The sequence below is a fragment of the Polyodon spathula genome, chromosome 1 (assembly GCF_017654505.1).
Source record: "Polyodon spathula isolate WHYD16114869_AA chromosome 1, ASM1765450v1, whole genome shotgun sequence".
NCBI classification, from domain to species: domain Eukaryota; kingdom Metazoa; phylum Chordata; class Actinopteri; order Acipenseriformes; family Polyodontidae; genus Polyodon; species Polyodon spathula.
Genome location: NC_054534.1, coordinates 84,704,709 through 84,993,066, shown reverse-complemented (window position 1 = coordinate 84,993,066; position 288,358 = coordinate 84,704,709). Strand labels below are relative to the sequence as shown.

The following is a 288,358-nucleotide window of genomic DNA, read 5'->3' as shown; positions in this document are numbered from 1 at the left end:
TCTCTGTTGATTGGGCTGTCTACTGGGCTGTTTGATGCTAATAATCCAATGGTAAGGAATTGGTGATTTTTGTATGTATATACACACACACACGGTAACAGTCAAGTTTGAGTACACTTGCTGGAAACTAGGTTTTCATAATTGACAATGTTTTACGTCGTATACGTTTCTGTAAATACTTGAAAACACATGTTACAATAGGCAAAACATAAGGAGTATCAAAGCAATGTTCAAGAAAATTGAAAATTGTCTCAATCTTGGATTCCTCAAAATAGCCACCCTTTGCCTTAATAACAGCCTCACAAACACGAGGCAGTCGGTTAACAAGTTTAGATTGAGTTGTCCTTCACTTTCCTTCTTCAGCAGATAGTTCTTGCACAACTGTGAGGTGTGTTTTGGGTCGTTATCTTGCTGAAGAATGAAGGACTGCCCATGACTGCCCGCTAGCAGTAATCCTGATGGAATGGCATGCCTCTGAAGTATGCTATGATAGCCATGCTGGTTGAGCTTGCTATTGACTTGGTAAAGGTCACTAACCAGCAATTCAACCCCAGACCATGACACTCCCTCCTCCATGCTTGACAGTGGGAACCACATATGCAGAACTCATGCGCTCACCCTTTTTGTCTTACAAATACTCGGTGGTTGGACCGACCGACTTCCACCCCATAAAATATATATAAAATGAGCATTTCAGCAAGTATTCATTTATCATTTTGGTGCTTCTGAATTTTAGTGTGTCTTTTTTTTTTTTTTAGTTAGGCTTCTGTGTGAAATACAAAGATCTTCCTGGTTCAGCTGATAAAGGATTAAAACAGCTTTTATGTGCAGCTTTACTTTTTGCTTTATATTTAAAAAGTAGTTTCAGTCATAAGACTTATGTTTGATAAAGCTGTGACCTTCTAGAACAGCGATTTTTCAAACTGGGGTACGTGAGAAACATCCTGTAGTGGCGGACAACGTTTTTTTTTTTTTTTTTTTAAGCATTTTGTAGTTCTTTGTGACTTTTGCAATCGAATCCACAATGTTGAATCTCCTTTCAAATAAAACCACAGCCATACTGGTATGTTTTTTCTTTGGGCTAGGTTAACACTACATATTTTAAGTAGCAGAGCATTGGTTATTGCAGTATATCGGCTAAAGAAATAAAAAATCTGGTTGTCATTGTATAATGTTACTGATTTAAAAAATGAGTTCTATTTATTAGGCAAATTTACTTTCTGTAGTTTTAAATGTTCCAATTTGGTAGTTTAATCAGTTCAGTGTTTTATCTACATTTTTAAATAACCATATTATTGAGTTATAGTTATTTTGTCATTTAGCAGACGCTTTTGCCGAAAGCGACTTAGAGACTTGGGTGTGAAATGTGCATCACAACTGCTGTAGCAGAGTCACTTGCACTAGGACCTTGATTTTTATGTCTAATCCGAAGGATTAAGCACAAGGAGGTTAAGTGACTTGCGCATGGTCACATGTGACAGTGGCTGGGATTAAACCTGGAACCTCATGATAACAAGCCCCTTTCTTTTATTGAGTTGAGCAGGCAGCTGGGCCGCCCTACTTTAGACAGTGAAATCACTCACTTTTTCTGCGCTGGCGCTGGAGGGATACAACCTGTTATCTTTACTTGCAGTGCTTGCATATGTGTTTTCATTATTGATTAACACCGTGTAACAATTTTTTTTTTTTTTTTTTGGTTCCTGGGTAGTAAGTGTTATTTCCTAATTGCTTATGCATCAAAAGTATAGAAAATGGCTATTATTCCCCACCAACTTTGCTTTTGTGACCAGGACAGTGATATTTCAAAATATTACTATTTCCAGTGGGAAAACGGGCAAATGTGTGTCTCTTCGTTCACATAAAGTCAGAAAAAAACAACATACGACTCCAAATTAACATGTTTTTACACTAAAGTAATACAAAAATGACTACAAAAGATTTAGAAGCGAGTAATTTTTCGGGCGGAGGGAGGGAGTGTGGGAAGAGATGAGGGTCTGGAGGTAGCTGGGTGCAGTCTGATCAAGGCATTGGTAGGCGAGTACATGAGTCTTGAACTGGTTGCGAGCGGTGACCTGGAGTCAATGGAATGAGCAGAGCAGTGGAGTAGCATTGGAGAAGCGAGGCAGAGAGAACACCAGGCAAGCAGCGGAGTTCTGGATGAGTGGGAGTGGACGCAGGGAGACTGACCAGGAGGGAGTTTCAGTAGGGGGAAGATGAGGAGGGTAAGAAAAGGTCAGATTTAGAGAGGTTGAGTTTGAGGTGATGCAAGTGCATCCAGGAGGAGATAGCAGATAGACAGGTAGAGATACGGGAGGGGATGGTGCGGGAAGGAGAGGAAGATCTGAGCATCATCAGCATAGAAATGGTATGAGAAACCATAAGATGCGATGAGGGGGCCCAGGGAGTGGGTGTACAGAGAGAAAAGGAGAGGACCCAAGATTGATCCTTGGGAATCCTATTGAGGGTGAGGTGTGGAGGTTGCGTCGCACCAGGTTGCCTGGTAGGTGCGGTCAGAGAAGTAGGAAGAGAACCAGGCCAGAGCAGTGCCAGAGATTCCCAGGTCAGAGAGAGAGAGGATAGGAGAATAGAGTGATCGGCAGTGTCAAAGGCAGCAGAGAGATTGAGGAGAATTAGGACAGAGGAGAGAGAGAGAGAGGCAGCAAGGGCAGAGTTTAGCGAGTTAGTGACAGTAGTGCAGTTTTAGTGGAGCGAGCAGAGCGGAAACCAGATTGGAGAGGGTCAAGCAGAGAGTGGTTAGACAGGAAAGCAGAGAGCTGGCGGTGTACTGGCCGCTCGAGGGTTTTAGAGAGGAAGGTTAAGAGGGAGACATGACGGTAGTTCTGGAGGGAGGTGGGGTCGAGGGTAGGTTTTTGGAGGAGGGGGGTGATAGAAGCTTGTTTGAAGGTAGAGGGAAAGAGGCCAGAGTAGAGAGGTGTTGAAGGGAGGAGATGAAGAGGAGTAGAGCAGCAGCTTGGAAGAGTTGAGTTGGGAGGGGGTCCAGGGTGCACGTTGTGGATGAAATGAAATCAGCTTTGTTAGCAGAAGTGAGACAGTTCCAGAGGGCATCAGAGAGAGTGTGGGAGGGGAGAGGCAGAGGATGGGAGTGAGAGGACAGAATAACAGGGGTGTGAGAGATAGTCATGCTAGGACAGGTGAGACAGATAGGTACAGTAGTAGTGGGGAGAGGGTAGAGACCTGTCTAGCAGTTGGCATCCTCCATAGTGCTGCTAGGTTCTGATTTTTTCCAATATCCTCTCCTCGCTGGACTCCCACAGCTAGACTCCCGGCTCTTTGGTAGGGAGGCTGTTTGGTTGGCTGCCAGTTTGTGCTGCCGCACAATTAGACTAGCTGTCTATTATCCTATTGTCTATTAACTGCGCGAAAGACAGTACTTAAGCAATACAATAGTTTCAATGCACTTCAGTGGGATCACACAACTACAAAATGCTGTGTGGAAACCAGTCAAATTGCAAATCAACCTCTGTTCAATTTAACCACACTCACCTGGTACTAATCACAAACAGTAGATCATCCAAGTAAAAAAACATCATCTTTTTGTAATGTTACTTAAATACAGCTAATGTTAAGAGATGGAATGAGTCTCTAGTAGCCACTGGGAGAGATTTGGAAAAGGTCGTTGCTCAGACTGCCCTTGGACGTGTGGCCCTTCGACGGCTGGCATTCTTAGAAACAGTTTGCCAATTTTTGGACTGTCCTGCAGGTCTAGAGCTGGTCCAGTTTACATGCTATCTAAAGTCCTTTCAATGAACCAGAGTGCTGAACACTTTAGAAAATTAATTCCTTCAACCAGCTAATCTAGTTAGATCAGCAATAAGCATTCAGTTGTACTTGACAAAATCACTAGTTTCTTCCTTCTGACTGCAAACAGCAAAACACAATCCAAGCAGGTCGGTCGCTAGAACAACATTATTATTTTTATTATTATTATTATTATTATTATTATTATTATTATTATTACTACTACTACTACAAAAGTGGAATTGCTGGATTTAAAAAAAATAAAATAAATCCTGAGACTGGGGGGGGGAAATGTCTGGAATTGGATTCCCCTACGCCAGACCTATTGACTGGGTTCATATCATACAGCGAGTGCCCATCAACAAGCTTTGTGTTGAAGCTGATTTAACACAAACAGACTACTGCACTAAACACTTTATTATGCAAGCATTTTGCTAAAAGTCATTTTTGACTACCTGATATAAATATCATCTTTCTATTTTCAACTTTCAACAAATTAGCTTTTGGAAATATTGAAAACAATGTGCTTATTCTGGCTGGATTTGACACAGCACAAGACCCACGATAAAATTAAAGTTCAATAAAAAAAAAAAAAAATAAATAAAAAAAGTTTTCTCTCTGCTCTTCTGCATTTGTTGGAAGGAATGCATGTCTTTTGTTGAATTGTTTTTTGTTTTGTTTTAATTTGGAACCTTAGTCTTGTTGTTCAGAAGCATGACCTGTTTTTGGAGTCTGGATTTTGAAATATTTTAAATAGCATTTATAATTTGGGCATTTGTACCGTGGTTAACTAATTGTATTTTATTGTGTTTGTTTTAAACAGCAGTTTTCCATTTACAGTACTTAATGTAGTAATTAGAAAATAACATATTTATTGCTGTTTTCATAGGTGTTTTCATATTATGACCCTATCTCAGATGGAGGTGCGCGGTAGACTAGATTGTTTGGAAAGGGGTACAGGGCCTAAAGTTTGAAAACCACTGTTCTAGAATATAACAATGTTTTTTTTCTTTCCTTTTTAAAAAAAATCATTAAATGTTACAAAAATTATCAAGAACAGTTGTGGTTTAAAAATGAAAAGTAATGTTTTTGAAAGTGTATTCTGAAAAAAAAACTGACTAATCTGATTTTCCACGTCATGTAAAAGTAATGTTTTGTAACGGTATAAATAGATTGTTCTAGAATGGTGAGCTAGATAATGATTAACTTTTTTAATAGTTTGAGTTACAACGTGGAAGTGCTTGCCATTAATTACTAGTCAAAATTTGTAATTCAGTATGCAGTATTTGTTTAGAACAGTTGTCTTTTTTTGCTTCTATATTAAAATGACCTATTTTATATATGTATACTTGTATTTATTTATTTATTTATTTATTTATTTATTTTAAAAGATGCTGAGAACATGCTCCCTCCCAGATCTTAGCAAACTGTTTAGAACATGTGTTGATGATCCAAACACAGCGGATGCACCTGAGGACAATCTCGAAATAGATGATCTAGAAGATGAACCAATTAAAGCTGAAGGGCATTCTGATTCTGAAGACACGTAAGCCTGCATGCTTCATTTATGAAGTGAATGGTTAAAAGAAAATGTTAACCCAATACTAAGGACTTTATTTTAATTTTGAACTCTCCCTATAAATTCACTGAAAATCAAATTTTTTACAGTCGCCTTTTTTCCCCCGAACACACTGCAGAACATAAAGTACTTCAGAAACCATGAACTTTTATTTATTTATTTATTTTATTTAATTTCCCCCCCCCCCCCCCCCCCCAAAAAAAAACCCCTGATATAATCTTAGTATTTTTATTTTATTTTTTAATGTATTCCGCTTTGTGTTTTTAAAGAGATGATGTATAAAAAAAACTTGTTGCAATACTTCCTGAAAGTTTGTTGAAAAATGTATGTTTTCGGCAAATTACAAGACATTCTTTAACCAGAGTGGTTTTATGAATTTAAAGCCTATTGTTAAAAAAAATAAAAATAAATAATGCAATACATGGTTCATAACCAAACATTTTGTTTAAAAATAAATACTGAGAACACCTTTATTATATAAATTAGTCAGAAAATTGATTCACCAGAAACAGACGCTGGTATTTCTGCCAATAATGATTCATCAAATCGTCTTGCCATCTTGAAATTAAATTCTGTAAAGTGGAAACGTGTGTTGTGTGCATATCAATTTCTGTACGTAAAGTTAATGTACAGTTGTAGTCAAAAGTTTACATACCCCAATGGAAATTTACAATTTCTAGAAATTTCTCACAAAGAATTATAGAAAAAATCTTCTGTAAAAAGTTTTGCTTTTGTGAATGACGAAAAAAAAGTTACAAGAAATAGATTTCTACAGTTATTTATTAGAGCAATTTTTTTGCAAAAATTAAAAAATATTCATACCCTGACAAGGGAAATTAAAGTAATAGCTAGTTGATGCACTTTTAGCAATAATAACTTCTTTTAAACAAATTTGTCAATTCGCTTTTGGCATGATTCTTTAGTGATTTTTGCCCATTCTTCAACACAAAATATGTTCCAGTTCATTCAAATTCTGAGGACTTCTCTTGCGCACAGCTTTCTTCAACTCATACTGAAGATTCTCAATTGAGTTTAGATCAGGACTTTGACTAGGCCATTGCAGAACCTTGATTTTATTCTTCAACCATTCTGAAGTGTATTTTGATGTGGTCTTTGGATCGTTGTCGTGTTGGAACGTCCAGTTGCACTTTAAACTAAGTCACTTTGAATATATTTGGCAGTCAATGTTATTGTTATTAACACCTCACAATTATTTTACTTGTTCTTGGTGAAAGAACCTTCTTTCTTCCAGAACGAGGGAGCATTGTGACCTTGTGACAACAATTTTCTGCCAAAGGTTCAGATAGATAGCTCTTTCCTTCTTCCCACATTGACTTATTGTTAATGACAGCAATCATCCTGTGCCTAACCCTTTTATACACTTTAAGAATGTTCACCTACAATCCAGCATTTTCTAGAATTAGGTTCTGCGTTATCATATGGAAATTTCTAGCACCTTGTAGACAATAATATCCTAGCACCAAAGGGTATGAATGCTTTTGAATGAACATTTTTGGAGTTTTGAAAACAAATTGCTGATATAAATAATTGTAGTCATCTATTTATTGTAACTTCATGGGGGCCACCTCACCTGTGATGTTTTAGGACATAAAGTTAGTAACGAATAACATATAAAGAGAGGCTCCATCCTTCAAAGGCCTGACGCATATAAGAGGAGATCCGACATTGAGGAAACGCAATAAACAGGCTGAGGGGGTCACCGTCTGAGATAACCCAACAAACGAAGAGGCTTGCAAACCAAAAACAAAACATTGGTTAGTAATATTAACACATAAAAGAGGTTCTGACTCTTCAATGGCCCAACATATACAGTAGGGGTGTTCTGTCGCGGAGGATTCCCGACATACAGGAGGGGGGCCCACAGTCTTTTGAGGTGACCCGACATACAAAGAAGGGCACAGTCTTTGAGGTTACCCGACATGCAAAGAGGCTCACGAACCGGAAAGAAAACAAAGTTAGAAGATGTTAATACACAGAGCTGGGTGTTCAGCCTCTTCAAAAGCCCAACATAATAGAAGGGAGGTTCCGTCGCAGAGGAGACCCGACAAACAGGAGGGTTTCCGCCGCTTGGGGCCCTCACATGAATAGAGGCATCAGAGCCTGAAAGAGAAGTAGATAAAGGATCATGCATGCTAAAGGAGGGGTTTGGCCAGGGGTCCTCTCTGACTCATGGAGAACCCTCCTCTATGAGGTAAATGAAGCGACGCTTAACAAAGGGTTGGAGAAAGTGGAATCACTAACCCCCCAGAGGAGACCGATGCAAAGGCGGTTTGAGATTTTAGAGGAGGAGGAGGAAACGAGAAACACAAGACAACTAGGAGGAGGTGACTAAGGTTTAAATAGAATAGATTTAATTCTAATAGATTTAATTGGAAGATGATGATGATGATGATAGGGTGCACCGGCCTAGTACCACCCCCTGAACCACACTAATAGGTTAACAACATTTCTTTCCTCATCCACAAAAGCAAAACTTGATACAAAAGATTTTCCCTATAATTCTTTGTTTGACAAATTTCTAAAAATGATAAATGTCCTTTTGGGGAACTGTATGCATAGAATATCCTATCATCAAAGCAGTGTTTTACAAACCGCAAGAACACAATAAATAATAAATGTAAGTACAAATCATTAACCACTATAAGCAAACATAGTTAAATTGCAATGTCATAGTAAGGGTTATTCTCTGGATCTTTGGAAGCAGTAATGGACACTTTTTTTTCCCTCTTTCTAAATTGGTTCTTTCCATTATCGGTAATGAAAAAAAAAACATAAATAAATAAAAGTTCATGAAACATTATCTGCTTATATCCACTTATTTCTTGCTATTTATAAATGTTGTAAAATATATGTTAATTAAAAGACGAGACGGAATCGTGTATTTCTGTTCCTTTCTTGTCTCTAACATTTTCTTTCTGCATGCCTGCTGTAAACTTTTTTTTACCCTTTCATTTAAATGCCAGTGTCAGTTTTTTCTGTCACTATCAGGGAGTGAAATTCAGTCCCTCCCCTGTCCAATTGTATGCGTTTCTAACCTGTATTATGGCCCAGTAAGTCAATGAAATGAGGTGCATCTTTTGATCATGTTTACGTGATCAAGGGCCTTAGTATTTAGTCTTCTGAGTTATCGATATTGCAAGATGCGTACTCTCACTTCCCCCAACACATCCAGTGTTTTGATAGTATTAAAAAGTTGTTAATCCTCCATCTTTTTGTTTTATGTTTTGTGAAAATGGATTTATCTGGAATATAATTCAGATAAAGCAGGGATGTGTTTTATCAACTCTGTTTGACATGGCTTTTCTATTAAATACATTAATGAGGTGTGTGACACAAACTGCTTTTTAAATTGATTTCTCTTATCAGTGAAATCTGAATGAGCTCATTTAGCAATGAATGCGGTCACCAGTCTTTGTTTTTCATGTTCCTTTTATACTAGATGTTCTATGTGGTGTATATTTCACTGAATTGTTCTTGTTGTAGGCTATTACCAGAACAGAAGTCATTACAGTGTCCAAGCATTCAATGGGTGTTCAGGGGCGTGGGGATGTAGAAGTCTAATTGTTGTACTTTTATTGCAGTATGTTTGAAGATACTGATGAGGATTTACAAGAGCTGCAGGCCTCCATGGAGAGGCTGTTAAGGGAGCAGCCCAGTGAGGAGTACAGTGAGGAAGAGGAGGCAGGCTTCAACCACAGCCCCCCAGAGGATGTTGTGGATGGGGGAGTACCCATAACCAATGGACTGGAGGGGGGGGAGGAGGAGGACAAGAACCACCCTAGCACTGAGAGTGAACTGAATGAAGAGTGGCAGTCGGGTATGAGTTCAGATCACCCAAAACTGCAAGTGAATTGCATCGTTATTTGCTTTTTTAACCACCCAGCTGCCCATTTATTTTGGCAGTTTCCATGTTTAAAAAAAAACAAAAAAAAAACTTATTGTTATTATGAAAAGTGGAAATATATTATTTCAATAGAACTTAAATAACAACAATGTGTTTACAATTGTAGCATTATAACAATATAGATTGCATAACATTTTTTTTCCCAATGGCAGCATTATATAACTTATAAACATTTTTTTTTACAATTGCAGCATTAACAGTGCAGCAAAAAGTCATTGTGCAGTCGTCGTATAACTTTTAGTGTGCAATAGATATCAAAGCAGATACCCCTCGAAATTAACATTGCTAAAACTTATTTAGCACATATACATTGGAAAAAATTGGTCACAAATTTTCAGTCGCGTCATAAACCATTTTCCACAGTTTCAGGTATGAGTGTATATTGCTGTTATATGCTTTCTGTGAAGTGTAGGTACAATAAATAAATAAGTTGTTTTGACCAGTATCAATCCTGACAAGGCCTTACATCCCCTGTAACGCCAACAAGAAAAATCCCTTTCTCTCATTCTCTGTAGATGCATGCATCCACTTTTTTACTCTGTTGTGCTATCTGTGGATGAACCGGTCTGTCAAGCACATCTGCCAGTGAAAAACAAAACTGCAGACTATAGTAGTGTATATAATGCCTATTAATTTAGTCTGGCATACCAAAAAGATATGAGAAACTGTGCGAATGTACAGAGAATCCTCTGCACACTATTCTCACGGGAGTGACAAATTTGGACTTGCTTGTGCTCCACGTGGAAATTGCGGGGATAAGCAGCTGGGTGGTTAAGGCTTCAAAGCTACGATCTCGGGCTTTTGATTTTAGTTATTTAAATTTATTTATTTCAAGGAAAGTTTACGAAACTGACCTAATCTTATACAGGATGCAGTATTAAGAGTAATCGAGAACAGGTTCTGAACATTTCTTTTGATTTTTTTTTTCCTCTGAACCACACGGTTGCAACAGTGCTCTTTGCTAAACCCAGTTCTTTGCAGATTGTGGCTTAAGATTTTCTTTTAAGTTCGAGATCATTGATTCATTTTTGAAGTTTTGTTTTCAGAGACAAAGATGATCTCTTCTTACTTGCCATCATCACACACTTTGCCTGGCTGCAGTTGCCTTCTCACACCTGTTGCCGTGGTTGCAGTTTGTGTGAAGATGGCAACGGTTGCATTCTTGCACATGATTCACACTACAGTAGGTTATGTATGACTCAGCCTTATCTTTGAATTTGCCTACCAATGTCTTTGTTTTCACTGAGAATAACACATTCGCACTGGAGAAAGTTCACTGTCAGTCACTACCAAGATCGTTTTATCCAGGTAGATGTTGTAAAAGTGATTGTGCTAATAGGGCTAATTTCCATTGAAAAAAAAACGGTTCTTGCTGCTTGGATCGTTAAAGGCGGGTCCTTTTATAAGAAGGGTTCGTTATAGTGAAGCTGGACTGTATTAAATAAACAAGGGGGGGGTCTAGATACTACTCAGTCAGTTTTTAAATATGTGAACCTCTAGCCCCAAGCAATGCCTGCTGGGATATTAATGCTCAAGCTTTTAAACAAGTCAAGCACATTAACTTGCATGAGTATAAGGAGCCGCACTTCAGGTTTAGTAAAATAATAAATAAATAAAATGATCTCTCTTTTAAACCCCAGCAAACCTAGAACCATTTTAATCAACCCATGTCCTGCCTTTGATTTGGGAGAGCATGTTTTAAATTGAACAATTTCATTTTAGCCTCCAATATTTATAATGAAACCAATTGAAAAGTACTCTTTGCAAGTGTATCACGTCATGACTTTTATTTTATATAGATAACACTGATGAAGATGCTGCAAGCGATGCTGATGATCAAGAAAGTATTTTCAGTCGATTGGAAGAGCTCAGACTCAATTTGGAGCAAGAGATAGGTTTTGAGAACTTCATAGAGGCTTATAATAAAATAAAGGTATGCTGTTACAACACTCTCATGTCTAACTAAGTGTCTGTCTATGAATACAATGGATTTGGAATTAGACTTTGTAGTTTGTGGTATTGCACAGACAAAACGTAGGCTCAAGATAGCTAGCCTAGATTGCAGTATTGGGGTCTGTATTTTCGAATACAGCTATGCCTCTTATGTATTGCACTGTAATGGGTGTGTTATAGAGGCTCCAAATTTCTGTGTAGCTGTTGCTTATACTGGAGCCCCATACTGAGGCATCCACTCACTAAAGGATGCATTTACTTACAATATTATAATGGCCTGAAAATATAAATTCCGATTTAATCTAGAGCAGGGGTCTCCAACCCTGGTCCTGGAGAGCCCCTATCCGGCAGGTTTTAGAGGCATCTTTACATCATCAGTGGCTAAAGATCTGGGACAATCTTGTTAATCTTGACTAATTAAGCCAATAATTGGTTGAATTAAGTAAGATTGGTTGAAACGAAAACCAGCAGCCACAGTAGCTCTCCTCCAGGAACAGGGTTGGAGACCCCTGTTCTCGAGTATAATGTACTATATCGGGGCTTCTCAAACTCAGTCCTGGGCACCCCCTGTGGCTGCTGGTTTTCATTCCAACTGAGCTTTCAATTACTTAACTAGACCCTTAATTGAACTGATAATTTGCTTAATTGTACCTTTTTTACGTTTTCTGCTCTTAAACAGTTGCATCTTTCAAGATAGCTGTAACATTTGATAAGTAACTTGAACAGCAAAACAAATTGAAAACAAGTAAAAAAAACAAAAACAAAACAAATAGTCTAATTAAGCAAATTATCACTTGAATTTAGGGTCTAGTTAAGTAATTGAACTCAGATGGAATGAAAACCAGTAGCCACAGGGGGCCCCAGGACTGAGTTTGAGAAGCTCTGTACTATATGATCGTTTACATCAGGTGTTAGCATGGGAACATTACACTCAAAACATTTCTGTCTTTTTAAACCTTTCATGACATTATTAACTTTGAAAGCTTCTGTGATATCTTTCTAAGCCAATCTTGTAAATAGTTTAGGCTAAATAAATAAATAATTGGTGACCCACTTAAGTCATGTCCATTGCATTAAAATCAACTCTTGCATTTTTTATTTTTTTTTTGGTGTGTGTATGTAAGGCTATTCATGAAGATGAAGATGAAAATATTGATATTGGTTCCAACATTGTGCAGAACATTCTGGGAAGTGAACATCAGAACTTGTATCCCAAGATCCTTCATCTAGTTATGGCTGATGGAGCCTATCAGGAGGGTAAGTCTGGAATGGAAATACAAAATATATAACAATTTGTAGTTTTCATAGAAATGTGCATAAATCAGGATGGGCCAGTCCTCTTGTCCATGTAATAGAAGCTGCCTTTAAAAAAATCTGCTCTCATAAGTTTCCAAGAGCTGGTAAGTTTGTTTATGAATTAATCTGAATGTGTGTATGTATAACACAGTTTTTTATAAAGGTGTGTGTTTTTTTGTTTTTTTTTGTTTATAACTTATACATGTCAGATGTGTTGGCATATAGTAATTACGGTGGCAGCCTCACCTACCTTTTTATAATAATGTAACTGTAGTTTGAAAAGGCTTATATTTTGATCTCGGACACTTGGTTTCAATCATTCATTGTTAAAAACCTTTAGAATAATGCATTCTGGTCCAACAATGCATGTGGCGAGTCATTTTAAAAAGCCCATATATTGAAGTGCACAGCGACCTTTGTAATAGCCAGTGCTCAATAAAACAATTAGACATCTACTTGTGATTTCAGTAACTCATTGTAGCACTGTTAATGTTAACAGAATCTGCCAGTACAGTAACTATTTTATTACTGTGTTGATGGGTTCATTAGTGTACGTGTCACTAAATAAAAAGCATGCTGCTGCTGAATTACAAAAATAACTAATGCAACAGCCCTGGTTCTGGTTGGTAGTCTTTAAAATTATATTGCAGACAGAAATAATTGGGATTCTAATCCCAAACCTCCCATTTGAACTGGATTATGTGTGGCCTAAACAATGGGCGTTTGCAAAAAAAAAAAAAAAAAAAGAGCACTCATGTGATTTATAGTTATATCTGCAATTTACATGGATTTTAAGTAGGCACCAGCATGTACCCCAGAATGTATTTAGTTTTCTATATTGTTTTAAAAGCAAGTGATAATTTTAAGGTTTCAGTTATCTGCGGGCGGATTAACCATGCTTGAAAAAAAGGAAGAAAACTACAGGTGTTCTATACAGTATGCATTCTTTTACACATTCGCGGGTTCAGTTTATTAGGTCTGTGCCGTTGTGACTGCAAACATGGCGTCAAGTAAACGTAAATGCATAGTTTTAACAATGCAAGAAAAAACGAAAAAAGGTAGTATTGTAAAACAACTTTCAATGGAATTGGTGAATAGACGATTCCCAGTTTCATCAGCCAAATCTGGCATAATATCACAGTAGTGACGTCAAAAAGTGGTAATTCCTCTAGAGAAAAATATACTTTAACTTTGACCCAGTTCGACTCCTCGAGACCATCACTTTCAGTTTAAACACAAAATGTTTCATTTTCAATCGCTCAACACCTGCAGTATGTAAATGTTCATTAATGATCAACAAAGTGAGAATATGTTTATAAAAAAAAATTAAAAAAAGATTTAAAGCTAGTACATTCATATCTCGGAGCACGGATACAACATAGAATGTCTGTACAGCACTCCAAGTACTGCGTTAAAAAAAAAAAAAATATATATATATATATATATATATATATATATATATATATATATGCAGTGTGTGTGTGTGATATGTGTATGTATGTATGTGTGTGTGTGTACACATTACTTTACTGAGCAGCCCAGAACATTAATTAATTTACTCAAAAGCCACTGAGTGAAATGTGTTGTCCAATTAGCAATAAAAGGATTGGCTGGTAATGACTACAGATAGGATTAAATTAAGTAGACCATGTGAATTGCAAGCTCTTTAAATAGCTTACTAATTCGAAGACTTTCTCCTGAGTATTTGTTTTCGTCCTTAAATACTGTGTTGTATCACATGAAACATTGTACTGTGTGTGTGTGTGTGAGTGCGCGTGCGTATACTGTCATGTACACACAAGTTACAATTATGATGATAAGCCAAGTCAATTTTAAAAGGGTTGTGTAAAGGCATTGTTGTCAATGCCAGCAGCTAGTTTTATGATGTTATCCATTTCTGAGATGTCATGCTTCAAGACCAAACCTAGCTGCTGATCAGAGAATCACTAATTCCTGCAACAATTCCCTGATTTTGTATTGTTTGTGAATTAAAAAAAAAAAAAAAAAGTATCAACTCAGAACATTTGTTTTCACTGAAAAAAAATCTTAACATGCATAATGTATGTCTGTTTTGAAGTAGGTTCCCAATGTTTTTCACTGGGAGGTTAAATGGCTTGCTATTTTTTCTGATTTGTTTATTATGTTTTGGTTCTCCCGCCCCAACAGACAATGATGAATAGAAGCAATTCTTGGCAGTCCCCGACACACTTGTACTATCTGCAGGCAGTGGATGTTACCCAGAACTCCTCTTGTGTAAGAAGATTCTTATGAAGGCTTTAGATTTAGAAGCACTTTTTGATGGCACAGACTTGTGCTTGTTGCATGGTGAAATTTAAAGGTCACAGTTCAGAATAATATTGTGTTTTAAATTTGGAGTCTATTTTAAGTATACAAACAGTGGCAGATCAAAATACTGCTGCCTTTAGCTTTATATGAATCATTTCATCCACTTTATTAGCATCAGTAAATACATTTGAAATATTCTGCTGTAATACAAAGTTTATGAATTTAATGGCAGTTGTATTATCTGCCACTGTTAAGATCATTAAAATGGCCCCCTTATTTTTTTTTGTTTTCACTTTTGCTAAGGTGCACTCCCTTTTATTATAACCTTAGTTGCAATATACATTTACAAAGTAATATCTAACCAAAGTGTAATTATGGATGTACTAATACAGGCAGGTTAGCCTTAATATTTATTAATAATTAGATCACCAATGTGTACGAAGTATTGACTCTAGTAAAGGGGTTACCTGTTGTACAGGATATTCTTGTTGCTCAGTTTTAGGTACTTTTAAAACCACTCCCAATCTTCCAAACATAACTGCAGTTCAGACTTTTCACAGTTTCAGGTATCTATTTTCCAAATGCTTTAGGCTACACACTTTTCAAAAGTGTTCAAACTTTACAGCCATTCTGAGTAATAAGACTTTTGAATTCCATGTTTTTTGACACTTACCAACTCTTATTCTGTCAATATTATGTGTGGAAGGGAACTTCAGTGGGGTGCTAGAGTACTGGTTGACTGCAGCCTGGACTGTGTACTTAATGTTATGTTTCTCTATCTGTCTACCTTATAATATTAATAAAGAAAGAGAGGGGGTATCTTTAATGGTATTATGTATCAACAAATCTTTATAACAATTACAATAAATACTTGATTTTTGTTAAATAAACACTTTGTGTTTTTTTTGTTTTTTGTTTTTTCATATTCAGTTACAAGCTACCTACTCGAACTACTCTCAGAAGCTAGAGCTTCTAAAAAAGACTGTCAGTTCTGTCCACATCTGATGGGCAATTTACCAGCCCTCTTTCCAGACATACTCGCACACCCCAGACTCCAGATGCTCTCTACTCCTTGAGATCCTTGCCTGGAATGGTGGGGCACAACTATAAGGGTCTAAACCTACCTAAACTAAACCTAATAATCTTCCTTGATATTCACAACCAGTCACACTAAATGTATCTATTCAAACATATTAATTTGCATTTAATTTTATGAATTTCCTAATAAATACACAATTATACAAATGTTTCGTATAAAATGTATCTTGGTACAGTTGAAATAGTTATGGTAGATTTTCTGGGGGTGGGTTTAATTGACCTGAATTAAATCCCTGGCACTTATTCATACAATTCTTTATAATTTGTTTCTTTGGTGTTTTTTAGTCCTTTATTAGTAGGCACATGTTTCTTTTTTTTTAGTAGTAGTAGTTAATTGCAACACTGTAGTGCCCAAGGTTTATGTATATGAACTTGCTGTTTTAATCTACATTCTGCAGCTAAAATTTGCAATTGAAAAAAAGACTGAATACCATTATAGCACCTGCACATTAATGCAGAAGGTTCAATATACGATGGCTTCCAGTAACAATTTCCTGTAAAATATAAATGAGCTACATGAATTGGCTCAAGAAGGCCAGTCCTTCAGCTACATAGATTTTAGGAAATGTGTTCTGTATCACTTAGAAACAGTAAAAGAAAATCACTGTGTGTGTGTACATACAGTACAGTGTACATAAAGTTGCAGACAAATGTATTTGGGCAGTTATAAATAAATAAATAAATAATGCTTTGTCATGTCTTATTGTTCTATTGAAAGATATTGAAAGATGTAATGAAACAACAAATTACTACATAACGCATAAAATGAAAAATATCCAAAAACAAATTTCATACATTGACAAGTATTTGGCCAATCAACATATCTTGCATAAAACCCATTTGTTGCTATTTTTTGACAATTATCATGATTGAAAACCAGCACCTGATAATTGTAGAATAAATATACATAATCAAGTGTTGAAAAATAAATTGGAAATTTCTGATTTAAAAAAAAAAAAAAAAAAGCAACCCAAATAGTTAAAACTAAAGAATACAGCAACGATCTCAAAATGGCAGTGACACAACTAAACAAAAAAGGAGAAGCTACCAGAAAAATAGCAGAAAGACTTGGTTTACCAAGAAGCACTGTGGACTGTTGACAAACACAGGATAACAGGAACTACTGCAACTAGCTCCAGGTGTGGAAGACCAAGAGATTTCTGCAAAATCTGGAAGAAGAATAGTTCAATCAGATCGGCAGAATCCTTGAATTACTGCAAAAAAAATTGACAAGAATTGGTCAGGAAATTCAACGATACCTTAACAAGATGAGTGTCCATGGGTGAAAGTCCAAGATGCAAACATTTGTTAAAAACAATACAAAAAAGAAAGCGATTGAGGTTTTCCATGGAATACTTGAAGTCTTTCTTCAACAAAAAGTTATGGGCGGATGAATCCAAAATAACTTTTTCATGAAAAAAGCAACTATATGTTTGGAGGAAGAGAGAAGAAATTTTAAGGAAAAGTTCATCACGCCGAGTGTTAAACATGGTGGCGGTTGTGTGGTGGTATTTGCTTGTTTTTCTTCCTCAGGCACTGGTGACATTTTAATTGTAGAAGGATCAATGAATGCTGCAAAATATCAAGAAATTCTACAGTCTCATTTGTTGCCCAGTGCTAGAAGGCTTATTGGATGGAAGTTTATATTCCAGCTGAATAATGACCCTAAGCATTCTGCAAAGTCTACAAAGGAATTTCTGAAAAAATGAAAGATTGGCCATCTCAGCCCCCAGACATGAATCACGTTGAGATGTTGTGGATTGACTTGAAGGCTGCTGTTGCAAAAAGGAAACCAAAGTTGATTGCAGAACTCAAAGCTGTGTCTGTTAGAAGAATGGGGAAAAATTGTAACAGTTTTATTAAAAAGCTATATATATATATATATATATATATATATATATATATATATATATATATATATATATATAAATCTATCTTTAAAAAGAACGATATAAGTGATAGAAGTCACTCTGGGGTTTTTTTTTTTTTTTTTTTTTTTTTTAACTGCCCAATACTTTTGCCTGCGACTCTACATACCATTATATTTGCTCATTCTTAAAATTGGACAATGTAAAGGAATGGTCTAATTTGCACTTCAGCCATCCCAGTACTTGAGGTGATCTTTGGTGAGGATTACTCTTGTCACAGACTAACATCCTGAACAAGACTTTAAAATGTAACACCAAAACCTTTAATTTATTTTGGATTATGTAATTTTAATAAATTGGTTTCAACAACTTAAAAATTGCTGGGGTACTCAGTGGGCGGACTCCAGTCCAAATCTGGACCGCTAGTTAATTTTGAACAGACCACCAAGTAATGTGCCAGTCTGTTTTTACTTGCATTCACATTGGAAATGCTGTGAATTTTTCAGACAGTGTAATGCTTATGAGAGTGGTACGTGAGGGTACAGTAGATGTGTCGCTGTAGTAGTAAGTAGCAGATACTCAGTGCAAGCTATGAATGAAACAAAATGTACAAGTCAACAGTATTAGCAGCTCAAATGAAGTAAAACTCAGTGCATTGACTGCTGTGGATCAACATATCTCTTCTCTATGGCTATTAAAACAACCGTCATTAGTAATTTTATTTTTATTTTTTTTAGAAAATATGCAATTGATACAATTTTCATACCTTATTATTATCACAAAGACCATGAAAACATTGACAAGTACCAGTGCTACAAAGCCCATTTTTGTTAAGTAGCTTTTTAAAGTCAATGTGTCAGAGTATTTGTGTTACTTTTGGTACTCCTGACTGGGGAAAACACACAATATGGTGCCATACTGTACTACTTGTGTGTATGAAACTTTGCAAGCAATGGTAGTGCAGCGGACAGAACCCCGGCCACGACAGATGTCACATCATTCCACGATCCACCAAAATATGCTACGTGTGCAAAGCTTAGCAATGACTATGCTGATTGCATTTAAAATGTTTCCTGTCTTGTATCTGCAGATCACATTTTGTGTGCAGATATTCGTTCTCCAAGACGAACATTACTAATATCAGCGTTCTGTTCTGACTGATTTTGACTGACTGTTCCGTTCTGTTCTGACATATCTTTTGTCTCTTTATTGCTCTTGTTGAGCTCACCTGTAACTTGAGGACCTGCCACTTCTCCCACTTACTGTGGGCATTTGCTGAAATGTACTTGCTATAAATGTACTGAATGTAAAAATACTGTGTTTTTTTTAATTATTACTATTTGTAAGGCGTTTTTATTTTTAATTCACTTGAAAGAGAAAGCAAAGTGATTTTTCAGTTCAATTTTTTTTTTCTTCTTGTGCTTCAGTTTTTCTTGCTACAATTTGGTTTTGCAATGGTGAAACACAATGTTTGGCTCTGCTAAGACACATAGGAATACAGTAGTTATACTAGTCTATGGTTATGGCAGGGAAAGAACTCCTGCAGTAACAAATCACTAAAGAAGGCAGACTAGCAAAAATGAGACAGAGTTTTGATTCCCCCAAAAACTCTTTTTAAACCTAGTGAGAACTCTCAAACCAACATCGTGTAAAAACTATATTTGTGTAGCTCTGTGTTTGATTGTCGGTATAGGGATGGGAGTCAGAGTGAAAATGTGTTCTGGACCTTGACCTGGTAACCAAGAATTCTGGGCCTTCACTAAAATAATTGAGTATCCCTGGTGTACATTCACCTCTACTAAGCAATGCAAGGTAAGTTCCATTATTCTGTGGCAAGGATCTTTAGCCCATTCATTTCAATGGGCTATGTGATGTCATAGCAATGGTGATATCTCGGGATAAAGGTTCTCTTTAAACCTGTCCTTGTTGTTTTGAATGACCTCATAGCCATTCTGTACAGTAATTGCACTGTATCTGGTTTGAAAACTACTGGATACTAGCCAGTATTGTACTACAGACATTGACACCAGCAGCCTTACGCACGTTACTCACCACATGTTACTCACTCTACCTTTTGGTTTGCAAAATTTCGTTTTTGTAAGTGTAGACTCGCACGTATCTTGTGCAATCAGTTGAAGCAAAATGGACATTTTAAGCTTCTAGAATCGTACCGTTTATTTAGTGGTTGTAATCTGCAAACGGAAGCAGGTATGTTTTGACTGAAGCTTCAAAAAGAGCAAAAATCTATTTTCTGATGATCCAGAATATCACAGGTAAAAGAATCGGTAAAAGCACAGAACCATCTGTTTCTGGCAAATACATTGACGGCATTGAATGTTTGTAGTACAACACTACTGCATGATTTCAATTCTGCTGCTCTTCAAGGAATGAGCACGGTAAGTGCACATTTAAAGTTTCATTTATATTTTAATTACCAGTGTCTTATATTAAAATTAACAATACATTTTTCTAATCATTAGCCCATTGACAAGTATTTAGCCTTATTATTATTATTATTATTATTATTATTATTATTATTATTATTATCATCAAAAGTAGCTTTTTGCAGCCCTATAGATTATTTCAGAACTTCCAGAGTTTATATAGTTTTATTATGTACAGCTGTAAGATTAAGGTTTATTCTGTACAGGTCGCATGGGCATCTTAACTGAATCCATAACAGCACGCAAAATGTTACTGATGAAAACAGAGACGTGTCAGTTGAAAATCAGGAAAATGTTGCCTCAAGAAAAAAAGACATTGAGTGATATACATTTACTAAAAGCGTAACTGGAAGACAATGGAGAAAACAGGAAAATTCATCAACTACCAATACAGCAGCTCAGCAACATTATGGTAAACAGACAAACAAAAGAATGGCTGAGAAGCCTATTGTTTCTGTTAGGATTTTTATTTTTTTTTCTTTTGCTCTTAAAAAAAAAAAAAAAAAAAAAACTCTAAAATCAACACCATTGCACAGAAACTCACGAAACTTGGAAAGGTGATCGAAACCTAAGGCAAGTTTTGTTAGAGCGAAAATGAAGGTCAAAAGTCACATGGTGCGGCGGCGATATTATAATTAAAAAAAATCTCCGAACTGGTTTACAGCAGAGATCTGAAACTTGGTGCCTATACTTCTCTCGTGGCCTAGATTTACGGTTCAAGAGAAGTCGATCGGTAACATTGTTTGGCGGCCATATTGGATTTGTCAAATATTTAAACGGCTTCACTGAAACGATTATGCCGATTGACTCGGAACTTTGCATACATGGCCTTGGCAAGGTTGTCTATCAAGTTTGTTCAAAGGAAGTCGCTACCTTAAAAAAAAAAAAAAAAAAAAAACACTGCCACCACGAGCCAGTCAAATTTCAGCTATGGTCAAGTTGCAAATATTGCAGTCTTTCTCTATGGTACAATGCAGTAGAGTGATTAAACTTCATACAGTAGTAGAAGACTATGAGAAATGAATGTCAATGAAAGAATGAAGTTGATTGATCACATGATTTGGCAGCCATATTAGATTTTCCAAGCCAAATTTTTGTATGTCTGTAAAATTGCACAAAAATTCATAACACTTGGTAGGATGGTAGACACCTAAGGCAAGTTGCATCAGAGCGAAAATGAAGATGATTGGTCACATGGTGTGGCGGCTTGTGGCAATGTTGACCCGCCCCTATGTGTATTTAATATTGGTGTATAGTCATTGGTACATGGGATATAATACGGGTTCGAGCATGAGTGTTTAAAATGTATATTTGTATTTAGGCACGAGGATTACACAGCACTTCATGTGCAGGTAAAATATAATATGTGAGCACAGGGAATTGCACTTTATTAATTCACGTGCAGTTGTACCGAGACTCCAGTTGAATGATTGATTAACAATTGAGTCACGGTACAGCTGCATAAAAGCAGCATGTTTTCACTCACTCGGGGTTGAGTGTTCGGTGTGTGGAGAACAGGTTAGAGAGAGGAGATTTATTAGGATTACAATTGATTTTGCGTGCTGGAAGTGCCAGCACGGTACTTGTGTTCTGTTCGTCCACCATTTCTCTGTCTGACTATTTGTTTTGGCCCACGCGCAGTTTATTTGGTAACAGTGTTTGTGTTTTGCTCAACCTTTTATTTTCTGTATGTTTATTAAATACGTGCAGCGTGTTGCATTCACCATTTCACCTCGCAGTGCTGTGTGTGCTTTTGTGGTCTGACATCACCACTAAAGCCAGCTTGTTCACACGTGGTGTCAGAACCTGGACAACAGCGCCTCCAAGATGCAGGCCAGAAACGGTACTGCGGGTGGTAAAAAAACGCAGGAGTGTTTAAAAAAAAAAAAAAAGGGAAAAAACAGCCAGAAAGGAGGAAGCAGGGCTGTGGTGTTTCACCTGTGGCAAAACCTGTCACACCACCAGGCACTTGTGTGCTGTTCGATGAAATCGTTACTTTAAATCAACTAAACCCGTTCCACAGGAATTATATTCCAAATACTAGTTGCAATGTTATTGAGCAGAGAAATTATAATTTTACAATCAATTGTGCCACAAAGTAATAACAGAACTGATATTATTTTGATTGCGACAAGATAATTATATAGCTAGCTTACTAATCAAAATTCTTGTTACATGTCTTCTCGTTTCTGAAAAGCCCTACAACACTGACAACCTTGGCACTGGCCCCAACTGTTCTAATGGGATGTACAGAAGCAGATGGAGCCGACAGAGTTCTACCAGGAAAGGTGTGCGTCTCAAATGTGGTCCATTTTGAATGGGGTCTACATTGGCAAGTTTCCGTGTTGTTAGAAACTCCACATTCTCTCTCCATTGTTGTGAGAATGTAATGTAGCATTTACTTCGTATAGCACATTCCTCACGCTATATGATGTATGCGGCCAAACCAGGGTACGGCTTAAAGGGTAGGTACATAGCCTTCTGCTAAAAAGCTGCGCAAGTTGACCACAAAGTAAGTTTTTTCCATGGAAACATATCCAAAAGCTATATCTTATGTTCACAAAAATACTTCACTAGTGAAGATCCAGTTTGTGCCGTAACCTAGTGTAACTTTCTACTCTATAACTAATGGCCATAACGAGCAATTCGTCATTATCTGAGATCTGCTGGAAGTGTCCCAGGCAAAAATAAGCATACAGTATGTGAGGTTTAAAAAAATATCATCGTTCGGTATTTTTTTAATTTTTTTTGTACGTGATGTAATTTATTCAACATTTCAGATTATTGCCATTTGAAATGACAGTGCTTTATAGTTTAGTTGTTTTATAAGCAAGGTTACTGAGGCAACTACAATTTAAAACATGCAGCCTCTTGCAATAAATAAATAATGAAGCCCCTTGCAAAGCACAGAATGATATTTCTTTTAATCCTTTACACTTCTGCTATCTTCCTGTTTGGTCATCAGATAGCTAATTGCTTTAAGTAGACTTTTCTGCCCCTTAGCAATAGGATGTATTTCATTGTACACTAGCCTTAAGTAGCATCTTTCATGGGTACCAACCAAGGATAAAACGTTTGTACCCCAAAATGTACTAAATTAGCATAGCTGCTAATTGGTGCCAGTGGTCTCCTTTATTATTGCTGTGGGTTATCCACTGCACTAGGCTTCAGCAAGCACTTAGTTGAAATAAAATCTCTTAAACCTAATTCATTGATAGAGTTGTTTTAGAAGAACAAAAAAGTGAAAAAAAAACTGCTGGTTCCACGAATTTGTTCAAAATGACAAATACTGGGATTAATGTCAGCTTGCTTCAAGATTTACAGAAGCCGTAAAATATCTCTATTTAAAAACACTTTCTGGGATGCGTAGTCAAAATGGGATGACATTTAAATAGCTAGGCCCGGCCAATTCTGTATGTATTATGTGTGTCTAGTTTGACTGGCTACTGCTATTGAGTTTTCAAAAGTGTTATTTCTTTTTTTCTGGCATATTTGCATAATACTAAAATGTAAAAACCATCTGCAGTGATTGATAACGTACTCAGCTAGGTTGTAGCAGTTTCAATATACAGTGCCTCCGTGAAACCCTGGAGGGAAATGGAAGATGCAAGTGGTATTGAATCTTCAGCAGCTCCTAATGCAAACGTGCATATATTTTGTATCACAACTCAGTCAGTTTTAATGTAAATACAAATATTTTCAAAATGTAGAGCAACATTCTCCCTGCAGTGTTCTTGACAAGTCAAACAGTGTAGTTCTGACATCAAAAAGATCAAATTGATTTTACATAGTGCTAAGTGATGGGGAAATAATAATAAAAAAAAATGAATTACCTAATTCAAATAACGAATTAATAAAACTGCTTTACCATTTTTCACCCCAGCTGATATGTTTCATCATTTATTTTACACATTTGAATACAGAAGCTTGTGTATTTATTTACAGTAGTATATGAGAGAGAACAATACAAAATAATAGAGTATTATTTATTTTTGCAAGCAGGAATACCTTTTAATGATTGATGAGCATATTTGGACAGAAAACCTATTGTTGCACGGTAAATTTATATATTTTAGAAACAGCTCAAGGCTAGAGATAACAGGTTTAAAAAGTCTATTTCAGTTCTGTCCTTCAAATGCTTCAGTGAACAACACCAATGTTTGTGTTTTAAGTGGCCATTAAAAACAATCATTCTGAGTCTGACCTGTTCTTTTGAAGAAACAGCTTTGTCTTTTAATAACGGTTCAGTTGAAGATTTAATTCTTTATTAGTAGAGATATTTCTTTTAAGAAAAAAATAATTTTCTGCAAACTAATGATAGGCTGCATGCTTGAAGAATGACGACAGCTAAGAAAGTGACCCAGCAGTGTGATGTGTCAACCTCACTCAACTACCCCAAGTGAGGACAGGAATCTAGTCATATCTTCTTGTCCCCAACAAAGACTCCTTCAATAGCTCTTGTAGGAAACACGCAGGGAGACATCCAGCAAGTGGTTACAAGCTTGCCACAGGTAGCCTACAGAAGTAGATTATAGACTAAAACAATCTGTTTATTGTAATCATCAGTATAACTTGACCAATAAAGCCAGCTCTTTCCCACCCAAACATGTTACGAATAGGAGTGACTGGATGGCAAAAATAAAACTAGTTTCCCTGATCCTTAAGCCATTTCTATAGTTGTATTTAATATATATACACACACACACACACACACACACACATAATCAAATGCTGCTTAAAAATAGTGTATAACTGTTATATGTTTGAATTCATTAACCATGTTAAAGGACATGGTAGCACATGCTGTTACTCGTCAACTCTTATGATATCGTATAAGAGATGTGCCTGGAGGAAAAGACAAGCTAGTTTTCCCCAACAAAAATTTTTGCCTTGCTCCTCCCCTGGCCCGGCCCCCGTGCTATGCCTCAGATTTCAACTCAAAGCCCTGCCCCCAAAATCACACTATTTCAAACGAAACGTGCGGGAGGTAACCATAAATACATTTTAATTAAAATAGTAGTAATGCTCATTTCATGGAAAATACTGTAAATGTAAAGTGTCAAAGTAAGCAACGTACTAGGCCTTTCCCCCTCATAGCCTCCTAGTGATAAAATGTATTGCAATTATTTTTTTTACAAACTGTATGCAATTTCCTCACTTCAGAGTATATACGAAAATATGTTATAACAAGAACTATTTCACATAAGTGTTTAACAGTTGGTTAAATCACATCTAGAAAATTCTTTCGTGCTGTTGTGAAAAACAAGATGTGACGGTCATAATTATTTTTCAGTAAAAACATAAGGGAGTTTACTTTTGTAACCGACCGAGCGGATGGGCATAAAAGGTCTGGGTTCAGTATCCCATCAAATCAATTGAGCTCATCATGGCGTTCGGGTAGCAGCGACGAGTCTCTCTTGCTTTCGCTTTTCTGTAATAAATCGGAAAATCTTGTAATTATATAACATGTTTGATATATCCAGCTTCAAGCGAATACGCTATGTTCATATTAGGCCCTGTGTTGTGTGAAAATAAATAAATTACGGATTTTGTGAAGAAGAAAAAAAGCGATTGTTGGGTTTTGGTGGATTCATTCTCAAGTAGTCAAAGTCTAGGAGAGATTTGTTGGGAGAGAGGGAGAGGGGGTAAACCAACAGGCCCTAAGTAGAGTGGTAAGTTTTAAAATATTTTTGTATCTTTATATTTAATAATCGCACATATATACTATTGACTTTTTTCCTTTAAAAAAAAAAAATCTAATTGAATTGTATTACGAGCACAACTTTTGCTTTGGTTTGTTCAATTTGCAACATTATTGAAACTTATTTAAAAAAAATTCTTGCCGCATTCTAATGTTTGCGTTATCTTGCTGTGTAAATGAAAGCTTTTGAAAATGCGGTTTGGTCACTGTTTACACCTGGAAGATAGCTGTCAAATGCAACGCTTTGTGGAATGTTTCTGGTAGTAGATTGTACAGTGCAATCAGGCTTTAAGTAAGACCCGATGTTTAGCATTTTCTTTTTCTATTTAAATTTAGAAGCTTCAAAAGACTCGTGTTAATTATTTGCTTGATACGATTTCATTGTCATTTATTTATTTATTTATTTATTTATTATAACTAATCAGGTTTACTTAACATTTTTATACTCGTCTGCCGGGGGAGACTTGATTGTCGCCAATAGTCGCTTTGGATTGCTACTTACGCAGCAGGAAAAAGAAATTGTGTGACACTGCCGGGAATATATTTACAAGGGTATTTACATACTTTATTCGTTTGTGTGGTATAATATCAGATATAACCTTTAGTATTTATATGTGTAGACATTTTATTTTATTGTTTCAAGTTTGGATTTTTTGTTTTATTATATAAAGTGTTATGACTACTCCCGATGTTTTTCTGTGATTGTAGGTATCTCATCTAATGAAACCTTTTCTATAAACCAAAGCCCAGATTTTTTTTTTTTTGTAGTCAAATATCTAGTCACGCAATTGGTAGTCATAACAAGTCTTAATTGATAGCGACTAATTGGTGTAAAAATTAGTTGTCACTCTGTAAAAAAGAATGGACCCAAGATCCAGAATAAGAATTTGGTGCAAAACGTTCGTGTCATCTTCACAGTGCATGCTGCACTACTGTGATAATCTAGACCAATGATTGCACATATCGGTGTACTGTGGGCTTGTAATGTTTGGAAATGTACATACTGTATCCATATAAACTATGAAATGGTTATGGGAATTATTTACTTCTGTAAATAGCGGTTTGACATGCTTGTATTTATATTGGTCGGAGTGAAAGTGTTTGAACATTAATCGTCAAGTCTTAATATAGACTGAATCCGTACTGGTTTGACGCATGAACAAGCAGTTTGGTTGGAATCTCAGTTGTGCAGGTAGTCCCAGATTCCAAGAGTAAAGGGAAATCAGTCACAGTAGTACACTGTTATTAATGCAATTATAGACTGGCACCTGTAGTAGCTCCGTAGCAATACGTGATTAAGAAATGTTTCTCTTTTTGGTATGTTCCTGACCTTCAGCATATTCCACAGTTCTTAGCAGCGTTTTCTTTTTGATAGTGGCGATTCCAATGCATTGTTGCCTTAGCTCATCCAAGTATTAGAATGCCATCGTTTTGTGTAACAGGTCTAAACTACCTTGCATTAATAGCATTTTGATGTCACATCTTTACACTGCTGACGTTTTTCTTTTCTCTCTCTTCTGACTTGACTATTTGTACATATTAAATGTTTTAGTCATGTTATATTAGTGAGTTAAATCCAAATTTCATTGTTTATTTTGGAGATGGCCATTATATGGTGAAAGAGGCATGGAAGTGACATGATCCAGTTATTGCAACGGACAAGACTCTGCATGCGATTACTGCATTCGTCGTAGAGTTCCATGAAGAGCCCAGCAATGGATGAATCGGCCCTGTTGGACCTGCTGGAGTGTCCTGTTTGCTTAGAGCGCCTTGATGCTACTGCAAAGGTCTTGTCGTGTCAGCACACGTTCTGCAAGCGATGTCTGCAGGGGATTCTGAATTCCAGGAGTGAGCTGCGCTGCCCAGAGTGCAGGACTCTGGTGGACTGCAGTGTGGAAGAGCTCCCCAGTAACATCCTGCTGGTCCGACTACTGGATGGCATTAAACAGAGACCGAGGAAACCAGGAGTGGGCAGCAGTGGCAACGGCACCAACGACAATAGCAGCAGCAGTAGTGTGGCGCGGACACAAAGCAGCGCCATACGAGACCTCCAAAGTAACCAGAACGGACAGCAGCAAAGGATGCAGGCAAGGAGCCCTCCAGTCAGAGTGAGTGCTTTTCTTTCCTCAGCTTTTGAAATGGACAGTGTTTTATCACATATATAGGAGATTTCTTACAGAAAGCATTTACAGTTAGATAATTTATCGAATAACCACATTCATTGAGCTCAATACTGGATATAAAGTTAGTTACGCTAAAGAAAACCGTTTATTTATTTAAATCCTTGCTTTTAATAGTTAAGCTGCACAAGTGGATGGGATGTACGATGAAATAACTTTTATGCATTCATTGCAGCTGGAGCACCAGTATGGTAACTAATATTCAAAAACCTTCTATTAGTCTAGCTAAAATCACTCCTGTCTACTAGACCAGGATGTTGTGTTTTTTTTTTGTTTTAATTTGCCTAATTGTGTATTTTTTTTATGATTTCCTGTTAGTTACGGATTCAAACAGTTACGAAATGCCTTGGACAATCTGAGACTTTAAATTGTCGAAGTACAACTGTGTCATTTATTGAAGCTGGGAGCCACGGTGTAGTAAATTCATATCACACAGAAATTCCTCAGAAACCCATTTTCTGAGTTGTTAACAGAAGCAGGCTAAAGTGTTTGGTTCTGACTAAAGAAAAGATAATCTGCAAGAAAAGTTTGAAGGGGTGTGTGGGTTGGGCTTTTAAAATGGTGCTTACAGAACTGCCCATTTGTGCATGTTGTGATCCTGTTGCTCAAACAGCTCAGGCTCCAGGCTGTTCTTTAATGGGTATGTTAAGTCTGTTCATGACTCCTGAAAAAAGGATAAACATCTGTGTAGCTAAGTCCCTGTGTGTCAGGATTGCCTGTGTTGGAGGATACAGGTGAGTGTATAATTTGCTTAGAGATTGAAAGTAATTATCCTTGGCCAGAAATAACTGTTTGCTGTTTGTTGTGTTGTCATGGTGGCTACATTTTGTTGTCGTGTGTGTATGTGTGTGTGTGTAAAATATATATGTGTGTGTGTGTTTTTATGTTTCCAAGCAAGCAAACCAATAAAAATGTATGTTATAAGGTGTGGTACTGTTTTAAGGGAAGAAAGGGCTCATAAGGTTTCTATTTCAAAGACATTTACAACCTACAGTAATGCCTCGTTTGCACTGCCTTTTTTCAAGTATAGGTGAGCCTGACGGTCTGTATGAGGGGAAGTTAGATGTCTGTCTGCATTCCAGACAGACATCTTTTAAGTCAGATTTTGTCAGATATAGCTCACAAAGGAAGTAGTAGTGTGACAGTAAAAGGTAATGTGGTATTGATTGAATATGTGCAAACAAGAAAAGGTGTGTGAAGCTGAACAAACATTTGTGGCTGTTTTTATTTTTGGTCTTTTTAGACAGCTGTCAGTAGACTTATTAATGAGGTTTTGTCATGCAATAAGAGAAAAGTGGTGGAAAACGGACGCCTTTGTTGAAAACTGTTTTTCTTTTGACGTCCTTCTGTTCAGCACATATTGGTCCTCTGGGTTATGAGATATGAAACTGCATTGCCTGAGGTGTAGCTGAGTATAGTTGAGTGTCGGTGTAAACGCCTTCCAGCTACGCCTTACCCTGATTGTCCAGCTCAGCTACTGTGTACCGGGAAGGCAGTGGAAACGAGGCCTATCTAAACCATATATAGAGCTGGGTTGGTGGCTGTGCAAGTTAAAGGTCACGAGTTGTGCTTTGGGTTGGAACTGTTCTTTTGGTAGCAGAGTTGTCCTGTCCATTTTAATAATAGAAGTATATCCTAAACCTACTCCATGCATTTCCTTGGATTTGACATGTGGATTTTACAGGGGAACAGCACTGTTAAAAATATAGAACTCTTATCCTCTTATGAGGTTTGCGCACCGCTCAAATGGACGTTATGCGCAAATGCGCCATCTTCGAAACTTCTTTTTGCGTGCCACAATCCGTTTTGCGCTGTGCACGAATATAATGTCTGCATAGTACAGTTTGGCGGGAGTGGCCGACAGTTTCTGAGGTCCTGTCATGTTTGAAATTATGCGCCAAGCACAAAACCAGTTTTATGAGGCACAAAACACTTTTAAAAAGCAAGCCTAAACTCTATGCACATCACTCCAACACTCACTTATCCAATCACTGAAGTGAAGTGCAGGCGCTTTCTGAGGTAATACAACAATGAAAACACCCAGCGATCATACAAGGTTCTGGCCACATCTATATAGTGATTATATTCAAAAGAACAATTGTGGCATCACTAGTTTTAATACATGTTTAAAAGTAAAGTACGTTTCTGTAAAACAGAGTGGAGTTTTGATTCTGCATTCCATGTGCAGGTTACATTTGACTGTAGACTTGTCTGAGAAATATTGGTATGTACTGTACACCTATGATAGCTGCTTGGCAGTGTATTGTTAAAAGTCCATTGTTGTGTAGTATTCCAATTCTGCCCATGCACGCGTAGCTCTTGTGCATTCTTGCGATATTGGTAATGAATGCGCAGGTGGTTTTGTGAGGCACAAACACATCTGCGAATTGAGCAAGAAACTGCTATTTTCCAACTTCATGTGATTGTTTTGTGCCGTGCTGAAAAACATCAGTTTTTGTGCAGAAGCACTCATTTTGTGAGGCACAAATTTTGCGAGGGGATTGCGCATTGCTTTGAATATCTGGGCCTGTATCTTTAGTGTGGAGGGCCACACATCTGTTTTGCATGCTTTGTACTTGATTGCTAAGGCAGGTCAGCGGGCTGTTCTTAATGTTCTGAGAGGTACAATCAGCAGAGTAGCAAGTGTTCTCAAGCTGACTTGTTACAGTACATTCTCATGCCAGTGCTTGTTTTGCTAAAAAAACATTATTCAGAACACCATGATAAAGTTTTCAGCTTATTTCATGCTTATTGTGAATGTGTGTGTGTGTTTGTGGGGTGTTCGTGCAGTTTCTGCAGACTTAAGTTCCCTGGTAGGTAGACATCAAACTTGCAGATTTCACATTTGTATAAAAAAAACCTGAACAAAACTCCAGTGTAGACGAGACATACGGCGTGTCTGTGGGAGGCGTTCTGACTCTCCCACTGTGCACTGTTGGGCAATGTAATTGGATAAAAGAGAAAGATTAAAGAAACCTCATCACAGCACCATGCATAATTGATTTATATAATGCAATAGTAACGGTAGGCAGTAGGAAGCAGTTGTCTGGGAATAAATGTTGTTTCTTGGATCTGGTCCGACAGGCCAGCCGTTGAGTATGTGCTGACTAGATTCTCAGGACATCTATTTCCTGGAATATGCTATTACTTCTAATCACTTTACCTCTAGAATTCTCTATTTCTGAGAACTCCAGTGTGTCACTTTTTAGCACCTGGAATAGCACCAGGTAATGAAAATTGGTCCCTATTAAAGCCAATATACAGTGGTCTCCAAAACCAGCTATAAAACCAGCAAAATATGAGGCAGCTCTCAGGTAAAACTGAAGTTCATGTGATATGCGGTTTAGTTAACCTGTCCTGTATAGCATACTAGAGGGCGTTATCTGACTAGAAACTAGTTTGTCACAGATTACTACTGAAATACAGTGTTTCACCAGCAGGAGTTGCACGCTGAAGCTCATGAATACCAAAAGCTTAAACTGAGTTAGTCATTTTTATAATGTACTGTACGATTGCAGTAATGGCTCGAATATCCTGAAGGTAAGCAATGCTTTTGTTGAAGAGATTGATAAATGCAGCATGCTACAGCACAAATGAAAATAGTTATGGTGATTTGATATTATATAAATAAACCATAGAGGCAGAGTCAGTGGGTGCTACAGCAGTTGTAAATGCACGTTCATCATTTAGGCCTATTTTCACGTACCGTGCAGACTGAGAAATAATGAATGGGTTTCTTAGCAACGCATTTACCAAGGTTGACAAAAGTCGACCATGTGTACAGTAAGTAAAATTCAGGACTACTACTAAGTACAGTGACAGTTCAACTAGATAATGACTATTGTATGTTTTGCTGGTGACACAGAACTAGCATTGACCCCCCCCCCCCCCATATTCTGTCGCCCCCATAAAGTATGAAATGTATTGTTCAGAGAATCTTTCTAGCGTACTCAATCACTCAATCAAACTGTATTTCCTCATTTAAATTGTTTCTGGAAATATGGAAAACAAATGTATTTTACTTTTTTTTTTTTTTAATACAATAGTACTTTTCATGACAAGCATGTGAGGTGCTTTTATTTTATTTATGTAAAAGGTCAGGAGCTGTCTATTTTCATTTATTATTATTAAAATAAAAAGATACCATTGGCAGTGATAGTATTTATTTTCTGTGCTAAAAAGATGATGGAAACCCTTACACAAACATGTTCTCTAAACCATTTGTAAAACATATTTAAATAAACGATTGTCAGCGCTTATTTCACAATTGATTGCAGGGAGAGTTCAAGTTCTTGTTTGTGCTAAAGATAGTGACCAGGGAAGATGATGCCCGCGATGTTCATGTTCATTATAGCTACAAGGCAGCTGAGTGCCGTGGAGGTGGCGTGTTGCTCTGCAGCTGCTCGTACTGCGGGCTGTAATAACAGGAGATGCGTGTCGACACAGACGAAGAGGAGAGAGCAAGCCCGGGCAGAGGTGTGCGGATCTGTAGCTGGAGAAAATATCCAGAGGCTAAAACAAATAAACATGAAGTCTGAAATTGCTGGCACTTTTTTTTCTTTTTCTTTTTCTGCGCATGTAGTATTACTACTTTGTATATGATGTGGAATACGTGATTGTAAACTTGTATCCCTACAGTCAGGGCCGGGAGGCAAATGCCCGGGGCCCCGACCAGAGGGGGGCCTCGCACACATTCATAAATGAAATGGCAAATATGAGTACATGTACCAGTTTTCTTACTCAAGCAGCCTTTAGGGCTAGAAACGTTTAGTTTTAACTAAACTGTATGCATGTAGTGAAACTTTAGATCCATCTTTTTTTCTTTTCTCTTTTCCTGCTTGCGTCTTGTTACCTTAGTCCCACCTCTTCTCACTCCCTATTGGCTTCTGCCCTTCCCAGTTCTTAGTAAAGCTGAAACCTATTGGCTGATCTCGACATACAATTATAGAACTCTGCCAGTTAGACGTTCTATAATTGGCACTTTCATTTGACAAGCGTTTTGTCGAGCCTCATTATCATAGACTATTATCATAACACCTATAGTAATTCTAGGATTTTAAAATTTCAAAAATGAAATCTGCTGAACCTCCAAATTATATTAAAAAAAATAAATAAAAAACCTGCAATAAGTACACTGTCAAATTTTCTATGGAAATTTAAAAATGATTATTTCTGTGAAGTGTGTGTTCTGTTAATTGTGTACTAAGTAGGCTACAGGTATAAAAAAGAATGTGCTAAAATCATTTAGTTTTGATTGAAAATTAAATGATATTTTACTATTTACTAATGTATAAAATGCAGCAGGATGGTTTATTGAGTTACCGGTAGGCTATAGTAAAAAGTGTGCTACAGGTATTTATTTGTTTTTACTGAAAACCTTTTTACTAGAAAAATATTTGATTTGGGAGTGGGTGGAGGGGCATACTGGAGGTCTATTGCCTGGGCCCACAAAAGCCTGGTGCCGGCCCGGGCTACAGTACTCTTTCAAATAAACTTGTTATGATTTGCATATACAAAAAAACACTTGGTGTAAATATACATTTCTTTTAACTCTTAGAAATGTGGTAACTGTTTGCCTTCTTGATGCACAGAAAAAAGCGATTTCAGATTTAACCCCCCTTTCCACTGAATCATCATGTTTTCTACAATATGACACTGGATAGATGTGGATCTTCTGTTTCATTCTGTGCAAACCACTTATTCATGCATTCCTCTCCCCACCCAGTGTGAATCAACTTGTCAAATGGAATTGCTTTAGCTACTGCACATATGGGTTCTAACTAGATTTTTTTGCTAAACACATTCTTACACTTTTCCTTACTCAAGTCATTTATCAATTTATTTTTAAAAACCAAGCTATTTTACATATGTACTATATAACATTGCCAGTTTATTTAGAATAGCCTAATTTTAATATAATGTGACAAACACATTATAGTGTCATAATTGTCAGTGTTGGTGTCTTATAAACAGAACATTACTGTACCTGTAAACTGCAGGTGTTGCATTTATTTGACATGTACATATAGTTTCTAAGTGTACTGTGCAGATAAGTGAAGGCAACATTAAAAAGATTTTATCAAAACATGCATTTTAAATACACTTTCTGATGCAAATGAGTTGAAGCAACTAATAAATGCCTGTTCAAATTTTTCTTTTGCATGTTTCTTTGTGACATCATCCCCTTCCACTCACCCTGCTTTCTACATCAAACACCAGCCCTCCTCCTCCTCGCCAAAGTGTAACTGTCTGCTTGATTAAGGCATCACGAAGCAGCATACCCAGTTCCCAACAAACTATGACAAAGAAACGATGCAGTAAGGCATCATTAAAAATAATGATAGGCTATTATGCCCTCTCTTCATCAGTGTCCATCCCAAAATTCCTTAAAGATTGTTTTCCAACTGTTTGTTTAATCAAAACATTCTTTTGTTTCCGACTGCAGTGCGACATCAATTCATTCAAAAAAACGACTTTTTCACTGTCCAAAAAAATGCTTCTACCACACTTTTGTCCTATTTGCATACTGAACATTGACTACAACGATTGGTAACTACTCTGTTTTAGAAGTAAATGGGGACTATTTTTCATTTGAGTTAACGCTGCCTCTGACCACTTGCAATCGTCACTGTGATGGCAAATAATATAATGTAGTAGTATAATATAGTAAAGTAGTCTGCTGTTGTATATTGCACTGGAAGAATAACTGAAAGATTTTGTTCAACATACTGCTGGGGTAGATGTGAAAGCCATATATCGAGATAGATAGATCAATCGATCTGGGACGAAAACAGAATTTTCTTGTTCGGATATTTGCATATTTTTAAATATTGTTTGACTTCAAAGTAATAATGCATTATTTTGCTCAGAATGCAGGTAGAGACAGCATGATTCAAGCAAAAACATTATGTAAAAAATAGATTTGAATTAAAAAAATAAAATAAAATAAAATCTGATTTAAATCCGTATTTTTTTCATTTCATATACTCTTGGTCTGGGTTTAACCTTCTCCCTTCTGTGTGTGTCATGTCAAGCTTGCTCTTTCATTCCGTTCAGTGATGCAAATTTGTATCTCTTGTGAAAAGCAATGTGCAATATGTCCTATGGCACATGTACGCCTCTTTTGTCTAACTGTGTTACTGGCAAATGTAGTATTTTCTGATCTCATTACCCCCATTCCCTACCTGTATCTTTGGTTTCAAAAGTGTGTGTGGGGGGTTGGGGGGTGGCAGTTTCTGTAGGTTGGGCTTGTAGTAATATAATTACCAATAAACGTTTATTTCATTCATATTGCTGCTTTTGCAGTAGTTTGGAAGAGAGTGTTTCCCTGTCGTTGTTAAAAATGACCCCCATGTAAATTACGCTATACAGTAGATCCTGGTAAGATAAGAGACCCTTAACTGATGGATCTGTGGCATTTATGATTTGCACAAGCTGTTACCAACTGAGCGCTACTGCTGATGGAAATGGATTGATGCTCATTTTATTATGGGTTTAAAACACTAAATTCAGCTCTTAGCAGGACACAATGGATTCAGTTGCAGATTAAAAAAAAATGATGCGTTTGGGAATTCCGCTTCCCTTTTTTCACTGTCATTTCACCTCACTGCCCAGTTTAAACTTGTTAAATAAAAGAAAGCAAGGGATTAAAAAGCTGAAAAGATTGTGCGCGTCCTTTCTCGGGTTAACACTCGCATTGCGGTAATTACTCTGTCATACTATAGACAGAAAGAATATGATTTTGTCACAGAGGTCACCAAAATCGTGAAATCTTGGAAATGGCTGTAAAAACACATTTGGTTAGGCATTTCCTTTTAAAAATTCACTGCCATGCATGAAAATACAAATCTGCGAGTATCTGTAAATTGTTTTGGTTGTGTATGCACCCAGCATTTACGTGTAGCTATGTAGGTCAGCGGATGAAATTTGTAATTTGTAGCTGAGCGAGCATGTAAATGTACCCAGATCGTATGTTACTGTGAACTCTCGGTTGTGATCTTCACATACAATACAGTACTTGTTAATTTATTTTTTTGAAACAAAAGTAGGGTTGCAGCTTCAAAAAATATGAATACTTACATTTTTTTTCATACAATGTAGTTACCCAAGTAGCCTGTTGAAAATAAATCCTCACTTTCTCTAAAACTAAACATTGTTTAACAAAATACTTCAGACTGCTGTTTGAACGTTTTTTTTTCTTCCTGTTTTTATATATATTAAAAAAAAAAAAAAAAAAAAAAAAAAAAAAGCAATTTTTCTTTGAGCTGAACATTGGGGCCAATGTAGTTCTCTAGTAGTTAACATTTCCAGCTTCTCTGAAATTTGATTTGTTTAAGTTGTGTTCTAGAGATTATCTGGCTAGCATGTTTGGTCTAGGACTAAAAGAGCTGGGGTGCGTTTAATAGGCAGAGCGCTCCGGAGAGTTAAATCTGTGACCAGGTTGTTCAAGCAGCTTATTTTTGTCAAGGCATTTTAAAATCGGTTGTTTTCTCATAGATGAAACTGGGGCAAGAAAGTGCTACTCATGCAGAGGATTTGAATGATTCAGTACCAAGTAAACAGTCTAAAACACTAAAGCTGCTGCTTTGAACTTGCATACTAAATGGCTCTGAGTGTTTGCTTCCAGTCCATTTCAGTTCTTTGCCATTGTAAATGTGTTGTCAGACATGAACAAAGTACTAAAGAAAGTAGTTCCCAGACGAGACCAATAAATATGTACCAAATGTCTACTGTTCTGGAGATCTACAGTAAATGTTTTCTTTTAATAGATTTTTCTCACAAAAAAACCCCACCTTCAGCCAGAAAATGAATAACCTACTCCCTACTGTTAATTTTAATAGGCACAGGTAATTGTATGTCTAGAAATGCCAGTGCTTTTATATATGAAAGGAGTGTTCCATGAGGTTGTTAAATGCAAACCTCATTGCAGTTTTGTTTACTTGATAGGAAACTTGCAACTGCATGAAAACGTTTAAGTTCAAGCCATGGATTAGCATTTAATGATATAGGCTTAAGGTTAAATATTTCCTGTAGTTTCTGTGTAATTGTTCATTATGTCCAAGTCGATGGCAACACAGGTAGCAGGTATACAATAAACTTGCGGGTATGAGCACTTTAACTTCAGTAAGAGCATAGATTAGGGGTGCTAGATTCCATTTAATTTAATAAACGTTTTAACTTTTAAAAATATTGTTTTAAACGTGTAAATGTTAAAATAAAAACATTTTGAAAAGACGCTGTGTAAGGGGGGTAGTATCCCCCTCTGTGTGGTCTCGACAGCAGGAGAACTGGAAGTCTGGTGCATGCTGTGTATTCCAAAATATACTGCAATTATATGCTGCCTTTTGTTTTTGTTGAGCTTTGTTGAAGTGTTTTGATGAAACCAGTTTCGCTCTGAGACGACTTGCATGCCTGAAAGAAACTGCTGTTTTTCTTTCCACTTTTTCTTTGTCATCCTAGGATTAGGTGGGCAAAGCAAATGGTAGTGTCTGACTTGAGCAACTCCTAGCAGGTTCTAACTTGCCTGAGGCCTGATTCCTGCAGCATGATGGGTGTCCCTTTGAAAGCTAATGTGAAGGTATCCACCGTGAGTCAGAGATGGCTGCAGCTGTTGCTTCCATGGATCTCTTGCAAAATATTTATCTCTGTCCCTGCAGCAACACAAGTTACTGTTCTTGGACAAAGACAGGCTGACACAAAATAACTAAACCCAAGTGTTTGGATAGGGTCGGATGATTCTGACCTGCATCTTGCAGGTGTTCCCTGGAGTTTGTTTGGGAGGTATTTTAATGTTTGTCCAGTTAAGCTTGTGGTGTGTGTTTTCTTTTTTTTTTTTTTTTTTTAAATCCTGTTTGCTGAAAACTCAAACACCACAGCCTTGCAACACCTGCCATGGAGCACAGGCCTGGAGCCACTGTTCATTCATCCAAATCTGTTGCTTGTCTATACTTGTACTCCTAGGTCAGCAGACTGCATGTGGGTAGGCTACTTCAGGTCTTGGTTTTTCACCCTTGAGGAAGTGTTATTTCTAAGCCATTAATTTTCTCTGTGTTGTGTGTATTTAAATTGCCTTCAATCTAGCAATTCTAGAAATGAGGCCAAGTAAGTACAATGTGTCCCTCCAGTACAGGCTTGATCAGTTGAAAAGATAAATAATGGCCTGGTTTTACAAAGAATGAATTAATAAATAAATACAATTTATGTATTTTAAACTTACAATGGAGAGCAAATAATGTAATATTAAATTCCTAGCATTGACATATGGTACCGTTCCTTGGCGCTGTGTGAACTCTTTTCTAGGATCTGTTGCTGTGTATTTGTTGTACTGAAACTCCTATAAGGTTCTTGTCAACTAATACCAGTGACAAAAATGTTCTTTTTATTCTAGTTTACTGGATTAAGTTTGGTTTAGAATGTAGAGATTGAGGAATTTGGAACTTTGAAGCTTATCTTGATAAGAATTTAGTAGGTGTGACTTCCTCAACTCATTTTCTGAGTGTGTAAATGTATTTAACCTCTAGGGTTCTTGTGTGGAAATTTTAAAATGTACTCCTTTAGCTCAATAAATGCGTATGCTCAGCAGATAGTTTGCAAGTGCGTTTTGTGACCTTGCACTTCTGTACAGGTATACTAGAACTAATGTGTTCATGAGCCTGGCTTCCATGTGACCACATACCATGAATATACTTTTGCTCTGTACCTTGAAGGGACTGAACTCGTCTGAGTCTGCATCTTTTACCCAATACAGCAAGATGGGAATGTCGGGTAGTTTTCTGAGATTAAGTTTCACTGCCTTGGTGGTCACCTTGCTTGAGGACAGATACAGCTGTTCTTTTGTGGAATCCTAAAATAAGAATGTGGTGATTTTGCAAACCTGTAACTAACACATCACCCTGACCTGATAAGCTTTTGATTTGAAAGAGTGCAAGCCCTAGATTGCAGAGAGAAACTGTGTGTCCTCTACTGTGAGTTACAGAAGAGCGAGTCAAACCTTGACGGATGCCGTAGTACTGTCTGCTATTGCCGTCGAAGCTGCTAATGACTAACTGGGAGTGAATAAGCAGTTTTCTGTACAGATGGTATTTCTTTACAGAGGAAGCCACCTTTTGTTCTGTGTCACTGCCTCCTTGCTTTTAGGTGAGCTCGTCTCAAGCCTGTCTTCTCCTTTTGATGAGAGGAAGCTCTGGACTGTTCCCGCTGCATTCCACATGTCACCGTCTCTGTCCTTAACAGTCAGGTATCTCCCATCTGAGGGACCTGTGCCAAGCACAGGGGCTTGTGACGCATCAGTTCACAATAAAAGACAATATGCTGTTGTTTTTTAAATGGTCTGATGATGGACAAAAGACCTGTTCTGTGCTTCAGAAGCTTTGAGGTTTATGACAGTACCCCTTTTTTCTTTTCTCTTCCCCCACCCCCCTTTCAACAATTTCTGGCTCTTTAGCCTAGAAACAATAGCAGGATACCTGTGTAGAAAACTTTAAAAACTGAGTGATCCAGGGTGGTGTTTTTTTTTTGTCTATCCTGTTGTTGATTGATGGTAGGTATATGGGTGTCTGGAGCTACACAGGCTTTGAAAAGATTACTTGAAGTTGACTGAAAAGAAAATCTTTCAAAACGAACGGCTACTTTTTACAGGTTTTGATAACAGAACAGTTTCATTCAACAGTAGACATAACATGAAATGAGTATGTCCGTGAGCAGTGTTTACCATCATTGCTGGTAATAAGCTATTACATAAAGGGTAATTGCTGGCTGTGAATCAAAAATATCTTGTGGTTTGGAAGAGAGAGTAAACTGTTGAAAGTAGAGCAACATTTATGGTTATTGCTGTAATTCTAATAATAAATGTCCAAGAGTCACCAAGAGCTCAGTACACCGACATACTATCTTCAATATTGTTTTGGAAATTTAGAAGCAGGCTTTGCTGTAAAGGCTAAATTGAGGTAAGACAATGATACGTGATCCACTTACTGCGAAGTCCATTTCCTCTCTTCAAAGCTAGATGGAATACAAAGTGTTATTTTTGACACTAGGAATTTTTTTCAACTCTTGCACTAAATGAGTTGATACAATAGCCCCAGTTAAAGTATTTGTCATATTAAAAATGCATTTTCTAAGTAGGGGGCTATAAGGAATGTCATCTTGCACAATACAATCTGATAAATGGTCAAGGGCATGTTTCCACACATTAGAAGTAACTTTAATTATGATAAAAATGAGCCAGCCCATCAGCACAAGGCTTTGTTTTTCCAAGGATTTTGAGTGTCATAGAATTTGCTCATAACACTATGTAACACAATTTTTGTTCCTGGGTAGTAAGTGTTATTTCCTAATTGCTTATGCCTCAAAAGTATAGAACATGGCTATTATTCCCCACAAACTTTGCTTTTGTGACCAGGACAGTGATATTTCAAAATATCACTATTTCCAATGGGAAAATGGGCAAATGTGTCTTTTCGTTCACAAAGTCAGAAAAAACAACATATGAATCCAAATTAACATGTATTTATACTAAAGTAATACAAAGAAGACTACAAAAGATTTAGAAGCGAGTAGTTTTTTGAGATTTACAATTACTGTAAATACAGTATAATCACCAATATTACTGTCCTGGTCACAAAAGCAAAGTTTGTAGGGAATAATAGCCATTTTCTACACTTTTGAGGCATAAGCAATTAGGAAATAACACTTACTACCCAGGAACAAAAAAAAAATTTAAAGACCTTGTTTTCCTTTTTTGTTGAAGCACTAGGTTCTCATTCTGCTAATACGAAAGTGTTTTGACAGCTATGACATTTTTCAACAGTATCGAGTTGTACCTTGACAATGAATCCTTTTGTAGCAGAGTATTACTGACATTAAGCCATGCCTTATCTGTGGCAACGTCTAGCCTTTTCTTTAAAGAAAAGAAAAGAAACAAAACGAGCAGGAAGTTGTCATTTTTAACAAACATGTAGCTGCCATTACAGCTTTAACATTGTTGGAGGTTGCAGAGTTTGGGATCTTGTGACCTGAATTACATACGTACTTCAAAGTGTTCACTTTTTTTGGATTTCATTTTAATTAAAAACATTTCTTGTCAGATTTCAGGGTTATAAATAGGGATTCGAACCAGATCTTTTTCCGTTCGTTTGGCTGGGAACTGAACCGTAATTTTCGGCTCCAGTTCAGAGTTAATATAACTGTTAATAAATCAGTGATTTACTAAAGCACTTCACTTGCCACACATACTTTTACTGTTTGTTTTCTGTGTACGTAACTTAATAACAGTACCAGTGTATTGTGAACTAATCACGTAACTTGTATCCAGCATGTAGCCGACTGCAGAGGTGGAAGCCTGAATTGAAGGCAATTTAGTGCTATTTGATTCGCTGGCAGCTCCGTAAAAGCAAGTTAAATGTAATGTTGAATTTCATTAGCTGTCTGTGATGTAATGTTTTGTCGTTGACCACTGAGGTGTAAGACCATGGGAAGAGCGCTTTTTTCAAATTATTGTATGTTTGAAAACAAAAAATGGAAAGAGGTCGAGAACAGAATGGAGGGGTGGTGAAAAAACCCCCAAAAAACCTGTTAACCAGTAAACAATTTTGAATATCGCTTTTGAATGTAATTATTATTATTTTTTTTCTGTTCCATTAATTTATTTATTTTTTTTTTTATATTGTTCGTATTCCTGGTTCTCTTTCAAATCCCTGGTTTATAATAATAATAATAATAATAATAATAATAATAATAAATCCACTTCTGTGATACTGCTTTTCATATACTGTAAATCAGCCCTGGCTTGACAATTGTTGTAGTTAGGGTTTGAGTGAAATGGGATACAAGGCTTTCAGCTTGAGGTTACCAGTTCATTTAACAGCACTGGTCAGCAGCAGTGGCCAGAAGTCATTTCCATCTGAAGTGTCTAGACCTTGTTCACACTACTGGGACACTACTGCAACCCCATTCACTTTATTTATTTATTTATTTATTTAAATTTGGAATAGGCAATTTTATTTTTTCTCTTTCTCTCAATTCGGAAAGCCCAGGCTCAGTGCTGACACCCCAGCGCTGAGTCGGGTAGAGACGAAGACGGACACACGTGTCTTCCGAAACGTGTGCCGTCAACCGTCCACTTTTCACTCTGCAGGCCCACCATGCAGCTAACTCAGAGCTACAGCGCTGCTGTGGGCAAATTGCAGGCAGGCCCGCAGGCGACTGGCCAGTCTACAGGGGTCGCTGGTGCACGGTGAGCAGAGGACACAGACTTAAGCCCTCCCCACCCGGGGGCTGCGCTCGGCCAGTTGTGCGCTGCACCCTAGGAACTTCCATCAATGGTCGGCAGTGGAATAGCCTGGACTCGATCCGGCGATGTCCAGGCTATAGGGCACATCCTGCACTCCACGCAGAGTGCCTTTGCCGGCTGTAGTCCCTAACCATTAACAGTAAAGACTGAACATTTAGCATTACTCTTTCTTTTGGAAGATTACCAAATATATGTCTAACAAAAGCCTTGTCCCACATGTAAACGACAACTTCATTAAGGGAATCGCCCTAATCTAAATGCAGCAATACACCATCCCATATCAAATACGCTTTGCTCAACAACATGCATGATACATAATAAACCACTGCTCTAGAGCCAGTAGAATAACATTAACAATAATAATCACAATAACAGGCATTGAAATATTACAGTGAGGGTCTCACCCTCATGTGGTGCATCAACAATCTTAATATTTGTGGAATAAATCAGTATTTTATGTGTGTGTAAAAGCAAGCAGCTAAAAGAAATGATCGGCATTTTAATGTAAAGACGCACTCTTCTGTAGCTGTGTGTATCGTTGCGTGCAAAGTAAATAGTGGTGGCTGAATATGCCAAGTTGCCAGCACCATTATTGATCATTACTGAGATCCACAATCCTGCAATTCTTATATTTATTGCTTAGTTACTAAATAACAGGAAGAAAATGTAATTGTGACAAGTTAAGCATAATTATGAAAGCACTGCAGCTTGTATATTCTGTGAAACAACCTGAACGTTAACCTGCAAGATTTAATATTTTTAGAAATATCCTGTAAATGTCTGTACTGTGTGATGGCTTTTTTGACAATTCATTTCAAGAGCACCCGTCTTAATTCTGAAGTTGCCGCTAGAGAGGAAGGTGCTGTTTAAATAACCAATACAGTGAAATCTAGTTTTGCTCAGCAGAAATGGTAATTTGAGATCTGTGCCAAGTAGAGTAGTAGAATATTACTTCACCCAAACACACGGCAGAGGCTTGTTAAGCCTTCAGGGCTCATACGTTAGTTTGTGCTTAGCCTTGTACAATAATTACACTTTGTGCAGGACGATTTACTCCAGTATGTAAAAGATTACACACCAGTTGCTTAGCAGATCCACTGAAAGAATGAAATAAATCTGAGAGAGAATCATTTAATTGCCGGTTCAAGCTGTGTCCTTGAATGAACCATCATTCTGTACTCCACCATATTTCTCTTCCGTGCATCAAAACCCCAGCTGTCTGTGCCTGCGGTGGAAACTGTAATGACTGTATATTCTGGCATTTCTTCTCCCTCGCTGAGCAGAAGTGCAGTAGATGAGCAAGCAGTAGTCAGCTGCAGAGCAATCTGGTCTGTGACTGAAATATGTAGGTTTTTTTTTTTTTTGGTTTTCATGAAACTTTTTTCTTTCTTGCTGGGGGGGGGGCTAGCTGAGCTTCTGAACTTTCCAATGATCCCGCCCCTTTCAGTCTTGCTGCAATGAGGGAGAAATAGACTCAACTAAACCTAAGTAGTGAACTCTGTCACATGGTGAGGGGCTTAACTTCAGGCGATCGTAGTTCTGGTTAGGAGTACCGCATACACGCTGAATACATCTTTTGGAAAACCCTAAGGTAGGTGGCTTTTAGGGTGCTTTCGTCACTGACACCTACTTCCTTAGCGATTGTTGTAGTGTTTCAGGCATTCTAAATTGGGTGGAAAATACAGTAGCTTGGTGTCTTAAAATATCTCTGCAGGATTTTCCCGCACTAAAAGCTGCAGATACGCGGGAGTAACTTGGAAAATGTGCGATTTCTGTGCTGAAATTCAAGCCATGTTAAGCCATGATTAACTTGACCTTGCAATCTACTTGACATCACATATAAAATTGTTTAGTACGGTAAATTAAGGCGAGGTAAGATTTAAAATGAGTTCATCTTATTTTTGTCTCTGTTCCACTCCTTAAAAGCAAACATTGCTCAGTGGTGTGAGAGGGAGCAATTCCAAGTACATAGATCAATATCCAGCACTAAAGCTTGACTGCTTTATAAAATAACTAATGATTATAAAAAGCAAGTTCAGTACTTCGAGCTTTGGTACATGACACTCCCAGCACACTCTAGGCCTGCCAGGTTCTTCTACAGTAGGTTTCTGTGCAGCACTAGACTGGCTTGGAGATATTATATAAAACTTATTTACAAACTGGGTGTGCATGGGGTGGAGGTGGGTGTTAGGAATGTGATATGCTCCTGCAAGACCAATCAGTAACTGAGATTGCATGCAAATTCATCAATGTGAATCTAGCCTGAGGGTTTCATTTTTCTGTTTTTATTTTTCATTTTAGTTGGAGCTCTTATCTATCTACAGTATTTCCAAGGGAGGCCTACCCTGTCTTGTCAGTTTTCTATTTCTGTGTTCCTGTTCTTTCACATTTCTTTCCCGTTAACTTTAAGCAGTGCAGAAAGCAAAGCATATGTATTTTTTTTGCTTAAGTCTCTGTGGAATCCACTTGGGCATAATCTAATGGCAGCCTTCGCTGTGACCTGTGTTGGAGCTGTATGTATTTTTTTCTCAGTGGTAAGGACTTTGAAATATTGACTTCATAATCAATACATAAAATAACTGGTTCAGTGCCACATATCAATACAGACCTTTTTTTGACACAGTTTCTTTTCAAGTTATACACAACTATATTCTGTGATTCTCCCATTACAGGTGTTGTCTGAAAATAATCATTCACTGACACCTGTTTTAAAATCTGTCCTTTCCCCTCAGGATAAGCATAGATTTCAGGAAGGGGTTTTGAACTGATCACAGCCTTTTTGTACTGTACTTGGCATGTGTAATGCCAGTAAACCATGATACACGAGCCACGGGCCACGGGCCACGATACGATTCAGATCGTGATGCACGAGCCCCGATATGGTACATATCACGTTGCTGAAGAAAAACTCCTCTCTGCTTGATGGACTTGAAAATATTTCAGATCTATACATGGATTCAGTTGAAAATCAATTATATGTATTTACCACTAAGTAGCATACCACTTTGTTTGAGTTTAAAGGCAAAGCAGTATGTGAGCTAGAGTTTCTGTGATTTCAGATTTAGCTTGATTAACCAAATCACATTTCTGAGAGGGGACAAAATACTAAGCAATGTGTTTGATAACTATTCAAATACAAAGTTTGTTCATGTGTTAACAGTATTATTATTATACCATACATTTTATCACTAAGTATTTGTATTTTTCAAGTTAAGGTTGAGTATATAATTTTATTTAGTATACTATTCTGTGCTGTTTTAAATGTGGTTAGAAATAATTTAAATTAGATTTAAATTAATGACACAATTCCTATTTAAGTAGTTTTCATCAGGATTAACACATTTCTTTAAAGAAAGTAACATTCAACCAAATAAAAATATTATTAGGGCACACTGAATAAAACTTGTAAGAAATGTAATATGTTTTGTCACCTTTTGTTGCCTTATAGCCTGGAATTAAATTAAATTAATTAAAAAAAAATATATGTATAAAACTGAAATAGCTTGTTTGGATAAGTGTCCACCCACCTTTTTAATAGCAATCCTAAATTAGCTCAGGTGTAACCAATCACCTTCAAAATCACACACCTCCACCTGTGTTAAATTGTAGTGATTCACATGATTTCAGGATAAATTCAGCAGTTCATGTAGGTTCCCTGTGCTGGGTAGTGCATTTCAAAGCAAAGACTCAGCTATGAGCACCAATACGCTTTCAAACGAACTCCAGGACAAAGTTGTTGAAAGGCACATATCAGGGGATGGGTATAAAAAAATATCAAAGGCCTTGAATATCCATTGGAGCACGGTCAAGACTATTATTAAGAAGTGGAAGGTGTATGGCACCACTAAGACCCTGTCTAGATCAGGCCGTCCCTCTAAACTGGATGACCGAGCAAGAAGATAACTGATCAGAGAGGCTACCAAGGGGCCAATGGCAACTTTGCAAGAGCTACAGGCTTTTATGGTCAAAGTGTGCGACAACAATATCCCAAGCACTCCACAAATCTGGTCTGTACGGTAGGGTGGCAAGAAGGAAGCCATCACTCAAGAAAGCCCACCTTGAATCCTGTTTGAAGTATGCAGAAAAACTCAAGAGATTCTGTAGCCATGTGGCAAAAAGTTTTGTGGTCTGATAAAACTAAAGTGGAACTTTTTGGCCTAAATGCAAAGCGGTATGTTTGGCGTAAACCCAGCATTGCCCATCACCCAAAGAACACCATCCCTACTGTGAAGCATTGTGGTGGCAGCATCGTGTTATGGGGGTGTTTCTCATCAGCAATGACTGGGGCACTTGTCAGGCTAGAAGGGAAAATGAACGGAGCAAAGTACAGAGAAGTACTTGAGGAAAACCTGTGCCCTCTGCAAGAAGGCTGAAACTGGTACGGAAGTTCACCTTTCAGCATGACAACGACCCGATTTGTAAAGAAGAATGGTCAAATATTGCCAAATCTAGGTGTGCAAAGTTGGTAGAGACCTATCCCAACAGACTCACAGCTGTAATTGCTGCCGAAGGTGCTTCCACCAAGTATTAACTCAGGGGTGTGGAGACTTATTCAATTATGATCTTTCAGTTTTTTGTTTTAATATATGATTTGTTTCTCAATAAACTTTTTTTTTCCCTTAACAGTGTGGAGTATGGTGTGTAGATAAGTGGGGGGAAAAAATATTCCTCATTTAAATGCATGAAACTCAGAGGCACTGACACAAGAAAATGTGAAAAAAGTTCAAGGGGATGTAGACTTTCTATAGGCACTGTAGATTATATATAATAGTCTGTGCCGTCTGCCAGTTCTGTTGTCAATTCAACGCTTATAATCTTTCTATTCCTTAAGGATATTATCTTCAAGTATTGCTTGTCCTTGTTATACAGTTTTTTGGGTCTTCCAGTCCTGGGTTTGTAATTTGGAGATGATGTTTCTCTGTTCTTGTTGATTATGCTTTAGATACAACACCTTAAAAATTGAGCGATGCGAGCTATTTCACTCAATATTTTTCCTTCTTTGTGCAAGTGAAGGTTGTTAATAGTAGAAAACACTAGTTGAGGCTTTGAGGATTCTCTCATAATGCATCAGAGTAGACAAATGCAACCTATCTAAGACTTTTGCACAGCAGCGTATATATAATCTGTATTTATTTATTTAATTGTCTACATCCTAAAGGTCTACGTGATGCAGAACTTTTGGCCATAGCTGTGTTGCCTTAAGTGCTGGGTCTGACCTTTTTTGCTTTTAAAGAATATGAACCAAAATCCAGAAACAGTGTTTAGGCATCTCCACTACTGGGCCAAAAGTATATGAGATTCAGACACTTTCGAAAGCTGAGGAATCCATGCTTCAGATGAAAGAATGTCTTGTGAAGAGGCCAAGCCTGGTTTAGGCAGGAAGAGGTCAGCTGTGTCCTGTACCAATGAAGAGCTTATACTGAATCAGCAGGAAGTGTTTATTGAATCGCTGCAGTCCCATTGAATTGGACCAACAGCTTTTAATTAAGTAGGCGTTTGTCAATAGAACTCAGTTCTCAGCTTCAGTGAGAAAATAGCCTCACTGTTACTTGACCGGCACCAGAAGTGAGAAGGAAACTTTTTTTGGTTAATCGTTTTTGCTTTTTAGTTGTGATTGTTCTGGTGGCAGTGCTCAACACTGTCAGACATTGATGTCTTTTTCATACTGAAGTTGTGGGTTCAAATTCCAGAAAAACAGATGACACAATATTAGCCTGAGAGTGTTGGTTCTTAACACATGGCTGGCAGACTAGCTGTTCATTTAACAGCTCCTTGTTTTATTTATTTTTTTCTTTCCACCACTTATTCCCTGAGTGATACGCAATTCACAAATCAAACAAGCCTAGTTTTAGTTTCTTTTTATAGTAGAAAACGCAACGTTTGTTTGTTATATTTCAATAATATAAATGAAACAGAACAGACCCCCAGAACTAATTTTAATATTTTTCTGCTTATTTTTCAAGTCTTCCTAAAGCCTGCCATTTTGAACTATGAAATTGTTTATCTTTTAAAGTGGAGGAACATTAAAATAAGAGTTAGGTTTACGTTTTTGAAGCTGAGTTTTTCATATGACTTGGTGCTTCATTATTATTAATACTATGTACTGTAGTGTTTATTGCCATTGCTTTGTCTTTCAGGATATTTAACACGTGGGGCCTATATAAACAAAGCAAACAAAATTGCATTCCGTTTCAAAACATTTCAGCGATCCCAAATGGTCAGAGTATCATTGAAAGACACATGCTAGCAAAGAATTATATTGCTGAGCTCTGACTGTCACCACGTCTGTGCTTAAAATAATTACAAAGATGTTCAGTCAACTCTTTCTGCCATTAAAAGCAAGTTATTTTGAATTCATGTATTCATATTTAAATAAGTTAAACTGGTAATTGTGGTTTGTTTTTAAAAAGCTCATCAGCATACATTTTTTTGCATCAAATTCGGTTTTGATATTGGAAGGACTAGAGGGAGCAGGTTTGCATATTGAGGTAAGAGAAATCTGAGATGGGCTATGATTCTTAAAGAATAAATGTATCCTATACCAGCCCAAATCCATCTGTGACTTCCAGTACTTCAGTACATATTTTAAAATGTATTGCAAAGCTACTTTAAAACTGGTAAAATGACAAAAAGTTGTTTTTAGGACACCATATTATAGTAAACCTACAAATAACTGGGGTCTTGTTTTAACAATGTAACCTAAATTGAATGCAGTGTATTTGCTCTTAGGGCTTAAATATCACTCATCTGTTTTGTGTTTGTGTGTTTTTTTTTGTTTCGTTTTTTTTTTTTTACTACTACCAGCCTAATTAATTTCAAAACGTACCATTAATTTGTTTATTGCAAAATAGCAAATACATAAAAGAAAAGCCATAAAGCAAAGAGAAACAGTGGAGAAGTTGATGAAAACATGCTGCTTTTTAAATTTTTTTTTTTTTTTCCCCTCCCGGTATAAATTACCTTCACATAGGAACATGTACCGGTCTGAAGGAGTCCAATTTCCAAGCTACCATTCATTACTTTCTGTAATAAAACACAGATCTTTGTAGGGGTAACACTTCATTGCATATTTAAGAACTAGTTCTGTCAACAAGTAAGGCCTGTTATGCCGCCAAGATGTTACTCATGTTTTTGGTAATGCAGTAGGTCCATTCGTCTTTATAAATCTTCCAAGTGTGGTCGTCCCATGCTACTGTGTACACGGTGCTAAATGGAAAGGGAATAACAGCGGGCACCAATTCATTTTTTTTATTTATACAACATGTCGGGTTGAATCCCTTTCTGCTGTCATTTTATGATTCCGTCTTCAGCTTAAATTGAGCTTAAATTGAGTTGAGAATTCAGTCTAGCTGCACAAGTATAAAAAATACATGCAGCATCCAGTTGTGTGTGTGTGTTTTGTGTTTTTGGGTCGAAAACCTAAAAAGCTGCCAAAAGTCAGTGCTTGTCCAAGAGAACTTGTTGAGATTGTACTTTGTTTGTTTACAAACCCCTTACAGGGGGGAAGAGACATGAAGGTTTTTAATTAGTTCCAAAGCTGCAGACATTAAAGGTAAACAGTTTTGGTGCTAATTGGGGAATTTAGTCCCGTCCTCTGCTGGTATTTGTCTGACAAGAATTCAGGCCTGACAACTTAGACAGTTTTTATAGGATGAGAAACATAAATATAAACAGGCGTATTGGATTGTTGCAAGATTTAAGTAGACATTGTATACACCAGGCTATACAAATGCAGTCTTTGTTGTGTTTGAAATTGACCTTGTTTTAAAATAATATTCTATGACTTTTATTTTTCTGTAGGTCAAATGGTTAAATATGATTTGCTAATTCTAAAATGAACTGAACTAAAAAAATGGGTCAGAATAAAGATACATATTCTGTGGAAACAAACATGAGTGTCTTTCCACCTCCCTGATTTGCCCTTTTAAACATTGTACATATATTTTAAAAGTTCTAAACCAACAAAGACTCTTGCCGGCTCTCTGGAAAATGGTGTAATTTTATTCTTGAAACCTCTAAAACCCTAAAGATGTATAAAAGAAAGGTGTAAACCAAGTACATATGGGTTTCTGCTGTCAGGGGCGAACAAGCTCAGAAAAAAATGGGATTGCGTATCTTGCTGGTGCTGTAAAATGATGAATGTTAAACTGTGTAGCTTGAATACAAACTAGGTACTTCTAGTCTTGTATTTTAATACTTTTGTATGTATTCTGTGTAAATCTGTTTGCTGAAAGTATTTCCAATCAAACCGGTTTGCTTTTCTTACGTGGATATCTCTGCCTTTTATTATATGAAGTGTCACATTGCACAATTCCCAAAACGTAAAGGAAGAAGTCCAGTCTAAGAACAAATGTGCTGCTTTAAAGGGTGATTGTAAAGGTTTATTACTGTATATTGTACACTCCTGAAAAATAAACAAGATAAAGGGGCCTAGTTATACAGTAAGCAGTAAAATGAGGTGTCAAATCTATATAAAATGTTGGCAGGAAAAGGTTATCCTTGGCTTAAGACATCTGCTGTATCGCAGACCAATTAAGGTTAAATATCCTTGATAAAGGGGTTAAACTGAAACCTATTTCAAGACAAAGGACTAAATTGGTTGCTATAGAAACCATTAAAATAAATCCTGTATTAATAGCCTAGTCTGAAATGCAACATGCTTTTTCAAATAACTTACATCAGGCTGCTATTTGATGATGATATTATTAATAATGCCAATAGTCCCTTCAGTCTTTTTGTAAATTATGTTACGAGCAGAATATAGCAAGTGTCATTGATTTTATTAATATATAATTTTTCTCCTGCCTCAAACTGTTTGTTGTCTAATAAATCTTCTATACCTTCACATCTGGGAGCCAGGTTTACCCTTGCTACACAGACATTAGGACTTTCACTGTTTTAGTTTTTTGATGAAGAATAAAGGTCAATGTTTATTTTTACTCACTCTGCTTAAAAGCAAAAAGAAACTAAAGTCCCTTTCACACTGGCACTCCTAACCGGGTCTGGACCCGGGTCCTGGCTGATTGGGTCACAATCCCATGTAGTCTGAAACCACGTACCTGGGTCGGACCTGGGTTTACCTGGGTCCCAGTGACCCACCTCAGGATGTCTGGGTTCACAGAGACAAAAAATACATACATTCATATGTACATACAGTCAATACTCATTAAGAATAACTTGGATTAAACAAATTCCATCATAGTATGAATTTTCTACATGGTCCTAGCCAAATTTAACAGCAGCTTATTGTAGTCTTGTAATATGAATTCACTTAACATGAATTTTCTGTTTGTGCAAAGTAGGTAACCAGTAGATCACATTTTGTAAAAGTAACCTTTTTCACTTCCAATTTTGACAATAATGACTTGTAGTTTTTTGCCTAAGAATCGCCCTTTTCAGTGTTTGAAAGAGAAGTGCTCAGAAATGCATGGTTTATGTGTTTTATTTATTTATTTATTTATTTATTTATTTATTTATTTATTTTTGAGGTATGTTGGTAAGCATACAAATAAATGTTCTGTCATGGTCAAGCAAGAAACTGGAATAGCAACTGGTACATTTTGTTTTGGGATTGGTTGCTGTAGATGACAGGGTGTGTAAGTTTAACATTTTCGCTTTCCAGTGATGTGAAATAGCTTATTTCAAACTTAAGGCCATTGCACACTGGATCCAATCATGCATCTGATTTTAATGTGCATCTAAGAAGAAAAGAAGTGATTTTGCGCACCTTGCACACTGAGTCCATAATTGTATGATTGTGATGCGTCAGTTTTGGCATCGAAACAAGTTTGATTTGATCAGATTTGACGTGTTAAATTACATTAACCAATGAAAAACGACTGGTAAGACACATGGATTCTTGCATTTCCCTGAACTATATGGAAAAACGAATTGTGAGTGCCACCAAACAAGGATTACAAAGACTTTTGGTTGTGCGTAGGGGGGTGGGAATACATATGGAAAGACATTGCCACGGACACAAACACATGGATTTTGTGCAGTATAGGTTATTACAAGCATATTTTTTATTTCAATTGTAGTTGAAGTAAAGAAACAATGGCCTAACCTGGAGACACATCAGAAAAAGAAGTGTGACAGGGCAAGAGCGGTCAGGGCTTAACAGTCAGAAAGGAGGGGCAGTACATGAAAGGGATGGAATTTCTGGCTCCATATAAGAGTAGAAGATTGTTATGGTAAAGTGTTTTCGGTAGCTCGTTGCTAGCTTCCCAACTTTTAGATTTATTACAGGAGCGAGTGTTTTGAAAAATTAAATATTGGTTATATCACATTGTTTCTGATGCTATGACAACTGTTGTGTAATATCATTTTTATTTTATTTTTCTATGAATTGCGTAACATTTATCATAGATCTAGTAGAAATGTAATAATTGGCAAACTTTTTAACTTCCATCAGCGTTTGCTGTGTCATTGTTTGTTTAATATTACATTTAACTTTTTTTTTAGTTATGTACAAAGGCATTTTTTATTTTAATTAAAATACTGAAGCACTCCTGAAGTATGATATTAACGCATCTAGTGTGCAATGGATTGATGGCACAACTTTTTTGGATGACGGATGCTAAATGAAGTCCTTTGCTTTTGTGGAAGATCTAAAATTATTTATTGTTGATTAAATTTAAGCTGTGGACACAACCTGCCCCAAAATAGCCTTCTGGAAAAGAGCTTGGAGTAAATATGTTAAATTGATACCAATTATTAGTCAGGCAAAAATTGTTGCAACATTTTGTGGGGTTGAAATAATAATAATGCATATAATCCCATTTAAATTGAATTGTTTTATTTAGTGCAAGGATTGTAATGGAGGCACCTTTGATCACTTGTGTGGCTTGGCTAATGCTTGCTGTTACACTGTAGAGTGGGTTCTGTGCAAATAAGAGCCACGTAATCAAACCCTTACGAATAATCTGCAGTTGATTCATAAGGTAAATGGAATCTGGTTTCATTATTGAAGACTACAGCTACTGTTCTGAATATTTTAAGATTTATTGATTTGAATTTATTTTAATGATTTGTTTATCTGCCGTTTTAACAAATGCACTGACCGTTAGAAAAACTGTTTTGAGTAACTCTTTCATCCTCTTCAGTTGGCATTGCCCATGCATACATGTCTAATGTTCAAACTGGTTGTCATGTGCAGTGAGGTATGTAATTGCCACATATTTAGCATTAATCAAGTCCCCGTGAAAACTTGAATTCCTTGAGTATGTGTGTGAGAACTTGACACTTGTTTGATGGACTGGACTTCAGCTGGTGAGCAAGCAGGATGCCTACCAGCTGTGCAGATGAGAATTGCAAGAGCTGAACAGCTGGTTGAGACACTGTTTGCAGTCAGTCAAACATCTTTTAACCAACCCCCCCCCCCCCCCCAAAAAAAAAACAGACTTGAAATAAAGGACCTCTAACCCATATGCCTGTGAAATGAGGATTGAAGTGCTGCCTGAGTAAATCAAAACCAGAAGAAAGTCCTTTGGGATCAGTGTTGCCAGACAAAAAGGGACGCCCCGCTGGATGTACCTGGGATCACTCGGGAATATTTAACTGACAACCACTGTCCATGAGAACTGTTCCCATAGGGAAGAGCGTAAGTTCACAAAGGAGCTTGATTCTGCATTACAAAGGGCTTGCATCATTTAAATGGCTTTAATTGAACTGATGTACTCCTTATAACCGACTGAGTGTTACATCAGTAATACTTCCACTTCGAAATCCGTAAGGTTGCATAGTTTTAATCCTGCAGTAAGCAATTTCCTATTAACCATCTGCCCAGTGTAGTGCGGGTGGGTGTTTTGCAGTTAAACATGCGATTTTGCTTTTGTCTTGCAGATGTTACTGTTAAAGATGGGAAGAGGTATTGACCTCGGGTGTCCTTACTAGCCTTCCTCTAACAAACTAACCCTGGTGTGAGTCACAGTACTTTTTTGGAAACTAAGAAAGCAAGCTAAATTTGGATGTACTGTAGAACGGCTTTTGTTTTACAAGGAATCCTTTGTTGCAGGAGAAGTACCACATATCTGCTTGTGTACTCCACACACAATGTCTATTTAAGTTATCCAAAGGTTAGACCAGCTAGTTTTTATTTACTTTATGCCTTTTGTGTGTTCCATAAACAGAATAAAAATGTAAAAAGACTTTCTCAGAAGTTACTGCATTCATTCAGCGTGAACACATTTTTCTCCTCACTGATAAATCCTAAGGGTTTCCATTTCATAACCACATATTTCAGATGTCCAATAGCTATTTTTATAACTATTCCATTCTTTCCCTTAATGACAAAAAAAAAATCTGCTTTTGTTTAATATTTTATGAGGCATCACTCCACTGCCGACTTCTTTGGTGTCTGGGACAGAGAACTGAAGCGGGACGGCCAGACAGCCGTCTGAAACTGAATTGGCCCACATGGACTCCTGCTGCTTCCAGTCCGTGTGTGCCAGCGGGGTCCCTGATAAAGAGCAGTGGGGCGTTGGTGAAGCCAGCTGGGCACTGCACAGCATGTGCACAGGCAGTCCTGCATTGCTGTCCTTTTTAGATTCTTGATGGACCAAACTATTATCGTTATGATATTTGAGTGTCCTTGTCTTGTGGCTGTCTTGTCACCCTCACCTCGGTCTTGCAAGGATAATATTTAAAAAACGCACTTGGGAGGTTGTGTAGGAAAGGGACAAAGCGCTGGAAAGAACCACTTTTCAATCTACCTTACTGACTTGCTGTGTGGCCCTGGCAGGGGCAAGTCACTTGACCTTGTGCCCAGATGTGAGGGGAGGCCTCTCAGGTGAGATGTTGCTTGCCAGTAGGGCTGTCACGTGGGAATTGTTTCTATGTTTAAAATGAAAGTGAAGTTTACCAGCCTAAATTCATTAAGTTTTGTGAAACCTGACACAACATGTACACAGATGCAAGACCACACACACACACACACCCCCCCCCCCCCCAACATGTTGCTTACAGTAACAGCTCCTTAAAGGGGCAGAGAAAAACAGCATGTGACTTTTTTTTGGGCAGTAAAATGTCTAGCATGTGAGAGAAGAGTGAGCAGCTAATCCAATATGTGTGGTGGGAATATGAAAGACTCCAATAACATAAGTTAGTGGTTTAAAAAAAAGACAAACATCAACACAAATGCAACTGTGGAGTTTGACAGAATCGAAGCTCTTAAAGCTTCCCTTGCTTGCTAACCAACAGCTGAGGGCTGAACATTTTAGGGGATGTTAATTATTTTCTTAAGAACATCATGTACAGCTGGCAGTGTGGCAGATAGACATTTAATCTTGTTTTGTCTAGAAGGTCAGAAGTTTGACAAGCCTCAAAAAAAGAATTAGGATGTTAAGGTATTATTATTATAGCCTACACACACACATTTTATATTTAATTATTTATTTCATGGTTGGTGAATTGCCATGACATCTGATAAGATATGGGTCTCTCTTCAAAGATATATCATTTCACGATGTTTGGATGTGCAGTGGGAGGACTGATGAAACTACTCCAGATTTCCTGGAACATTGCATTCATGAAAACAATTCCCTGGAGCCTCATGAACCTGCCGCGGGTCTGTCCAGGTGTTTCATCGCAGCGCATTGGGATTCCCCATGTCCAGCCTCCATGCTGTGTGCCACAGATCATTGCCCTCGGGTTACACTAACTGTGGCTTGAAGTGCCAGGGCCAGCCATAGGCCATTTGGTTTATGGTGGGAACTTGCATAGAAAAATAAAGTGACTGTTCAATGACTGACTCTATAAAGATAAAATAAATGACTCTTCCCCTTTTAAGATTAATTGAGTTCAGTAAAAAGGTGACGCCATGCACACCTTTGCAGCATAAATCACTCTTTCGATTCTCCATAGTTCAATATTCTTGGGTAGATCATTTTGTTTTCAACATTATAAAAGCAATTTCTTATTGTATGAATACTGTTTTTTTTTTTTTTGTTCACAGGTTGCAGCTCTTAGCTTCTAATCAATAGCGGGCATAGTAGCAGTCCTTAAGCATTTTGACGGCATTTGCTGTTGTGTGACTTTGAACTGCTGGGGAACTTATTTTGTATTGTATTTCTCCTGGATTAAGAACATACCATGATGTAGTTACTGTTGTGTGGAACTGAGGAACATTGAACTAACCAGTTAGGAACTGCAGAACTAAACAAATTACTTGAAGAACCCTAGTAGTAGGCAGTACATAGTACCCATCCTCAGTAATATGAAAATAATTTTCAGGTGTACTGCAATCAGTACTTTGTCACTGCAGAATGATGCCAATCATCTGACATTGAGGTCTGTTTCACATAGAACTGGTTCAAGCACTGGGACCCCCCCCCTTTTTTAAATCTATTTGCAATTGGAGCAATAGAACTGTCTAATTGTGATGTTTCATGGAGGAGGCAACACTTAACTAAAATGGATTATTTTATCGCTCTCTAATTGCTTGCTCACTCTTCATCCTCTGTGTGTGCTATTAGGGCGAGTGGCTGGAATGAAAAGGAGAAAGCCGGATGATAAATGTAACTGAAGGCGTGGAGGTGATGTGGGCTGTAAGCAAATTCCCTTGCCCCTGTTATCTGTTATCAGTCCACTCCTGGGAAAAGACTCTTCCGATAACCTTTTTTTGCTGTCAGTCCAAATATGTTTGTATTCCTGCTGTTTGTTTGTTTCAATGCATTACTCTCCAGGAATTTGTTGATGTTCCACAGTTAAGCACAGCCATGTTTCCTGTGTTTTCCTTAATTGATTGTAATTGAGGTATTTTGGTTCAGTTGCATTCATTTGTTTTTAAACAATATTCATATGCAGAACACAGATGTAATAATAATCACCTAAGAATGTAAGCATTTTTTTTAAATGGCAAAATTAGACAAGGAAGGCATTTTTCCCTAAATGGCTGAAGTGACAGCCTGCAGAAGAGACATTGACCATGGTGTTTGTCAAAAGCTGCTGTATGATTATACATTTTTAATTTCTTCCGAGGAAGGTTGCTTAACAGAGCAAGAACAAGGTCACAGCCATGGCCTACTGCAAAAATATACATACAGCTGCACACGATTTTTGCTTTGGTCAACTTCCAGATGCACTTGGAACAGTTACCACTTTACTGTTTTATGATGTATATTACGTTTTAATAAATAAGGCTAGTGAAGCTGACCAGAGTCAAATCCAGAAATAGTATTTGTGAGACGGGAGAGGTGACTTGGTTTAGTCAAATATCACTAGCATTATAAAATATTTTTGTAGTTTTCCTTGGTCACTTTACTAATTTAACACATTTTGATTTATAACATTTAAAATACATTTATTTTAGAATGTTTAAACATGTCTGTGCTTTTTGCTAATATTAGTTTTATGTTGATTCAGTTGTCTTGGCTTTCTAACCACACGCACACACACACTAATAGAGTAACCAATAAATATTTGTAGTTATTAAAAAGGGGGGGTGGGGATGGGAACAAAAGCACAGCTTTGAATGTTTAGCTTTTTTCACACCACACCTGCAGTGTAGAATATAAAAGCCTTTACCCCCTGTGGGGAGGGGGAGGGGGAAATGCCACAAGGCAGTTCCCATGACACCAGTAGTCTGAAAACTGCATCACAGGTGTGCTGTCTGGGTCAGTCCAATGTTTTCCAACCAGCCTGTGAGAGTTTTGTGTACAACGGTCACTTCCCCCTCATTTCACAGGAGAAGCTGGGTCCTTGTGTTACCAGAATGTCCCACATCACTTGCAGATGTGGGTCATGACTAACAAGCCAACAATGCTCTGCATTGAAATCAATGCATAGTTGCATGCCATTATCCACTAAGGCTGGAATAAGCATTTCCCCTTTGCCTTTCAGCAAGTTATTTTTTAGGATAGAACAGCAATGATAGTGTCAGAATGAGGCAACCATGAGTTAAACATGTTAAACATTGACAAGAAATCAATCGGATAAGGAATGGGGAACAAAGTAGGTAGTAGGTCAGGGGTCATTCACAGCCTGGGCCCTAAAAGGTTTTTTTTTTTTTTTTTTTTTTTTTTTTTTTTTTTTCTTTTTTTTTGCATGGACTACAGTAGTTTTGTTTTAATTATTTGCTGTCAAAAGATTCAAATTTTTATTTCATATAATTTGAATAACACAGATCTTGGGTTTAGCATTTTATTTTTGAGTTCTGCAGTGGAACTCAACTACTTTTGCTCAGCTACACCTCTTGAGAAACTGCATGCAGTGTTAAAAAGGTCTTACAAAGATCTAGCAGTGGATTTCACCCCAAGATAACCCTAAAAAGACAATACAAGAAGATGAGTACAGAATATGGTCAAGATACAATGAGCAGGGCCTTGACTCATCGAATTGCTCATTTGGAATGCATGTTAAGAATGTTTAACACCTCAGACGTCATTTCATTGCACTACAAAGCTTATTGTTAACCTTTTGGTCCCATTAATGGTCCTTTTCTCTACACAATGTAAACACATGCTGTTATACTCCTGCTGTTTGTCACCTTTGGTGTGGATCTTTAGAAGGAAGTGCTGGATTTGAGATGATGTAGCAGATGCTCACTCTGATTTGATCCCAAATTCTTTATCCTCTACATTTTTTTGGAAGCTGCTCCCTTTTTTTTAAATGTGTTTTTGCTGTCTACAGTATAATTGCACATCAGTGGTGGTGCAAGCACGTTGGTAAAGAGGATGGTAAACCAGTATGATGTAAACATACCACTAGTGAATCTAAATCTACGGCAGTTAGACTGAGCAGTCAATCACTGAGTATGTGATGCATATCAAAGACCTAAATGGATTGTCTTCCAAACGGTGTGTTTTTTTAAGTGCTGACTGGTGTGCAGTGGCCACCAATGTAGTATGATTGGTCTTCACTTTGATTTCAGGATGATGCAGTACTTGTGTCAACAGTACTGTGTTGCAGTTGATGACAAAGGCTATGGAAAATTAGTCTAACTTCATTCATTTTGAGTCCCTCCCGACAACATAAAACAAAAAAAAGTTTCAAAAACATAACCCTGTCTTGGGAACTGGGGGTTTTATGGATTTCACATTTAGTAGACAGTGTTGGCTTATTAACTAACTGAGGCATGAAAAGCCATCGTTACGCTTGTGGAAACTTGATCCAATTTTATTGTTGCACTGAAAGGATTTCGGAGATTTATCACATTATTTTAGGTGCTGTTCATCTTTCACAAGGCTGTAACTTCTTGCATATTACATTTTATGTTCTGCACTTTCCACTAATCACAAGTCTTTTGCTTAAAGGCTGTTTTAGCTTGTGGGGTTCAGAGAGCACCATCAGAATTTTATAGGCCTCATTTGTGCAGGATTGCTAAATTATTAGCTCTCTAATGGGATAAAATATTTACTCCTTTATGATTTTGTTTATTAAAAATGATTTACTACAAAAAGGCCAAGTGAGATTATCCAGAATTACCTGGGTCATCGAACTATTAGTGGAATTACTTGATGTCTCTGCATTGATGGAGTCTAGGTTAAGCAGTAGAAAATTTGTACATGAAATTGTTTCTAGCACAGCAGTTGTCTGTCAGCTGGAGATTGTAAAGCAAGAGCATGCTATATTGCATGGCCCAGAGGTCTATGGGTCTGTAATAGAACAATTATTTGTAATCTAAAATTAGGTTTTAGCTGAAGTATCAAGTTCACATTAACTATCCTAAGGTGCTTGGTTGAAAAATGACAGATTGGCAGGAGCACGTTTTGGAGGACGCGTGCTCCAGCCTCCGTTCCCTGAGTCAGCGGGGGGGGGGTTGTGAGGAAAAAGGGGTAAAAAAAAATTGGCAACAACTAAATTTATAAAAAAAAAAAAAAAAAAGAAATGCAGGAGTGCAAAAATGAGTCTATCCATTAATGGTGGTTTCCTGTTGCTGAATTTTCCCGTGTGTTTTTTTATTTTTCTGGAATTCCTCATTAAATTCTGAGGTTTTAGAGAAGCAGAGTCAACCTTGTCTTTCAGGACAGCAGTAAATAAGTGAAAATGGGGAAACTGGCGCAGTAAGGAAGTGACTGTTGAACAAAATCTACATTTTTTCCTGCAAGATGTCATTTAGGTACTCTACAGTTTGAAATAGAACAATTTCAGGACCTGTTTTCAATGCTCTTTTGAGGTTGTACATAATAAGCCATTTTACTCCTAACTATTTGTTAGGGGAAAGCCAGTTAAATTGCATGGGGCTTTCCATTACTTTTGCAATTCAAAGTGAAAAAAAACACATGAAAGAAAAGTTTGAATACTGTCTAATGTTTAATACTGTTATTCAACAAAAACTATAGTAGAAACTGGATATCAGTTCACCTTGATTATTGTTAAACTTCTACTGAGAAGTTTAACAATAAGCTTGGGTTTACTGTTTTGTTGGTTCAGTTTATTTTGATTTTCATCCCACTCGCCATGCCATGGAGACCACAGTCATGACCACTTGACTTTCAAATTCATTTTTAATCAATTCCAACACATCAATGATTAAAATTCTTCTCAGTGTCAACACATTACATACATTTGAAGTCACTGTTGGTCAATTAAATTTGGCTTCAAATGAAAGCAGTTGAACAATGGCAACACTAATGTCTTAAAAATAAAAATTCTAATTAATTTGAAGGATTTGGAATTGGACTTGGGGGAATTGGATTTTAAAAACACCAACATTCCACTTTCCCTTTTGCTCCATGATTTCAGCATTTCTAATAGGGGTGGGAATTTTGGATAAGAATGTATTCGAATATACCAAACGTAAGTTTCAAATACCTGAATACTCAAACTCTAATTATTCATTACAGTGATAGGTCCTTAGAATGTAGTAGCAGCAACCACACACGTGCAGCTACGTACATCAACAGTAACAGCAAGGAAACATCTAAGGGATCTAATGTATTCAAAGTAAAAAAAAAAATAATAATTTAAACAAACAAAGAAAGAAATAATAATATGACATAGGGTTTTTAACTATAAAACACTGATAACTCATATAAAACACACAACATGACTGTTTACTAGCAAATCGCAACAAAATATGTTTGCTCACTCACATCTGTGCTATAATAAAGAACATTAAAACGAGATGCACTGTACCCAAACTTGCTGATTTCCATAATACAATAATGTCTCATTCCGGAATCGGTCTCATATCAATAGCAGACCAATAACAGCAGAACTGAAACAAAAGCTTAACATCGCCTGGGTAGTTTGCAGTCACAATCCAAATTTGAAGTTCTCTTTTAACAAAAAAAAAACGCATCACATCGCCGACCACTGTGCCCAGTAAAAGATGCAACACTTGTTTATTTTTGCCACATTCTGTGTATTCTTCGAAAGTAGCAGATGGGTGCTTGCATTTTAGATAATTGATAATTTAACTTGTTGATTTACAAAAATACGTGTGCTGCAGAGATTACATTGCATGTGGTCTCGTTTTAACTTTTTTCAAAATACTTCCACATGTTGTGTGTTTTTTTTATTTATTTTTTTAAAGATGCCATTTTCAGTGCTCTCATACTCCCTTAGCCAATAGCAAAGCTAGGTAACGAAGAGCACCCGCCTCCATGTCAGTTATCAGTGAAGTGGCAATTGTAGTTGCTGATCACTTCTCTCAAAAATACCGTGCCAAGTTTTTCCATCATTTGGATCAAACTATTTGAGTAGTCATTTTATTCAGGATACTCGAATATTCTGACTCGTTCCTAATTTCAAGTCACATGTTGCTCATCACTTGTTTGTTTGAGGATATTTAGTCTGTAGAAACTGTCACTTCTCAGGAGCAACAGTATGACCTCATTTCAATTTAGTTTTTATTGTGCTACTGCTCTTTTTTGTCCAATTGTTGTAGTGTGACTTTTTTTAGAGTCATTGTTTGAGGTGCCTGTATAGGATTCAAGTGACACACCTAACTTCTGATGAATGCATATTCAACTTTCAACCCGCTCGCCTGACAGTTTTCAATCGTTGTTGTCCCTCCCCCAAAAGATTATGGCTTTGTTTACCCTGAATGTGCCTTAAGGGCTTCTAGACTCGACAGCACATTGCATTTAGGATTATGGGTGTTGTAAAGTACTTTTTTTTTTTTTTTCTCCAAAGCAACATGCTATCCGATGACTGTTTTTAAAAGGGTATAGTCCTTCAGATAATAACACAGATTAACTAATGTAGTGATCATTTACACCAGGATGAGAGAACTGAATAACCTTCGAGTGCAGTGGGAATTCTGTGTGACTGCATATAGGACAACCTATATTGTCTTCTGCTATAAATACACACACAAAGTAGTTAAATCAGCCACTTTGTAAGTGTATTTTATAAATAAATGAGAATTGTGCATGCTGAGAAGAAAAACTCTCTCTTACATCCTAGTTTGTATTGTAATCTGTTCTCCAGGGGGATAAAGATTGAGTTTTCCTCCTAATTTATGTTCTGTTATGTCTTAACTGTAAAATGTGTGAACTATCGATAAACCTGTTCCTCCTTTAGAAGTTTCCAAATGGTTTTACTGTAGGCTAGTTCTTAGATAAGCCTTGCACATTAACGAACTGTAAAGATGGTGATTACAAGGGCACTGAAATTACTTCAGGACTCTATAATTTAGACAAATAAATCCCTAAATCCTTTGAAGCTGTTTACAGAGTTTATGGTGTCTGAACTTGGTGTGTTTTAAAGTGCCTGGACAGAAAGAGACAGTGGGAGGGAGTTGAGCTTTTATTTATTTATTTATTTATTTATTTATTTTTCTTCCCCAGTTGAGCTAACAGAAAATGGGAACTGCAAACCTGCCGAGAGCTCTCTTTTTAGTCTGCCTTTTCTTGTGTAGCCAAGTGAAAGGCACAGGGAGAAATGTAAACTCAGGCTACCCTGATCCAGCAGGAGGGGGTGGCCTTGTGGCTATGTGAGCACTTTTGCATGAGGGAAAGTGGGCTTTGAAAAGACTGTTTCTGCAGCTGAGGGGGAAGAGGTATCCCCTCTCCCCACAACCACCCCCTCAGCATGACCTGCTGCTGGGCAGAGTCACATTCTAAATTAATAACGACTGTAAGCTTTAGGCACTCTACTTTTTTTAATATAATTGTGTCCATACCACAGAGGCTAGTTTCCATGTTATTAATTTCTTTTTTTCATTCACAGATCTATTAGATCGTTTCCGTTAACCAGCTGCATCGACCTCTGTTGCTAGAAGAATCCACTTGCTAGTAGGGATGTGCTTTTGGTAAATTTTTGTGAACATTTAAATGCTATGCAGGTGTCAGCGTTTAAACCAGATCTGCGCACACACACTTTTTATTATATTACTTTTATATTATACTGGCACCCCTGGTTAGTATTTTCCATGCAAATAACCCCTAATTTAAGCAAGTAACGTTTTAACATTGCAAGGACTGAACTACAGTTAAAAAATAAATAAAAAAATGCGTACACAAAGTACATAATGAAATTAGGGTTGTCACTCAATTAATTTTTTGATCAGTTAATTTATGGGCATTAGTTGATTAACCTGTAGAGTGAATCGATAGACTCATCCATGCACGTTTTTAATAAAGGTAACACTCTTATAGCAGCTGTCCTGCATGTAATACTAAAAAATCAAATGAAACTAAAAAAATAAATTAATAAAAATACCAATGGGAATTTGGTCTTTTTAGAAGCATTTGTTTTATTATTTTTCTTTGTAAATGTCTCTCTTTGTATTTTGTACTGTGCTATTGATGTACCTGGCCCTGTGAAACGGTGAAATTTGTCACGTGACCGGTTATACATCTAGCATATTATTCAACGTTTAACCACTAGAAGTAAATAACCAATTTATAAATCAATTTAGCATGCATTTTTTGTTGTTGTCTTGGAACATTTTATACAATACAATCTTGATTTAAACTTTTGCTATTCTTTACAAATAGCTGTGGTTTTATGATCCATTGTTATGCATTTCCGTCACAAAACCAGCTGGCAGCTTGGCACAATGGTCTGCCTTTACTGAAAAGAAGCCAGGGATTACATAAGCCTGAACTCTGTCCCCCGAAAGCGGACAGCCCAACCCCCAAGTCAGGGCAAGGGAACGTTTGTAAAGGGTATTCGTGAAATAGATTGTCTTACGCTAATGTGAACATCAAAAGGAAAAAAGTGCACCTAGTGGTTGAAAATTCTGTCATGTAGGGTGGCCTTTTGGTTAGTGTTGACTTCAAACCAGAATGTACTCTAGCAGTTGAAATATTGGTTACTGGGAGGGGGGTAAGTCATATGTTCTCTCTTGTGCTTCTCTTTTCTTATCCTATTTAGAAAAGAGAATTTGTCTGGGAAATGGGAATAAATATGATGTTTCTGTTGCTTAGGGTTTGGCTTAAATTAGGCCAGTTTCAATATAACTGATAAGACATTTAAAGTAATTGATTAATTTTGTTCTTCAGCAGTTTGCCTCCTCAGGATGGGGGGGAGAATTGTTTAATCAAACTCAAAACCAATGGGGGGGGGGGGGCGAGGAAGAACCCAGATTATAGGGTCAGCTGGGCCATAGAGTAAAAGTACCATATGTTGAAACTATTAAGCTGTTTTAATGTGAATGTGTAACTGTCTTCAGTTATTCAATAATGTGGTTGTGTTTATTACTGTACACATTCTTTACAGTCCCTCTGGCCTTGTGTGCAATATACTTCTTTCTCATTTAAAGCCACAAGTGCAGTTTGTGTAATATCAAAATGGTACTGTAACGCTTACTTTAGACGAGAGAAATGTAATTGCACTGTTAATATTATTTAACCAGGATAGCCTAGAAAGAGGATTCTTGTCATATTTGGTGATGCACCTGAGCTAACTGTATAAATCACAATGGCCAAGTATGCTTAAATCTGAGTATTTTGTGCACCTGGACATATTGCGTGTAAGTTATTGAACTAAGCACAGCAAATCACTCTACAGTTGCAAAACCAATTTAAAGTCCACCTTGCTTAAATGTTTTTACACTCTCTTAACTTAAAAATGTTGAACTGCATATCAGTGATTTATTGAAAATTGCAGGATAGGCCAAACTATTAATCTTGAAATTGCCAGTTATTGAAGGAACTGAACAAAACTAATGTATGTATCATCATTTGGCATTTTCTTCATAGCTGCATTCCACAATTAAGACAAAACTACTACAGCGAGGAAGAACCCAGATTATAGGGTCAGCTGGGCCATTTAAAATATTCCTCTATCCAAATCCTGTAGTTTTGCAACGCATGTCTTAAATACTATTCAGCCGATGGGTCGCTCCTAACTATATAACCCTCAGTGGTATCATACTGTATACTCAAATAAACCTTTCGACTAGAGCTCTTTCTTAATGTCTTTTAAAACTTCACACCATTTAGCACAATAGGGTAATTGAGCTATAGCTACTGCAATAACTCTAAAGAAATAATAAATTATATGTTCACACATACTGAAGCACAAAAGAAATGCAACACTCGGGTCTAATGGATTTAATCAAATATTTTAAATCTAGAATATCAAACAAAATCACAGAAAATTTGCACAAAAATACAGATCAATGAATCGTGACGTTTTCAGCATGAAACAGGACTCGCTGTCAAAATGAAAACATTACAAAGTTAGTATCAGGTATGACTTCCCTGAGCATTAACACAATCCTGGCAGCGTTGATGCATAGACCTGATCAACCTCTAGATAGACTGCTGTGGGATGTTCCACCATCCTGTTCAGCTGCAGCCAGCCTGCGAAGTTTGGCTGGTCGCGGTTGTCACCTGTTGATGGCACTGGCGTTTTGGTCCCACAGATGTTCTATTGGACTCAGGTCAGGAGAAAAAGCTGGCTACAGCAAGACCTTAACATTGTTTTCTTGAAGTTTTGCAATTGTAATCCTAGCACTGTGTGTGGTCTTGGATTGTCCTGCTGGGAAATCAATACTTTTGGCTTGGCTTGCTGGAATGGAAAAACTGTTGTCTCAAGGACTTAGTCAATGTGTCGCTGAACAGTAAGGTTGCCCTCAATCTGCAACAAAGGCTTTCTTGTATTTAAAGGAGATTCCTCCCCACATGACACTTCCACTGCCACACCGGTTGGCTTGAACAATGCAACAGTCAACATAACGGTCCTGGGCTGGTGTGGTTACCCTCTGCCTTCCAGGATGTGGCCTGTCCCTTACAGCCTGTTTCCTGGTTTCTCTGGACTAGTCTGCTGATTTTGTTGAAGCAGAACATCTCATTCTCTGGGCAACATCTCTGACAGGCTGCCTTGAATCATGCCAATAGCAACCAGATGATCTTCATTACTCAAGTGGGGCATGGTCGTATCTTTCACTGTTCTTGCATTAATTTAAAATTTATTTTCAAATGGATATTTATACAAATTCTTAATGAACTGATTTTGCCAGTTTTAATTCAACTCAAATAACAAACACTGAGCACCTAGCATTTTTTTCATTTTGCCAGTTTTCAACTCAAATAACAAACACTGAGCACCTAGTGTTTATATAAAATCACATGACTTGAGCTCAGTATTTTGTTATCCCACTGTACTACAGAAACAGTCAACAAACCTATCTGCTCACTATTTAAAATGTAAATAACATTCTATATACCATCAATGGCTACAAAAATTTCAGATGCATTGTTTATATATATATAACACACACACACACACACACACACACACATACATATATAATTACACACACACACACAGTGTCTTTCAAAAGTATTCACTCCCCTTGGACTTTTCCATATTTTATTGTGTTACAACGTGGAATCAGAATGGATTTAATTTTTGCCACTGATCAACACAAAAAAGTCCATAATGTCAAAGTGAAAAATAAAATCTACAAATTGTTCTAAATTAATTACAAATACAAAACAGAAAATAATTGATTGCATAAGTATTCACCCCCTTGAGTCAATATTTGGTAGAGGCACCTTTGGCAGCAATTACAGCCATGAGTCTATTTGAATAAGTCTCTACCAGCTTTGCACATCTGGACACTGCAAATTTTTACCCATTCTTCTTTGCAAAATTGCTCAAGCTCCGTCAAGTTGGATGGGGACCTTTGGTGAACAGCAATTTTCAACTCTTTCCACATATTCTCAATTGGATTGAGGTCCGGGCTTTGACTGGGCCATTCCAGGACATTGACCTTTTTGTTTTTAAGCCACTCCAGTGTGGCTTTGACTGTATGTTTGTGTCATTATCCTGCTGGAAGATGAATCGTCTCCCAAGTCCCAGGTCTGTTGCAGACTTCAGCAGGTTTTCCTCCAGGATTTCTCTGTACTTTGCTGCATCCATTTTGCCCTCTATCTTCACAAGCTTTCCAGGCCCTGATGCAGAGAAGCATCCACATAGCATGATGCTGCCACCACCATGCTTCACGGTAGGGGTGGTGTTCTCAGGATGATGTGCGTTGTTAGGCATGCGCCAGACATAGCTCATAGAATTGAAGCTCTATTTTGGTCTCATCAGACTATAGAATCTTCTTCCACTTGGTCTCAGTGTCCCACATGCCTTCTGGCAAACTCTAGCCGAGATTTGATGTGAGTTTTTTTCAACAATGGCTTTCTTTTTGCCGCTTTCCCATAAAGGCCAGTTTTGTAAAGCACCCGGGCTATTGTTGCCATATGCACAGTGTCTCCCAGCTCAGCCATGGAAGACTGTAACTCCTTTAGAGTTGCCATAGGCCTCTTGGTGGCCTCCCTGAGTAGTTCCCTTCTTGCCCGGCTACTCAGTTTTTGAGGACAGCCTGTTCTAGACAGATTTACAGTTGTGCCATATTCTCTCCATTTCTTAATAATGGATTTTACTGTGCTCCAGGGGGATATTCAATGCCTTGGAAATGTTTTTATGTCCTACCCCTGATTGGTGCTTTTGAAGAACCTTATTACGGACTTGCTTTGAATGTTCCTTTGTCTTCATGGTGTAGTTTTTGTTAGGAAATGTATGTACTAACCAACTGTGGGACCTCCCAGAGACAGGTGTATTTAACCTGAAATCATGTGAAACACCTTAATTGCACACAGGTGGACTTTATTCAACTAATTATGTGACTTCTAAAGACAGTTGGTTGCACCAGAGCTTATTTAGATGTTTCATAGCAAAGGAGCTGAAAACTTAGGCAATCCAATTATTTTTTGTTTTATATTTGTAATTAATTTAGAACAATTTGCAGATTTAATTTTTCACTTTAACGTTATGGACTTTTTTATGTTGAACAATGGCAAAAACTAACTAAATCCATTTTGATTCCATGTTGTAACACAATAAAATGTGGAACAGCCCAAGAGGGGTGAATACTTCTGAGAGTGTGTGTGTGTGTGTGTGTGTGTGTGTGTATATATATATATGTGTGTGTGTGTGTAATTATATAATCATACACACACACACAGCCTGTTGTGTCTATTGCTTGCTTTTAGTTTCCTCTGCATTTTCAATGTCCCCTGTCTGTGAGAGAGGGGTATTTGTTCAGCATAATGTTGTAAGCTTCAGTTTAGAAATGATCAAGGGATATATTTTCTGATCATCAAACTCTATTCATTATGTTGGTAGCGCTGTTATGAAATGTTCTAAAGAGGTCCAGAGTGTTATCTCTTCATGAGGTTTTTTACTTCCAGTAACTAAGACAATACAAAGTAGCGGGCACTTTTCCACCATTTTAAGTTAAAACTATTAGAAAAGTATTTTTACCTCAATTTTTCCATGATTGTAATTTGGGGAAAATTTGTGTGTGGGGTGGGGTGGGAGGTCTTCTGGTTTTGGGTTAGATTGGTTGTGGTTTACTATAATTCTTCGTAAGTAGTTAAATATTTGGTTGAGAGAAAGGAGAACTGATTCATTACAACTAGCCTACCTAAGCTTTGTAGAGAATGGGCACTGCCTGTGGGAAAGTAGATTAGTTGCTGGGCACACCAGCGTTGAATCGTGAATGTGTTGGGAATATGTATTAACTGTTCAGTGGCAGACTCATTTATCACCGAGAACTGGCCATTGTTGCCCGGATCTATGTGGATCTCCTGAAAGATCTATTCAGCTATGATATTGTTAAAGACCCAACTAACTATGCATTTCAATGAGCCCTATTCAGGATGCATCTGAGAGAGAGTGGCCAGTATCCAAAAATGAGGGAGTCTGGGGAAATGGAGTAGCAGATACAAACTTTGACAAAAGCTCCTAGAATAGCAAATGCATGAAAAAAAAAATAGATATTACTAGGCTGTTTCAGTGTCTAGTTTGGCTAAACAATTTAATTTTAAAATGTAACTTTTTTTCCTAAAGGAAATTCAGTCTGAAGCTTTTAAAGCCCTCCAGATAGATCTTTGCCATTCAACCGTTTCTAATAAAATGTCCTGAAATCTTTGGAAATCTATTCTTCTGCGTTTTTTAGCATTATTTGAATTGCTTCCCTTATCCTCCTGCAGTTTAATATTTTACTCCATACACTGTTCTTGTAATGAAAACCTAAAACCTCACTTGGCTTCTGGAAGAAACTCTTCCTGTTTTAAAAGTTCGGTATTGCCTATTACAGACCTTTTGTATTTTAAAGCAGTTTTGTCTGTGTGTATTGCAGGGTGTTCCTCAATTGCCATGTGCCAAAGCGTTGTACAACTATGATGGCAAAGAGCCTGGAGACCTCAAGTTCAGCAAGGGGGATATTATCATCCTGCGCCAGCAAGTGGACAAGAACTGGTACCACGGGGAGATTAACAGCGTCCATGGCTTCTTCCCAACTAACTTTGTTCAGATCATCAAACCCTTACCTCAGCCACCACCACAGTGCAAAGCTCTTTATGATTTCGAAGTAAAGGACAAGGAAGCTGACAAAGACTGCCTGCCTTTCTCCAAGGTGAGGAATTCAGAAGTGTGGACAGGGATCAAAACAGTGCTACTGTTAAAAATGCAAGGCAAGGTTTGCTGCAGCCTGTAGACTGTTCCATGTGAGAAGATGACAAATACAGACCTAAATACAGCAGCCTCTTAGTGGACTAGTTATCTGAATAGCTAAATAGACACTTTTTTTTTTTTCATTTTTGTTTATTTTTTGTCTGTTGTTATTCAATATCTAATGGAGTATAATGGTCCCTGCTTATGAACAGCATTCATTTGTATCTAAGTTTGTAACCACATGGGCTCTGTTTTATCAGTGAGTTTACTCCAAAATGCATTTTTAAGTGTGTGCTTTTAATACTAGAGTGGTAGCAACAAGCAGCTCAGTTCTAACAGATTTTTTCATGGTTAAGATTTTTTTTTTTTTTTTCTGTAACTGGTACTGGTCTTTTCATATACTTTGAAAATGCTTTGAAAAAAAAAAAAAAGGAGGGCCAACATTTTGTATTTATTTATTTTTCAGGATGACATACTAACAGTGATTCGTCGAGTTGATGAGAACTGGGCAGAAGGAATGTTGGGAGATAAAATAGGAATTTTTCCTATTTCTTATGTTGAGGTAACAAATATATTTTATTTAGTGATGGAGTATGTATGTCACACAATATAGTTTTACAAATATGTAGAGGAAATTCCTTAGCACAAGTTGAAGTATATTTGCAGATATTCTTCTGAACATGTCACATTTTCACTTGTATATACAGTGTGTAGGATATGGGATATAGTGATCTATTTTTTCATGACATTGATAGCTCTAAATATTTTGGATCAGTTGTGCTCAATATGTTTAACTTGTAAGGTTCCAGAGGCTACCCTTGTTTATGAGCGGTTAGTTAATCTTCGCAGTGGTACGCAACCGGTAAATGAATCGATACATGCTTGTAAAGTAATTTGGATGCATTACAAAAGCAAGTTGCACAACTGAAATTTCAAATTGATCAGTCATCAGTAATTTGAAACAATCAAATTCTGACTGGTATTTTCCTTACCCTTAACTTTTGAAATTTATGCTAATAGTTTTAAACATTTTGCGTGCAAAATAAAATATTTTGGGTGGATCATGCAAACAAACCATAGTCACTGTTGGTGTCAAGTTAGGCTTTTTCCTGCTGCAGAAAGGCGGGAATAGGGACCTAGCAAGCCTCCTGTGACGCAGTCAGTATGCCTCTCTGGTTGGTTGATGCCATCGCTGACAATATACTATTTTAAAAATTAATTGTCTAAATATCTGAGATTCAGCACACACTTTTATTTTTTAATCTCACACTAGTTTAACTCTGCCGCAAAGCAACTGCTTGAGCTGGACAAGCCCTATGGGTCAGGGGATTTAGGCGAGGGGACCTCAGCAGCTGGTCAAAGCAATGGCACCCAAAAGCACCCAGACGCCAAGAAGAACACCAAGAAACGGCATTCGTTTACCTCTCTGACCATGTCTAACAAGTCGTCGCAGGCCTCCCAGAACCGTCATTCCATGGAGATCAGCGGCCCTGTCCTCATCAGCTCCAGCAACCCCACAGCAGCCGCTCGCATTGGGGAGCTGGCTGGGAATCTCTCCTGCAGCGCGCCTTCTCAGGTCAGTGTCCAGGGAGTCAGCAGGCAGCCTCAACTGCAAAACTTTAGGTTTCTAAGGCAACCCCCCAGAAAGTCAGCTGTTCACAGCTGTGCTTTGAGTTGATTTTCTTTTTTTTTTTTTTTAAAAAAAAAAAAAAAAAAAAAAAAAAAAGTGTGTGTGTGTGTGTGTGTGTGTGTATATATAATATATATATATATATATATATATATATATATATATATATATATATATATATATATGTGTGTGTGTGTGTGTGTGTGTGTGTGTGTGTGTGTGTGTATATATATATATATATATATATTATATATATATATATACACACATGTATATATGTATATCTATATAATGTGTGTGTAATCCATACAATTTTAATTCCCAGTAAACAGATATAGTGCATATTTGTAGTTTTCCAGATCTGAGATTTCATGAGCTTGCATGAATAGGCAAAAGCACAGCCACCAGTGGTTAAAGTCCGCAGGGCTTTTGCTTTTTGACTCTTGAAACTTTAGTCCAGGAATATATAGAAATAAATTATGGAAAATATATTAAAATATTTTATTGACCTACACAAATGGTCACTTGCTGCTGTCTTAAGTGCCTTCACGGTGCATATATAGTTAATTGGGGAATTGAGAGGCATTTGTAAAAGGGCCCAATTAGTACCATGAAAAATTTAAAACTAATGCATCATTAAGCACAAGTAAACATCCTCTCAGCAAAGCACAAGGGATTTGCAGTTATGTATTACAAATCCCTATACCCAAAATGTGAAGAAACCCATTGGCTTCTGCTATATTGAATTAGTCAAGGAAGGGCCTTTTTCAGTGCAGTTTTGTGCTTTAATGTCTAAGGCTGACACTTCGTTTTATTTACCGCTTTGCTTTAATCCTGGCTGCCATGTTACATATGGTTATTTTGTTAGGTGTTATTTTGGACACTTCCGTCTCCTATTCTCAACACATCTCTGCTCATCTTCTGGCTGACCTTGTTATGCCTTCTTTTCACTCTCCTTCCTCCCCTTGTCCCCCTGTGGTGAAACCAGCTACCGGTTATCCTCAGGACTGTTCAGTCTTTTACTGCTTTCCACCATCTTCTTAAACGTATTTAACCTTTATTTGTAAATTCCTTTTTATGTATCTTTTTGTATATTCCTTTTTATGTTTTATTATATATGTGCTGGTTTTGGAATTTTATTGCTTATAACTTTAATAATTTTAATTTCTGTAGGTTGCTTTGGATAAAAAATAAGACATCCTTTTGATGTGTTAAATTGCATTTTAAGATATATTTAGGAATTGTAAATCATTTGCAGATATCGTTTTAATGAATTGGACATAACTATAAATAAACCCTTTTGAAGATACCTTAATTTAATTCAGATTTGATTCAGATTTCTAAAAATGAACTCGGGGTGGACAAATCACTACTATCTGTGGTAGACTGATGGGCTACATTTCCATATTACGCTCGCACCATTCAACAAATGTAGACAGACACAATTGTAAGATGGTAAGGTTCAGAAAAGAAATCCAATTTCTGAGGGCCACTAATAAAACATGTTTTACTTTTTATTTATTTATTTATTTTTAACCATATAATATAACCAGATACTGCCAAAGTTTGCTAACAGCCTAGTTTCTGTTAATATTTCTACCAAGCAATAACAAGCTAATAATAGTTTCCTTATATAAAATGTAGGGAATTATGTCTGACTGCATCATTTTGCATTATTTTGGGTTTTTGATCCAACCAATATCTCATCATTAGTTTTAAAATATTCACGTGTAACAAATTTAAACAATCATACTCTGGGTCCTAAATTGACTCTGGGGATTTATTATTATTATTATTATTATTATTATGATGTGGTTGTGGTTTTTTATTTTTTCCTCACCTCGTCCATTTATACAACCTAGCCCCACCTAGTCTTCATTAGCTGTACAATTTTGTACCGTTTACTTTTATATTTAAGTAGTCATAAAAATGTCTATAAAACACATAAATATAAAAAGGATTAGTTTATTTTTTTCTTTACACTGTGCATTCACACTCAGTATCCACTGCACATTATCAGTAACTAAAGTCTGCAAGTGTTACGTCTGGAAACCAAATGCATTATTATTATACAGTCAATATACAGTAGTACCGTACAAATAAACTTGATGTCCTAAACGTGTACACAGAATATAAACATTCATTCACAATACCATTAGCGAATTGTGCAGCTGGAAATAAAACAATAAAATAACGCACTTTTATTAAGTTTCTGTGCTGAAGTTGAAGTGTCCCTGCACCTCGGTAACACTGTTAGCCACTGAGGGTACAGTGTTCTCACCTGTTTATTAATTTGTTTTATATGTGTATACATTGTAAAAGGGACAAATCTCAGCCATATCTTTGCATCATTACAGTTTGGTAGTCTGGACCCAATTTTTGGTAGTACTGATTTGTCCGCCCCGGAACTAAATCATTGATTTACAGAGATCTTTTAAATAATATTTTGCTAGCATAGTATGCCAAACTGTCATTTAGAGAGATCTTGAAATAACTTCCTGTGAAAATGCTCTATGTTTTTAATGGACTTCCTTTCCATTTAGAGATATCTCCTAAGGCCTTGTGTACACACACACACACTGCGGTTGGCGCGACAACCATATTTACAAACTGCACTCGCTGCGGTTGTTTGTTTTGTTCACACACACCTTTCATTACTGAAGTGAGTGCACTCCCTGTTTAAACAAACCACTGAACTCGTGCCAGCATTACACGACATTCGTTAGGTTTGTGTGGCGGCAGCATGGAGGTAATGAAGAAAGTACAGTATGTAATCGATCGAGAGCTCGTCAAGCGCAGCTATGCTTTTCTGCAAAACCAGTGGAGCCACCATTTTGCTTTTTCTGCACTGCTAAATACAGCGGTGACTATCTGCAGTACCATGACAGTAGAGCGAAACATGTACTTAAACCATATTAAGAGCAAAAGGTGAACTCGCAGCCGCATTTATGCTGTGTGTGTGTGTGTACGAGGCCTAAGTGAACAAAGTTATTATGAGATATATCCTAAATTAAAAAATAATTGATCTTAAATTCTATTTCAAATATCTGAACATTTTTATTGTAATATCTAAAACATTTTGAGATCTTAAAATGATTTGAAGATATCTCAATTTTAGATATTTCATTTAAAGCTCCAGTTAAATGTCTAAATCATTTTCAGATATCTCCTAAATATGTTTTGGATATCTTCAAATATTTGAAGATAACTCCCGAATCCTTTTAAGATATCTGGAAATGATTGATTTAGAGAGATGCAATATCTCTAAATAAGTTAGATTGCCTTATGTCACATGTGTTCAGTATTGTAAAGAGAAGCAGCTTTTATTTGTAAACGATTCTTCATTTTATTTGGGTACAGACTTGATTAAAATGACAACTGTAGAAGATTTTAGGCAAAGGGTGTCGCATACATCCTGAGAGAACCACCACATGGATTTACACAATGTAGCATTATATGTTCAATACTAGTCAAACTTCAAATCAAGTAGGGCAGTATTCAGAACGCTTGCCTTCATGTGTGTAATATCCCTACATTTGTGAACCTTGTTTTACTTTAGAATTTGTTTTTGAGTGTTGTTTTTAAGATTCGTTTTAGGTGTACAGGTCTGTAACACACAGTCCTTAGTTTAAGTACTTTGTCATAGTAGGGTACTGTTCAGTGTTATCAAGCCAGGTGTGATTATGGAATAAAAATGACCAATGTTGCACAATGAGCGTGCCTAAATTGAGATTTAAACTCAAATAAACTTAATAAAGTAAATGACAAATGTTTTGACTTAAGATCTAAACTAACTTCATCTGGTATGAATATTTATTTTGGTATAATTGTTTACATTTCAAATATCATTAAAGACTAATTAAATGGTTCCTTAATTACAATATATCTGTTCAGGGTAGTCATTAAGGAGATGCAACAAAAAGATGAGCAGACATGCTTTATAAAGTGCATTGGTGCAGAAAGCAAGTCTTTCACCTTTGGTAAATTATACTAGGGTTTCAATCCAGCTGTAGGGTGGTGGTGGTCGTCTTAACAGTGCGATTAACATTTTTAGGAAGGAAGATTTCTAATATGCTTAAGTCATATTGGCACCAGTCAAGTTTAGTTTTTAGTGATTTGCTGCTCAGAACTCAACTACTTGCACTTGCATAATATTGTACCGTGCTCTCATCCAGTTGTAAAATAGGGGCCAGTATTTTACTATTTAAACACATTGTGTCATAGATGGAAAAGCATACCTAATATAGATGAACAAGGCAGATTTCTACAAATGTTATAAGGATATTTATTAGAAATGTAACAACCCCTTTTATCAAGAACAGTCTTGATGGAAACAAAGTAATTCCTTGGCAGTTATTTTATAAATTAAATACCACATTTGTTTTTATTTTGCCCATGTTTTCTTTCAAGCTTGATTGGATTACTTTTGTTCCATCTGTACGGTACATTTTGTTCAAAATAGAGTTTGAGGAAGTCAGCAGGCATAAGAATTTAATTTGCAGTGCCAGCCAGTATTCCTGGTAAACTATGCGAATTTGTCATCTTAATGACATTTTTAGGCCATCTATCTTTTAGAAAATGGAGGTAGAGGCTTGTATGTTTGAAAGAATATCACAGCCTGGTCTCCTGAAAGCAGAGAATGCTTTATATGAAGAAAGTCAAAACCAGGTGCTTGTATTGTTGGTTTTGTAAATGAATGAATGAATTGTTTTACTTATGAAAATGATGGGTGGGGCAAGGCTTAAATAATAATAATAAAAAGAATATACTTTCATTATTTATCTATAATGAAAGAAAGACAGCTTTCACAAATAACTTTTCTGCTGAGGCATTTTTTTCTTGTTTTGAGGTTGAGCTGTTATGCGACAAAGTAAATGTTCCCTTTTCTTTTTCTGTTTGTCAGGTCCATATTGGCACAACTGGGTTGATTGTGACCCCCCCTCCTAGCAGTCCTATCACCACAGCAGCGACCTTTACTTTCCAAGCAGGAGAAATTACCTGCTCAGCAGTATCAGGGGTAAGGAAAGCACAGACCTTAAATGTTCCTCTCATTTACAGTGTTACTGGGTGGTATTTTTATTAGACTTTCAGATTGTAAGATATTATAAATATCTCACAAAATACGCAATTTTATTTTATCACTGGGTTCTTGGAATATGCAAAAGAAAACGTATTGTTAAAATATTCTCCTATTTTAAAGCAGTGTCATTTTCTGCATATTCCTTGTACTGGGTTACGTTCTATATCCGAGTCCCACAGGCATTTGCTGTATTTCATGGATCTGGATATTTTAGGAAACAAAGCTGCAGGAATCCATATTTAATTCTAACAAACGAGACACATGGTGCGTACCTGTGTTCAGGAAAAGTGCTTGAAAGAAACCATTCTGCCCAGCACACCCAGGTTTCAGTGCCAGCATTGTTTCAAGTTTCATATGGAAAATGTTTCTATGGATTTGATAAATAACATGTGTAGCAGCTATTTACTTGAATATCAAGGCTGCAGGTCTTGTTGGTCTTGTACTACACCAAGTGTTAATCTATAGATATAACCTTTAAAATGAACACTTGCGCATTTGAGTCTTTACCTCTCTGTGTAGTGTTATTGCATTTGTTCCCACAACAATTTACTGCCTGCAACCCTCTTATATGCAAAAACTAGACCTTGTAAGAACAGCAACGCCCTTTCTTGCACTGAACTGGTGAGGTTGATGGCACTGTTTTACAGAGATGTACATGGTCCTGACACCAAGTCTCACATTTAACCCTTTCTCAAGTCCACAAGCATTCATTTCACCAGGCAGTAACCCATAAGGATTTTTTTTTTTTTTTGACCAGCTGCAAACAAGCGTGTGACAGTAAAAAGGAGTCTTTCTGAGCTCTACTGTTGAGCATCAGTAAACACCTGGGGAGTCTCTGTGATTGCAATGCTTTTAAAATTGTAAAATGAAATAGCAACTGTTTATCAAAAAAAATATATATATATGTGTGTGTATGTGTATATATATATATATATATATATATATATATATATATATATATATATATATATATATATATATATATATATATATATATATATATATATATATATATATATATATATAAATACACACACGTACACACATATCTCTTTCATTGATCTTTGGTTGCTGCTTCCATAGTGTGCTAGAGATATAGTACAATAACCCTAAAAAAACTGCAAAGAGGTGGCCTTGTTGTTTTTAGTATGGTAAGCAGATGGAGGAAATTGTAGGCATGAGGTACAACCATTTTGGGTAGTGATGCCTCATGCCCTTGGAAGCTCTTTCCTTGATGTTTAATTTAGATTAAATGATGCTGTTTTAATGCTGTCAAGAACAACGTGCTATTTTCAATGTGATTTGCGTTTTTTGGGGGATTTGAAACAAGAAACCACTCCAGTGCTCCTAGGCATTCTTGTATTTCCAAGGTTGGGGTCCAGCAGCACACTTGTTTGCAGTTTTTAATTTGAACAGGTTTGGGATTTGTAGTATAGAGCAGGTGAAGCTGACAGAGTTGAAAGATCAGTGTGGAGGGTGTTTTCAAAGTTGTAGAGAATATATGTTAATATACAACTCTAGAGCTAAAAAAAAGGAAATCCTATGTGTGCGTATTAACAACTCTGCTAAGTAGAACTTTAGTCAAAATCCTTTTACCAGGGGCTCTCGAGTGGCGCATCCAGTAAAAGTACTAGCTTAGTGCATAATGCACCCTATAGCCTGGATGATGCCGGTTTGAGTCCAGACTGTTCCTTTGCCGACAGAGGACGGGAGCTCCCAGGGGGCTGTGCACAATTGGCAGAGCGCCGCCCGGGGGCACCAGTGACCCCTGTGGTCTGGCCGGGCGCCTGCAGGCTTGCCTGTAAGCTGCCCAGGGCTGCGTTGTCCTCCGACGCTGTAGCTCTGGGTGACTGCATGGTGAGTCTGCAGTATGTATGTATTTATTTATTTATTTATTTTTTTGTGCTATAAAAAGTCTAGCTGTGCAGGAGGAGGAACAACTGAAAAGTACAGAATGAAAGAAAATCTATTTAAAATGTGTGGCAAAGTGCCCACCCCTGTGTGTATTTTGTGTTGTGTGTTAATGTTGGTGTATAGTCATTGGTACACAGGATATAAACGGGACTGTGTAACATGAGTGCTTAAAATGTATATTTGTATTTAGGCACGAGGATTGCACAGCACTTCACGTGCAAGTAAAAAGTAATAATATGTGAGCACGGGGAATTGCACTTTATTAATTCACATGCAGTTGTACCGCGACTCCAATTGAATGATTTATTAGCATAGAGTCTCGGTACAGCTGCATAAAAGCACCATGTTTTCACTCACTGGGGGTGTTCGGTGAGTGGAGAACGGGTTTGGAGACGGAGGTAATAATAATAATAATAATCGTTAAAGATCAGCTCACCGTGTTTGCTTAGTGCTAGTCCGTTTTGTTTCATCTCTGTTTTGGCGAATGTGCCGTGTCCTGTGTTTTTGTTTGTCTTGCAACCTTTTATTTTCTGTCTGTCTGTGCACTATTAAATGCTGAGCGAAACCATTCGCTCAGCTCCACCAAACTCCACCTCTCTTTGGTTATTTCCTGGTTCTTGTTTCTGGTCTGGCGTCCCCCACTTCAGCCATCTTTGTGACAAATGGCTATATGAAAAATAGATGCAAGCTAGTGGAAATGTAAACATATAGACTTTTTATATTTTAAAGTGTAACATTGTAAGTGCTATGATGTGAATAGGGTTACCAGACAGCCTGGGAAAACCTGGGATTGTTCCAGTTTTCAGCTGAGTGCTAAAATGAACAATTGCCTGGTACCTGTTGTGAGTAGGTAAATATTCTTAACCCGTTATCTAAAAACAAACACACAAACCCAACAACTTCTAATTGATCTCATTTTATGTTTTTTTAAGCATACATACAAGTATGTTTTTTTTCTACTTTTAATCTTAGACAAGTTGTCCTTCCCTGAACCTCAGCTACTATCACAGGTTCAGAGAACACATGAGTCACAACTCCAGATCTGCCAAGAATCTGGCATTTTCACTGAGGCATGCTCTGAACTCATACAGTATTGTTGAAGGTAGTCCCATAAGGGTAAATGACCTGAACTGTAAATAAAGAACAGAGAATTTTATTTGAAAGACCCAGTCATCACCCTCAGTATAGTCGAGTTGTTTTTTCTGGGGGTAAATGTTATTCTTTTCATGAATGAAGCAGCCATGTCAACTAATGTAATAGCTGGCTACTGAGTCACCTATGGAAATTTGACTCCAAGGGTGTTTTTCTTTTATGTTAATTCTTTGTAGCCATGCCTGGGGCTTGTGTTTGCCTGCTCCTTGGGGGTTTATTAAAGTGGAATGCTCAGATGTAGGCATGAAGAACGCATGTTTAAATAATTGATGACGTTTCTACAATCCTGTGTATTTTAGTGGGGGGGGGGGGGGTTGCTCCTTTTTCTAAATATATCTTTTATATTTTGGACATGCGTGAGAATAACAATTTGGGTGGGACAAGTGAATTCATACTGGTTTATAAAAGCTTTCCAATAGTAAACATAGAAGCCAGCCAGAAGAATTACAAATGTTATGCAATCAAAACATTCCAGTGTAGCCAAGCAACACGTAGTATGGCATAACACTCCAGCCCAACCAATCTCCCCCGCCCCCCAGGGAGCCAAGTTGAAACATTTTGCTAAAGGAAAAACAGACATCTTTTACTAACAGTTACTTTTATCTGCTGTAATTTCTGATTTGTTTTGCATGGAATCATTTATTCCAGGTAAATTTAAAAACTCATTATTGCTGGAATTATTTACTGGAAGGATTTGTACCTGAACAAACTAAATGGCTATGTGCTAAATTAGCATCCAGCAACACGATAGGCAAATGAGCGAAGAGTCACATGAGAAGCTAATTTACAAGAAAAATATTTCTTATTAAATAATATTAGCATTGATTATGGAATCGCTAGAAGAAACAAACCAGAAGACATTATAAAAACTGAAAAAACAAAGTATACTATTTAACAGAAGTGATCAATAGTGTAAAACTTTAGGCTTTAGTGTTCATTATCATAAGAACATAGTTTACAAACAAGAGGAGGCCATTCGGCAAATCTTGGTTGTTTTGTAGCTTATTGGTACCAGAATCTCATCAAGCAGCTTCTTGAAGGATCCCAGGGTGTCAGCTTCACGATCTGACCCAAGGTGTAATATTTTCCATAATGACCCAAAACCTATTTGTGTTTTTTTTGCATGTTTTTGTATACTCCACATGCACCTATTTGTATCAAAACATTAGTGTAACAGAGAGCAGTTCAGTGAATTTTTTTTATTGCATGAAATTGAAAGCTAGTTCCCTTTCAAGTACTTGTTGCTTATGACTATCATTTTCGCTAATTCTTGTATTTACGTAGTTGCATTTAGTCTGTTTACGCTGTAATAGTTTTTTTTTTAAATTAATTACGTGTATATCGTGCACTACAGCCCGCTGAAACTCCCACTGTGGCCTTTTCCCCTACGTGAAGCTGGCGGCTTGAGTTGCCCCTTCCCAGGGTTCAAGCAACGTAATTTGGCTGACTTTCTGTTCTCTCAGGCTGCAATAGCTCCGGCTGGAATTATTTTAATCTCATTTTGGCTTCGGCCAAAATTACAAGACGGTTTATATAATTAAAGTAATTTTTATGACTATTTTCTATGTGAGAAATGTTTTCTTTTGTCGTTGTAGTTTTTGATAACTTCAGGACTAAGTGCAGGCTTGTCTGCAGTGCGTGTAGTGGCACTTGTGTAGTGAGAGCAGCTGCTTCGTGTGTGGTTGCTTGCAATCCCTCTCGCAGCATCTCGAAGCCGTTTTGGTGACAGCTCTGCATCACCATTACAAGGACTGTTCGTTCTAATGAGCAGGCTTCCCTCAGTCTCGTGTAAGTACCCACACCTCACCAGACCTGTTGCTACAGTCACTGACCTGGTACCACCCCAGTTCCGACCCGCAGCCGACCAAGGCTTACATCCCCGGTCCATTACCAAGCCGTTCTTGTTCAGTTCTTGAACCTTCCCATTGATGTCTTTAAGCAGACTGAGGCAACACCTGTACAGTGTTACTGTACTGCATTGCTACTCGCTTAATGTCTGGGCTTCATCCCTGCAAGACATGCCGGTCTTCCTGCTGAGGACAAGTAGGCAGATGCTCTTCCTGCCTGGGGCCAGAGCAAGGAGGCACTGGTAAACTGCAGCTTCTGCGAATTTTTTGTGCACATTTCTCCACATGCACGCTAGAGAAATATCTCTCCCACAGCTCTACAGAACGCTCTGCGTTCCTCACTCCTGCACAGCACTATTCCCAGTCACCATCTGGTAGAGGTGGCTGCATCCTCCCCCCCATGACTCTGCCAAAAGGAGGGTGGACTTCGCACCCAGGAAAGTGTCTATACTGGAATCTTTCTCTCCTTCTCCTCCTCTGAGGAAGAAGAGTCACTGTTCCAAGCGATCGGCAGACTTGGAGCAGATGGAGAAGCTCTGGGTAGCAGTTTCCCAGAGTTACTGCGTGAACGCTCGGTGGCACCTGTCTCCTTGGGTTCCCAGGGGCCTACGAGCACAGATTGACAGCAGGATGACCTGAGGAGGTGGGTGAACAGGAGCTGGCGTTCCCGTCTGAGGACGTGGAGTCAGACAGCACATCAACTGCGGTTAATTTCTCCCTGTCAGCAATTTCTACCACTGATCAAGTGGGTCACTGCAATCTTACAAGTGCCCTGGCCTACAGCAGGTGTCAAGGCAGTCAATATTTGATCCTAACACCTCTCCCGTGTCCCGTGCACCCGGACTTTCTTTGATATCCAGTCATCCTGTGGTCACCCGACTATAGCTCTGGCTGTTTCCCGGTCTATGGACACCCTATATAGGGTTCATGATGTGGAGAAGCTGGCCCAGTTTCCGCCGGTAGAGGCTTCAATTGCCGCACTGGTACATGCGCCTACTTTAGCGCTCCTGTCAAAGGATGCTATCTGCCCCAACAAATGGTGCCTGGTCTTGGAGGTGACTTTCAAGCATTTCAAGCCACACTGCTAGGCAACTTTTTAATAGTATTATGGTAGCCTATCAGTCCTTTTTGCAGAAGTCCCTCTCTGACAGTCTCACAGGCTCTCGTCCAAAGAAATGGATGAGCTGTGCCTGGTTAATAAGAACCTGCTCTGTCTGTCAAGACTGAACGGACAGGCTGTAGGTAGAAACCTGGCTGCACTGGTAGCTGCAGTCAGGCAGCTTTGGCTTTCCCAGGCACATGTGCCTAACAGGGACAAAGCACTGCTGTTGGATGCCCCTGTTGCACCAAGGCATACCTTCGGTTCCTTACGGACAATATGCTCCAGCACTTTCACCGCCTGTGGGAATCCACAAAGGATTCGGTATGTTTCCTTCCCAAGCAACCACCCCCAGTGTGCAAACCAGCGGCAAACTGGCAACCTAGGCCCCAGCAGCCTCCAAGACCAGCCACAACTGGCTCTGCTTGCTGCCAGAAGTGGTGTTCAGCCTGCGGCTGCTCACTGTGGAGGCTGCAATAGATTTCTGCCACACGGGGCAGAAGCCTTCGTCCAAGCCACAACCCAGGCAGCAGCCCTAGGGGTTTGCTGCCACAGGCCCAGGGTGCATGTGGAGTATTGGTGTGAGTGCACCACGGACATCTGGGAGCTTGTTCAGACCAGCTATTCACTGTAGTTCAAGCACGGTCCCCATCCCTTTCAGGGTGTGACTGCAACTTCAGTCAGGGTGCCGCGGTGGTGTCTCAGGAGGCAGCAGCTCTGCTGCAGAAACATGCTATTCGCATGATCGACCCCTTCAGTTTGATGAAAGGTTGTACTCCAGGTACTTCCTAGTGCCCAAGGGGGATGGTGGCCTAAGACTGATGCTCGACCTCAGACAGGTCAACATGTATCAGAGTTGAAGAAGGTTAAAAATGTTGACAATGAGGGGCTTCCGAGTGGCGTATCCAGTAAAGGTGCTTTGCGTGAGTGCAGTATGTTCCCTATAGCCTGGATGTCGCTGGTTTGAGTCCAGGCTATTCCACTGCCCACCGCGAACGGGAGCTCCCAGGGGGCGGCACACAATTGGCCGAGTGTCATCTGGAGGGGTGAGGGTTTAGGTCGGCCAGGGTGTCCTCTGCTCACCGTGCACCAGCGACCCCTGTAATCTGGCCGGGCGCCTGCAGGCTTGCCTGTAAGCTGCCCAGAGCGGTGTTGTCCTCTGACGCTGTAGCTCCTGGATGGCTGCATGGTGGGTCTGCAGTGTGAAAAGAAGCAGTTGGCTGACAGTACATGCTCCGAAGGACAGCGTGTGTTCGTCTTTGTCTCTCCTGAGTCAGCGCAGGGGTGGTAGTGGTGAGCTCAGCCTAGAAAAATAATTGGACATATCAAATTGGGAGAAAATAATACAAATAATTGGCAACGACTAAATTTAAAAAAAAAAAAAAAGAAATTTTGACAATGCAACAGCTGTTGCTGTCAGTCGGACCAGGCTAGTAGTTCATAAAGGTGGACCTCGGAGACGCATATTTCCACATTCCCATATAACCAGCCCACAGGATGTACCTGCAGTTTGCCTTTCAGAGAACAGTGTCCTATCTAGGAGTGTGCTTGGACTCCATTACACTTGTGGAGTTTGTTTTTAAAAAAAAAATACAAAATTCTTCACTTACCTAAAAAAATTGGAATACTGTTATAACTTGTTTAAACAAAACTACATTGATAATAAGTAGGCTATCCTGCTGCAGTCGCGGGTCTGTGCTAGTTTTATTTGAGACGTTGGTCGTGTTCTTATAGCACAGATTTCCGCAACTCCTACAGAAATATTTGCAGATTCTGCACAGCCCAGCGCAGCTTTGAAATGTTTATTGCCGGGGCTGTGAACCAAAGGGACGATGCAAAGATCACGAGTGACCTGCTAATCGTAATGCAAATAACCACTGAAACTGCTGCTGCCACCTTGCTAGCGGAGGCAAATGACATTTTATCATTATATAATGAAGCCATGACCTTGTCAACGCTATATTAAATAAAGCGTTAACCATTGTATAACCAAATTATGATAATTGCGGTTTAGAATAAAAGCAACGGTTAACACAATGCAATTTTTGAAAGGGGCTCAGTGGCTTCGGTTGCCTTTTTGGAGGACATTGTTCCTCACTGAAAGTTAAACATGGTGCTTAATGCACTCATGAAGCCTCCATTTGAGCCCTTGCATTCAACTGAGCTGAAATATTTATCGCTCAAATCGGCTTTCTTGCTCGCTATCATTTCGGCAAAGCGGGTGTGATGCAGGCATTTTTCACTGCAAAAGCCTGCTTAGTTTTTGTAGAGGCCAGGACAAAGATAGCGCCTATCGTACCAATCCTGCCTTTTTTGCCAAAGACGATCTCAGTATTTCATGTCAACCAGTCTGTGGAATTGGAGGCTTTCCATCTGCCTCCTTTCCAGTCTGACAGGGAGCAACAGCTCCATATGCTTTGCCCAGTGCGAGCCCTGGCATATTGCTTTGACAGGACTAAAAGTTGGATGCAGTTGGAAATATATTTTGTGTTTGCTATGGAGCTAAATCCCATGGTCAGGCTCTGTCTAAGCAGTGACTGTTCAAATGGATAGCAAACAGTCAGGACTGCCTCTGAGCTGGCCAACTTGCCCCCTCCAGAAAAGTTCACTGCTATTCCACCAGGAGCACGGCAACTTCATGAGCTTTATTCCAGGGTGCATTTGTCAAGAACATTTTCAGTGCAGCGGTGTGGGCTACTCCCCATACCTTTACTAGGTTCTGTAAACTTAATGTCGTGGATCCTCAAAACCCTTGTTTTGGAACTAGTGTTAAGGGTAGCTTCTCAGTCGACCCTTAAAACATATGCACAGAGGTGAGTTTCACCCTAATTTTTTTTGAGCCCTAGCTACTTGGCTTAGCCTTGTAGCATTCCAGTTGTTCTGCAATAATGCCCTTTTGACGGCTTTGGTACACTCACCCATTCGGTAATGATTACATTTCATATTTGAAAGGGAACGTTGGGTTATTATCATAACCCTGGAAATAGAAATGTAACCTTTAACCTTCAAGACCGCTGCGTTCATGATTGCAGCAGGCTTGAAGAAAAAGTGTCGCTGAGGTCTGTGAGTGCGGTATATTTATTTGTATGTATTTATTGAGTTTATATAGCACTTTTTATACAAAAGTATCTCAAAGCACTGTACAATACATAGCAGAAAAGAACAACAAACCACAATACATTTGTATAGCATGTCGCACATACAACTGCCACAGTCAGACAACTTAAATAACAGATTTCAAAAACAGTATACACAATACAAAAGCAGAAATTTTAAAGTTATAGTAAAACCCACTAAGATAAGAGAGCCATTTTATAGAAGTGCGTTTTTAGTCAAGGCTTGAAAACTGTAACGGTCCCAGCTTCCCTGACAAACGAAGGCATTCCATAAATCCAGAGCTCTACAAGAAAAAGCCCTCTCTCCCGCGTTGCTTTTTTGTTGACCCTAGGAATAACCAGCAGCCCAGCATCTTGTGATCTCAGAGTGCGGTTTGGAAGGTACAGGGTCAGTAACTCCTGCAAATAACTAGGTGCTAATCCATTCAGGGCCTTGTAAGTTAACGGAAACATCTTAAAATCAATTCTGTACTGCACAGGGAGCTTAAAGAAGCCAAAACGGGTAATATGTTCACTTTTCCTGGTTTTTATCAGAATTTTAACGGCAATATTCTGAACAAGCTGCAAGCGGGATATTACACGTTTTGGGACACCAGAAAGAAGTGCATTATAATAATCAATTCTAGATGAAACAAAGGCATGCATTAGTCTCTCTGCATCAGGTACAGAAATAATTGGTCTAAGTTTGGCTATATTGGGTGGGCTATGACTGTCACAGGCTCATCGAGCAGCTTTGATATAAATTATTCAGGTTTCGGGTCTTTAAGAGGTAAATACCTATAATGTAATGTTTCGGGTCTTTAAGAGGTAAATACCTATAATATAATGTAAATTAGCCAAAGGCTAATTTGTACTGTGGCTCTGAGAAACTACAATTACAGCATGTAATGTTCACAAGGTAAACTGTATAGTGTTTCGTAACAAGTTTATGTATTGCATTCTATTGTAATTTTCATTTAAACTGGCAATGAAAAGCAGTGTAATTGCACACAACAGTACATTGCAGCTGGTGTCTTTCTGAAAAAGAGCAAATCGATTTTTCCATTGATCAGCATTCTTCTGTTATGGGAAATGGTGGAGTATGTATGTGCGGTCTCTCAGCTTTGTCCTGTTCCTTAGAAGTGTCTGCATGCTGACTGCAAGAGAATAGCTTCAAGTCAGACTTGTTCTTGGCTTCATTGATCAAACCGCTACAATTGCACTATTGAGTTAGAAACAGAAGTAGTCAGAGGGGCACAGGCCCTATTAACTGTGGCCACAGACTGAATTTTAAGCTTTTCTTTAGTTGTCACTATTAAAAGCAGAGAGCTGTGAAAGATTAGCTACCCTGATAAACCTGAAACATCAAAGACAGTTTGCTCTTAAATGGAAGAATAAGTGAAATTGGCAACAATAGTTCCTTGGCTGGTGTCTGTCCTTGTTTCTGTTTCAACTGGGCAGCACATCAAAGCACATTTGCCAAAAGGGGTGGGTTTGGATGGGGGAGTGGTGAAATTGTGTTGGGGTTGTATATAACGTTTTGCTTTTGTAGGACAAAATATATCTGCATCAAATTACTTTTTTGTGTTTTCTTTGCAAGGATTTAATTGTAGTCTTGCAATTTGTAACAAAATAGTCATCCCGCCCCACCCCCCTTTTTTATTTCTTTTTTTCTTATCTTGTTGCATATCATGTTTTATATAACATCTGCTCTCAAACTCAACCATAAGTTAATGAGATATCATTGTGTCATTGAATCACTTGGCTTTTACTAAACCAGAAAATTCTTCAACTTTTTTGAAAATAGCAAAATGTACATTGTCTTTTGTTGTAGAATCGAGTATTTTTTTTTTTTTTTTTATGTTAAAACAGTTTATCCAGCTGTCCTGAGATTCACCATCCTGTGTTTTGGGGTATGAGAAGTTCAAGTGATCGTGCTTTGCCATCCACAAGCAGTGGCTGATACTGTGGCGATGGTGGTGTGTCCAAAGAATTTAAGCAAAAGTGTGACATGACTGATTTTGCCTTTTCAATTTGTTTCTTTCCTAGGATAGCCTCCCCCCTCCGCCACCTCCCCCTCCCGTTGCTGCAGTGGTAGCCTCCACCTCGGCAGCCTCTGCTTCAGCAGTAGGACAGAGACCTACCCCTGGACCTGCTGAGCAGGCTGCACACGCCAGAACACAGCAGCGCCCCACTGTGTAAGAATACTGCCTGATACCTGTGTTTTAATGACAGTGGCTCACTTTGGGACTTGATATGTTCAGATGTTGTACAATTGATTTTCAGTACTACTTCTTTTTTTTCATTCCGTGAAGTATATTACATTGTAATCTGCTTTTTGGTCAGGTTTTACAATTGCTTATGTCCCATCTTAATTAAAAAAAAAAAAAAAAAAAAAAAGTGCTGTTACAATCAAACTGAAGCTAGTGTAGAGATTGACAAGATACAGGACTGAATGATCCACTGCCAGACCGAACCCCCACTAGTGAACGAATGTGGACAGTTGCAGCCGAACCACAGCGTTCCGTACAGTTCTGAGGATTGACTGCCAAAAAGGAGTTTGTTCCGAAGTTGTCCACAAGTTCAGGCTCTTGGCAGGAGGCACAAGGTTAATCATGACATGCTGTGATCCCTGCTCTGTTTTTTTGTTTTGTTTGTTTTTTAATATAATATACGTGAGGACCAGGTACGTTAGTCTTTTTTACCACTAAAAACTTCATGCGTGTCCATGGTTTCATCCATCAAAAAATGGTGATTTTGAAGTACGCACAGGTATCCAAAGTAGGTGTATGCTGGCATGAGCAGATGCTGATGGGTTCTTGGATACGCAGGGTAGACTATATAATACTATATATATATATATATATATATATATATATATATATGTGTATATGTGTATATATATATATAGATAGATAGATAGATAGATAGATATCATGGTAAGGCGTATACCTCCCTGCCGGCCCCCCTCCACACACACACAATGTTGAAGAATGTGTCTGCTATGGGGAGTTTACTAAATGAATTTCATTTACAGGTACGTAGCTATGTTTCCTTACACCCCTCGGAAGGAGGACGAGCTTGAGCTGAGGAAAGGAGAGATGTTTCTAGTGCTGGAGCGCTGCCAGGATGGGTGGTTTAAGGGAACGTCCATGCACACAGGAAAGATTGGCGTTTTCCCTGGAAACTATATGGCTCCAGTGACAAGGTGAGAGCAGTTTTATTTCAGTTCTTTCTCCTTTTTTTATACTGTATTCAGAGTATTGAACTCAGTAGAAGTAAGTATATCTTTTGAGATTTGTTCCTTGCATTTTTTTTTGAGAACAGTACTTTACATATATTTTTGTTTTTGTTAGAAATGGTTCAGGTACGACTCAGTCAAAGGTGCCCTTAGCTGTCGTCTCTCAGGTGGGCCGGGGAGTGACACTTGTGAGCCCCTCCACCAGTGCGACTGGATCTCAACAGAAACCCCCAGGCAGCAGTGGCCCTGATTTCAACAAAACCCTGAACGCCAACACGGTACCAACAGCCGTGGTGTCTGCAGCACACATCCAGCCCAGCAACCAGCAGACGAAAGTCCTGGTGCACGTGACCGGACAAATGACGGTCAACCAGGCCCGCAGTGCAGCTAGAACCGGTATGTCATGACAGTTTCATTTATTATTTAGATTAAGGGGGGGGGGGGGGGGGTATATTTCTCAATTGTGAATAAACTTGTTCAGGACCTTCTTTAGCACTGGTTATCGAGTGTATCTTCATCAGTCTGTGTCTGTAGGTACATTTTTAAGTTTATCTGGAGAACAGCTTATATAGTCGTGCTAAAACTTGATCTGGGCATCAAAGCCTTAATAACTATTAGAATCTGGGGTATATTGTTTCTTTATATGCATGCAGTGGATATGGGTCATGAAGATCACATTTTTCATGTTGCTGATAGCTCTCTTTTTTTTTTTTTTTAAACTCTGCCATGGCAGGGAGGAATGTCATTGACATGCTTGTCACTTTTAAAAATCTGCTGGAATGACACCACCTTCATGGTTCAAATTTCTCCACTGTAGATTACTGTGAGTTAATGCAGGAAGCCAGCTGACATTTAATTGGGTTTTTGGTAGATTTCACAGGAGAGAATCATGTCATTAAACTCAGCAGAGATATATGACAAGAATGTGAAATTTAATACCAGGTTGTGACCCTACTTCAGACCTTGCATTATCATATATAGACACTGAGATGCACCTCCTGTGGTCAAATAATTGGTGGTTGGCAGGTCCAGTAGAGATAACAGGCTTGTATATTTAAAAAATATATATATATTGTAGGTTATATTCAAAATAAAAACATGTATTGTAAAGGACAGTCAAAGTCAAAGTCATTTTTGTGGTTCTTACTTTTAAAATTTAAATGATTCTGCATGTTTGAAAGATATATATGCGGTTGTCCATTCTTGACTTTTCCTAAATACATGTATTAAATACCCTGAAGGTATTTGAAAGTCAGGATTGCAAAAATAAAAATATTATAATATAATCCCCTCTACCTAGAACTGCCAAGCCCTCACTTTGACTGCCTTTTACAATACATGTTTTTATTCTGAATATAACCTACAATATTCTGTTTTTTTATATATACAAGCCTGTTATCTCTACTGGACCTGGCAGCCACCAATTCATTCCTTTTGTACAAGGAATGCACTGGGGAAAATATCATTGAGATTTCATCTTGAAGCCACAGCGCTTTGGCAGAAACATTTCGATCAGAAAACTGCAAAGCAGCAGAGTGCTGCAGCTCAACCTGGATTCAGCGCTACACAGAAAAAACATGTGTTACTTCAGTTTTAAATTAAGTTTGGATGTATATATACCTATTTACACATTAATAGTTTCTTTTGAAATGTTTATTTTATTATAGTTTTTTTTTTTTTTTTAAATAAAGTAATGCTTTATCGTGGTATTTAGAAAATAAACCCTTTTATGTTTAATTGTTCATTTAAATACAGTGTTTTGGCTGTGCAAATGTTGGTTATGATGTGCTTGAATTGAAACTTTTGAGTTGTATCCAAAAGTTTCTTTCATTTTAATACTGATGTTTTAAATGTAACCTTAATAATGACTGCCTATGGTTAACATTGTAATAATAATAGAAAATACTGTATTTTAACAGAAATAATTTCTATTTGAATTATTGTTCATTTACTGTTAACATTTTTTGTCCAAAAGCAAAAATTCTGAATTAATCTCAATTTAACTGTTCTACTAAATTCAGCTTCTACCACTAAAAGAAGCACATTCTCACACTCAAGGTTTTAATGCAAACCGGCAAAAGTAGACTTCAAACTGGGTTCTAATTTGATGCATCGATTCACCAATATCTGGAAATTTAAGGACGGATGATCAGTAATCGATGCATCGATTTTAATTGTTGCATCCCTACTAGATTTGCATGGATTTTTTTTATTTCTTCCCATCTCCACGAGGACTGCTTGTCCCCAGTTGCTAGGAGGCGTGATCTGTCAAGCCCAGCTGTACCTTGTGCTGCTTTAATCTGTCAGTTGTTGATTATCTTTCAATATGCCCCAACTTTTTAACTGTTTTATTTATGATTTAAAGCTTTCTTTAATGGTAGCTGTGAAAACCTTAATTTTGGAGCCTGAGGTTTGGTGCACCCGTATGGTTAAAATCTAATTAAGTGGCACATCTGGGGGCTCATGTCTGATCACAGAATGACAGGCTCAGCAGGGATTTTGACTCGAACCTCCTGTTGCATAAACACCTTGTTAAACCACACACTTTGAGACAATGTGTTGTTGAGAGAGCCTGTTCAGGAAGTGACTTTCACCATGAACCCGGGTAGAATGGGGAAGTTTTAGTGTTTATTTTTGCACCTGATATACACTGTTCAGAGATGGGCAGAAAACAAAAGTATTAAATTGCGAAGTATACGTTGATTTTATTTTGGGAAAAGCACTTCCCCTAAATACACAGTCCTTGTGTCATTTATTTATTTATTCATTTATTCATTCATTCATTCAATGTATTTATTTATTTTTCCCCAGCTGCGGCACACAGTCAGGAGCGGCCCACAGCAGCAGTGACGCCTATCCAATCTCAGAGCCCTGTGGCCTACATCACTGCTGTCTCTGTACCTTCTCATATCCCAGTCTCTGCTCAGCAGCTCCCAGCTCAGGCTGTCTACACCATTCCTCCCACATTGACCTGGTCCACCATCCCACTGAGCTGTGCTACTGCCTCCCTCACACCCCCCAACGTCAACGCCACCTCTCTGGATAGTGAGGGCCTCCTCAGGCCCGTTGCTGTGCTAGCAGTCCCTATCACTCCCATGAGCGCGGTGCCCGCCGGGACTGCCGTGGCAAACAGACTGGAAAAGGACAATAATAAGGTAGGTTCATAATCCTTTGGGAACTGAAATATTAAAATGCCTGAAGGTCAGAGATAGGCAGATAAATAATGAATACATTAATTGTGTCATCAACCCACATCAGTGCTAGTCAGTCATTTTGGCAAGGTGGCCATTTTACTGCTTTGCTAAACTGATAATGAACAGCGACAATCTTGTTGGTCTTGTCACCTTTCCATGTACAGTATATATTTCTCTTACTTGCTTTTTTTGTATATACTAATAAAAAGTAAAAGAACACAAGGGTTTGTTACCAAACCTGTTTAACTGCTACATCATGTAATGTCATTTTCATTTCAATATTCATTAAATTAACACCTTTCCTATTTTAAACTCCGCAAGCCCAGCAGCTTAAAAGCAGAGCCTTCTCTGGACAGCAACTGTTCAGCTTTGTGCCATGAAAACTTGGTGAATATTTTTCTTGTGACTCCCAGCTGGAACTCTGAAATGTGCAGCACTGGAGTTTAAAAGTGTTTTGAACCACTTTAAGAATAGCTGTTTAGTCATTAAGCTACCAACAGGAGCCCAGTGGAGTTATGCTTACTGTCATGGTGTTACATTTAGAATAGCAGCAAAACGAGTATCCAGCAGAAAGGCTTTAAAACAATAGCAGCATTTTTATAGTCATGGTTATCTCTTTCTGGGAGCTTATTTTCAAGATATAATGATTTAAGTGAATTTAAAAAAAAAAAAAACAACTAAACTAAATATTCCACCTATCCAGATACCACCTACTTTGATTGTTTATATACGCCTGTCCTCTGAAACATTTTACCCCGCTTTCCTGCAGAAGGAGAAGAAAGGTTTGTTGAAGTTGCTTTCTGGAGCCTCGACAAAACGAAAAACCCGTTCTTCCCCACCTTCCTCTCCCACACTGGAATCTGAGCAGGCAGCTGCCGAGGTGCTGCAGGGAGCGATGGGTCTGGAGGTTTCCTCTGCCACAGGTAACCATGGCCGGGCGGTCTCCTGCCCTGTAGATACAGAGGCTGCAGGGGCGGCATCCTGTGAAACAACACTACACCGCAAGACCAGCTCTCTGGACTCCAGCGCACCCATCGCTCCTCCTCCCAGGCAACCCTGCTCCTCCATGGCCGCACACCAGCAGGAGGCCAGGCCCATTTTATGTGAAAGGTAAGATCACTGACTAACTTACATGCAGGCAATCTACTCCTATTTCATAGCTGTGTTCAGCCATTCTGGGTGTGGTTTCCTGGCTTTCCTCTCCCAATTTTGTAGGGGGCGTTGTCATCAAATGTATATTTTTTTTTTTTTTCAAACATTTTTATAGCTAGGATCATTGTTTTGTAGAAATGAAAGTAGCGCATTTAAGGATTGGTAGTATTTTTGGAATAAAGTTGAAACAGAAACAGAGCTCAAATCAATGCTTATTCATTTAGCAACTCTATTTATTTTTTTTCAGAAATTGACAAAAAGCACCAAGTCTTTAAAGTAATTATTGGTAATAAGGCAAAATTTACTTTTCCTAGTTTTTCATAGTATAAAAATGAAATACAGAGATGTTCTTATCATTTACTAAGACTCAGCATTTTACTGTACAGTTCTGCTAAGGGAAAAAGTAAACCATGCTTGTCGGTCCACTGCTTCAAAGTGTTTCCATCTTTCTCCATTTCCAGGTACAGGGTTGTGGTGTCCTACCCACCCCAGAGCGAGGCTGAGCTAGAGCTCAAAGAAGGGGACATTGTGTTTGTGCACAAGAAGAGAGAGGACGGCTGGTTCAAAGGCACACTCCAGAGAAATGGAAAGACTGGCCTGTTCCCCGGCAGCTTTGTGGAGAGCATCTGAAATGACAAACTAAATGACCAAGATGAACCCTGCACAAAATATTTAGCACAGAAGCATATAAACTGTGCAAATTTTTATATATAAACTGCAGAACACCAGAGCACAATCTACCAGAACTGTGGAGAACCTGTTTGTTTTTTTTATTATTTTGTAATTGTGTGCCTTGTACTGTTTTTCACTTTATTGTATTTAATCAAACACTTTAAAAATAATCACAAAAAAATCTAACTGGTTACAGTGATAATATAAATAACTTATTGGATTTTTTTTTTCTTTTAAGAAAAGAGCTTGAGTTCATTTTATGTATTAAAAGCTGTAGAAATATTAGAATTTGGAACATGTTAATTTATAAAGTTCTGTCTGAGGAGAAGCTGGATTATCTCCTTTTCACTCAATTGCCACACTTACCTCTTATAACAGAAGCTTCCCAATATTTCACTGCAGTCACCAGTGAACTGACATTGAACTGACTTAAGTGTAATTCAGATTGTGTTTGTGGATTTGTGATGATGTCATCAGCATGTGTTTTTAGGTAATGAAGGTGAACTAAAAGTATAGGACAGGAGGTTTGGCAGAAATGAACAGCCAGTCTCTTCTTTTTTTCTAATTTATAGGATAATACTACAGACTTTTATGTATGGTTCAGATTTAAACCTAGAGTCACCGCATATAACTTGTGCTGTTGGGAGGATGCACCAAGTTGTGTTTGTGCTTGATTTTTTGAAAAATACATATTTATTCCACACATGACAAAAGCATAGTGAAATATTCCTGCAAATTTCCACGAGCTGCTTTTTTTTTTTTTTTTTTTTTTTCTGAGCACACATCTGGCCCTTGGTGATGCAGAACAAATGTAGGATAAACGGAATACACAGTAACTTAGGAGGTGGTTATCTAAAAATGTTCCACACTCTTAGGAAGCCTGTAATTCGTGTAAGTCTTTTGAGTTTATTTTTTGTTGTTCCATTTTGAACCGTTGAATTGCTTCTACAAAACGCACACACTGTTCCCCAGACAAACCTTGCACAACCATGGTTGGATCATAGCCTAACAAACTGTGTCCCCCACCACCGGGTCTTATCAGCAGTGTGGCGCGGAGTAATTATATTCAATGAAAACTAATTGAGTCATGCATGATTGACAGAATGACTTGATGGAGCAGGGATTTTAATAACCTTGGCCTCCCCGAGCACTGGCTCAGCATTTACAATTTTAAAAGAGATGGCTGGAAATGGTTCAGAAAATTAACCATATTAGCTGTTGACCTCCAGTAAGATTATATGAAGTTAGCTGAGTGTATGCAGATAGCACAGTGTAGATTTAAGAGGATATCTAAGCAATTTAATAATCATTTTTATTTAAAACAAACAAACAAAAAAAAAAATGCCAAGCAAATACTTTATTGCTCTGAAAGTACTTCTATGTGCTGGTGGTGAATTTTTTTTTTTTTTTTTTTATTATTATTTTTTTTAAACTGTTGTCAAAGCATGTGTTAATGACTCCACAGTGTCCTTGGAACTGTGCATGTGATGTATATTTTGTAGCTGTGTGCCATGTTTTGATGTTCAGTGCCCATATTGACAAAAACAACTGAGCCTGAAGTTTATATCTGCTGTTCACTCACAACTGTTTCACTGAGCAGTGCGTTGTAGTGAACTTTTTCAAAAGTGCTGTTAATTTTTTTTTTTTTTTTTTAAAGGACTGACATAGGCATTTATTATTGAAGAGAAACCAATTTGGGCAAATCATAGTAGTTAATGATTTACTATCTATTAATAAACCTACATGAAAAGTGAGGTTGTTACATTTTTACTGTACAGTTTTGTTGAAAGTCAAGGTGGCACTAAGGTTTTCCTTTTTATTTAACTGTGTTGCATCCTTGCCAAGATAAGTTACTTGATTTTTTTTCTTTTTTTTTTTTATTGGGATACATATTAATTATAGTTTTATTACATGAGCATGGCCGAGGAGGTGCTGGCATCAGCTAAGTGTTTGATACAGTTTTGTCTTTTTAAAAATTCTAATGTGTGAGACAGAACATTTTGTGAAAAGAAGAATATAGAACATCTTACAAACTCCTTGATTTCCACAATGTTTTATACCAGTCATGTTCAATATTTTCATATATCATCAGTGCAATACCTTCATATTTGTGTAGCCTCTCAGATCAAAAAGAAAAGACGGTCAAATGTAATGGTTTTGATATACAAATGTATGTATTTCTATGACTTTATTTGAAAAGTTAGATCAATGTGACTTTGTAACAGTGGTATGTTTTAAATGGCCCAGGAACTTGTCTGGTGAAATTGCAGTTGCTGAAGCCTTTAATGTGATTTTTTTTTTTTTCTTGGAAAATATTGATAAAATGTGGTTCTAGTTTTACTTTTTGTCTTTTGTTTTCTGTTTATTTTTCATTTCCAAACCTACAATAGATTTAGAATTTAACTCATTCAACCAAAAAGGTTTAACACTTTTTCCTTTCACAGTACTGCCATTTTGCTGTCTGACAAACAAAAAATACTGAAATACCAGGGGCAGTGAATTAGCAAAGGGCCTTCATACAATAAAGTGTACCGAATATGGGAATTACAGAATTGTGAAATGTCAAGAAAGGACTATGAATTATGGTCTGATATAGAAATATATCAAGTAAATTACTATTAAGACAAATGCAAGTAACTGTATAGTGCCATAAGCCTGATCTGTGTGGACCGGCAGGCTGGCTCATGTGGGTGCAATATGAAAGTTTAATTTCCTTGACCACAAAGAGCTCTCTGAACCAGAACTGAACAAATCAGCTCTTGAGGAATGGTTTAAAGATTTTTTTTATTATCCAGTTTCAAAAGCTTATCAGTGTCTTCTATTAAAAAATGTGCCAGTTCACCTTGCATAAGCCTATAATGACCAGAATTTTATCCAGACCATAACTTTTATCTGATTAATCAAATAATGATGTGCAGTATTTTTTTTATAACATATTTGTTTATACTTTTAAAAAGAGAAAATGAAGGAAGTAAATATTATGTTGAGCTTCATAACCCATCAGCCTTAAAATTAGGGATTTGTTAACGTATGGAATTCCTTCACAGCTGGGAGAAAAAAGGAGCAAGCTCGGTGCACTCTTTAAAGAAGGCAATGTAATCTGTTCTTGCACGCAAGATAGTGTAACCCTTGATCACAAGCCAGCCACTCAGCAGTCATTGTTCTTTAGAACTTGTTATACAGTGGAATTAGCTGTTCCACTGTGAAAGGCGCTATATAAAATTGATTTAAATTAACTGGGGATGAACACCAACAGTGATTTGCCTTTTCGTTAAGCTTTGGCTGTGCTCTGTCATGATTAATGTGCAGTAAATGGTCTGATCATTGATCACTGAATTGATCATTCTGTAAGCTGAGCTTGCTTTATTTCAGCTTTGAACTCTGGTGCACTTTCAGATGAGAAGAAGTCTAGTGCACACCCTGCAAACAACGAGCAACACTGATACTGCAAGACTCACACGTACTGTATGGGGAAAGTGGGTCCTTTGGTGCAAACCACTGGCTTTGTGCAGTGGTTTATCCAGGTACCATAAGCTTGCTCTATATCCACTGCATCTGTGCAAAACCATTGGATTTTTTAAACATTCTTTCTAATTAATGAAATTGGTTTCAAATGTGTTAATCTTTGCAATCAAAATAGGAAACACAAATATTCAAAGAGTGAGAGGTGATGGATTTGCAATTAATAAACAGTTTATCTGTTGTATTTCTACTCTGTGTGTATGTATGTGTGTATATATATATATATATATATATAAATAATGTGTGCGTATACATATATACATACACACTGTCCCCCTATTTCTAACGTTTAGGATTGTCAGTACATTGCTACTGCCTTGCTCCAGCAAAAATCTATATACCATTCTAACAGCTGTTTAGTCTGTCTTAATTCATTTCAAACTATAATTGAAATAAAGCCTTCTGTCTACCATTGATTAATGGCATAATTTACTTCAGGCAGGATAAAGTACCTGCCTTCTGTTTAGTTCTTTAATTGCCTTTAGTAACTAATGAAAAAGGCATGGGTCTTTATTGCTATGTAGTGCATTGGATTAAACAGTGTCCGCCTCACTGCTCAGCCATTCAATCCTAGGCTCTCTCAACTGCAGACTTGACAACTGTCTGAAATTGTGTGGTGGTTTAATGATGTGGACTTAACTAGATGTACTAGAGGTAATTAACTGATGACTATTTGTACGTTAGGATGTGTAGTCCAGATGATGTATCTAATATCGCAGACTGACTCTTATAATACTTGCTTTTGTTTTTTTTTTCATTACTGGGTGCTACTTCTGGGATCAGTTTCCCAAGGGTCCCACAACTGACGTTTTGGCCAGACTGCCTCCACATCCTGATGAAAGCCTATGTTAAGACGTATGCGTGAAAAAGGTTGCTGGCTGTGCTCACTTTGGAAACCTTAACGGTGGATGTGAGAGTGCCAGACGCTCAAAAGCTGTACGGTTATATGAAGTCTAGAGGACAGTATTCATTACACACACATTTCCTAAGGCTAATTGAAATGTTTTTATACTGTTGCTGGTGTTAACACTGGATTTGGTATACAGAACGTTGCTACTACCGCCACCTGTTGGTGAGTCAGATTTTGTCTTTGGTACTATCAACTACAGCAACTCATATTGACAATATAACATTTTGCAGTGTGTACTAAATTACATAAAAAAAGCTAGACATTTGTACAAATGTAACTGCTTTATTACTCCTGCTTATTTGAGCAACGACGAAACAATTGGAGTGATACAATAAGGCATACACATGTTGGTTATAAATCTACACATGCTTAGGTACAGTGTAATACACAGATTCTTAGGGGCGTGGGAGTGCCCTAATTGGAGAGCCACTGAGTTCAATGTAAAGATGTCTTGTGTCAAAAAAATGTATTTTATATTAAGAAGGAAGTCTGGATCTGTAGCCTTTAAATTACATTTGCAGGAAAGCACACTCTCAAATTACTGATGTAAAATTGAACAGATGATCATGTTTATTAGACCAACTAATATATAGTAACTTTCAAAAGTCTCTTGCTCAGGTATAAATTTACTGAAACAGTTGTTAACACTGCAGGCCTGTATACAGATCCAGGAAAGATAACTCTACCCAGAAATTTAGACTGCTCTATTATCATATAGCAATTACATAATTCCAAGAGAACATCCGATCTGTAAACTAACACACACACACACACACACACACACACACACATATATATATATATATATATATATATATATATATATATATATATATATATATATTATAGTATATATATATAATGTAGCCTTGTAAAACACATTCTTGTAGTTTGACACCTAACTGACTTATAGCTCTTTGCATACTGTGAAAACCACTTTAGATATTACTTGGTGGATGCAACAGCACTAATTCAAAATGCTTTTGTATGCATATTGCATCTTTCGATTCTGTTCTAGCCGCAGTGTTTCTTGATTTCCCGTTATAATTTATACAATTTCAAGCACTGAAGGCTTTGAAATCAATTTTCTTTGTCTGTCTTAAAGTTTGAAAGCATCCCCATGGCAACACATCATCATGGAGACTAGCAACAGTCCTGTCAGGATTGCAGACTGTTCAGTGTAGCAGCATTTGTAAGTAGTAAGAATTTACTTCAGTCTGGCACTGCTGTCCAAATTCTATTTCTGATTGTACAAGCATTTCTTTTAAGGATTAGTCCTTTTTTATATATGTCTATGCATGGTATGCATTTTCTTTTGATTCTAGGAACCGTTCTTCCAGTCTTTGAATTCAAGTACAGTATGCTCAGGCAGTAGGGAGAATGATAAACGAGGAGTTCTCGATGCAGTTTTAATGAGCACACGACTGGGTTCAGGAATAGATCATAGTATAGGAGGACGGTACCCACACATTATGGTAATGACCAGTAGGGCTAAAAACATGTGGCTCGTGACAATAATGCATTTCCTGTTCTAAGTGCAGATTTCTAGTTCAAAGCAGTTAATTTTAATTGTGCATATTAGCATGCATCATTAGCATGGACTTTCCAGGATCCCTGGGCTGGGGAGTTTCCCCACAGCTGCCAGGCAGGGACTTTCCAGGATCTCTGGGCTAGGGAGTTTCCCATCGCCATCTGCCTGTACTTTCCCTCACCAACTGTCAGAGGGTATTTCCAGCCATGTGTGGATTGGCTGGGGCGGACACTGCCTCCCTCCAGCTCCCCTGTAAAAGGGGCTGTGAGCAGGACCTCGGTCTGGAGAAGAAGGAACTGTTACAAGAATCTGGATTGTTGAAACTGATTATTTTTGTTCGATTTATTTGTGTGAGAATAAACCAAGTGTTTATTTTAAGCAACTCTGCTTTGTATCGTTCTTGACATCGCTACAGTATGTAATTGTCAAAGTAAATTAAAGTACATGTCTTCCTAAAATTAAAGGCAAGTTAGAACATCCTTTTCAAAGATTTACTCCAAAACCCGTAGAAATACAGGGAAGATAGATGGAAGAATCGGCCTAGCAGGTGTAAACTTAACACTTGGCACGGAAATTACAGTGTAGTAAGCAGGCAGCAAAGCCAGAAGGAAAGAAAGTGAAACAGACTCAGTGTTAATGTGAACAAACAATGATCGTTCAGTACGTTCCAGGGTGAAGTTAATTAAATGCCTGATTACTTGTCTTGGTATGTTAGATGTCTTCAGTACAATCTTCCATTCTCACCATTGATAATTGAAAAAGGAACGTATTGTTTATTCTTGCACGGCCCATGGCAGCAAAATAGTTTGTAGGAAGCTATTGAAGCAGCTATTGTCGTGCTGTTTTCAATTTGAAATTTGAGAGCATAATGAAAAGGTTGGCATAGAAAGGTTACTGTACATTTAAACCTAGCCAGTGATTTATTACTGTTATTTTTTAATATATTGGCTTTCATAATGTGTCCAATACGGTGCCCCCCGATCTCCACTCTGTTTATGGCTTTCTAGATGTCATTTCTGATAAAAATAAATCTCAAATTATACAGTACATACCCGTTCTATTTCTCCCAGGGATTTCTATGAAATTGAAATTGGGTTCTGAGTAATGGCTTTCTGGTAAAAAAAAAATGATAAGATGAAGTTGTGTGGGCTGGTGTTCAAGGATTAGTTTTTTGATAAGGTTAGTAAATGCTTAGCAAGTTCACTTTTTATCCTCTTATCAATCACTGAAATGTGCCTTACATATGCTTGTTACAGAGAGGCATGCTAAGCATTTAAGATATAGAATTAAAAGTTCTCCTTCACTTTATGTGGAAAAATAGTAAAGATAATGACAGATTTTTAAAATCTAAAGGTGAGTGGGGGAGAATGGTTGTTGAGGATAAATGTGTTTTTTAACTATTGTAAAGGGTTCATTTTTTGCTTTGAGGTGTTACCAAATTAAACAAAATGTATACCCTTTACATTTTCCTGTTGAAGAAGTGACTCTACCTAGTCACTGAATGTGAAGAGGTTGTTACGAGATCTGACGAGTCTAACACAACTGCTCTCGAGACGCTCTGTTTCTGTTGATATTGTTATTTTCAATGCCAAGACTATAAGCTTCCTGTTCAGCAGACATTCTGATCCCACCTGACTTGCACAACTCCGGCGTACAGCAGCACAGTGTGAAGCTCAGGTATGGTCCTAATATCTGCTGCACAGGAAGTGAACCATATTGTGGCAGGATAGATGAACATCACCATAGTGACATAAAATTTATTGCATAATTATAAACATGTTTTATGCTAAGCAGAGGTATTTTAAATAGCTTGGCAATTTCACAATTAACACATAAATACTGGCAAGTGTATACAGCTATGGCCAAAAGTTTTGCACCTCCTAGAATTTAAGGATTGAGACATTTCTATGTGTATATATATATATATATATATATATATATATATATATATATATATATATATATATATATATATATACACACACACACACACACACACAGACACATATGTATGTGTCTGTGTGTGTGTGTGTGCGAACATAATTTAGATATTTTATTTAAGACCACATAATCAAAGAAATTACAAAATCATATCGCAGTCTACAGGAAGCCATAATAATAATACAATATTTCATGATAGATTTCAAAATGTCACATTTTCAATTTTTGTCAGCTTTTCATTAAGTATATGGAAAACTACATGGCGGTATGTAATTCAATATGTAACATTATTCAACAGGTTTCATTTGACTTTATGAAGCAAAATGAGTTAATTCTGTAGGGTGATGTAAAACTTGTGGCCATAGCTGTCTGTGTACAATGGTTTACTATAGTAACAATATAAACTGCTTTCATTTGTATTCTGGCCCTCTATCAATGTAATCTGGCATCTTCACACTGTACTCTTCTGATCAGTAAATGGCTTCACCTTTCTAGTTACACATTCCCTTTTTGGTTTCTCTTACACTCCAGATTCCTTATCTTGTATGTCTCAAAATGACAGTGAACATATAAAAGCTGATATACAATTATAAAAATGCTTTATGGTGTTCGTGTTTGCACACCTGGTTCTCCACTGTAGTCTGTCCCATTGTCCCATGTGTCTTATGTGAGTAATTTATTTATATACCACAAGCCAGTACTTTGGGTGCCACTAGGACCCAGTGAAACGACTAGCTTGCCTGTCTTGGTTGGTGCGCAATGCATTATGGGGTGCCCTAAAGGTGCAAACAAAATTAAATCAGTATGAGCTAATGACAGACAGTCATGCTCGTCATGCTTCTTTAATACAGCCTGACTTGAGCTCCACTACGTGTGTGTGGCTGTGATGTCACTCAGAGAGCTGGTACTGTTTTAAGTGCCAGACTAGTCATGCAGAGCTAACGCAGGGTAACTCGAACACAGAACAAAGAATGGAGCGGTTATATAAAAAGAGATTATATAAAGACAGAAAGACACATTTTATATTCTAGCATTATCACAACGTTCTTAGCTTTCCGATTGGTCATGCAATGCATGACTTGCATGCCCTGACTGCACGCCAGTCAGACCTTCCTTCCTTCCTTCCTTCCTTCCTTCCTTCCTTTTTGTCTGTTATTATGGCTTCTCGTATCACTTCTATGCTGACTATGCCCAGGTCTTCCCTTCCTTTCCAACCTCTGTCTCTTGGCCATCTCCTCCTGGATACACTTACATCATCTCACACTCTCAAAATCAGACATCCTTTTCTTCCCCCCTCTTCCTCCTCCACCACTGATCTCTCTATGTCTATTCCGCTTGAATCCACCACCCTCTCTCCTTCCTCTTCCACCAAGAACCTTGGTGTCACCCTTGACCCCTCCCTCTCCTACTCTCAACGCATCTCTACTCTGGCACGTTCCTGTCGCTTCTTCCTCAGCAACATACACAGAATTTTCCCCTTCCTCATCGACTACTTCACATAGCTCCTACTTCAGGCTCTGATACTGTCCCGCCTTGACTACTGCAACTCCCTCCTGGTGGGCCTTCCTGCCTTTGCTACTCATCCAAAACTCTGCTGTTCACCTTGTCTTTTCCCTTCCTCGTTTCTCCCACGCTGCACCGCTGCTCCGCTCTCTGCATTGGCTCCCTATCGCTGCCTGCATCCGATTCAAAGTCTTGTGCTCGCTGTCTTGACCTTTCTGCTCCCTCCTATCTCCAGACTATCATTACTCTCTACACCTCCTCTCGCTCCCTCCGCTCCTCCACCAGCGGCAGATAGCTGTACCCCCCCTCTATTCCCCTGCCTCCAGAGCCCGCTCCTTCTCCACCCTTGCCCCTCAGTGGTGGAACGACCTACCCACGGATATCAGGACTGCTCAGTCCCTGACCACCTTCCGGTGCCTCCTCAAGACACACCTATTCAGACAGCATCTGTAAACACTACAACTCTCGACCATGCTGGACTCTATGGCACCCAATTGTATCAGTACTTGCATCAGCTTGTACTTGCACTGAACTGCTCTATACCTGCTGCATTCAACTACTGCTCCTAACTAGAACTACTTACTGTATCTTGTATTTGATTTTATTCTTATAGGTAACCGTACTCACGTGTTTTTGTAATTGCTCTTATTTGAAATCATTCTCATCCATTTATCATACTTACAATGTGTTCTTACTGGACTTCACTCATATAAGAAAATATATTAACTGATCATAGTCAAACTTGCGCTTACTTATAATCTACTGTAGTCTTTATTTTGCTTACTTGAATTTGATCTTACTGTACTTTCATAACTGCTCTTATCTGCATTATGATATTCTGTAATGTGATAACTTGTAATTTTATATTTTATAATGCAATACTTTGTAACAATAGTAAGTCGCCCTGGATAAGGTTTTTTGCTAAAAATTATTAATAATAATAATAATAATAATAATAATAATAATAATAATAATAATCTTTAAATCGTTTTGGCTCCCCCTGGTGAATCGCTGAACAATTACACGCCTGCTCACGTGGACTGTTTTTCATGTATTCATGTTCCGGGGATACGGTGGCTGCAGTCACAACAAGCTTTCGGTTTAAAATGTGTTTTAGTAATATGAAATTAAAATAAATGAATTAAATATAATAGGCATCTGGAAAAATTTACCACGAGCAAAGACGTCGCTTGAAGGACGTGAGTGGAGGAACTACGCAGATACTGTTTAATTAGGAATGAGAGAATTCAGTACAATTTCACTCTATTTTGTAAACAATCGATTCACAGTGCAAGCAGTACAACATTTGTAGGGTTTACAGTAATCTAAAATTTGAGTAAAATGACACAGAGCTTCATTGTTTTTAAAAAGTATTATAGTTTCGAGATCTGAAATTGAAAACGGTATTTCTCAAGGTCTAACGAGTATGTTTAGCCGTGACAACCAATTATGCTACAAACCACGAACGTCTTGTTTTATATATATATATATATATATATATATATATATATATATATATATATATATATATATATATATATATATATATATATAAAACCAACCCTGCAACCATCATGCAACAAAGTGACGAGAGTTGATATTGCTTGACAATCAATTGACCTTGGTGTGAAGATACTTCACGAGAAACAAACCTAGTTATTGTAGTAGAATATTCAAAACAATATGCATTGTTTAATTCCTGGCGCCTGTCAAAATAAATAAATAAATGCATAACATACGTGAACAAAGACTAACATTTACGAACAGTGAAAAAGAGATTTTTTTATTTTATTTTTTTAAATTTTTTTAAAGATTCTGTCGTTCTCAAGTTAAAGTTTGGACATTGTTAATTCTTTGCAATTCTTTCAGCTGTGGTATTCATAGTGACCATTGTTTTTACTTATTTTTATTTATTTAATATATAGAATGTCCAAACTGTGTGCAGTGTTTGGCGGTTCCAGGGGGATCGGGAAGGCTGTTTCACAGTTGCTTGCACAGAAAGGGCACAGAGTGGTTGTCATAGCAAGAGATTTGGATGCAGCACAAGCCACTGCCAGCACACTTGGAGGTATGGATGTGAGTCTCTTTATCGAAGATTTGAATAATGTTTGTAGTTCATAGACATAACATAAACATGTTGTTTAATGGGATGTTTTTGTCTTCAACCCAAACAAATAAACAAACAACAACACTGGCCCAGTGCTGCTTACAATTGCCTGGTTTGATGATTTGAGGGGGGGGGGGAGAGGAGGGGTCAGTTGACCATTGTAGTTCACACTTAATCCATCTTTTATTTTATTATTTTACACAATTCTAGCTGATCACGTTGCTCTAAAATGTGATGTGTCAAAAGAACAGGAAATCCAGCAAACATTTGAGAAGATTCAGACAAGTTTGGGTCACATAAGCTACTTGGTGAATGCTGCTGGTGTAAACAGGTTTGTAACTTAGCCCCTAATTGCAGAGTTATCTGTGAAGTTAACTTTGTGTATTTTGACTGAAGGTAGAAGTGGAGTAGCTAAGCATTTGAACACAGCTGCTGGCTCCTTTCTCATTCAGCTCTATACACTAGCTTAAAGTATTTGTTAAGTTAACCGCTTTCATTGTCATCATTACCATAGCAACTGCAGATACCTAAACTGTAGAAAAACATGTTACTTGATGAAGAGGTTGTACTTGATTAAATGTATTTTGCAAAAAGCCTGTCTTTTGTATTTTAGTGACTTGTACTTGTAAGTGAAACTTAGCTATACAAATATTTGGACAATAAGTCTTGTTGAAACTTTTGTATAATTAACAAAGCTTTACATTTTTCTTTTAGTACAACAGGGACTAATTCACAAATATGATGAAAAAAATGTAATAACATTATAGCTTTAAAACTATAAACAGTATCCCAGTGTAGAATGTTTCTTACTCCATGCACTACTGTCTTCCCAAACACTCACCAGTTTAACCCAGAGGTCTGTACTAAAATTTGGGCTCAGCTGATCCTGCATTTTGTTCTGCATATGTTTTCGTAGCAACTGGTACTAAGATAGTTCAGAGCTTGGGATTGTGTCTGATTCTCAGATAGTATTCTGCCAGTTCTCAATTTAGTGTGGAACTAAGGACTAAATTCACAGGTTTGTTACAATTGACCAATTGTGATTGAAAAAAAAAAAAAAAAAAAAAAAAACTTGTTTATTTTTTGACCAGGGATGGCCTGTTACTGCGAATAAAGACTGAAGAGATGTTGACTCATCTGCACACAAACCTCCTCGGATCCATGTTGACGTGCAAATATTCTTTAAGAGGCATGCTACAGAACCAAGGGGGCGCCATTGTAAATTTAGGTTATGCTTTATTTTCTATACCAAAGACTTTTCAGCTAATCCATTATATACAATATAATTACTGTAAGAGCGAGCTTCCCAATGTAAAAAAAAGAAAAGTTCTAAAAAAAATCCTGTAGAAAATTATGTCTGTTAAGCAGTGGGCTTTTCTATTCCAGCTGCAGAAGACTGCTTCACAGTTTGGGCTGTCATCAGTAAATACTTAATCTTTTTTTTTTTTAATGCACTACTTAAAAAGTAGTTTTTGTGTTGTATTGGGACTGTGCATGGTTTACAAATGCAGGTTCCAAAAGTGGTGAAAGTTTAGAACAGCCATAAAGACTAGGTGATAAAATATTTTCTTATGCATTATTGTATCACAAGGTGGCGCTTTAAGAGAAGGAATGAGAAATGACCATGATGAAGCTCTCGCTTCATAGGCTTAATTTTAGCTAACCTCAAAGATATCCTATTTTTCAAATTCAGGACATACTCCAGTTAAGTTGCTGTCACTACATTGTGTCTATATTATACTTTTTTTTTTTTTTTTTTTTTTTTTTTTTAACTAAACCATTTACTCAGCATTACGAGTACTTCTGTATTCAGACAAGGTCACAGAATGTAAATTATTATGTAATGTTATAATTATACAAGTTTGTTTGATCGTTTTTGAATGATATCGTGTTGCTTATCATTAATAGGAGAGGACATTTTTTTCAATGTCAATGCCGTTCCAGTCTTGATAGTCATCACAGCACATTGAATTGAATACCCTTTTTGTGTAGGCAGCATTGTTGGACTGAAAGGTAACGCTGGTCAGAGTGCATACAGTGCCAGTAAAGCAGGGCTTGTGGGATTCACACACTCTCTTGCTAAAGAAGTGGCTGGGAGGAATATTCGAGTGAACTTGGTTGCTCCAGGTACTGTAGGCTTTCATCTTTTTATACTGTTTAAAAACATTGCAGTGAGTTTCCTTGTAAAATGAAGCTGTATTTATCCAGAACTTCACTCAGCTGAAATTGCAATTGCTGCTGTTGCACAAGGAACCAGTTATGAACCAGTCCACTGCTTGTATTACTTGAAGCAAATAGATAACACTGTCTCTCCTAATTACAGTGTTTAAAGGGGAGCTGTGTGTTCATCATTATCCAATTATCCCTGTTCATATGGTGGTTATTACCAGTGTAAGATTCACTGTGGTTTATGTTATCTGTTGCAGGGTTTATAAACACAGACATGACTTCAGGTATGGATGAAGAGGGCTGGAGGAGAACCATCCCCCTGGGTCGTTTTGGGGAGCCCAAAGATGTGGCCCATGCTATCCTCTTCCTCCTCGAGTCTCCCTATATTACTGGGCAGGTGCTTGTTGTGGATGGAGGACTTCAGCTCACAATGTAACTCCCCCACCTCTGACTGCTTTTCATGTGCAGCGCCTGGTTTTATGAAAATTAGTTTTCTATTTAGCAACTATATCAAAGTGGAGAATAGCTGTTAAATGATTTAATTAGTACACTATACCTTTATATATACACACACACACACACACACACACACACACACACACACACACACACACACACACACACACACACACACACACACACACACACACACACACACACACACACACACACACACACACACACACACACACACACACACACACACACACACACACACACACACACACACACCTTTCATATTCTGTACTTGCTATAACAACAGTGCCCATGGTCCAGAACCTTATTTAAAATGCAGTTAGGTTGCACGTTTCTCAGGGGGTCAAATTTACTGTCAAAGAATACATGGAGTGACCATCTGTTAGCCCCAGCTAACCCCAGTTTAAAATGGCTCATAAATGTTGTGGTATTCCAAAATCACTCTCCTGGCTTAAACTGTAAAGGACTACCCAGTGAGCTTCCTAAATGGCAGTTTAAAGCAAGGGGTAACTGCAGGGTAGATAAGATTCCTGCATTTCTCCTCCTCCTCTTCAGTGTTGTTGGGTAAGTTCATAGAACATTAGTAAATAAAGAATGCTATGTGTGGAGAGGAATGACCCGTGTTTGCAACCTTTGATTGCTCTTTATTTTGCTTCTTACAATCGATTCCCTACACATAAAAGTAATTCATTGCTTATTTAATGTCTACTGTATCAGCAGGTGACATCATACTGAACCACTGAGTCACTCTTCTAGATATTGTGTCCGACTACACTTGCCGGTATGGATTGAGAAAGAAATACATTTCTTTCTAGGACAGACCACAACCATAATTATAATGCGTGTGAGTGAGTGTGCGTGCATGCATGGAAGGGAAACTAGCCAGATAGAAAACCAAACTTTGGTTTGGATAAAGACATTTATAGAAGATGCCTTCCAAAGATTTCAGTGAACCACTTCAGTATTTACTGCAGCATATTACTTGCAGGCTTGTGTTACTTCCTTTTGTCTCAGTTGACATGCCTCTTTCTGTTGCTTGTTCTTCATGTTTCACAATTTGCATTTGTTTTAGTTATCTGTGTTTATTTAGGATTGCTTTAATTTTTTCCAAGTGCCATGCCATCACCCCCACAATGAGTTCTGAATACTTCTACATTGGTGACCATATTAACTTCCTATATTATATTCATATCTGATAAAGTTATTTTTTGACACCTGAGCTGATAAGGCCAGGGACTCGAGAGCCAGTGAAGTTTCTTCAAGGTCAAATCAAATGTAAATACAGATAAATAAAATCTCCTCTGCGTAGAAAATTAAGTTTTATCTACTAACCACTGGTTTGATGGTGACCAGCAATTGTTGAATTAAAACACACGCACCAGTTTGTAGAAACTCACATTCAATTTCACAGCAGACAACTGTTTTTATCCCTATTGAGGTCATTTTCTAAATATGACCATTTTGAAGTCGATGGCAATTGCTATAGTGCAATGTGTATTTTGAAGCGAAAATCTGTGAAATAAGCAAATCTCTAATGCCTCTGTTTTATTTAGAGGAAGCTGATTCATGCCCTCGTCACTCATGTTAATCCCCTGCTGCCTCACCCAGCCAATACTGTATTGTGATTGCATTGTTACTGGGTGGGACAGTATAGTTCTCCAATAATGAGGTAAACTGGGTGTGCAACTAAGAACAGTTTACTATGCATTTTAAATGTGTTATCTGCCTACTCATATCCACAGAGACACTGCCCCATGGAAAGTAATATTTCTTGGAAGTGTTGTCACGCATTTACTGTCTTCAAAAAATAAAAAAATAAACCCTGAATAATTTTGGATTTTGTTTTGCAACTCAAAAGGGCACCTCCAGCTTCACTGTGGTTATTCAGTAGTATTTGTAGATGTTGTCCAGGTTACCTCCTCAATGTGCTGCAAACATTACAAAACAAAATGTACTTAAAACTACAACAAAAACAGCTTTTATTCCCAGACTTTCATTTTCAACACAAAATAATGTTTGGAGCACAAGCCATAAAAGCATCTGATGGTTTAGAAATAAAAAGGTGAGAACACAATAAGAAATGTAATATGCATTAAAACAGTATTCTGAAATTGAACAGCTAAACACACGTGGAGTAAAACACACTGCTAAAAGAAAGTCCCATTTTGTTAAATGATAAAGAACGTTTATTTAAAATATATACTTTAAACCACAAGTAAATACTTTTTAGTGAAAGTTTGGATAATTACTGTATGCAATGACTTAATATGTAATAAAAGACAGAATCTGTTAAATTGTATTACCTAATGATCCTAAAAGGACAGTTTTATTGTGTCTTAAAATGGAAGGTGAAGTTCGTAACAATACTAAGATCTTGTACGCACACACACACACACGTTATAAATAATAATAAAAAATGCTTATGTGATCCACTAGACACTACATGTATAACTAATATTAAGTACTCGATTGAAATACATATTGCATGTTAATGGTAAGCAGTTTTAATATATAATATATATATATATATATATAGTATATATATATAATATATATATATATATTTTATATGACCTAAATGTGGGTTGCTTGGCTGGACTGCAGTGCTGAAACTGAAAAAGGCCACATTCTTACTTTAGCCCTATGAAGAATAAAGCAAGAGAAACAACAAAGGCAAAGCAAACTAAAGCATTTATGTCTTCCCTTTTGCATTCATTTATTTTACATCTGCCCTATTCACCGCTACATTACCCACCTATCTTTGATCTACTGTATTTACTGGTCTGTACTTCCGATTGACCTCCAAGTCACGCCTTGCAGACCCAATTCTTTAACAACCTGCTTTTGTTACTCTCGTGGTCTCAATAATGGCACTAGACCTGCAATCAATAACATTTGACATGCGCTCCCCTTCTAATTGCACGTAATAACAGTTTTGCTCATGGTTTCAGCTGAAAGAATGAAGGCCCAGCCTTATGCCAAAGCTGGAGCTTTTGTTGTGCTGGCTGTTTAAAAAAAGTTTACGGCAGTAAATAAAAAAAAGAAGAATACTTTGTTGATTAGGTAGTTCGCATGGACTCTACCAAAGCTGAAGGTCTGGATGGGGTATATTGCAGAATACCATGTAAAATATTTCATTATTATCCTTGTGTTACAGAGGCACTCTGGAGATAATGTAGTTTCAAAGTCATCTAGTTGGTACTGCTGTTTTTGCTGTTACATCAACCTTTCACCAAAACCCTGTATATACAATTTAGACACAATTCGTCTATATTGTGAATACTGAAGAAGCCCTCTAGTAATACAAAAAAAGATTGGCACCCATTTAACATGCATATCTAGATACTGCTTTTGATAAACAAAAAAATAACTACCATGTAAATCTGGAGCACTTACAACAGCCTGAAGTCTCCAATGGCAATTGTTTGTAAAGTAACCACACCTTTTTCTTTAGTGAATAAGGTCTGCTTATTTGTACCCTTTGATCCTTCTAACTGGGTCACAACTATAGGTAATGTGCTTAAATAGTGTAGCACTTCTGTTTACCCCATTTCGCTGCTTTTCTTAACGTATCCTAACCACTTTTTACAGGTGGTTAGAAAGGCTGCAACATTTTTTTTTTTTCTAAACAGGAAATATGCATGGCTAAGCCTGGCACTTAGTATCATATTCAAATAATATAAAATATTGTTTAACATTAATATGCATATATTTTCAGAATATACTGGAGCTACTAAGTAGCAGAGTATCTTAAAAAAAAACAAACAAAAAAAAAACTGGTGCAAGTAAAAGGTTATTAAAACCTGTGCAATAGGTTAACAGTCCAAACTCTGTATGCCAGCATATCCAACTAAGAGCTGATAGTGAATACAGAAACTGCAAGCTCTTGCAAGGGCCAAGATTCTCTATATCATTGATAGTGTGACATCTTCGACATCTTTTAATTTTGGTTCCACAAGGGCAGGCTGGCATAGTAGGATGGTAGTGCCAGGTAGACGTCACTGCATCCCTGTCTAGAGGTCGTCGCTCTCCACCAGCTCTGGCTGTGTCAGCAGATGGACTGGGCTGGCTTCTGGGAAGAAAGCTGCCTTGACATCCAGACCTTTTTCAGTGAGTGCTGCGTATCGACTGGTTGAGGGACGCACCTTCTTTGGCTTGGGGGTGTGTGATTGCTGTTGCCACTGAGCTGTGGAGAAAAGGAAGTGGCTTGTCTCTACATTTTCTTTTTTCTTTTTTTTTTTTTTGTTTGGTTCAGTTAAAAATTGTGACCTATGAAGTTCCTCAAGCACCTTGTCACAAATTCTGAGGTAATATCAGATAGTATAGGAAAAAAAAAAAACATTTAAAACGAGTTTACCAATAACACCCAACAAGACACGAACAAGGTCCATGGGTCATAACGAACAGAAAAAATGAAAACTATTTAAGAATATATATTATATATATATATATATATATATATATATATATATATATATATATATATATATAGGTGATATATATTGGAATAAATATATTAATAATTCCTTTTATATAATTTATTAAGCAAATTCTACCATCCTTACATAGAATATTAAAATAAACTTGTTGGTAAACATTGCAAATGTTTTACTATTAAATAAAAAGCAGTCTTAAGTGAAGGCACTTGACATGAGTTAACACGGGCATACCGATCTTCAGTAGCTATCAAAAATACAAATTCTAATCCAATAGACTAATTAAGTTTTCTGAGTTATTTTTTTTATAAACAAGTTTTTGGTGTGAGTATCTTTTTTTTTTCCCCCAGCTGGCTCCAGTGGGTAAAACTCAGCCACACATTTAGGCACTGGACAAACATTCCAAAGGAAAGAAACTGATAATCTTAGTATGCATAAAACACAAATATTTACATTGTGACATTGCAGAAATGATCATTAATCTTAGTGGAAATGTCTACCAAGCCAGAACATGTTTTATGAATTTATTTAAAAGCTTTCAAAGAAAATTCTCAAAGCGGTACTTTTGCACTGTGTATTTCTGGAGGAACGCATGAATAAACAAAAGCATGAGAGAAAAGGGGAAAAGCATTTCTGTCAAATATTACTAAAAAAGTATCCAACTTTTAAAAAAATTCTGTGTGGGGGAATACAATCCATAAGGCTAATTATAACACCATTCTGGAGCAGTATAGCTATAAAGGTCCCCTGTTGAGGAGTCAATAATGGCCATGGTAAATTCAGCTTTTGGGAATAGGCATCATTCCTAAATATGTGTTGTGGAAATTTCAATTGCTCTGGAGCAATTTACATTCCTAATTGTAGTCCAACAAGACTTAATAATACCCAGTAATACCCTATAAAAAAACAAAAAAAACAAAAACAAAGACATTTATCTCAAAAAAGGTTAAGAAGCATAATAAAGTTCTAACAAAACAGGGTTGAAGAACAAATGAAAATATACCCTTGCTTTCATCAGTAACTGAAAACAGCCTGTACTGTAAACAGCTTGAAATATGTCCTGTATTGCCTTCAACAGGCTACTCAAAACATGATCAAAATGTTGTATACTTTTAAATATTTATATTTTATCATTACAGAAGAACTGTTAACACTGCATCGTTATGTAGTATCCAGTGACAATGCAATTATAATTTAAAAAATACAAAGAAGACCAATCAAATGGGACCGAAGGTCTTGCTGACCCTATTTGACTCTAAGGCACAGTTTATTTAATATCCAATATTGAATAACATAAAACAGACTTGCAGTTCTCAGCCACCACTCCTGTGTTTTCTAAATTAGAGCCATCAACAGATTACATAACTTACTATAGACATCAAGCCTGGCAGTGCTCGATACGATGCCAGCTTCATTCTTGGCAGACACCGTGTACCAGCCAGCATCTTCCTTGGTAGCTGGCTGGATTATCATGCAGATGTAGCCGTAGTTGTCGTGGTGCATGCTGGGAAGACATGAAAAGAGCAATATTGTTAGGTTAGGACTTGAAAGTTAAGAAACAAATTAAATATGCTTTTTTTTTTTTTTTTTTTTTTTTTTTTTTTTTACCATGTTTTCACATTTTTATGCATTTTACCACAGTTTCATCATGTTATTACCTATGTGTTAACACATTTCTATGCTGTTACCATGGTTTACCACAGTAAAACTTGTCAACACGGAATATAGAAACGTATTTTTCAGGCAGAAACAGTTAGGTCTTCAAATATGTATCTGAAATAATGTTTGGTACCAGCAGCAAAAAAAAAATCAGAATAAGGGAAATGGCTTTTATAAAAGCTAGTAGCAAACACTAACATTTGTAGTGAAGAGCTTTACAATCAACAAACAATTTCAATTTGCTGGTACTTGAATCAGTGTGCTGCTGTTTCCATCAGGTAGACAAAAAGCAAGTAAACGTTTAGTTAAAAAGATCACTACTGTCTGCTTTTGTAATTCAACTGAGAGGTATCAAAGAGTGCTGTTATTACCTGACCCTGTCAGTGTTGTGAGTGAGGGATTCGTTTTCCTTCTTCCAGAAGATCTGGGGGTACGGCACCCCAGACACACGGCACTCCAATCGCACGGGGTACCCCTCCGCCACGCCGGTGTTCTGGAGCTTCTCTATGAAGGCCGGGGCTTTGTGCATCTCTTTCGCTGTGGAAACAATAGCAGGATCCGATCACGAAATGTATCAGACTCTCGCAGCAGTCAGGAGATGGCGCTATGTCAAGCTACAATTTGAAGAACTACCCAAGGATTTCTGTGGTTGTGTATGTGTAGGTATTCCAGATAATTCTCAGTCCTTAATAAAATTCAACATACAAAACTTGCACTGTTTATATTTTACACAATTATATTAGAAGGTAGAAGAAAAAATAATTGAAATTGTGGCTCTTTAAACAAAAGACTTTGAACCGTTAAACCCCAGTTTTTCTGTGGTTGTTCTTTTATGTATGGCTTTTATTGTATTTTTTGTTATGATTAGCAACAGATGACAACCATGAGTCTCAGTCATTAAAAAAATAAAAAAACTGTAATGTAAAGTGATATTTCCCTTTGGGGGCAGTATGAGCATGGCAATCAACTGCATTTCTAAGTGTCCTCCTCGACATTCATATTGTGCATGTTTTTTCCCCCACTAATACAGAGAATAACCACTTACAATAACTTGTTCTATAGCTTTAAATTGTATAATTTACATAGCTGCCTCAGATGCTTATATTTTCAAAATGCAAAAATGTGATTATTAACTAATCATTGACATAATGCAAAGGTTGCCAGCGTGTTGCTAAGTTAACCTACGTGATCTGAGGAAACACAGGCAGCAAAGAGATTGTGGTCAAAAAACATCCTGTGAGGCAAACCTGATCCTAAGTAAATTACAATCAAAAACAGCTGACAGTTTACTTCTCAACTTTTGTTTAAAATTCCTGAGGTTATGCAGTCTCACATTTCCGAGGCGTTTTAGACACTGGCAATCTGTGTGCACCTTTCTAGAACAGGGTATTGTAGTAGGAAAATACTGTATATCCATTTTGTCAGTGCAGAGTAAGCAATGCTTAAAACCTTATATACAAAACATAGCATTGACTGGTATTAATATATTTTCCCAGCTTACAGGGGATATGGACCATCAGGTTATGAAACTTGATGAAACATAATACCATTAATTAACACTTTAAAGAACATTTTCTTACTTGTTATTAGTGTGACTAACCTTGAATCACTGAATTACTGATCTTCCATTCATGGTAACGCCAATTATTTAGATATTTTGCTAGTTTTTTGTGTGGAATATACTCATTGGCCCTGGTTTATAACAACTGGACAATTATCATTGCATTGGTAATGACCTCTTATTTACCTGCCACAATGAGCTCCAAGCTGAAGGAGTTCTCTCCGGCTCGGTTGCTGGCTATGCAGGTGTAGATCCCTGCGTCTCCAGCCGTGACTGGCTCGATGATGAGGGAGTGCACTCCATTCTCTCGCACCAGCATCTTGTGAGAGCTGTCGGGGCGGATGGTCTTGCCATTCAGCTGCCAAATGAGATCCGGTGTTGGCAACCCACTTACCTGCAAATGCAACAAAATCAAGCACAACTAGTGATTTTGAAAAATATTGCTTTGATTCTGCACTGAGCTACTGCATCTAAAAACCTTGAAGTTCAGTGTTTCGCTTTATTATCAAGCTCAGTTTATATCTGGTAATTAACACAGCAACCACTATAAATAAAATGTATTTGTCTACTGCAGTCCTATTCATGTACTGGCTTGCAAATACTTTACAAATACAGACCTTGGGATGGGTTTTAGCTTTAAAGCTTTTGCCTAGTTTCAGGAAGATGCTGATGGTTTTATATGGAAAACTATGAACCCACAGTATTGTATCACACCTCCATCCACTATCAGCTAGTTAGAAAAGCAACAGTAATATGAAGAGGATCACAAAAAGTTACCTTTGAACATTTACATGCATTGAATAAAGAACAGAAACCTGTATCATCTTCCAGGTGTTTGTCAAAAACAGACCACCTGTGTGAAAAGTAAAGTTTGGGTAGAGTTCACTGTAACACTACCCAGGTTCGTGTCTGAAAGTCTACTGTACTAGAGTAACCCTTCAACACATTAACAGCTACAGCCTGCGAGCATAGTTTCTTTTTAGATTTCAAGACTAAAATGTGTTCTGTATACAATGTCTACCAATGGATTATAATTTTCTATATCACATATTTGCTTTCTGCCAGTAGCCATTCTATTAAATGCTTTCCATATCAATAGCAAGCCTTGGTTGCTTCTTATTAGTTTGTTTGTTTTCTGGCATTTAACCTGTTGTCCTTAGCTATACTGGCACTTCGACAGCTTCTCATAACCCCACTGGGCACTTTGTCAGCTGGCTTTAGCTTTCTTGCAGCTTGACTGAAGCTCATATATTTATAGGCTGTCTAAAGATTTACTGGCTCTTCAATAGCCGTCCATTCCTTCAGACCTCATCTGACCAGCTTACTTAAATTCATTTTAAAATACAAAGGAGGCCAATTTCAAATTTAGGGGTGTAGTTAAGTGTTGCCATCTCTACTCTTCAATAAGCCTACAACCTAATTCAAAACAGGTCTGCCATCATGTAAAAGAAATGAAGCCTAGTTTATTATAATGAGAAAAAGGCAAGTTTAATTCAAACAAAATGCAGCTGGGAGCGTAAGCGTTCACAGTGACCTCTTCCTTAAAATAAAGTTCCAAATTCCAACTTTGTGAAACCTCTGAGCCAAATTTTCAAAAAATTAAAAAAGAGCTGGTGTTTAGGGAGTAAATCTTATTAAATATGAATTGCAAGCTACAAAACATTTGTTTCCCTCTCATCTCACATTAAAGTACTGTATATTTAGGCCCGAAAGTCCCAAAAGTGCCTTAAGAGATAGTTGATCTATTATTTTATTAAACATATGTCTTGTGGTTACTTGGTTTAGTTCTGAGTAAGTAACTTTTTGGCCACAATAAACTACATTAATTATTAAACTTAAAAAATAATAAGACAATCAGTCTTTTGGCGAACAGTGTGGCTCCGTACAATAGCTTTGCATGTACAGTGAGGCAGCACAATATAACACCAGGTATACTATACATGAAGGTCCAGTACCTTAAGGTCATTTGGTATATTACAACTCCCCCCCCCCCCCCCCCCCGGGGGTCACGTGAGTTATTTCCTGACTTGCAGAACCCTGACATTACCTTGCAGTCCATCCTGCAGAGCTTCCCCTCCTGGACAATCAAGTCTCCGGGCGCCTGCAGAAAATGTGGCCTGAAGTGGCGCTCCTGGATTGTATCATTTTCATCCCCGCTGTCTCGGGAACGGGATCGGGGTCTAAGAGCAAAGGCACACTTTTAGTATATAAATGGCAAACCTGCTTCAGCCAGTGATGAATCGGTAGTCTCTAGTATCCTTATTTCTCACAAATTTAAATTTCACAGTTTCCATGCTGTTATCATTTTCAACCACTGTGGGCCCTGCATCTTTTAGAAAAAAAAAAAAAAAAAACTGATGAGACTGAGATCATCACTTTGCCTATGTCCTATACTGTAAATTAACTTCAGCCGATTCCTGGAAAGGGTTAATTACAGAGTTTTTGCCCCTAAAGCACTACGAAATATTGTGCGCGTGTTTGTGGCAAGCTATATAAAAATCATAACACAACAAGTTGGGCACTGTTTAAGCGAGGCATTTCAGAATGACGTGCTTGCCTTTTTTCTGTCCCATCAGATTCTGACTCACTAAAGCAGCACAAATCTTTTTTGACCCAGATGGTCTTCCATAAAGATCACTATGCGTGCACGCATAAACTGGTTTGTTTACTTTTTGCTGTCTAAAACTTTTAAATACAGGCTCAAGAGCTGCTGTGTTGATCCTGTTTAATATATATTAATCTCACACTGAGCTCTTTTTCATTTGTTATTTTCTAAACTGTCACGCAACTCCTGGTGAGGCAATAAATAAGGCATTCTTGTCATTTGTAATGAATACAAATATCTGATTTTTGTATCCAAAAAACGTATTCCATTTAATGCAGAAGATTAATTACATTTGATGCTTGGAAGCATTTGGTACATTAACAAACTGTGGGTACCGTGTAGAGACACAGTCAGTTATTGTAGATAGTAGTTTTGACCCCTAACATCACTTAGAAAGGCATTGTTGACAATAATCATGATAGACAAATCCTCCCCTTTACTGCTCACTGTGTAAATCAATAAATGGGTATTGCTTTTAAAATGTTTCTTACAGTTGTGAAAATCTTGTTAAGAACTCTGAGAAACAGTTATTTCAACCTCTCCATATAGAGTTTGGCAGAGTTTTAAAAGCATTCAAAATGAAAGTCAAACAAATCAGCCACATAACAGACAAGTTTAAATGAGCCATACGCGTTTTACTCCAAAGCTGTGGTTCATTGAGTAATCTCGCTTGTACATTTTCCATTTTCAGAATTGGCCATTACACCATAATTTATCAAATGCCTTATCTCAGGAGACATGTCTGGATATCCGTAAATTGTTTTTAAAACACCACGGAAAAACACAAGATCCAGTTAATGGAATACTGTTCAAAAGGTGATCTAATCTTACACGCCCACTTTTGCCTGACAACAGAACTGCTAGTACCTCCTTAGAAAAACTGCACAACAGCAAAGAGCCTTCAGAGACTGTTCTTTCAGATTGATTTGTAGAAACAGCAGTAGTTGTGGATTAAAACTTTAATAAACACAATTATTAAAACATATTTTGTGGATTAACTAAAACGTGGAAATAGGTTATAACCTATTCCTATAATTTTGGTCCAAGGTGATAGGGTTTTTGTGACAACGAGTATGTTTCAATCCTTAGGACTTCCAATTCATGTCTGTGTTTTATTACCTTAACGTTTCTACATCTGATAACATAAACGCTTAACAATCAAGCAGAAATACAATACATACTTGTTCAAACCGTCTTAAATGTGGGTTTAAAATTATCAAATTAAATCCAAAAAGCAGTTTATGACATCACAGCTGTACAGGAACAATACAATATTTGCCCAGTAATGAACAAGAGTAACAAACAAAACCCAGTTAAACCATTCTTTATATGCGTTTAGCTCGACCTTGCTCTTTTTACAACATTTTGCACTACTAACTATTTATCGCTGACTGGTGGACATAATTTCATCCTCAAACTAATTTAACCCTACTGTGGGCTAACTTAATCCTCCCTGCGCCAGTCTGAACTGCTTAGGTCAATTTTTATTGAATAAGATCCCATTGAAATAATAAACATGCAAGAAAGCATGTGATGAGCTAGCATGGGCCAGGCCCACTCTGCTTTAACATAGGCAAGACCATTAACCTTAAAGTGAAAGATAACATGAGCATTGCACTGCATGCCTAACTTGGTGCTTTAGAAATATACAGTGATTTCAGTTGTATGAACAACTTGCAACCCAGCACAAAAACAGGGTCACTAGCAACTATTTTCTCAAGGATCTGGTGTAGGGTAAACTGGCGATTGCTTCAGCTTGAAACCTGCTATCTGGTCAATTCAGTCATGGCCCATTGACAAGTCTGAACGTGAACCCCATCTCACGTATTGTACCTCCTAATGTGACCTGGAGGTGATCGTTGAGTCCGGCCTCTCTGATTCACAGCCTGCACCATCAACCTTCCTGTACAGCTTGTCCTGCCCTGCGTAAAAGAGGCAATGATTTAAATATTATAAAGAAATGAAGTTAACTGAGGGAGAGAAGGGCACAATACATGATGTATTTGTTGTGTGAATACACCCCCAAGGAAAGCTTTAATATTTCCATTTCAGATCTTTGTTTGTTGTCAGTATATACATTTTGGACTACGTTGGTGTGGGGGCACTCAAATGCTGTGGCGGTGTACAGTACCTATATTGCTACGGCACTCCCCCCTGTTAGGGTTCCTTACAATTTCCTCCACTTCACCTTTGCATGTTTTGCGTACTGTATGGGAATGCTGCATACGAAAAATCCAGAAGGCAAGGTATTTGCTTGCATTGATGCCAGAAAAGAAAACTGGTCTTTGCATGACACTGGAGAATTGAAACCATCTGATCTGAAGTTAGTACTTTCATTCAAAGCAATTGCTCATCTTGTTTTGATCTGTCAGGAGTCTTGCTGATGACATTAATGAACTTCCTGTTTTGGCTGCAGACTAGCACACTCTGTATGAATAACACAAACTCCAACACAAACCAACATGTTTGGTAGTCACAAACAAGAGGTCACGTTGTTTGGAATATGGAGCTTTTGAATAACCTAAAACGTCCCAACCAGGCAGGCACTTTGGAATTTTTGTCTTGGTCTTTATTAAGATTATTTTCCACAATTACTACACAAAATGTTTTCTGCAGCGAGGAAAGCGTATGTGCTGTTATATGCCAGAGTAGTTGACATACTGGCTAACTGAGCTAGCTTTTACTGCCAGACGTAATTAATAAACAAAACAAGGTCCCCTGAAACTCATAAATGCTGATTCACTTCAGTATTACTTGATGAGCAGCAGACTGTCAGCAACCCATTAATTACTAAGTGGCAGAACGCACAACAGGCTCCTGGAAATATGCTGTAGACGAGAGTAATTGTGCGAAGCAATTTGAATTGTGTGCCGAATGACCTGGCACTAGACCCAAGCACTACGTTATTGTGAGGGGAATCATTAGATACCATCAATTTCAATCACTCAACATGAATTCTGAGGTAAAATTATAACAAGTGCAAGAAGTAAAACATTTCAGCTGATGTCATCAGTGTCATGTTTGTATATGTTATTTAAATAAAGTGAGTTAAAAATAGGCCCTAAATAATAGTCTGGGATTTTACAGAGATGTTGATAGTGGGGAATTTCAACCGAGCTGTAATAGTGGAGATTTCAAGCATGTTGATATATTTCAGAAACAGAATGTAAATGTCAGCAAACAGAGCTGGAGGTTAGTCGATTAGGATTTTTCATAATACCCCAAAATGTAGCCAAGCTCTAAGGTGGTAACACATCCAAGACAAAACATTTCTGTGGCACCTACTTTACCTCCAGGATATAAGATTAATTGTGTGTACATGTTTGCACATGTTTTAAAAACATGACTTTCTTAAAATCAAATTTTAGAAAGCACAGTATGCGGAATTTACATGCAAGAGTATGTCTGCTTCCAGACGTCACTGATCATATGTCTCAGTGACTAATATCCTGGTAGGTAGACTGAGAAATTCCATGTGTGGGAACTTCTGACTCCACAAATCAAAAAAGAATCTACATACTGCAATATGTTGTCATATTCTGTTCCAACACTCCCCAAACCCCCTCCCAAAAAAAACACAGCTTCAAACATTTGGCAAGCACCATCACAGCTTACCCCAGGATTAGATGTCATGATGGTGTAGTTCCCATCATCGTCGAGGGAAGTAACTTCAATGTGTAGCGAGCATGTCCCGTCTGGCTCCCTGCTACTCCTGTAATGCTCACTCCCCTTGGAGATCTGCTTCCCGTCTTTAAACCAGTAGATCTGCAGAAGACAGTGAGTAGATAGGCTTGGTGATTACGGGCTCCCCCAGTCCCCTGAACATCTACAGCAGAACAAGCCCTTAAAGAGTTCTGGTATCTTAAGACGTTTGGGGTGTTCTGTGTAAAACAGGCAGATAGGATCGTCCAAAACATAAAAATCTGTATTCATGACTTGTGGGAGGTCCCTAGCTCTTTCCTCACCTGGAAAGCAACATGCTTCCTCCAAGAAATGAATCAAAGGGATCTTAGCAAGTTCTCTAAATTCAATAACTTACTTTGATGTATTTATTTTGTATTACCTTCGGCTTGGGATCTCCAATGACTTTGCAGGTAAAGGTGACGGGCATGCCCTCAAAGACCTTGTAGTGTTTGATTTTGTGGTCAAAGAAAGGTGGCACCCTCTCGCCGGGCACCTCCCCCTCCTCATGCTGCACCTCGTCGTCAGACTCCTCCACGGGTGAGCGCTCCAGTCGGAACTCAATCTCACTGATCAGGCGTTGCTCGAAGCTTGACACCTTGTACTCCTGCAACGAACGGGTCAAGGCAGCATTGAGTCTCGGTTTAACACAATCTCATGCATAATTTATGAAGGGAAGAGGTCAACTGTGAAGTCACTAAAAGTTAAATACCATGATTAAAATACACACATTGACAAAGGAAGAAAACTTAATGCATCTAATTACGATACCATGGTTCTCTTTATTAACAGTAGTAATATGGGATGTGCATAGTGACACATGCAGTACATTTACATATTTGGACTGAAACATGATGTGTCTGGTGACCCACTGTTATTAAGGGCACACTGAAAGTTGCCGATGATCACACAACTGCCAGTGATATATCTACTACAGTTGAGCCAAATTAATTTCAGGATCCTGTTCTGATGTTGTCAACTTAAAAACATCTGGATGGGCTGTATGACATAATGCTATAATTATAGGCTGACTTCAGCCAAAGAGATAAAGTGATTATAGGGGTGTCGACATGCTTCCAGGAGTTTGGAAAGAACGACACATCAATGGAGGCTCCTGCAGCCCCCGCTTTGCAGTTTGAACAGCAGTAAGGAGGATAATTGGTGGGGAGGTACAGTATCCCCAAGGTGGATACATAGTCCTTCTGCTTACAGTCCTGTCAGTCTGGTACATTTCTCAATCAATAACCTTTAACTGCAAAACTAATAAAGTGACGGCTGTGCAAACCAACAATCAGTTCAGAAATAGTGATTTAGAAGTGAAGGGAAGGCTAAGAAACAACACCTTTATGAGAGCAAAGACATGGATAGCTCAATACAGTATGGATTCATTTTTGCATAATATGGTGTAATCTTACAGTACTAAGATACACACACATAACATAACATTATTATACCATACTAGAACAGAGCTCTACTAAAATCACATGGTTTTAGAATGATGGATTTTCATAAAGTCAGGCCATGGGGATTATAGTGATTTCGCTCAAGGGATCAGTGAAATCATACCAGGGAACACACAAAAGAACGTTAACCTTTTGGGGAATGAAAGAATCTGACATTTTGTAAGAGTCACCTTCCTGCAAAGAGAAAAAAAAAAAAAAACATCTGAAATAAACAGTACCATTCACTGTTTAAGACAAGGATAAAGAAAGACATCCTATACATTAAAGTTTCTAAATGTATGAGAAGCCTTTGTGAGATAGCCAAGTTAGGTTGGAAAATGACACCTTACTTGACACAAAACAGCCTCTTTTAGGAAGGTGCACTTACCTGTGTGCTGGGCTCCTCCTCTGTCTCCTGGACATTAAAGACAGTAGCAGCATTGTCAGCACCCAGCAGCCGACGGGCCATCTTTTCTTCATACGTCAGCCTCTGTAAATGGTTGAATGGGAACAATTGTCAATGTACTGTACAATTCTATATCTGATGGGTTTGGTAAATGTACTACCATGCAAGGAATAAATTGTGGAATCCCATGCATTTATCTGTTAGAAAATGTAATACAATATCATGTATAAATACCCTCTGATTAGTTTTACAATTGAATGCTTTTGATTTAAGTGCTAAATATTTATACATGTATATGAGAACGCTCCCTTGGCAGATTTAACTAAGAAAACTAGTAGTAACTGTGCAGTGTAGAAGAGAAGTCAGAAAGAGTTTTTGCAAGGAATTCTCTTAAAGAGTAAGTAGCGGGGTTCTGAAAAATATAGAGTTATATTTCCTCATTTAATTTTGTATTTCTAATGTATCGGTTCCAACAGCAAAATGCTGTACTGCACCAAGGGACAACAGTGTAAACTAAAAGAGCAATCTCATTTCACACATAACAGAGTAAATTATATAATATACCCACTGGAACTCCATAAATACAGATACACACTATACAGTATTTGTGAATTTGTCTGGCTCTGGGGTGAAGCAAGACCTTTGCACAGTTTTTCCTCAAATCTAACCTGTTGTCCGTTGCTCATACGCTCCTCTTTAAAGCGTAGTTTTCTCTCTAGATCCTGAATGACGGCATCCTTGGTGCCCTGAATCTCCGAATCTGAGGCTATCCGTGCGGATCTAGCACTCTTCCTTGGAAATCCACTGAGGAGAATAATATCACAATATTTAAAAAACAAATAACAAAAAAAAAAGACCCATCAGTCTGTAAGTTGGTCTGTCTTTTGTAAATACAACTACAGTATATCATTTAAAAAAACAATGCATAATCTTGGAAAGCTAGTATAAAGTATAAAGTATAAATTGGGACTTCACAGTCCTTCAAGAAAGACAGCCATGATTCCCACTTACTGTAACTGTTAGCAATTTGAATGGATTTAAGGTATTTTCTGTTTCTACAGGTAATAGATTAGTATTAGTGGTAGTTGCTTTAAGTGCTATCTCGACAGTTAGAAATTACAGCAAAGGGACTCTGAATCACAAAGCTTTGCCAGTGTAAATGAATGCTTTTCAGTCCTTCAAACAAGAACACAGATGTCTGAATATAATCTGAAAAGACATTGGACATATGTATAAACTGGACATGTTTGGACTTTTTATGTGTATATGTTGGTATGTGTGGTTGTTGAGCATTATCTTGATCAAATATATTAACATTAATATAGCATTAACTGCAATTGCAACTCATGCCCTCCATTCAAACTCAAATGTAGAGGATGATACTGAAGATTTCAAACTGCTTTGGTTTGCGAGTCAACCATTTCTAGGTCATACATTCATGTTAATTATTTCTATTTTTAATGGTAAACATGTAATGAGACAAAAGGGTCAACTGAAAAATGTTCTGTTATTTGTAAGAGAGTAAATGGTTAATGCAGAAAGATACTGTTAGTAAGCTACTCCAATGATATTTAACCATTTATATGAACAATTAAAAACCTTTTTATTGACAGCAATAAGATGCTTGTAGATTCTTATGAAAAACGTTAGACATATATATTGCAATAAAAAGTTTTCTATATACTTTAAAAGATTTGTTGACAGTCAACTTCTCTAGTCTGTAAATACATGTAGACCTAAATTGTTGGTCATTTTTCAGTCTTCAGAAGCTGGCAGGACTAATATTTGCTTATATACAGTATAACTGGAGGGCAGGCTTGTTTGCAAGAGCACATATTATTTGCTCAGATTTTAAAATGGTCTGGAGTGATGGTGATAGATGGAAGTTTTTCATACTTTGTAGTTTTAAATATTTGGCTGAAGTGTTCGCCGACTGATCCTGTGCAGTTAGACCTGGAGATGACTCGGGTTTGAAAACTACTTGTGAAGCTTATTATTACCTTATTAGCTTATGGAAAGGATGTACTTAAAATAGTGGAAACTGTCCAAAATCTGCAATACTCGCATGTGACGAGTAAAAGTTAAGGAATTATTTGGTCTAATAGACACACATTTTAACAAAAATGTCTGCTGGGCTAAGAAGTTTCTTTAGTTTTACCCACAATAATAATGTGTAATGATGTCAGCCCTGATGCACAGAAATGTAAGTTAATCAGTACTGCAAGGACACACTGAAGAATCATTGCATCAAGTAATGAGAATCCAAACTGCACATGTTAATGAAAGCCCATTCTTGGAAAGAGGCTGATCGGATATTACGAAATGAACAAGAACCACTTTCCAGCAGAATGGAAAAGGTTCAAGAAAGTTGTTTATTTCAGCATAGTCGACTTTAGTTTATTTTCTTGGAAAACACATGTGTGTAGAATGATCTATGAGCTGCGTGGTGCTGCAACAGCACAACTGTTATAGCACAGTTTTAAAACAGTAGTAAAAGTAAATATATCACTAAAGTTTTAGACTAAATAGGGTTAGACAGCTATGACAAACAAACAGCAATGAACACATTAACTACGGTATACTCAACACTTAAAAGTATATTTACAACATACTTCTGCGTACATAGTTTATAAACTTCTCTCTATTTCGATTTTGGTTCTTGTTTCACCAAGGTCTTCTACCAACCTTAATCATTTTAAGCTTTGACAACTTATTAATTTAATTCAACATTTACTATCTAACAAGACAGAGTGCATTGACAGAAATGGATATTATAGAAGCTAAGCAACAGCATGTTGAGTTACTAACTCATTGACAGCAGATAGACCCACACTTACATAGGGGTACTTCCTTTGGGGAGTCCCAGAGCGTTGACAGGTTGTGTTGGGGATGGCTGCAAGGGCAGGATGGTGCTGAGGAAGCCGGCTGGGGATTGCTGTCCCGACCGCGGGGAGTTCGTACCCACTGAGGGGGGGAACTGGGGTGGAGGAGGTGGGGGACCTGAGAGAGGCAAGGGAGGGGGTGGTGGGGGCAAAGGGAAGTTGTCCTGAGGGGCAAAGGAGGTTGTTGGACTCAAGAAGGGGGGAGGAGGGGGAGGGAAGGAAGGTGAGGTCGGGGAGGCCAGGGACTCATTCTCACTGGAGGTCTGCTGCTGGAAGTGGGGAAGGCTCACTTTGTTGAACTGCTTGTGAGGGGTTGGGGAAGAGAGAGGGGAGGGGAGGCTCGAGCACGAGGAGCCAGAGGAAGGGGATCGGTACCCCGAAGAAGGGCCCACAACATTCTGGGCGGCAATGAACTGCTTGGGCCGCACATAGTTGAAGGTGCTGCTGGTCTGCATGGTGCTGGAGGGGCTGTGGGAGTTGAGAAGGCTCATCTGGTCTGGGGCCTGCTGACTGCTTTGGAGTTCCTGGAAGGAGGGTGGAGGCGGGAGAGGTGGAGAGGGGGGTGGTGCCTGTTGCTGTTGTGGGGGGATGCCTTGCTGCTCCCAGAGAGCAGACTCTTGCTGTTCCAACAGAATCTGGTTCTGCAGTTGCTTCAGCTTCTCTGGGTCACTGTAGAAAGAAATGAGACAAAGTTGCTATTATGCAGCTTTAGGTAGAGTTTTGAACTTTTGGATATTGTTGAGAAATAACTTAGCAAAAAACTACTCTGACACAGCAAGTTCTCCACAAATAAAACAAGCTTTAAAAACCTGATGCTATTATTAAAAAAAAAAAAAAAAAAAAAAAAAGTTTTATTTGTTCAGAACCTTGTTTTGCTAAAATAAAACAAAGTAAAATACATACATAGTAAAATAAAACATACTGCAAGGAAGTGGCTACTGTAATACCGGTTATCTTGAGTCATGTGTGTATATGTCTTCACAATCTATCCAGCAAGTGAATGGCTTAGAAGTTTCATGTCGCAAGAAATCTACCTGTTCCAGTAATACTTATGGTACCATGTAATAAATTGCAATAACCTGTTAAGTCCTATTACAATCACATTCTGTCAGAAACAGCAAATGCATGGTTAGATGTGCTTGGATAATTCTCACTTGGTTTAAAAAGTGTGGTTTCATTATGCATTTGCATCTTTGTTGAAACACTTTTATCTTCTAAACTGATGATAAACACTGACAGTTGAAAATGACTGAAATGAATACATCATGTCTGTCCCTAATCACCAGACAGGTTTTGAATTTAGGAGCCACAAACCAAAGCACTGGCTAATGGCAATAAGAAAAACTTTTTAATGTGTTGTTATTTATTTTTTTTTAACAATGTTGCCAACCAACTACATTATAGCAGGACCATAAATCAAATTGTGTGTCAGCTGACTGATGTATTCAATAAAATTGCATTCTTTTCATCAACTTTACAAAACACACCAATTTTAATCAACTCTCCCAATGAATCTGAAAGCCCGCTGAATAAACAACTACTCTTCAACCACTGAAAGTGTTGTTAAAACATAGTGAATTTAGTATATATATATATATATATATATATATATATATATATATATATATATATATATATATATATATATATATATATATATATACTATACAGTAAATGTACTTAATATGACTACTAAAGCTATTCTCACTTTCCCCTGAATATAAGGACTTTATCTGAATACTCTCTAAGTTATTTGGAAGGCACTGCATGTCTGCAGTAGATATGTATGAAGGAAATACCATGGCAGTAATAAGACAAGTATTCATAAACAGAAATGTCAAAGTGATAAACATTAAGGATGTGGAAAGTGCCATGTGAAGCATTCCACAAGCGAGCTGTTTCCACCCTTGTCAAGCCTCCCTCTGACAAGACTCATAAACAAACCACTCAACCTGAAATAAAGGAAGGGAGGGGGGGCAGAGTCCAAAGAATTCAGACGTCACCACCACCTTACCACTCTAGCTAAAATAACTACTGGAGAGAGGAAGATGGAGTGAAAATTATTGTTAAAAGCACCAGAATGGTCACCGATTGAAGATCCTGCGCTCAGCCTGTATTTTTTTCACTGGTTTATGCTTGTAACATATCACTTTTAGTATAGTGCCTTAGTATCTCAGTGGACTACAGTATGTGCATTCTTCTGCGACTGCTTATGTTGTGATGTGAAATCTTATTAAATATTAGACCACAAGAATGGCTTCTAAACATGAAATCGTGAGCGTCTTAAAACTGAATGAGACCTATCATTTACCTCAGAAACTACCTTTCAAAATGTTCATATCTAATGAGTGTAAGCACTGTGCCTCACCAAAATTGGCTTTGAGTGACAGGAGGCTTTAACAGACTACATTTGAACTAACAGATGGAATGCTTTACCCCAGGAAGTAGCTCTTTTTGAGTGAGTGCTGACAGCCTAAGCACACAGCACTACAGAAATATTTCTAAACCAAAGCACCTTATTTTAGACACAACATTTGAAACTGTGGCGATTCTCAGATAGTACTGAAATCTACTGAAAGCATAGGAATTGGAGCTAAGGGAACATGGAAAGAGTTAAGTTACATGCTTTGAACCTGATAAATAGATTAGGAAGACACTTCACCACACACATAATTTACTTCAGATCAAAAAAGATAATAAAAATCCTCTTAAAAGGCCACATCACAGTTGGTATATTAGTACCAAACTAAAACAGTTATAAACAATATGGTCCTTCCATCCTGGGCACCATGTTTGACGGGATGGAGTTACAAAATAGTGTATGAAGTGCAGAATGCAATCTTTCACATTTCTCATTTCTCATGAGAAAGCACCCTTTCAGCTGTGGCAATTTATGGATGCCTTGGACTCAGTCCCTGTCCACTGCAGCAGCTTTCCCTGAAACAGCCCTGATAACATTCAAGTCAGGTTTCATGCTCACCAATGGACTAATAATTGTACGTAGGAAAGTCTACAATTCCACGCTTGTCGCAGATTTACAGTTTGATTATTTTGGCGATGTGGTTTTCATGCTGAGATTGGGTGTGAACAGAAAACCAGAAGAATGTTTACACTTTTGTATCCAATTCATATCTAGAAACAGTACAAGCCTGACTTTTGCATTAGCTTGAAAGGAGATGCAAAATGCATGACCTCACAGCCATTGAAATACTGTTGTCCAGTTGGGACAGTACTGGAGGGTCTAACTTTACTGGGGGACTCTGCCTCACTTCATCACAGAGCCTCTCAAATACTAATATCTAGCAGCATAACCTGTAGGGAAGGTGAGATTAGAGCTGCTGAATTAATTCTAATAGAACTATTCAATAAAAATTTCAGACATGTGAGGACACATTTCTGTCAGCAAGTATTATAAATTCCCTGTGTTGACAATTGGCAAGCCACTTGCTATAGGTATAGGTACTGGAAATAATGAACGTTTGGTTGAATATTACCACAAAACTGGGAAATAAAAGAGCACTGTATTTTTTGATGGAATCTACCCCAAGTCACTCTCTGTTCCTTCCCTTCACAGAAAGAGAAACGACTCTCTCTTTAACTAACGAAGAAAGCCTTTATTAAAGCAAAAGGATAGAAAACAATTTTTAATCACAAGTTTAAACCCCTAGCGGGACTCCATCTTGAGGTACAAGGATGCAAGGGGTTTTTGTTTACTTTTTAATGCAATATGCCAATAACCTCTTACCCTCTTAAAAAAAAAGGCTAATTGTTGAATTAGTAGTTTGCATATTACTTACATCACATCTTTGTTGGTACAGGATGGCAATGAATAGAAACATGGGTATGGGACTGTACTGACACAGGAACAAAACTTGCAAGAAACCAGGCCAAATTATACCAACTAGTAAGCCTAGTAATAGATCATTAAAATGACTGTAGATTATTTGACATGCACAGGGATTTAACTGGGAAATGTGACTTTCGGGTAAAACTCTTATCCCGAACATGGCTGAATACAGTAATTTGGTAGATTCATAGCATCATATTGTTGCCTTCTCTTAAGTTACTATTGAACTAGGAGGTATGAAAGCAATGTTTTCTTCAACAATGGTTACAGATTAAAGGCTTCTTTTCTTCAGCTACTGGAAAACACTGATGCGGTGTCATATTTAGATTGTGTGTTATCTTTAATGATGGGTTTCACATACTCCCAAAGTTACTCATCAGCATCAGTTGCCTTTTTTACATTACACATGGTACTTTGAACTCCTGTGGAAAAGGAGAAGCAAACGAACTCTATTAAAAGATCCAAAAAGCCTGACTTGCTGAGGTAACTGCTTCAGTTGTGTTCCGTACATACTGTATTGACATGCAAAGGAAACTGTTAAAGCATGTGTCACACAAATCTTTTTTTTATGCTCAGACACCGCACTTAATGAAAAATGCTGATCTCATTTATTTTGAAAGTGTAACAAATTGTAATGCTGTTAATAATAGCAGCTTGATTTCCAAATTTAGAGCAGCTCATAATCCACATATGGCCACACACTAAGAAGGGAAAGAATGGGAGGAATCTGAAAGAGAATGATTCATAGCCCCATAAGTAGGGGAGATGTAACTACCCCCTCTTGGAAATCATTGTTATATTGATGTCATTCAGAAAGGCTTCAGTTTTACTCCAACAGCTTTTTCAAAATGTACATCTTAACCAAATTGTTTCCAGATGTTGAGAAATAAGTATAAAGTTACATTCGGGGAAACTAAAGAAAAATCTTGAACGTGCTGCATCTACAGGGCATGGCTACACAATCAGGACTACACAACCTCAGTGTGTTTGCAGTACAACTCTGAGACTAGGTCAGGAATACTGAACGATAGCAGCACCTACAGCACATACAATAGAAAACCATAAACCCATCTGAAAGAAAAAATTGCCATGACACGTAGCTGATTTTCTCCATGTCAATGCATTGCATTGTTGTGATATGATTCTATGGCCATTATTTTATGTACTGAGCCTGTGCCCCAAGTTAGACATCTTGAAATGTTTTATGTAAATCTTACATTGGAGCATTCTGTACTAAGTCACAATTAAGTATTTTTTGTTGAAGTTAATTTCCTGTTCTTTCTCCTATCAAAAAAAAAGAAACAAAACCATACAGTATCAGTCATTCTGACACCTGAACATCCAACTGTTGATTAGATGCTGTTTTAAATGGTTTCCTGTTTTCTTGGATTGGGTCAGTTTTGTCCTTTTTAGCTATTGCTCAAACATCAACAAGAAAAACAATTATTACTCACCTAGATTGACAGAAAATCTCGAGCAATCACTTTATCCCAACTACTAACTTCTGGTTCTACTTTACGCATTCTAAATATGTGCTGCACTACTGTACTGTTTTTTAAGGCATGTATTACCTTCTCAGTATTTCAAATTACTATACCAACGTATTCACTACTGAAGCAAGCTGGCAAGTAATTATAGTGTTATGCCCCTGAAGGTTAAACATTCAACTCAACATAAAAATGTTCTTCTTAATTGTTTCCATCCCACAGAAGTATCACAATTTATTAATCCTGAGCCTCCTTTGCTAAATATATCTGAAACATTTTTTATGGAATGTTGCTTGTATAAATAAAAAAAGACAGAAGGAAAAGTGGCAGGATTCCAGCAGCCCTTACATCATTCTTCCTTAAAAGGTGATCTTTCTCTAAATAGAACACCAGTACACTCAAACATGCTCATTTATTTCTGAATGAGAAACATCTTGAAATGTTAGTATCTCACTCATTATGGGATTCTGAATGGCAACCCCCTTGGCTGATCTTATGCTTGTTGTGAAACAAATGAATTTAGGGATTAAACCCAATTTATTTCACAATGTTAAAAATATTTAAAATAAATATAATTTTACTATCTGATTGTGAGTAAGAATTGGCTCCACAGTATTAATAATTACTAAAAGTTGTATAGCTGTCATAATTGATGACATCCACAGACTTTCTGTTCACAAAAGAAGGCAGGTCAGACTTAACACAAAGCATGTATGTTCCATCTAGATACATTATTGATATTATTGTAAGCTAGATATAATTCATTAATGCTGCTAATCGCCTGTTCTTGACAATTTGTTGAAATCCTTACTGCATCACCCCCTCTCCTAAAAACAAATGTTTATTTGAGAGATTACTTCATCTTGAGCATACATAATGCTCAGTCTGTTGATTCTGGACATATGATTTTCATTAACAGATCACTCCATTCTCAACCACCATAATAGAGTGGAACAACCAAACTGTTATATTCACAGAAGGCTTTATGTAATTGTATTGTAATGTATCAGCATTAGTGTAAACATTCCCTCAAGATACATCTCCAAGCAGCTGGGTCCCCAGTATCTGGGAAGTATCTCTTCCTTTTGCTAACTCAATTACTGCTCTCTAGTGCCAGGCTCTGTATACAGTACATGCATTGCCCTACGGTGAAAACCCAACCAGAGAGACTATAAGCATCTGCTAAAATGGTAATTCTATAGAAATATATTCCAGGCATACTCTTTCAATCTGTTTAAAAACAGGTATCAAGTATGCCAGTGTCCTAGTCAAAGCAGAACAGAAACTCAACATCTGGAAAATATGCTGTAGATAAATCATTCTTAATGAGCCACTTACAGACAAAGTAGTAATCAGAAGGTCAAACTTGAATGCATCAAAAAAACCTTGCAGAAAAAGTCAACAGGTGCAATAGTAAATCTGCTCCTTAACTTCTTGTGCATTTCTTTCATTACTGCATTTTCATTCTTTTTAAATACAACCAACATACAAGAATGCTCATAATATTCCTACATATGCAGCATCATGCTTTTTCCTCAGCAACATACGCAGAATTCTCCCCTTCCTCATCAATTACTCCACACAGTTCCTAGTTCAGGCCCTGGTACTGTCCCACCTTGACTTCTGCAACTCCCTCCTGGCCGGCCTCCCTGCTTCCGCTATCTGTCTGCTCCAGCTCATCCAAAACTCTGCTTCACGCCTGGCCTTTTCCCTTCCTCAGTTCTCCCTCCACTGGCTCCCTATTGCCACCGGCAGACTAGCTGTACCCCCCTCATCTCCCCCGCTTCCAGAGCCTGCTTATTTTCCACCCTTGCCCCTCAGTGGTGGAACGACTTACCCATGGAGATCAGGACTGCTCAGTCCCAAATACCTTCCGGTTCCTCTTCAACACATACCTGTTCAGACAGCATCTGTAAACCTCACTAAACTCTCAACTATACTGGACCATTTACATTATTTTATAACAGCTCTTACCTGAAATGTGATATTTTGTAAGGTGATATTTCGTAACAACTGTAAGTCATCCTGGATAAGGTTGTCTGTTAATAAATAAATAATAATAATCCTAACTACTTAGAATAAAATATAGCATACTATATGTACACTGAGAGTATGGTTTAGTCAATGTAATGTTATGAATACAAGGTCATGTTCTTGTACCGATATGTTAAAAATTCAACAGGCACGGTTTACATAGCTAGAGGAACTAAAGCACAAAAGTACACTGCCTTGTATTCATTCTGCTACACTGTTCCACAGCAAAAAGCTTCATCCTACTGCAGTCAAAGGTTATGTGAAGGCTATACCTTTTTCAGAATTAAGCATTTAAGAAAAGCACTCAGCTGCTGATAATCATTTAAGAAGATTAAACAATTTACCAAAAAAGTACAGTCCTCCTTCTTACTTTGTTTTCCCTCCTGAATTTGTACCAGCTCAGCACTAGCACAACTATGCTTGAGTTGAATGTGATGCTTAAAATGTGCTAACTGATTGGTCGTGGGCCAAAGATGAAGTGTAATGAAGACAGACATCAGACTGCAAGGCTCCAGCATTAACTCTGTCACTTAGCTGTGAGTTATAGCGAGAAAACTTCATGCACTACTGTCATTCCCGAAAAAAAATTAATTCTGTAAGGCTATGAACAGCATTTGAAGATCCCCAGTGTGAAGGCGAACTTTCTTTGGGATGACTGCAGCTGGTACAGGACAAGATATTAGTTGCTAAGTATCAGGCTAAGTATGTATATATTACAGAACATCCTCGCTGTAATGCCCTTCATTATAATGAACCTGGCCCCTGGACCACAAATAATAAATAAAAAAAAAACACAATATAAACTCACACTGTTCTGTACGCACAGGATACCTTCTCCACAGTTAACTCAACTCTTTCGTCTTGCTAAAAACAGCGCACTGTGTAACTGCGCCTCTGAAACGAAAATCATTGTATGTTGCAACAAAGCTGGAAACTATTGATTGTTTGAAAAAATGAATAATGCAGACTATATCTGTCGTGAATACAGGTTGTCAAAAAGCACTTTTTTTGGCTTCTTTCAGCAACCATGCGGCAAAGCAAAACTGATAAAAGAAAAAACAACAACAAAAAACTTGTGTGGGATTCTTGCATGTTGGATTAAGATTTGGTGACCTTGGATTCATGTCAGATTGATTTTGAATAAAAGTTCAGCTTCAATTCTGGATTTTTGCTTTTTTACTGTGTTTTAATTTTTTAACAAACAGGATAAAGCAAAGGCAGAATACTGCATACATGAGACGAACAGGTACGTGTAATTCTACTTTTATTCACAATCACATCTCAATAATTTACTCCAGCAGTTTATCGTTAATTTTGACTGTCCTTTCGTTACAATGAACCCCTCAATATAACAAACAAAAGGCTTGGACCTCAGCAGGTTCGTTATAGCGAGGGTGTACTGTATTGTTCTTCAATAACCATTGAAGAATGTTCTCCTGAACATAGATCTAAAAAATCAATTTAGTCATTTTGAATCAGTCTTAACTAAAATCGCAAAGCTGGTCTCCAGGAAACCATACCATAAGGCACTGTGACAGGATGGTTGAGGTTGGTGACGTCAGGCCAGAAGCAGGAACTGCAAACACGCACAGATATTCAAATCAAATATTTAAACAAAAAAAAAAACACTGCTCACAAAGCAAAATAGAAAGAGTAAACAAAACAAATCACGAACACACAAAAAAACACAACAAAACCCAAGATAGTCTGGGCAATCGCCTTCACTGATCCTGTGGTTTTTGTTTTTTAGTTTTGTTTTAGCCAGACACTTTAACAATAATTACACCACTCAAACAATAATTCAATAAATGGCACCAGCCACATTCTCCTGAGATGTCTGGTAGACACGAACTGGGCTACCATCGCATCTGCCAGACCACATCCAAACCATCCCAATAAATGTTTCCTGTTGTATACTACAGTTAATTCATGGTGCAGTGCAGGAAATCACAATCAAATTGTGTAAAATGCACTGCCCAGTATGTTTAGTGAGTGCAAACTGCATATGAGAGTGGCTGTCGTAGTAGCTGTGCTGTGTAGTAAATCGTCTGTATAACACACACACATTTGAAGTACAAACTTATCATTTAATAATAATCCCTCTGAACTAAAAGACAAATGTAACGTTTCAATATCACATACTGATATAATGTTGAGGACTATACAGTAATATTATTATAAACATAAGTAACTCTAAGAAAATACAATCGATACACTTGAATGGTGTCAGGCCCAGAAGGGTCAATTCTTCTATCATATTTGACTATATAGAGATGCCTTCTAGGGATTCTGTTTACAGAAAACAAAAACAAAAACAAAAAATAAAAAATAAAATGTTTATGCAGTTGAGAATGGTGAATCCTCCTCTGCTCATAAATGATTACCAGTTTTGGATTTAGATACACTTTCTTCAGGTACTGTATTATTCTGGGAAGGATTTTGAAGTTATTTATAAGTATCTTTCTTGACATTGGCTTCAGTCTAAAAAGACTCAAAGACTTCCATGATTTCCGATGCTTACCTCTACAACTTCCTATTAAAAGTCATGTTTATATTTAGTCCCATGGGGGTCACATCCCACAACACATAATTGACACTGTAATTTTAATGTTTTCCGTAAACATACTCCCCTGAAGGAACAACCCACAAAATAGCTTAGCTACAATGAACACAGTGTACAACCATATTTTAAATATTTCCAGTTAGAAAACCACTTTGATCTCACATTTCGTAAGACTTCATTTTGCCCAATTTTCTCCCCAATTTGGAATATTCTATCATTTTTTCTCCCTCACCGCAGCAGTACCCTACACACTCAGTGGACATCCCCCAGTCCCACGAATAAGCCAGCTTCCTCTTTTACATCCACAAACTCGAGAGTGGATGTCAGCGAGCTACTGACCTCTGGAGTACTAAGGCCAGTGCTGTTGCGTGATGAGGTCTCTGACAGTTTTGCCTTCCTAACCCACAGGAGCACCAGAGCCAGAGCAATTCCCAGTGAAGACCGACGACTTCGCACAACCAGTATGCAAACCTGCGCTGTACGACAGTGCTTCTACCAGAGGAGCCACTCAGGGACCCCAGGCATTCTTTTTTAGTATTATTTTGAATTATTTCTATAGTATGTAGAATAGCATCTCAAAATGAATATCCGTGCATACTTCCATCAAAGCCAGCCAAGTGGATTCAAGTAGAGATTCAGTTAGAGTTCAAATTATATACTTTTATATGCTCAAGTCATTTCATAACTTGCACAGATAGCCACTAAACTAACAACATCTGTTATTTTTTTAAACCTTACAGACAGAAACTCTTTTCACCTTTAATACCCAAAGCAATGCACAATCAGGTTGCACCTCCCTGTAACCTCGGAAATGATTACACTTGGCTAGTCTTTGGCTCGTGTTTACAATTGCTGGCCACAAGTAAATATTCCACAGTAAACAGTAATTTCTTCATTAATCCCAAACGTATAAAGCAATGATGTCACTTAATTGTGATGTCATTTCATTCCACTGGATTTACATTTGTATTGTGCCATTCTTGTATGGTTGCCTTGTTACCAGGGATACTCTTGCCCTGTGGGGGATAACAATCCCTTATAGTCCAGAATGCATTTCACATCCAGTCTATTTAATCCTGTTGAATCAGCTTCATTAAGCCTCTATGTCAGCATGGATTAGTTTAGGTCCAGAAAGTGTCTGGCTGGCCTGAAGAAACTTTGTGATTTCTGACAGTTAAGGGCAAAGCAGCATAAATGAATCCAAGGTAAAATTACAGCTGCATCTTATAATCAGCTAAATGCTTCTTGGCGTACAAAAGTTTTCCTAAACATATATTTGACAGTTAAGAATAAACAGCATGGGTATCAATAAAAAAAAAAGGACTATTTGAAGTTTGATGTTTATGACAAAAGACCAAGGTCTGAGATGTTCCACATCATCCTTAAGAACGATAATACATCAGTGAGAATCTGATGAGCAAATAAAAAAAAAAAAAAGAAACCTGGACTCCACAACTAGCTCTTGACTTCTTAAATCCTGGAACATGTCCTAAGAAATGAGCAGCAGACAACTAACCACAGATCTGGAACTACTGTGGAAGATGGCTTAAACTAATAATAAAAAAAACAAAAAAACAATCTTGACAGTCAAAGCCTTTCACTGAACAAACAGATTAGAATTAAAATACCAGAGCAAACAAACCCCAGCTAATGTGGCATCATGAAGCCCTGAAAGTCTTCACATTAACGAGCATGGAAAAAATAACGTCAGAGATATATCTCCATTCAGCGTGGACTGAAAAAGCATTGATCAAACAATTTAAAAAAGGATAAATGAGTCTTAGCACAAATAACCCCTGCATGATTGTACAGGCCTAATTCCAATCTTTGCAATAGAAGAAAAAGAATATGCTGTACTTGTTAAGTCCTTCCCTTTGATGTGCTGGTGTTCTAACGTTTCAATTGACTTGCTTTTGCTGACCTCTTGGTTTGTTAACTTTGTGTGGACAGAGGGGTTTGGCATTTTGTGGATATCTTTTGCAAACAGAATCAGAAGACAGCAGTCTTCTGGATTGTATTTCATCGACTGTCTTAAATGTTTGTTTTATAGATTTTACCAAAGTTCCTTACATGGACCATGTTCCAGTTTCACCTCTCATGAAGTTCCATTTAAGTGTTTCTGGAGCAGGAAGTACTTTTTGTACGATCAGAAACTTAAGAAGTGAACAGGATATTAGAAAGTGAGCTAGTTGCCATTTAACAAAATTATACCATGCATTCCAATCCTAGCACTTTAGAAAGAAGTCTACTCCTTTGCAGATAAATCACCCACCCCCTGCTCCAGCACTAATTAACCAGAGACTGCACTAGTCAGTGTTGTTTAGCTCAACCATTGTGGGCTGCTTATATGTCACTATTTTACTACAATGTTTAACTAGATATCTATTTGCTTAATACATAGAAAACCAAATAGACACGATTTTCTACAAACTAATCATGCTTCATTTCTTTTACTTCTCCCTACAAGTTTAAAACAGTCTAACAGATCTGTATATTTGTATTGCAAAAACTAATGTACCAGAAGCTACCAAAACTGTTAATTCATTTTTATACCACACTCCACCATGTCAAAAGCAGTACCAGTACTAATTTCCTATTTTGCATCCTGTAACGGGGTACTCCGCGCCCCTGTGCATATTATGTTTTGTGTTATTTTGTATTTGTTTTAATTAATTTATTATTATTATTATTATTATTATTATTATTATTATTATTATTATTATTATTTAAATGTGTTGTTTTGTGTTTATTTAAAAACAGACCATTTTATTGTGGTCAACAGAGAGTGATTATTGACAAATTGGCTGCTGACTATCTATATGAGAAACCCTGTGCTGCATGTGGCAGAGGGATAAACTAGGTAAATGACAGCTAGTTAATCACTTGGCCACAACATAAAAAACCTGCCGCTCTGGCTAAACAGGGTGGTGTGTTCAGAGGTGTCATGAGTCGTGAAGATAAGGAAAGTAAGAATAAAATCAACTGCTACTCATGCTGTCTATAAACCAGCACATTACTTCTTTTTGTATCTGTTTGTTTGTTTTGGCAACCGTGCTATTTTTGTTTTCTAGAACTGTTTCTGTTCTGTTTAAGCTTGTTATTTATTATTAAAACACGAAGGAGCGCTTACATACCCCAGCACTGTTGTCTGTCTACTTCCTGGTCCAGTCACCACGTGCCATCCTGTTCACACATCAACTCTTTTTAAAACACTTCAATAATTAAATTGACACTGTGTTGCGTTATTCCAAATGGGTCAAGGAATGTGTGGGTAAAAAAAGGTGAAGTTGCTCAGGCAGGGGTCAGAATGCCACTATTTGAATACTGCCTGGGGAAAAACAGACAACAGTCTAGTATTGGTTATATCAACAATTCCCTGAAATGGTTGTTGGAAAGCACTGTGCAGAAATAGGAGCTAACATTCAACTGAAATGTAAAACAGCGGACTGTCTACTGTGTGGACATTCAACAGATCACTACAGCTGTTAATAAATAAAGGTGAGCCCTGGCTCAGTACATGGAATAAAAAAAAAAAAAAAAAAAACATGCATACTTTAAAAATCTCTAGTATTCAGGTAAACCTTGTGACTGTTTAGATTTAAACTGCAGTATATCAAAGTGTAAGTAAGCTGCATTGTTGTACTATATATGTGCATTAAATGTCTTCCATGAGGCTAAGGGCAAATCCATGCTGTGTTTGGCCCTGAGGCTTACTCATTTTGTTGACCTCTTTATGGCATGCCTTTCTTTCAACAGGTGTATCTGCATGGTTCAGAACAAGTGAAACTACTCCAATCCGGTACAGGATACTGAAAGAAAATGGGGAGGAAGGCTGACAATATGACCTGACACTTTTGATGGAACACAGAATGGAGCTATTGTTCCAACATCTGTAAAGAGGTAGAAGTGAATTATCCTTTGTGCATTTGATTTTCTCTTTTATTGCTTATGCATAAAGGAGTCAATGGGAACTCAAAACGGTATAACAATTAGATAACTACACGTTTAGGTTATTAGTTTATCATGTTTAGGGGTATAATAACTTTATTCCAATCATAACTATTTCTTAGAAATTTTAATACAATTTGCAATTCTTTATTAAGAAATGAGACATTAGGTACAATACGTATAGGTACAATATTTGATTCCAATTGTGCCATTAAATAACTGAAAGGAAATAACCCAAGAAATAATCTAAGAAAGTAAGTTTTTAACCTTGACATCTTGAATATAAGACCTGGTATTTTGAAAGATGTCTATATCTGACAAATATAGAGTAGTAATACTTTTAATGCTTAGAAAAACACTCGTCTCGCATCAGTTTACTTCATGTCTAGACATAAGGCAGTCTAGTAAAGACACAGTGGTGAATGTTGAAATCACTCCAGAGAGTAAATGTGTAGTCAGACTATTATCGTCAGTTCCAGAAATGAAAATGTTAAATACAGTGGTTAATGCTCTCTCAACTTTGAAGCCCTGTAATGTGGGAAGTAAGCACTGCCTGTGAAAGTTTTTAAGCACACATTAATTAAAGGCAGGTAATGCACTGTGCAGTTGCCGATAACCACACCCAAGTAATGTACCTACCGGTATGTTTACATATCAAGAGTAAAGTAGGGGAACAAAAATGCTCTCCTTAGCACAAACCATCTTGAGGCCAAGATCCCTTTCTAATCAGTTGTCAGCAGTATGTCAGGCAGTTAAAGACAGCTGTAAATTCCCTTATATTTGTTCTCTTCTCTCTAACCCCATTCCCTGTGGTCTCCCCATCCTAGTCTTCTGTAATCAATAACAGTCTGTGTTTTTACTTAGTTATATGAAGCCGCAAAATGGCGGGAGGGTAACCACAAACTAACAAAAAGACAAAAAGTCTAACAGGCTGTGTGTACTGTTTTATGTTCAGTGGAAAGCAGTACAGATTTAAAATAAATATTTAGGTCCTGAGTGAATTACAAACTTAGACTGTGAGTGATCCTGAGGGACTGGAGTTATAAAACACTGCTCCCGCGCAGAGCAACCTATTTGTTGAAAAACAGACATTATGATACTTCAGACAAGCCCTCACAGTGTGAGCAGTTCAGACTCGGGAGCTGCCTCATTTTAAAACTGACTGAAGATTCACAACAGCCGATAGGTAGAAGCAAGCAAACAAACAAAAAGCAACCCCTCCACCAAACTCAGGAGTGGAGAGAGTCAGGTGACAAAACTACATACATACAGTGTAGAAACAAAATGTGAGGACATTTGAGTACAGAAGAAGTTTGCTGTTTCATATGGTTGAAAATATATTTTTAGTTTTTGCTTTTACAGTAAAAATGTAAAACCAACAGCATCAGTAAGCATTTACTATATTCCTATACCTGCCCTGTAAGCATTAGAGAATCTTCATTTCCTCTCAACTGATGCACTCACTACGCTGTCATAAAACAGTATTTGCCTGATGCTATCACAGTTTAAACAAAGACATCTATATTTGTTTTTCCAAGGTAATAAGGCCATCCCAGCCACAATAAATGCAAGCCAAGTGCTTTTATTCTGTCTGTCAGGAAACATTGTCTTAGTTTGTTTTTCATTGTTTCTAGTTGCCTTGACAAACCCAGTCTGCTAGCTTGAGGTGGAACCATTAAACTATGTTTTATATAAACAAAAAGGAAGAATGGGGTTCTGGTTATGTCCACAAGCTTGCAGAATTGTATTTTCTTAAACTAACACATGCAGGCTGTTTAGTCTAAAAAAGGATGCAAATGGTATGTGATAAAACATACAGAATCGACATGTCACAGTTCAACACATGCAATCAGCTGATTTGACAAGCATATCTGGAAGTGTCTGCAGTTTCCTTTCGACCATTTCCACTAGCCTCCAATAGTTATTTTTAAAAGATTATTTTTTTTCTCTCACTGGTAGACCAGAGTAACTTGATATCACACTGGATGGTTCTCTAATTGTGACCAATTATTCTACCTGGACTTTGTATTCAATTACGTATCTGGCTGCCATATGCACATTTTGTGCTGGCAAATGCTTGTTACACTGCACTTTGAAAGCTATATTCAGTGGCAAGCAGGGTTTCAAATATTTTGGGCCTTAAGTCTGAATTAATCAAATGGATCAAAATGAAAAAAAAACCTGTTGGGTTTATTAGATTACCAAAAAGAAAATGACAGGCTGGGGTAAAAAAAAAAAAAAAAAAAAAAAAAAAAGTATAACCTGTATATAGATTAGAGTTCATACTGAAGGGAGAGTTTTGTTGGTCAATATTTCCTGGTATGAAACAGTTAAATCCTCTGTTTATCCGTAAGTTCAAACAATAGATTATACATTCAGTGGTAAAACTTAACCAGATCAAGTAGTCAAGTAAAAACATTCAAACAGCCCTTCCCCAAAATGTTTGATGACTGTTTTTTTTTTTTTTTAACCTCAACTAGGATATTTGGTTTAAAAGATGACTAAATGGTAATATACAGTGTTTGCTGTGCCAAATGTTTCTGCATAGATACATTGTCAGAATTGACATGGGCATACTGTGTAAGTGCATATAATTTCTTACAGTACATTGAAAATGAACACATATATTTGCATACATTAAAACTTTCCATGATATGCAAGCTTTTACGTGGAGGCTTATTTTTCATTATGTTAAACAAGCACTGTTTCATGTAAGATTCATATCTGTCTGGACACTGGCTTGCTGGTTTTAGTTATACCCAATTAGCACCAGATGAAAGCAATGGGTTTGCTCATCATTTGCTCAAAAAAAAAAAATTGTTGGTTTTGCCTTGGTCTAGTCAGAAACTTTTACATTCCTTCTCACATCTGTATACAGAGTTGCCCAGTTTATTTCCTGATGTTCATCCAAAATCAGCTCCTAAAACAGCTGCTAGTTCTTTTCAATGGCCAGTGTGCATAGCTAACTGTCTAAGTTTCCATAAACATTTCATTACAGTGCAAACGCGTATTCTCCCAGCGTGCCTTCTAATTGCATGCATACCACATAAAATATAACCAGATTTTCTTTCTTTTCCCCCTAATATACTGTACACATTATAATGCCTATTTTAACCTTACACAGAAATGTTGAATACCTCTGCCGCTATTTTAAAAAGGTGAGCCAAAAAATCATGCCGGGCTCCTAATTATGCAAAAATTCCTTTCCACACTGGAATGAGAAACACATCCCCAAGCAGGATTAACTGCGGGAATAGGAAAGCAAGAGGACAGACAAAAACCCAGGCTCACAGTCAGCCCTGTGTGAAATTGCTTATTATACAAGCTTACCTCATATGTGACTACAACAAAAAATAACCCCCAGACAAGTATCAACTCATTAGGACAATACAAGAGTAAAATTACCCAGTTCAACAGTGATGTGTTAGATGTATTTATCATAGCATAACAATTAGAGGCCCTTATTCTAAGTAGTTAATTCTTAAAATAATAATACAAAAAATAACTAAATAAAATAATAAAAAAAAAAAACTTAAATATTAACATGTACTGTACACTTAACTTTTTGAAATGAAATACAAGCACGTGGTATTTGCATTTCACTTTAAAGTCGTTCTTCTTTTATTAAGTCATCTAATACAGTAAAAAAATAAATTCCTTTTTTTAACTTTGATAAATTAAATGTCCAATAATGTGTGTGTGTGTGTGTGTGTGTGTGTGTGTGTGTGTGTATATATATATATATATATATATATATATATATATATATATATATATATATATATATATATATACACACATTAATTCCATCGAACATTTAAACATAACTTAAACATTTAACATAACTTGGAATGTTTCACCATTCTTACCTTGCTGTTCCTTTCAATAATACCCTAGTCGTAGTGTCATGCAATTACTCCTTCATTCAAGACTCAGAGGAGGCTGGTTATGCACGCAGTAATGCTGTTGTTTAGGGAATGCCGAGAACTCCAGCAGGTAGTAGTCAATATATACAGATTAGTCAGAGAATGACAGAGCTCTACTTCGTGACTCAGTGGAGCAAAGCACTAGCATAACTTTTTTTTTTTCCCTTTCACAATAAAAGACCTTATGTCTCCCTGGAATTCCACAGGGAAAGAAAAGAGCGAGAGAGAGAGAGGGGGAGTCTGTAAAAAGGGGCGTATCTAGGTGTTCAGCAGATTAAAGACTTGGTGATGATTTGTAAAGATGCAGTATCCACTTTCAAGTCTAAAACATTGGGTATTATCCAGAAAGCTGACATGTGGTAATCGGGTTAAGAGTCCTAAGAGAATGCCACTGTTTTTCCATAGGTAGACACAGGTCTTCATGTTACATGATGCCCAGGCTGAAAAGGCATTAACAGTATAATAGAATGTTAAGGGAAACAATCTCTATATTGAGAATATATGGAACTGAATAAATTGGCAGTATTAAGTTGTTATGATGTGAAAATAAAAGATGGACATATTAATGTTAGTAAACTATGATTTGAAGAGTTTTATAAGGAGGATTAAAAAACAAAAACAACAAAAAAACATGTTACAGCACCAAACAATTAAAATAAGTAACAGGGATTGTTCTTGAAAAACCTCCAATGCTGGATGTGACACTGTTGTATACCGTATACAAATCTTTGGATAGTACGGTTTATGAGCAATATTATTATAGGCTATTATTGCATCATATATATGTTTGCAGCTTACAGTAAATCACCTGTGTTGTCAAACCAAAAATTATTGAAAACATGATTTTTTAAAGCATGAGTTTTGTGAAGTAATAAAAAAAAAAAAAATCACACATAACCTCACTGGTCTCATGAAATATTGTTTCCCTAAAACTACTGAACAAGTACACTCTAAATGTATACTACATATTAAGATTTTCAGTACGGTACATTGTCCACAACTAAGATGCTTAATAAAGCAGTGAAGGCCCCTTCTCTGAATTTTCCACCAAAACATACAGTGCTTGTATTGTGAAAGCCTGCCGTGTTCAGACTTCCTTATTTGGAAGCCAGAGCTGTTCTATGTCTTGTTGAAAATGTTGGTCAATCCCCACGCAGTCTGGCTTTGGGAGGTCAATCTGACAGCTTCCCTTCCCATTTAAGGACTGCCTTCCCTTTCTGTGACTCTTATGATTCAGTTTCTGTGTTTTTTTCTTTGGAAAGTTAGTCCCCTTGGTGCATTGCAGGTCATCACAGAACATCAATTTCACATAATTACTTTTCTCCCTTGGGATATGTGCTAACCATTTAAAAAGGGCAAGACAGCATTTGGTTGGGAATTATACATTTCTACAAAGACCAGATCTTGCATGCCATTGCAGAAAGTACAAAAAAATCCCAAAAAAACAGAAAAAAATTCCAGTGCTGTATAGTGATAATAAAATGAAATATGGATTATAGTACTATTTTAGAATTAGTAATAAGTCCCTACTATAACTAATTGAATAGTTTCTTATACATAAAAAAGTCATACAAAATGATACATGCCTTTTAGAATGGAGTTATCTAGATCTCTTTAAAAGCCTGCAGTGCTGAAAGAGTTAATGACTTGGGAATAGGTTCCAAATAGAGCTTGAACTGCATGCTGCATGCTAGATCATTGGTGATCACAAGTCTATTTAATTATGCATTCTGACTGTTTTTTTCCCTAGCTTTTTATTCTTCTTTAAAACTATGTCATTTACTCAACTTAGTTATTGAGGTCACGTTTTTAGAAGCATTTAAACTTTTATGGTCTGGACAATTTTACTAAAGCATCAGCAATGCAGGAAACTGTCTATAAAAATTATGTTGTTACACACATAGGTCATGTTGGCCACCCCATTTATTAGCTGCGAGCAGAGGCATCATCAACTCATAAAACACTGGTAATTTGTGGTAAACGAGAAAGGCCATGTCTGTTGTATGCACACATAAAAAGTGAGGTTACAAACACATTTACCAGCAAACAGAAATAAAAGGAAGCACTAACCTTGTGACACACCTAACCTTCTCAAACAGCCCAGTAGCTTATGTATCTCTCTATCTTAACTTTCTTAATGCAAATATTTAATGTTTTTTGAAATGCAGGCCCATCAATAAAACTAACAGTTGAGTCAGAGTTGAGTTAAACCCTAAAAAAAATAATATCTGTGCAGGTTACCAGCTAGTGGGGAAGGTTATCAGTTAGTGATGGTAAAAAAAATAAAATAAAAAAATAAATAAACATGCTTATCTAGTTTTTTTTTTTGTTGCAAAACTAATTTATAAAATGAGAAAAATCAGAGGTGCATTCCTGACCTGGAATGTGTCCACAGCTCTTATTAATGGACCATCAGATGTGTGTGCCAGAGCCACAGGAAGTCTTATCCAGACCTGGGCCAAGAACAATCCCCACAGGTACCGCTCACTTTACAACATCACCTTATTTACAGCTCTGCAGGAGCCACAACGACCATGGAAAATATGCTTTAAGAGCCTACCGTATTCTATTCCTTTCAGTTTTACACAACTGCTTCAAAATCCTGTGTAAAAAGAAACATTTTCTTTTACACCGAACCCCCCCCACAGGGGGGGTTCGGTGTAACTGGAACTTTGTGCTTTGTGTTTAGTGTTGGTGTGATTGACAGTGCACAGGTATAATATTTTACAAGAGTTGAACTCCAGAGTAATTATTTTAATAGGCATGTCTATACCACAGTTCCAGAAACCTACAATGTAATATATACTGTAAAACAGTGCAGCGGTGTATCCAACGTCTACTTTCTTAATGAATACCTGTCAAGCAGAATTTTATTTCAAATAGATCTGGACAGAATGCTTTGCATGAAATCCAAACCTTGGTGAAAATGTTACACTCGCCAGATCTAGGTACATTTACAGGCTGAAAACCCTGATATGCTTGAAAAAGTCTACATATACTGCAGTATTACTGGGGTCAGTTTTTTAAGGTAAACGTGTGGTGCAGGTGTCAGTACAGTTAAGAAGAGGTGATGCAATATAAGCATCTATTTTATGCTGTAGATAAAGAGCTGAACTGTTAAAATACATTGTACAGGTTACCCAATTCCTATTAAAAAATAACTACAGGACAACTATATGTGACTGAATGGGGTCACATAACATTGTACAAGAATTATCTTTCCACAGAAACCAGATATGCACTGCACCAAATGCCAGGTCTGTATGTCTTTGAGTGAATCCACCCCTAAGTGAAAAAAACAGCAACCACATGGACAAAACATACCATATATCCACTGCAAAACCAAAGAACTCTAACATTAACATGATATATATTGACCATAATGCACTGTAAGCCTAAATTCCTAATAATTAGACATGCTTGCAATGTAATCAGCACACACCTCCTTACACTAGACCTGCTGTTACTCAGACAACCTATGTTAATCCCCTGCTTATCAAACAAGAATGTGGCTGCTTTGATGGTTTTAAGCTGGTACATCGGGAAATGGGGATACTGTGAGTAGCTGCAAAGGAAATGACTTAACTGGCTTCCACAAACCAATTTTTTTTAACTTTGTCAAAGCAAAATATTTGATAATTGAACAACATCATACCATTTACAAAGGAACCGCATTCCACTGGTAACACCCCAAAGTCTGTCAGTAATGTTTGGGATGTCCTACAGGATTATAGGCAGTATTGGCCAAAGACCTTATAGCTATTGTAGCTAACCTGGTTGACAGACAATCCCTGGTTTCTCCTCTCAGGAATCTAAGACCACATCAGTCATTCAAACATCTGTATTTGTATTCTTAATCATAGTGCATGTCCACAATTCACAGTGGTTCAAATCAGGTCGCCCAGTCGCCAAATGCGACCTTCAATTTTAACATGGCCAGTAGATTTGACATTAAAGTCGCAACACTGGCGACTAACCATTTACAGGATATGTAACAGAACTTCACTTCTGTAATAAAGGCTTTCTGCTTCACTGTCAGAATCTGCAGCACCCTGTTAATCTCGCAGAGCCAATCCTTTCGTGGAACAGACCTCTTTTCTTGTTTCCATAGTAAGGCGCAGCAGCCAGTCAAATTAGGGTAGAACAGTGGAAATTACCATTCCAAATTCAATCTACGATGTCTGTAGTTCGGAAGAGACGGCTATTGCCAAAGAAAATTAAGAAATTTAAAAGCAAGTATATTTCCCCCACCCCAACAACAACAAGGGATGAGAGGAGTGTTGAGGTGTCTGTGCTCCCTTACGGCACAGAAGGACGGACGGACGGACGGACGGAGGGTTAAAATAACTACACAGCTTTAAAACAAAGTTCGTATTGCAGTACTGCTGCAGTGCTACAGCCAATTGAGTTTCCCTGACTTGCTCGGCATTGGAAATTTAAAAAAACCCCAAAAAAACCAAAATCATTTTCTCAAAATATCTCTTACTTACCCTGAATAAAATGTCAAAGAAACCGAAACAATAGTTAAGTATAGTATATAACAATAATAGTATCTATTTGCATTTGGAAAATCCACATCTGGCAACTCCATGAAAATGAGAATGTAACGGAAGAAGAGGAGGAGTTAAGACAGTTTTTAGCCAGTAACTGAAAAATAAAGAGATGTGTTCCCTGGAATTTGTATATAGTTGTCTTCCCTGGCATTTGATTATTATAGTACTATGTCCTGGTATTGTATGTATGTACTTCAATCACTGCCATTTTATACACACAGAAAATGGTTCCCTGGCATTTAATGTAAAGAGTTCCCTAGCATTTTATGCACAGAATATAATTAGTTATCTGGCACATCGATTGTATATAGTTCCCCTCCCACAATTCAAAGATAATAATGATAATAAAATAACACACATTACATGAAAACAAAGCACGCAAAAGCAATGTTATTGTCCCCGCTTGAAAAAGTTGGCCACCGTAAAAGCTCACTTGGCCACCAGGTTTTGAAAGCTAGGGGCCAAATGGCCACCAGCAAACAAAGTGATTTGTCCCAGCCTGGCACAATTGATTTTCTACGCATGTATTTAAATTTGTTCTCTTGTGTTTCTTGAAAAACAAATTGCCCATTTTTTCTCAAATATTACCAGGTTTAAATCCTAGAATAACTTGTTCAACACATTTTCCATAACATTCTTCTTCCAAACAATGAAACATGATTAACAGTACGTGTACATGTACAGCTGACACTAACTGATTCACGCTATGCCAAACTGTGCTTGTTGATTAAATCCATACCCCAGTGTTATTGAATGAGAAAACACCAGAAACAGTCAGGGTCAGTTGAACACATTAATATATAAATAGGACAGTAAACTATAAACTGCATGCAGCATACAGACAGATGCAGATAATGGCAATATAAATTCATCAATTTGTGACACACCGTAAGGCCTAAACCTGAAAGACACCCAAATGAAAATAATCACTTGACAACCTAAAGTAACCGCAGCTGCCATTCTTGTCAAAAGCTAATTTTCCTTTTAAAGACTATGGTCATCTAATTTCCTTAAATCATTGCAAATAGTGTTGCAGGAAAGCCACACTATGGGTTGGTGTAGCAAGTTAGCAGGTAGTTATACTTTATAAAAACTAAATTAATTTAAACTACTGTGCCAATGTACAGAACAAGCCTGTGGAATAACCCAACCCAGTCTTACCATCTGCTTAGGTACGTTTTCAGCCCCTGCAGTGAGCAGGCTTGTATTTATAGTGGGCTATGTTTGGATACGGCAGCTGGGATTTTCCTGGGTTAACATCAGCTTGTCTTGATGAGATTTAATTACTAGAAGAAGTACTGTATGGGCTGTTTGAAGAGTGATTTGACATATGTACACTTTCTACAGCTGCTGACCGGTCGATAAAATGTGCTGCAGACTGCATTTCACATCAAAGGTTTGGACTTCTTCACCCATTTTTTTTTTTGTAACGATTCGAGCTGAAATGGCTTCAATTTCAAGTAACTCTTTGTCTTCCCTATGTACCCCGTGGACATTCTTGTAAAAGTAATACACTACAGGCCAGTAACATTACAAACACATCTGCTGAGACACAGGAGGGCCTACTCAGAGGAACTGTTCATTATTTATGGGACACTCAGTGCTGAGGTCTGTTGCAACATTTCTCATTGAGTTTCACCTTGTTTAATATCAGTGGATGATATTTGAGCTGAGTTTTGAAAGTGTCTTCTATGGATAACACAGGACTTTTTAAATCTAATTTTTCTTTAAGAATCACGTTCACATCTGGTTGCTTAGCCAAGTTTCAAATCCAATGCTACAGAAAAAAAAAGCTGTAGACCAATAATTATTATTCTATGAACTGCATATTTCCAGCTATCTATTAACATAAAAATTCAATGATTTCAACATTTTTCAGCCAGACCGCAGGCCAAAAAATGTCATTTTTGACACACATCCTTCCTGTATCTGATTTCTTCATCTTGATTTTGGGCCTCCTTCAATATCCATTTTCTCTGTGATTAGCCACATTCATTTGCTGTCTGTTCTTCAGGTGAGACATTCAACCACACTCCCCACCCCTGAACTCGCAATCTCTTTCTAGTGGTTTAAAAAAAAGAAACAGCCCTACAAAGTTCATGAGACGGGAGCATTATTAAGGAACCTGTGTAATTATCTGGATCCCATCAGAGCGATTTCCAGTCATCTTCCTGAAATCCTCTTCATTTTCAGAGCTATACATTTACCACACAATCATTATAAACAATTTGTCCTTTAGGGGACCACCTCAACTGTCCTTCCAGCACCAGTACGATGCTGTCTTTTCTGTTTGTATCTCCACAAACCATTTATTAAACATGATGACCTCACAGATCCACTGTGACTAAAATGTAAAGACTTTAGGTTAACCAGACCACTCCCTCATATTTAGGAATTCTTATTTACTTGTACATGGGCTGATTTGTCCAGATACCATAACTCTTTTAAACATTAAAAAGTTTGTCATCCAAATAATGATTAACAATGTCATGTTTTCTGTTTAAAATATCCAAATAATACTGACATTGTAATTTCAAAATATACCGCACACCCTGTACATAATGCACCCTTTGTAAACTATACCAAAATCACCATACTTTACTACACACTGTAGAATATTTAACCCAAGTACACTGCCACACTGCAGACAGTGTCTGTTTATATCATACACATTCTGTACACGTGTCTCAATATGATATTCAGACCCTGACCATAATAGTGCAGAACCACTGTACCGCCACTGCATTTTTATTGAAGTTAAATTGCTGTGTAAAACACCAACTATTTGATCACAGATTGTTTATCAGTCATAAAATAATGTACTGTAGTAGTGCATTGAAGACTGAACACCAGACTTGTGATTTGTTTAGTAGTTTTATGTCGAAGAAGCATCAGCTTTTCTTTTACACGCGTGGAATTGCTTTGTTCTGTCATTAAAAGTGGTGGTAGATTTACGACTGAATTATATGTACTTTTCAAGTAATATGTTCCGAGCTGACTTTCAGTACTGTTCAATTTGTGAAGTGGCAGCTTATTAAATTAGATTAGTAAAGCACTGTGTTCAGACTGGGTGAGATTAATTTGTCTCAATAAATGTGGTTTATAGTTTGCTTGGGCTAGGTTAATCACTTTGTCAATGTGGAGAGAGCTAGTCTTGGTGAAAACAGACTGGTGATTTATCCTGTTCTCACTACCTAAAGCAGGAGTGGTCAACCCTGGTCCTGGAGAGCCACAATCCAGCCGCTTTTATAGGTAACCCTTAATCATCAATTTCTAAACCCTTGGAACAATTTAATTTTGACCAGTTATGCAGTATTTTCTTTCAATTTAAGTAGTATTTTGCTCAATTAAGTAATTTAGAGATAATTTGGAACAAAAACCTGAACATCCTGCAGCTCTCATAAACCAGAGCTGACCACTACTAACTTAACTGAACAAATTAACTTGCTAAATTGATCAACAACTTACAGCCGCAGACAGAAGTATTTGGGCCGTTAAAAAAAAATTAGAAAAACCACAAACAAAGTGATTTTTATCATTTCTAATTGTTCTATTGAGCATGCAAAAACGAATTTCATACATTGACAAAAAGCATTTGGGCACCCTTATGTTAGTATTTTGTATGCCCACCCTTTGCTTCCTTTACAGCTTGTAATCTTTCCGGAGATGTTTTTGCCCATTCTTCAACACATACAGCTTTCAGTTCTGCAATTGACTTTTTGCAACAGTAGCCTTCAAGTTAATCCACAACATCTCGATGTGTTCAAGTTTTCCTTTTTTTCAGAAATTCCTTTGTATACATCGCAGAATGCTTAGGGATATTATTATGCTGGAATACAAACTTCCATCCCATAAGCCTTCTAGCACTGGGTAACAAATGAGAGTGCAACATTTCTTAATATTTTGCAGCATTCATTGATCCTTCTACAATACAAAGGCCACCAGTGCATGAGGAAGAAAAACAAGCCCATACCATCACACAACCTCCACCATGTTTAACACTGGCCATGATGAACTTTTCTTTAAATTTTTCTCCTCCAAACATATTGTTGCTTTCTTCGTGAAAAAAAAAATATTTTGGATTCATCTGACCATAATATGTGGTTAAAGAAATCATCAGTCTTCTTCAAATATTCAATGGAAAACTCCAATCGCTTTCTTTTGTGTATTGTTTTTAACAAAGGTTTGCATCTTGGTTTTTCACCCATAGACATTCATCTTGTTAAGATATCATTGAATTGTTCACTCGTGAATTTCTTGACCATCTTCTCTCAATTCTTGTGTCAAATCTTTTGCAGTAATGCCAAGATTTTGCAGGAATCTTTCTTGGTCTTCCACACTTGGAGCTAGTTGCAGTAATTCCTGTTCTCCTGTGTTTGTCAATAATGTCTCTCTGCTATTTTTCTGGTACTTTCTTCTTTTTCATTTAGTTGTATCACTGCCATTTTGAGATCATTGCTGTATTCTTTAGTTATAACTATTTTTGCTGCTTTTTTTTAATCATAAATTTCCAATTTATTTTTCAGCACTTGATGATTATGTATTTATTTATTCTATAATTACACTATGTAACACAATTTTTGTTCCTGGGTAGTAAGTATTATTTCCTAATTGCTTATGCCTCAAAAGTATAGAAAATGGCTATTATTCCCCACAAACTTTGCTTTTGTGACCAGGACAGTGATATTTTGAAATTGACTTATTTCCAATGAGAAAACAGGCGAATTTGTGTCTTTTCGTTCACATAAAGTCAGAAAAAAACAACATATGAATCCAAATTAACATGTATTTATACTAAAGTAATACAAAAATGACTACAAAAGATTTAGAAGTGAGTAGTTTTTTGAGATTTACGATTATATTGTAAATCACTTTCAAGAATCAGCCCCCAAATGTAGTCTCCCATCATGTTCTCATTATACTGTCCTTGGTAGCGGCGTTCAAAGTCCAGTATATCCTGGTGGAAGCGCTCGTCTTGCTCCTCCAAGTACGCTCCCATGTTCTCCTTGAATTTATCAAGATGAGCATCAAGGATATGGACTTTGAGGGACACCCTACAGCCCATTGTGCCATAGTTCTTCACCAGAGTCTCAACCAGGTCCACATAGTTTTCGGCCTTGTGATTGCCCAGGAAGCCCCGAACCACTGCGACAAAGCTGTTCCAAGCCGCTTTCTCCTTACTAGTGAGCTTCTTGGGGAATTCATTGCACTCCAGGATCTTCTTTATCTGTGGTCCGACGAAGACACCGGCTTTGACCTTTGCCTCAGGCAGCTTAGGGAAGAAGTCTTGAAGGTACTTGAAGGCTGCTGACTCCTTATCTAGAGCTCTGACAAATTGTTTCATAAGGTCCAATTTGATGTGGAGTGGTGGCATCAGCACCTTCCGGGGGTCCACCAGTGGCTCCCACTTGACGTTGTTCCTCCCCACAGAGAACTCGGTCCGCTGTGGCCAGTCCCACCTGTGGTAGTGCGCTTTGGTGTCCCTGCTGTCCCAAAGGCAAAGATAGCAGGGAAACTTGGTAAAACTGCCTTGGAGACCCATCAGGAATGCCACCATTGCAGCCTCTTGATGTCATCTCAGAAAAATGCAGATATGTATCCACTTAGGCAGCTGGAACTAAACTGAACTGGTGGGCTTAAGGCCCCTGTATTTATACTACTATTTATATTACTGGAAAGTTCTAGAAAGTTCTAGAAGTTACTCAAAGTTTACTCAGCACTGAATCTATCTGGAATGTTCTGGAAAATAGGTAAATTTCAAAATATCACTGTCCTAGTCACAAAAGCAAAGTTTGTGGGGAATAATAGCCATTTGCTATACTTTTGAGGCATAAGCAATTAGGAAATAACACTTGCTACCAAGGAACCAAAAAAAAAAAAAAATTGTTACACGGTGTTATCATCAGGTGTTCATTTTCAATCATGATAACTGTCAACAATCAGCAACGAATGGGTTTCATATGAAATATCAAAGTATGAATATGGTCAAAGTATGAATTAGTTTTTGAATGTTATTTTTACACGTTATGCAATAATTTGTTTATTTTGTTTTATTATAAAGCTGAATCCCTACTTTAAATATTTCAATAGAACAATTAGAAATGATAGTAATCACTTTCTTTGTGGTTTTTCTCATTTTCTTAACTGCCCAAGTACTTTCGTCTGTGAATGTACATTCTTCAGAAACTGATGAGTTAAGGGTTACCTATAAAACCTGTTGGATTGTGGCTTTTAGGACCAGGGTTGGTCACTCCTGACCTAAAGGATGAACACGTTCTTGTCTCCTTTTCTATGTGATACGACACGTAAAATGCAGTAAAATGTAATGGAAACAATGGTAAAACTTAGGTTAGCAAGGTACTATAACAGGGCTTCTCAAACTCGATTCTGGGGAGCCCCTGTGGCTGCTGGTTTTCATTCCAACCAAGCTCTCAATTACTTAACTTGACCCTTAATTGAACTGATAATTTGCTTAATTAGACATTTTTACTTGTTTTCAGCTATAGAACAGTTGCGTATTTCAAGGTAGCTGTAACATTTGATAAGTAACTTCAAGTGCAACTGTTTATGAGCTGAAAACAAGTAAAAATGTCTAATTAAGCCAATTATCAGTTCAATGAAGGGTCTAGTTAAGTAATTGAGAGCTTGGTTGGAATGAAAACCAGCAACGACAGGGGGTCCCCAGAACCGAGTTTGTGAAGCCCTGATCTAAACCTCTGTGTCAGACATCTTTCTGCTCTCCGTAAATCACCAGGGGTAAAACACCAGTAGGATTTTTTTTTTGTCTTCCACTCTTCATATCATTAAAATATACCCAATTAACTTGCTCTACAATTGCACAGCTGTTAATGTTTTATTATGTTTTTATATTATAGGGCTTCTCAAACTCGATCCTGGGGACCCCCTGTGGCTGCTGGTTTTCATTCCAACCGAGCTCTCAATTACTTAACTAGACCCTTAATTGAACTGATAATTTGCTTAGTTAGACATTTTTACTTTTCAGCTCATAAACAGTTGCAGTTCAAGTTACTTATCAAATGTTATAGCTAACTTGAAATACGCAACTGTTCTATAGCTGAAAACAAGTAAAAATGTCTAATTAAGCAAATTATCAGTTCAATTAAGGGTCTAGTTAAGTAATTGGGAGCTCGGTTGGAATGAAAACCAGCAGCCACAGGAGGTCCCCAGGACTAGAGTTTGAGAAGCCCTGGTATAGATCATTACAAGAGAGCCGTGTGGCACAACCACATTACTATTTTAAACTCATGCTTCAAACGTTTGTAATTTTGACTGTTTCAGTGAGTTTGGTACCCATAGCAACAATGTAGTTTGAGAACTAAAGGAGATGGCAAATGTCCATGTTTTCCAATGGCTCTTTCTATGCTTGTTACGCACAATACAGCTGATAGTTCTGAACTTTTAAATGAATTCTGAGAGAAACTGGGTTACAATCTGATGTCAAATTAGTTGTCTAATGGAAATTAGCAGGAACAGTAAGTGTTATCAAAGTTACAGCTTGAGAGTTTTTATCGTGAGGTAAGCAAGGGAAAGCACAGAAGACACACTGGGAAGAAAGGCACTGTGGTCAGTTTGGGATCAAGATGAAGCATGTTTTTTCTTTACAGGTGAACAGTGATTCAAATGGAAATGTCATAAGAAATAGCAATTAAACTATTTAGTTTAACTGTCTGATGCTACTTTAGATTATACTGGATTTATATAAATTCATGCATTGTTAACACAGTTATGCAACATGTTTTTATTTTGTTACAAAAGAGTGTAGTTATTAAACACTGCATTCTATAAACCTTCCCCAGCGATGAAAAGAGATGATCATTTCCAGAGGAGATTCTTTGTATTGTCTTATTGCTTATACAATTCCAGACTGTTTTAATTCTAAACAGTGATGCAATGATATAAACTGACAAGACAGGACTGGTTATCTGTCGCAATGTGGGTTCAGTCAGCAGCCGTCTATACGTTTACTATGAGATGAGTAAGATCCTGTTGTGGAGGGTGTGAGGAGCACTTTCTGACTTGGCTACTGAACATTAGGTCTGCAAGCAGGATATACAGCGAGTTCACTCCACCCAGTGAAGGTCACTGTAGGGTGACTATCGCTGCCAATAGCTGACTCTAACAGTGCCAAAGGCAGGTTCCATATCCAGATGTCTCCAAGTGTAAGTTTTAAAAATGGTTAAACCCTTTTCCCTGCCACAGAAACACCCATTTTATTCCTGTTTTCAGATAATTAATGGCAAATAGCCTCTAAAAACACTTTTTGTGGGATCCTTTGTATAGCCATTATCAGATCTAATGGAAGTCAACCTGACATGACCTCCACATTCTTTACTGAAATACCTTGATATTCAAACCCTGGATATAGTCCACAGACTTGACATTTTCTGCCAACCATCACCCAGCAATATGGGAACAAGGGCAAAGGGAACAAGAGTTAGCATTTACTGTAAGAGTAGACATCCTTTGGTCAAACCACCAGACCCGCATTGTTTCTCTCCTTTGTTTTGGTCTTTGAAAAAAAAACAACTGTTGTTAGCATGCTCTGTGAGTACTGACACTGGTTTGAGAAGTAACTACTTGTAACTAACTAGTTCTTTTTTTTTTGTAAAGTAATATGTTACTGTAACTCATTACAATTGTGTTCAAGTAATTAATAGATTACTTTTTTAAAAGTAATTTACCCAACACTGTTTGTAGAATTGTTGTGAAGAAGCCATTAATGCAACTAGGTGCAACCTCAGGGTATCAGCAAGAAAAGCCCACCTCACTGGGAGTGAATGTAGGACAATGTATTCATCTGGATTCAATTAACACATCTGTGATGATGTTAACTGAATCCAAAATAACATTGCTCCTCATTTGCTATTTGTATGAATACTCTCCCTCAACGTTCAACAAAAAAGTTAATTACACTGGGTCTTAGAAAATGTATTTCTTTTTGAACAATGTACGTGTGTTCCTCTGTTACTCTGAACTGTTCATGAGCCCACTGCAGTATCAAAAGCTTTTTTCATATGGCCAGGCATACCCCGTATATTTTGGAGCATAAAAACAAGGCAGTTAAACTTTAAACCAAAGCACAAATACATGGAGAGTCTGTAGTTCCGAATGTGTATCAAATGAACAGTTTATCAGATAACAACCAAATGCAATCTGAAAGGTCTATAGGAGATTATCACGTTCCCATCGGGGGGAGTTCCCATGTGTGGTTATTTCCATGTGAAGTGGTGATGCGCGTGCACATGTGGGAGAACAGCTCGACAGGATCAGGTTTGTGGCTGAAAATAACGGCCACAGAGATGGACAGGGTAAATCTTATTTACACGTGAGCATGACGTAAAACACAGGAAATATATGCCCACTTTCACATGGAAACCTGCATTTCACATGAAAACATCCACTGCTCCCAAACCAGACAGCCTTGGAAGCATACATGGAAGGTGTCTGCCAAAGATCTCTATAACCCTACGTCTCCACCGGTTTTCAGCCATGGTGATTTGCAATAGCTGGGTTTGACAGTTTCATTATATACCTCCTGGTTAATTATTTTATTTTTTCTTTAATTAAGAAATGTGATAATTTAGTTGAAATATTATTCACTGCTAAAGATATGCTATCCCATCAATGGACATTTGAAAAACAATTTGGGCAAGAGCAGTAAAACATATTATTAAACAACCAGGCATTAGGTATTTACAAATCACAGCTTTATTACATGAGCTCAACACTGTGCTTTACACAGTTTCACTCAAACAAGATGTCACCTGACAACCAAGGATTTCCAGGTGAGATTCTCTCGTGTACCTGTTCTCTGTGCATGGAAACCACATTTTCCCGAGCTGTCTGCAAAAACTGCAAGAGAACTCTACACATGGCTAATTTGCATATCGCCCTCTTCCCTTCGCCTTTACTTACATGTCAGGTGAAAAGAGGGTCTTCGAGTAAAATAAACTGAGCCAGTGGAAACACGAAATGCATAGGGCCATTTTCATTTGGCTCGAGCACAATGTCTGGAGTAAAATTAGAACACACATAGAAACTCCTTCAGTGTAGTATATGATAGTCACGCAGAAGGACATACTCAGTCTCAAATGTTGAACCTAAAAACTACTAGTCAATGGACACATTTATAATTGATGTAGTCCATATTTTTTGTTGCACTTTTGAAGCAATGTATCATTATTAGCTAGGCCAGGGCTTTTCAACTGGGGGTACGTATATCCCTGGGGGTACTAAGGGTCAGACAGAAGGTGTACAGTTTTTTTTTTTCAAAGTTGAAAATCACTGGTCTAGGATTAAGCCACATAAGCACCCTCAGACTGGCCTATTTTGGGTTGTTTTCTATTCCATATTCATGTAACAAATGACTTGGTAATGACTGCTTAATCTACAATGTGAAATAATAGATTGTTCACTTTATGCAATATGCATACATTGTGCACTTACTATATCTTATGTTACACAAGAAACAATGCTAAGGCTATGACCTTCCAACTTGCTTTAGTTACAAAGTCAACTGTTCCATTGCCAGGTATTCTCTGACCCAGCAAGTGTATCTTCAATCGTAATTATACTTCCTGACATTCAGCTAACCCTGGAATGGAACTTTATTTCCAGAGACACTTTTAAACCACCTCAGGAGAGGCAAAAATCTGCCATGCCATCTGGACCTGAAACAACACTGTTATAAGAAAACATACTGTGGATGAACAAGCAGTTTAGCGTCCTTCACTCAGTGTCACTCATGGATTTAGTCAGTGAAAGATGACCCTCGAACCTGTTATTGCAATCAACAATTATTTACACATAGAAGGATGTCCACTTATACTTGTTGTGCACTTTATAGCCACTATATCCCTTTCCTTTCAAATAATTTGCTTTGAGTAGGAATTTATAGTTACTAGTCTGAGATTAGAACCAAGGATTACAATCAAGTCAATGTTATTTTTTTCAAACTCATTTAGAACATGAAACTGATGTTGACCTCACATTATCTGAGTATTTCGATGTACTCACATAGCACAGTCACCCCAATCTATGGAAGGAAGACAATTGAGGCTACGTTTCATAATTAATATTTCTCGAGTAAGCAGAACAGAAAAATGTGCCATTGCACAACATGACTTTTATTGTATATTCATTAAAGGGGAAAGGCACATTTGTTTGTTTTGTTTTACATCAGACAAGGAATACATGTTAAAATTAAAAGGTAAGCAGTTCAGTTTCACTTTACGTTGCCTCTGCCTGTCCCCTGCTGAGTGCTGTGTTTGTTGATTGCTCATTTTTGGTCAAACCTCCACCTTTTCACAATAAGCTACTGACCAAAAGATACACCTGGACTGCTGGGGCTTTTTATATGAAGGTGGTCAAGTGTAGTCTCGGACATTATCGCTCGCATTAAATTATCGCTTGCACTAAATTTAGTGCACAGGCTATGGCATGTAAATGACCCAAATAGTGTTCTCTATTAGTAAATGGGTCAGTAAATTTACATTTATTGCGCATGTTAGGCTCACTACTGTACCTGTATGCTAACTCCAAATTTAGTGCCCTTTCGTAAATGAGGCCCAAGGTGCACTAATGATACTCCCTCTTTTAATAGAAATGTGCACATCACTGATAAGCAATTTTTTAACACATTTGTATTTCCTTATCTGAAAAGAACTTGACATGATATGTGTTTTTAATTACAAGAACGGGACATCTTCTTTCAGCACTGGGCTGTTCCTTATCTTTCATTCCTTATAATGCTCCTCCAACTGGAATGTGTGCGGCTTCCTTTCATTCTTCCATTTGTCTTCTCGCGTGACACTAATCTAGCTCATTTCTCTCATCACAGCAATATGCTCTGTTTGTACAGTTTGCCACCGTAACTTAAAAAGAAAGAAACATATAAAAGTCCTAAATACACAGAGATGGCCCTGCTCTCAATTTGCATTTAAGAGAGGTGAACTTAGTCATCATTCCTCAACATAATTTCTTAGGTTTGGACTCGGCTTCAGTGTATCATTGTAAAAAGATTTACACAAGAACAAAACAAACTGTGTGTCTTGTCATTTCTCATCTGATAAACAATGTTGTGAAAAAAAGCAAAAAAGCACTGAGACTGGACAAAACATAACACCGGACATAACACTGCATTAATGCTGCAACGCAACACCTTTAATGCGAAACCTTACACACGAGACTACACTGATGAAATCTGAAGGCTATTTTGTAAAATGTATTTTATGCCGATATATTTCCTCTGTATTAAAGCCACTGTATAACCTCTGCAGAACATAAATTTTTGTGGAACATAACGTTTGTCTGTATGTTTTTAATATTCAAGCACCAAGGTAAAGAAACAAAAGATATATAAAAAAAAAAAAGCAAAAACCAACTGGACTTTTATACAGGCTTCCATGTACTAAAAACCTTTTACAGAAATTGAATATATTTCATATTCATATATAGCAGATAATTCTATTTCCAAGCGACATTTCAACATATTGTAGCGATCTTGGTTACTGCAGGCAGGCGCCTCACACAGAGCAAGGCAATCCACACACAGGCGGAGGGCGGGAGCGAACGAGGGAACTCTCGCACTAAACCATAGCACCGATACTGCTGCATGCTACAATATATTTAAATCAGTATCTGTAAATCAAACACCCCAAGAGAAGTTATTATCAAAAGTAAGGGTTCTACTGATTTTGTCACATTGCTGCACGGATTCGCTACTCGTTGTTAAAATGGGCAGTTTTTTTACCTCTTTTTTTCAGGTTTTATTATTTGAAAAAGATAAAATTCAAGAAAATTATTTAGAATGGCTAGCTGCAGCTATCTGTATGGTATTTAAAAAAAAAAAAGTTCCCATTAATTGTAAATAAACATTAGTGTTCCAATAACATCGAACAACTGCAAATTACTACATAGTACTGTTAACTAAGCAACCTTTAAAGATACGTAAACTATGTAAACATGCTCTACAACTTGACATTCCCTTTTTTGTTGTATCTTAGCAAATGGTATTACAGTACATATTATACTAAACTGCACAGGACATACTTTGTTCCTCAAACAAATTTGTTCTCATTGCCTGAACAAAAAAGAAAAAAAAAATAACAGGACCTATTCACAAAGCTTAATGTGTGATTGGATTAAACAAAATGGTAAATAAAAAAAACACCAAATTATGTTTTTCCTTTTTCAAGCTTCCTTCTTTTGGATTACCCACTTGATCCCTGGTTGATGGTTTCACCAAAGATGCTCAACAATACTAGAAGTAAAATCTACCTTCATTCATATGACATTAGAAAGTTCAGTCTACAGTCTTCTTCTACACAATGTTAGAGAAAATTATATATATCTTTATATATATATATATATATATATATATATATATATATATATATATATATATATATATATATATATATATATATACACATATAGTGCCTATAGAAAGTCCCCAGTTTTATGCATTTAAATGAGGATTTTTTTTCTGCTTATCTACACACCATACTCCATACTGTTAAGGGGAAAAAGTTTTTATTGAGAAAAAATTATATGTTAAAAATACAAAACTGAAAGATCATAACTGGATAAGTCTCCACACTCCTGAGTTAATACTTGGCGGAAGCACCTTTAGCAGCAATTACAGCTGTGAGTCTGTTGGGATAGGTCTCTACCAACTTTGCACACCTAGATTTGTCAATATTTGACCATTGTTCTTTACAAAACTGCTCAAGCTCTGTCAAGTTCCTTGGGGAGCATTGATAGACAGCAATCTTCAAGTCATGCCACAAATGTTCGATTGGATTTAGGTCAGGGCTCTGACTGGGCCACTCAAGGACATTTCCTCAAGGACTTCTCTGTACTTTGCTCCATTTATTTTCCCTTCTATCCTGATAAGTGCCCCAGTCCCTGCCGATGAGAAACATCCCCATAACATGATGCTGCCACCACCATGCTTCACAGTAGGGACAGTGTTTTTTGGGTGAAGCGCTGTGTTGGGTTTGTGCCAAACATAGCGCTTTGTATTTAGGCCAAAAAGTTCAATTTTAGTTTCGTCAGACCACCAAACTTTTTGCCACATGGCTACAGAATCTCTTGAGTGTTTTTCTGCACACCTCAAAACGGGATTCAACGTGGGCTTTCTTGAATAATGGCTTCCTTCTTGCCACCCTACCGTACAGGCCAGATTTGTGGAGTGCTCTGGATATTGTTGTCACATGCACACTTTGACCAGTCTTGGCCATAAAAGCCTGTAGCTCTTGCAAAGTTGCCATTGGCTTCTTGGTAGCCTCTCTGATCAGTCAACTTCTTGCTCGGTCATCCAGTTTGGAGGGACGGCCTGATCTAGGCAGGGTCTTGGTGGTGCCATACACCTTCCACTTCTTACTAATCATCTTCACCGTGCTCCAAGGGACATTCAAGGCCTTTGATTTTTCTTTATACCCATCCCCTGATCTGTGCCTTTCAACAACTTTGTCCTGGAGTTTTTTTTAAAGCGCCTTGGTGCTCATGGTTGAGTCTTTGCTATGAAATGCACTACCCAGCACAGGAAACCTATAGGAACTGGTGAATTTATCCTGAAATCATGTGAATCACTACAATTTAACACTACAATTTTTTGGTGATTTGTTACACCTGAGCTAATTTAGGATTGCTATTACAATGGGGGGGGTGGAAACTTATCCAACCAAGCTATTGCAGTTTTTATTTTTTATTAATTTTCTACAAATTTCTAGAATATTTTTTTCACTTGGAAGTTGTGGGGTAGGATGTGTAGATAAATTAAAAAAAAAAAATATTAATGCATTTTAATTCTAGGCTATAAGGCAACAAAAGTTGAACATTTTAAAAGGTGGTGTAGACTTTCTATAGGCACTGTATGTGTGTGTGTGTGTGTGTGTGTGTAAGGTTGCAATGTTCTTTCCATTATAAGCCCCTATTTTGTCAGCTCCAAAAGTAGGGTTAAGTTCAATCAATCTCCCTACAGCTCCCAGAATGCACACCGAATGGCTGATTGTAGCTAATATTTCAAGTTTTTCACAAGCGTAACAAAGCATATTGTACTGTATAGAGTAAAAAAACAAATAATAAAAACCTTGTCAGTCAGTGATAGAAGATGAACGAGTATTTAAAACCTACATGTACACTTAGGCTGAGAGACTGTGCCAGAGTAGCTATAAATAATGGCGAAACATTTCAAATAGACCCAAAATGATTACTTACATTAAATAAGGCTTAAAAAATCCAAAACACTCACCCACATAACCACAAATGCCAGAAGAACTTCCAAAGAAATAATTTTTATTTATTTCTAATGTAAAAGCTATGCACTTTGATGCTCTTGTGTAAATAACATGTATTGTTAGTCAGGACCCAGCGTATGTTTATCTGTACTTATTATCAATTTTCGCATTTAGAAAAAAAATAAAATACTTAGGACTTAGATTAGACACTTTCAGAGATGCAGAATCAGTCAAATTGCTCTTGCAGCTTAGATTTATAGAATCACTTAAATTTAGTAAACAATATTGCAAACTAGGCTACTCTTTGGTTTCATTCACAAGCTGTAAAATAAAACAAATGGATGCAGACTGTATTTAAGCAATCATCAGCAACAGATCACCTCACAGCATTTTGAATAAACTTTATGAACACAACAAACAGCATGATTACCAAAAACATTTAAAAAAGTAGCCTAACATACTGACCTTTTTCTGGCTGCACAAATATGCACTCCAACCCTATTTAATAAAAAAATGTTACCGATAACAAACCCTTCACAAAACAGGGTAGGAACAGCTGCATGTCAATAGAATATTTAAATTAAATACGGTACTTTATGAAGTTGCTATTTATGCCCCAATTGGATTTAGACTACAGCGTCCACTTGGATTAAACCGAAAGAACCTGAAAAAACCACAGATGCTTTCTGAGAAAACCGCGTTCCTCATGGAATACTGAGCTAAATGCTTAGCAACACAAACTAGTTCTTATAAAAATCAGGTTAAAAACTATTAATTTTTTATCAGATCCATATTCTAATAGCGCTCTTTCGGGTTCAAATGCCTAAATAAGTTTAACATTTGCACTCAATTGTAATATTTATACTACAGGCTACATTTATGTCTCATGTTCATGACACTGTATACGCGTTATGCTGTATGGAGTATTACTGGTATATATGTTTCACTAATCGATGATAACTAGTATGTTTTTTCAGTTAGAAAATTTTGCATACAAAAACAAAGCTGGTCTCATTATTGTATTACTGTAGCGTATAATAAAGTAATGTGCATAGGGACAGATTTTTTTTACAAAGACTGTAATAAGCCAGTTGACACGTTTCAGTAACTGACCTCACATTTATTTCCCTGACCCTGGGTGAAAAACAAAAAAAGAAAGTGTTGGGATGCAGCGTTTTACTTAGATCTCTTAGAACAGCCCTGTTTCACCTGCATTATACCAGGCTGGTTGCCTTTTTTCTGTGGTCTCCACTTCATGGATTTGCTATACAGCATGTTTCCTTTCACATGTCTATAGAAATTGATACTGTAGTAGATTCAGGTAAAAAAAAAAACAATGGAAATTCAGTAACAAAAACTTTGTTCAAAATCACAAAAGTCAGGAACTGGGACGTTAAGGCTCGCCCTATTATGCTTATACGTCAGATATGATGTCATACATGACATCAGTAGACACAAACAGACAGGAAATGCCAACATTCATGTCATTGCTGATGTCAATACTGATGTCATGTACGACATCTTATCTGATGGGGTGAGTTAAGGTTGTGTGCCTTAATGTCCCATTTCCCGACTTTTGTGATTTTGAACTGCAACCTTAACTTATTATTGTATTCTTATTATTGTATTTGTTACTTTAACAAAGTTTTTGTTACTGAATATAATTTATATAATTTTCTGAAATCACACCAAAACTAACCATGATTTAAAAACATAAGACAACAAATAAAATGATTTAAAACACAGTGCATGAGAGCATATAAAAAGTACTGTATTTAATTGTAGACAAAAACTCTGCTAGAATCTTATGTCATTCCATGTTATTGTATTTTAAGTTGTGCACTTAATGACACCCTAACAAAGTGGATACTCACAGCTTTGGCTTAGTAGGCAGTGGAGGGGGCTCCTTGACTGGGGAGAGGAGGTTTGATGGTGGTGGGAGAGGTGCAGGCTGCCCATTGCTGGTCTGGCCATTGACAGCTCCGTTCACCTGGCTGGGACTCAGTTGCAGCTGAAGAGCGGTCACACTCGGCCAGATCTCCAACTCGTTCACATGGACGTTCTCATTGCCAGGCTTTTTTGGGGGTAGATCCAGGAAACTGATTTCAGTGGCAGGTGGCGGAGGGGGAAATGACTGGTCTTCGGAAACGCCAGCCTCAGCAGAAACATCATTGCTAGTGGTCTCTTCAAGAACTTACAAAAATACAAATAAAGGTGGTCCTGATTATTACCCCAAGCATCTTTCTTCTAATACTGAATTCTTGAGGAATGATTTAACTCAGGGGTGGACAAAATGTCTCTTTGTTCCAACCATGTTCTATTGTAAATTGTTTAATTAAACCAACAAAACCTCTAGGCCCTAAAGCAATTAATTCTTTAATTTTACCATACACCACATTCTTTAATTTTACCATACACTACACATGTGACTTTTCTGATGTTCTTTGTTTCTAAAGGAGGTTGTGTTTAAAAATGTCAGAGCAAGGCAAGGGAACTCAACTCTGTGACGGGCATGTGGCGAGATAGTGGTGCTGGGGCAGGAGATCGACTTCCACAGTGAAGGTCAGAATCACTAGCATGGGGGAGAATGTGTGTGGTAGTAGGATCACACAGTGGTGGTAGGTAACCTGAGACACCCTACACCAGCTAAGGTGACGTGCAATGCTGACACTGACAGGCAGTGGCTTGTGCTTTCGGATTTCTATAGGCTTGCTTTGTGGAGTTGGGATGGGTCACTTTTCCTGGCTAGTGATAAATGAGTCATACTAGAAGACACAAACACATTCAAAGGTATCCAAAATGAACACAACAAGTGAATGGAAAATAGGTTGCCACTTAATGGATTGGCTGTACAGTCTTCAAGTGCAATCATAACATCTAGTCATATATTTAGGGAAAAAATATCCCTAAATCTTTCAGATTAATAAAAGAAATGTTTGCATCCAAGGATTTCAACTTGTCTAGTAGCTCTTGTGAGGTTACATGATTTCATTTGAATGGCAGCCTAATAATGTAACAAAAAATTGGATTTAGAACATAACAAGTAGAATGTGCTCATTTAGTAGGAATGTTAATTAATCTGTTAAGCATAGCAAGAGGTGTAATTTGCTTATCTGCCACTGACTTGGGCAGACAGTCAGCTGAGCGGTGCTGGTCACTGATCCATACTGATTGCTGGTCATGCAACTGAAAGTTCCTCCATCCTCAGGAAAGGTTTCTGCGATCACCAGCGTACAAATCTCTTCTACAAAGAACAACAAAAATGGCCTCATTTAAAGTTTCATGTTGATCATACTGAAGTCTTTTTTTTTGCTGGTTGTGTGTGGGACTCTTTGACATACAGCACATAAATACACACACTGCGATTGGATAAGGAAAATGCCTAGACGGCAGCTACAGAATACCGACTTGAATTTTATAAGATCTCATAATAAGCAGAGCCGATTCACTTAAATACTTGGAAATATGATCTCCAATGAAAATCAGTCCTTGGTCAGAATGAACTAGACATTTGTATCTAGACAATAATGTATTTGACTGTTACAGTTGACTACTAGGTAACAGTCTTTCAAGGTGAGACTGCAAGATGTGGTATGGATAATTGTGGAATGTTATATACAGTATATATATTTTTAATGGCTGGCATTTCTCTATGTTACCACTGCTTACTGAAAGACCATGTTGTCTCAGTTAGTATTTATTTGGTTATAATGAAGAATTTCACTGTTTGATTTTAGATTGGTTACAAAGGTTTGATTTAAAAAAAAAAAAAAAAAAATCCATTGCAAATGATGCTGTGCTGGTAATTTATTTGGTATAGCGCATCTACAGTGAAGTCAAATAGATCATTTTTATTGCCAAATGATTTCAAGCCCTTTGGGTTTAAGGAATACAGTAGCGTGCCTTTGAAGTCATAGGTCTAGTCATTCTGATATGCTAAAATGCATACACATAAATCCAGGCAGTTGATTAATATCCAAGACCACAGCAGCTGGCAGAATGTTTCATTCTTGATGTAGACTATTGTTTGAGGTATTCCATCCATCAAGACAAAGTGACAGGATGGCAGAACAGAGATGAGTGGACTCTGACAGACCATAATGACAAGCTTCAGTTCCCCAGATAACTGCTTTCTGACAATAAAAATGTTTATGGAGATATGATAGTTAGATGTACAGGCTCCTGTACTTTGTTTTATGTCTTCCAGGTTCTACCTTTTAAACTCCTGCAAGCGGAGGTGCAGTTGGGTTACTTTGCCCATGCAAAAGCCAAGAATAACCTATGTCTGATTTACTGCCTTGCGCCTGAAATGAAGAATGCGAAAACCTGAAATATAACCAAATACCTGGTGTGAAGCCACAAGCAGATGTCACAAGAATCTTTTTTTTTCTTTTTTCTATCTCACAAAACTACTTATTTCCAGTGCTAGGACAAACATGTGTTTTTCATGTTTAAATATTGCTTGAAAATATAAAAAAAAATTCTAATATTTTTTCATTTTAATTAGCTGGAAAATAAAAGTATAATTAGTACCATATTATGGCGGCAATCAAATGACCTTTTTAAGAAAGGAGAGCGTATTGTAGAATATGCATTATTTATTTCAGACCTCATTTGTGCAGTGGCTTCCAATGCATAATATCTTGTTGATGAAGTAATTTATGAACTCTGTTATAAGAATGAAGATGAACATGGTCATTTTGCCACTGAATACATTCCAAGCAGTGTTTGCTCAAAAATGTAATTGCATTAGTGAATGTCCTTAAGTAAGAGACATGCAACATCTTGTTTTTGTGTCTACTGAGTTTCACAATAAGGTAGGCCTGAGTCACAAGGAGGTCTGGGTAGTCACTTGCCCATGGTTGAGCAGTGAGTTAGTAACAGCAGGGATCGAAATCCACACATTTTTTGTACTTTATCTTGTGCGTAATAAATATCCCACTCAGCTTCATTTCTACATGGCCTTGCTTTGCCATATCTTCTCTAGTGAATTTTGAACAGTATGCACTGGGGTGACTTAGGAACGCTAGCTAAACCAGTAAATTTCCACAAGACTAACTAGGTGTCAGGGCCTGCATTTATCCTACTCTAAAAAAAAAAAAAAACTTTCTATTTTGGAAACTAACACTTTTTGGAAATGACAAAAACCAAGTTTAAATGCAACTGCACAAACTGAACTTCATTTAACAGCACACTCATGCTTACAAAAAGAAAGTTGACTCTTACCAGGTTCGGCTGCAGATCGGGGCTCTGACAGTGAATTTACATGAAAGAAATAGAAAGAGAATCATTTTGAAAAATCCAGCTTGTTTTGACAATAACAGATGTTTATATCTAATTGTTACTGTATTATTATTATTATTATTATTATTATTATTATTATTATTATTATTATTATTATTATTATTATTAAATTTTCATAGCAGACACCCTTATCTAGGGTGACTTACAATTGTTATAGAACATCACAGTACAAAGTATTGCATTGTAAAATATCACATTACAGAATATGATAATACAGATAAGAGCAGATATGAAAGTGCAATAAGATCAAATTCAAGAGCAAAATAATGAATATAAGTAAGAGCGAGTTTGACTAAGAGCATTAGAGTTAGCTACTATGTGTCTAAATTAAAGAGCAGGATTAAGGGATCATAAGTTGTGCTATAATTTTTAGGATGGAATAAAGAGTTACAGCACCTCGTTATAATGCTGTTTGGCTCCATTGGGTATCATTACCACTTGATTTACTATTATAACGCAAAACATACCGTAAATAGCACAGCCTCTTAACAGAGTTATAAATGCTGACTACAGCATTATAAAGGGTAAGCACTGTATCAATGTATGACTCGTGTGAGTAGCATTTGAACTATGATAAACTATGGTCATTTAAGAAATATTTCCAGAGTGAATAAAGTCCGTCTTTAATGAAATCTTGGTGAATCTAGTTTGACTCAGAGAGCTTCTAAGTGGAAACACAATGCTATAATGTTGTTACAGAAAGTATGTTGCCAAACTGTAATGTGTACAGTACATTGTAGCAATCACTGGAATAAAACAAAGACTGACACTGCAGTTCAAGTAAACCAAATCAATCTTTTAAATAAGAGTAAAAAACAAAATACAAAACTAAACATTAAAAAAACACACTTATTACTTGCATTGCATATCACTATGTTACTGTGCAGTATATATAATGTTCTGCCTACTGTATGCAACTCACTTTTCTGCAGAATCCTAAAGTCTGGCGAATCCTCGATCTCCTCTCCTTGCCTGAGCCACTGTACTCTCAGGGGTGGGGTGCCTTTGACTCTGCACTCTAGCACCACCACCTGGCCTTCCAAAGCAGTGATGTCTTGCAGGGCCTACAGAGTGACCACACACCGAAAAAGAAAAACAATGAGAAAATAACTCTGATGGCTGACCCATCCACATGTGTTCCAGGTAAATGTACTTGTTAAAAAACAACTGAAAAACAACTTGCTGGCACCAGTTATTTCCCCTCCAATTAATTTAATGTATGGTTCGGTTAACACTGTATCTATTAATATTTACTGCATATACATTGGCACTGGCACAATTATTTTAACCTGTTGACATTTAAACTTGAAAGCCAATTTTCAGCTCCATAAAAAGAAAAAAAATGTCATTATCTATGATAACATAACTCAGTGTGAACTTTTTAAAAGCACATCATTCTTCTGTTTGCATATTTGCTACATTCTCACTATTTCTTTTTTTAGCATCTTAACAGATTGAATACTAGTTAATCAAACACTCAATCAGAAATCTAAGGGAAAGCTTTAAGAAACTTTGTCAAGCAGACACACATTTTGGCTAGTGTCTTTGCTTAATATTTAACATTATGGAATGGGTAACATACCTTAGTGTAGACTGGCGGTGAGGCAGCAAGTCCATCTTGTCCACACAGGGAGGAAACAGGACTCTGAACCTAAATGTCAAAAGCACAGAGGCGGGTCTGCATACTGCCGTTTAGATCATTGAAAAGGATTACCAAGGTTATGGAAGTCAGCATTTCTATCACTGTGGATATCTGGAAAGTGTTTTGGTCTGTACAAGCTTGTGAAAAGCAGAACATTTTTATTTATTGAATTTAGATCCACTACTGCTTAGGTTCAATTAATCAGATTCCAATATAATTTGGTATGCAGGATACAATTAATTGAGCACAACAACATCTCTCAGGACTTTACCCGTTGCGCAGGGACCGAGAGTGGCTGGATGAGAGCTGAACGGAGCTGCTGCACCTCTGGGCTCTTTGAGGAAGGAGAGCCTATCGTAAGAGACACTGAAGAGGTTTTCTTTTGCACTCTGAAAAGCAAAGGGAAGCACAACAGCTATGCAATAATACCAGACACAGTGGACAGGAAATTACCAGAGATTGCAGACTGGACGTTAACAGAAAAAAATGTTGTTATGGTGATAATGGGCTCTATTCATAAAGCTTTAACCTCTGAGTTATGTTTTTTCAAAGTCTGGTTTAATACATAGAGTTTTAATATTCATGAAGCATTTGTAGACTGCTGTTGGCATTAACAGCTTCTTCATCAAAACAGACTTAGAAACGTTATTAAGAAAAACCCTTTAAATAATAATATATTACATATTTGTGAATAGGGCATATACAGCAATGGAGATAATATGGGTTGTGCATTTTGTTTTTGAAGCATGTTAGGCTTTCTGTTCATCTACTTGAAAAAGTAGCTCCTTTGTGGTCTTAATTCAACACACTTGTTGAAAAGTTTCATCTGAGGTTAAACCTGAAGCCAGTCCCCAAGGCAAGTTAGACAGTTGAGTATTTGTGTTAGTAGACTGCCTATAAAGGACTACTATAGAATGCATTGTTTTAGAAACCCCAGACAGTGCTCAGGTTATTTGAGAAAAAGATCCTATATACCTGCTCCTTTTCAAACAACTGCTTTTGAATTAAACACCTACATAACTAATTTCCCTGAGGCCAGCAAAAGCCTCCAGATCCAAAATGACTCTTGATTATGCCTAGTTGAAACTGAACTGAGGTGAAAAAGGGCTTCCAGTCCCACTGCCAGTCTACACATCCCTCCCTCATAAAACAAACAAAAGAAGCTCCCTGTGAAACCCTATCCTGTCACTATTAATTAAACCAGGTTCTAATATAATAGACAGCATTGTTATATGGCATTTATGCCACTTTAAAAGCATTACCATCAGTAGTATGGTTCTACAGCCACACAAAAATACCCAAACAGTCACTTGAATGCAGGCCTGTGGCTTTTCTGCTAACCATGTAGTCTGGGCTTACAACTCAGGAGAATGCTTTGAATTAATTTTATATCAAATGCAATTATTACAACTTGCACAGGCATTGCAATACTTATAATTATACCCTGTATCTAACCCTGATGTGAATGATTGAGAAACATGACAGGTTAAAGCTGTGAGCCACAACGCTTTTGTTACTCAGGGACTCACTGCGGCATGGCTCCTAGCTTCGTTTTCAGCGTGGACCCTTCTCCTTCTGAATCTGAAGAAGATGCCCCTAAAACAAAGACATTTGTATTGCATATTTAACTCTAAGAATCAGGAATATTTGTTTTTTCAATCTCCAGTCAGAAGTTGCAAGCTAAATCATTTTGCTGCCCCAGAGCAAAATTTGCAGTCTGATTGTTATTTCCGTCACATGAGCTCCAACACTGGTGTGTTTTCATTTTTAATGAATCTGGAAGAAGTACTTAAGACAAAGAGGACCAAGAAAAACAAAGGGATAGCAGGCATTTAATAGGAAGAGACTGAAAGCTACTGTACCAAGTGACTATGATATGGATGAGGCCTGAGCCATTCATATTTGCACCAACATGCAGACCTTGGAAAATGATCCCAGACACCCACACTAAGTAGTATTGTAAAATTCCGGTTTTGCAACCAGGATTGTAAACAACTAGAAAAGCTTTCTTTTGCATTTTTTTGGAGGATTTTTTTTTAAATTTAGAGTGCCCAATTATTGTATTCCTGATTTTCTCCCCAATTTAAAATAGACCATTCTTATTTTTGCTCACCGAAGCAATTCCTCGCACAGCTCTGGAGGACTTAAGGATCAGTGGGCATCCTCCGATCCCATGACCAAGTCAGCTTTCTCTTCTACACCCAGGAACTCAACAGCAGATGTTAGCGAACTACTGACCACTGGAGGACAAAGGACAGCCCAGTAGGTGTCCGTCTGAACTCACTAGGCGCATGGCCGGTAGGGTCCACTGTAGCATGATGAGCAGAAACAGTCCCTGTTTGTTTTGCCTCCCATAAACAAGGGAGTGCCAGAGCAAATGCCAGTGCCAATGCGGGGCTCACTCTGGAATCACCAGCAAAGACTGTCGACTTCGCACAGCCAGGATGCAAACCTACGCTCCCCTGAAAAAACTCACCCTGCACACCACATGGATTTGCTTTTACCAGGTGAGCCTGGGGATCAATTTTTTGCAAGATGTTTATTTGCTCCCTAAGGATAGTTGGCATTAACAAATTAGAGTAATAATAATAATAATAATGATAAGGGCGAAGCAGTGCACACTTGACACTTCACAGCCAACTGCGAGCCCATGAATAATATGCTGAAATGAACCAGCAAATTCAAAATAACTGTTCCAAATGCAAACAAAAATTTAAAAAGGTATAATTAAATTAATATTAAAACACAGAAAATCATCTTTGTAGTTGGTACTTCTTCTGTAATTCGGCACTTGTCATTTTACTGACAATATATACATACATGATTCTGCCAAGTCAACGCCCAGGGCGCAAGTTGAGGTAAAAGTTGGTGTTGACTCAGGCAGGCGTGAAATTACAGACATTATTGCAGAGGGAGTATTTTTAATATTAGGCAGATAGATTAAGTTTACAATTAGGCGTGCTTAAAATTCAAAGGTAGAGCACAGCACACAGTCACGATAAAGAATCAAGAAGTAACATGTAATACCTGGTGAAATACAATTCAAAGCTGCTGCAGTATGTCCTCTGTTTTGTCATTTAAAATCTTTTCACAAAACATACAATAAACTTTAAATTACAAAACGACATCATGAAAAACCACATTTGCAGTTAAGAACCCTAAAATAATTTGCTACATTTAAAAAATATATAAACATACGAAATTTTCGGTCCACGAAAATAAAGGGCTTCACATAATCTCTGCAAGTCAGAAATGACAGTGTTCAGTGTGAAAACGCAGCACAAAATAATAAATCAGCATCCAAAGTAGCACTTTAGCATTAACATGTTCAATACAAAAAAATGGTGCCTGAGTTACAAGCTCTTGCAGTGTCTAAAATATGGACTGTACCATAACAGGAAAGCGTAATCAATCAGACTGTGGTCTGTATCACCTCATCTGAAACCGCCGAACTCCACGTCTAGGATCTGCCCGATTCCAGCCTTGCTGAATCACCCCCAGATCATCACCGATCCTCCACCACATTTCACAGTGGGTGCGAGACACTGTGGCTTGTAGGCCTCTCCAGGTCTCCGTCTAACCATTAGACAACCAGGTGTTGGGCAAAGCTGAAAATTGGACTCATCTGGGGGTGCTTCAGCAAGGCTGGAATCGGGCAGATTTGTCTTTGTGAAGGGCGCATGAATCGAGCCAAGTACAAGGTTGTCCTGGAAGAAAACTTGCTTCGTTCTGCTCTGACAATGTTCCCCAACTCTGAGAATTGGTTTTTCCAGCAGGACAATGCTCCATGCCACACAGCCAGGTCAATCAAGGTGTGGATGGACGACCACCAGATCAAGACCCTGTCATGGCCAGCCCAATCTCCAGACCTGAACCCCATTGAAAACCTCTGGAATGTGATCAAGAGGAAGATGGATGGTCACAAGCCATCAAACAAAGCCAAGGTGCTTGAATTTTTGCGCCAGGAGTGGCATAAAGTCACCCAACATCAATGTGAAAAACTGGTGGAGAGCATGCCAAGACGCATGAAAGCTGTGCTTGAAAATCAGGGTTATTCCACCAAATATTGATTTCTGAACTCTTCCTAAGTTAAAACAATAGTATTGTGTTGTTTAAAAATGATTCTGAACTTATTTTCTTTGCATTATTCGAGGTCTGACAACACTGCATCTTTATTGTTATTTTGACCAGTTGTCATTTTCTGCAAATAAATGCTCTAAATGACAATATTTTTATTTGGAATTTGGGAGAAATGTTGTCAGTAGTTTATAGAATAAAACAAAAATGTTCATTTTACCCAAACACATACCTATAAATAGTAAAACCAGAGAAACTGATAATTTTGCAGTGGTCTCTTAATTTTTTCCAGAGCTGTATATATATATATATATATATATATATATATATATATATATATAAATAGTAAACAGATTGGCCGTAGATCGGGTCCATGCCCCTTTAAGAATGAGTGACCTAGAGATAAAACTTTGATTTTTAAAGAGCTTTCACACACTTTTATTCATAAAAAAACAAACAAACACTGAGCTCTCATTGACCACTAACTAAGCCTATGCAGGTCCCTGACTAACATGCAGGACAGCTAAGCTGTTTACCTGACATATAACACCAAAGCAAAATACTAATACACTTCTTTACAAAACCAAACGTAGGTCTCCAACAAACATTAACAACTTTCAGCCGGGCTCTTCACTCCATAGCATCAACAGCCCTGAGCAAACTGGCTGCTTTCCTTAAATACCCTGCACCTCGTTCTAATTTACAATGGTAGCCAGGTGCAGGGGATAATTAACAATAAAACAATTAACACAAATACAATGAAATTAACCAAAAGCAATTAAATGAACAAAATGTGCATTTTCACATGGTTTTTAGGCAGGGAGGAATCTAACCCTCCCCCTGCCACCTTACAATTATACACACACACACACACACACACACACACACACACACACACACACACACACACACACACTGCCTTGCAAAAGTATTCAGACCCCTGACCAATTCTCTCATATTACAGAATTACAAATGGTACATTGAAATTTCGTTCTGTTTGATATTTTATTTTTAAACACTGAAACTACGAATCAATTTTTGTAAGGTGACATTGGTTTTATGTTGGGAAATATTTTTAAGAAAAATAAAAAACAGAAATATCTTGCTTGCATAAGTATTCGACCCCTGTGTTGTGGAAGCTCCCAGTGTGCACCGATGAAAGAAATTGCCCTAATGAGGACACAATTACCTTACCATTGGCCTCCACCTGTGAACCATTAAAGTTGCTGTCACATTTTCTGGATAAAAACCCCACTGTTGAAGGATCATTGAGTAGGCTGTGAATCTGAAGGAAAATGAAGACCAAAGAGCATTATACAGAAGTTAGTGACCAATAAATAAAAAAAAAAATATAAAAAAAATATAAAAAAATAAAAAAATTAAAAAAATTAAAAAAAAAAAAAACCAACAAGTAAAGTAATACAAATGCATAGATTAGGGAAAGGGTACAAAATAATATCCAAGTGTTTGGATATCCCAGTGAGCACAGTTGGATCAATAATCAGGAAGTGGAAGCTGCATCACACCACCCAGGCACTGCCAAGAAAAGGCAGTCCCTCAAAACTCAGCGTTCAAGCAAGAAGGAGACTTGTGAGAGAAGCCACAGAGAGGCCAACAATCACTTTGAAGGAGCTACAGAGTTCAGTGGCTGGGAGTGGAGTAATGGTGCACCAGTCAACCATATCAAGAGCTCTGCATAACACTGGCCTGTATGGAGGGTGGCAAGAAAGAAGCCGTTACTCAAAAAGTACCATCAGAAAGCACGTCTGGTATTTGCCAGAAAGCATGAGTGACCCAACTGTGATGTGGGAAAAGGTTTTGTGGTAAGATGAGACCAAGATAGAGCTTTTTGTCCAAAACTCAAAGTGCTATGTGTGGCGCAAACCTAACACTGCCCATGCCTCAAGACACACCATCCCTACAGTGAAGTATGGTGGTGGCAGCATCATGCTGTGGGGATGCCTCTCATCAGCAGGGACTGGGCATTCTGTTCTAATTGAAGGAAGAATGGATGGAGCAAAATACAGGAAAATAGTGCAAGAGAGTCTGCTAAAAAACTGAAGCTTGGGAGGAAATTAACCTTTCAGCAGGACAATGATCCCAAGCACAAGGCCAAAGCAACATTGGAGTGGCTCAAGAACAAAAAGGTGAATGTCCTACAGTGGCCCAGTCAAAGTCCTGATCTCAATCCCATTGAGAATCTGTGGCACTATTTGAAAATTGCGGTCCACAAGCGTCGTCCATCCAACCTGAACAACCTGGAGCAAATTTGCCAAGAAGAATGGGCCAAAATCACTCCGACACTGTGTGCAAAGCTGGTACATACTTACCCCAAAAGACTTAAAGCTGTTATTGCAGCGAAAGGTGGCTCTACCAAATATTAATGTGTGGGGGTTGAATACTTATGCAAGCAAGATATTTCAGTTTTTATTTTTCTTAAAAATATTTCCCAACATAAAACCAATGTCACCTTACAATAATTGATTTTGAGTTTCAGTGTTTTAAAAAAAAAAAATATCGAACAGAATGAAATTTCAATGTACCATTTGTAATTCAGTAATATGAGAGAATTGGTCAGGGGTCTGAATACTTTTGCAAGGCACTGTATGTATGTGTGTGTGTGTGTGTGTGACACACATGTGTGATATAGATAATATATATAATATATATATATATATATATATAATATACCAAATATGTATTGTAAACATATAAAATAAAAAATTATGTTCTACATATTGTGCAGTACAGTTACATCAGATTTAAGTTTACTTCTTTGGATCAATTTACCACATTTGATTCCATATACAGTTTGAAAGATAAGAAAAGTAAGAAAGGAGAGGCGATAACTTGCATACCTTCAATGTAAACTTCTGCTGATGTACTGTCTGACCCAAAAGAGTTTGCAGCCACACAAGTGTAACGTCCTGTGTCGTCTTCAAAGGCTTCAATGATGACTAACGTGTGGAGATCATAATCCTGACAGATCTGTATGTCAGGAGAATTCTTCAGCTCCTTCCCCTCACAGAACCATCTGAGAGAGAAAGAGAGAGAGAAAATGTTAGTGTTGCACATTCGTACCGAAGGCGGGGAGAGAAGGAATCGTGACGGTCCCTATGTCTTACAGCTGCACTCCAGTAATTGATATTTGTAAAGTAGCAGGGCCTGGTGCCATTCCAGAATAATCCCATTTATCTGTATGTTCATACCTTAAGGCTTGCCGACTGCCAAGAACAAGACAGTAAATTACTGGTTATTGTACAGCTTGTACACCTGAATTTAATGTAGGAAAAGGCTTCACCTTCAACCTTTTAAAGTACGATGTCTGCATAAGGGTGTCCAGATACTCCTCCTGGCTTTGACACTTACATTTCACCATGTCTGTGTTATAATAGTAGAGCGCTACAGTCAGTTCCTGTAGTAATATATATCTTTGAGGATTAGCAAGCCTGTATGAGCAGTACTTAGTGTACACTAGCACTACATTGTATTACGGTATTGTTAATAATGCTGCTGGTATGCATTCAGAAAAACTGTTCTTGCCAGAATTTTAGGCTACTACTGTTATTTGTGTTGTTTTTTTTTGCTTTAAGGGATAGTCTAGGTAATTAAGAGTGCATTTGGTCATGCAGGACTGGGTGTAAGCTTTGTACTTCCTCAGACAGTGTGCCAAGATTTTTAAGCCTGCCTCCCCCCTGTAATAATGTATCAGAAACAAGAATCTTTCATTGAGTATTCTATATGAACCCCCATAGATTTCAGTGACAACTCAGAAGCTGGAGTTCCCTCCAAAAAAAAGATGCTTGTATAATAGGTTTAAAGTTACAGTTTAATCAAATTCAGTCTTGTTCCAGTTCCCCGGTATTTTAGACTATTACCAGCAATCTTTCTGTAACTGGGGCTCAATAGAAAGGACATGAACCACCACATTTGTGCCAGAAGGGATAGCTAAGAAGTTTGCAATGTTAGCCTTTTACCCCAGAATTGAGACAGGGTTGGGCAAGGTAAAAAAAAAAAAAGAAACATGTATAATCATTTTCTACAGCTTTGTATTTTGTGGAATTAGTAAAATTACACTGTACTTACATGTTAGTACAGGATTGCTTGCACTTAAGCTCTTCTTTTTTATGTCCAATTTCTTTTGATTTAATCCCCTTTGTCTATTGTATTTTTCAGGACTCATCAACACCCACTTTAATAACTAAAACCAATCTAATCTAATCCAAAGGGATGGTATAATTATATGTTGAAAATGCTATATACCTATGTCAGGAATGCAAGTCAGTTACGAGGCGTTATTTCTTTTTTATCTACTCTTTCTGCTTTTTTGACGGGTTTCAGTAAAACGGAAATGAAAGTTTAACACTAAAATGACCAAGACGGTCATTTTGACAGTTTTTGGAATTTAAATTGCAGTGTGTGTTTAAGATACAGAGCTGTGCTTTCCTGACTTTTCCTAAATATATGTACTAATTACCCTGACAAAGCAAGAATCACATAGGTGCAAAAATAAGCGAGATAAAATACTGTCATACCTATTCCGACCAGGAGCGGTCAAACTGACCGATATTGAAACATATTATAACAATTAAATGTTGTGGTATTATTTGTATTTATCAGTCGGGACTTGCCGCCATGTCATTAAGTTTGATAATATCAGTCTGTGAGCGGTCATCCTCAAGTGAGCAGTCTTCTGACATTTCTATTGTTTCAATGAGCCTCATGATAGCCCATCAATCAGCCTTGACAGCTCACAGCACCCAGCTGTCTGTCTGTGTGGTAGTCTATCATCTATGTTTTAGATTCACACTGGTTACTATAGAAGTCATTCGTTTTTCTAAGAAATTAATTGTTACCCCAATACACATTGACAATGGATCGTGGAAGATGCATGACATCAAATCAGTGTTGGAATTACTGCAAAGTTTACCAAACAACGATTCTGATGCAGCAGAGATGGACAATGATGAATCTGGCTCTGAAGCAGACTGGGTTTGCAAGATGAATCTAACAGCAGCAGTAACAGTGAGGAGGATGCCAGCGAAGTGCCAGGACCGAGTGTGCGAAGAGGGCGCAGATCCAGTGGGAGAGGAAGCAATCCTGAGGCAGTCCCTGCAAAGATGCCACTTTCACCAGCATCAGCCCCTGCACCTGATTCAGCTGCTACTTCATCTGAGGCAGCCGCTTCTCCAGTGGTAGTGCCAGCACCACCTGGCACTCAAGAGGCTGGTAATGATGGCACAGTTTAGAACACTATAAATCCTGGTGTTGAAGCTGCAGGTAGATGAGGTGAACATAATATTTTGAGGGAAGTTCCAGGGCCCACGGCATATGCAAAATGCAACATTGATGAGACTGCATTGAGTGCTTTTTGCTTACTGATTGACATGCATACGCTCCACCACATAAAATGTTGCACTCAAGCAAAAGTCCACCGACAGCTACAAGATGATTCCTGATCAATGCCCTTGGAAAATTAGAAGCTTTCATTGGACTAGAACATGCTAATGGAGTGTTTGATGTACAGTTTGTGGTTCAGTACGTGGGGAGTTGCTTTTTTACCCACAGAGACAATGCCACAGAATCGCTTTTGTGAAATTTTGCGATTTCTGCGTTTCGATTTGAAGCTAACCAGAAGCGCCCGACTTCAAAATGATAAATTTGCCCTGGCACCTGAAATTTGGACCCGCTTCGTTGACAATAACATTCTCTGTTACAAACCAGGTCACAATATTACAGTGGAAGACCAGCCAGACGCAAGAGACGACAATGTCAGAATGCAAAATGTAATGGCAACAAGACTGCTGACAGCTGTGCCACATGCGCAAAGATAGTCTGTGGTAAGTGCACTGCATATTTTGAAAAGCGCAGGATCTCTGTGATTTGTGCCAGTACTTAGAATTTATAACACTAGTATTTTGTACTGTATGTGTCTATGCACCAAAACACTGTTCAGAAAAATTAACTAGTTTCTCTTACAGCAAAGGGATTATGCTTATATCTGAGCTGCAACCTACTACAGTTATTATAGGAATAAGTTTATTTACACCCATCCCAACACCATCTAAACATAGACACCCCATTTAGCACCAGGACACTGAATCTTGACAACCTTTTTTTTATCTAGTTGTCATTTTAATTAAAGGGAAACAGATTAGTCCTAATGGCGAGGCCCAGTTGAAATAGTTACAGAGCTATTGGTACTGTAATTGTTAACAGCAAATGTACTGAGCTCACAAAATGCATACTTCAACTGACCTGTTCTGAACAAATTAATTTATAGGCTACAGAAGTAGTACGGGGAGAAAACATTAGAATCAAGACATTTTCATTTTCTTTCCTGGGGTTTCACTTTCAATTAAATCCATGCCCTGCTGTAAGAAGACAATAGATTTCTTTACTATTGTAGAACAGCATGCCAGCTACAGAACAAGGTAATTAGCCCAATGATCATTGCATGAAGTACTGGCTTTCATCTGCAATGCCACCCTTGTCCTCTAACAGAGAAACCTGAGCAGCAAATTCCCACGTCAGATGCTTGATAAAATGCATGAGTATCTCTTCAACTATTATTTACACAGCATTTGCTAACTACTTGATAATAATATACTCACTTTGACTATGTTGCATAAATATGATCCTGCTACAGTTGGGGAATTGCTGCTAGCAAAAGCTGAATGCAGAGCGATCTAAGTAAATGTACATTAATCCCCCTATTGTGCACAATGGACAGAGAAACAAACACCCATGAATTATATTTTTACTGGATCTAACTTTGGAATCTATCTGGGTTCAATTACCCAACCTTGCATAATTACTGAGAGTCTTCAATTCCACTTCCTAAATTAATGGTTATGACCATCTGTGGCAAAGTGGTTTGCAGTGCGCAGGTGTAGAGGTGATGTGATTACGAAACAGAAGCTATACAACAAAGTTCACGATCCAAACACATTTTATTTTATAATCCCAGTCTGGCGACCGCAAAGAATAACCCCAGGCAATACACAGCAATGTGTATTGCACTGTTCCAAACAATGGGTTACAGTCCCGAAAGAATAAACACAGTATAACACACAAAAAGACACACACATGATTGTGAGTACTAACGTGCAATTGGTGAAATACAATTTAGTCATGCACAGCGGTGAAGTGTTGTCCGGGTTTGGTGCTGGCGTTAAGCGACAGCTCCGGATCGTGTTAGCCGTCTCACAAGAACAAACAAGTGTAATTAGACACGGCAAACAAACAAAATACTAAACACTTATGGTATGTTTTTGGTTCTCCTTTTGGTACGCTTGCAACCATAACAAAGGAACAGATCGCTTAGCCATGTCCCCTTATATATCATAAGTAATGCCCCCTTGGTTAGCGAGTGCAACAGTTTCTCCTCCAATCCGCGGCTGCCACATCGCTTCCCTTCTGGGGAGATGACTTGGTGTACATAGCTCTGCACCCTTTCTAGATGGCCGACTTCCACCTTTCCCTGGAATTAATTGTCAGACCATCCAGTCCGGGGCACTCTTCCCTTTACACAGCGCCCTCACAGGTTGGGAGGGAGATTTATAGCCAAGATTCATTCTTTCTGTGTCACACCACTCTAAAAAATGAGTGCAGTTGTTTGACCCCAGCACATATATCCCATCATTTACATAATCAATGAACACAATGAAGAACTGATACCAACTGTAATCACTGTTTTGTCATGTGCCTAACCTGTTGGCTATGAAATTGGTGGACCAACAGAACTGTTTTTACACCAGCCCTCAAGTAGTGGAATTAAACCATTGAAACTCAGGTAAAACATTCATGTCTCAATCCACTTAGAAATCCCCTTAGTTTGCCCGCCCTGTGGTAATGGGATTCTGATAAAGAAATTACCTAAATGACTAAGAATACTATATGAGTGTCAGTTTACATTTCTGCAACAAAAAAGTAACATTGTAATAATAACTCTGATCTACACAGTCATTACCAAAATTTGTCTACCACCACTAGAGAAACAGAAACAGTTTTGTACAATATACGTAACTTAATAGCTTTTTATTTTAATATATTTTAATTGAAGATAACTAAAGCTGGGCTGATAAGAATCCAAAGCAAACATTTAAAAGTAATTGGATAATTTCACATCAGCCTTCATTAGTCCTAAAGACAAAAGCAAAATTGAGGGTTTCTGTAGAAGGTAAAGGGGTCTGTTCAGAAACGGATACTTAGTGAGTCATGAATTATATACATCTACCAGCTGCAATGAAGGTAAGCTTCTATTTGTGCCATGAGTCAGTGTGATTCAGTACAGAGAATACACATTCCTCCTTTCACTGTCTGTCTGTGTCTTAACACATAACATATAGTAAGCTATCATGTGGATTTAGCATGAACAATTCAAATAGTATTGTGTAAAGTTGTTATTGTGCAAGTTTGTTATTAAGTCTGTTATTGTGCAAAAAAAAACCCTCTTTCACTATATTGATTATTTTGAGACTTATGAGTAAACGTCAGTGACTTCATACATCCTAATAAAACACAATGAGGTAAGCAGTTCTCTACATACATGTAAAAAAAAGTCTGACATACATGGACAGACATTAACAAACTCAAATGCCCCCTAGATTGTAATAGTCAACAACTTGTGATAAAGAATGACTTTTAGAGAGTTTCATCACAATTAAATGTGTCTTACTAGATATATGAAACTCTACAGTGTAACACACTGTATATACCGTCATTGGGGATGCCATGGCCAGCAGGGAGAATAAGTTATCCAACGGATAGCTACAGTACGCAGACAGGAATGTGGAGGTGATGAATTGTGGATGAATATTATAAGTAAGGAAATCAGGTTACATTATAGGCTACCGGCAGAGCTTTTGAATTTAAAAAACATACTAAAACAAAATAGCACGGTAAACATGGTGAAGCATGGTGGATAGATTAAGTACATAAACTTTACTAAAGTCCAGGGACGTGCAGTACAGAATTTACATGTTAATGCTTTATGTGTCAGAACAAACCATCATCATTTAGACAGGAACATGCGTATAGCCCTGATTGTAGAGTGTAATATGTAATTCTAACATTATCCAGAACTCCATACAAGGAAATCAAGCTGCACACTAGGGTCTGGATAAATGAATGTGTGCTTTCAAATGTATTTGAAATCTATAATTTTTTTTAATTAGTTTTAAGTCAGTAAAATATGCTGTGGGGCTTTTTTTGTCATGCTGTATTAAAAAGGTGTTAAAGCTCCTTTTGTGGTCAGTTAACTTCACTGAAACTGAAGTGTCTGGTCTAATATCATATTACACTGACCACTGCTTCAGAAACACAGCAGTAAACCTCATCGGAAAAAATATGCAATCAACCATATATTCACACTTTACAGAATTGCACGCTACATTTTTAACTTCCCCAGTAGGACATTAAGCTATATCAAGATCTATACTGCTACGGCATTTCTGTAAGAAAAACTCATGTGATAGAAAAAACAATATTTATTCAAGCTTAGACAAGACAATACCACGTTATAGATATTTTCATGACCTCTTTGGCCTTGGGCCTCACCCTTCGAGGTACCCCTCCCCATAATTTAGTTTGCTGATAATGGAGAGGCTGACTGTAGGGAAGCCATGGGCAAGAGAGCAGGTTAGCTGCCCTTCCCCCGAGATGAGTCCAAAAAACAGAGGGAGGCAGGGGAGGAGGCAAACTCTGATAGTGGAAACAAATGGATTGAGGTAAAATAAAATGCCCTCACTACCTGATCATTGCAGATGCTGTTTATTGAATGGCAGGGTTAACAAGCATTGAAACATTAAACAATTAAGAATATGGTTGGAACAAACTCCTAGCCTGGAAATACCATTCAACCACATAATCGGTCACCACTGCAGTAACACTGCGTTGTGGTAAAATTGTTTCAGTGAATTATAAAGTTTATTCCGTCTGTTTGGCCCAAGAAAGAAAAAAAAAAAAACGAGAATATATTCCCCCAACAAACTCTTGGTAGCTGAAAAAAACTAAATACAAAGACTAGTGCTGTTTTTACAATCGATAGTGACATAGCTAAGGGAATTCCCACTGTCAAAATCCATGCTAGTGTAGGTCTTTTCTAGATAATTTACACTACTTATTGACAATCATGTTTCAGTGATTCTTGTGTGGTACTAACATTCTGGTTACCTTTGTTTTGTTTTGTTTTTTCACTCTTGAAAACTTTGAAGGAAACTTGCGGACGGTGTTAAAATATTTACAAATGAGCTCCCACTGAACAATATCAGTGATCTCTATATTTAGATATTTAAGTGTTTTTTTGTTTCTTTATATAGCACCTTTCATGGTGGGCCATCACAAAGCACCTTACAAGATATGAGACTAGGGTTGTGAAATATGCATCAGCTGCAGAGTCACTTACAAGAACATCTCATCTGAAAGACAGAGCACAAGTGACTTTCTCAAAGTCACACAATGAGTCAGTGGCTGAGCTGGGATTTGAACTGGGAACCTCCTACTTACAAGCCTGTTTCTTTAACCACTGGACCACACAGCCTCCTGTTGTTGACTTCATTGATGTAACCATAACCAATATACACCACACAACCAGTGCTATAAACATTCAGTAGACCCCCAACCACAAATGACTTCCCATGACTATGTTGGAACCAAACTGTGTAAACCAAGAGGTGTGAGGATGCATCTTCTTGCCAATTCACAGTGTGTCTCAGCTTCATAAAGAAGGCTTTGTATTTACCAGGTGTGAGAAAAAACACAACTAAAATAAGATTGACTGTTACCAAGGTGAGTGTTTATATTTGTTCTGGAAAACAAAATCTGTCTGGGACAGTAAAAGAGAAATCTCTCCCTATTAGTGCTCTGCAGGCCCCAGGAAATGTGCTTTCCTTTCCAATTTTCTTTTGATGCTCACCTGCACAGCACACCTCTACTCTACCACTAACCTTGGCTGCATTGTAATTTACAGAAAACAGTGTTGGCCCCTAAGGCAAATCCCACAAAGGAAAAAGCAAGTGAGCAAAGGAGGCCTGCCTTAAGAGCAGCCTCAACAGTCTGCAGACATATGATTCATCATGACTGGAATCAGCACTGGGGATATTGGACAACAGAAACCCTATAGCTATACAAAATCTCTCTGGGCAACTGGCTAAATGTCAGATTAATTACACATTCTTTTTGACAAGTCTGTTCACTGACAACACAGCCACTTCAAAGTTAGGTGAAAAACAGACGAATGACTGAGTGCTTACTCGCAAACAAAGTATCACAAAATGATCACTACAGCTGCATATTGCAGGGCTCTGTGCACAGCTGTTCTGACACCAGTTTTAGGGCATTCGATTTCAACTGGTGCAATCAGCAAACAATTTTCTTAATGGAATATCAGACAGGTAACAGCCAACAGGAATTGATGCATTGAGAACACTTTCTTATTCAACAGCAAAAAAGGTGCGTTGAACTAGAACGGAAAACATGTATACATTATTATGCAAAGTAATACAATATATGCAATGAGAAAGGTATGTTATTAAAAAAAAAACAGGAATACATTGTTTTGTAATATTAATGAAAGCCTTCAAATACAAATGCAAACATATAGCACATCAGGGCAATTCATTGATCAACAGATATTTCGTTGAGACTCGCGAAATAAATGCCATTTGCAATCAGTAATCAGTTCGTTGTTGCATCTCTAGTACCACTGAGGTTCCTGATTGAAAGCCTTTGTTGGGCAGGATTTAAAAAAAAAATGTTATTGTGTCAAAATGTGTTAATTAAGTCAATCCGTTAATGTTCTGAAATTGAGTCGATGAGGTTGTTAATGAACATATTTCTTGTTAAAATTGCTTAATTGTCGTAGGTCACCTACATTACTTTCTGTCTCAACGACTAGCTAAGGGGAACTCGTTAATCAAAATGCAAGTTAACGAGCTCAAGAAAAATGAATGGGAAGCATAAGATATTATATGCTCGTTAAGATATTAACATTATTTTGTAAATCAACATAATTTCGTAAATCACATTTTGAAAATCCTGCCCATTATGATTTGATCACTTCACAATTTAAACTAGCAATTTAACCTTTTTACTCACCTCTCATTAGCAAGTCAACAGACTCTCAAAAGTCACAAAGTAATTGATAATGAATGGAATCATATACTAAACTGGTACCAGACTTTCCCATAGGACAAGGAATATATCACATTGTTGATGAAAAGAATAAGCAACAAACAAATGCATAAAGCCAAGAAACTTTACATTTGGTGCTATGAGACTTTAGTGAAGTCCTAATACCTACACTGTAACACAGGAAGTTAATCTATAATGAGGTGATGTTCAATGCCTGTACTAAACTAAACTCAAAAGAAGATTTGCACACCTTAATGAAGAGCTTTGTCAAGATTCATAATACCACCAGTTTCTTAACGCTCTCATATTGTTGCCCAATCATGTTTTCTTTATGGATTTTCTTATCGTAATATAATTTATAGCAACGGTTGATCATTAAATACTGTGTAGATTTTGTGGAGGCGGTTGGTGGAACAAGCACAGTTAAAACGTGGTCATTTATTTTCTCCCTGGTGTTCTGTGGCGCCGGGCTGTCGAGTCAATGCCAGTGCTGCTTAACGCTACCTCTGAAGTAAAGCAACCCTTAATAACCCAGGCAGAAAACAGAAGTGTGTTATAAATCCCAGTAGAGCAGTAGGGGCCCCGATGTAAGTGGATTAAACCAGTGCTGTTATTAAAAATAATATATATAATATATATATTTATATCCTCAGACCCCATCCTTAGTGTGCTTTCCTTACTGAATCGGACTGTCTTGAATATCAGATAATGTTATCTATTTGCCTTCCGGACAGACCCCTCTACAAGATCTTATTAAGCCTGAAGCTGTGGTACTCATTTACCCATCTTAAATATCAGATCTTTGGTTACACAACTCATAAACACCCTCAATCATGTCCTTATTTGTTGGGCAAAGCCAAAGCAGGATTCACTTTAGAGTCTGCACCTGCTTAAAATAGTTATAGATTTTTTTTTCTACACGCTGACATTAACAGACAATTGTTTTAAAGGCAAACTAAAATTCTCCTTGTACAAAATATTTTTCTATAGAAACTATAGCTCATTTTCAATCTGCTGGAGGGGGAGAAGGGCAATGCTAGTGGCATCAACCTGTGGAAACTCATAATAGAAACAACAGAAACCCTACTATATTATCAAGTGACATGGAAATAAACAGAAAGACCGCTCAGCAGTTTTAGCTTTTTAAAGATAATTCATTATTTTAACTGTCTCTACAGTTACTGGTAATTTATTTAAAATGACTTAACCATAAATGTCATTAAGCTCAAATAAACAAACAATAAACTCTTAACTTTCAAATGCAAGATTGTTTGCTTTTTGCAAGGAATTGTGGTTTCATGAATCAGCCGTCTGCAAGGGGAGTTGCACAATGTTAAACCCTAGAGAGCCAGATGCAGGCCTGGTTATGAAATATGGCATTAATCTCAGTTTATTGAAAAACCCAAAATGCAGCTAAAAGCTGCACATGCCTTTGTTTTCCAGTAAGAGTTATGGGCATTGGTAACAGGAATAATCTTTCATAATGCTATGAAACAAATGTCTTTATAAATGTTAAGCTGCTGAAATCATATTTAAGAAAAACAATATGTACTGTATGTGGTAAGAGTAGTGTGTCACGCAATGTTTGTTTATTTGCTATAAAAAGCATACCATTTGTTTTGGATTGTAATCATGCATGATGATAAAAGCATCATTAAATTGTGTTACTGAAAACTGTAATTACTTCTACTGAGTGCTAATAACAAATTAGTCTTTCTTAAATGCCATCTGTTTTGAGTTTGTTTTTACCCACATGAAAATACACGAGAATATCTGTTAGAGAGAATGTTTTTTTTTTTTTTTTTTTTATGTTTTTTAATTTATTAAGTTTCATCTATAATGGAATGTTTTTTTCACTTTATAGCTTCCAAAAATCCAAAAAACATACATATACAGATGTACTAAAAAGTTTTGGGTGCTACCAAGTGGCGCGTCCGGTAAAGGCACTGTAGCTTGGAGATCGCTGGTTCAAATCCAAGATATGCCAGTGACGACCATGGACAGGAGTTCCCAGGAGGCGGTGCACAACCAAGCGGTGCCCAGGCCATATAGGGGTAGGTCGGCTGGGGAGACCTTGGCTCACCGCACACACCAGCGACCCCTGTGGCTAGCCAGGTGCCTGTAGACCAGGCTGTATGCAATTTGGAACTGTGTGGTCCTCTGACGCTGTAAGTTCTGAATATGGCTGAATGGCAGACTTGCAGAAAGGAAAAAAAAAGCAGACGGCTGACGGCACTCATTTAGGAGGACGAGTGAGCTCATCTTTGTCTCTCCCGAGTTAGTTCAGGGGTCGCAGCGGTGAGCCAGGTTGAATAATAATTGGATATTGGGGAACATTTTTTTTTAAATTAATAAAAAATAATTGTTCCAAAAAAAAAAAGTTTCTGCTGCTTTTACAAATTTGTTTTTAGTACAGTACAGCAGCTCTGCAAATGAAGCTACAGAATGGGCATCTGTGGAAAAATATCGCAACAAAGAAAAGGCCATCTGTCAATCCAGATGTCAGCTGATTAAGATCTTTAACTAGCATTCAAGAACAAACTAAATTCAAAACAAGTACAACAAAAAATGTTCACATTTATTTAGACATCTCTAACCAGGTATTAAAAAAAAAAAGAGGAAAAAAGAAAAATCTTTGACAGATTAATGCTAAGTACACACACAGACTAAATGAGGTTGTGAGTTCACCTTTTGCTCTTAATACGGTTTGTATACACACACATTTCGGTTACAAAGGGCAGCGACAACCAATTCTACGAGTCTTGTTTCCTCGCTCAAGTCAAACAAATACAGTTCAAACCAATCATTTCGTTCAAGTGACACCCTAATACTCGTTGATTACTCTGAGCACTATGTCTGTACATCGGCACACATACTATTTGTCATGGCTAAATGATAGTATAGTTATATGGTTATATATCTATATATATTATATAGATATATATATTATAGATATATATTAAACGGCCATCCACAGCTACTCTACTATTATACACTTTTTTATTTAATCAAAGTACAGTTATATAATGTTTTGCTGTAAGAAAAAATATATACATTTTTGGTTTTGCAACTTAAATAAAACAATATGGGACAATGCGTACCCCCAAACGTCACAGTGCGACCGCAACTTGTTTCTCCAACAATACCGAACGTCTTATTCGTGTGCTTTGGCACTCCAGGAAATGTCTCATTAAATGACAAAGACACATATACGACTCCTCAGATATGCGTACATATTTAATCCAGTCATTTGGAAACCAGATGTTACAATCTACCGTCATGGTACTGCAGATCATCACCACTGTATTTAGCAGTGTAAAAAAGTAAAAACAGCACTTCCGCTGGTTTTGCAGAAAAACGCTTGACGAGCTCTCGATCGATTACATACAGTACCTTCCTTCAAAAGCATAAACAAAAACACAGCCTCCATGTTGTCACACAAAACCTCATGATCAGCAACAGCCCGAGTTTAGTGGTTTGTTTAAATAATGTAATGAAAGGTGTGTGTGAACAACAAACAACCGCAGCGAGTAGTTTGTAAATACGGTTGTCGAGCCAACTGCAGTATGTGTGTACATAGCCTAAAAAACGTGGCTCCGTGGTTACAAAACTCTATCCTATTACAAATTGTTTGAAGATTCAGCTATCTGCTTATATAACTGATCTCACATTTTTTTGCCAGCACCTCGATTAATGAAAAAAAAAAGTTTTTTTTTTTTTTTTTTTTTTTTTGTCCCCCATAACTGCTGAAAAATCTGAACTGGTTAGTATTTACCAGAAGGGTCTAATCTCGTATCAGGAGTCTTCAGTTATTCAATGATTAAGCACAGGATGCTGGCAATTTGAGTAATCAAGGCCTCAAGTTGTCCTTCCAGTAACATATGATAAGAATCAGCCTTGACAGATTGGATGAGTCATTGAAGCCTTCTAGGATTGGCAAATACAAATCTGAGTGTTGCTTTTTATCACTTAAATAGCAGTTGTTACCTTGTCCCAGTCTTTTTCTTGCATTACAAACCTAACAACCTGGATAGCCAAACATCTAAATGACACTTGAGCTGAAGTGATTTGGCCTCTATCAACAGTCTTGTCAATCAGACAGGTGCCAGTGTTATTAGAAGAATGTAGATTCTGTATCTGAGATTTGTTATTAAATCTCTGGAAGCAGAAGTTGTAATAGAGTTCCCTTTTCATCCACAGAAGCTAACAACATTGTAGCTGAAATCAGCAGTCATTATCAAGAAGTTATCAGTTGGTTCATCTGTGTTTATACTATCGTCCTTTCATAGTGGCAGTTAACTTGATTTAGCATATATCTGAGTATTAGTATGTGGGGTTTTTTTTATAAAAAAAGAAGAGTCATACATGAGGCTTAAAATGTAATAATTAACAGAACTAGCTTCGATCGTTGATATTTTACTTACTTCAGTTGGCCAGACACACGACCTTGGCTGACAATTTGTTTTTAAAACAACAAAATAACTTGAATGGAACTGAAGATCTCGGTTTCTGAGGTGACCAATTGTGATTCTAAACGATTTGGACTGGAAAGTAATCAATTAGGAAGAGGAAATGCTGCTGTAAAAGTTATCTTTAAATTCCCACACATTGCTGAACACAGAACAAATACAGCTGTATTTGCTCTCTGGAAATAGGTAGGGCAAAAGAATAATCAGAATCAACAATTGCAATCCTAATGTCATCATGGTTAAAAGCCTATTGTCTTCTCTGCAGTTAAATAATTGTCCTGAAAGTTAATGGTTTCTGCTGACTGCCACCATGCTGTTTCATAGTTGACAACCTGCATACAGTAGATTGGGGACATTTAAAAAACACTCTGTCAAAACATTTGTCAAAGCATTGTATGTTTTACTACAAACCCCCATAGAGGATGAAATGCTCTATTTCTTTAACACTTCATCGGGCGGGAGCCAGGCTACTTGTAGTGACGTCGCCTGACTTCTCGGGAGAGCCACCCACAGTTAGGACCAAGCCTTTGGCAGGACGAGGTCCGCATCGTGGTGAGGTAACTTCCAAGAGTGGGCACACTGCCCTCTCAGGGACATAGAGTTAGTAAATATTGAATACATATAGAACAGGGGTCCCCGTCTCTTGGGGGACCCGACATACACAAGGGGTCCTTGTCGCTTGGGGGATCCGACATACGAAAGAGGGTTCCCTGTCTCTTGGGAGGCCTTGTACATAAATAGAAGCTCGAGCACCTGAAAGGAAGGAAGAAAAGGGGGAAATCTGTCTCAAAGAGCTGCACTCGATGAGGTGAATTATGAAACACCCCCCCAGAGAACCTGACATGAAAAGAGAGCCTTGTGTTACGAAGGGGTGGCTCTACAGCGAGGTTTAGCAAGAATAAGCTTTGCCCCTCACATTATGAGGGTAGTGGCAGACCATGAAATGCTAAAAGGTTGGGTTTGGCCAGGGGTCCCCTCTGACTTATGGAGAACCCTCCTGCTGAGGTAAAGGAAGTGGAGCTTAACCAAGGGTTGGTGAAAGTGAAATCACTAACCCCCGAAGAATGGAACCCTGACTCCCCGCTAAAGAATTCTATATATGCAGACAAACAAAAGAACCACCAATGCAAATGCAAAGTAGAAAACATTTTAACACAACAGTGAAGGTTAGTAACTGGCTCCATACTGACTATGTGAAGACCCTCCGCTCAGTGGAAAGGAAAAAAAAAACGTTCATTTTAGGGAGAATACCTTTGGTGGTCCTGGCGGAAGGGTCTTCCCCACTCCGGTCATGCAACAGACTGTTGTGCAGAAGATATCTCAGATGGGGAAGAACGTATGTAAGATTCAACTGCTGATGAGGTGCAGCACCCCATATTTTAATTAGATTCTGCTTAGCCTTTGCTCCTACTGTTGATGTAGCTGCCCCGATTCTGAATGAATGAGGTGTATAGAATTGTGAGGGAAGCCCTGCTTTGGAAACCAACCAGGACAGATGAGATGTGAACCAATGTCTAGATATAACAGTCCGGCTTAAATCGATGAACAGGTCAGAATTTGAAATAGGTTTGCGTTATGCGATATATTTCTGCATGGAAGCATATGGGCAAAGAGGAGAGACGATTATAGCTGAATAAACTGACCTTGCGAAGTTGATCCGTTTGGAAATGTGCAGGAAGAGGTTAAAGTGAGAATCTAAAATGAGCGTGGATCATTGCAGTGAATACCCAGCATAGGAAAGCTGGCAATAGAAGGAAATGCATATTCTGAGCATCTTAAAAAAAAAAAAAAAAATGCAGTTAGATATATAGTTTCCATTGTTAGGTCATCAAATGTAGAGAAGCAGCCTTGGAGAATTGAAATCAAATTGCTCAGAATATCTATAGAGATATATAGAGAGAAAAACGGTCAGAGAGCTCTTAGAGATTCTGCGCAGGAGGAGAGGGACAGCTGATATTGATAGGAGAGTTGGGAAGGTAATGGAAATCAAGCGAAATTGGTATTGCATTCCTGACAGACAGGATTTGATTGTAGCTAGTGCAAAATGTAGATAGACCTTTGCGTGTACTTTAAAAGCCATAATTCAGCTGTGGTTGAATGGGGTTGGATTAATCCTGTTTTGAGAGTAGAAAGTCAAATAGGTGGTCCAGCTGGTGATATTGAGTGACGACGGGGAGTGGTTGAGGTGGCGGAACCATATGCTGTTGCAGATGCAAGGTTGTAGACAGGAGGCTCTATTTTAGGGACCTGGGTTGGTGTAAAACCAGAAATGACTGTAGCTGTTGCAGCAGCTGCGTTTATGGCAGGAATGGAGGAGAATACTGAAACTGTGGAACCTTGCTTCTGTTGCTCGATGGTGGACACTCGTTTATCCAAATTGCTGAGTTTGGTGTTGACTTAGGATAAGGTATTTGCGAATGGTTGCATGAATGCTTTTATTTCATTGAAAATGTGAGAATGTTCCTGTTGAGTTTCGCTGGCTGGAGCGGCTGCCTGATGGCGTGATGACATGCTGACAGTTGGAGTTTCTTGCTCTGAGACAGTCAGCCTGCTGTCTGACCTGGGCCGCTGAATAGCTGAGCATGGCTGGGGAGTTTTCTTGGGTGGAAATATACGTAGGTTTTGCTGTGATGGATTCACAGTAAAAAAATGAAAAGAGATTCTCGATTGCTCCCTGCTGGGATTGCGCTGCAGTTTCTGAGGAGGGTCTTTATGAGCTTGTTGAAAGTCCAGTCCTTAAAGTACAGACGCTCAGGTACGCAGATACGCCTGACAGAGGGAAGAGTAGTGGGGTGATCGGCTCTTGGATTGATGCTGTCCGGTGAATGCTCTGATACGGACATGAAGTTATCCTTGAAACCCTCCAAATCCGAGAAGAGATGTGCGGTAAGTACTGCATACTTGATTTTTCTTTTATCTTTACTATGAAAGAGACTGCTGGGGGTCTAGATATCCACTTAGGTTCATGACCAAAATGAAAAAACACAAGACATTGCGTAGGGTGTGACTAATGGTTTAAATAGGAAGAAGATTTGATTGATGATAGGAGATGAAAGGATAGAGTGGAGCCCAGTTCCCGCCCACCAAACCACACTTAATAGGTTAACATATCAATAATAACACATATGGTTGAATCCCGTCATAATAGCTAAACTGAAAGCTATTACTACATTATTATTCATATCAGGATGCCATTAAATAAATACTGTTTTAACAATGGGATTTCATCTCTTAACACAGCTCTGTTCAAAGTTTTTTTTTTTTTTTTTTTATTTAGCGTCAATAGTGATGGCATCTTCAAATCATTCATTAAAAATAGACATCTTTTGACTGTTTTCCTGTTCTGTGATCCTATTCAATCAATTTTGTACAATTACTGAAAATACAATGTGTTTAGGGGAAAGCAACTTAGTTGCAGAAGATTACAGTCTTAAACTCTTCCACACCCATATATACACACACACTGCTGTGCAAAAGTCTTAGGCATGTTGTACTCTGATGCATTATAAGCATCAACAATTTACTGATAGCTGCCACTAGTGTTTTCTACTATTATAACAACCATGACTTCTATAAAGAAGGAAAAACATTGAGTGAAATAGCTCGCATCACTCAATTGTCAAGGTGTGGTACCCGAAGAGAAACATCATCTGTAAGTGACAAACCCAGGACTGGAAGACCCAAAAAGCTGTCTAACAGTGATGAGCAATACTTATATAATAGAAAGAAGACAAGCGTTGAATTGACAAAAGAACTGGCAGGATGGCGTTGGCCATCAAATCAACAGTATGGAGGTCACTCTTGAAATTAGGATTTAAAGGATGTGTTGCAGTAAGAATACCTCTGTTAACTAAAAGGCTAAAATATGCACAACATCACAGACATTGGAATATGGAACAATGGTCAAAGGTGCTTTGGACTGTTGAAGTATGTCATATTCAAGCAACTGGGCATTAAAAAACAGAAATACAGTATGTAATTGAAAAGTACTACCCTGAAATGATCTATGAATTCAAGCTAGTATTATTGCTAATGCTGTCCTCGTATTACACATATATGTAGTGAAAACAGCAAGTGATTTATACGCTTTGATGATACTAATGCTTACAGCCTTTTTTTATTTTTTATGTTTCATTTTATTTAAATGTCATTTTATTACAGATAAGCATCAATAAAACAACTCAAATAGGTGTACTGTATATCAATAATAGTACAGTATACATGTTTTAACTACATTCATATTTTTTTATTAAACATTATCTGCTTTTCAAATAAATATTTTGACATAAACAGACCTCTCACAGAAAAGTTATTTAGTTACCATTCTCATTAGCAACAGTAACAGTAACGTACACTCCCCCACTCTTTTTAATTAACTGCCTATTTACAGTAAGTACTGCCCATGACCTCTATAAAAATACAACAAATTTAAATAAAAATATCTCTTATATATATATAGCTCAAAGAGCCAGCTGCCCAACGTTTCGATATGTTGTACATATCTTTCTCAAACTATTTAAAATTATCTGCCCAGTTCCAGTTCTTGGCTTCTTAAGATTTTGGCAAGAGAAGGACAAATCAGGTTAATTTATATATATATATATATATATATATATATATATATATATATATATATATATATATATATATATAATGCCAAGTGCAACAAATGTTATAATAGCAATCCTACATTAGCTCAGGTGTAACCAATCACCTTCAAAATCACACACCAAGTTAAGTGGCCTCCACCTGTGTTAAATTGTAGTGATTCACATGCTTTCAGGATAAATTCAGCAGTTCCTGTAGGTTCCCTCTACTGGGTAGTGCTTTTTAAAGCAAAGACTCAACCATGAGCACCAAGGCGCTTTCAAAAGAACTCCGGGACAAAGTTGTTGAGAGGCACAGATCAGGGGATGGGTATAAAAAAATATCAAAGGCCTTGAATATCCCTTGGAGCATGGCCAAGACGATTATTAAGAAGTGGAAGGTGTATGGTGTCTAGATCAGGCCATCCCTTCAAACTGGATGACCAAGCAAGGAGACTGCCAATGACAACTTTGCAAGAGCTACAGGCTTTTATGGCCAAATCTGGCAGTAGGGTGGCAAGAAGGAAGCCAGTACTCAAGAAAGCCCACCTTGAATCCCATTTGAAGCATGCAAAAAAACACTCAGGAGATTCTGTAGGCAAAAAGTTTTGTGGTCTGACGAAACTAAAATGGAACTTTTTGGCCTAAATGCAATATATATATTGCATACAAATATACAAAACAATTACTAATGTAATTTACCCATGCTTGTCTTCTCCATCACACAGGCAATTTGATTCACTTACAGATTTGAACTCATAATACTGTACATTCTTAAGAATGTCCCTGGTTATAATTACGGAGCAAACTATTTAAAATTATCTGCCCAGTTCCAGTTCTTGGCTTCTTAAGATTTTGGCAAGAGAAGGACAAATCAGGTTAATTTAAGAAACAGAAAAAAATTACAACTTTTAGCCTTGCATGCATCCAAGTCATTAAATCTGTAGGAGTTTGGCTTCGGCAGGAAACCCCCAAAAATATCCATTCCAACCCAGCAGGTTACCAAAATCATCTTTTATTAAAACATTGCTAACCAGGTCTGAATCATTTGAACCACAAATGCTTTAGCGGCTGCAGCTTTACACCATGGAATGTGCTGCAGCAGACTTGGAGTCGCTGTGGAGTGTACGGGAACGTGGAGAACCTGGCATATTTCATCATTATTAAATCATTTTTGAAAAATGCAACTGCTGCAGAACAAATTAATCCACAAACCAGGCTTGCAAAATAAAGCCAATATTTTACAAAACCACAGCATATGTGCATACAGCAAAAGGAGTTGGCAGAGACGAGCAGATACATTGTAGTTCTAAATGCTTCTGCTCCCTCCCAGCACTATAGTAAAATCCATGGGAATAGCAACGCATAGGGGACTTCATATGTTTTGTCACTTTTTTATGATTTTCCCAATAAAAAACATTTGGTCCAAAAAAAAAAAAGGAAGAGTAAGACATTAAGTTTTGTGTTTATAAATCTGTGTTGAGCTGTGCACCATATACTTGCCCCCCGTAATTTGGAAAAAACTTAGTTATAAGTACTGTTAATTACACTACAGCTACACTGCAATTCAATATATCACATTTTTTCCCATACACTGCATTCCACCTAATTACATGCTTCAGGGAGGAAAGGTTGCACAACTCACCACATCCTACAAAATGCACACTAAACCTGATATTTAAACCTTATAGTCTTAAGTTCAAAGGACCATAATTTCATTCATACCTTGTTTATACTGGCATATTTAAACCGCTGTGAACACTTTGGTGGAAGAATGTACTGCCCCAACTGTAAATCAAAAAGCCCTCTGAAAGTTCATCTCCTCACGTACTGTAGTAATTCCTTGCAACTTCCACTCTTTCAAATGAACAATTGGTACAGACTATATTTAGCTCAATTTGAGAAAAAAGAGCTAATTTAAAACAGGGGAAAAATGCAGTTATCTGTGCTCTGGCAGGCTGTTCTGGATTTCACCAAGAGTTTATTTTTTACCTGTAGTCACTAAACATTCAGAGTGGTATTTTTACTAGCACTTGGTACCACCCAGTGGACAAAAATGTGCATGTAACTACAGTCACTCAGATATACGACACTCAGATACACGTCAGTCGCGACCGTCCTTGTAAAAGTATAAAATCAACCCCCATCATGTACACTGAACAAAAATATAAACGCAACATGCAACGATTTCAAAGGTTTTACTGAGTTACAATTCATATAAGGAAATCGGTCAATTGAAATAAATTCATTAGGCCCTAATCTATGGATTTCACATGACTGGGAATACAGATATGAATCTGTTGGTCACAGATACCTTAAAAAAAGGTAGAGTCTTGGATCAGAAAACCAGTCAGTAGCTGGTGTGACCACCATTTGCCTCATGTAGCGCGACACATTTCCTTCACATAGAGCTGATCAGGCTGTTGATTGTGGCCTGCAGAATGTTGTCCCACTCCTCTTCAATCTGTGCGAAGTTGCTGGATATTGGCGGGAACTGGAACACGCTGTCATACACGTCGATCCAAAGCATCCCAAACATGCTCAATGGGTGACATGTCTGGTGAGTATGCAGGCCATGGAAGAACTGGGACATTTTCAGCTTCCAGGAATTGTGTACAGATCCATGTGACATGGGGCCGTGCATTATCATGCTGAAACATGAGGTGATGGCGGCGGATGAATGGCACGACAATGGACCTCAAATTGCCATCGATAAAATGCAATTGTGTTCGTTATCCGTAGCTTATGCCTGCCAAACCATAACCCCAGAGCCACCATGGGGCACTCTGTTCACAACGTTGACATCAGCAAACCACTCGCCCACACGACGCCATACACGCCGTCTGCCATCTGCCAGGTACAGTTGAAAACGGGATTCATCCGTGAAGAGCACACTTCTCCAGTGTGCCAGGGGCCATCGAAGGTGAGCATTTCCCCAATGAAGTCGGTTACGACGCCGAACTGCAGTCAGGTCAAGATCCTGGTGAGGACGACGAGCACGCAGATGAGCTTCCCTGAGACGGTTTCTGACAGTTTGTGCAGAAATTCTTCAGTTGTGCAAACCCACAGTTTCATCAGCTGTCCGAGTGGCTGGTCTTGGATGATCCCGCAGGTGAAGAAGCCGGATGTGGAGGTCCTGGGCTGGCGTGGTTACACATGGTCTGCAGTTGTGAGGCCAGTTGGATGTACTGCCAAATTCTCTAAAATGACGTTGGAGGTGGCTTATGGTAGAGAAATGAACATTCAATTCTCTGGCAAAAAGCTCTGGTGGACAATCCTGCAGCCAGCATGCCAATTGCACACTCCCTCAAAACTTGAGACATCTGTGGCATTGTGTTGTGTGACAAAACTGCACATTTTAGAGTGGCCTTTTATTGTCCTCAGCACAAGTTGCACCTGTGTAATGATCATGCCGTTTAATCAGCTTTTTGATATGCCACACCTGTCAGGTGGATGGATTATCTTGGCAAAGGAGTAATGCTCACTAACAGGAATTTGAGAGAACTAAGCTTTTTGTGTGTATGAAAAATTTCTGGGATCTTTTATTTCAGCTCATGAAACATGGGACCAACACTTTACCTGTTGCGTTTATATTTTTGTTCAGTGTATGCGAAATGAATGCACTTACATATATATGTCACATGAAAATTCCGTCACCTGTTTTCTGACCCAAAGCCCATCTCTTCAATGTTTCAATTTATTTGATTTTCCATCATAGCTTGTGAACGAGACCAGCTACTGTAATATAAAACAGTTAATCATTAAACACTTTCAGATACTGTGAGGTATTTTTTTTTAAATCCATGATCTTCAGTTGCTTTTGTGCATTTTCATTTGCGAGTGAAGTGTGACATTAGGGCCTTATCGAGCACCACATTCTGCAATTTTGAATACTGACTTTGGATACGGTTTTAATTTTGGAAACTGTATTACGGTCCATTTGTCGTCTCTTTTGGCAAGTGATATTTTCAGCATCATATTGTTTTGAATGAAAATACTACTTCTGTTGAAAATATAGTACTGTACCAACAAAACCAACTACAGGACATCTAAATGGAAGCCAGTCCTTTCGGCGATGTATTTTTGACATTGTATCTTTTTTGTGTTCCCTGAAAAACGGACAAGGGTTGGAACTGGCCAAAGTGAAATAATCAGATATTTGTCACACTGTTATCCATCACTGAAGTCAACAGTGCTGACTGTATTCATACGGTGACCATGTTGTGCTAACAGTTCTTTAAAAATGCAGTCAAACGCACAGTATGTCAAAGGGTTAAAAATCATTTCAATATTAATTTAAATGTCTGCAATTACAACCCTCCCCCCTCTTACCACACACACACTATACTAAACCACTCAGTAATCACATTTGATTTCTTTAACATTAAAAGCTTTTGTACACTATACACTGACAAATAATGAAACAATTTGCACAACTGTAAAATACACCACATAACTTGACTTAGTATTCACTGGGAGTTCACACAAGAGAGGGGTTATCCCAGTGTATTTTAAAACTGTAATAGGCGATGGATGACTTTGGGTCAATGTGATTTGACACATTTGAGTTTAAAAAAATGACAGCTTATATCCTGCACAGTACTTATTCAATGCTTTCAGTGGTATGTTAGGGTGATGGTCGCATACATTTACATCAAGGTTACTCGGTCAAAGTTTTGAATGGGGATAAACTAGAAGTATTCCAAGTACCCACAGCCCAGCAGGACCCAATACTTTTTAGAGATATCGTCCTTCGGCTTTGTGGACGTTGTCAATGAGGTTGACCCCAAACTGGGGGAAAGAATAAAAACTTGGTTTTCTTGTGCTATCACTTCCCTCATTTGGTTAACCAGTAAAATGGTAACATGCCAACCTTGCAACTGTCAGGCCCTAATTGTGGGGGACTGGAAATGTAATCTTGTATCTCAGTTGAGTTATAAATAACAAGACACCTTTAAAACCTGGCATTAGTCTTTTGGTACTTCTTGACAACATTACAGTTGATGTGTATTAACTGGGGTCTATACTGAAGATGTTAAAAATGTATAAATTATCAGTATTTTTGTAAAATAACTTCCTGTTAAGGTGTACCATTGATTTAATGTACGAAATGTGTAACATACCAAACTTGCAGTATATGCTGTATCTATATATATATATACACACACACACACACACACACACACACACACACACACACATACATACTTTAGAGTGCCATCCTTCAAGTACAAGCGTCCCATTTGTAATTTAGCAAAAAAAAAAAAAAAAAAAAAAAAAAACAGATCTTGAAAAAGCATACTGTCCTGTACATTAACATCAAAAGTAGTGCAGGGAATTCCACAGTTGTGAAGCATGATGACTAAGTCACCCGGGACCACAGCTCTCTAATGGAAAGACAGGAACTACCAGAAGACTACCACAAGTTGGAGTAAGCAGCATTCCAGATAAGTCAGACCATTATGTAGAAAGCAAAGCTGATACAAGGACCTAAGATGTCATAATGTTATCAATACGTTATGCTACAAATCTAAAAATCCCTGAGCCCTGCAACAACCTGATCAATAAATCAGAAGTTCTAAACAATTAATACCTCTATGTTTGTTGCTTGTTATACTTACCAGATTTGTAGAACAATCAGGCAATAAATACATTGAATTAAGTGCCTTTTTGTTATTATGAACTCTGACCACCTAGAGTGCTGGTTATCACTCAATTTGCCCCGCAGAATTGTTTAAGAAAAGCAGATTGTCCCATTAAACAAATTATCGTATCCACAAGCACCTTATAAAATAAATCAATCAAATTTGAACAATAGCACGAGGCTATGGAACTGCATCCAGCTCTCTTAACTTACCGAGTGTTTCAGGTTCCAAGAGGCAAGGGGCTTCCAGAGTGTCAAAAAATCCTTGACTACCTGCAACACTCAAGTGAACTGCAGAAACGTTCAGATGGCTGGCAAAAATATAGGACAGCACAGCAGATTAAGAGAAAGACAGCAAGAGACAGAGAGATAGAGAGAGAGAGAGAGAGAGAGAGAGAGAGCTTGGAATGGGATCTGCCAAGTTCCACACAGCGAGAGAATTCTCCCAAGTTGTGACTGATTCAAAGAACAAAGGCTTCTGCAATCCAGAGAGACAGCCTTGAGTCTCCTGGCATTCGTTCAGCTGTTGCTGCTGCTATTGCTTTACAGGGGCAATGGCAGTGTACCAAAATAACACCAATGACAGATCAGGGATGATCTGCCTCTACTAGTCCTGGCAAACTGCACACATTCAGGCTTCTCCTCATCTTAGGAGAATCACAGTGGATGGGAGAATGTGGTGTGAACCCACAAAGCAGTGTAAAAACTACCACCTTTTCACCTCTGTCTGAAAGCAGCAGAGCAGTGAGGGCTTTAAAGTATTATCTTAACATCCCTTGTGAGCCAAAAATCCTCCGGGAAGCTACAGTTACTGAAGTCATCAAGACAAGCTTTCTCCACAGTCATCAAACATGATAAAAGTCTGCCCCGAAGTCCTAGAATCTCAGTTCATTAATAACTTTGTAACAAGGTTCACATGTGGTCTTTTTTTAAATCTTTACAGAATTAAATAGTTTCATATGGGGCTTATCATAAAAAATAAAAAAACGGACCACAGCCTAGCCCACAGTTGCCTCTACTGCCAAAAATGTCAGTGTATTTTAATATACATTTGATACATTGCCTAAAATGTTAAAACTCCCAGCTCATGGATCAAACAAGCAACCAGCTGCAAGCATATGGTGAGGAGTGCTTAGAGCTTATGCCATGCCAAAGAGTCTGCTTGCTGTTAAACTGGCAGAAAACTTACCAAACTAAACTTTATTAAAGATCTGTAAGTTTCAATAAATATGTCAAATGAGAAAGAATGATAACAGATTGGTGCCTGAATTAGTCACTATCACTCAGGGAACAAGGCTATTTTCAGACTACAATATATTTTTATAATTACTGTACAATTCCCAATGTTATGTATACTCAGTTTTTCACACAGCTTTAACAAATGTAGACTGTTATATAGTAAATCTTTGTTTTGTTTGCTGTCAGACACAGCAAAAATACAAATAGGGCAGTTAAGACACCAATACAGTAAAATAGTATAGCGCTGTAAATTACATCAATTAATGAAGCAAAAATGTAGGAAATCTGGCACCCAGTTTTAATCATATTAATCTATTGCAAGTATGATATATCTGATACTATACAAAATAAATGTGATTTTTTTTTTTCTAGGTGACAGTATAAACATAAAAAAAGAGATTTAAACTCTAGTAGCTCAATCGTAATGCACTCTGGGAATGTAGTTTATTGGTGTACACTAGCTAGCTGTTAATCACACACTAAAAACTACAAATCCCATACCCCGCCAATTTCACTGATTTATCAGTGCGATGGTAACTCGTTTCCTGACAGTTTGAAAACTTGACAAACCAAGATAAGAAAAATAACAAATTATTTTCATGTGATTGGAAAGGTTTCAAAAGAAAACCGCGATGAACAAAATTCAGATATGTCAGCGTCTTTACAAGAAATGAGCAAGGTATTAGATATATACATGAATCAGTCATTGGAAATACTGGCCTGTGATTGGTTAAAACCTCATCATAGGAGGAAAAATAGATTTAACCACTGCCCTCACATCCTTAAACCACCGGTCAATAGTCTCTGTCTGTCATGTGATTGGTTAACATCACTGTCAGTCCCTCCCCTTTTCAATGGAATGCCTGTCTCCCTGCACTCTTCACAAGAGAAAATGGCTGAAACAGACTTACACTGAACACTGAATTACAAAACATACTACAAAAGATGATCCAAACACTAAAATGGTGATTAACACCCACAATTCCTAGTTTTTAGGCACTTTTAACCAATCTGTCTCTGTGCAGATTTATAATCATCCTCCACCAACAGGAGCACCAAACAAGCGAGCGAGACAAATCATTTTTGACTCTGACACCGACGAAAAAAAAAAAAAAAAAAAAAGCATACCCCATTGAAACACCTTTTGCTTAAAAATACATTCTTTTTTGCAGTTCATTATCTACTCAGTTTAATTCACCATTCCTGAATTATCAAAAAGAAAATTGTACTTAAGATTCTTTAATACTGACTTAACGTACGTTATTATTATTCATTAAATTCACTTGCAATTTGAACCTGAAGACCCATTTATTTTTAGTTTATTTTTTTAAAAATTTTATTACAGATACTAATATCCAAGTATTATAAAAAATAACACTGTGTAACAATTTTTTTCTTTTTTTGTTCCTGGGTAGTAAGTGTTATTTCCTAATTGCTTATGCCTCAAAAGTATAGAAAATGGCTATTATTCCCCACAAACTTTGCTTTTGTGACCAGGACAGTGATATTTTGAAATTTACCTATTTTCCAGAACATTCCAGATAGATTCAGTGCTGAGTAAACTTGGAGTAACTTCTAGAACTTTCTAGAACTTTCCAGTAATCTAAATAGTAGTATAAATACAGGGGCCTTAAGCCCACCAGTTCAGTTTAGTTCCAGCTGCCTAAGTGGATACATATCTGCATTTTTCTGAGATGGCATCAAGATGCTGCAATGGTGGCATTCCTGATGGGTCTCCAAGGCGGTTTTACCAAGTTTCCCTGCTATCTTTGCCTTTGGGACAACAGGGACACCAAGGCGCACTACCACAGGCGGGACTGGCCACAGCGGACCGAGTTCTCTGTGGGGAGGAACAACGTCAAGTGGGAGCCACTGGTGGACCCCCGGAAGGTGCTGATGCCACCACTGCACATCAAATTGGACCTTATGAAACAATTTGTCAGAGCTCTAGATAAGGAGTCGGCAGCCTTCAAGTACCTTCAAGACTTCTTCCCTAAGCTGTCTGAGGCAAAGGTCAAAGCCGGTGTCTTCGTCGGACCACAGATAAAGAAGATCCTGGAGTGCAATGAATTCTCCAAGAAGCTCACTAATAAGGAGAAAGCGGCTTGGAACAGCTTTGCTGCAGTGGTTCGGGGCTTCCTAGGCAATCACAAGGCCGAAAACTATGTGGAGCTAGTTGAGACTCTGGTGAAGAACTACGGCACAATGGACTGTAGGATGTCCCTCAAAGTCCATATCCTTGATGCTCATCTTGATAAATTCAAGGAGAACATGGGAGCGTACTCGGAGGAGCAAGGCGAGTGCTTCCACCAAGATATACTGGACTTTGAACGCTGCTACCAAGGACAGTATAACGAGAACATGATGGGAGACTACATTTGGGGGCTGATTCATGAAAGTGATTTACAGTATAATCGTAAATCTCGAAAAACTACTCACTTCTAAATCTTTTGTAGTCATTTTTGTATTACTTTAGTATAAATACATGTTAATTTGGATTCATATGTTGTTTTTTTCTGACTTTACGTGAACGAAAAGACACAAATTCGCTCGTTTTCTCATTGGAAATAGGTAAATTTAAAAATATCACTGTCCTGGTCACAAAAGCAAAGTTTGTGGGGAATAACAGCCATTTTCTATACTTTTGAGGCATAAGCAATTAGGAAATAACACCTACTACCCAGGAACAACAATTGTGTTACATAGTGTAATAGATAGGCTTCAGTGAGTTAACCCTTTGTGGTCCTATATCGGACCCTGTCTGACATCATCAAAAAGATGTCCTATGCTGTCCAAACTGTGGATGTTATTCTTCCATTACCCTCTAGTGCTACAGAGTTCAAACTGAATTTCATAGTTTCTACAAGCATGTCACCTTTTGTGAATATCTGTCTTCTTCAACAGGAGCTGAAGGAACAAAAATAACACTTTTTGAGTGTCTATATCTGTACACAAATGGCATTTAAACAATAGTTAGTTGTGGTGATACCCTAGTTCTTTCCTGTATACAGTCAAATTCTAACTTGCCAGCAGTAACTACTGATGCTCTCTATTAGATCATTTGATTACATTTCTGACCAGCCTAAAATTACATCCATGTTAGGTAAGAGTCACACATAATGCATTCATGAAACAAGAGTGGAAAAGTACACTAAAGATCAAGCAGCGTCCTCCTGCTGTATCTGTACTAATACTTTTAAATCACGAAACTCCTTGATAGATGTTTGAAGCAACCAACTCTGTATTCATAACTCATCTAAATTTTTACAGTTACAGCGCAGCAAAAAAAAACTCTGAGAAAGGCTGAAAAAAGACTTGTTAATGAATTACAAAGTACAAAACTTTTTTTTAAATGGAGAATGAAAAGATAGAAGAATGGTGACAAAAAGAGTGCTCCAGTCTTATGTCCCAAGGTTGACATTAGATTTGTAACTTAAATTTACTAAAAACTAAAAAATTACTTTATGTATGCTAATAGCAGAACCACATGACTATATGAGTAATCATCAGTAATTTATTGATTTTAGTCTTTTATATGGATGCCTGCAGGGTCACATTAGAAATGAATGCATTGTTTGTAGAAGAAAACAGCTTATTTGAGACATGTGCTTCCCATATGCATATCATTTTAATAAAACATGGAACAAATAGGAGTCATTTTATATCTTCAGCAAATATACATGACCTTATTTGGATACCATGCTAAAATATCACCTGACTAAATTCAGTAACTGTCATCTGTGGTCAAGATCTTCCATGTTTTGTCACAATATAGTGATTGTACACTGAAGGACCAGATGTTAGGAATGCACTCAGGATGTGGTTACCCAAGAATTAGCCTAGTTTATAACTGCTGACATTTATAGGATAGGATTATTGCACCAGTAACCGCTCCGCAAGCGTACACTAAACTATAGAGAATCAAGTCAATACACTTACAAAGGAATACACTTAACTGTACTATATTATTATAGCAGACCTGAACAATTAGGACATGGTAACAGTCAAGCCTGTTCTTGAGGTGGTGTTAAGCCTGTGGCACAAACGGTATTTATTAATACTGTGTATCCAGCGAAGGTCAGGTATTCAAAGCAGTTGGGTAGCAGATGTGTATGATATGGTATTTTGAGACACTCAATTTCCCTCAGTGGGTGGTAAAGCATTCAATCATAATACACACCATTAAGCACACATTCTATGTGTGTTTTCCAATGAAAGTCACACATTTCTCTTTGTATAGTCCTCCTGCTTTCATATGATCAGTTATATCATTATATAGAATTGATCTAATCTAAAAGAACAGAAGAATGAATGGTATATTTATTTCTGATGACAAGCTTTTTGAAAAGCTTTCCTATAACTTCTGTTTAATTGCACCTGCAATTTTAAAAGTTTTAATAATAAATACCATGTTTTATTGGAATAAAAATAGTAGAAAGATTCTCCGACCAACATTTCGAGTACAAGTCTTTTTCAGTATACTCAAGAAACTTTGTCATTAGCACTATTGAGTGGCTGAAAGGTTTTTTGATAATCTTAGATAAAAGTAGCTGGAAAAAAAACACCTTGAAAACCTCCATCACTGCAAAGTGCATCATCTCCATTTCAAATCTGATACTCCGTTGGACTGAATGTAATTCAGTGAACATCAAGATTTTTGGCAAATAAAACACTTTTCTAGTAAACCTTTATAAACTTGCAAATAAATATGTTGATTTTCAATGGTACATTACTATTTGTGTATGTGTGTGTACACATACAGTGCCTTGCAAAAGTATTCAGACGCCTGACCAATTCTCTCATATTACTGAATTACAAGTGGTACATTGAAATTTCATTCTGTTCGATATTTTATTTTAAAACACTTAAACTCAAAATCAATTATTGTAATATGACATTGGTTTTATGTTGGGAAATATTTTTAAGAAAAATAAAAAACTGAAATATCTTGCTTGCATAAGTATTCAACTCCCACTCATTAATATTTGGCAGAGCCACCTTTCGCTGCAATAACAGCTTTAAGTCTTTTGGGGTAAGTATGTATCAGCTTTGCACACAGTGTTGGAGTGATTTTGGCCCATTCTTCTTGGCAGATTTGCTCCAGGTTGTTCAGGTTGTTTGGACGACGCTTGTGGACCGCAATTTTCAAATAGTGCCACAGATTCTCAATGGGATTGAGATCAGGACTTTGACTGGGCCACTGTAGGACATTCACCTTTTTGTTCTTGAGCCACTCCAATGTTGCTTTGGCCTTGTGCTTGGGATCATTGTCCTGCTGAAAGGTGAATTTCCTCCCAAGCTTCAGTTTAGCGGACAAGCAGATTCTCTTGCAGTATTTTCCGGTATTTTGCTCCATCCATTCTTCCTTCAGTTGTAACAAGATGCCCAGTCCCTGCTGATGAGAAGCATCCCCACAGCATGATGCTGCCACCACCATACTTCACTGTAGGGATGGTGTGTCTTGAGGCATGGGCAGTGTTAGGTTTGCGCCACACATAGCGCTTTGAGTTTTGGCCAAAAAGCTCTATCTTGGTCTCATCTGACCACAAAACCTTTTCCCACATTGCAGCTGGGTCACTTTCATGCTTTCTGGCAAACTCCAGATGTGCTTTCAGATGGTACTTTTTGAGTTACAGCTTCTTTCTTGCCACCCTCCCATACAGGCCAGTGTTATGCAGAGCTCTTGATATGGTTGACTGGTGCACCAATACTCCACTCCCAGCCACTGAACTCTGTACCTCCTTCAAAGTGATTGTTGGCCTCTCTGTGGCTTCTCTCACAAGTCTCCTTCTTGTTTGAGCACTGAGTTTTCTTGGCAGTGCCTGGGTGGTGTGATGCAGCTTCCACTTCCTGATTATTGATCCAACTGTGCTCACTGGACTATCCAAACACTACGCATTTGTATTACTTTATCTCTAACTTCTGTAGAATGCTCTTTGGTCTTCAATTTCCTTCAGATTCACAGCCTTACCAATGATCCTTCAACAGTGGGGTTTTTATCCAGAAAATGTGATAGCAACTTTAATGGTTCACAGGTGGAGGCTAATGGTAAGGTAATTGTGTCCTCGTTAGGGCAATTTCTTTCATCGGTGCAAACTGGGAGCTTCCACAGCACAGGGGTTGAATACTTATGCATGCAAGATATTGCAGTTTTTTATTTTTCTTAAAAATATTTCCCAACATAAAACCAATGTCACCTTACAATAATTGATTCTGAGTTTCAGTGTTTAAAAATAAAATATCAAACAGAATGAAATTTCAATGTACCATTTGTAATTCGGTAATATGAGAGAATTGGTCAGGGGTCTGAATACTTTTGCAAGCCACTGTATATATATTTATTTGCATCCTGAGCCATTACTATGGTACATTACTATTTGTATATATAAGGCAGGCATCACATGACTCACTCAGCTGCTAGCTCGCCTTGACGTTTATTTTAATGGCAGTGAAACAATTTAATCTGCCCGGCCAGTTTTCTTTATGTGGTACGAAAGGTTTACATTGTTATCATATAACATAAGGAAATTAAATGTTATACGTTTCTAAAGATTATTGCTGCAATATCGTCACTTGCCCAGTTTAGTTGATAACACAGATCAAAACATCAGAAACTACTGTAACTGTCTGTCAACACAACACCCAAGTTCACCGCGTGTGAGTCCTTCAAGATGAGAGTAGGAGATGTGAAATAGAAATATAAAAATAAAAACTGGAATTTGTGTAACAAAGTTAAAATGAAAAGAGTGTGGTGCAGCATAAAGTAATGGACGTTAAAATAATAATAAACAGCAAAATCAATCACGCACCAAGGACATGTTTTTAAATAACTAAAAAGATATCCTGTTACATTCAAGCAGTCGCAGTATAGTTCTGCATGTTTTATCTGCTGCTGAAGAAAGAAATCATCTGGGAACAAATTAAGAGGAACGTATAAAACAGTTTACGCTGAAAACACGATTAAGGTAAGAAACCTTAGTGCATACTGTTACCAGTATCTTTCTATTTACCACATCTATCTCACACATCTGTATATACTGTGCATGGCAGCCCGAGCTAGTACACAAGTCTCTGTGTAGTATTACAATTGCCATAATCAGTGAAAAAAATTAAAAAAGCACCAGCTAGGCCTACTACTTTGTATATGATCTAGAATAGAACGTGGTTGTAAACACTAGTAGTGGTCGTGCTTGCAGTGTATGAAGACAATAACACCGACACACGTTCAAACTCATAAGTTTCAAAATTCAAATTAAATATTTGCTTGAGCCCTGGCTCCTCTTTCATTACAAATTAAGGACTGCACAGGATGTTATACCACACCTCTTCATGTCACTAGATGTAGTATTATTCCTCCTCCACAGTTAATTATACACAATTCTCTCTCATCATCCATTCTCTTTTCAATAACAAAAAACTGTGAAGGAACAGAAAACATCTGCATGCTATCTGCTAATGAGATGGATGAACCATCATGCAACCGAATGAAAACTAAAACACTTCTCAGAAAACACAGCAAGGCATTCATGGTTTTCACACTGAATAATTGTATGCAAGCTTATAAAAACAAGGAATTTTTCACGGAACGCGAATTTAATGAAAAGTACAAACATGTTTTTTTGTCTTTTTATCATGGCAATTCCTTTGGACAAAACTAAAAACATTTAAACCTTAAATAAACAATCTTAAATGTGTATATAATTGAGCCACATAACTAGTGTACCAGAGACATTCATTCCCTGCCATGGCTAATAGATTCAAATTAGAAGAGGTTAGTGATATGAAAAAGTTACCTGACATACAGACAGATGGTCAGCTGCCTTGGTACTCCCATATTATATTCTCTACAGTGCAAAAGTGCAGGACAAATGTAATCTTAACTGAACATGCACTTCTCTTGATATGTGTAGAATCAACCTACGGTGATACAGACAGACAGAGGGCCTCCATACACCCAGAAATTATGATATACTCAATAACTTAAGCTTAAGAAAGTTCTTAGTACGTTTTTTTCACAACTGGACAAGAAGCTCTCTAGATAAATATAAACAAAAAGTGTGATATACTGTAGAGACCAGCAGACAGCCTCCATATACCGCCAACTGGACAAGCGGTTCTCGAGACAAATGCAAAACTCTAAAATGAAATGCAGTTCTCTTTCAAACTGTAACGTCAGACATACATTCTAGTACGTGTCCAATAACAAACCAAATCAGAAACAATGAACTTTTAATTTCAGTGGGATAGACTTTGTAATTCTGAAATGTTTTGCTATAGTTTAGAGTGGATTGCTGTGGGTCCCACTACACCAGTATAACAGTAATGTAGCAGCATTCTGGTAAAGTTCCAAATTCAATAAACCGTTTCACTGGAGGAAAACACTGAGACAACCTAATGTCATTAAACATAACATGTGGAGAAATACTTATTTCGAATCAATTAACAGATTATCCATTACTTTAGCCACACAAACAGTCTGAATAAAACTTTTAAAAAAAAGTCTTCTTTCAGCAGGCAAATGGTTTTGGCTTTATGTCTTCATTAGTGTAGCATTACATTGGACTACAGCTCTGGCCAAAAGTTTAGCATCACCTAGAATCTTAGGATTGAGACATCATAATTTAGACATTGTATTTAACATACATCATACAATCAAAGAAATTCCAAAATTATATTGCCATAATAGTAGCACAGTATTTCATGTTAGATTTCGAAATGTCACATTTTTCAATTTTTGTCAGTTTTCTGTTAAGTATATAGAAAACTACAAAGCAGTATGTATAGTAATTCAATATATTAATGTAACATTCAGCAAATTAATTATATAGGGTGATGCAAAACTTTTGGCCTTAGCTGTACATAGTTTCTAAGTTTTTACTTGTACTAAAGTTTCAAATTTGTTTTTTCTCAAAACAAATGTTGGCTTGACTTGATCACTCTGGAATAAGAGCATTCATTTGTTTGAAACTAGGATAAATAAAAAAGAATCAAAGGTTATTATAAAATTATGACATAATGGTTGATTAATTTACTTTGGCATGAAGTTATCCAATTTATCTGTGTTGCCCTCCAATTAAAAGGTTTAGTGAATACGATCATAATGGTGCTACATTCATGTGCTGGATATATAATAATAATAATAATAATAATAATAATAATAATAATAATAATAATAATAATAATAATTTCTTAAATGAAAAACTTTCAGAAATCAGTCTTCAAAGTGGAATGTTTCTGGTTAAAGCCAACCTACACAAGCTAATAACTACCAAGACAGGACATCTCTGCAATGGACAGAAGGCCAACATTTCACTACTGGAGTCCTGGGTTTAAATTCAGCTTAGCTAAAAAAATGGAATGTCTTAGGCTGCCTGACAGTTGTCCACATCGTAAACCCCCCTCCCCCCACTGCCCCCAGCTTTGGCTCACCAAGCAGTCTCTGCATGAAGAGGCCCAGTAAGATGATTTCAAGGAATCTGGATGGCAACAGATTGAAGCCAGAAAGTTTAATGAGGGATACAGGCAGTCAAATTGCAATTATTAATTAACCAGAAAGGATGGATTACAAATACCGTATTACTTCAATTTGGCGAAGCTCTCAAATTAAAGACGCCCTTGTACTAACACCACAGTCATATATCAGCTTTATAATAGAGGCTGCCCTCGAATAAACACTGCTATCATTAAAGAAAAATTAAGGTATTTCTGTCTGCCCCTACAAACAAAAACACACACAGTAAACAAATAAACACGCAACACTGACTATGTACATGTGCACCCCCGAATAGATGGGAGCTCAATCTAGCACGTACATTACAAACTAATGTACACACACATAGTAAGCACATTTTATTTTATGGTAGTACAGTTCTGAAAGAAAATGCAAGATAAACTATGTACAGAACAGCAGTCCTTCTGAAGTTCTGATAGGTAGTTTTGTTGTTTTGTTTTTAGTTCAATCGTAATTCCCGCACTCAGTCCCGTACAAATAAAAACAATGTGCTTACTACCTATGAGAAGATTAAGTTTCAGTTTCTCTTGCAGAGAAATTACAAACAAGCAAGTTACAGTGAGATGAAAATAACCAAGTAGGATATATTGTAGTTTTTACAGAAATCAAACTGATATTCTGAGGTAGTTCTTGGTGGAGAAAAAACATCTACATCCCACTCTTGGACTTAACTGCCACACCAGCATTGTTTCCGAGCCTTAACAACCAACACACACTCCTGATTCGTTGGTACAGTACTCCCATGACCTTTCAACTCCCACTTAATAGGCTTTCATAATCAGTTAGTCAGTAAACGTACTGTATTCAAGCCCCAAAAACACAAGAGTAAAGTGCTGCAGATCACAGCCTCTCATGGCGCCGCTTCTAAAATGCCTTAAATCATGTAATAAAATGTTGCAGCGTTTGTAAAGCACAGTATTATTAATAAAGGCCGCCCTCATATAATCGGCGCCCTCGTTTAAGGGCCGCAGTCATTTTGATCAATTTACAATAAACGCTGCGGCTCCAAATTGATGTAACAAGGTACCACCTTAACCCCAGCCCTTTCCAAACTACTAAAAAAAACAGATTTCAGAGCTCTAATTTAAGGACACAGCTGCCATCTCACTGCTGGCTCAGACTGACCAGACAGGAGTGGACCACTTGTAGCTGATATGGCTTGTTCCCTTCTCTTAAAAGAACAGTGTGCTATAATTTGGTTAAAGCATGATGAGAAAGTTTTCCACCAATCACGTTTAATGCTTCACCTGATCATAACACAGAAAACCATAGTTAAATCAGACACTGTTATTTTATTTATTTACTAATTAATATGAGGTATCATGTGACAAGGAGAAGCTCTCTGCCATTCACTTGAAATCGGGTACCTGCAGTGCAATGGTAAGTTACAGAATGGATAAACAAACATCATAATGTGTTAACTGGCAGCACAGCTCCAACAGCCTGTTGCAGAGGATAGATTTGGTTGAAGTCAAAGAATAGAAGCAGCACTTACCTGACTTTTTGAAATTAAAAAAGAGAACCTTAAAACAAGGAAAGGACAAAGCACTTGTCAAATAATAGCTAGAGATGCCATCGGGTGTACTTTACACTCAATACGCCCTGTAGTTTTTGCTTAAATAACAGATCTCTGTCGTCACTGTTCAAATTCCATTTTGGAATACAGTCATAACAACAAAAACAAATGGTATCTTTTTACTTAGAGAGCATAATATAATTCTTATTGTGTTATTTTTCGACTCGCATAATATAACTTCTGTCTCTGTGTAACAGGGAGAGATCTGTGCTGACTCTGTGTTCACGGGCTGCAGGAAGAGGGCGGCAGTCGCCCAACAACCGCCTGTGAGTCATGGCAGTGACACGGGGAGGTGGGAAAGTGTGAGTGTGGACTTTCCCCCTCTCTGAATGGCCGAGAGGCGGGTCTTGGGTGATTGTCGGTCCTATAAAGTAACGCTCTGTTGTTTCCTCAGGTCTGCCCACTTAGACGCGCTAAGGGTGCGGACCCTTTGATTCAGGACCGGGAATCAGCGAGACAGAGAGAGAGAGCGGGGAACCCTTGGGCAGACCCCGGCGTATTGTGAAAGAGCAGGCTAGATAGCCGAGAGAGTAGGACGGTGATCCGGGTCGTGCGGGTAGCGGCGACCGGGATAACGCTGCCGAGTGCAGCACCTTTTATTTGTAGTTTTATTACTGTTTTATTTTCCCTTGTTCTTTTCGCCTTCTGTTTTCATTATTATTTCTTTGAGCACCTGCGAGTGCATTTGAAGGTCGTGTACCAGCTGTGGTATTTCCGTGGTGCTGTCTATCATCGTTGATAGGCAGCCCACGGTCAACAGTGCCCTCTACCGGAGGGAAAAATTACAGGGAAAGGAAAAGAGCCGGCCTAAAATAAAACTGGGCACCTGTGTGGTGTTTTCCAAATACACCTGTCTGTCTCCTTGTCAGTGAATTACCCACACCCCTTCCACACGTGGTGTCAGAAGTGGGATTCACTGGCACTGCCCCAAGCAGTGCAGCTAGAGAAGGAGCAGACTAGCGATGGATGCGACTCAGTTTGCCGCAATGATGGACCTCCTGCGCCAGACGCTCACCGCGGCAGTACAGGGGGCGGCTAGACCCGCAGCTCCAGACCACTCCATCCAGAGACCCACCAAAATGACGGCCGAGGATCGACCGGACGCCTACTTGGAGGTGTTCGAGGCTATGGCGATCTCGGCCGGATGGCCCCAAGCCCAGTGGGCTAGCTATGTGTTGCCCCAACTCACTGGGGAGGCTCAAGCAGCTGCGAGGACGCTGTCCCCGGAGCACATGCTGGATTACCCTCTGCTGAAGGCAGCCATCCTAAATCGTGTGGGGGCCACACCGGAGGGCTACCGGAAGAAATTCCGGGAGGAGCAGTTTGCGGCCGGGGAACACCCACGAGCCATCGCCCACCGGCTGAAGGATTACGCCCTGGGTTGGTTGAATCCTGACCTAAACACCAAAGCCAGGGTGGTGGAAATGATCGTGGTGGAGCGCTTCCTGGAGTGTCTAGCCTCGGGACCTCGGCTGTGGGTCCAGCGGCAGGCGCCGGACACGCTGGACCGGGCGGTCGAACTTGCCGAGCAGTACCAGGCAGCGGAGCCAACGCCTGCGAAACTGCCCGGGAGGAGTGTGGCTACTGGATCGTCCCCTCAACTGGCCCCGGAAAGGGCGAAGGGACTGGGGGGAAGGGGTAGTCCAGGATTTGGTCGGGGGGTGTCGGCGGGAGCTCCCGGCCCGGGTACTGGGGCAGGGTGGGGATACCCACGGGCTGCTGCAGTGTCGGACCGGGGTCTCGCGCGGACGCCTTATCGGCGAGCCCCTTTTATGGCTCCTGTGTTTCCCCCTCTTTTCAAAACTTCGGGGAGAGAAGCCAGCCCACCGAGGTGTTGGACGTGCAGGGAGGTGGGCCACCTCTCCCGGGACTGCCCCGTGATGGAGTGTGACCTCAGCCGACCAGGTAAGCACGTTCAATTACCTCAGTCGCTTCAGCACACGGGTTTTGTTATTCCGGTGACAGTGGATGGTACAAAAACCCAGGCTCTCCTGGACTCAGGGTGTAGTCAGTCTCTGGTACAGGAGAGCCTAATCTCACCGGGGCATAAACGTATATTGGGACGGGTGCATATTAAATGTATTCATGGGGATGTCCGCTCCTATCCCAAGATAAGTGTGTGTATGACTATTGGCCAGCAGGTGACGCAGGTGCAGGTAGGATTATGTCCTCGATTGCCGGTACCAGTAGTTCTGGGACGGGACTGTGAGCAGTTTAAAGATTGGTTGGCTGCTCTGACAGCCCCGTCTTCTTTATTGGCTAAGAAAGAGGAAGTAATTGGAGAGATTTTTCCCTTTCGCGATCCAGAATGGTTTTGCCATAGATTTAAACCCCGTAAAACTAAACGGGAGCGTCGGATCGCTAAGAATGAGGGCTGGCAATGGAGGGAGTCGGAGAAGTTTCAGGTGGGGGCGGTTGGTGAAGAGTCCGGGGGGGAGGTCGCGGAGCCAGCGCAGGGGTCTGGCTCGGCTGCCTCTGCTCGGGACCGACCTGACCCCGAGTTGGAAGCCATGGGAGCTGATTTCTTAGCTCGCTCCCGTGACTTCCGACTCGAGCAAGGGCGTGACGACGTGCTGGGCAGGCTCTTTGACCAAGCAGCGGTGGTTAATGGTCGGGTGGTCGAGCCCAGACGCGCCGCCACGTACCCCCACTTTGAAATTGATCGAGACCTACTGTACCGTGTTGATAAATTACCCCAGACCGGTGAAGTGCGTCATCAGTTGCTCATTCCTCAGCCCTTTAAGGAGGATTTGTTGCAGCTGGCTCACGCTATTCCCCTGTCTGGTCATTTGGGAAGGGATAAAACTAAAGCAAGGCTTGTGTCACGGTTCTTCTGGCTGGGGCTGGATGGCGATGTTAAGCGGTTTTGTGAGCGTTGTGGGGAATGTCAGAAGGCCAGCCCTAGAGCCGTTCCACGAGCCCCTCTGGTGCCTTTGCCCCTAGTGGAAGCTCCGTTTGAGCGTATTGGGATGGACATAGTTGGGCCACTAGAAAGGAGTGCGGCAGGATACACCCACCTACTTGTCATTCTGGATTACGCTACGCGTTATCCAGAGGCAATTCCCCTCCGATCTATGTCCGCTAAGTCTGTTGCCAACGAGCTTGTGAAGGTTTTTTCCCGGGTGGGGATTCCCAAAGAGATACTAACCGATCAAGGCACCAATTTTATGTCCCGGCTAATCCGCGGAACATGTAAGCTTTTGGGAATTAAGACCATTAGGACCTCTGTGTTTCATCCTCAGACAGACGGTTTGGTGGAACGCTTTAATAAGACCCTTAAGAACATGTTGCGCAGATTTATTCGTAGTGATGTGCGTTACTGGGACCAGCTGATTCCTCCCCTTCTCTTTGCGATCAGAGAGGTTCCCCAGGCTTCTACGGGGTTTTCACCATTCGAGCTGCTGTATGGGCGGAGACCCCGGGGCGTGCTCGATCTGGTCAGAGAGATGTGGGAGGAGCAGCAGGACAATTCGACCAATACAGTCCGGTATGTGTTGGACCTGCGCAAACGTCTTGAGTCTGTTGGGAAATGGGCGCATGACAATTTGCAGCAGGCGCAGCACAGACAGGAGACACAATATAACCGAGGAGCCCGGTTGCGCACATTTCAGCCGGGGGATAAGGTACTTCTTTTACTACCCAGTTCTGAGTCGAAACTCTTGGCTAAGTGGCAAGGACCCTTTGAGGTTACACGCCAGGTTGGGAAGGTGGACTATGAGATCTGCCAGCCGGAGCGACGGACAGAGAAACACATTTACCATATCAATCTTTTAAAGCCTTGGTTACAGCCAGAGGCGTTGTTAGTGGCGCATGCAGATGACGTCACGGACCTGGGACCTGATCTTTCTGTGTTGGCAAGAAAAGGATCGGTACAGATTGCTGAGAATCTGACACCAACGCAGAAATGTCAGGCTCACGGTCTGGTGGCAGAGTTTCCTGACGTGTTCTCTTCAGTCCCGGGGCAGACTCGAGTAGCCCATCATCACATTGATATTGAGCCGGGGGTGCTAGTTCGCCAGAGGCCGTACCGTATACCTGAGCGTAAAAGACAGGTAATAAAAGCGGAAATTGACGAAATGCTGAGACTGGGGGTAATAGAAGAGTCCCAAAGTGACTGGAACAGTCCGATCGTTTTAGTCGATAAGCCAGACGGGTCAACTCGATTTTGCATTGATTTCAGACGAATCAATGAGAAATCGAAATTTGACGCTTATCCGATGCCCCGAGTAGATGAGTTGCTGGAGCGTCTAGGCACGGCTCATTTTATGACGACACTGGATTTAACGAAGGGGTACTGGCAGATACCCCTGACTCCGGAATCTAGAGAGAGGACGGCGTTTTCGACTCCCTTCGGGTTGTACCAATTCAGGACCATGCCCTTTGGGTTGCACGGAGCCCCCGCCACTTTCCAGCGGATGATGGATCGCATCTTGCGGCCCCATCAGCAGTACGCCGCTGCTTACATAGATGACGTGGTTATCCACAGTGAGGATTGGCCGAGTCATCTGTGTAAGGTAGCGGCGGTGCTGCAATCCTTGCGGGAGGCGGGGCTCACTGCTAACCCAAAGAAGTGTGCCATTGGGAAGAGTGAGTCGGAGTATTTGGGGTATCGAGTAGGGGGCGGCCAGATCAGACCGCTAGTTGCTAAGGTGAAAGCCTTGGCTGACTGGCCGGTTCCTACAACCAAAACCCAGGTGCGCTCTTTCTTGGGACTAGCGGGCTATTATAGAAAGTTCATCCCGAGTTTCGCTACGCTCGCTGCTCCCTTGACAGACCTCACCCGGAAGGCTGCCCCAAATACGGTTCAGTGGACGGAGTCGTGCCAGAGGGCCTTTCTCGCCTTGAAGCGGAGGCTGTGTAGTAAGCCAGTACTATGCAGCCCGGATTTTGGTAAGAGGTTCACCCTGCAGACGGATGCGTCAGAGACAGGTCTCGGGGCAGTGTTGTCGCAGGAGGTTCGGGGAAGCGAGCACCCAGTCCTGTATATCAGCAGGAAGCTCCTTCCCCGCGAGAAAAATTATAGCACCATCGAGAAGGAGTGTCTCGCGGTAAAATGGGCAGTCGAGTCACTCCGGTACTACCTCCTGGGGCGACACTTCACCCTGGTTACAGATCATGCCCCCTTAGCATGGCTTCACCGGATGAAAGATAGCAATGCCAGAATCACACGGTGGTACTTGGCCTTGCAGCCCTATGCCTTCAGGGTAGTCCACCGAGCAGGAAAGCTGCATCAAAACGCAGACTTTTTCTCTCGGGAAGGCATGGGGGTGTAAGATTTTCGAATGAACCGGTGGTGTCATTCTGAGGGGAAGGATATGTAACAGGGAGAGATCTGTGCTGACTCTGCTGGCGTGTTCACAGGGCTGCAGGAAGAGGGCGGCAGTCGCCCAACAACCGCCTGTGAGTCATGGCAGTGACACGGGGAGGTGGGAAAGTGTGAGTGTGGACTTTCCCCCTCTCTGAATGGCCGAGAGGCGGGTCTTGGGTGATTGTCGGTCCTATAAAATAACGCTCTGTTGTTTCCTCAGGTCTGCCCACTTAGACGCGCTAAGGGTGCGGACCCTTTGATTCAGGACCGGGAATCAGCGAGACAGAGAGAGAGAGCGGGGAACCCTTGGGCAGACCCCGGCGTATTGTGAAAGAGCAGGCTAGATAGCCGACAGAGTAGGACGGTGATCCGGGTCGTGCGGGTAGCGGCGACCGGGATAACGCTGCCGAGTGCAGCACCTTTTATTTGTAGTTTTATTACTGTTTTATTTTCCCTTGTTCTTTTCGCCTTCTGTTTTCATTATTATTTCTTTGAGCACCTGCGAGTGCATTTGAAGGTCGTGTACCAGCTGTGGTATTTCCGTGGTGCTGTCTATCATCGTTGATAGGCAGCCCACGGTCAACAGTGCCCTCTACCGGAGGGAAAAATTACAGGGAAAGGAAAAGAGCCGGCCTAAAATAAAACTGGGCACCTGTGTGGTGTTTTCCAAATACACCTGTCTGTCTCCTTGTCAGTGAATTACCCACACCCCTTCCACACTCATCAGTATATACATATGGATATACGTCACGGCCTATATGCAGTGCCGAAAAAAAGTTTGTGAACCCCTTAGGATTGACATATTTCACATATTTCAAACCTAAAATGTTATTATATCTTAACCTAAGTCCTAATAATAGATAAAGATAACCTGATTAAACAAATCCACTAATGATTCAACATTCAAAATCCATGTGTGAAAAAAGTATGTGAACCTTTAGATTCAGTAACTGGTGGCACCCCCTTGAGCAGCAATGACTTTCCTGTAACTGCTGGTCAGTCTCTCACATTGGTTTTGAGGAATTTTGGCCCATTCCTCCTTATAGAACTGCTTCAACTCGGTGACATTTGAGGGCTTCCTTGCATGGACAGCTCACTTCAGGCCCTGCCACAACATTTCGATGGGGTTTAGGTCTGGACTTTGACTAGGCCATTCTAAAACGTGGAATTTCTTCTTCTGCAGCCATTCTTTTGTAGATCTGCTTATATGTTTAGGATCATTGTTTTGCTGCATGACCCATTTTCAGTTCAGCTTCAGCTCATGGACGGATGGTCTAATATTCTCCTCTAGAATCTTCTGATACAATGCGTGGGACTGGGTGGCGTCAATCGAAGCGAGAACCTGCACACCAGTTCTACATAGGAGATCAGGTCCAGACTGCGTTACCTCATGGTTGTGTCAATGATGGCAAGCCGTCCAGGTCCTGAGGCAGCAAAGCAGCCCCAAGCCGTCACACTCCCACCACCATGCTTGACAGTTGGGATGAGGTTGTTCTGTTCGAACACAGTGTTTGGTTTTCGCCAGACATAACGTTTCTCATTGAGGTCAAAAGGTTCTACCTTTGACTTGTCTGTCCAGAGAACACTTCCAGAAGTCTTGCGGATCATCTATGTGCTCTTTGGAGAACTTCAGACGGGCAGCAATGTTCTTTTTAGAGAGCAGTGGTTTCCTCCTGGTTATCCTTCCATGAACACCATTCTTGTTCAGTCTTTTTCTGATAGTTGAGTCATTAGCCAAGGTGAGAGTGGCCTGCAGATCCTTGGATGTTACTCTGGGGTTCTTTGTGACTTCCTTGATGATTTTCTGGTTTGTTCTTGGAGAGGTTTTGGTAGGACGACCGCTCCTGGCTAGAGTGACTGTGGTCTTGAACTTTCTTCATTTGTAGACTATCTGTCTGACAGTGAATTGGTGGAGCCCCAAATCCTTATAAATGGTTTTGTAATCCTTTCTAGACTGATGAGCATCAATAACTGTTTTTCTGAGATCCTCAGAGATTTCTTTTCATTGTGGCATGACATGTTTCGACACACCTGTATGGTAAAGACTAAACTCACAAAGTTTCTGATCTTTATATAGGGTGGAGCATCCCAAACTCACCCCTGAAGATCTAACTAATTATTTAAACACCTGATTCTAATTATCCCCTTAATTGAAACCACGGGTTCACTTTTTCAAATACCCTGAATCTTAATTACTTATTGTTTGTCTAATTCAGTTTACTCATTGTTTGTCAAATTCAGGCAATTTTGTTTCAAAAGACAGGGAATTGGTTAATATAAACCCTATTGGATATTTAAGAAGGCTATCATGGTAAAACTATGGAGTTTCCATAATTATCATTGGGGTTCACAAACTTTTTCTTGGCACTGTATAAATATGTAATATAATCAATGAGTAAATCAAATGGTAAGGGACCGTTTGATAAATCTCCACGGTATAACTAACTGATAACGTCACGTAGCTTTACATCTCAAGACTGCAGCAATAAAACATAAACTTGAAACCAGCACTTTCAGCATTGCAGAAATACTTGATACACCCAAATGATATGTGATTTATTTGTATTTTTTTAATGACTGTAGACCTCTCCAGTAGACATGATACAGTATCTCAGTTAGAAACGCGTCCGGATGGTAACTTATGGTTCAACTGCTCAATTAGATCATACATTTCCTCTCACAGAAATACAATCTTAATTTGTATGAGTAACAAGATAGACGAGCTGGGAATGGAATGAATCTCCTAATGTATTGGGGCATGATTATGATTTATAAGGAAAAGCGACTATTCATGTAACAGAATACCTCATAAACAAATACAAGTACCCCCACCATCCTTGCTTCTTTGCTTTAAAGCAGTCCAGCTGTCCACAGGAATTCCCAATTTATTTTTCTGGAATTTTTTCCAAGCAATTTTAGCTGGTACCACAATGACAGCAAGTTAACAAATGTGCTAAAGTAAATACTTGGACGGCACTAGGCAGAAGCTAGCCTTTATGACTGAGATATTATGCTTAGTAGTTAACATACACATCTCCACACATAAAACCTTCTTGATGTGCTAAAACTGGGACACATACATTAAAATAGTTTTAAAACTATAACATTTTTTTTTAATATAGTGCTTTTAACCCTATTACTGTTTTCACATTAAACTAACAAAAAACAACAACTTCTGCTGCACAGCCACCGCACCTTCCCTTTCCAATGCATAACCAAGTTTAACTAGATGTTATATGTACTGTGATTGTTACCCTTCATTTCTATAATTTTGCATATTTTATATCTAGTAATCTATATGAAAACTATTATTCGGGAAACATTAATATGATTTCTTATGTAATTAGTTTAAGGAGTGCTATCTGGCGCTGTTGCAAACTGGGACTTTTTTAGGGTTTGTAGAAAAATGTCGGGACACCGGGACATTAGATGGGAAAAGGGGACTGTCACCCAATTCTTACTGTGCTTTCTCAGTCAATGCCAAAGAAATCGTTAGGTTACTATAATAACCCTGGTTCCCTGAAAAATAAATGTAACCATGACCTAATGGGTATTTACCTCCTGAAGACCCGAATCCTGAATATTGACACCAAAGCAGTCCTTTTGATACCTCGAAAGTGAGATCATGACTGGATCTGGACTGCGTCATTGGCTCCGAGCTCAGGTGTTTAGGAGGTAAATACCCATTAGGTCATGGTTACGTTTTGTACTTGAAAGGGAACCCGAGAGTGGGTGATAAAAACAACAACAACAACAACAAAGCGCGCACACCAACACAAACTGGCTTTGGAGTTCGGTGAAAAAACGTTGTTGCAACTTTTTAACGGTACAGTAATTATGAGTCTCTTGCTCTCTTATTTAACATGATTAAACTGGACAGTTATGTGAAGCGAAGGATGTGTAAAGTGAGACTGAATTCCAAACGGAATCCGTTCTGTCCTGCTAAGAGCTGAATTTACTGTTAGACCCATGATTAAACCACGTTTAAAGGAAAGAAAGCTATCAATTCAATGGTAGTAGTTCTTATGGCTCACTTTCTATTAATCTTGCACATTGTGACCATTCCACTCTACTGACTTTTTAATGGTAAAGTATAGAAGCAGCTGCAGTCAAGAGGGTTGACCTGGAAGCAAAAAAAATGCCAAACCAACAAATGTCTGCAAGCAGTTGAGGAATAGAGAAAAATTACAGAAAATGTCAATATTAGAGCAATAGAACTAAGAACCATTGGAGGGACTGCAAACATAAAAAAATATTTAAAGGTAACTAGGTTGTCCTTTAAGCATTTAAAGCTGTTTTTAATTGTCAATTGTCACAATTATAACTTGATATTGTCAATAGTCCCCTTTTTAGATCTATTCTTAAGACTCCAGGATCTGTTAATAACGCCGGATAGGCGTATTCAATACGCGTTTCTTTGTATCAACTTAACTTTTTAAGATGGGATTTATGGTTAGGCATTTAATTGGTATTCACCTTATACAAACCTAATGGTTTTATCCAGTCACTGTTCATGACTAATAACCTCCAATTATATTTAGACAAGACTGAGAACCACCCAGACATATAAGATCCTTTCTGTTGTACCTGAAGGTATCCCTCAAACTCTGTACCATTGTTAAGATCTCCTATGTTTCTCTTGGGAGCTATTAGTAAACAAAAGGTCTGCATTAAGTTGTGATCGTATTCTGACTGTTTCAAGTCGATTTTGTGTGGGAACAATTTCTCCTACAAAATCTTTATATATCTTTCCTACGTTAGAGTGTCCAAGATCAGCGCTAATCAGGGGCTGTCAAATCAACTTTTTGAAATTAAAATTACTAATAATATAACCTTTCCCCTCGTCAGAACTTGTGGAAGAGAATGAGTGGTACTGTGCTTCCTGCACTAACTGTATGTGGGTATTTATTGTCACTGTCCAAACATGGAGCTAATTGTCACACTGCAACAGGTGGGTATTCCAAAGCAAAATAATATTCCATAAATCAATGTTCCTTAAAGTAGGTTTGCACTTTTAGATAGGTTTACAATTCCTGTTATGTTGTTATCATTTCTGTGAAGTGCTCACATATACAAAAACTTTTCATTCAACTTTAAGTTATTTTCTGATTGATCCACTCCAAATGTGTTTTTGAATGTGGTAAATGTTTGAACAGTCGATGCAGAAGGAACCGTGCTGTAGTAAGTTATAAACTGTCTGGTTCGCTGCATTACTTTTTTTAGCGACTCTAATTACAGCTGCCTAGCCTAAGCACTGGATTTGTCTTTTATGAGGATACTTAACTCAGGAAATGTTGTCCCATGTGGCCACTAAACAACTACACCAAAAGAAGCTGAGTAAGGCTGTGGTCAGATTGATTATGTGTGAAAAGGATTTTCAAAAGCAGTATCTTGCAAGTTCTTTTTTTTTCCTAGTTTAGGACAGACTAAGTTATTTCCTTAACTATCACAAGCTTGCTCATATGGTTAATTCTCAGATTCAGAAATATGGTCACCATATTGTCCAATCAATATCCCATATTTTGTGATAAATATTACCATCTGGTGGAAAAGACACTTGATTATTGCCATAAATGCAAACCTTCAGCAGCAGTGAGTCATTACAGCTGCTACTGTATATACAACTCAAGTGTATTTCTTTCAGACACGAGACTACAAAAACTGTCGAAGGCAATATGTCAAATCCGACTGCTTTATGTCCCATGCAATAATTATGTCAAATGTTAAAAACATAAAACTGTAGGGCTGCACATTTTAAGAGCACCACAGAACTTTCTTGTAAAATACATACATGCAGTTATAGTTCAAAGTTGGTGGTACATTGTCTACAAAGTGTGTTTGTAATATATCTGTTCTTCAGCAATCAATTGTGAGTATTGGGTCATTCTTTGAAAACTGCTTTATATAAGTTTAACAGTAAGTCAGCTATCATAAAATTGGACGACTTTCACTTACTGGTTTGTTTTACTAAAAGACTTTCAGTCAAAATATGTTTCACTGAACTTTTTCTGTAAAAAATAACCTATAGTATTATATTATATTTTACAATAGTATAATATCTGGAATACTACAGTATACTATCATAAACTCTAGTGATTTGGACATTACTATAGAGCAATACATTATTCATGTTACCGATATTGCTTATTACTGTACATGGTAGCTACTGTAGTTTCAATAATGTTAGTGATAATGAAATGACAGACAATTAAATGTGGGTCATTTCAGAGCTCTGCAAGTCAAAAGCATAATCATCTGTTAAACCTACAGTACACTGACCAGGGTTTGCGATTTTTTTTATTTTTTAAAATCGGATTTATTTGATTTCAATCTTTTTTTTTTTAAATTTCAATCATTTTTTAAAATTTATTTATTTATTTATTTATTTTAAATTATGGATTTTTTTAAAATGTTTTTCTAATACCGTAGTTGTAGCTCTACAGTACCACCAAACTGTAAATTTAAGTATGATGGAAGTGGTGGTTTGTGAATAGTTACATACCAAACTAAACTACTCAATCTTAAATGAATACATAAATAAAGCAAATTATTTATCACTGTGACATCCTCAAAATGTGAACTACAATATGTGAACTAAAAGAACTTAGCGATGGAGTACACCAGAGAAAAATACCCCTCGCTAATCCCAGCCATTCTTTTACTTTACTTTTCTTTCTTTGATTTCCTCTTAAGAACATAAGAAAGTTTACAAACGAGAGGAGGCCATTCGGCCCATCTTGCTTGTTTGGTTGTTAGTAGCTTATTGATCCCAGAATCTCATCAAGCAGCTTCTTGAAGGATCCCAGGGTGTCAGCTTCAACAACATTACTGGGGAGTTGATTCCAGACCCTCACAATTCTCTGTGTAAAAAAGTGCCTCCTATTTTCTGTTCTGAATGCCCCTTTGTCTAATCTCCATTTGTGACCCCTGGTCCTTGTTTCTTTTTTCAGGCTGAAAAAGTCCCTTGGGTCGACACTGTCAATACCTTTTAGAATTTTGAATGCTTGAATTAGGTCGCCACATAGTCTTCTTTGTTCAAGACTGAACAGATTCAATTCTTTTAGCCTGTCTGCATATGACATGCCTTTTAAGCCCGGAATAATTCTGGTCGCTCTTCTTTGCACTCTTTCTAGAGCAGCAATATCGTTTTTATAGCGAGATGACCAGAACTGCACACAATATTCAAGATGAGGTCTTACTAGTGCATTGTACAGTTTTAACATTACTTCCCTTGATTTAAATTCAACACTTTTCACAATGTATCCGAGCATCTTGTTAGCCTTTTTTATAGCTTCCCCACATTGTCTAGATGAAGACATTTCTCAGTCAACAAAAACTCCTAGGTCTTTTTCATAGATTCCTTCTCCGATTTCAGTATCTCTCTCCTCTTTCTGTCAGTCCAAACACACAAAGTTGTTACTTAGGACTACTTTGCTTTTATAGTGTGTTCAATTATTAAAGTTCCTGATTGCACCACTAAATAAACCTGGTTTCAGCGGGTCTTAACACAGTGATCAATTGTCTATTTGGGACCCCATTGCACTGCCATCAGAATCGCTCCAGCGAATATGTTACTGATGGGGCAGGCGCTCTATAACGGGGGCAAGATGTCATCAGAATATAATTTCAGTGCAGTATTTTTCGCTTCATTTATGCACCACAGAATCGGGGGCAAAGCCCTTCATGCTGGCACTCACATTTGCCCTGTGATCAGAATATAGCCCAAAGAGTTTTATTTTATAGACGGTAAGTTTAAAGATGTTTATGTTAATAAATAGGTTTTTAAAACATAATTTTCATGTATTTTCCTTGAGAAACTATAAAAATAGGTAGTAAATGAAAAAATATTTAAATCAATGATTTAAAAAAAAAAAAAAATCAAGTGATTTAAATCAATGATTTAAATTGACTTGACTTAAATAAGCCAACCCTGATATTAACAAAAATGAACATAATTTGCTATAAAGTAGAAAACTGGTAACTAAGAAAAAGGTTGTTCCACAATGATATGTACTCTATCTATCTTGACATGTTATATTTAAAATTGGATACTAGTAAAAGTAAAAATATTTGCTACATCATTAATGCAGAAACTGTAGTTATGTCATAAATAACTAGTCTGGCTTCATTTTCTATTCTTAATTTGTATTCTTGATTTGTAGTTCTAATATGAAAGTGTAACCTTGCAAGAAACAGAACTTGTCTGTGATTACACAATGTAACACAATTTTTGTTCCTGGGTAGTAAGTGTTATTTCCTAATTGCTTATGCCTCAAAAGTACAGAAAATGGCTATTGTTCCCCACAAACTTTGCTTTTGTGACCAGGACAGTGAAATTTAAAAATATCACTATTTCCAACGAGAAAACGGGCGCTTTTGTGTCTTTTCGTTCACATAAAGTCAGAAAAAAACAACATATGAATCCAAATTAACATGTATTTATACTAAAGTAATACAAAAATGACTACTAAAGATTTAGAAGTGAGTAGTTTTTCGAGATTTACGATTATACTCTCGTGTAATGGAAATCATGAAGATCTGGATACGTCCAGTGACTGCTGTGAATAGTGCAGCTGGCAACAAGGGAAATACCTTGTGACAGCCTGGAGAGACAGCTGACAGGAGGAAAGAGACCCCATTGGGGCTGGAAAGGGTTAGCTACCCTTGTTGGCAGTATCCAGCTCTGTGTTTACAGGATGCTGGAGACACCAGCCCAAGGTTTCTAAGAAATTAAAGAGAAAAATACCCCTAGAGTCTGCGAGAGTGGGGGAAGATGACTCAACGTTGGACAACATGGTTAATGACTTAGGAACGGAAACGGATATGAGAATGGAGAGCACTTCACAAAAGACTAGTTCAAGATTTGCAGTTAGCAAAGACATAGAACTCCAGGTTTGTGTCTGCGGCTGGAGCAAGGCAACAACGATCAGGGGTTTGAAGATTCATCAAGGGAGAATGAAATGCTTGAGGGAGAAGGGACAAGAGCCTCGCATTGATCAGTACTTCTTATGAAGTCAGTCAAATCAGTCGAATGAAATCCAGCGATAGGAAGCAAACCACAGTTTGCAGGATATCAGCACCCCTGTCATAGACGTGAGGAGGACTTGCATGGACACAGTTAGAGATGAACCTAATGATCCTTGTGAACCCAGTCAGACAAACCAGCATAAGAGAGAAAAAAACCTCAACGGGCACAAGCCTGGAGTTAAATGGCCAAGAGCTTGTGAAAAAACTGCATGGGACACAGTAAATACAGATCTCTGCTTTGCACTGGAAAGGTTAAGTGGAACAGTTGAAAAGAAGCTGGATAAATTTGGGGACATCATCTACGCATATGGAAGTGAGAGGTTTGGAGTTGAAAAAAGAAAGGAAAAAGTACAAACTATTCCTGGAAAGTCTAGACGGCAGCAGGAGATTGAACGCTTAGTTAGAGAAAGGAGACAGCTGAGGAAGCAATGGAGAAGAGCAGAACAAAGTCAGAAGGAGGGACTCAATCTCTTACAAAGGGTCATAAAAGATAAGATTGCAACATTAAGCAGAGCTGAGCGCCAATGGAAACGCTACAAAAAGAAGGAGCGTGCGAGAGCTAACTTTTATAAAGACCCATTCAAATTTGTAAAGAAGTTATTCACCAGTGAGAAGAATGGCACACTAAAAACATCTAAGGTTGAGCTGGACAGGTATTTGGAGGAAACACATACAGATTCAAAAAGGCAAGAGCCAATTCCTTCAGACATCCCACCTAGCAATCCACCAGAATACCAAATGGAGGACTGTGCACCCAAGTGGAAAGAAGTAGAGCAAGCTGTGAAAAAAGCAAGGGCGTCATCATCACCAGGGCCTAATGGAGTTCCGTAGAGAGTGTACAAGAGTGCTTCAGGAGTTCTACGAATTCTGTGGAAATTGATGAAAGTGGCATGGGAAAAACAGGTTGTACCAAGAGCATGGCGCCAAGCAGGTGGAGTCTTTATACCTAAAGAAAAAGATTGTACAAGCATCAGTCAGTTTCATCCTATTTCTCTATTAAACGTAGAAGGCAAGATTTTCTTCAACATTATTGCTCAGAGATTGTCAACTTACCTACTAAAGAACTGCTTCATTGACACTTCAATACAAAAAGTGGGCATTCCAGGTTTCCCAGGATGCTTAGAACACATCAGTGTCATCTGGCGACAAATTCAATCAGCTAAAAAGGAGAGGAAGGAGCTCCATGTGACATTCCTGGATTTGGCTAATGCATATGGTTCAGTGCCACACGAACTTCTTTGGGCAGCATTTGATTTTTTCAGTGTACCGATGACAATAACAAATTTAGTGAAAGCCTACTTTGAGATTTGCAATTTAGTTTTTCAACTTCAGAATTCAGCACTACATGGCAATGCCTAGAGGTTGGAATAATGGCAGGATGCACCATTTCTCCACTGGCTTTTACCATGGCAATGGAAGTAATCATTAGGGCATCAAAATGGGTAGTGGGAGGAGAGCGCTTGGCTTCTGGAATGCGACTACCACCAATTCGAGCATACATGGATGACATGACAACCATGACTACAACAGTAGCCTGCACCAATCGGTTATTGGGCAAATTAACCAATAACATTGAATGGGCACGAATGCAATTCAAGCCCACTAAATCAAGGAGCATCTCTATAATTAAAGGCAAAGTAGTAGATAAAACATTCTTCATTAATGGTGAGGCAATACCAACAGTCTCTGAGAAGCCAGTGAAGAGTCTTGGGAGATGGTATGACAGGGATCTAAAGGACACAGTTAGTGTGGGAGAAGTTAGACAACAAGCAGTGGAAGGGTTGAAGAGCATAGACAGCTGCGCTCTACCAGGCAAACTAAAACTCTGGTGCTTTCAGTGTGGTCTACTGACGAGGTTGCTGTGGCCACTGACTGTGTACGAGATTTCTTTGACAAAAGTAGAGAAGCTGGAAGCATTAATCAGTTCATACATCAGGAAATGGTTGGGAGTTCCACGCTGCCTCAGCAGAGTGGGACTTTATGGTAAAGGAATACTGCAGCTACCGGTCTCCGCTCTAACCGAGGAATTTAAGTGCGCCAAGGTCAGACTGGAAATGACATTAGTAGAGTCACGCGACAAATGTGTAAGGGAGGCAGCACCTGTGTTGAAAACTGGAAGAAAGTGGGCGGCAAAGAAAGCTGTGGAAGATGCAAAGGCTGCCCTTCGAATTGGTGATATCATGGGGCAAGTTCAGCATGGAAGAGGGGGTCTTGGTCCTCCTACATGGCACAAGGCATCCCCAGCTCAAAGGAGGAAGCTGATAGTCAACGAGGTACAAAAGCAGGAGGAGAGGATGAGGTGTATAAAGGCCATTTCCCAGGCCAAGCGGGGAGAATGGATGAGATGGGAGAGTGTGGAACAACGCAAGATTGGCTGGCAAGACCTATGGTCAATGGAACAGAGCAGGATCAGTTTCCTCATCAGGTCAACATATGATGTTCTCCCATCACCACAGAACCTAAACCTCTGGGTAGGAGAAGATCCCTCATGTCCTTTGTGTTCATCACCTGCAACATTAAGGCACATTTTGACAGGATGTAAGGTGGCTCTTAGCCAAGGTCAGTTTACTTGGCGCCATGACCAGGTGCTGCGATGTTTGGCCTTAGCAATGGAAGACAAGCGTAACCTGACCAATAAGTTGCCACCTGTTCCATCAAAACATTACACACAAAAGACAACATTCCTCCGCCCAGGAGAGCAACCACCCAGAAAAGGTGTTAAAACCAATCCTCGCCCAGGACAACTGGAAGCTACTAGAGACTGGAAAATGCTGGCAGATGTTGGTCAACGGCTTATTTTAACACCTGAGATTGCCACCACTAACCTTCGACCAGATATTGTCTTGTGGTCTGGATCAGCACGCCTTGTTCACCTGGTAGAGTTAACAGTGCCATGGGAGGATGCTGTAGATGAGGCGTACGAGAGGAAGAAACTGTGGTATGCTCAACTAGCCACTGAAGTGGAACAGCGAGGATGGAGAGTCCAGGTTTACCCAGTGGAAGTGGGTTGTCGAGGATTTGTGGCACACTCTACAACCCGGTTTCTCAGAGACGTCGGATTCAGTGGCCAAGAGTTGCGTCGAACAGTGAAGAACTTATCTGAAGCAGAGAGGAGCAGCAACTGGCTGTGGCTGAGACGGAAAGATTCTGGCTGGGGATCTCAAGCACAATAGAAAGAAAGAAATGCTGATGTACAGGTAAGTAAGCTGGGCTGAGTTGAGTGGGGGACGGAGGGGGGTGATGCTGGGATGCCAGAATCACCGTCGAGCCCTCTTGAGGTGTCGTGGGCTAGTCGAGGATGAGGATGGAAGGTGCCCACTTGAAGACCCCAGAGATGTACCCTACTTAGCTCAATCCAGACGGTTGTCATGCTGATGTGCTGGGGAGGCCGCACTGTGGTTGATCCCCGGGGCCAGCATCGCAGCCTTTGTGTGTGCTGATGCGCCAGGGAGGCAAATAAGCTGATCCGGGAACCAGCATTACACTTCATCCATTAACACCAGACAGAAGGATATCTACATCATTATATAGAAGGAAATGCAAATGGATGGAGACACATATGGATCACATTAGTTTACTGTAAAGTCTTAGTTGGTGCTTATCTTGGCGAGAGCCGAGTTCAAATCAGCATGAAGTTTTAACATCTACTCTCATGTAATGTAAATCATTAGCCCCTCAGCCAACCAGAGCCCCCCCATTGTAGGTGATATAAAAACGATACATAATCCACCCAATTTTTTGTGTGCGTACCAACACCTTTTACAAACCACTTCTAACACTGCAGTGAAGAACACTCACACTCTCAAACGAGCACGCATTCCAGAGGCCACCAACCCCCCCCCCCCCCCCCCTGTTCGCGCCACAGTTCTGACTGAGATCTGTCTGTCTGATCTTTAACCAAGGATTTGCACATCACAGGATGGCAAATGTGTGTAAACTGTATCCCTTATATGAGAACTGGGTAAATGCTATATTGCCCAAATTAAAAGTGGGTAAACGCCGTTTACCTGCGTAAACCCTCGACTACACCACTGCTTGATATGCCTTACTGGATTAAATTATTGATAGTTTTACGCACTTGAATATAAATTGCCCACATCTCTTGCAAACTGAATGATCATCTTGGGGTGTTGTGTCTGTCTGTGTGTCTGTGTGTCTGCGTGTCTGTGTTTTGTGCAGGAGTGGGAACACAGTTTTAGTGTTCGGAACGGCGAGTAAACGGGGGAAGTGAAACGCACCTCTACATAGACTTTCCTGACAATAAATCTTTGGCTGACGTATAGTATGCCAATGTACTGTTATTTTGCGAAACGCGTTAAAACGTATTCTGTGTACTGCGCTGCCTGCACGCGCAAATGATTTTAGCTCCGACAAGGGAACCATCCAATGAGCTCAGTTTGAGCATTAGTTCTTTTTAATATCATTGTTTTCACAATTCAGCAAATTTATGTGACATTGACTGGTGAGCAACAAACTGGGTTATCTAAAAGTGTAAACAAATACAATTTTGTCGATGATCTACAGTTTGTCTTGTTCTTAGTGATTTGTACTGTCGTCAATTACAGAACTTCCGAATCAATGCCCTTATATCTAATTTTAAAAGGCACAAATACAACTTTTTAAAATTATTATAATTAGAGATGTGTACTTTTAAGTGCAACAGGCTATAAAGGTATGGGGCTATCTCACATCGAAAACTCTGAGGTGTGTCTTTTGCCACTCGCGTACAGCCCTGTGTTAACTATAGTTAAGTGGTATGCAGACATGTTTCTTGACTGTTCTGCTACGGTGTGTCTTTAGATGGTATCAACTCAAGTGTTTATTTGTATTGTTTATTTTACTTATTATACTGAAAAATATCTGCATTTTACAAATATAATGCAATACGCTCTGTGTGTATTGAACCGAACGTTGTTTAAACTAAAGATCTGCCGAAAATTAGTATTTTTGTATTTATTTTTATTTTTAAATAATGGCAGTTCATTATTTTATGTATTCGTGACCTGTTGTTTTTATTCCGATGAGACTCCCTGCCTATTTCTTGCAAAAACGGACGTAGTTGCGGAGTTCACAATTCTCCAAGTTTCAATATTCTGTATTCCTTTACACGTGTCATGCATCGTTATTAGCCCGATACTCTTACAACTGGTACAGCCTTTGGCTTTATGGTATATATTATGATTGTGTAATGGAAATATTGTATAGGTGTTTTCGTAGTGTTTTGGTATTTTTAGACTGCAGTGAAGTTCAACGGACGGTCAACAAGTTGATTAGACTGAAAGAGGATCCTGAAAAGATTTCGATGACTTGCCGCAGTCACGTTTACGACAGTCTCCTGAAGAGATGGGAAGTTTGATTCTTTTTACTGACTCGATTCATTTGATTCAGTTAAGTTTGATGAGCCGATTCAAAAGATTCCTTCACTTGATTCAATGACTCAATGAAACGAAACCAATGAATATATACTGAATCACTTGGTGAATGCGGGTTATTTGAACGGGAACTGCGCACTGCTAGAATCTAAACCTGGTTGTCTGGGTTCTTAAACATAAAATCAAACATTTTGACAAACAATAATCCCGGGGAAAACACAATTTACGTTATTTATAAATTCAACTTAATAACTGCAACCTAACAAAAACCAATCTGCTGTTATTTTATATAAATATAAACTAATATTAAATTACTTACATCTGTACACGCGGTTGTAATTTGAAGGCTTCACTTGGGATTCAGTGAAACGAAACAAAAATCACGTGGTTAAGAGATGATGAGGTTTATTTGAATGTGAAAGACTGCACGTAATCGCAGAATACAATGCAATACTATTACTAAACAAATCTCTCGCACACACACCAATTATGTCATGCTTCCCAATCCCAATTTTTAATACAGTTGTATTATATACTGTGTAGAAGCACTCACCTTGCAAAACAAAAACAAACTGTATTACCAAACGATATTGTAGGCCAAAACTACAGCTGAGAATGATACATAACAGAAATAACATCATACAGCCTAAATAGATATCATACATTTAGATGATCATGTAGCTTATTGTTTTAAATACACTACCAACAATAGCATAACTACTAAATCTCTATATGGACATTCATGTTTATGTACAATTTAACTGTAAAACAGTCATTTAGCTGTGCACACTGTACAGTTATGCAGGGTGAGGTCAAGCTGTTAAAGCTGACAGGCTGAGATCCTATAAACTAACAGCCTGTGATTCTTAAGAGTAATAATGTCCCCACTGTGACTTAAGCAAAGTTTGCATTCAGAAAAACATTTTTCCGTACTTTGTAAGGACTAATGCAATTTCTCCTTTCAGTAATAATCTGACCTGTCTGAGAAAATGTGTTCACTTGGTACAGATGTGGCCACTATGCAGAGTTTTATCTTCATGACCTGGGACAGCCTCTGGAACACCATATAACAATCTTGCCACCACTTCAAAGGGTCAGCTGTTCTGTGGAGTAGAGGCTCACCTTTGAGGCGCCTGGCTTTCATAATTGATTCTGATGTGGCATTACTTGATGAAACAAGATCTGAAATATTGTTGTCAAAATTCTTCCAAAACATTGCTGTCTGACTCTGTAGTTGTTTCTGTTTGTGTTTATTTCTGTGGTTGGGTTAGCAGCATTCACTCGATATTTTTCACTGCTGCTTCTGCTGCTCTGTCAACAATAAAAACACGCTTTTTAAAGTGAGGATCCAGAACTGCAATGTCTGAAATGTTGTGGAATCTGTGAGACATGCTTGTCTGCATGACACTTAGCATCCTTATCACTGGTTCGTGAAAAGTAGCATTTGTTAGCATTGAAGCCCCTTTTGCTATAATAATTACTTCTGAGGCTGACACAGATTTCTCTGAACTAATTTCAACTGTGATTTTGTCAAATGGTTTCAGAACATCATATGACTCAGTCACAATGTTCAGCAGTTTGTGGTAAGACACACAGCTGATGCTGCCTTCACCTTTTCTTGCATTTCAGCATATGTTTTGTAGAAAAACTGGAAGTCTTTCTGTTAGGTAATTCATAAGCTTGAATTAGCAAATTTACAAAAGGCTCTGAGGCACTTGTCTTCATCAATTGAAAATGGTGGCTGGTCCATTACTATCATTTTTGCAAGGGCTTCATCAAGCCTCTTCTGCCTTGCAGGAGCTGCTGGTCACATGGCATAACAAGTTAGGCTTGTTGGTCTCACTTGTTGATCCTCTCCTCTGGCACTTTCTGTATGTGTTGAAGAAGCTGGATTTCCGGTTACCTTTGAGCTGGGTACAGCTTCCACAGTTCTTGCAGATGTGGGCCACACTGTTGGGTGCTTTGTTTTGAGTTGACGTCGTAGGTTTGTATTTGACCCACCTCTGTATGATAGACATATGCCACATTTAGGTTTGCTGGATGTGACTGGAGTGAAATGACACCAAATTGAACTTTATTTGCAGCTTGAAATGGTCTCACTCATTTTTGCTATAGGTTTTAGTAAGCCATATAAGCTATAAGCAATATAAACTATCTGGTAAACCTATAATTAACCAAATCTAATAGATACCAACTCTCTGCACACACAACTTTTCAAACCAATAAAATCTTTGGAACTGTGTGATAATCATCACCTACTGAAGCATGGGCATAACAGCAACATGTAAACTATATATAAATAAAGTTTAAAATAATGTGTAGTGTTGTGACACAGTATAATTATTTTCAGAGATAATTTGAAGAAAAATAATATTTAATACCTGAAGCCGGATTAATACACAATTATTAGGAACAGCTAAAAATTACTGTTGTATTGTTCCTAGCTAGCTATGGCAGTGGCAGTAAATTGCAGTCATTATAAAATTATTAAATATTAATAAATAATAATAATAATAATAATAATAATAATAATAATAATAATATTAATTGTAGTTGCAAATTGTCATTGGTAAAAACAAAACAAAAAAATCTCAAATGTGAAATATGTAATCGGATTGCATATTGTCATGTATAAAAAACATACATCGCTCAAAAAGGTGAAATATGTATTTTACTTTTTTTTTATTATTTAGTTAGTGAACCCTTTATTAAAAGCGAGATACAATCAAAACTCATGCAAAATAGTTAACTGTTACAATATGAATGTGTTTTTTGTGTGTGATACTATAGGCTATACAACGTATAGAATACAAACTTCAGTAGTGATTTATTTCATTATTTATTTTATAGACATACTACAGATTACAATAAACAGAAAAACTGTAAAAACAAAGTTATGGCAAACAAGCAGTAAGCAATAAAACTGGACTAAATAAAACTAAATTAGATCAAGGTTCTTATGATAGGAATTAATGGACAGCGTAAAGCTGCACCCTGCCAGTGACAGGATCGTCACGGCTTGTAGTTTGTAACTGATGCCATTTTGGCTCACACAGAGTCCACATTTAGAGAGAATGTAGATCCATCACGACAGTTAAGACAGCCTGGTTTCCTCGTTACAGCGAGTCCAGAAGGACTGAATCATGTCATGAGTTTGATAGGCTGGTAACTTGACTCCTGTGTGCCTGGCAATCCTTTCATTGGGTTAATCAAAAGAACCAGTTCAATGGAGACTCTGATCCGGTTCCCATGATTCACCATAATGATTAGGGGTCAAAAAGAACAAATCGTTCACAAACTGCACACCGTTAGTCTCGTGAGGAGAGTCAGGAAATATACCCACTAGACTCCCTTGATGAAAAATGAATGGCATATGTGTCGCACTAAATGACACTCCCTTACATAGCTCCTTTCACACTGGCATGCTGTACCTGGGTTGGACCCTATCCAGGTCAGGAGCCAGTGTCGTGGGTTAGCTACATGATTTCACACTGCTTTTGATAAAGCAGGGTTGACCTGGGAGACAGACGCAAGTAAAAAATGCACGTATCAATGCCCCAGAAGCAGCTTGTTACTGACCCTTCCATCCAAGCCTCTGGACTGAACCATTGGCCCAGATGTTGATTAGAGCAAATGTTTCTTCATCCCTGCTGCAATGTGGCTCATGTTGTGTCTCAAGCAACAAAAATATGGCTAAACAAAAACTTTCCTTGCAGTACTGAAACCTTCACGCAGACGTGGCTGTTTGTTATTTCATCAGCTTAAGAACGGCCGTCATGCATTTTGTCTCACTCAACCCAGGTCAAAGTGTGACGACCCACATCATGATGTGGGTCGTTGGGACCCGTGTATGACAGGTACATGGTGTCACACTACACGTGATTGTGACCTGGGTAGCCAGAACCTGGGTAGGTGTGCCAGTGTGAAAGGGACTTACTGTACCATTAGAGCCAGTAACATTCCTATATAGTGTGGTAACATTCCTATACAGTGACTAGGTACAAACACTATTTTATCTCCAAACTTTATTGTCTAGCTATAGCCAACATAACATATCCATTACTGAGTCTGTGGTATGCAATACACACAGGCAGCATGCACATACACCTCATTTAATACACTTATTATATATTTGATCCATCTGTTTTAAATGAGGGAACACAATCACATGTAAAAACTTGAAAATAATGTAGGTTCCACAAGCTTAAATCTGCATGTTGTTTTAACGCAATGTTAAAGTCTGTAGAAAATTATGAACACAGCTAATGGTTTTGAAGAAAAGAACTGTCACATGCATTTAAAATACAAATGTACCACTTTTTTTTACCTTACACAGGTCATGTTTTGGTACACATACCAAATTCCGATGATGTACCACTTTCTGGCCCTACACCAGTGAATTGAGTTTTTAGTAGCTAATTGGAAATTACGGTATGGAAAGTAAGTAACGCATGGACGGTGCTCTGGCGTTCTGCAGGGTGTCAATGACCCAATTAGAAAGCCCCAGATGTTTCTAATACAGCGGTTCAGGGGCCAGACCCAGAACTGCAGGCTCGATGGGTCGGGATGCCATAAGGTCCCCTGAGCCTGACTAAGCAGGTTGCGGCCCTTGGGCAGTCTTCACGGATGGATGCTCAGGAGCTGCATCAGGGTTGAAAACCAGAGTTTCCAGGGCCAATAAGGGGCTACTAGGAGCACCTTGGCCCAGTCCTGCTTGATTTTCTCCAGACAGGTGTTAAACTCAATAAATGCTATATATATAGTAATCCGTCGCATATCCGCCTGTCACATATCAGCCCTAACCGTTAATCCGCCATGATCAAGCTCTTCAGCAAAGTTAGTTTATTATTGAACAGAGAAGATTAGTTCAGAGATTGTAGATTCTACCAAAATTTTTGTACACTGTGTTTTCTGTGATACATGTACAACCATTGCTGGTAGTGTCACGCGAATGTGTTGACTTGATATGTAAATAAATCCTGTTCGCCTGCGGGGCGCATCAACTTCAATCTCCATCTCGATCTCCTGTCTGTCACTCAGCAGCGAATGTAGGCACCCACGTGGCAAATGTCTCCTCTGTCGCAAGCATTAATACCCTGTATCTTTATAAACAAGCAATTTAGGGGAGCTCCCTAATAAAAGCTGAATCTCAAAACAATAATTGTGTGAATATACAGTAGTAATTGTTACAGTTGTGTATAATGGTATTTAAAATAGGATTCATTTATCCGCCTTTTTTATCTTGCTGCCCTTACTCTGGTCCCACTGCAGTCGGATAGGTGATGGATTACTGTGTAGCAGACAGAAGAAACAAGTACTTATCTGAACAAGGCTCTCCGATCAGGCCAGTCTTGAAAGGAAGGTCTGTGAGCCGGTGCCTTTGTGCCCTCAGGGTTCCGACCACGACTGCGTCACAGGCTCTGCGAGCAGCTTTGATATATCTTATTCAGGTTTCTGGGTCTTTAGGATGTTAGTACCCATTTGGTAATGGTTACATTTCACTTGAAAGGGAACCATTGCCACAGTATAATAAGTAAGCTATTCTTGTAACTAGGCAGTGGAAAGTGAACAGTTTTTTTTATAGGATTGTGTTTATTGTAGAAGGAGGCAACTGTATACACACCATAAAACCCAGTCACCATCATACAGTACTGTCACTCGTTAATGAGCAGTTAATGCATTTCTGTCATGTTTTAATGAAAAAGTTAGTAGAGTGTAATATTAGCACATCATCAGTCACTTTACCACAGAAAAAAGGCACATGTCAAAAAGAAAAATAAATAAGGTAACATAATTGCACTTGCACTGTACTTGAAATAATTAGAGACAAGATTCTGCTTCTTGTCAAGCCAACCTAATTTTGCCTTTTTTTCTTTATTTCCATGATTAAAAGCTCTGGTTTATGATTTAAAGTTGAAAATCTTAGATATATTTATAATATGTTACTTACTGTATATGTACATAGCGCCTTTTTTGCATTAATCACCTTGCAGACGCTTTAGAAATTGTGCGATATAAAATATATTAAACTTGATCCATTCTTTACAAAAACTATGTAAAGTCAGATACCATGAACACAAAACCATTAGGAACTACCCATTTATCTCAGGTTACTGATTTATTTAAGACCACATGCTTGCCAAAAAAATGCTTACAGGCAGTGTTTTTAGTTTGTTTAAATATGCCTTAATACCAAGTAAATCAATTGTGTTAAATTCTCATATAACTTTTTGCCGTTTACGTACAAGACTCCCAGTGAGCCCCTCTTTCTCTTGCTTGAGTGCTTTCTTAACTATTTAATTGCTGTATATTCTCTATTATCCATTCACTGTAGTGATCTCCTAGTGTGATTCAAACAGGCCAGCTGTGCTGAATTCAGTTTTCTAAAGTTGCTGAGACACAGCAGCTGTCAGGACTCTAGACTGGTTTACAAGGATGTGACTGTGATCAGTTGTCATTATGGGAAAATAACCCTTTGATTTAAAGCAAGCATTCTGATTTTCATATGGACGATTATACAGTATATAAAAGTAAAATTGAAGTTTAATTAAACAAAAAAAGGAAACAGAGTACAGACTATATGGATTTAGGTTAGTCCAAACATGACTGCTGAATTATTAAAGCATGCCAAACTGCAGTATAGTGAAATGATCAGTCCTTTTTCATTACTATTCTCAAAAGTACAAATCAGTTTATGTACTTTAAATTCAAAATATAAGTCAGTTTATTAGAGCAATAACTATACATGCGCGGCTGAAATATAAATGCAGTGTATCATGTGAAAATAGATCTACAGTTGTATTTGACATGTCATAAAGTGATTCTTTGTAGGGACCTAATCCTAGACAAAAGTACATCGATTTTTTTTTTTGTGCTGAATAATCTCATGGATTATTCTCAAAACTTTCTGTTTGAGTGGTTTGTTACCAGTTTTTAACTTTTTTTTTTTTTTTTTTAAACAAAATAGTAAACATTGTTACTTGGCACAAAGACTATGATAAACCCAGCCCAATATCTTGAGTATATGTTATCTGAATTGCACATGATATTTTGGAATTAATTTATTGTTAAAATAATCGATCAGTGCACATACAGTACATATCAAGTTATCTAGTCTGACAAGATGTGAATGTCAGTTGCGTCAAATGGTTATTTTTTGTTGCAATGCTCTTGAAACATGCCTTAAAAATGGTAATATTGTCATTGTGGGTCATTATGTATGTATGTATGTATGTAGGTATGTATGTATGTCCAGAAATGGAGGAAAAGCCTCCCAAAATTGAGTCCTCTTGAGCTGGAATGACCCACAATGACAACATTACCATTTATATGTGTAACTCGCCACCCACAATCACGATAGCAGCATTTTCAGCTGTGATAGAAATTGCACAGCTACAGAGAATATGAAGGCTCCACAACATTATTTTTTTCACGTAAAGAAACTTTTGGAAACTATGACACATTTCAACATAAATAACTATTCTTTGTCAGTGATGATAATGAAACATTAATCAACTCTTAATAACAGGCAGTGAAGCATAACACTGACCTCCAAAGCTCCCTTCGCCCTTTGCCGTTCTCTCAGAAGTTAAACATATTCAGGGCTATCTAAGTCGGTTATTATTTGTCCTCTAATCATGAAGTAACTGCAGAAGAAGCCAAACCCAGTGTTCATTTGCCAGTGAATGTGGTATTTTCTAAATGTTATGTCAGCAGTATCCACCCTCTTATCCTACAGCCTCACCCTGCTGCACAACTTTTAATCTCTTTGGAGTGGGTATTATAATTATTGCTTAGTTATACTGGCAGTCTGCTAAGGTTTGCTATATATTGTTTGAATGTATCTTAGCAATATTTACTAAAAGATACACAAAAAATGACCTTAACTCTTAACAAATTATCTTCACTGGCAATATAGTGACACTACAATGGCAGTGCATTGGGAATGGTAGCACAATGATGTGAACTATTGGTTTAATAATGTTGTAGGAACCATACTTTCCTATGTTTAACATGCCAGTAGTATCACTTATCACATAAAGAACAAATACACACTGTAATCCACTGCAGTGCCATTGTAAGCCCACAGTAAAATGTATAAATTATATGATATGTGCAATATGGCAGAATATTTAATTCCAGAAGATATTTTAAAATGTAATTATTAACACCTTAGAAAACGTACATGCAATAAACTTTGAAGCCTTTATCTCTGAAATGACATAGTGTGTTATTATCTATCACCGGTGTACAGTTGCGTCAAGACACATTTTTCTCATTCAGTGCAGAAGTGTTAAAGCCAACAATGATGACTGTCAGATCGTACAATTTCAACTACTACAGCCCCTAGACTCTTCCACAATCATACACCAGAGACTTCTCTGTGCCTTGGGATGAATTATAGGTCTGTATACAGCCTTATTCCAACAGCTGGTACACAAGTGTGAAATTTGCTTTGACTAGTGTGACTTTTTCAGCTACATACTGGCAGACAAGCTGGAAAATGAATAGCAACCAGAAACTAGATTGACTGGAATCCATATATTTACACATACATGCTAGAATAAGTGCATGGAAGGATGTAATTAATGTAATTCAGTATCACTGGTTTTTATTTGCTGATCAATTATTGAAATATTGTATTTTTTTTTCTTCTAATACATGGTAACATGTTCAGTTGATCCAGGCTCTTATGTATGCTCTCAGGCTACAGTAATGTTTAGGCTTTGAATTAGTTACCTGTCCTCAAAAAAAAAAAAGTAGTTTCAATTGAGTCAAAAATAAATAAATAAATAAATAAATCCAGAGAAAGTAATAGTTCATGTTCCAGCTGTTTCTAGCATTGACATTTTCCCTGTGGTAGACATTAACAAACAAAGTTAGACTATGCACATTGTACTGAATAAAATATTTAACTAACACTGTGTCTTTTATTGTAAAGGCTATTAAAGGGGCATTTAACATGTCAATTGCCCACAGAAAAGTGGGTTTAAAATACAATGCTCTTATTTTTATTTGGGAACTATGATATAATTTTACAAGTTGGGTAATTTTACATGCGTTTACATTACTAGAACTTCCTCAACCCTAACCCACCCCGACCCCACCCTTGAGGTACACTTGGATTCCCACATGCGAAGGTAACCAATCCTCAGGTCAGAGGCTTGGTTCACTCTGACATTTGGCTATCAATTTGTATGTATAGAATTAAGAGGCTAGAATGTGTGAATTAGTCTTACCTTGATATGTTGTTCCTAGGTAACTGTTTCACAAAAGATTCCCAACAGTCCTACAATAGTCCATGGAGGTGAGGTTATTTCCTTGCGAGAAAGGGCTCTTTAGCGTTAACACAAATGTACCGGAACCTCTGATGCAGTATCTCAGTTCTCACTGGCTGCTCAGTCAGTCAGGAACAATATTTAGTCAGTGGCTACGTGTTCTGAAGAGGTTGCCAGTTCACTGCATGAATAAGAGTGAACCTGTGTCTTGTTGATAAGAATGTTGATTGTTTGATCATGGCTATATGACAAGGGTTTCTATTGTTTGGCTGTAGCTAATTTAGATGTAGTGGCATGCAAGGACTAAATTCAGTCCAACAGCAGAATTAACACCCATGGATAGTTACCATTAAGACACCTTTTCAAGGCAAATTAGTAAAGAACTTTCCTTCTTAATATAATAATATGATTAGCTTTTGTTCTGTGCCACACAGAAAATGCTGAGTCTGAATCTGGTCACAAATAGCTTCTTGATTTAAACTTTTACAAATATGTTATGATAAACTATGTCTAAATAGGGCTATTTTCATGATTACCTGATAATGTTTGTCTCCATCTTGCATGTGAAACAAAATGCTTGGTTACCTACATATGTCTTTTTGACCTGCTCCAGACACATTGCAACAGGATTGGATGGGATTATATGGAATCACAGTCACTTTGACAGTCGGTATCCCTTTAGTGCAATTACAACACCACAGTCTTTTTCGAAGTTCCAAGAGATAAAGTGTCAGCTCAAAATGCTTTCATATTAACATTCTCATGCCATCAGTATTTATTTAATTAACTGTCAATATGAGGTTTATTACTATATACTTTTCCTGTAATGCAAAGTGTGCAATTTTGCAATTTTTACATTTGAACACATTTTCTCTGGATTAGGTCTGAATCACTTCTTAGATAAGCCAGAGTGCACACCTTATCTTTTATAGTATTGTTGGAAATCACCCAAAACGTAAAACATCCAATTACAAGAAAATTAGTAACGCTAAAAAAAAAATACAAAATCAAAATGGCAGAGGATTTGACTTGGAGTGTCTTTGCCAATGTCCTTTGTGTGCAAGAACACTTGTAGTTGACACGTTTACTAATTTAATAACTAACCTTCTTTTTAGCATTACTAAACTTTATCATATAACATGCTCTGTCTTATTATTATTTCTGAATCTCACCATTACCACCCCCATTCCTGAAAAGGGCTTGTCTTCAAATACAAAACCTGCTGCCAACAAAATCTAAACACAGCATGTTTGCAAAAAATGTGACCTAAATACATTATTACGGTTACCTTTCTATGGGTGTTTTGTTATAGATTTGTTTCATAATTTATGTTTCCTCTGTAACTTCAGAACTCATATATAATTTACTTGGACTGCAGTCTTTTCTTGAAGTGAATTTGTTATGATATTATATTTTGCCTCCATATCACATTTCTTGCCCCTTCAATTAAAAAGGACCTCAAGTTAGAACACACCAATATCCCTAAAGCTGTGTCACTTTAAATAATCAAACACTGTACCTTTTGTGTTACTTGATAGTTTGCTTTAAGAAAGTTTCCTGTCTGGGGTGATTTCCAAAAAGCTCAACGACAGAAAATTTCACAAGGCCATATCCTTTCTCTTTCATTAGGAAGCCTGTAATTCACACTATTGAAATGTAATCAAAAGACTTCCTTTCATATATTACTTGGCACATCTGAGAATTAACACTGCCTTGGATTTAATATGTTATACATTGCTTTAAAAAACATATCTTAATGCAGAAAGTAAACCTTTTTACTGATTTAATTTTAACACGTGGCCTTTGAATTTAATAAGCATAATGTATCTTATGAAGGCAGTTTTTACATTTGATTAACTTCCATGTCAACTGTAAAAAAAATAAATGTTGTCTAGACTAGAAAATATTAGACACATATTTCATCTAGAATAAATTGTTGTGGGTTTCCAAATTCAACCACACATTTTACAATATCTGTTCTGACAGCCTGCACTGTGTTGTTTTGTAGTCTTCAGGGCATATATTTTGTCAATTACTAGGACAGAGAGAATGTTCTGCTCTGGGTTCGACCATCTTAAAAATGCTAAGTTCAAACATAAAGCGTCTACAAAGGTAATGTATACAAGCAAAGTTATTAAAGAGTTACGCTATAACTAAGTTAAGTTTCAGCTTGCGCATAGTTGGTGCAACCAGGTACTGGACTCGAAAGATTGTTTTTGTAGGGTTCTAGTCTTTTGCTATTACCATGAACATACCTGAGAAGTTTTTTTTTTTTTTTTTTTTTTTTTAAAGATGAATTCATAAAATTGCTTGATAATTAATGAAATCTGAAATACATTTAGATTTCGCTTGTTTGATTGCATATCACTGCCCTCCTATTCAGTGCTGAAAAAAAACCATACATTTATCCACGCTGCAGTAAGACTGTGTCATTTTACTTATTTGCCAGTTCCAATCCGAATATTCAACTAAAGCAAAATTTGTTATGAATACAAATAGAAATAGAGATTGAGACTCAGTTTATATTAAAAAATGCTTTTCTTTTTAAAGGTCTTTCGCTGAAGTTACATTATAAAGATTATAGAAATTAGCTCAGAAAGATTATCATGCATTAGTGTGTCACAGTAACACCCTTCATTCTCTGCAATCAGTCAGAGGTCAACTTTGGCCACCCTGTGAATGTACAGTTTCATAAAGCACTATTATGATTGGACATCTGCCAGCCTAAACTAGAAATGGGTAGTGCAGAGTTTACCAACAAAGATTAATAGACTTTAAAAAGCAAACTTGATTTCCTATCACAATCTTGACCTAGTCATAAAACAGGCATTTTAACCTTTGACTTGTAGTTATTTAATATTTACTACCATAGCTCTTCCCAGTTTTATTCATTCCTAGAATTTTCGATTTATCAATCAAGACATCTCCATATTGTCTGTTTTTCAGATGGCTCAAAACACACACACACACATATAATGGTAAAGGTGGATTCATTTTTTTATTGGTAATTTATTTGAAGCTGTTGAAGAATGGCATTTCTCGCCACTCCTCGCAGATATGGCAAGGCTGTATTTCTACTCAACTTCGTACATGAAGAAATGAAGTAAACATGGCAGTCATAGGATAAGCATTGATTGGTACTCAAATGTAACCCAATGCATCTAGCTTCTGGAAGTTCTTATTTGTTAATTTATTTATTATGTTGAGAATTGTTTTTGCTTTGTTCAGCACCACAAGGAGGCTAGTTTAACAGCTGTGGATTGTGAACACCCCATTATTTTCAGAAGCTGTAATATTCATTGCATGTTGCTGTGCCACAGTTTTGGCATAATACAGCGGTGCACTTAGAGCTCCCTTTCATTTCAATATTACTCCCCCGAAATGATGATTTTAACAAGAGGGGGAAAATATATTATTATGATTCGTTGTTTTATTAAATGTAATATTCTTCATTATTATTTTTTTACAACTCCGCCTTTGCCTGTCCCAAGCTCGTGATGATAAAGGAGGAGGGTGGGGCGAGGGGCTAGCGACCCCTCCCCGTAAAAAAAACCACTGCTACAGAAACACCAACAAATACATCAACAAACATTTCGGTACTGAGAGAGGATGGATCTCCAGCTGGAGGTTTTATGACGCTGGGTAGTGAAAGCCAGTCTCTGGAAGCTGCCAGGTCAATGACCATCATCTCCACCAGGACCACCATCACCATTGGAACATGGAACGTGCGCACCATATACGAAATAGGAAAGACTGCACAAGTGGCTGCTGAGATGAGGAATTACAACCTTGCCATCCTTGGAATCAACGAGTCAAGATGGACTGGTTCCGGTCAGAGGAACCTTGCCACAGGGGAGTTGGTGCTGTTCTCGAGGCATGAGGAAGAAGACGCGCCGCACACCCAGGGAGTCGCCTTGATGTTATCTAAGACAGCCCAGGGAGCGCTCACTGGGTGGGAGGCACATGGCCAACGGATCGTCACAGCCTCCTTCCATACCAAAAAGAGGAGGATCAACATGGATGTCATCGAGTGTTACGCACCAATGAATGACAGTGAAGAGGAGGACAAGGAGGACTTTTACAACAGACTGCTTACCATTGTACAGGACCGCCCAGGACAGAACATCATCATCGTCATGGGTGACTTAAGCGCCAAAATCGGCAGTGACAACAGGGGCTATGAGGAGGTCATGGGGCAGCAGGGGCTGGGTGAGATTTATGACAACAGGGAGAGATTCGCTGACCTCTGCGCCACAGGCAATCTGGTCATCGGAGGAAGCTTCTTCCATCACAGAAGGATACACAAGGCGACTTGGATATCACCAGACCTGTCGACAGAGAACCAGATTGACCATGTGTGCATGGGGAAGAAGTTCAGAAGATCTCTTCAGGATGTACGTGTCAAACGAGGAGCAGACGTTGCTTTGGACCATCATCTCCTTGTTGCCCGGTTGCAGCTCAAGTTGAAGAGGAATTGGATAGGAGGGACCAACCAACACCAGCGTTACAACACTATGCTCCTGAAAGACCCAACCAAGCTAGAAGAGTTCACCATCTCACTCTCCAACAAGTTTCAGGTCCTACAAGAGCTGCTAGAGGAAAAGACCATCGACGAGAAATGGCAAGGAGTAAAGGAGGCACTATCATCAACCTGTGAAGAAGTCTTGGGCCTCAAGAAACACAACCAAAAGGAATGGATGTCTGTAGAAACTTTGAAGGTGACAGAGAAGAGGAAAATGAAGAAGGTGGCAGTCAACAACAGTCGCACGCGAGCTGGAAAAGCCAAGGCACAGGAAGACTATTCTGAAGTGAACAGGAGCGTCAAGAGAAGCATCAAGAAAGACAAGAGCAACTACATAGAGTCACTGGCAACAGAAGCAGAGGAAGCAACTCACCAGGGAAACATGCAGGACCTGCACGCCACCATCAAGAAAGTTCAGCAAACCAGAAAGACCCGTGAAGGACAAGGAAGGGAGGACAATACCAGATGAAGAGGGGCAGAGGAACAGATGGGTGGAGCATTTTGAGGATCTGCTGAACAGACCAGCTCCACAGGAACCACCGGATATCCAGCCAGCTGATAGAGACCTGCTAATCGACTGCAGTATACCTACTAAGGAGGAGATCCGCATGGCCATCAAGCAACTAAGGAATGGCAAGTCTGCAGGACCAGACAGAATTCCAGCAGAGGCGCTGAAGACTGACATAGAGACCAGCGTGGAGATGCTTTACCCACTCTTCAGCCAGAGCTGGGAAGAAGAGCAAGTTCCTTCAGAGTGGAAAGAGGGCTACCTCATCTAGCTCCCAAAAAAAGGCGACCTCAGCTCTTGCTCCAACCACAGAGGAATAACTCTGCTGTCCATCCCAGGAAAGGTGTTCAACCGAGTCCTACTGAACAGGGCGAAGGACGCTGTCGACCCCCAGCTCTGAGATCAGCAGGCTGGCTTTCACAAGGATAGATCCTGCACTGACCAGATAGCGATGCTGCGCATCATCTTGGAACAGTCACTGGAGTGGAACTCGCCCCTCTACGTCAACTTTATTGACTATGAAAAGGCATTCGACAGCATAGACAGACAGACCCTCTGAAAGCTGCTGAGACACTATGGTGTGCCGGAGAATATCATGAACATCATCTGAAACTCCTACGAGGGGATGACCTGCAGGGTGGTCCATGGCCGGCAAATCACCGACGTCTTCCAAGTAATGACAAGAGTGAGATAAGGATGTTTGCTGTCGACTTTCCTGTTCCTGTTCATGATAGACTGGGTTATGAAGTCATCAACAACCCAAAAGCGGAATGGCATCCAATGGACACTCTGAACACAGTTGGACGACCTTGATTTCGACGACGATCTGGCCTTTCTCTCCCACACCCAGCAACAGATGCAGGAAAACACCAGCAACGTTGCGGAAACCTCAGCTTGCTTGGGCCTCAACATCCACAGGGGGAAGAGCAAGATCCTCAAGGTCAACATAACAAATACCACACCCATCAGGCTGGAAGGTGCGGCGCTAGAAGAGGTGGAGAGCTTCACCTACCTTGGCAGCATCATTGACAAACAGGGTGGGACAGATACTCATGTTAGAACCTGAATTGGCAAGGCAAGGGCGGCTTTCCAGCAACTGAAGAACGTCTGGGGATCCAGAGACCTGACAGTCAACATCAAGATCAGGATCTTTAACACCATTGTGAAGCCTATCTTACTTTACGGAGCCGAGACCTAGAGAAACAATGTCACCACCATGAAGAAAATCCAGACTTTCATCAACACCTGCCTCAGAAGGATTCTGCGAATTCACTGGCCAGACAGAATTAGTAATGAACAACTGTGGCAGCGGACAAGACAGCAGCCTGCAGAATAAGAGATCCTCCAAAGACGCTGGAGATGGATCGGCCACACGCTCCACAAGCCTGCATCCAGCACCACAAGGCAAGCCCTCACCTGGAACCCACAGGGGAAAAGGAAGAGAGGTCGCCCAAGGAATACATGGCGCCATGACCTGGAGGCAGACATGAAGAGGACAGGCCACACCTGGGGACCGCTGGAGCGATTGGCTCAGGACCGGGATGGCTGGAGAGCATTTGTTGGCGGCCTATGTCCCAGGCAGGGCAACAGGCGTAAGGAAGTATTTTTTTACTCAATCTGGGATTGAGTGTTTAAGAAGTTGTGAATAATTGATAGTTATGTAATAGAAATATTGAAGTATTTGAAGTATTTAATTACCTAGCAACAGTACATTCTGACATCTTAAAGGGTTGAATTGAGTATTTCTTAGGCCACCTCAAAGTTATCACCAGCAACAGTACAATTCCTATGTAGTTTTCTCCCTTAAGTGACAATGAATAACGCACTTTAATCTGTCTTCTGTTAAAACTCCTATCCTCAGCTTTTGCTGCTAGAATGTTATTATGGTAGCAGTCCTGTATGGGTGTACTGTCTCAACAACACCACCCTGGCCTGGGCTCTGGTTAATGGAAGCTGTTCAGAGCAATCTCTGAATTTAGATTCAGATTCTTGGTGCTGTCCTATGTTCCCAACCAAACCATCTGTTTGTTATACAAGACATAAGGTTAAAGCATCTTCCAGTTTTTTTTTTTTTTTTATAATTTAGTGTGCCCAATTATTTTACCCCCAATTTTGAAATGTCCAGCAATTGTTTCGCTTACCGCAGCAATTCTCCATACAAATTTAATGCTCACAGATTGTTTTTATGATTTTTTTCTCTGAATTTAGAATAGCCAATAATCTTTAGGCTCAGTTCACTGTTGTCCACCCCCATGCTGACTCGGGAGCAGCGAAGATGAACACACACTGTCCGCCGAACCGTGTGTCGTCAGCTGACTGCTTCTTTTTCACACTGCAGGCCCACCATGCAGCCACCTCAGAGCTACAGCGTTGGAGGACGACACAGCTCTAGGCAGCTTACAGGCAAGCCCACAGTCGCTTGATCAGTCTACAGGGGTCGCTGGTGCTCAATGAGCTGAGGACACCCTGGACGACCTAAGCCCCCTCCTCCGGGTCAATTGTCTGCCGTCCTCTGGGAGCTCCTTTCCATGGTCAGCAGTGGAACTCGAACCGACGACGTCCAGGCTATAGGGCGCATCCTGCACTCCACGCGGAGCGCCTTTACTGGACGCGCTACTCTGGAGCCCCCTTTGCTGTTTTTACACACAGGAACTTGAGAGCAGATGTCACGAGCTACCGACCTCTGGAGGACAAAGGCAAAATCTGCAGGTGTCCACTTTTGCGCTCACTTCCCTGGTGGTTTTGCTTCTCTAACCTGTGGGAGACCCAGAGTCAGTGCGATGCTCCATTCAAAATCTCAAGTGAGGACTGGTTACTTCGCACAGCCAGGACGTAAACTTGCACTGTATGACTCGCCCTGCACACCACATCGCTGTGCTTTGACCAGGTGAGCCAATCGGAGAGCCACAAACAACAAAACATCTAAGCACCTACAGGGTGTTTTCAGAGTACTGTCCATTGCCGGAAGCTTATCGGGGTGTGGACTGTGTGAAACTAGGCATTATACTGACTTCTGGATGTATTTAGAGGGCTGTCAATTAATTGCAGTTAACAGCTGCGATTTAACAAGTTAATTTTTTGGGAGGTTCATTTTTTTAACCCACATTAATCGAACTAATTGTCCCTCTTAGCATACCGTATTAAATTTCCTGCTGCGCCATCTTAATACACTGAATGTATGCAGTCATCATTTGAATATAAAATTAGTAACGGAACCGCAATATGTAGCAAAGCACTCAAACTGAAGGACTTAAATAGGGTTACGTGTATCTACTGTCAAAGTGAGTTCCAGTATCACAGAAGTTCATTTAGTCTGCTGTATCACCTGCGTGCTAAACATGCTTTCACTTCTTAAAATAGACTTTCATGTAGTTCTTCTGCTACAGACAACAACAATACAACAACAAATTAAATCTGCCATCTGCCGTTTTGACAGAGCACTCTTTAAACATTCAGGATCAATGCAAACCCATGAATCAAGCTCAGTACGATACAGTGCTGTTGCAAACTCAATAGCTCCTGACTGCAGCCCCGTTAACATTGTAGCTTTGTTTTATTTCAATAACCACGTTTATTTTTAAATGATATTATTTGACGTCCTCGGTGGACAAGGTAAGAAATAGTCACTGCACTGAGACTTCAGTCTCTTTTGCATTGAACCCGAGATGTGACCCCGCGAAGTTGCCGGTACACCTGTAACCTATCGTTCCCTTTCAATTCGAAGATGACTGCCAAAACAATACTTCTGGGAAAGTATACCAAAGCTGTCACAAGGCAGAATGAGTGGACAGCATATGAGGGACATCTCACTACTGCTACCTAGCGTTGATGGTGTGAGTGTGCAATCTCAAGGACATTATTGAAGGCATTAAGGGGTCTATGACATTAAGTTGGTGGAACTTGGTAAATGTATGCAGAGTAGCCCAGCTAGCCACAGTACAAATATCAGTCAACAAGGCACCTCTAAAGAGGGCCCATGACGTAGCCACACATCTGGTAGAGTGCGCAGCCGCCCTCCTAGGTGCGGGCAGGCCAGCATTAGTTTATGCAGTTAAAACCAAGTACACAATCCAAAGGGACCATCAATGCTTAGAGAGGACTTGACCTCGAGATCTTTCACCATGACAGACGAAAAGCTGATCAGACTGAAGCAACGCTCTCATTCTATCCACATAACCTCTCAATGCCCAAACTGGCAGAGGGAATTCAAACTCCTATCCGTCCTCTCCGCAAAGGGAGGGGGGTGGAAAGCCTCTAGTTCCACTGACTGTTTCAAGTGAAAAGCTGTAATCACCTTAGGGAGGAAAGCAGGGTTTGTGAGCAATGATACCCTGTTTCCATTGTCTCAAATACGCATACAGGAAATGTGCATGGACAGTGCCTGTAGCTCACTGGACCACTTAGGGGAGGTGATAGCTAATAGAAAGGCTGTCTTCATAGAGATATTTCAACTCTATGGAATGTATGGGCTCAAACGGGGCCTTAGTGAGAGCCTTCAATACCATGTCTAGACTCCATTCGGGGAAGACGTCGCCGCCGAGCACCCTTTACAAAATGAGTCGCCAGTATATGAGCGCTCGGGGATACTGTGTCGATGGCATGCAGATATGGCTGCTAGGTACACTTTCAATGTAGAGGAGGATTTACCCGCCTCTAGCAGATATTGCAAAAACTGTAAAATAATTGCTATAGGGCAATAAATGGAATCATGGTCTCTGACCATGCACCAATTTTGAAAATATTTCCACTTGTAGGTGTACAATGCTCGTGGAAGAAGCCCTAGCGTTCTGTAGTGTACTACTGTGTCTGAGAGCCCTAAGGTGGACAGACCCACAGTTGGAGTGTGCCTGGTTCTGGGTGCCAGAGGGTGCCTTTTGTCTGACTGAGGAGATCCATGCACAGTTGGACAAGGACATGTTGGTTGTGGAGCACAGGGATGAAATGTTGCAGCGTGAGGTGAACCGCTTTCAGCTCTAGTGCGTTTATTTGCAGGGATGTCCAGTGACCCAATCAGGATCTGCAGACTCCTCTGCCTGCACAGACCGCCCCCAACCGGAGTTTGGTGCATCTGTCGTTGCTACTTGACGGTTGTAAATCACTTCCATCCTGATGCCTCCACCAGCGTAGCGCTTTCCAGCATAGGCAAGACATTGTCAGCCGATGGTGTCTGTCGTGCTTGGGGTGTAGCTGGAAGGTATTGAGTCATGTTTCAAGTGGGAACATGTGAAGTAACCGCAGTTGGATGGCTGACGAAGCTGCGGCCGTCAGACCCAGTCATTTTTGGGCACAACACTAATTGTACTGTGGACCCTAGTTGAAACAGGGCCAGAGAGTTGCGAAATGGCAGCTACTCGCGTCATAAGGGAATCCAGTCGGAGACCTAAGTAGACCGTACTCTGCGCCGGTTTTAACTGGCTTTTTGCATCATTGAGGGTGAGACCCAGCCTCGACAGATGATCCGTCACAATTGCTGTGTGGGCCACTGCTCCTTCCTGGGACTGGGAACAAATTAACCATAAACCAAAGTACGATTCTAACTTTAACGACTGGCTTTAGAACTGTGCTCAGTTTGGAAGGCCAGATAGAGACAGAAAGACTAATCCTTTGTAGTACAGTACACCTTCGCTATAACAAACCTGTCTGGGTCCAAGCCTTTTGTTCGTTATATCAAGGGGTTCGTTATAGAGGAAGGGCAAACAAAATGAATGACAAACTGTTGGAGTAAGTTAATTGTGAATAAAAGTAGAATTACATGTACCTGTTCGTCTCATGCATGCAATATTCTGCCTTTGCTTTATCCTATTCATTAAATAATTAAAATGTAGTACAAAAAGGAAATACAGAATTTAAGATGATCTTTTGATCTTTTATTCCAAATTAACCTGACAGTTTTTTGTTGGTGTTGGTTTCTCTTTAATTTAGTTTTGCTCACAACAGAGATATACCTGCATTACTGCTTTTTTTTTTTTTGCAACATAAAGTTATTTTCTTTTCGAATGCATGGTTACACAGCCTGTGCTTTTTATTTAACAAAAGAGTTGACTTCACTGCAGAGGTGGCGTCCCGTGTTTAGAGACCGGAATGTTGACAGGGTGTGTTTATATGATCTTTTTTATATATATTTTTTATTTGGGGTCCAAGGGCCAGGTTTGTTTTAATGAAGGGCGTTATAGCAAGGGTGTACTGTATATAAAGGATCATGACCGCATTCTGTAGTGGTATATATACTGTATATACTGCATTATGTAGTGTGTGTGTGTGTGTGTGTGTGTGTGTGTGTGTGTATATATATATATATATATAGTGATGGATTGCCCTCTGGTCACACGTTTTTTCCTCCAAATAAATACTTTGACACAGGATGCAAGAAATGCCGTAGCGTTTGTTTGTTTTTTACAATAAAATGAAAATAAACGAAACAAAACCTAACCCGTTCTCGGGCCCTATCTAAACGGTTCTTTCTCTAACTAATAAAAAGGCAGGCTAAGCCTGTTCCCTCGTCGTCAAAACCCATTCACAATCCAAAGCCGTAAACCAAATACCTTTTCCAATAGTTCATTTTTCCACTCTCACAATAATCCACTTGCTCTCCAACTTTCCCAACCAAACTCCTACTATCACCCACCCGAAACATAGACACTCACACCCTTTAAAACATTCTTAATTAATCTGCTAATTAGTCTAAATAAACCTGGACTTCGTCCCGACTCCTGTAGCCACTACCGGGTCCTAATGCCCCAATGTATTGTCTCTGCACAAGAACAACTATTTATTTTAAACCCGATTTAATTGATTTTAATCTCCCTTATTTAACAAGCCATTATCGGTTAACAGTGTACTCATTAACCCATCTTTAGTTTTGATCCCAAACACTTTTTATATTAATTACTTTGTTTACCAGCCAGTTTGTTTACATTGTCTTTTCAATTTTTTTAATCTACCAATCCCTTACAAAATATAACGTAAAACTCTGAACTATGTCCCTTAAGAAAACATTACTGTTGCGCTATACAATTTTTGGTTCTGATTTTCTTTAAGCTTCAGGTTTTGTTGTTGTTTTGTATTTCCAGTTTATGAGTTTTCAGAACAGATGTTTATATGTTATCCTTGATCTGCCTTTAGAAGAACTACTGCTGAGAAACACATTGTTTTGTTCTCTTGTCATATTTTCCTAATGAGAGCCTTGGGTTATGCTCCTCCCATATGTTTGCATTGCTACTGTCATTCATGCAGATCAGAAGTGTTATCAATCTGAGTTGTTTGCCTTTTACTACTTTGTAACTGAGGCCGCTAACATAAGGTAGGGCTTTCTATGGCTAGACATTTGTCTCAGCTCGTTTCAACTGATAAATACTCTTTTGAATTCCACAGAACAATGGGTAGACTAGGCTGTCTAAACTAGTTGTATTCGCACAGGTGAGACGCACCCTGATAGTCATATCTACAGCTGCAATTTACATAGGAGGGATGGGATCAGTTTCCCTTTACTTTTAACGAAAGGTGCTTATATATATATATATATATATATATATATATATATATATATATATATATATATATATATATATATATATATATATATATATATATATAAAATACAGTGCCAAGAAAAAGTTTGTAAACCCCTTAGGATTTTTACATACTTCACATATTTCAAACATAAAATAGATAATAACCTGATTAAACAAATGACACAAAAACATGATACTTTTTCAACATTTATTTATTCACAAATTATTCAACATTTAATATCCATGTGTGAAAAAGTATGTGAACCTTTAGATTCAGTAACTGGTGGCACCCCCTTGAGAAGCAATGACTTCAACTAAGTGTTTCCTGTAACTGTTGGTCAGTCTTTCGCATCAGTTTTGAGGAATTCTGGCCCATTCCTCCTTACAGAACTGCTTCAACTCTGTGATATTTGAGGGCTTCCTTGCAAGGACAGCTCGCTTTAGGTCCTGCCACAACATTTCGATGGGGTTTAGGTTTGGACTTTGACTAGGCCATTCTAAAACGCATAATTTATTCTTCTGCAGCCATTCTTTTGTAGATCTGCTTGTATGTTTAGGATCATTGTATTGCAGCATGATCCACTTTCGGTTCAGCTTCAGCTCAAGGACAGATGGACTGACATTCTCCTTTAGAATCTTCTGATACAATGCAGAATTCATGGTTGTGTCAATGATGGCAAGCCGTCCAGGTCCTGAGGCAGCCCCAAACCATCACACTCCCACCACCATGCTTGACGGTTGGGATGAGGTTCTTCTGTTTGAACGTAGTGTTTGGTTTTCGCCAAACATAACGTTTCTCACTGAGGCCAAAAAGTTCTACCTTTGACTCGTCTGTCCAGAGAACACTGGTCCAGTAGTCTTATGGATCATTTATTTGCTCTTTGGGAACGTCAGACGAGTTGCAATGTTCTTTTTAGAGAGCAGTGGTTTCCTCTTAACTATCCTTCCATGAACACCATTCTTGTTCAGTCTTTTTCTGATAGTTGAGTCAGGAACATTCACATTTGCCAAGGCAGAGTGGCCTGCAGATCCTTGGATGTTACTCTGGTGTTCTTTGTGACTTCCTTGATGATCTTCTGGTTTGTTTTTGGAGAGATTTTGGTAGGAAGACTGCTCCTGGGTAGAGTGACTATGAAATGAACTTTCATCATTTGTAGACTATCTGTCTGACAGTAAATTGGTGGAGACCTAAATCCTTAGAAATGGTTTTGTAACCCTTTCTAGACTAATGAGCATCAATAATTGTTTTTCTGAGGTCCTCAGAGAATTATTTTGATCGTGGCATGACGTGTTTCCACACACCTGTATGGTGAAGACCAAATTCACAAAGTGTCTGATCTTTATATAGGATGGGGGCTCCCAAACTCACCCTTGAAGATGTATCTAATTATTTAAACACCTGATTATAATTATCCCCTTAATTGAGCTGATAAAAACAGGGGTTCATTTACTTTTTCACATACCCTGAATCTTAATTACTCATTGTAATTAAGATTTTTTTTTTCAAAAGACATGGAATTGGTTAATATAAACTCTATTGGATAGTTAAGAAATGAGTTACAGGAAAATAATTCCATCTAGGGTTTCTGTGACATCATACATTAGGAGATCGAGGGTCGAGTGATTTATACAGTGTCACAGAAACCCCAGGTGGAATTATTTTTCTGTAATTCACAGAAGAGGCCCATCCATTATTTTGTTATAATATATGGATACCCTTGTGATGCTAATATTAAAGGAGATGAGGTTCAGCAGTACAGTTGTTTTTTTGTTTTTTTTTAAACGTAGTGTTTAAGTGCTGTACAGATGTTCTGTGTCGTTATCCGTTAGTGCTTTAGCTTTGTTTGGATGATTGCCTTTACCTTGTTTTAATTTCCCGTTCCTCTCCAGTTTCTCTGAGATACTAATGTACCAGCTTTGCATCATTTTTTTTTTTTTAAGGTAGTCTCATTTTATTAGTCATTAATGAACATTTCTGTACTGTGGGTTGTTGAGTGACTGAAAACGAGGCATTTTGTGGTCTTGAGGAGTCGATTGGGTCAAAGTTGAAGTATATTCTCCTCTAGAGGAATTATCACTTTTTGACGTCACAACTGTGGTATTATGCCTTTTTTTTCAAATGGCTCAGGATGCAAATATAGCCTTCATCCATGTATTTATTTGTATAACCCTAACCCATTATATATAGAGGCAGGGAGAAAGGCCTGCGTGTAAATAGTGTGTTGTATTTAAACCAAGATAAATTATTTTAAATGTAAGTTTGGGGTTAATGTCATCCCTGCCAAATACACATGTGAAATGTGTATGGGTATTGATTTAATAAGTGATCATCAAGCAAGTCCTAGCCACATAATATAAAAGGGGAACTAAATCCTTTGTCTGGAGGAGGTATTTTAGGAGAAATGCAGAGAGTAGAAGCGGTGCTCTCTGCTATTGCACCTAGATAGCATTGCTTGGATGCAGGTTTCATTTTGTTTGTATTGTTGTTTTGTTTGTTTAAACCTTTTTATTTTGCTTTTAATTAAAGTGCGCACCTGCACTTAAACTGCAGCCATTATGTTTCCTTTTTGAGCGTAACTAGCCTGGGCCACTGCGCTTTTTACACTGGTGTTAGAAACGGTTAGCGCCCTCTGGAGACTCAGAAAGGAACTGAGAATTTTTTGTTTCTTTTTTTGGAAGACTGGCATGGCCAGCAATGTCGATTGGAGGGAGAAGAGGCTCCAACCTGCTATGCTTGTGCAGAGTTTGGGTGTTATGGAGGCTTACCATAAAGATGAGGTCGACTGTCCAGAGAAATGACTTTGCCTGGTGACCCAACAGCAACTGCTTGCACATACTCAAGAGAAGGACCCGTATGCATCCCAAGCACAGTGGGAAGGCGGAATGGATGCCCTCCTCAGTTGCCTGGATGGCCAAGGTTGGTGCCTTGCATGTGGGGAGTTCAGGCACATGGTGGCATGCTGCCCCTCCAAGATGAAGAGGAGGAGCTGCCAGCTGACATGCCTAACAAGACGGAGCTGGCGGCCCTAGAACAAAAGAAAGGGAGGAGCTACCATTCCCTGAGCCGTTCCGAGAGCCAAAAGGGAAGCCTGCACTTTCGACACCCGTCTGCGTCAAACCGATCCTCTCTCGCTGGTCCTTGGTCTGGACCAACCCGCCCTCCAACCCACCCACAAAAAGCCACAAGAATAAAAACGGATGGGTACTTGTGGGGATACGGCTGGGGCTTAAAAGGGGGGATTTTTGAAGGGGGCAGGTGGCTGATCGAGGCCATGTGTATGTTTCACAATATGTATGTATGTATGTAGCAGGGGGAAAGCCCTACGTGTAAATAATGTTTAACAAAGTTTAATTATTTTGAATTTAAATTTTGAAGGGGTGGTGCTAATGCCTGCCAAATACACGTGTGGAATGTGGCTGGGTCTTGATTGGTATTGTTGTGTGTATTCTTTCGTGCAGCTTAGGTTAAATGGAGTACACAACAAGAGATTATAGCAATTCAAACACATTTATTGCCTATGCAGGGTACACAATGTCAGCACTCACCGAAAGGCAGGAGAAGGCAGTTTTTATTCTTAATTTGGATAATTCCTCAGTTGCAGAACTCGCAATGGAGTAACTAACTAACACAACAAAAATTTCTTCGAACTTGTTCGTCATGTCTGGCAGAGCAGCCTTTTTATTGGCTAGCCAGCAGACAGACTATAACACTAAAACTGCAACAAGCATTCATTACAGTATGAAAGGGATGCCAATCCTTTGTTTGAAAGTAGAGAGAACAACCTTTAGTGAAGGCCACTTCCCAGCCTAAAGGTACACATTGTTTAAGACTTGTGTTTTGTTTGAACCTTTTATTTTGTCCCCTGAGCCTTTTGCTTTGTTTATTTTGTTTGTTAATAAATGTGCACATTAATGCTTTCATTGCTGCTTTCTGTCTCTTGCCTCTTTTCCACTGTACAACCTAACCGCGCTGGGGCCATACCAAGCCATCATGGTGCAGTCAAGGAGAGGTTAATTACGTCACACGCAACGAAATACAGTTGTTATTAATTATTGTTACTAACTAACTCAGTTTGCCAAAATATTCGCAAGCAAACAGTGTTCAAAAATGAACAGACCAATGGTACAGCTGTATCTTGCATCGCTGTATTTTGTAGGAATTTTTATAATCCACAAATTTTACTGATTACATCGACTTAAGAAAGTTCAATTAATTCTGTTGAAGGGGAAAAAAGAAGGTTTTATTGCCAAAGATATCCTGTTTTACGGGTAGTTGTTTTTTCTGGAGTTTTTTTTTTTGGGTGCTTAAAAAAAGAAGCTGCGCGAGAGCAACGAGAGACATAGTTGTGTGTATGATACAGCTGTATTTTGTTTTACTATATTTTTGTAAATAAGTTTAGAATTTAATTTTTCTGCATTTCTTTTTCTTTATATTAGTATAATAAAGGTCAAGGATGAGAAATTTGTGTTTCTGAGTGTGTGAGTTAACTGTACCGTACCTACGGTTTATGCCCATTTGCTTCAAATTGAAATTCGGGTATTAACGTTCTAATTTCTGACACACGACTCTATATCGCCCTGAACACTTTTATCTGCCCACAGAGAAACTAGAGCCTTCACTTCCTCAGCGTCCCAAGGCTGTACATTTCTCCCCTCAAACTTGCTGCCCACCATGTTGTTTCTTGTTTGTCTTTCTGGAGTGTTCTGAAACATAATGACAAAAATCCTTAATCCCACCCCTGGCTCGGCTCAGCTTGCAGCCGGATTCAGATGTTGGAGGCCGGAGTTTCAATGTTTAGTTCTCAGCTCGGCTTGACAAATAGCCAGTGGAGAACCTCCCGTACCCGTACCATACAGAGTCCACACGGGTCGGATGTACCAGTGGAGAAGAGGTATCTGTCTCCCTCCTGCCAGTAACTTACCTTGTCAGCTACACTACTCCATTTCACACATCTGCACCTGCAACACATACACCCACTAGGGGTGCCACCGGTTTGGGTGGCAGGAATGAACAAGCCCAGACACCCTTTTAAATGAAATGCATTAAGAAACACCAGCCTTCCTTTTAATATTTTCTTTGACATACATTACTTGGTTAAATGATTTCCACTATCTTATTAGAAATGTACTGTTTAGAATTGATCTGTACAGTCTACTTTGTCCATGCTAGGGACAACGAACGTATCCACATGATGTAAACAATCCAATTGAGCAGTTGCAGTCATGTGACCTCAGCAGCATACTGTTGGTTAAAAAGGCCGCGGTGGATAATGCAAAAACGGTATCTTCCACAGCAAATGTTATGCATTTGCAACCACAGAGCACAGTTCTTACCTCACAGGAATTAGAAAGTTATCAACGTTTAACATCTTTCGCAATTAAAACAAAGTATATGACATTTGTAATAGAAGAATAACTTTGTATGGGGATAAAAAAAAAAAAAAAACATTGTTCTACAAGGCTCAGAACTGGAATCTGTAGATGTTTTGTTCCTGTAATCAACTTCAGCGAGTGACAGCTAAAAGGTTAACCTAAGAGAACATATGAAAGCTTACAAACGAGAGGAGGCCATTCGGCCCATCTTGCTCGTTTGGTTGTTAGTAGCTTACTGATCCCAGAATCTCATCAAGCAGCTTTTTGAAGGATTCCAGGGTGTCAGCTTGTGGCAAAGTGCCTGCCCTTGTGTGTATTTTGTGTTGTATGTTGTGTGTTCAGTGAGTGGAGAACGGGATTGGAGACAGAGGTAATAATAATAATAATAATAATAGTAATAATTAAAAACATCAGCTGACCGTGTTTGTTTAGTGTTACTCCACATCTCTCTTTGTTTATTTCCTGGTTCCTGTTTCTGGTCTGACGTCCCCCACTTCATCCGTCTTTGTGGGGGACGTCAGACCAGTAGGATTACCAGCGCCTCCTAGACACAGACCAGAGCAGGAACCGCAGTTTCTTGTTTAAAAAAAAAACAAAAAAAAATTGACTAACACTAAACAAACACGGTGAGCTGATGTTTTTAACTATTTTTCTTCTTCTTCTTCTTCTTCTTCTTCTTCTTCTTCTTCTTCTTACCTTCTTCTCATCCACTGAACACACAACATACAACACAAAATACACACAAGGGCGGGCACTTTGCCACACAGCTCCAGCAACATTACTGGGGAGTTGGTTCCAGACTATACTAAAGGACTATGCTGTGCCAAAATGAGCACAGCATTAACAATATGTAAGGTATGTGCACAACATTTTTTTGTTCAGTTTTCAAGTAGCCTAAATTTACAGGTAGATGAATGCAGTTTGCATTATTGTGCATTTAAATACTGGTATGTTATAAATTATGATGGTTCTGCATGATTAATGTTCTACCGAGATCTGGTGATATTGTGTTAAACTGTATTGCAATATGCAGTTTTGATAGACCAAGGCTGACTGAGAAATATGTTTGGGTTTGGTCTGTGGAAAAGGTAGCAACCGTAACACCAACACACATTTCAAGTTACAGTTACACATTGGTTCACATCTCTTGCAAACAAAAACGTGTAGGAACACACAAATTGTCATACTAGTAGGATTTTTTATAAAAATGCAAAAGGGGAGTCATTTATCATGGGCGGATTCGGGGAGGGGGTTCCGGGGGGTCCTGGTGGTCCGGACACCCCCCCCCCCCGTTAAAAATGTAAAAGTATTGTTTACTTTAACAGTATGTTTCGTATCAGATATCCCCCCTTCATGATAGTCCTAAAGTCTAGATCTGCCCCTGACTAATATTGTTCAGTATTAAGGGAGCTTGAATACAGTTTTGGTAGCAAACATAACAGTTCCCTCTTGTGGCTATCTGTAGAATGACAATGATGGTTGCTACATAACTTTGTTGTTGTACAAAAGCTAAGATAAATGTTATGCGCATACTGCAGGTTTAAAAAATTGGTCTTCCTGGTTTCTCAGTATTCTTATTAACATCATCCACATGTTTTGCTGAGCTTCAAGATGACATATGATCTAATCACAATGACTTGCCATTTATTTACCCTTTATTTAAAACATAATCATTAAACTTCTGGAGAGAAATTGCCTGTGTGTTTCAAATGGGTATTGTAAACAGCCACTGAAGGGCTGAGTTACATGCTTTCTAAACTCCAGTGCTTGATTAGCAGGCCAGCGTGTATCTACTGTATCCAGTCTATTCATATAGTAATTAATTGCATATTGTTGCACAATGTTTTTGGCAAACATCCACATCACTCATTATTTGATTTAAACAGATATGTGGAAAAACCGACCTCTTCCCAAAAATGACTGTGCAATTAAATTGACGGTATATCTCTGCTGTTATTGTACTGAAGGTAATCACTTTCTCATGACATGACAATAGTTAAAATAGAGTACTGAAAACAACTGTATTGTTTTGTAAAAAAATTCACATATAGAGGGACATATTAATATACCTGCAGCATACCAACTGTAACCCTATACATTTACAAGTGTATAAATGAGGATCGCAGCATCTAATACTTTCTCTTCTCAAGAATTACAGGGTTATGTATTAATAGAAACAAACATCTAGTACTAAAGATTTTGTAATATGTATTAACCTAGAAAACAGATGCTGTTGTCTATTTTAGCCAACTAAAGTAACAGAATCAGGGGCCCAAGACACACAAGCTGTCTTGCGGTGTTAAAATGGAACGGTTTCTATGACGAAAGATATACTCCTACCTAGATATTCAAGAGCAGGATGCTTGCGTATGCCGTAAAACTCCGGCACCATCAAATTCCAGTCATTCCTTGTTGTGCTCTTGCTGACTGATGCCTATTTTTATCAAATAAGCTTCTGTTTGTATCAGAGAATAGACATGATTCACTACCACAAAGTGTTTTCTTGGGGTGAGGGGTGGGTGAGGAGGGTTGTATTATTCCACCATTTTGTTCAGCTGCTGCTGCTAATCTTCTCACGTAGCCGAAATGCACACAACAGTCTTCCCCTGTAGAGGCTGGCATGTGGTGACCTGTTAGTGCACCATGATTGCTGTGGCTGATCTCCAAGCCCTTATCCACAGTGAAGGCCTGGACAATGTTGTTATTACCAAACACAATCCAGCTCTTAAAGGGCAGCAGGAGTCCTTAAGTGTTCCTTGAATTCAAACAGAACTGTGTCTTCCTGCAGTACAAATCATGTTAGCTATTTTAGGGACCCCGTTCAATAAACAACCTGCGAAGGATCTTCTCAAGCAGCTCTAAATGGCAACCTGAGCCATTTTCCACTACCCTCATACAGTAAGCCTGGCTCCTTAACCTGTTGTGCCTGTGGGCTAGGCTACGGTCCACTTTAAAAGATAATGGTTCAGGGGGTGCACGAGTGGCTTGGCTGGTAGAAGTGCAGCCACGTGATACACAGGGTGAGTCATAGAGCGCAGGTATGTATTATTATTTTTATCTTAGGAAATGCCTCTCTTTGTATTTGAGCTGCAGTATTGCGATGTACCTGTGCTGGCCCTGTGGGCACAAAGTGAATAAACTAAAACTACACTTTTTTTTTTTTTTTTACATTTTATTTAAAGCTAAACAAAAATAATAATAACATTAAAAAAACGCAGCTTACATGTGTTCCAGAATCTATCAAATGCACAGATTCCAATACATTGTTACATGAACTCTACTGTTCAGGGATCGGGGACACAAACAAGAAATCCAATTTTTTTTTTTATTATTATTATTTTTTTAATTATCCCCTTCTGTTGACAAATTTCATAGATTTTTTTAAAACAAATGATTTGCATAAAAGTGTACTGGGAAATTAAATCCTATGCATTATTTATTTACACTTATGCATCCTCTGAATTAATACTGAAAAAAGAAGTCCTTTTAAAATCCTGTTCTGTATGTTCACAGGGATGTAAGGGTTAGATAAACATCAGTCGCCATCTGGAGCGTTCTGTTTATTATGGATGTTTGCTTTTTACTGACATCAGTAGCTCCATCCACAGTAATTCTGAATGTTTTAGTTTCAAATGGTGAAGCATTGAACTTTTGTTTTTGTGGTACAGCAATTTTGTTTGGCATAATTATTTACATACCACAGTTTTTATGGTTCCTCAAAATACTTCTAAACTTGGCTTTGCCTCGTTCCTTTGTTTAGAGATGACTTGTTGTTAAAACTATACAACAAATGTCAGAAAAACGATGGTCATTAACTTTATTACACCGTGGACTTGATACCATACCACACCTACTACAGCAAGAACACAGAGTGCACCAATGAAGTGCTAGATTGACCAAGAATAAAACCCGCCCCAGTGTCAATCTTTCTGTTGCACCAATTAGAAAAAACTACTTGGAGGCAATTACCAAACTCCTTCCTTTTTATAATAGCAGCCCTCAGCAATCATATATGCGACGGACTACTGTATATGATGATAAATTACTAAAACTAATACATTAAAAAATATGCGTTTGGTGAAAGTTGTCATGTTCAAATGTTTAAAATTCCCATCCCTACAAAATAGCATTAATTATCTGTCCTGGAACCCTCTGGTGATTTGAAATCCAGAAGTAAGCAATCAACGAAGGCGGATTTGGCTTCTTCAGACGGAGACAATTCCTCTGGGTAGTGAAAAAATGGTTGCTTGCTCCAAGCATCAACTCCACTTCCATGCTTGCAGAATTGCAGAACACAACCTGCACGGCTCGGTTTGGAGCTACGTGCTGAGCTTAATTCCTCCTTAACTGCAATATGAAATGATGACGCTGCATACGACCAGAGACTGGAGGATGTGGAACACTCACTTACCAATGCGGATAGCTGCCTCACAGCATTAGAAGCCCGATGCGTGATGCTGGAGACTGAAAACAAGACCTTGAGAATCAGGACTGATGACTTGGAAAATAGAAGTCAGAAGCAGAACCTAAGGATCATTCATTGGTGTTCCAGAAAGAATCTCTCTCTTCACTCTTTTCCTTTTTTATCTTTCACTTAATTCTTTGTCTTCTCTGCAAGGAGCAAGTGGTCACTTTCTACTCTTTTCTGTGGTTAGGTCTAGACATTTCGGTAAACACTGATGCGGTTAATTCAGCTGTTGCAGTGGTTAGGTTTATAAACTTTCAGGGGTTATCCTTATTGTATGCATTGTATACAGTTTCTCACTTTTATTATGGGGATTTCCAATAATAGGAATACTTGCACTGGATGGTGTTCAGTTGACTTTATTAGCTGGAACGCTAGGGGATTTAACCACCCAGTAAAGCGTAGTATGGTCTTATCCTACCTCCAGCAGCTCAAAGTGGGAATAGCTTTTCTGCAGGAGACTCACTTCCATACTGTAAAATTTCAAACTCAGGTGTCCTGTGTCGTTTTACTCCCATGCAAATTGACCATGTCACTGTTATTTTACAATTGATATAAGATTTCCAGGGTATTCGACTCAAAACAATACCAGCCTTCGCAATAAACCATAATGTAATATTAAAATTGGTATGGTCTGTCCTGAGATTCTATAGTTCAGTAAAGCACAATGATTGGGCATAACCAAATTGGGGACGGGTGAAAATACAAAACCTAATTGGTGGGTATTAAAAAAAGGAATGCTTTTAACATGCATTTGAATATTTGTATGGAAATACACATCACTCAAAGGATGAAATGGTTATTGTAGCCTTTGGAAAAGAAGGTACAATGAAATTTCAACCCGGTTCAGTGTTTGCAAATGCACAAAAGCTCCTTCTCTGGCCACAACATCACATTTTATTTTTTAATTTACTGACTTTTGTTCATAAAAACAAATCCATGTCCTGGAGGTTATTAGATGTCGTCAGCTTTTCCGAGTGCACCTGGTTTTAGTCTTCTGTGAATCATGCTTTAAACAGCTGTTATAAAACGGAGACCTATAAGTACTCGACACATTTAAAAAAAAATGTAAAAAATTAAGGATAGACTCTGGAATCTAAACATCAGGTAAGGTAGGTTATTCTTTCTGTTATTTAATTTGTATGTTTGATAAAAGCATAGTAGTGTTTCTAAATGTGATTGTGAGGTTCTTAACAGGGCGATTCGAGTTTGAAACATTTCTGTGTTCCCTGATCAATTTTTGTCCCGCCAGCTTTGTCATTTTAACTCTCTTACCCGCTGACAAATTGTTGAATGAATCTCATCTCAAATGTTTTCTGGACACCAATAATAATGCAGAACATTTTTTGGGAAACTATGGGAAACTTTTAAAGCTTACCTCCATGGACAAATTATTTCTTGCACAGCAAAAATAAATAAACAATGTGCTGAGCATCTCTCAGAGCTGACTAACTTTATTCTACAAGTGGATCAACACTATGCCCCTAATCCTGATCTTTACAAAATAAAAACGGCTTACCCTACAGACAGAATTTGACCTCATAGCTACACAACAAGCAGAACAACTCCTACTTAAATTACACCATGTTGTATATGAGCATGGTGATAAAGCAACCAAAATCTTGGCCTATTGCCTCTGGCAGTCTACTGCAATACGCTTGATTAGAGGTCGGACAAAATCATGCTAAATTACCGTGGACCAGCAAGAAATTAATAAAGATTTCCAAAACTTATATTCGTCCCTTTTTGAATCTGAGTCTCCTAGACCCCTCTTTAGTTGACTAATACTTTGAGAAGCTTTCCACTCCTACAATTGACCAACAATCCAAAATCTCTCTGGAGACCTTCACACAAGCTGAAATTACATAAGCCATTAGCTAAATGCAGAGTGGCAAGTCCCCAGGTCCAGATCAGTTCCCTGCAGTTTTTCAAGGAATGTTCACCTCAACTCTCTCCACTGCAGAGATCTTTGTTCTCAGAATCTTTCATGTCCCTCTCTGCCTCCAATCTTCTGCCAAGCATGTATATCACTTTTATTAAAACATGTGGTTCATATCGACCTATTTCTCTCCTCAATATAGATGATAAGATCCTTGCACACTATAATCTCCTTAGACAAAACAGGATTTATTCAGGGTTGGCAGTAGGCAGTTTTTAATCGTGTTGAGTGGGATTTCCTCAAGGTATTTGTCTATGCCTGCCATAGGCTAATACAGTTTAAAGTTTTACATTGTATTCACCTCTCCAAGGTCAGGTTCACCAGGATGTACCCAGATTTGGATCCAACTTGGGACAAGTGCAATCAGGCTCCTGCTACCCTCACCCATATGTTTTGGTCCTGTCCTCAGTTTGCCTGCTTCTGGACATATCTTTGAGACCCTACAGCTACCTATAAATATCAACCCTCTGGTTGCATTATTTGGTGTAACACTCAATGCCATCGCTTCATTAAATCACTTCAAACTCATAGGTCTCCTTAAAATGGTTATTTTCGTGTCCTGGTCAGGAAATGGCACATTTGACATTAATGGCGACCCCAGTAAAATGGGAATCTGGTACTGGCATGATGTTGCTGTTAAGTGATACCAGTACCCATCAGGCATTCCACACAACAGGGCACAAAACTGTAAAACACTCAAGAATGGCTAGCCCATACCACAAACAAATACTTATTTCCTTTTGTTATCATAGTAGTTCTACGTTTTTGGTACAATTACCCACGATTACTAGCATCACAACTTTTACAAACACCTCTGTTGCAAGAACAGCTGCCTGATCTGTCATGTTTGAGCAATGCTCTTCTGAAACTACTTTCAGTCCACTATCTATCATAGTGGTTCCCAACCGTGGGAAAACAAAATAAAAATAGCATCCTCTCTTTGGCAAGTTCTTTGGCAGAATTTAGAGCCTGGTGACTAAACAGTGTCACACGCTGCAAGTCGTTGCACTTTGAAGCAGCCCCATGTGGTTTGCTCAGCTAGCGTGAAGTGTGTCAGTAATGGATCCCTGGATAAAAACAGGGTCTTAGAAATGCAAGCGAGTGAAAATGAAACAAGTGGCATTGGAGTATAGAGGAGGCTCGTCGGCCGAGGCAAGTGAGGCACGACCTCCCCAAGAATTTCCAAAAGCTAGAAAAAACATTTTGCTATTCTTTTTATTTTTTTCAGAAATTTAATCACAGTTAAGAATGTATATATTAAATAAATATAAGTCCACAAAAGCACTAGTATTATTTAAAAGTCAGAACTCGCTTTCACCAGTAGCGTGAGTGCCTCAGAAAGCTGTCTGTTAGCATAGCAACTCACCACTCTGTGGAGTCTCTCTCTGAAGGCATTGCTATGGTAACCACAGCTTGAGGCACCTATTGGATTTGGAGCAGTTCGAATTTCTGCAATTTACTTTTTTTTTTTTTTTAAATGGCTTTAGTTGAATCTGATAGTATGTGCGACCTGAGGAAAATATGTTTTTAAAATAAGATCCCAAGAAGAGAGATGTTCAATTGTTAAGGACGGCAGAATCACTGGAACTAGCACTGGAAATGTTGAAGAAAGACGGTAAACAAAAGTGGCAAGGAGGGCAAAAATGGCAGGCAGTGCTATGAACAAACTATTGTTGGCCTTCATTCCTTCTTTCAACTAAATAAGGCAACACTATGTCTCTTTGAATGGCTGTAAAACTGTCAATTTCTTGCCACATGACAAGCTGCCTTGTTCGTTTTGAATGAATGATTTTGTGATATTGCATTTATGTCTTTATAGCGAATGTTACACGCTGGTGTCATGTAATGGCTTGTAGAATGAAATACTACATGCTTTTATGGTTCTCATTTGCCAAATGATTATAAAAACTTGTATCCGCAATTCTGTAAGTTGTGTGTTGTTTAAAATGTTAATGTTGCTTTTTTAAATGGGGGTATATTTTACATAGTGACTGCAGTCTATTTGAATGCATTAAAATGCTTCCAGTGGAGGCATATATTAAATCAGATGAATAAAGTAAGTTTACTTTTAGTATGTTAGCCATTGGGTGGGGGTGGTAACAACTATTTTATGATTTGTGTCTCACCTGTTAAAAAAGTCATGAGCCAATGAGTATCAAGTAAAACCTTACAACAGAGACAGACTAAATAACAAAATGTGGGTGAACAGTGATACATACTTAGAAATGGGATTCACTTGGACTAGTAGCAAAGAAGAGCCGCGACCGCTGTGTGTTGTATATTATGAGGTGTTGTCGAACGAAAGTTTGAAGCCAGCTAATCTTTGGCGCCACTTAGAAACGAAACATTGACCCCGACTCCAAAAACGAGTTGCTTGGAAACCCATTTGTCAACGTTGACAGTGAAATGCACACAAAGTTGACATTAAAGTAGGAAGACAGTCTAACAAAGCGCTCAAGCGCTTGATGGGTTGAAATCAAAGTACCAGAGTAGGCTGGATGGTGAACCAAATTTAAGGCTAAAACTGTCATTGCTCCAACCAGACATTCAAGCTGTACCATCACTGAAATGGCAACAGCCATCACATTAGGTAAGTTAATCAATTTCCCGTATGGCATCATTATCAATTGCCACACTAGTGGAAAGCAAAATTAATTGACTTACCTTGTATAATGGCTGTGTGTCATTATGATAGCAGTACATGGTGGTACACAAAATTTTTCAAGGTTCAGAAGGGGTCTGCACATCCAAAAAGGTTGTGAACCACTTATCTATCGTATAGTATTTTTTTTAGATATTAAAGGTATACTGTAATTCCATTGTAATATTCCTGGAGGTTTCTGGATTGGGAATGTCATATCTGTATTAAGTGGATTTTATGAATACCATAAGACTATGCCATCAGAATATATATATATACATGATAACATGCCTCAGAAATGTACGAACTGCTCTAGAGTCAAAACGTAGCATATGATGAAAAAAACACATTAGAACAACATGTTTTTCGATAACTTTAAATAAGCAAAACATTATTTTTCTAAAATAACTTTAACTTTGAGCTAAGGTGCATTACTTCATCACAATATCTTGGCACTAGAGAATAGAGGACTCAAGAAGTGGCTATCCTAGACATCTGCACCTATATTTCTAATCTAAAAACAAATGTTTTTTCATCTTTCCAACATTTCATCTAACCACAAAAAATGGAAGAGACACAAGCATGCATCCCTCTGAAAATAGTGAATAGATGTACCCTACCTGACTACAGGCTCTGGGTTCCCACTGGCCCTGCACATCAGTTGAACCCGTCTTCCTTCTGCCACTTCCTGACTTTTCAGTTTCTGAGTAAATCTTGGAGGAGCAAAAGAACCCATAATATTGTCGCTGCTAGGGGGGGCACAGCTAGGCCAAGAGTGCTCTGCTTTGGCCTTTGACCCACAGGATGACAGGCCTTCATCCACAGGAGTTTGCTTGTTAATCTGTTCTGCTGAGGTACTTGCTTGTAACACTTGGTTCTTGGGAGATAAATACCCACTATCTGGTGATGAAGAATTGTCGTTGAGATTTCTATCTTGTTTCGAAGCAGTCCTGAAAATGGATGAAAGCTCTTCAATAAATGAGGCAGCCCTGTTGCAAAATTCATTCCTGGATGCCGTCTCACTCTGGAATACCTCTTGGTTAACTAGTTTTGGTTTGTCTTCCTTATTCTTAGGAGGTGTCGATCTACGGCAAGTATCAGTTTGAAAACACTGGGATTCAATTTGTCTTGACCAACTGCTGGGGGCTTGTCTGAGGATTGTTCTGAGTGCTGGGTTTTTTGGTTGCATCATGATCATCTGAGGTGATGTCATTGGTCTGTGGTGAATGGAGACAGTTATACTGAGAAGAACCCACTTGAGGATCTGGTTTGGTCTCTTGGAGGGAAGGCTTTTCAGTGAGGCTGAGGAAAGGGGAGTTATAGAAATAGGAGAACTGCTGCTCTGCATTTGAACCTTCAGGGATTTCTTCTTCAGCAAAAGCTTCTCGGGCAAGATCAATGCTTTTGTTGATCTCCTCCTGGCTGAGGAAGGCAGATAGCTCAGAGAAATCTTCATCTGTTTCATCTGGGCAAATTTCTGCTAAGGAATCATAATATAGGTCCTGTCCAGAGACCTCAGGGACCAGCATCCCACAGTGCCCCTCCTGTGCTCCTCTCTCTGCTGAGTAGGCCTCCTTTAACATCTGAGACAGAGGGACAGTCTGATCACAGCTCCTGTCCTGCATTCTGGAAACAACAATAAAACCCCATTACCCTCATTTAATAACTCTTAGAAGGAATGACTCCATTATCATTACCTTTTTATTAAAGTATATATGTAAGGTATAAACCATGGCGGGCCATGCGGTTCCCATGATATATACTATGCCTGTAGTTTATTTTGCTTATAACATGGCTAACTGTCATTTGGGGGATGAAAAATAATTAAAATAATTAAAACCCATTTTAAATTAAGACAAAACCAGAAACATATTGTGTATACATCCGTAGTGTAATATAGTCCCAATTGAATTTCATTTATTGTTCGCTTATTAAAAATAAATTACATATGTCAGTTTATTGTGAATTTCTGCATCGAAAGTGCCATCTCACTAGAAACTAGAGGACTGGGCGGAGTTTCAAATGACACCGAGGAAGTAAGGGGAAAAGCGACCATGGCTGCTGAAGCTGTATCTTCAGGTAAGTTTGTGTACTCATTATATGCGAGGCATACATATTCAAGTCCGTTTTCATCCTTTTGGAGCTCAAAAGATGTTTTTGTTAGTTGTGCTAGATTAAGTTGAATCTCAAACCAGACTTTTCACACCAATCCAACTATGGTGTTAGGGGACAGTGCCTCAGTTTCCCGCAGACACTTCAAATCCAGTCTGGTAATTTAGGGGGTGGTGTCTGGCCTTGTCTTTACCTGCTTTCATGACTGACAGGAATAGGTTCTTGTTGGTTTTAAACTCGCTGTCAGCAGAGATGTTAAAACTTCTATTGTTAAAATATCTATTAGTCAAGCTCAGCGCTATAAAACTGGAGACTAAATACTGGTCCCCAGTTAAACTTCTTGCCCTGGCCAGATCCTTATGGCAAAATCTGTAAACAATAATAATGATGGAAGTGGTACAGCAGCGTGTATCACACCTGTTTATAAAATCCAACGGGTTTGACCCGAAACCAAAACTCCAGTCTTTTCTCACCCACACAAAACACAGACACAGTTCCTTTAGTGCGTGAATTAAGTGCTCGTGGTGCAAAGACAGTTCCTCAGTTAGAAGTGAGTGGTGATATTCGGGTTTGATGCTGGCCTGCGGCTGCAGCTCTGGATCGTGTTAGTAATCTTGAAACAGACAATACAAACAAACAGCGTTACAAGACAAAACTAACAAACACTCACGGTTTCTTTCACAAATAACAGGGACTCCTTCTAGGTTGTTGTTAACCATATACAAAGGAAAAGATCACTTTCACTACACCCCCTATTTATACCCTCGCCCATGACCCCTAGGTTAATGAGCGCATCCGCTCCTCCAGTCCTCGGATGCCACAACTTCTCGCGTCCGAACTGTCATTGAACTTGGGTGCCGTAGCTCAGCCCCCTTCCTAAACAACCGACTTCCACCTACCCTAAGGAATAAATTGTCATGCCATTTAGTTAAGGGTACTCTGTTCCTTTTATATAGTGCCCTCACAGGTCGGGAAGGAGATCTAACACCAAGAATCATTCGATCTCTGTCACAATGATGAATGACTGTTTAAATACTGGATATAAAAAGAAAAGCTCACACATGTTCTAAAAATAAATATTACAAACATCCTTATGGATGTCAACACTGGAAACATGATATAATTGTTTTTGTTATTTGTAAAACAATTTTTATATATCATCTTGTAGACAGTAATTGTATCATTTATTACTTTTTTTGTATATTTGTTTGTTTTGTGTGGACCAATTGGTTTGCACAAAGATGGCCTGTATAACGTCTGGGCTACTTATCAATTTACTTTGACCTCAACTTTCTTTATCATGGTGATCCATGACTACAGCTACGGTCAAAAGTTTTGCATCACATAGAATTTTAGGATTGAGACAATTAAAAAAAAAAAACAACAAAAAAAAAAACATAATTTAGATCGACTTTATGAAGCAAAATTAGTTAATTCTACAGGGTGATGTAAAAGCTACTAGTAATAGTATAATAGCCCTTTACCCAATCTTAGCATTGCATTCTCAATTCCTTCACCCACTTTGACTCCTTGCTCATGTATGTCACTCTTCACTTGAGGAAACCTGCCACGGTTTGATGTCCCTCACACCAGTCCAGCGATAGGATTTTGGTTTAGCCCAAGCATTTTACTCAGTGGATATATAATGTATATTTAGATGTAGTGCTGCATGAAACGATTATTAGTGTAATCGATTAATTTATCGAAGGTTGCTTCGATTAATCGGATAAATACCAACACATCACTGAAAAGCTAGCAAGTTGAACCATCTTAACGATTTTTATGTACCTAATACATTATATGTCTCCAGATGATTGAAATTGCTTTGCTATTTCAGCAACAAAAAATACTCTACAATAATTTAGAGTCTAACGTATCTAAAATAAAGTATTAAATAAAGAATACTCAGCGTAGTATCCTTCTGACAAAAAGCAAAACTGCCAAGGTCAAATGATGGCAGCTAAATAATGCATTGAGACCATTAAACACACCACAAATGAACTTTATAAAACTTTACAAGCAGAAACTATTTATTTAAGTTGACCACTTCATAAGACAAAAAAACAACTATGCATGTTAATTCTTGCTTTTTTTTCTAACAATACTTGTAAAACAAAACAAAAATTGTCTAACTTTAGTACATTATTACATGGCGTACATTGCATTGAACAAATAACCTGTTTTGTTTTCAAATCTTAATAGCCCTTTTAAAGAATTATTTTTTGAGGAAACTAAAGACATTAATTAAATTTGGTCTCTTCAAGTCAGTCACATGGCAATACAAAAATACAACAGTAGTGGCTGGACATTTTACAGTAGTAGTACCTGCGTGGTGACTGGACATTTTACTGGCATGTAGCATGATTGCAAGAGTTATCAATCACCTTCAGGATTTTTTTTTTTAATTTCAGACATGAAACAAGCTTAAAAAAATATCAAAAATTAAGCCTGGAACACACGGCCCGATGCGATGGTCGCATATCAATGGAGGAGGTCACGTTGCAAAAAAAACTAAAAGTAAATAAATTATATAATTATATATATATATATATTATAATATAGTATATATATATATATATATATAATAATATATTTAATATTTTTCCTTTTAAAAATGGAAAAGTGTGTACCTTGCAAAATCAAAAAGAAAAAGCTATGTATAGATACACAAGACTGTGAATTTTTGATAAAGTCTGATTAGACTAGATCCGAACTTCAGCTTGATATTGTATCACTTATGTACCTACATTACCTTTTTTTTGTTTGTGTGTGTGTGTGTGTGTGTGTGTGTGTGTGTGTGTGTGTGTATATATATATATATATATATTTATATATAAACACACAAGGTATTCAATTGAAAACCTGAATACAACATTTTCAGTTTGCCTATCTGCGTTCACCATATTTATTTATTTTTTCTTTTCTAGATATTTTACCTCTTGGAATCAGCTTCTCCACATTTACTCTCTTGCTTAAAAAAAAACAGTTTGCAAAATTTGCCATTATGCGATGAATTTGAATAATCGTTGCAGCACTATTTAGATGATAAATTCTCTAGAATGCCACTGTAGCATAACGATCTTACTTATTCATGCTCTACAATGCTGTGTTACACACTATATTTTGGCAGTCTGTGTGTACACCTGTTCTGCATTAGTACCAACCCACACTAGGATTTACATTGGGCAAGCCTGGCATCTGTTGTTGAGCTGTGGTATGGCTTTGGGTGTGCTTTGAGGATGTTAACTCAGGTCAGGCAACACACACTGGATTTTAGCAAAGACAGACCACAGAACAGAGTATCTCAATAATCAGCCTGTACTGCTTTTTATAGAGATTAACCATGATCAACAAACAAATGGACTTCAAAGGCATTCAACAACAAGGGGGTCAAATGCAGCCCCAGACACATTTTATTTCCAATCAGATTTAATTGTATGACAAAAGCTTAACTTCATAAAAAGTTTCCAAACATCTCTTTTGAAGAAATTGCATGTTTACCATATTAATATATCTGCTATCCCATGGGACTCCTACATTTCACATTTTTTGTACTACCGAAGCAGTTAATGGGGATTCATATGTTACAGGCTTGTGTTTTGCAATTTCAATGTTTGTGTTTTAACTCCAGCAAGAAAATTGCGGTGGACTCTTTGAAATGTTAAGCATGTAAAGACAACAATAAACTGTAGAAAACTGTACAAGTATTTATAGAAAACACTGCAGTTTTGTCAGTAAAACTTATTAATTTACAATGAAATATTACTTGCATAAATAATCAAGGTACATACAAAGTATACAAATGCTGTATACCAAGTGCAGTGTCAATTTAATGCAACGGGTAACGTAAATGCGGGGGCGGGGGTGGGGGGAGGTTTAACAAAAACAAATATCCATTGTACAGCCATATTTACAACTACAGTAGTTTACATTTTTTATATTAAAAAATATGGTGTTCCAGCTCTTTCTTTTGTCCCCACACAAGTAACACTTTCTTTCTTAATGCAGAACTGCTTTATATTAACACGTATTTATAACACTGCTGTTAATGTTTCTCAGAAATAACAAGTGCCCACACACCGCTGGTTTACTCAGGGGGTTGTGAGGGCAGTTCATAACCAGTGTGGTGGGAGATGAGGTGGTGGGGGGGTGTTGTTTAGAAATGCAGAATGCTGGGAACAGCTGCTGTTTTCTACACAGGGTTATATTTTATAATTCAGCAACATCATGTGCGTTTTGAAAGCGCAAATTCTTTGAACCTGCATGCTTTATAAATAATAACAATAAATAAATAATAGTTACAGGATTAAAAAAAAAAATGGCTTGAATTATGCAGAAGAAAGTGTCTCAATTAAGACATTCTTACCACGCACTGTCAGGCTTACCAGCTGTTATTATTTGTAACAGTGCAACACATGCTAATAAAAGCTTCCGTGCTTTAAAGGTCAGCGTTCTACAATCTTGTTTGTAATGTAAAGTAGGCTACTTTTCAATTCACAAGATAAATTATAAAGGTGGAAAAGTAGGCTTGCTTTTTGTTTTTTTCATAGATCATAGTTTAGTGTAGTTTCTACATGTTTGTAGTATTCCATTTTCCAGAGGTGTTTTTTTATGGTTCCATGGTTGCTAAGAGTATTTAAAAAAAAAAAAAAAGCAGGAGCTGGATGGGGTGGGTATACATTCACAAGATTAATTTATTATTCAGAATTCTCTCTCTCTCTCTCTCTCTCTCTTGGAGGTAAATACTCTCTACTCCCAATACAATGTTACATTATTTTGCTCACAACACATGCTTTAAAACACATTGGAGGTATACTTGTTTATTCAAGAAGTTTTTACAGGTACAGCTTCCACATACGATCATGTCATGTTCTAAATCAAGCTTGTATATATATATATATATATATATATATATATATATATAATATATATATATAATATCATATCTATTTTAAATGCAGGTCTGTGTCCAGTGCAGCTATTTTAAAAGTGCAGGTCTGTGTCAGTGCAGGTCTGTGTCTGTGTCAGTTGAAAGTATGCACTGGTTAGTTTCAATTTCATTCAGTACTTAGAGGCTGAGCTATGCTGACATTTCAGAAGTAAAACCACAGTGCTACCGGTTTATCTCAGAATATACCAATTCTTTACTGAGTCAGCCGTAGTATAATATACTGTAGCACACAATCTTTATACAAGTGGGGCAGACATTTCCATGGCTGTGTAATTTGTGTAAAGGATCTTTACTCAAGCAACATTTACACATACAGGATCTATAGCACCTATATGCTTTTTAAAAATGTATTTCTAATTATATGCTGATTTCATCTTGCAATAATAATAATAATAATAATAATAATAATAATAATATGGTGTGTACCTTTTCACCAAGGAACAAAAGAAAAGAAAAAAGTTTGCCACACAAGTTTAATTGTAATAAAATAAATTGTATGTCTGAACACAAAAGCACATTATTTAGATTCATTTTGTTTTGATCATTACAAGAAACGCAATATTTATACACATTTTTGTGCATTATCAAAAACAGACAAGCAACAACTGAAGCCAGCATTCTTGCCACTGGGCATAATATCTAGATCATTAGCTTCCAAAGAGGAATAATTAAATTGTTATGAAATGGATATGTACATTTAAAATTGCTGTTCAGAAAAACAACAACTAAAAATAAAACCTATTTAGATTTAAAACATCAAAGACGTGCTTAAAATTGCAAGGCAATATTTATTTATGTTTTACAAAGGTTTGATCAGACATTTCCTGAGCATTCGTTTATGGGCTCGTACCTTAATATAATAATAAAAATAATAATAATATAATAATAATAATAATAATAATAATAAAGTTTAAGTAATTAAGCCTTGACTATTACGACTTAACCTCTAATACTAAAATCAAACGCATTAAGGAAATGCCCAAGCCATTATCTTAATTTATCAACCTAACATCTTAGGCTACCAACACAATGTACTTGAAATTGTAATATAACCTTATTTAAAATATAAAGTCATTTCCTAAGGCTCTACTTTATGTTTTAATATTACTTATGTGTCCTTGTATGTAACCCTGCCAGCATTATTTTAAATGTGTTATTATATTAATTACCACGAACTAACAAGTTAAAAGTAAAAATAAATAGGACAAGTATTTAAGTTTTATATTAAAGACATCATTTAGTCCTTTGAACACAATTAGTTAAATTGTTAGAATGAGTTTTATGAAAGGAAATAAATACATTACCTTCCCAAACTGAATTACCCAGTTATGTCAGTCTGCTGTAGCTTTTGATAAGTAAAAAACCAAAAAAAAAAACAGGAATTTACCTTCCAGTCTGAAAGCCTGGGTTTTGAGATGTAATCCCAATAAAAGCTTTGACAAACGACACAGTTTCCAATTAAATAGCGTCAGCTGAGCTATTGAGTCAGTAATAAAACGTTGAGCAGCTCACAGTGAGCAGGGTGTCCTATGTGGCCTGCAAGTTACATATGTCCTCTATGACAGAGTAACACTTTACCAAGTGATCTATATTTGGAAACTGTGCTCATGTTTCACCAGAGTGCTTGTACCAGGAATTTTGATAGAAGATATTTGGGGACAGTAAGAAGCAACAAGCACATAGCACTTCAGATTCGAAGACTGAGGAGGTGTTTACAATTGAAATCTAGTTTTTAACCTCACTATCACATTTAAGACAATAACGTTAATAAGATAGATTGGTGCTGACTGACCTGGAGCCCCTGCTCTATGGAATACATCTTAAATCCTAGATACAATAGACTATATTTTCAAACATAGTGTTTATTATTATTATGTTTAAAAAACGGATGTCATTAAAAAGGTACTGAATGGTCTTTTAAAATTGTTATGCAGTATATGGTAATTGCCATTTATTACAACCTGCATACACAACCCTAACTGCTGGCCACTGACCATGTTTCCTTGTTCCAGTTAAATCATGCGACTCTGTGACCTTTCTACACTCTCTCAATGCAAATTTAAATTGCAGAAAACTTCTTAATTTGTGTTAAACAACTCTGAATATATACATACACTACCGGTCAAAAGTTTTAAAACACCTCAATTTTTCCAGTTTTTATTGAAATTTACAGCATAGAACAAATAAACAATTGGAGATAAAAAAAGAAATCATGGAATCGTTTTGTTTAACAAAATTTAATCTAAATTTTTGACTCATCAAAGTAGCCACCTGTGGCAGAGCAGAGCCCTGCCCTATATAGATTGGCAGGAATGGGGTTAAAATCCCCTACCTGCCTGGGTTTATTGTGTTCAGGTGGCTGGGGTTGATTGGAGTAATTAAGGATCAATCAGCACCCAGCCACCTGACATAAAAGGAGGCCTCAGCTTCCCGTTAGGGAGAGAAGGGAGCTGAGGAAGCAAGCAGATGGTTGTGCTTGCTGTTTTTGGTTTTGTGGTTTTTTAAATTTTCGAATCCAGTGAAGGCATCGCCCAGCCTGGAAACCTTTATTTTTGTAGTTATGCTTTTGTGTTTTGTTATTTGTGTTTAAATATCTTTGTTTCTGCCCTTGTGCTCTTTTATTTTGTGTTTATTTATAATAAAAGTATTATTTTTTTGAACTGCAGTCTGTCACTGGGCCTCTATCCACTCACCAACCTGTCACACCACCTTTTGCAGATATAACAGCCAAACACATTCTTTCTACAATGGAAATCAAATATTGTTCGGAAAGTTCTTCCCAACACTGTTGCAGAAGTTCCCACAAATGTGTTGCACTTGTAAGTTGCTTTGCTTTCACCCTTCTGTCCAGTTCATCCCAAACCAGCTCTGGAGACTGTGCTGGCCATTCCATGATTTGAAGCCTACTGTCTTGTTCTTTTCTTCTAAGGTAGTTCTGACATAGCCTGGAGGTATATTTTGGGTCATTATCTTGCTGTAGGATGAACCCCTGACCAACTAGACGTATACCAGAGGGTATTGCATGGAGTTGCATAATGCTGTGGTAGCCGTTTTGTTTCAGGGTGCCACTCTGTGCAAGTCGCCGACCATCACACTTTCTCATCCATGTTTGACAGTTGGTGTCACACACCGAGGAACCATCCTTTCACCTACTCGATGGCGTACAAAAACCCTGCATGATGAACCAAAGATTTCAAATTTTAATTCATTGGTCCATAAGACCTTCTTCCAGTCTTCAGTAGTCCATTGCTGGTGCTTCATGGCCCAGGCAAGCCTCTTTTTTTTACTTTGCCATCTTAGCAATGGCTTTCTTACTGCCACTCGACCTGTCAAACCTGCAGCTCGAAGTCTTCTCTTCACATTTGAAACTGAGACTTGCTTACTTCGACCAGTGTTAAGCTGTGCTTGAAGCTGTTGTCCTGTGAGCCGCCTATCACGCAAGCTGTTGACTCTCAGAAACTTGTCTTCTGATTCTGTTGTGGCTTTGGGTCTGCCAGACCTCTTCCTGTCAGTGTTTCCTCCAGTTTCCAAGTGCCTTTTGATGGTGTAGGAAACTGTATTCACTGACACCTTGGCTTTCTTTGCAATTTCTCTAAAGGAAAGACCTACACTTTTAAGGGTTATAATGGTCTGTCTGTCTTCCTTTGTTAATTGCCTTTTTCTCGCCATTATGATAGCATGTCACAAAGACGGCCGGAGTGGTGGCTGTCCGACCAGAAACAAGAAAATAAACAAAGAGAGAGGTGGAGTTTGGTGGAGCTGAGCGAATGCTTTCGCTCAGCATTTTGTAAATAAACAAACAGACAGAAAATAAACGGTTGTAACAATACAAAAACAGGACACGGCACATTCGCCAAAATAATAGACAAACAAAACGGACTAAACAAAACACGTGAGCTTCTTTTACTTTACGTTATTATTAGTTTTATTCTCTTTTCCTCTGTCTCCAATCCCATTCTCCACTCACTGAACACACCAGCCCGAGTGAGTGAAAACATGCAGCTTTTATGCAGTTGTACCGAGACTCAATTGCTAATCAATCATTCAATTGGAGTCGCGGTACAAATGCACGTGAATTAATAAAGTGCAATTCCCCGTGCTCACATATTATTACTTTTTACTTGAATGTGAAGTGCTGTGCAATCCTCGTGCCTAAATACAAATATACATTTTAAACACTTGTGTTACACAGACCTGTTTATATCCCGTGTACCAATGCCTATGCACCAACATTAAAACACAGCACATAACACAAAATATACACAGGGGCAGGCACTTTGCCACATAGCAATATATTACTTCCTGCAGTACAATACTGTCCAAATAATGCTTAAGAGGGTGTAGTAACACAGTCTGTTCCAACACTGCTTTTATGCAGACAGAGGGTTTGTAAGTAATCAACAAAAGTTGGGACACCTGTAGGAATTGTTAGCATCAACTTTCAAGGCTTAATTTACTTCCATTGCTGCAGAACAGCTGTAAGCTGTTAACCCATTACTTTTTCCCTGAAAAAGGCCTTTTTGTATAACTCTGAAGTGTACATTATTTTTCAGTTTTTGGTAACCTAAACATTTTTTTTTTAAACCTGACAGTTTACCGCTTACCTTTGTACCATTTCAGGTTAGTCTCTGGACTTGAACTGCTTAAAGTTCAATAAAAACTGGAAAAATGGGGGTGGTCTAAAACTTTCGATGGGTAGTGTAGCTTAAAGCAGGTAACCCATAAGTTTGCATGCAAATTCTTTAGAAACAACTGTAGCACTATTGTTCTAGCAAACACTGTTTATTTTAATTGTACTGCTAAACATATCTAATTGATTAGACATAGTCCATTTTATTTAATACATAATTTTAAGCTTATGTTAGTTAAACTTGAAAACTAACAAAAAGCACAATAAAGTAATTTCTCTTCTAAAGTGAAAATACATGAAAGTCTTCATAAAAAGTACACAAAATGTTTTAAAACTGTATTATAGAAGCAAGTAAGAACAAATTAGATTGCAATACCTAATGTGTGTTACAAAATCTTCTTAGCACATGTACTTCAATTGTTTGTCTATGCATTCACATTCAAACCTATTTAACCAATACCAATGCTACAATTGAAACTTTATCTGAACTTTATTTAAGTTCAGATGCACACTGTTTTATCCTTACAAAGCTTCCCTGGAAACCCCATTAAAAACAGCCTATTAAAAACATCCAAAAGGAACAAGGCAGAGTTTCTTAAAAGATAACTACATATTGACAAATGCTAGCCATGGAACATTTCCTGTGCCTGGGGAATGAATTGAGAAAGTGTTACCTGGGCAACAGGGAAGAGCCTGTTACTTGGAATAGGGAAAGTACAAGTTGTTTGGCTAATGAGAAACTTCAGCTTTCACAGGACTAGGAAAACTTATCCTTGGTCAAAGGAAATGTTTGTAGCAGTGTGACAGGACTGGAAGGAGTCCCTGTCGTAATTTGCCCTCCCGACCACCGGCAGCGCTGTGTAGGGTTGACCGTGATTGGATCAGGAGGCTGAACTCTGACCATGCAGTAAGTTCCGGGTCAGGCAGCCATCTTGGCCCAAGGTAGAACCATGCGGCCGTCGGGTCCCATCATTGCAATCAGCTGTGCTGTTCTCGTTGATTGGCTGACGTGGGGCAGCGTGCTGATTGCAGGGGTGGGACTTGACAGTATTTAAGCAGTATGGCTTTGCCATTCGCGCTCTCTGGGCTGAACTGAAAACACATGCTGTGCTTGTTGTGTTGCTTTCATTCACTGCTGTTATTCACAGAAGCTTGAAAATCTTGGACACTGTTGGATTACCGGAGTGAGGAACCGAGGACTGGCCATTAATCTGTGAAAGGGAGCTAAGAAGCGGTGAGAGGAAACCCACTGCAGTACCACAACGAAACCCAGTGCTTCCTTTGTTGTTATTTATTTTGTAACCGTGACATTTTTGTTTACTCTTTTTATTTCAAACCTGAGTTTACCATTGCTGGAATTCCAGGTGGTTTTCTTGTTTATTTTTTTGCAATACTGGACTGTTCTATTTTTATTGTTTTTGTAAAATAAAACCCTGCCCTGATACCATTGATGGTACAGGGCTCTAAGGACTAATCTCCATTTCCGGCTCCTGTGTGCTGTCATTTCTGGTCCTTCCCAAAAGCTCCACCCACTACCCTCCCACAAGCAGCCACCAATATTTGAGGAAAAGTTTTGTTACAGTGCAAATATATACTAGTACTTCTAATTCTGAAAAATGTTACAATGTATTTTTTTTTTATCTCATCAATTGATTTGCAAAGCAAATGCACTAGCCACTCTTGTGTGAGAATAATGATACTTTTCATTTGCGTGTTCACTATGAACAACACCTTAGAACAGCTGGAAATGCTGACAGAAGAACTGTATTGCAGCTGAGGACAATAAGAAGGGATGCAAATACCACCCTGTAGAAAAAAGCCATCAGTTGTTGGGGGGATGAAGAGATTTAAATAAAACTAAAGCTGACTGATCAGCAGGAGTCTGTTAAACGGAGGGACTGAGATGTCTCCCCAGTGATATGCAGCAGACTGATTGAATGTATTTTTGGAAAGTTATTCCACAGAGCATAGTCATTTAGCACTGAGCTATTTTAGTTAAGATAACACTGGGGAGATAAAAAGAGGCTGTGTCAGTTTTACAAGAGATCACTTTTTTAGCCTTTACTTTTAGGTTAGTGGTAAGGAAGCGGCATAAGATAAAACATGTGAATTACTGTACAATATGTTTTATTTTAAGTTTGCTAAATTACAAATGCATTTATTAAAAACACTAACAGGGTTAAAGGGTACTCTTCAAATCTTACAATGATCTGACAATAGTAACCCTAGCCATTAATCTCAGCACAGAAACTAGGACCAGAGGACACATGTGCAAGTGAAGTGGAAACAGCCCTAACATAGAGATTGGGAGACCCTTTTTTTAGCCCGCTGTTGATGCTGAATCTTTGGGATTCCCAGCTACAAGGAATCACAATGATGGGCCAAATAGATTACTATCATTTGTAAATATTCTTATGCTTTTAATGTCAGCCTTGAGGGGGTGTTGGAGAGGGCCCCTCTCACTACGATCTCCATTTCCTACCTCAATCCTGTCTCAATCCAATCCTCCCATGTAGTCCGGATGAGGCCAGCCATGTGTAGTTCTGGGTAGCAAGGTTCCGCCTCCGCTTCCGAGCTCGGTATTGAAACCTGACTCCCAAAGGCAGGCACGGGGCATTCTTCGTCCCCCATAGAGGGTCCTTCCCAGCCACATCTCTTGACGCCGTCACAGAGTCCCTCGGGGGGGATCCCTTGTGTGCAGACGTCTGTGTCCACCCGCAGCCGCTCTCCGTCGCCTATGGCAAAACCGGTGAAGAATTTTCGGAGGGCACAGGACATTATGGACATAAAAGCCCAGATCAGTCGGATCATGGAGCTTTTCGAGAGGTAGCAGGTCCCATCGGCCTCGGCCGCGGACTTGCGTGTGGCTCCATCCTCACCCCCAGTGCCACTCAGAGTCACTGTACCGTGGGAGAACAGGGCGAGCAGGAAGACCGGGTACTATGTTCAGATGAGGATGCGCTTTCCATCGCGGCCCCATGAGGGAAGTCCGCTTTCCCAGTGGAGATGGAGGTCGAGGCAGTTCCCGACCGAAATGGTCCCTAGTTCCGAGGTGCCCTCGGTTACTAGTGCGCCACCACTGTCAGGGTCGATGCCCACGCACATGGGGCGCGCGGCAATGTACCTGCAGGTCTGTCTTTCGGCCACATGACGTGATTCCTCGGCCCCAGCCCTTCCCCGCCTTCCCTGACTTTATGGAGGAAGTGCACTCCTCTTGGGACCACCCAGCCACAGCACCTGCTCAGTTGAGACAGGTTCTAAACTGGCCTCGCTGGAGGGGGCGGAGAATCTGGGCCTGGCGGGGTTTCCCCCCGTAGACCATCGCAGCCTCCTATTTGCCCGAACCTGCAATGCAGGGTTACGGAGTCACATATCTGGAGAGCTTACATGGCAGGGGCCCAGAGTACCTGCTTGGCAAACACATCCAGTATGCTGGTCGCATACATGAATAGCATATTGCGTGACACCCTGCTCCCAGTGCCGGTGGCCACGGAGTTGCGATTATTATCACACACGTTGCTCCAGATCTCCTGCCTGCAAGGCTGGCCTAGTGATCGCGCACAGACAGCTGTGGCTGTCACAGATGCAGGTGGCTGATGCTGATAAGGCTGCGCTCTTGGACGTGCCTATATCGGCAGGCCATACTTTTGGTCCAGCAGTGGAGGAGATCCTGCAGCGTATTCGAGAATGCAAGCCGTCTAGGCAGGTGGCCGCGTTGCTCCCTCCCCCCGCTCCGGCACGGGGTAGGTTGAGCTGCTGGCAAACACCACCGACGCGGACGGTACCAGGAGGGATCACCAGGCCCTTGAAGGCTTGCGGCCTCAGACTCAGTTCACGGCACAACAGCTGCACTACTGGCGCACTCGCACCTCCAATGCGTGAGTGCTCACAACCGTACAATATGGTTACGCGCTACAGTTTCGCTTGGGACCCCCTCCTTTTCTCAGCGTCACGACGCTTCAGACCTCGGTGCTCCAGACCGAAGTGGCAGCCTTGCATGTGTTGATCCGCATGGACAACACGTCAGTGATGGCGTAGGTTAACCACCAGGGTGGCCTTCGGTCCCTGGGGTTACATCGCCTTGCCTTCAGGCTTTTCACTTTGGCCCAACGGAACCTGCTGTCCCTTTGCGCGATGCATGTCCCGGGTGTGGACGATCAGGCGGCGGACCTCCTCTCGAGGGAGGGTCCGCATCCATCGGAGTGTGCACCACCCTCAGGTGGTGGAGCGCATTTGGGAACGGTTCGGGAAGGTCCTCTTGGCTATCACCTCCGCAAAGTGGGTTAGTGAGCTATAGGCACCGTCTGTGCATAGCTCCTGCATGCGTATTTGGGATGATGGTAGCAGAGTGTCACTGTGTGCAAACCCTGCTTTCCTCCACAAGGTGGTTACAGCCTTCCACTTGAATCAGTCTGTGGAACTGGAGTCTTTTCATCCTCCAACGTTTACTTCGGAGGAGAATAAAAAGTTGAATTTCCTCAGCCCGGTTCGGGCATTGAGATGTTATGTGGATAGAACGAGCTCTGACCAGCTCTTAGTCTACTACGGGACACAGACACTGGGACAGCCCCTTTAGAAGCAGTGACTGTCGTATTGGATTGCGGACAATGTCTCGACTGCGTATGATGGTGCTGGCTTACCCCCATCTGGGCGGGTAGCCACACATTCCACGAGAGGTGTGGCTACGCCCTGGGTCCTCCGAGGGAAGGGGGTCTATCAGCAGCTTTGATAGAAAAAGCTCTGTGACACCTACCAATAGGCAGGCATATATCCCATAATGATATTTGGTGGCCATCTGCTCTTTCATTGAAGCAGGTTTACGGTAGGTAAACTAACGTTTCTAAGCCAAGGCAGCAGCCTTCCTTGCATCGGACAATCTTATCATTATTGGGGCACTCAAGTCATGATTTGTTCTACCGGGTCATTGGAGGCTTGCGGGCTCACGCTTGCGAGGTCTGCGCATCCACTACGCATTCTACTCATCTCTGCCCGAAAACAGCCAGCACTGCCTCCAAATACCCCTCTTCGTTTTAGAAACCGGCTTTCATCACCAAACCCGATCCACGCATCTGCACCTCCAGCTGCCTCCCATAACAAAGACAAATAGGGATTACCTATTAAATTTGCAGGAGAAAAAACAAATTTGTAATAACTTTAATAGGTCGTCCTGTTTCATTACAATGTTTCACTTATCCCTAACGACCAGTTTTCACTGCAGTACTCTACTATGTCAGGTGCCATCAAATGTGTAAAAATAGCAGGGCACGGGGCACAGCTAGCAAAAGAAGACATCATAGACGCCTTTAAAGTCATGCCAGACATTTATTCGTGATTTTCTGGCAAAACTTCTACTTTTCAACTTAATTAACTTTAAGATATTTGACTCACTGTCGGAAGCACTCTGATGGATTCTGTTAAACACTTGCCATGTCCCCTTTCTCCTGCACCTACTGGATAATGTTCTCCTGATAGCTCCAGCCTCTCAACTGGCAGCGCAAGCCTTTACGCATCTAAGAACACTCTTCTGTACCGTGGGTGTCCCCCTCTCCGAAGAGAAAACTATAGGCCCTACAAACTGCCTTGAGTTCCTCCTGCCAAACTCCGCCAGCTCATCAAAACATTTCAAAAAGCAAAAACAATAAAAAAAGAGAGATCTTCTCTCTCTCCTTGTACACTTCAATTATGCTATTTGCATCTTCCCACAAGGAAGGATGTTCATATCACGTCTCCTGACCCTCTGTACTGCCACTCAAAACCTCAATGCTTCTATCCTCATCCCTC

At 38.4% G+C, this 288,358-nt stretch overlaps 4 protein-coding genes across 4 annotated transcripts in view; 3 read left to right on the top strand and 1 right to left on the bottom strand.

The window, feature by feature from the left end:
• The window catches only part of nek1 (NIMA-related kinase 1), a 56,062-nt gene extending 40,375 nt beyond the window's left edge, over window positions 1-15,687 (top strand). The window contains 6 exon segments of the mRNA XM_041264642.1: window positions 1-51; window positions 5,151-5,305; window positions 8,941-9,176; window positions 11,063-11,196; window positions 12,341-12,473; window positions 14,679-15,687. The exon segment at window positions 1-51 is cut by the window's left edge and continues 170 nt beyond it. Of these exon segments, the coding sequence (XP_041120576.1) occupies window positions 1-51; window positions 5,151-5,305; window positions 8,941-9,176; window positions 11,063-11,196; window positions 12,341-12,473; window positions 14,679-14,692 (723 nt within the window). The 3' untranslated portion in view covers window positions 14,693-15,687.
• A 9,907-nt stretch (window positions 15,688-25,594) lies between these two features.
• Window positions 25,595-96,642, top strand: sh3rf1 (SH3 domain containing ring finger 1). Its single transcript, XM_041264630.1, has 12 exons — window positions 25,595-25,880; window positions 27,511-28,017; window positions 69,915-70,190; window positions 70,695-70,790; window positions 71,502-71,804; window positions 76,762-76,875; window positions 88,095-88,243; window positions 89,083-89,253; window positions 89,402-89,682; window positions 92,098-92,441; window positions 93,250-93,590; window positions 94,094-96,642. The coding sequence occupies exons 2-12, from the start codon at window positions 27,610-27,612 to the stop codon at window positions 94,260-94,262; spliced, it is 2,652 nt and encodes an 883-aa protein (XP_041120564.1). The 5' UTR covers window positions 25,595-25,880; window positions 27,511-27,609; the 3' UTR covers window positions 94,263-96,642.
• An 8,140-nt stretch (window positions 96,643-104,782) lies between these two features.
• On the top strand, window positions 104,783-108,584 carry cbr4 (carbonyl reductase 4). The gene is made up of 6 exons (XM_041228954.1): window positions 104,783-104,910; window positions 105,637-105,779; window positions 106,029-106,149; window positions 106,910-107,046; window positions 107,811-107,945; window positions 108,245-108,584. The coding sequence occupies exons 2-6, from the start codon at window positions 105,638-105,640 to the stop codon at window positions 108,421-108,423; spliced, it is 714 nt and encodes a 237-aa protein (XP_041084888.1). The 5' UTR covers window positions 104,783-104,910; window position 105,637; the 3' UTR covers window positions 108,424-108,584.
• Window positions 108,585-111,483: 2,899 nt separating this feature from the next.
• palld (palladin, cytoskeletal associated protein) lies at window positions 111,484-271,999 on the bottom strand. Its single transcript, XM_041264617.1, has 20 exons — window positions 271,505-271,999; window positions 178,639-178,814; window positions 173,233-173,299; window positions 171,975-172,092; window positions 171,644-171,712; window positions 170,984-171,125; window positions 169,984-170,007; window positions 167,882-168,001; window positions 166,632-166,950; window positions 127,092-127,805; window positions 124,923-125,058; window positions 124,237-124,338; window positions 122,789-123,013; window positions 122,341-122,490; window positions 120,559-120,647; window positions 118,168-118,300; window positions 116,307-116,514; window positions 114,931-115,096; window positions 114,271-114,404; window positions 111,484-112,650 (listed from the first exon to the last, which is right to left on the bottom strand). Exons 1-20 carry the CDS (start codon window positions 271,618-271,620, stop codon window positions 112,478-112,480), a joined length of 3,381 nt encoding a protein of 1,126 aa, XP_041120551.1. The 5' UTR covers window positions 271,621-271,999; the 3' UTR covers window positions 111,484-112,477.
• Window positions 272,000-288,358: the final 16,359 nt, after the last annotated feature.

Bases quoted from the DNA above. Each gene is read 5' to 3' on its own strand.
- cbr4 (XM_041228954.1), top strand. From the start codon at position 105,638: ATGTCCAAACTGTGTGCAGTGTTTGGCGGTTCCAGGGGGATCGGGAAG. The intron at 105,780-106,028 runs GTATGGATGTGA...ACACAATTCTAG, and splicing joins CACTGCCAGCACACTTGGAG to CTGATCACGTTGCTCTAAAA. The intron at 107,047-107,810 runs GTTATGCTTTAT...CTTTTTGTGTAG, and splicing joins GGGCGCCATTGTAAATTTAG to GCAGCATTGTTGGACTGAAA.
- palld (XM_041264617.1), bottom strand. From the start codon at position 271,620: ATGGGTTCTTTTGCTCCTCCAAGATTTACTCAGAAACTGAAAAGTCAG. The intron at 172,093-173,232 runs GTGAGTCCCTGA...TTTGCTTTTCAG, and splicing joins AAGCTAGGAGCCATGCCGCA to AGTGCAAAAGAAAACCTCTT. The intron at 123,014-124,236 runs GTAAGTGCACCT...CGTTCGTTGCAG, and splicing joins AGGAGGAGCCCAGCACACAG to GAGTACAAGGTGTCAAGCTT.
- sh3rf1 (XM_041264630.1), top strand. From the start codon at position 27,610: ATGAAGAGCCCAGCAATGGATGAATCGGCCCTGTTGGACCTGCTGGAG. The intron at 71,805-76,761 runs GTCAGTGTCCAG...TCTGTTTGTCAG, and splicing joins CCTGCAGCGCGCCTTCTCAG to GTCCATATTGGCACAACTGG. The intron at 89,254-89,401 runs GTGAGAGCAGTT...TGTTTTTGTTAG, and splicing joins TATATGGCTCCAGTGACAAG to AAATGGTTCAGGTACGACTC.